The 215831-nt window shown below is 44.6% G+C and overlaps 6 protein-coding genes across 47 annotated transcripts; 3 read left to right on the top strand and 3 right to left on the bottom strand.

Annotated features, from left to right (window-relative positions):
* The first annotated feature begins 10624 nt into the window (after window positions 1-10624).
* PPL (periplakin) lies at window positions 10625-59548 on the top strand. Of its 2 annotated transcripts, none has more exons than XM_083584844.1 (22): window positions 10625-11119; window positions 32831-32930; window positions 34873-35027; window positions 36131-36251; window positions 38874-38999; window positions 40133-40174; window positions 41566-41727; window positions 43020-43127; window positions 43251-43346; window positions 46535-46657; window positions 46814-46960; window positions 47678-47829; window positions 48223-48320; window positions 49082-49239; window positions 50147-50325; window positions 50909-51047; window positions 52069-52262; window positions 52955-53105; window positions 53642-53725; window positions 53883-53999; window positions 54836-54928; window positions 55547-59548. In XM_083584844.1, the coding sequence occupies exons 1-22, from the start codon at window positions 11058-11060 to the stop codon at window positions 58208-58210; spliced, it is 5271 nt and encodes a 1756-aa protein (XP_083440970.1). In that variant the 5' UTR covers window positions 10625-11057; the 3' UTR covers window positions 58211-59548. The 2 variants fall into 2 exon arrangements, with proteins under 2 accessions (XP_083440970.1, XP_083440971.1); XM_083584845.1 differs by having other exon boundaries at window positions 10784-11119; window positions 55550-59548.
* An 806-nt stretch (window positions 59549-60354) lies between these two features.
* UBN1 (ubinuclein 1) lies at window positions 60355-89867 on the bottom strand. Of its 3 annotated transcripts, none has more exons than XM_083584934.1 (18): window positions 89733-89867; window positions 86009-86827; window positions 84073-84159; window positions 82799-82894; window positions 81006-81140; window positions 79706-79809; window positions 78473-78911; window positions 76788-76858; window positions 75930-76059; window positions 74895-75013; window positions 74619-74747; window positions 74014-74157; window positions 71809-71859; window positions 71044-71086; window positions 68949-70205; window positions 68012-68267; window positions 66868-66957; window positions 60355-63339 (listed from the first exon to the last, which is right to left on the bottom strand). In XM_083584934.1, exons 2-18 carry the CDS (start codon window positions 86255-86257, stop codon window positions 63287-63289), a joined length of 3453 nt encoding a protein of 1150 aa, XP_083441060.1. In that variant the 5' UTR covers window positions 86258-86827; window positions 89733-89867; the 3' UTR covers window positions 60355-63286. The 3 variants fall into 3 exon arrangements, with proteins under 3 accessions (XP_083441060.1, XP_083441061.1, XP_083441062.1); XM_083584935.1 differs by lacking the exon at window positions 89733-89867 and adding an exon at window positions 89368-89656; XM_083584936.1 differs by lacking the exon at window positions 66868-66957.
* A 531-nt stretch (window positions 89868-90398) lies between these two features.
* On the top strand, window positions 90399-133284 carry GLYR1 (glyoxylate reductase 1 homolog). Of its 36 annotated transcripts, none has more exons than XM_083585214.1 (16): window positions 90399-90534; window positions 102277-102313; window positions 104296-104375; window positions 110478-110616; window positions 111129-111347; window positions 115519-115605; window positions 119183-119239; window positions 120001-120051; window positions 120156-120229; window positions 122317-122416; window positions 123867-123977; window positions 126239-126340; window positions 127044-127206; window positions 127863-128042; window positions 128550-128674; window positions 129660-133284. In XM_083585214.1, exons 1-16 carry the CDS (start codon window positions 90479-90481, stop codon window positions 129732-129734), a joined length of 1656 nt encoding a protein of 551 aa, XP_083441340.1. In that variant the 5' UTR covers window positions 90399-90478; the 3' UTR covers window positions 129735-133284. The 36 variants fall into 36 exon arrangements, with proteins under 36 accessions (XP_083441340.1, XP_083441351.1, XP_083441371.1 ...); XM_083585225.1 differs by having other exon boundaries at window positions 126242-126340; XM_083585245.1 differs by having other exon boundaries at window positions 123885-123977.
* A 3211-nt stretch (window positions 133285-136495) lies between these two features.
* ROGDI (rogdi atypical leucine zipper) lies at window positions 136496-153677 on the top strand. Of its 2 annotated transcripts, XM_083585392.1 has the most exons (11): window positions 136510-136735; window positions 141691-141762; window positions 142877-142959; window positions 145494-145548; window positions 147713-147793; window positions 147921-148016; window positions 149177-149275; window positions 150924-151037; window positions 151755-151804; window positions 152034-152160; window positions 152835-153677. In XM_083585392.1, exons 1-11 carry the CDS (start codon window positions 136691-136693, stop codon window positions 152874-152876), a joined length of 864 nt encoding a protein of 287 aa, XP_083441518.1. In that variant the 5' UTR covers window positions 136510-136690; the 3' UTR covers window positions 152877-153677. The 2 variants fall into 2 exon arrangements, with proteins under 2 accessions (XP_083441517.1, XP_083441518.1); XM_083585391.1 differs by lacking the exon at window positions 152835-153677 and having other exon boundaries at window positions 136496-136735; window positions 152034-152828.
* A 1530-nt stretch (window positions 153678-155207) lies between these two features.
* On the bottom strand, window positions 155208-157686 carry SMIM22 (small integral membrane protein 22). Of its 2 annotated transcripts, XM_083585451.1 has the most exons (5): window positions 157549-157686; window positions 157333-157414; window positions 156756-156932; window positions 155971-156047; window positions 155208-155465 (listed from the first exon to the last, which is right to left on the bottom strand). In XM_083585451.1, the coding sequence occupies exons 3-5, from the start codon at window positions 156889-156891 to the stop codon at window positions 155418-155420; spliced, it is 261 nt and encodes an 86-aa protein (XP_083441577.1). In that variant the 5' UTR covers window positions 156892-156932; window positions 157333-157414; window positions 157549-157686; the 3' UTR covers window positions 155208-155417. The 2 variants fall into 2 exon arrangements, with proteins under 2 accessions (XP_083441577.1, XP_083441576.1); XM_083585450.1 differs by lacking the exon at window positions 157333-157414 and having other exon boundaries at window positions 157549-157683.
* A 35301-nt stretch (window positions 157687-192987) lies between these two features.
* LOC310748947 (galanin receptor 2b-like) lies at window positions 192988-202847 on the bottom strand. 2 transcript variants are annotated; one of them, XM_083585312.1, is made up of 3 exons: window positions 202614-202847; window positions 196444-196836; window positions 192988-193793 (listed from the first exon to the last, which is right to left on the bottom strand). In XM_083585312.1, the coding sequence occupies exons 2-3, from the start codon at window positions 196815-196817 to the stop codon at window positions 193043-193045; spliced, it is 1125 nt and encodes a 374-aa protein (XP_083441438.1). In that variant the 5' UTR covers window positions 196818-196836; window positions 202614-202847; the 3' UTR covers window positions 192988-193042. The 2 variants fall into 2 exon arrangements, with proteins under 2 accessions (XP_083441438.1, XP_083441437.1); XM_083585311.1 differs by lacking the exon at window positions 202614-202847 and adding an exon at window positions 199272-199666.
* Window positions 202848-215831: the final 12984 nt, after the last annotated feature.

Raw genomic sequence — 215831 nt, forward strand, 5'->3', positions numbered from 1 at the left:
AGGGAGGCTGTGTAATATTACCTCCAGGGCTATAGGCAAGCTGTTTGATGTTTGAGAAGATCCGCGTCAATTCATGGATCCAAATAGCCCAGAGGGATGTGGAAGGCTGCTGGGTGACAAGAGTCTTAGAACAGACCTCCCACACTGGGATGTGGAAGCCTGACATGTTTGTGTCTTTTAAGCGTTCCAGGGAGCATGAAATACACCCGTCATTTAAATTTGGACTAGTTTTCTCGCATGCATAGAAAAAGAAGAACAACACTAGAGGTGATAATTAACATAGCAAAGTTAGGATAATTGTGTTTTATCACCGATTACTAGAATTGTGAATGGTCTTTGTGCTGATTTGAGCAAACAGTTCAGCTTTAATTCAGGGGTGGGGATCTTCTGGCCTGGGGACTGGATGCAGCCCTCTCATCCTCTCTGTCTGGTCCTCTGGCTTCAAAACTTCCTAGCTGCATCCCAACCTTGAATTTTCTGACCTGGCCGAAATGTGTCCTTGGCTCATGACTTTCATTGGATTGAGGATAAAGAGGCACGCATGACCATGTGTAGAAATAAACTAATAAATAATAATAATAATAATAATAATAATAATAATAATAATAATAATTTTTATTAATACCCCGCCCTCCCCAACCAAGACCGGGCTCAGGGCAGCTGACACCAGGTAAAAACATTTGATTAAAATACAACTTAAAAACAAGATTAAGTACAGCATTAAAATGCAGCCTCATTTCAGTAGAAACTCAAATCAAAAACTTTTTGCGGATGAAAACGTTAAATCGTCACCAAGGCCAACTATCCAGACTGGTCCTATGTGGGCCAGAAAAAAGCCAGGGAAGTCCCCAAATAGTAGTTCCATCACGGAAGGAGAAAGGAAAAAGGAAAGAGGGGGAGGGGATCAAGTTTATTCCAAGCCAAAGGCCAGGCGGAACAGCTCTGTCTTACAGGCCCTGCGGTAAGAAATCAGATCCTACTAGCCTACTGTGCAAAGGTGGCATGTATATTAATTGCCCTACGCACTTTTGCTCCCCCACCACTGCCACTGGCATGTGAGCCCCAGAAGGTTGCTCAGAATGGAATGTGGCTCTCATGCATGCAGCCAGCTCCAGGGGGCTGAGGTCCCTTCACCACCACCCCCTGCAATATTTTTTTTTGAGAAGGCCAGATCCACCCTCCCCCAAAAAAGTTGATGGGCAGGTTCAAATGGTGGGTGGGTGCCACATCAAGTGATTGATTATACAAGGCAGGATTTACCTCCCCCCCCCATATTTTATTTAAGTTAGCACCCCTGCCGCCATGCAAAACAGGGTATCCTATCCCTGCTTTAACTGAATTTTCACAGATACACTTCATAGCTAAATGGCTTCACTTATTAATATTTCGTTTCTTTGATTTACATACAGAATGTTTTATACCACCCTTTCAACTGCCTATATACCACTCAGGGAGGCTTTCAACAATTTGTTATTTCAAATACAGCGGTACCTCGGATTAAGAACTTAATTCGTTCTGGAGGTCTGTTCTTAACCTGAAACTGTTCTTTACCTGAAGCACCACTTCAGCTAATGGGGCCTCCTGCTGCTGCTGCACAATTTCTGTTCTCATCCTGAAGCAAAGTTCTTAACCCTAGGTAATATTTCTGGGTTAGCGGAGTCTGTAACCTGAAGCGTATGTAACCTGAAGCGTATGCAACCTGAGGTACCACTGTAATAGGCATTAAACTACAATGAACAGAACAATCAACATACATCTTTTTATATTGCTGTAATGTGCCCCGGGACCTTTTGGTGAAGGTGGGTAATAATAATGATGATGAACAAATTTTAAAATCTTTACATGAAGATTTCTGTATAATAATTTTTCCTTCCGTGTCCAGATATACGTCTGTCTGTTTGTCTGTCTAAGATAGATACGTTGTCCATTTTTTGAATCAGACTCTAGTCCACAAAGTATATCAGTTTTTTGGGAATTGCAGGCGGATGGAGTACTGTTGTGCTCATGTCCAGATTTCAGGCTTCCCATTGGGGTATCTACCGTATTTTTCGCCCCATAGGGCGCACCGGCCCATAGGACGCACCTAGTTTTTTGGGGGGGAAATAAAGAAAAAAATTTATTTCCCCCCCAGGTGCGGGGCTGGGGCGGGGGAAGCCCGAGATTCCCCTGACCCCAGCCCCCAGAACAGGCTGCTATCCGCAAGCCGTGGGAGAGCTGCGTGACTTCATGAGGCCAGCGGAGAGCTGCGTGAAGCCGGAAGCCTCGGGCGTGCTGAGCTCAGTGAGCCCCAAGCTTCTGGGTGCAGGCAAGCTCTCTGCTAGCCGTGGGAGAGCTGCACAACTTTGTGCAGCTCTCCCACAGCTAGCGGAGAGCTTCCTGAAGCCTGTAGAGCGGGAGGGGTCAGTCCGCACCGACCCCCCTCGCTCTTCAGGCTTCGGTGAAAGCCTGCATTCGCCCCATAGGATGCACACACATTTCCCCTTCATTTTTGGAGGGGGAAAAGTGTGTCCTATAGGGCGAAAAATATGGTAGTCAATCACTGTGAGAAGAGGATGCTGGACTAGATGGGCTACTGGCCTGATCCAGCGGGCTCATATTACAGTCCTAAAAATCTATGAAATCATTCCATGGTCTGAACATAAGCAAGGCTACCACCTTGCTGAAGCTAAGGTGCTCTGGGTCTGGTCATGCAGGCTGCGAGCTGTAATGCAAAACATCTGGGCAGCACCCGGTTGGCGAAGCCAGTTGAATTCTTTTTGGCTGCAAATGTCAATGCATTGAAAGAATTTTCCGTTCGCCTCTCAAGATTAGAGCAGAGAGGGAGAGGCCTGAGAAAAGGGGTGGAGGAGGGAGAGAGAGAGACAGGGAGAGAGAGAGAGAGAGAGAGAGAGAGAGAGAGAGAGAGAGAGAGAGAGAGACGATGCTATGTATGAGCAAACCATGTCATGTTTTTGGGTGTACAGTTTGAATTTACAGCCAGGTGGTGGTGGGTAGAGCGGATCTGCAGCTCTGCTTTTGCCAGAGGGCATTATCCATGTGCTTCAGGGGAAGCAGTGGCAAGCAGAAGCTGCTATTGAGTAGGTGCAAAGGAGAAGGGAACATAAAATCATAGGAAGCTGCATAGGCGTTGCTGCTGCCTACCAAGTGGTGTGCCTTCCCATTTTCCTGGACCAGGAAGCATTAAAGACTACAAAGCCATAATGCAGTGCAACATAGCAAGCTGCCTTATACTGAATCAGACTGTGGGTCCATATAGTCTGAGCTACCTAGTGGTGGCTCCTGAAGCCCCTACCTGCAGGGCTTGAACCTGGGACCTTCTGCATGCAAAGTAGGTACTCTACCACTGAGCTATGCCGCCAACCAACAAAGATGCAGTGTCTTAGATCAGTGCCTTTATTGAGAACACTTTCAACACAAAAAGCCTCCTCCTCCCCACCCCCACCCCCACCTCCCCTCCCCTCATGGGAAGCAGCTATTTCAGACAATATTTACAGATAGTAGAGAGAATTCAGGGCTGGGCAGGAGAAGGGTGTGAGATGCATTTCAAAAGAGAGAGAGAGAGAGAGAGAGAGAGAGAGAGAGAGAGAGAGAGAGAGGCAGAGGGTGCCAAGAAAATTAATTGCATAAGATGCTTTCTCTCTGCCTGGCCCCTCCCAGCCTCCTGCTGCTCCCACAAGTTATGGTAGAAAACCACTTTTAGATCAACAAGTGCCGCACTGCTGGAGTCACCTGCAAAGAATCTGCTCACAGAGATGCCACAGGAGGAGACTGTCAGCGTGGCTGCCAACTTCACACTGGTCCAGCCAGTAAAGGCTTTTATGTTGTACAGCCACCAACTTACTATTCAGGTTTGGAAAAGCCACTGAACACATCAAGAGGGTGATGGGGTTTTTGTTTTTTTAATGTAACCACAACAAATGCTTTCCAAATTTTTATTTATTTGTTTGTTTGGCAAGACTTAGACACTGCTTAATTGTAAAAAAACAAAAACAAAACTCCAATGCGCACACAATTTTTTTGGCAAGAAAATTCTCCTAATATAATGCGTTTTTAATGCTGTTTCTCTCAGTTTCTATTTTTTTCAATCTTAAATTCAGTTCTCCCCATTTCTGCAGAAGTTCCCATTTCGTTCTGAATCCTTGTGAAAATTCACCAGCATTTTAACATGAATTTCTCTTAATAAACAAATTTCTGTGTGCATTTAACTAATGCAAACATTTCTGCATACAGCTTCTCCTAATACAATGCATTTTTGTATATTTATGCACACTGTCCTCCTAATATATGCATTTTTGCAAATAGATGTTTGTTTGGAGAACTACAGCGCAAAATTCGTATACTTGCCAATTTCGAAGGGTGGCTGTGTTTCACTTGTCATATTGCTTCAAAAAGTGTGGATTTGATAGATTCGCCTTTAAACTCGAACTGAATCAAATTTCTCCCTCCATCTGTACTCAGCAGAAGACAGAATGGGGCTTGATGCACCAATATTTCAAATGAGAATAAGCCACTTTCATTATTTACTGGATCTCTGAGCATGACCGAGAAATCAGTGTAGTGAAATGCAGGTGTGAAATCTGGCAAGTCAGGACAACTCGGAAGATTAACTGGAGGGCCTTGGAAATCTTGGCACTGGCTATTGCCTTCCTGCTTTGTTAGAATTCTCTTGAGGCTTGTTCCATCTTGTTCCCATCTCCTCCCCTGCTTCCCAACCCCACAGACCTTTTGTTTGTGTGTGTCTCCCCACACACTCTAGAACTGATGCCATTTGTTGGCTTCAAACAAGACTCCCTGACAACTATGGAGTCCTAGACCATATTCACATTCCCATTTACTAAGCACACACTGCATTTCCCATGCTGCCTTTTTAAAAATCACAGTTCACACATGACGTTATCCCAAATGTATATGTATCCTGTATTTTCATTATAAAATATCGCCATTGGTCACATGGAAGCACTGTGATGCTTCAAACACTCACAACCTCTCCCAAATAATGCTGAGAACTGTTGTTTGTTGACTATATTCATTATCGCAAATGCACATAAATAGCAGGATGCATGGAAGGGCAGCCGTGGTACAGGCCCTTTCTTTAAAATATAAATAGGAGTGGAGTGGCTGGGAAAGGGGCGTATTTGCACATCAGCTCTTATTTTGATTAACCCTGTTGTCGTGAAATTGCACACTGAATTTCAGCACAGAGCTGGATGAAAGACCAGCTTCGGGCGTTGGGCCAAGGTGGTTTTTAAAATGATGAATTGATAGGAGCGATAAACAAGATGACATAATTAGAGTGCAGGATCAGCAGCCAGCACTCAACACAGGCCAGAGAGAATTCACAGGTCTCTCCTAAAAGCTCCAGAGAGAAGTTAAAATCAACAGACTGAGCCTGGGCACGAATATTTTAAAGAGAGAGAGGTGGCTGTAGGTTTTCTCAACATTATATCCTTTGGCAGGCAGCTCACAGGGCATACATACTCCATCAACCTCAAGAGAACACAAGAATAGCCTTGCTAGATCAGGCCAGAGGCCTATCTAGTCCAGCATCCTGGCCTCAAAGAGGCCAGCTAGATGAGACCTCAGTGCAACAGTGCTCTACACACTTGTGATTCCTAGCAACTGGTATTCAGAGGCATGTTTCCTGTGGGAGTGAGTTCCATAGTTTATCTGTGCACTGCACGAAGAAGTACTTTATCTGTCCTGAACCTTCCAACGTTCACCTTTGATGGATGTCCGTAATTTCCAGTCTTGTGTGAGAGGGAAAGGAAAACTTTGCACTTTCTCCATGCAACTCACAATTTTTTAAACTTCTATCCTCCTACTTGCCTTTTCACTAAACTATAAGATCCCAAATGCTGGGATTTAGAAGCAGAATGCTGGGAGTTAGCGAACGGAATTATAATGGGGAGAAGAGAAATATTGAATGGGTACTTCACAATGGAAGTAATACCTATGGCTGCTTAACGGGGGACCTCTGTAAGACTAAGTTGAGGGTCTAAAATGGTGATAATGAATGATATCCAGGCGAGCAGATAGAGAAATCTTAGGGCGGGTACAGGTGCAGACATTACAGACTTACCCTTCATGAATTTGTCTAAGACTCTGAAGAAGTGTGCATGCACACGAACTTTCATACCAATAACAAACTTAGTTGGTCTCTAAGGTGCTACTGGAAGGATTTTTTAAATTTTGTTTCGACTGCGGCAGACCAACACGGTTACCTACCTGGAACTTGTCTAAGACTGTGTACATGCTCCTTTTTTCCTCTGCATCCATTGCGCTCCCAACACTGGTTTGGGAAGTGGTGTCCACATGGCATTAGCCATAGTCCATATCCATCCTTTATCTATCCTGTTGTTTCTTTTGTAATACCAGGTTTCGATGCACCCCTGCCAAACCACCTTCAATCTGAATTGAGAAATAGAACAACCTAGCTGCATTTTGTAATATGTGCATAGCCCTTGTCCTCTTTCAAAGCTATCTAAGTTGGTGGCCATCACTAGCCATCAATAGGTCTTGTGGGAGCAAATTCCATAGTTTAACTTATTTTGTCTACCCTGAATCTTCCAACATTCCATTTTATGGAATGTTCCTGAGTTCTAGTATGATGAGAGAGGAAGACACCCCTGCTCACTTTCTTCGCACCATGCAAGTGATCCCCATTTTGCTTAATTTTGAGGAACAACGGTGAGGCTACTCTCCTGCTCCCCTGTTTTCCTGATCTATGTAGCCCTCTTCAGGGTACTATTAACTCACTTGGAGGGGAGCAGTTCTGTGCTCAGGTTCAGCATTGGAACTCCCAATATTTTTTTTCAAAAATACCACCAGGAGAGCCACTCATAGATCTCCCATGCTGCCATATCTGGTTGTCCTTTGGATACTTATTTTTGAGGGACTTGGGCAAGGTGGCTATGTGTTCTATTTTAAAGCACTCGTATAGTGGCCAATTCAGAAGTGCAGAGTTCCTTCATGATAGTCACAGCCATGGCTCATTATAGCCACACCCCTTTATAAAATTATACAACCTTCTAAGATTATACAGCAATCTTATAATTATACAGTAATAATAATTACAGATGCATTGCAATGATCGATGCAGATTTCCATGTTGCCCTTCAGCTATATCTACTGTTTACCATGCACATACATGGGCAAATGATTTGGCATTCTCCAATATCTTCTTCTGGAGTGACTTTAGTTCTGTTTCCATTGAAGTTCCATTGCATGTAACAGAATTTGCTCACTATTATCGTGAAACTGAACAACCTTCTCTTGAAACTGAAGCCAATTCTCAGTGGTTGACTCACCTCCTTTCACTCTGATTGGCTAAAGCACAAAGGGTGAGGAGACTTCTCAGTGCCTAAAAAGCTCTCCCTTCAAGCCAATTGGGCAGCTCTGAGGCACTGGAAACAGGGACCCCATTGCAGAAACTGTAATGAGTTGTTGACCCTCTGCAACCCTAAACCGCTACATCAATGCTTTAAAGAGAACAATTTGAACGGATATCAGAAGACAGTCCTCTGTTGGAAGATGTCCTCTGTTTGAAAAGCTGTCTGGTCTAAGCTATGTTTAAAGATAACAAATCCTATGATGGGAGAGCAGAGGGCTTGAAGTAGCCCATTCACAGTTAGCATATGGACAACAGACTAAATGGGCATGTAGCTCACCAAGTGGCAGTCTTTCTCATTATGGTGTGATGGGCTGGATTCTTTCTAAATTTGCATCCTTACATATCAATTAGCACACACACAAAGTTATACATCACCTTCTTTGGGTGATATGTTTCCTTTTTTTTATGACAATGTGTAAGTCTGTGTATTTTTCCTGCCAACCTAGCAGTTCGAAAGCACGTCAAAGTGCAAGTAGATAAATAGGTACCGTTCCGGCGGGAAGGTAAACGACGTTTCCGTGAGCTGCTCTGGTTCGCCAGAAGCGGCTTAGTCATGCTGGCCACATGACCCAGAAGCTGTACGCCGACTCCCTCAGCCAATAAAGCGAGATGAGCGCCGCAACCCCAGAGTCGTCCATGACTAGACCTAACAGTCAGGGGTACCTTTATCTTTACCTTTAAGTCTGTGTATTGTGTAGGTAAAGAACTTTAAAGCAGTGATAGGCAGAAGCTGGATCTACTGGTGGATCTTTGGTTATTTTATTGGCAAGGATAATTGTTTACAAGCGGCAACCACAAAATCACCCACACCAAAAATTATACTGCTGAAAAGGAGACAGCTTGCAGCTGGGGTGGGTGGGGAATCAGCAACCAGGTGTGGATTTTTGTGTGGCAGGACTGTGAGCTCTTGTTCAGTTCTGGTACTCGTAACCATCATTTCTTGAACTCAGATTCCCCCCCCCCAGTGTGTTATGTCTTTTGCACCAAGCTCTAGCTGGTGGATCTCACTTTCTAATACAAAACAAAGTAGACCCTACAAGTTTCACCACTGCTGCTGCAAGGGATGTAAGTGCACATTAACACATTTGTAGACATGTCTATCTCCAAGACAAAAAACAAAGACAAAAATGTGGACAGTATTTTACCATGATGGACAGGAGCCAGAAAACAGAGAGTGTTTCTGGTTAACAGGGACAGTTGGAGCACATGGCATGGCTGGAATCCTCTTTGGGCAAGTAGGTGTAGTGGTTAGAATGTCAGACTAGGGGGCCACACCATAAAGATCCACACCATGAAGTACATTCAACACACATTTAAAGCACATAGTTTCCCCCCCAGGAAGCATGAACATTGTAGTTTCTTTCTCAGAGATCGACAAGTCACAGTAACCTTCACAATCAACAGTTCCCAGAATTTTCTGGGGGATATAATGTACTTTAAATGTGCCTTGGATTGCTTCAAAGGTATAGTGTGGGTCTGCCCTAGGAGCAGGAAGACTCAGGTTCAAATCCTCGCCCAGCCTATTCCTTTCTGGATGTTAAGGGCTTTCCTCACTCTCTCTACCTAACCCACCTCACAGGGTTGTTATGAGGAAAAAGTGAGGGTGGGGAAGAGAACTATGCATTCTGCTTTGAGTTCCTGGGAGGAAAGGCAGTAAATAAATGCAATGAGTCAATAAAATATTTGTTTCCTGAACAGCAGGTGCCCTTTTAAAAGGAGGTATTTGGACCCGGACAGGCTCAGAATCAAGGGTTTGGAAGTGGGTTTTTTCCTCCCCAGCTACAGTTACATGGTGTGACCTAAGACACCCGAGGCCTCTGATCCTCAAGGTCCCAAACTAGGGGACGTTGGTCATATCCCTGCTTCAAAAGTGACAAGACCAATGATGAGGTGGTGGGTGGGCTGTTAATTATTGCTCTATCGAGGTTGGAGTTACGCCTTGCTGAGAAAGAACACGCTCACCAAACCAGTTTATTCAAAGGTGTGCTTTCAAAGTCACACCTGCCCTGTCACTGATGAGTAGAGGGAGCAGAAATACTACCTAGGCCTAACAGGGATGTTGCTTAGCAACCAAATGGGCCTTCTCCTGTAACTTCCTCCTGAGGTCTGGTGCAACCTGTGTACTTCTGTATCCACCCCAACAGGAAAGGGCTGGATTAACCTCTACAGGGACAGGAAAAGTCTCTCAAAAACAAGGGCTGTTCCCATTGCTTGGCCCAGCCTTCAAGGGTATTCCAGCCTGCCCCAGGCAAAGCCCAAACTGTGAGGTGCTGATACTACAGCCTGCCTTCACTGATCACCTGGCCACCCTTATAGGAATAGCAGGAGCTCAGGTCCACATATGGCTATCATTACTAAATGGGGAGAAATGTGTACTCTGCATGTGGTCAGAGGCACTCTAGTTGCTCTTGTGTGCAGTGGCTTGAATTTTGAGCTTGGACTGGGACAAAGTTCCCAGCTCAGCCCCAGATCTCACTGAACGGCCTTGGGCAAGCTGCTACCTCTTGACCCAGCCAACCTAACAGGGTTGTTGTGAAGATAAGATCAAGTAATGCTTTGTACTCTACACTTGACAGAATGGTAGGGTATTTTGTCAACTCAGATTAATGTGATAAGAGGCATCCATTTAATGAATGGCTGAGTACAGGCATAAAAAGGGGGGGAAGCTCTGGGGCTAAAATTAAGCCCTATCTAAGGTAACTAGATTCGAAAGCAGATATGGCTCCTTTATCTTTTACAGTTGCCTAGCCAGGGAATGTATGCCGGTGAAGCTTGGGCTGCAAAACTGAGAAGAGCTACAGTCGCTGGAATTCCCTCCACGATACAGATAGGGCTGCCATCTGATGGGGGGGGGAGGACCAGCCTGATCTGCTCTTTGTGGCCTGAAAGGCCGCTTGATCCACTGAAATCAACAGGAGAAGCTTTTCAAGGCATGAAGGAACTAAACATTATCACCAGCTAATGCCTATTGATCAAACTGTCCATAAGGCAGTTTAAACATTGTCAGCCATAAAAAAAATATCCACTACTCTCCTCCCCTCCTGTTCCTCAGCCTTTAACAGCAGCCTTGGGTGCATGAATTTAACTGGTGAGGTTGTCCCCCAGCCGCTCATTTTCCTGTTAGGTGAAAAAGCTTCACCTGGTGAACTTATACCTGCAGAGCTGCTGTTAAAGTCAAAGGAGAAAGGGCTGAATGGGAAGTATCTTGCAACCTTCGTACACTGCCAGTGACAGAAAGATGAGCTAGTCGTAGGCAGTCATAGCAACAACTGCTCCTGGCAGAGGCTGACGAGGAAATAATGGCCTAGGCTGGCTCCGCCTGGGCCCATGACATGTGTGTGGTAGGTAAGCACCACCTCCAGGGGGAGGAGGTAACTCCCAGTTCGCTTGGCCTGGGAGAGTTGCAGTTCCTTTGGCAGAAGTGCCAGAGAAGCAGGACTTGAGGTAGCCGCAGAGTTGCTCTTTCTCTCTCCCTCTCTCCGTTCAGCAACTTTTCTAAAACTGCAGGATCTAGCATCAAAAACAGACACCGGCAACCTTTCACCAGGGGGAACAACAAGAGCTGTGTGACAGAGCCTTGCCGGTTCATTCGTTTTAATTTTATTTGCTTTGGACTTCCACTGGAACGAGATTCCGTCGGCACTTGCTGAACCCTGGGGTTAACATTATGCATTCCCTGTTCAAGAAGAGAAACAAAGGGAAGTACAGCCCGACAGTGCAGAAGAAAAGGTGAGCATTGCACTCTGTTTACACATGTCGTTCGACGTACGGATCCTGCTCCTGACTAGGCAGCTTGTGGGGAGGAACAAGCAGGTGTGAGCTGTACCTGTACAGTTTCAGATCTCCAGGGCAGCCCTGGAGCTGTCGCCTAGATTCTCCAGGGCTGTAGCTCAGTGGCAAAGAATCTGCTTTGCATTCAGAATGTCCCAGGTTCAATTCCTGGCATCTCCAGGTAGGGCTGGGAAAGTCTCACTGCCTGAAAACTTGGAGAGCCACTGCCAGGAAGTGTAGACAATATTGAGCTTGATGGACCAATAGGAGAGACAGAAGGGCCATATCTTAGTGGTACAGCATCTGCTTTGCATGTTGAAGGTCCCAGGTTCACCTCCAGAAAGGGCTTGGAACGGCTCCCCACTAGAAATTCTGCAGAGCTGCTGCCAGTCAGTGTAGAGAATATTGAGCTATAGATGGACCAATGGTCTGATTAAGTATAAGGCAGATTCCTATGTTCCTATCCGGACTTTCTACAGTACATACCTCTGTTCTGTGATCCAATGTCACAGGAGCATCATTTTGCTAACAGCTTTCTTGCCATATATCCACTTCATTTCTGCTTAAAAATGAAACATGTGCAGGATCAAGCCTGCCACTAAGCTGCACCCTGTGCCCAGTTTACCTTCACTACTACCACCCCAAATCCGGTACCTAGGTAGGTAGATTAACGAGCATAGCTGTCAACTTTTCTCTTTTCTTGCGAGGAATCCTATTCGGAATAAGGGAATTTCCCTAAAAAATGTTGACAGCTATGTTAACGAGTGGTGTGCAACAGGGACTTTGCACATGTTCTATAGCATTTCTGTGTTGTATTACTTGTGTCACTGAGCCCTTGTACTGAAAGCAGGTTTGCTTTTGTTTTGTTTTGTTTGCTGTCTGTGTTCCTGTGTCTTGCGGCAGCAGCTTGAAAAGGCAGATATTTGGAAAGCTGCCTTTACCTGGCACAGAGATCAGATGACAGAGAAAGCTTTTCCAGGTTAATTTCTGTGTGTTTGGTGGTTGCTGAAGAGGGCAAGTGAAAGAAAGATCCAGAAACTTGAGTTGGAAGGGACCCTGAGAACCATCTAGTCCAACCCCCTTCAATGCAGGAAGATGTATCTGTCCCCTTACAGGAACCGAACCTGCAACCTTGGTGTTATCAGCACCCTGCTCCAACCAGCTGAGCTAACTTCTTGACATTCTGCTCCTAAATATGAAGAGTTATGGTTGCTAACGTGCATGTGACAGGTCCTCTGTGTATCCTCAATAGTACTTTCTCACACATTATTTCTCATACCGAAACAAGATATACAGTTTGAGCAGCCTGATCCTGTGTGCATTTACCCAGGAGTCAATCCCACTGGGTGCAATGGGGTTTACCACACAGGGAAATATGCACACACAGGCTGCAGCTTTAATTTTCCTCTTCAGAATAGTTTGTTTGAGATTGTTGCCACATTCCTGAACTTAATCTCTTAGGGTGCGGCTTCATCACCCTTTCTTGTTTTCTCCTCCCTCTGCTCCTCTTCTCATCTTATGCTGGCATGCACCTGATGTGTTACTTTTCCACAGCCAAATAACATGTTTCGATGTGTCCTAATTAAAACAGCAGCAACTTGCATTGATTTAATAAGCAGGAATAGAACATATGAAGCTGCCTTGCACCAGGTCAAACCATTTTATATATCAAGGTGGGGGGGGGGGGGAATGACCACAAAATGAAGCCCAGAATTGCCAGCTCTGATTGGGATAGCCCAGGTGAAAAACAGACAAGTGCTCTTGCATCTTTGGCTTGCAACTGAAATAACCGCATACTCTGTCCCTGCCTCCATTCTCCCCCAGTCCTCTGTTGCTTCTCTGTAGCGTTATAAAGCCTCATGCACATATATATGTTTTAATTTAAGGTGCTGGAGCCCCAATATCTTATGTACATGACCACCATAACTCTGGCAGTGTTTCCTCTATATTTATTGCATTGAGTATTTTGTTCTGTTTATTACATTTGCACACAGCCCATCCAACTGAGCACTTTGGGCATTTTGCAAAATCTGATTCACAGTGGAATAAAATCACAACAGGAGAGATTCCAGGAAAAAGCTGAAATGTGCATAAAACACAGCAATTTAAAACCAGTTTTCATGTAAACAGATTTCCAAAGGAGGGATTACAAAAGTGCTTCCTTGTGCTTTATGAGGGTCTCTGTCTAGTGCAGTAGAATTATGGCTCGACGTGGACATATAAAGCTGCCTTATACAATATATATAGATTGACTTCTAATCACACAAGCATAGGTCTTCCCTGTCATCAACTACCTGACCCTTTTAGCTGGAGATACCAGGGAATTAACCAGGGAACTTCTTCTGCATATGAAGTATCTGCTCTGCCATTGAGCACAGCCTCCCTGGTCTTGAGATGCCGCTAGAAGTAGTGATAGGATATGCCTCTGAGCATGTACAAAGTGCCTTTCCAAAACACTACGTAGCCACCATTATAATTTTATTTCTACCCTGCTCTTCTTCCAGATAGATCAGTCTGGCTAATTAGGACCGATGTGCAAAATTAGCTGCCAAGTAGCAGGCAGAAATCCATCAGGTGAAGCTTTCTACCATGACTTGCATAGCTTGCAGCAGCAGCCCCTAATCAGACGCAATGTGCAAACCAACCATGTTTGTTACCATTCTCCCTTCCCCAGTCTGTGATTGTGGGGAAATGTGTTTCAGGTCAGTGGGTAAAAACTTCCCTGCAAAGCGGAGGCCCAACAACTTAGCACTTCAGCCCTGTTTACACAACCCTCCTTTCTAATCTTCCACTCTAGAGGCAAGTTTCAAATTTCCATATAAGCAGGGGGGAAAGTGTTCTTCCCTGGTCCTAACAAGCCCCTAGAGAAGCTGCAAGTCCGTTTGGCCTCATTCCTTGAAACAGCCATGTGGAAACTTTTTGTATTAAACTTTGGACACGAGCTTGTGACATTTCTTGGAACTTCAAGGATCTCTCTCCCACCCCCAACAAATATCATCTGGGGAATCCTGTTATGATGAGGCACGATGCATATTTTGTGTGGGCGTTGCGTTCTTGTTCCGGAGGGCTTGTTTTGGAGAAGCTGTCAGAAGGAGGGTGGCGACTTGGAGTTATGATCCTTTCTGGTGTGCTTTGTTTGCTATTTGCTCTTTTTCATTAATTGTGCCAGTCACACCATTTCAAAAACCAACCAACCAAACACTGAACAATCTGGAGGAGATTTAACCAGGGTGGGTCATTGGAGTGACTTTCCTCAACCTCCAAACCATGTCAAGTCCTGCTGTAGGGTGGCTATGTGGGTAGCTGTTATTAAATGTTGAAACACACACACACACACAGCTGAGACAAGCTTAAAAGAAAGGGGTGTGCAGAGGGCATTTGGGCAGGGGAGAGGTATGAAGGGGGGGGGGAAATCAATTCAGTTTGCAAATAAAGGTGAAGCTAACTAATTTACATTTCCCAAAATCTGCAAATCTCTGGATTTTGCAGTGCAGTTCTCTAGCCAAGTAATGTGTACTTATACCAGAGTAAACTGCATAAAGATGCATGTATGAGCAGAAATGCATCCTATTAGAGAAGGCTGCTTTGCAAAAATTATGCAAAATTGCATATAAAACTGCATATTAGGAGAAATTGACACTTAAATGGTGACGAACCTCCTTGAGGTTTTTTTTTTTTAAATTACAAATGGTTGTCAAAGTGTGGAGAACTGAAGAGTGAGAAAATGAGAAAATGAAATTGACAGATTTGCCCATCCCTGGCCTATAGCCAGTGATTTTGTGGAGAGGGGGAATTATTGTAGAACTGCCAGAACATAAATACAGATAGCCCAACATGTTTAAACTTACTGAAATGTGTTACTTCTTAGTGAGTGATTAGGTAAAAAGTTGCCTGCATGCAGGATATAAATACATTGAACTAATTAACTAACTAATATTTAGAAAACATTTAATACTGAGGGTGGGCCTTACCAAAGGCTGAATTTTGCTGGCTTTTTTCTGACCCTGCTCCTGTGCAGTTTGTACCAGCCAGACACTCAGAAATATAATTGATATAGTTTTTCCCAAACACCTTTACCTCTGTGTTTGGCTACAGTTAAAAGCACAATATTTTTAAAAGGAAAACTCTATTGTTATCCAGTCCATGAAGGATTTGCTCCACTGTTTTTGCATGCGTAAATATGTCAGAATTGGAAAGGAGCACAGCATTGCCCATCCAAAATACTGCTGGGGATGGAAAAGATACTCAAAACTCCGAGCAGAGACAGGCAAATTGCCATTCATTTTGCTCAATGACTCATTGTAGCAAGAAGGGGAAACTGGAACAGATCCAAGTTCCGCCATGCAATCAGCATTTACAAATTAGATCTAGGGACTGGATGATCTTCCTAAGAATCTGAAAGCGACAATTGATGCAGGGGGGCATCCCATCACGCAATGTGACAGCTGCTCTGAATTCCTGGGAGCAAGGTGGTGAAACTCCCAGATAAATCTAAGTGGGGTCTAAATTGAGCTGGAGTGCCATTCTGTGAAGCGCTTAGCACTGTGGATAATCTACAAAACTATGTATTGGAGGTGCTACTGAGAGGGTGCAGCGGCACTTTGAGAGATGTAACGGCAATTGCCAATGCGTTTTACGTTTGCTATGCAGCAAATACTACTCTGTGATTGGACACCAACAAGTGGGTTGTATTTTTGTGGGATGGGGGAACTCATCATGGTGGCATGATTTGCACAATTCATCAGGCTGTCATTCTTTCGTAAAACAACTTTGCAAGATCATGTCCATAGCCAGTTTCTGTTACAAAGTGACAAAATCAGCGTCACCGTGTTTGCTTGCTTTTTGAGGTTATATTGGAGAAAGAATGTGTATTTAGTTTCAATGCTACAAGGAGGTTTTCAAACTGGGACCCACTGCCCTTTAAAATGTCTTCACGGTCCAACAGCTATGATGCAGTGGTCAGAGGACATTTAACATTTTGGCCAGCAAGAGCAGAATTAAAAATCTCCACTTGGCAGAAGGGCTCACTGGGAGAGCATAGGCCAGACATTATTTCTCAGTCTACCTCACAGGGTTGTTGCAATAGTAAAGAAAATGTAACCAATATGTCCAGGCACCCTGAACTCAGTGGAATCATTATTGCATTGCTGTTGTTCTGTTTTGTTGTTGTTATTTGCATTCCCATTGGACAGATGAAGATCTGAAGCTAAAACAACCTGCTTGTCTTAGCCCAGGGGTGAGGAATCCCTTTTTAGCCTGAGGGCTGCATTCCCTCAGGGCAAACTTCTGGAGGCTACATGCCAGGATGGGGCAGGGCCACCTTTCAAATTGACCACTGGAAACCTGCAAGAACATACTTCTTCAAAGCATCATATAGTTAAACTATGATTTTAAAAGAGAATTTGGCAGTTGTGTTGACTTCAAGTGACTTCAAGTTGCAATGACTATGTTCTGCTTCCTCTCTGAGTCTGTATGCCTCTGAACACTGGTTGCTGGAGGTCACAGGTAGAGAGAGTGCTGTTGTGCTTAAGTTCTGCTTTTCGGTTTCCCAAAGGCATCTCATAGGCCACTGAGAGAACTGGATGCTGGACTAGATGGGCCTTGACCTGATCCAGCAGGGCACTTCTTATGCCCCTACCAGTCCCTACCCATATCGTAAGCTGCTTATACCAGATCAGACCACTGGCCCATCTAGACCAAGGGAATGATCAGAAGGCACACAAGACAACCACTTTGCTAAAAAGAAGAGGTTGTTATTGCTTGGTTATTATTGCCCAGGACCCTTACATTCTGCATTGGAAAGAAAAGCAAGACAAAATGTACTGTTCCAACAAACTGTTGCTGTCCAACATCTGCAGCAGAAGTCTTTCCCATCACTTGCTGACTTCCGACATCAGGGATTGCTTTCCTTCTTAGCCACGGCATGTGATGCAGTGATGCCAGAAGAGCCCTTGCACAGCCCCATCACAGAAATGCTGGTAGGGAGGCAGTTGCTGTTTTTGCCTCTGGCAGCTTGCATTTTTTAAGTTGCTGAAAGATTTCAGCTGAAGGATATTTGGGGGAGTAATTGCCCATTGTTTATCCAGCTCCTGTGTCCCTGATATGAGTTTTGCTGACAGGAAGCTCATTTTAACACACCCTATATTTTTTTTCAAACGTAGGTTGCAAATAATCGCATTGCAAAGAAAGCTATAATTTAATTGGGCTAAACGCACTGTATTTCTGAATGCAAGGAGAGTCGATTATTTCAACCACGGCTTCTCGTAGAGAAAAAATGAAGGGAAACCTGCCCAGGACTGTTGAGCAGCATGCCAGGCTCTGAATTCCTGGACTGTCACTGGCGGTTGAGCTTTGGGGCATGAAACACCGAGAAAATGTTCTACGCATCATGCCTCCATTAATGGCAGCTTCTCCCAAGACTGACTGCTCCAAAGGGTTGAAAATGGCCACACTGCCTTTGGCATTATAGGCTCTACTGACTTTGCAGGACACTTTAGCCCCTAGGAATGGTCACTGGCAATGCTACCCCACTCAACCCAATAGGAGACTATATTCAGCTTTCCAGAAAGGCCAGCTCCATTGGCTCTTCTTTTCCTCATCTGTCACCTGACAGCAGCCATTCCATCAGTCTGCAGTAGAAACAGAGAAGGGAAGCAGAGCCACTCCACCAGCTCTGCTGAGAGTCACTGTGGGGTCATCCTTTTCCTTGGACAGCTTTAAATTCCCGTCCATCCTTTGTAACTAAGAACCAGGCTCAGGTGTTTGCTTTATTCCTCCTCCCTCCCCAGTCCCTTTCCCTTTTGCATCCCTTTTGTAAGCCTGAGGGCCGGAGCCATCTTCATATTGATCTTTGCAAGCTGCCCTGGGAGTCCCTTTCGGCTGAAGAGCAGAGTAAAAATCAGATTAAAATGAGCAGAGTAAAAATTTAGCTTCAAAGAGCTAAATAATAAGTGCGTGATGCAAAGGGAGGAAAGCAGTTGGCCTTCAGGATTGTGTGGAGTCCCATTTGGACTATAGGTGTGGCCAGAGGCCAAAAGTGGGCAGAGCAATGAGATGTGACGTTTACCAAAGTCAGAGGTTTCTAGACAAATACACATATACAGGACACAGCTCTTCATCCTCTATCTAGGCTAGCAAGTGGTGTTATTGCAGTTCAAGGACACGTTCACCCCAGGAAATGTGCTTGAGAAGCAGAACTGGTGAGAATGTGTGACTTGAGAGAGAGGGTGTGGATTGGGAAGAGTTCCAAGGGCCAGACAGAGAGGTCTGGGAGCCCACAATCAGCCCCATCGGGCCTGAGGTTCCCCACTCCTGCTTCAAATGACACATGGGGCCATACTGTGAAGTACCAATACCTCTTGCTATTGCCCTCTTCTTTGCTCCCAACTTAAACAATAAGCACGCATGCTGCTATCGGAAAACCAACCAATTTTTGATAACTCACAAGGGTGTAGGCCAGACTAGCAACTGAGCAAGGGCACTGACTGGCAGCTAGGCAAGGTCATGGAGACCGGTGAGGCATCCATTTCTTGCCTTGGCGGAAGGACATAATTCTGGTTCTTTGCCAGTAGCAAGTCCACAGAAATATGCCAGACCTAAAGCAGTAGGACATTTTATACACAGCCCTTCAGCCAATCAGAGGGCTCTGCTTTGAGCCAGTCAGGGCTTAGAAACATCTGCAGACATAAAGCAAGGGTTGTAAGTCAGTGGTAGAACATCTGCTTTGAAAGAAGAAGGTCCTAGGTTCAAACCCTGACATCTCCAGGAGAGACCCTGTCTGAGATCCTGGAGAGTTGCTGCCAGTCAGTGTAAACAATGCTGTGTTAGATGGACCGATGGTGTGACTTAGTATACAGCAGCTTCCTTTGTTGCTGTTTCTAGGAAATAGTGGAGAGAAGGCAGGAAGGCTCTTTTTAGGGTCTCCAGTAAAGTTCAATTTGACTAGTTGTCGTTGTTGGCATCCATCTGTCTCGAGTGACAATGGAGTGTGCCTCGGGGGGGGGGTGAAGTCAAACTGCTGCATTAGCAGCACCAAAGTGACCTCCTTGGGGTGCAAACCTGGGCAGTGTGTAGGGCTGGGCGACAACTGGTTTTCAATATTGTGATATTTCAGCAGCTAAACATTGCAATATATCGATATATCACGATATCTGAAATAAGGAAGGAACTACGCAGAGGCGAACAGGACAATGTCCTGACAACTGCTACTACGTAAGGGTCTAAAACTGATAAATGACGATATTATCAATCACTTCATGGTCACTTTAAGCAGCAGGCAAGCCAAAATGCATTCAAAGGAGACTTTTGGTTTTGGGCTTGGCTACCAAATGGTGGTATTCAGGACAATACAAAGTACGGTGATGAGTCAGAGTGAATGCAAATAATCTGGGACTGTCAGCAGCCTGGTGGCGGCAGAATCAACAAGGGGGGAGGAGGGGGCAGAAGCAGTGGCAGCCTGGCAGCAGGGGCACAATAATCAGCAGCCTGCGAACCCTCCTCATGGCAGTGGCAGAAGCGCTGGCAGCCTGTGCGGCTTTGTTGATACATCGCCCAGCCCTAGTGTATGGAGGTCCCCGGCTGCCCAGACAACAAGACCCCCTTCTTCGCCTCACTGATGTGGTCCAAAGGAAAGCAGAGCAATCCGTTTGGCACCAGCTTGGCTGCAGGAGTTGCTAGAAGGAGAAATCTAAGTCACCACCCAACCGTCTTAGGGGCTCCACTCCCAATTTGTGTAGGATATACTCAAATGTGGATGTGTACTATGCATGTTTCTCCTGTGACATTGATCTTTGATCTTGTTCCCCCAGATATTTGTTGGACTACAACTCCCATCATTCCCAGCCAGCTTAGCCAATGAGCAGGGATGGTGGGAACAGAAGTCCAACAACATCTGGGAAACCCAACACTGTCTTGTAAGAAGGCATGGGAAATTTTGTTTAGAGGGCTCACATGTCATATTTAGGCTTCAGAGAGTTAATGACAGCAGTGCTCAGTTGCTTGCAGCTGTTGTGGTGGCATCCAGGCCTTGGATGTGGCAAAGAAACCCAAGTTCATATTTCTACTCAGCTGCGTGGCTCCCTGGCCAGCCTTGAGCAAGTCACTTTCTCTCATCTATCCTCACAAGAGCCTTGTGAGGTAGGTTATAATGTTGCTTGGAGCTCCTTGGAGCTCAAATGCAGCATAAAAATTATTCCAAACGTTTCGGCTGATTATGGCAGATATTGGCTTCTCGGCTTATATAACATACACAATGAATCTTGTGTCACTGACAAAACAGTAAATCTGTTAGCCTGGCTTCTCCTTTCTGAGATTTGGTCACCTTGAAGATGATCTTCTCAACCACAAGAGGCAAGACGCTTCATTTCTTTTAATGAAGACTCAGCTTCTGGATAAAATTATGCTGTAGACTGAAAGTGGCTATTTAGCTGATCGCACAAATTCCCTGTTGGCCACAGAGTCCTGTTCACATGGCATTGTGGAACAGCCAACCTTATTGTTTGTTATTTATTTATTGCATTTGTATCCCTCCTTTCCTCCACAGAGCTTAAGGTGGTGTACATGATTCTCCCTCCACCTCATTTAATCCCTCACAACAGCCTTGTAAGGTAGACCAGGCTGAGAGGCAGTGACCTTCATGGCCAGGTGGGGATTTGAACTCCCAGGTCTCAGTGCAGCACTCTGACACCATGCACCACACTGACTCTCTTGATTGACTCTTGATTGTATTTCCTTGCTCGAGGTAGAGGGTGAAACGTTCATCAGTTCATTTAGCGCTTTGAAAACAACCCTAGTAATTAATACTCAGTGCACAGGTGAAATGTGAGTTGTTATTCCCACTGCAGTTTTGAGTGACAAATTCAAAACAAGCATGATGGTGATGTTGGTTGGTGGTGACGACAGGAAGGAATTTCAGTGGAAGTCTGGGGAGAACTGAACACCTGTAGCTGGGGATCCGTGTCTGATCTTAAAGGTGTACAGGCCAAGACTCTGCCTCTGCACTCCCTCTCTCAGAAAAGCCTTGAAAGGAAGAGAAGGCAACAGATTCAGGGGGCCTCCAAACTTACATTATTTTGCATGAAGAAATTCAAGCATCTCCCATAACTTTAGGTTTGTATAATTACAGTAGGTTAAAACATTCTGTTGTCCTAGAACAGCAAACCCACTCTAAAAAAAGACTTTCCACAGTTAGGAAAGTGAAGGGGAAATGCATTGAAAAGTGTGGGATGAACAAGTTATTATTTCAGAATACCTTCCTCTTGCAGTATTTATGCAGGTTTCGGCTATTGTTGGTTCAGATTAATGTATTGTCTAGTAATGCATATAATGAGTTAAACTACTTGTACTGAGCTAGATGTAGGCATGTGAGAAGACAGCAATTGCCATTCTGACTAGTTTTCAGCAGAATCAGTGCTGGTTCTGTTCCGCTGCACTTCGGTTTCTGCCAAATAGTATGTTATTTGTCTCACAGCCTGCTATTTAATGTAAGTTATGTAACTTACATTCTTTCAATGCAATGGAAATGTCAAACCAATGTCAAAAAAAGTCATTAATTACTTGTCATTTGCAGACTTAAACAAGCAACTACAATGTGAACAGATACCAATTGCTTTCGCTTGACTGGTTTCTGTTCCTGACCACCGTGAACAAAAGAACCGTAGCAATTTCTGCTTCCTTTTTACATTTTTGTAACCCATCCTGGGACTGCATGGTGAAGAGTAGACTCAAAGAACATAAGAAGAGCCTGCTGGATCAGGCCAATGGCTCATCTGGTCCACTGTTCTCACAGTGGCCAGCCAGATTCCTTTGCGAAACCCACAAGCAGGATTTGAGCACAAAAGCCCTCTCCTCTCCTGTGGTTTCCAGCAACTGGTATTCAGAAGTATTTCTGCTTTTTAACCTGGTTGTGTGATCATCATGACTAGTAGCCACTGATAGCCCTCTCCTCCATGAACTTGTCCACTTCTCTTTTAAAGACATCCAGGTTGGTGCCCATCACTGCCTCTTGTGGAAGTGAGTCCCATAGATTAACTATGAGCAGCGTGAAATATCAATGCAGATAAATATAAATAAATATAAATATAAAATTATTTATACCCCGCCCATCTGACTGAGTTTCCTCAGCCACTCTGGGCGGCTCCCAATCAAGTGTTAAAAACAATACAGCAATACAGCCTTCAGATGTCTTTTAAAGATAAGATAGATGCTTATTTCCTTCACATCTGAAGGGAGGGCGTTCCACAGGGCAGGCGCCACTACCGAGAAGGCCCTCTGTCTGGTTCCCTGTAACCTCACGTCTCGCAATGAGGGAACCGCCAGAAGGCCCTTGGCGCTGGATCTCAGTGTCCGGGCTGAACGATGGGGGTGGAGACGCTCCTTCAGGTATACAGGACCAAGGCCGTTTAGGCCTTTAAAGGCCCTAACTGAGAACTGTGGGGCCAGTTGGGATTTTCTGCCTCAATATATCTGTTTCTCTGTGTGGGTGAGGCATGGAGGTGAAGAATGAGATCAGAGAAAAGGGACCCGTGTCTGTTGATCTGGCCCTGAAGGGAAAGGACTAGGGCGGGGGAACCAGGGTTGGCAAACTCTCTCTGGGTTCCACACATCCCCCTACCGAGACCACCTGTATTAAGCTTATGCCTTGTTCAGACAAGTTCAAGCAGTCTGCGCCAGTGTGGAAATGTGGAAAACTGAACTTAATATTGGAAAAACGAGGAACGGAGAGAAACAGAAGCTGGTTTGCTTTTGGCTTCCCAGTTGCTAAGAATCCTTTTCCTTAGCACTTTGCAATTTGATGTTCAGGTGTTCAGGTTTCCTGTTTTGGTCGTGTGTGTGTTTTGGCAGGCAAATGCCTGCAGCCTGAAGGTTTGCTATGTTTGGAATGTGCCTTGAGTTGACACCCCCTCAATTCCACTTTGTTCTTCTGATGCCATTCCTACCTGATCCTAGGTGCTAAGACATACCTGCAAGGACTTTTGCATTTTTCTCACCCACTTTCTTCTTTCATCAAGGAGCAGGCAGGGTGTCACCAAGAGCTGCAGTACTGAAATGGGGGTTTCTTTAAAACTTTCACGGTAGAAAATTCTGGGAACTGTCTCTACAGCTGTTCCCTGTTAGTGACTCAAGCACTCAATGGGAAATCCATTTTCTCCTGTTTCTTTGGAGCTAATCTTGACATGTGCTCGCTGACATCTGAAGATGCTGATAAGCTGGGCTTTTCCCCACAAAGCCTTTCCGTTGTCGTATTTTTGTTCTTAAATGGGATGGAGATATCGGGAAGCAGTCAATTATTAACCAGACAGTCTTTGTGAATGCTTATCTACCTGGACTAGGTAGGTTGATTGACATTGCAAATCCTATGTGTGTCTGCTTGGGGTCAGAAGTAAGCCCCATTGAATTCAGTGGGGCTTACTCACACAAGATTGCAGGCAAACTGGTGTGAACAGAATAAGACAAAAATTCTTGGCTATGAAGCTTGAAAATAGAATGGAAGTGTGATCAATGCTATTGTACAGGCATCTCCCCACCTGCGCATGATCAGCATGCACACTCCTTCTGATGTGCACAATGTTTTCGGCACCAAAAGGGGGTGGGGCAGGGGCAGAATGGGGTGGGGTGGGTTCCAGTGCAGCAACCGGGAACAGAATTTCCCCTGAATTTCATTCATTGTTCTGCACATTGTGTGTGTGTGTGTGTGTGTGTGTGTGTGTGTGTGTGAGAGAGAGAGAGAGAGAGAGAGAGAGAGAGGAGGAGGAGGAGGGAGTGGGAGAAGATACCCGTATTTTTCGCTCTATAAGACTTACCAGACACACCTAGTTTTTGGAGGAGGAAAACAAGAAAAAAAATATTCTGAATCCCAGAAGCCAGAACAGCAAGAGGGATCGCTGTGCAGTGAAAGCAGCGATCCCTCTTGCTGTTCTGGCTTCTGGGATAGCTGTGCAGCCTGCATTCACTCCATAAGACGCACACACATTTCCCCTTACTTTTTAGGAGGGAAAAAGTGAGTCTTATAGAGCAAAAAATATGGTAGATGGTCATGCTAAGTTCAGAAGGCCAAGATCTCACACAGAGCAAACAAATGAAGCGATTCGCCGGAGCTTTCTTGATGAGTGAAATCCACAATGGGCGGAAATTGTCCAACAGTTTCTTTTGTTCAGCTATACTACTTTGTGTCAGCTGAGGACTGCAGATGAAATTGTCCATAGAGTTGTGCAAGTATAATTGAGCAAATCTGTCATTTTGGGTTCCTCTCATTTTTTTGTTTTTCCAATCTTAAGTTCAGCATGTTTGCATTTTTTAAAATTCCCCATGAAAATTCATCTGAACCGAGCTCAAGACTGGAAGAACAAAAAACAGAGAAAAACCAACATTGACAGATTTGCCTGCCCCTGGGTGCACCTGAGGGGAACCTGGCCAGCCATGGTGGGAAATGCAAATAGTCTGTTTACGTGCAACAAGTGGCAGCGATTGTGAGGAGGGAAAACCCATGTGGTCCTGAAGTCACAATTTTTAAGGGTGCAATAAAAGAGAGCATATATATATATGGCACCAATTAAAGAAAAAGGGGGTGTCTACTGCAATGAGAATGTGTGCTTTTAACATCACATGCTCTCATTTTTTTCATATATGCATATCTTGCTAGAGTCACTAACCCACAGCCTTAATCTTCCATGTTTGTAAAACAGATACTTTTTAGGGTTGTCAAATCTTCACTAAACTTCAGTGTGGTGTACACAAAACAAAAGAGCAAAGATAGCAAAGTCTTTTGCAAAGTGCTTGTACATGAGACCTCCGGGTATAGGGTGGTATTTAAATTCAATAAATAATGAATACAGTGGTACCTCAGGTTAAGAACTTAATTCGTTCTGGAGGTTCATTCTTAACACGAAGCTGTTCTTAAGCTGAGGTACCACTTTAGGTAATGAGGCCTCCCGCTGCTGCCGCGGTGTGATTTCTGTTCTCATCCTGAAGCAAAGTTCTTAACCCGAGGTACTATTTCTGGGTTAGCGGAGTCTGTAACCTGAAGCGTCTGTAACCTGAAGTGTCTATAACCCGAGGTACCACTGTAATAATAATAGTGATGGTAAGCAGTTTCTAGTGCAGAAGGGTGAGTAATTTGTCTCGAAGAGCCTCCAGGATTCTTTGGCAAAAGAACCTACTGCTGCTCCACCCATGCCCTGGCACAACAGAGGGAGGCCCAGGGTGTCCTTCCAGTAAATAAACAGGTCCTTTGACCCCCTCCAAGAATGGCTAAGCCACAGTGTTTAATGAAAAAGAAAACCAATCTCAGCCAAATGGATACTAGTACCATCTGTTCTCTTGAATGGCTCCACACTACATCTGCCTTCCATTAGTAGTTCATGTTGATGTCCTTACTCAGAGTTTAATGTGGGCTTGCATTCGCCAGTGCCTCTGACCAGGTGCAGAGAGAGAGAGAGAGAGAGAGCTCACCCTTTACATAAATATCTTGCCTTTCCTCCCAAAAGCTCAAGATGGTGTAGTAGTTATAGTGCCACACTTCCATCCAGTGATCTTGAGGTTGCCAGGAACAGTATTCTTCAGCCACCAAATGGTCAACTGAAATGTTTTCAAATTCCTCTTGAAAGTTAAAAAGGTAGAGACAGGCACACCGCACTAAGGAGGGTGTTCCTTAACCAGGGAACCACCGCTGAAAAGGCCCTGTCACAGATCAGGGCAGCCAATCAGGGAGCCGCCTCTAATAAGGCCTCATGTGCTGATCATAGGGAATGCAAAACCCTGCTGGATCAGACCAAAGGTCCTCCTAGTCTAGTCCTACAATGGATTTCCCTGAGATCCAGCCATAACAGTTGGTCACCTTTTACTCCAGCAGGGATGAGGAACCTGTACCTCCTCTTTGATGTTGCTAGATTACAACTCCCAGCATCCTATGCTGACTGGGTATGATGAGAGCTGGAGTCTATCACCTTCCCACCCTCTTGAAATCATGGTTTCCAGTTATGGTTTTCCAGGATTGTGTGCCATAGTTTCTTAGTTCAGACATCACACTATAGTTTAATCTTCCTTAACCAACGTTTGGCATAATGTTTGAACTGAGCAGCAGCTCTGAACCTGAGGATGACTGTCTTAGGAGTTTTACACCTGGTCCCTGCCCCTGCGACCACAGACCCACCAAGTTCCTTTATTGAGCCAGTGTGGTGTAGTGGTTAAGAGCGGTAGTCTCGTAATCTGGGGAACCGGGTTCGCGTCTCCGCTCCTCCACATGCAGCTGCCGGGTGACCTTAGGCTAGCCACACTTCTTTGAAGTCTCTCAGCCCCACTCACCTCACAGAGTGTTTGTTGTGGGGGAGGAAGGGAAAGGAGAATGTTAGCCTCTTTGAGACTCCTTCAGGTAGTGATAAAGCGGGATATCAAATCCAAACTCTTCTTCTTCTTCTTTTATTGTATTTTTATAGTAGTCGTGAAATCAAGCACTCGCCTGACTCCTTAGGCAGTTTGATAAAGCTTCCTCTGTAGTCTTTGCCAGCTTGTGTTGAAACTCTGAAATCTCTTAAGGAAAGCCCTCCCAAAGGCTCATCTAGTCTAGCATTTTCTTCTCAGAGTGGCCAAGCAGGTGTCCCTATGGGAAGTCCGTGAGCAGGATTTGATCAGAAGAGCACAGTCCCTATTTGAGATTCTCAGCAACTGGTAATTCTGAGGCATACTTCCTGCAAAAGTGGAAGAAGAACACGGTCATTGGGATGTCCATGGGGGTGGCTATCACTAAATCTGGTTTAACAATATCCTGTGTGGATTACTTCATTTTATCCTGGATCTTCCACACAATAAACCTCTATCATGTCTCCTCTTACTCACTTTCCCCCCTTAATTAAAAACCTCCAAATGTGGGGGAAATAAAATCCACTAATACCATAGGCTTAAATATCAAGTAAATGAGTTTAGAACTGGGGTGAGCAATAAGATTGTGGTAATCATTTTCTGGTTGTTAGCATGAATGCAGATCTCTGTTTTGAAGACCATTCCAGTAATACTGGCTGCATATTTTTAACGGGTGTGATAACAAGTTAGGTTCAGGAAATAAGAATAACCAGGAACAATAATGTCCTATTTGCAACGGGGTAAGATTTTTTTTTAAAAAAAACTTCATATTTCACATCTAAAATCTCATTCCATAGTGGATGAAGTCCTGGGTGTTTCCCCACTGCAACTCTGAACTACTATTATCAAACCGGTTTAACTTTCATCATAGCCAAGTAATTGCAGGAACAATAATTATGTGAAGAGTCTAAGGCTCTCACACCCGCAACAAAAACTGCAATCTCCAGATTTCTTGCAGAGTATGGTGTGGTAATGGTGGAAATTCAGCTTTGCTTCCATTTAAATTAGAAACTAACTAATTTGCACTTCTTGAACCATTATGCAAAACACAGTGCTATTTTGAAATTCACGCACCTCTGAATTTTGTAATGCAGTCCTCCAAGCAAGAACGTATCCAAAATGCATGTATTAGGGAGGAATGTCCATAAAAGTGTTTGCATTCATGAAAGGAACATGGAAAAATGCATTATATTAGGGAAAGCTGCTTGCAAAAATGTTTTTATTAGGATAAATGTTCCCTTGAATGCATGGAATTCATAGAATCATACATCTGTTTTTTGCAAATTGCTACAGAAATATAGAGAACTGAATTTAAGATTGGGAAAATGAGAAACTGAGAGAAACAGAAAGAGCATGCCAGCGTAAAAAGGGAAAGAAAAAAGTATCTCCAAAGCAAATGTAAGAATAAGAATAACAATAAAATAAAAGCTACATTGGTTGTGGTGCAGAGTTGATTTTAAGGCATCTTTCCCACCGCAGCACGACAGTATTCATGCATGGAATAAATCACATGAGAGAATCAGTGCCAAACTTGCTTTGGTGCGATGGATAGGGATGTGATGGGAAACTGGAGGGGGAATGGAATGGAGTACTCTGAAAAAACATGCATGGTTGGCTGGAGCCCTGGACAGGAGCATGTCACACTGTAACATTAGTCCCACTTGTGTAAATCAGTTTGGCACGTGCAGCTTCTCAGCGGAGCTGCTAGGGAGGGTTTTGTTTCTCCAGCCTTCTGCTGACCAGAGTCCAGTGGTATCATTTTGCCTGCCTGGCAGGGTCTGAAAGGCAAACTGAATGGTTATTGTCCCTTCCACAATACTGTTCATTTGCTGCTGGTACATGAAGCCTGGCAGGAATGGCATGCCTTTGTTGATCGAGCAGAGCTACAGTGACAGACACCAAGCTTGAAGTTTAATACAACCGGAATGAATGTGAAGCCTGCGGTAGGCCAAAACCAACCAGAAAAAGTGCATTTGCCCCTACTTGTAAGTTTGTGTGAATTGACTTATTGTGACCCAATGTAGGAGTATTTTTCCTGAGTCTGTTGCACCTTATTGTACTGGAGGAGTTTCTTATGCTAATGATAATACTCAGGGCACCTCTAGAAGTGCTTTTTACCATGTATTCATGATAATTTGCACTCATGATGCTATTGGGGTAGTTATTTGTGCTCCTGCTTTCAAATACTGTTTACCCCTGCAAAAGTTTTAGGGCAGACATACTGCTTTGTTTACAGTCAGTGCCTGTCCCAGTAACTCCCTGCTGAAATCCTGTAGCTTCTTGCACCGAAAATGTTCTTGTTTATTTTATTGCACTATAGTGCAAGTGTTTCCTTCCAGTAACACTGGGGAAGCATCACAGAGCAATGAATCAAGCAGTATGGTGAATGGACAGTTCAGAATAAATTCACTGCTAATGCACTATTATTGCATCAATAACATATTGCAGAATACACCTTTACAAACAAAATACAAAATGCCAAACATACTAATCTAACTTATCCTATTTATATCTATATTGGGGGTGGGTGGGTTTCAAAGCAATTCAAACATTCATAATCTTGGTGACTTTATTATTAGCCACGTTTCTCAGATGTGGGTCTGAGAGACAATGGCTTGCTTAGATCTACCTTGTGAGTTTGTGGCCAAGGTGAGAACTGAACTGGGATCTTCACACTTCTTAGGTTCAGCTCATGCGTTTCACCACATGTGTTTGTTGTGATGGCTCTGTTGTGAGTGCAAGATCAGTTGGTCCGAGCACATGATAATTTTCTGCAGTAGCCAATTACTAATAGCAAACCCATCCTTTGAGTGCAAAACCTTATACAGTCATACCTTGGTTCTCAAACAGAATGCATTCTGGGAGTCCGTTTGATTCCCGGAACCATTCAAAAACCAAGGCGCAGCTTCCAATTGGCTGCAGCAGCGTCCTGCAGCCAATTGGAAGCTGTACAAAATGTTTGGCTTCCGAAAACCGTTCAAAAACCGGAACACTCACTTCTGGGTTTCGATTGTTTGGGAGTCGATTTGTTGGGGAGCCAAGGTGTCAGGGGGGAGAGCCCTCAAACAGGGAGGTGGGGAGACCAAAGCAACCACCCCCCAGTCCCCACTTTCACAGGGGGAGAATATTTGGGAAATGGTGTGGTGCTGATTATGACCATACCTTGACAATTAGAGGACACTTAACGCTGATGAATTTTCGTGGGGTCTTTTTCACTTTAATTTTGCAAACTGAAGTGGAAACGTGGGGAACTGTATGGAAGAAGGTTGGGAGAAAATGAGAGAAATCGGAACTGACCAATTTACCCGTTCCTATCATTTGCAAGCAAAAGCTGCCTTCTGTTTCTTAAGGCATCATTTAGGAAAACGGGGGTTGGGGGGTTGGTTGTGGTTGTCTGCTTCAGTTTTCACAAGCCTAGGAATGCTGCTGGCATAGTTCTTCTAGTGCACAAGCCTCTCATTAGACCTTGCCCCTTGTTCAGGATCTCTGGTTGTTCCTGTCCGGATGCTGTGCTGCTGTCTCGTTTCCTGTCCAAAATTGTCAGTCAGAGGAGCTGTGAGTCACCCTCCATCTGAGAGGATGCTTGGCTAGGAGAGAGAACAAGCTTGGCAAGTCAAGAGGCAATTGCTTAGTAGGAACAGTGCTGTATAAGCAGGAGGGAGGTTTCACCAAAAGGTTCTGTCAAGTGCCAGGCTTTCATCACTCCAGCACAGTAATTCCCAAACTATCTGCCACGAGGGAACGGCTATTATGTTATGAGAAATAAATGAAACAACCAAAGATTTCCATGAGTCCAAATTGCTCATTCAGTGTCTGCAGAGGTAGTTGCCTGTTATGTCCCTGTGTGCTCTTTATCAGGGAGTCATGCAGAAGGCTATTCCTGCTTTTGCATATTTTAACCCTTTGCAATGTAGGCAGGGAGACTGCTTCTAATTTGGATTTGGGGGTGGCTGGGTAGGCAGGCAGGAATGCACATCAAGCTTCAGAACTATAAGAAACAGTACTCTAATCCAGAAGACTTTGCAGGCAAGGGTGACTTAGTTTTCAGAAGAATCCCGCTGAGTTCTATGGGGGAAGCCTCAATGAACTGAAATTTGAGACAATTGAGAGAGGGGAGAGCTTCTGCTTCCTGAAGGAGGCAAACTAGGGATGATAGGACAGCAGGCAGGCTTAGCCTCTTTCTAACCCTGTTAGGATCTCTGATCTGTAGTACCTCCCATTCTGATTTACTGACCATCTCAGAGTATGGTTCAGAGAGCCAGTATGGTGTAGTGGTTAAAAGCGATAGACGCGTAATCTGGGGAACCGGGTTCGTGTCTCCACTCCTCCACATGCAGCTGCTGCGTGACCTTGGGCTAGTCACACTTCTTTGAAGTCTCTCAGCCCCACTCACCTCACAGAGTGTTTGTTGTGGGGGAGGAAGGGAAAGGAGAATGTTAGCCACTTTGAGACTCCCTAGGGTAGTGATAAAGCGGGATATCAAATCCAAACTACTACTACTACTACTACTCTTCTTCTTCTTCTTCTTCTTCTTCTTCTTCTTCTTCTTCTTCTTCTTCTTCATGGGGTTCGGCTCTGCCCCATTTTGGACCTGGTTCCGCCTTCACACGAACCACTGTTTTGAGCTTTCCTCTACTTGATGGACTTCAAGGTTCCAGTAAAAAAAACCAAAAAGGTAGTTTCTGCAAGCCTGAAGTTTGGCCAGATCAGCTCTACGTATAATCATCACAATAAATAAGAATTAACAATAATAAATAGTGATAAACCGCTGGAGAATCACGGCGCCTGCTGTGGCTGCAGAGACCTGTAACTCGTAACTGCTGCCACCCATGTTGCTTTTGCTGTGTTTGCAGCACCAAAGTGACCTCTCCGGGGCTCAAGCTTGGGCAGTGTGTATGGAAGTCCTGCACTGCCCATATAACAAGACCCTCCTCTCAGCCTCACTGATGTGGTCCAAAGGAAAACAGAGCAATACATTTGGCCCCAGCTTGGCAGCAGGAGTTGCCGGAAGGAGGTGTACACTCATAAATTAGGACGTATATAGCCTGTGAGAGCCTCTGGCAGTCAGTTTAGGCAGTACAGAGCTAGATGGGCCAGTGGTCTAACTCCATAGGAACCAACTCCTAGAGGCCGAGGTCCCTTCGTCCCCCAATAAAATATTTGAATGGTTCAGGCCCTCTCCAAAGTTGATGGGCATTGCCATTCAAATGGTGTGCATGCACCCAAATCTTTTATTCTAGTTGGCACCCCTATAAAGGCTGCTTCCTGAAGGCAACAGCAGTTGGCTCTGTGGCTTGACACCATCTTGGATTTGCCTCAACAGTTTGGTATTTTGCCCCAACTCTGCCAAACCGGAGCCAGTGTCAGTTCCAGCAAAAGGAGGATGTTCCGACTCCACTGCCCTCAAGCAAAGATTGCATGGCTAGGCTTCAATGTAGGAAATTTGATGGGGAATGACCAAGGCTGAGTGGCATTGGGTAGAAGACACTAATCTCTCCTGGGTGCCCAGAGGCCTTCATGGGTGGAGCATCAACCACAACCTGCTAGACTGCAGACACCCTTCTGAATTGCTGAATGCTTCCTCTCTTGTCCAAAGCATCTTCAATGGCCAGTTGCCAACTTTTGTTCATGGGCAGCTCCTTTGGCTCCTACAGCAGCATGACATGGATGAGTTAAACTTTACCCAGCTCTTAATTCCCTGCTAGGGATAAGTTTCACGCAGATTTATGCCTGTTCAGTTGCTGTTTAAAAGCACAGAAGCAGGACCAGTAAAAAGAAATTGTCAAGTGTTACACATACATGGCTTTGATCTTTCGCTTTGGGCAAGTCGCTATCTACTAGCCTTGACACACACACCCCCAGCATTAAAATGGTGCTATCTGCAACCTACCTCACAGGGTGCTCGTTTGGATGAAGATAAAGGTTGTGAAAGCATTTTGCAAATTAAAAATTAGACTCGCTATGAAAGCAAAGTGCTTTATAAACATTTATCTTCACCAGAAAAAAATAATCCTTCAAACACTACACTGAAGTAGTCTACTGTTCTTTTGATTTTACAAACTAGTGTAGTCAACTGCTGCTTTTGTAGTGTTTATTTTGTAAGGTGTTAGGGGCTGAGTGCTTCCTGGAATCCCCTCCTCCTCTTATTCCAAAAATTGTGGCCAACTGGCTGCAGTTACTTGGTGGTGAATTAAAAGCACTTTGCATATGCACAGGGAAACTCTTGCTCCTTGTATCTTATATCCCTGAGTGAGCTCCTGGCTGGCTGTGATCTGCTTTTTTCATCCTTCTTGAAATCTCTTTCTCTCTTCACAGCATATCCAGCAAGGAGTTGTCTGAGCTGATTGAGAAGTTGCAGAAAAATGCTGACCAGGTGGAAAAGAACATTGTGGAAGCAGACTCTAAGATGCAAAACGTGAGTTTATTTTATTTCAGCATTCTTATATACCACTTTTCATTTTTTTAAAAAAATAACCTCAACATGGTTTTTACATAGAAATGAATCATATCAATAATGGTGCAGCAATAAAATTGCTAGTACATTTGCAAAGCTAAGCAGGGTCTGGTGTGGTTTCAAATAGGATGGGGCCGTGTGTTGAAATTCCTGTACTAGATGACCCCCAGGATCCCTTCCAACTCTTATGATTCTATGAATCAAAAACAAAAAAACTTAGATAAAAATACAATTAAAAACTAGCAATAAAATAAGATCAGTATAAAACACAGAGCCAGAGGTTGAAAAAAAGTATCATTAAACAAAATGTGGCTTCTGAACATTTGAGGGATCCAAATAAGGTGACATCCACACCATATATTTAAAACACATCTAAAGCAAATGGTTCTGCCAACCTAGCAGTTCAAAAGCATGTCAAAGTGCAAGTAGATAAATAGGTACCGCTCCGATGGGAAGGTAAACGGCGTTTCCGTGCGCTGCTCTCGTTTGCCAGAAGCAGCTTAGTCATGCTGGCCACATGACCCGGAAGCTGTACGCCAGCTCCCTTGGCCAATAAAGCGAGATGAGCGCTGCAACCCCAGAGTCAGCCACGACTGGACCTAATGGTCAGAGGTCCCTTTGCCTTTTCCTTTGCCTTTAAACAAATGGTGTCCTCCAGAGAATCTGTAGTTTGTTAAGGATACTGGGAATTCTCTAACACAGTGTTCTCAAAACCTGTACAAAACTACGTTTTCTAGGCTTCCTTTTGGGTGAAACATCAATTCAGACCAGTTTAAATGTAAATGCAGCCTAAGGTGACATAGGTCCATCTCTAATTATACAATTCAGATTGTAAAATAGGCTTAGTTCCTACTTCCTAACCTAGCAACAGTTATTGTTTTGCAGGGCTTGACCTACCATTAGGCAGTGGAGGCATTTGTCCCTTAGCGCTGCCCCATCGACCTTTGTCTGCCTTCAGCCAGCCCCATCTGCCTGCCTTGGGACTTGGCATCGGCTCCCTCCTCCTCTTCAGTCTCAGTGTTTCCTTGTAGAACTAAGCAGGCAGGAAGAGGTTGGGGGACAAAACTAGAATGAGCTGGCTCTGCCTGCCATTGACTCTGGCTCTACAGACTATTTGGGCTTCCTGCTTTCCATCCTACCAGTCCCAATGGGTACCAGCCATCTCTGCCATTGGGCAGAGTGAGCCAGCAGCCTCTGGCAGCTGATCTGTGTTGTGTGGTGGCAGCTCCCCACCTCACCCGGCTACTCCTTTTGAGTCCCTAACCATTCTCCTCTCCCAGAGCTCTGCTATAGTAGTCCCCTGGCCTGATGTATGGTGAAGGATGCTGTCATAGAATTGTAGAGCTAGAAGGGACCCCAAGGGCCATCTAGTCTAACCCTCTGCAATGCAGGAATCTCAACTAAAGCACCCCAAAAGATGGCCATCCAACCTCTGCTTCAAAACCTGCAAAGAAAAAGAGTCCACCACCTTCCAAGCGAGTCCCTTCCGCTCTTACCACCAGAAAGTTCTTCCTGATGTTTCGTTGGAATTTACTTTCTTGTAACTTGAAGCCATTGGTTTGGGTCCTGCCTGTGAACCCTCTTGATGGTCTGGTCAGCCTCTGTACCTAGAAGGAAGGAGGTGTCACCTCTACTGTTTCATTAGGAGTCCCATTCTCTTAATGTTCTAACCTCACAGCTCTATTGATTCTGCTTCTGTTTAACAATGAAAACAATGAAAACCAGCTCAAAGCTGTGAGTGAAGAACAGAAGTGGAGTGGATCTGTTTAGAGTGATCCCTGGATCAGTTCTTCTTCCCTGTAGGTTTGGGGGGTTAGGAAGAGGACCCGAGATACTTCTTTTGGCACTATGTTGATTCTGCTGTTTACATAAGCCTGCTCTCCCTTTCCAAACGCTCTCTCAGGACCTGCACAAGCTTAAGGCCGGTCAACCTGCTGAGTACCAAGACCTCACGGCAGATAAGCTAATAGAATCTGATAAGCTCCTCTATGTCCTGGATGGAGATGCTGCCATCGCCCGCCACATGAAACACCCACAGGGGGATATGATCACAGAAGAGTGAGTCTGGGGAAGTCAGTAGGGCAGGGGTGGGGAAGCGGATCTGGGAGGAGTGCTAGATCCAGAGTTGGGCCCTCCTTTTGTGCGCTATTTTGACAAATGGGTGGGGCCACTGGCGGGTGATAAAAAGTTCAAGCCAAGGGAGCAGGCATAGGCTTATCTCTGTTCTTAGCATGGTGGGACTACAGTGCTAAGATCAGAAGTAAGCTTCTGCCTGCTCTATGACTGACTGTAAAAGGCAGCAGCAGAGGCTTAGCTTGATGGTAAAGTTGTACTCCTACAGTGCTAAGATCAGAGATAAGCTACTGCCTGCCACCTTGTAAAGAGCACCACAGCACTAAGCACCACAGCACTAAGATGAAATATAAGCTTAGCTAACACTTAGGTTGGAGATAACAGATCTCCACACCTAATATCATATGACATCAGTTGACAGACAGGTGGGTCTAGTTTGCCCCAATAGCCTTGCAGGCCAAATTTAGAGGCCTAATGTACTCAATTAGGCCCATGGGCCAGAGGTCTCTCCCCCACCCCCTGCAATAAGGGATGGTGCTTGATTTGAAACTTTCATCTAGGGGTGAGCAAATCTGTCTGTTACCAGTCGATGCCATTTTAGCACGCCCTCAACCATAAGTCCAGGTTTGAGTGCCAAAATACATATTTTGATTTAGAGCACATTCTCCCCACCCCACCCCCCAAAAATGCATTTCTATACAAATTTTCTCTCAAAATGCACATAATATATATATATATATATATATATATATATATATATATATATATATTCAAACCAACACATTAGGCTAGTTCAAGTCAGGTCTTCTACCACCCCATTTATCTTCACAACAGCCTTGTGAGGTAGGTTAGGCTGAGAGAGTGCATTACTGAGTAATTAGTGTAGATCCTTAAAATCCACACTTGGAAAACAGAATTAATTGATATGACATTTTTGCAATGTGGGGTAGGAGGGTTTTTTTTGGGGGGGGTGTCCAAAATGTTTCACTTTGAGGAAAGTAGTATTGCAGTTAAGGGAGGGGGAATCATTCGTCTATACGTTGTTCAGAGAAACCAGTAATTGCTTGTATTCTCTCTCCTTCCATCAGCATCCGGCAACTAAAGGAGAGAGTGGGCAACTTGCGTGTGAAACATGATCAGATCTACAACTTCACCCCACAGGAAATTGAACCTCAAGTCAACTGGACCACGGTGATTGAAGAGAAGCAGGTGAGTAGGTGCTTTGCATCCAGTTAGTGGACATCTGATCTGTTTTTTCTTTAGACTGGAGCCATTTCTTCCAAAATATGGGCTTTGGGGGCATCCAGCACAGCACTAAGTGGAGTTCTCCCTGGAACTAGAAATGTAGTGCAGTAGAGAGAGAGCTGGGCTTGAACTTTTCTCCCTCTTGTTCTAGATTTCTGTTTGCCAAAGAGCCTTTTTAAATCCATTCTGGGCCTTAAATAAACATGACGTTAATTGCCTGAATCCAGGTACTTTGCATGGGGGATATTTTTTTGTTTTGGTAGGTAAGTGGGTGTGTGTGTGTAAGTTGAAGCCAGAGCAGCATTTTGGACCAGTGGTGGAGAATTTAGCTCATCCTCCAGCATACTTTCCAAAAGACCACCCCCTCACCCCAAACAGTTGTTTGCAGACCTTCCATTTTCTCCCTCCCCACCCTCTGCAACCCCAGTATGTCTCAGACTTCCCTTTAACTGCTAATTGCACACTTTTAAAAGTTCACGTTAACGTAATCCATGCACTATAAGCTTTGCCTAGTTTCCTTATATATTATTTAGATTTCCTATCTCAACCACAATGTCCCAGAATGGGCTACAACAGTAAAATACGCAATTATAAAACAAATAAAACAGTTACAATCAGAAAACAGTAAAAGTGGGGGGAACAGCTCTGTATATATAAACCAATTTAAAACAATTCCATATATTAAAGTTAAGAATAGCTACAGTACTTCCATCACTGGGATGAAGGTCCCTCATTTGTATGGGGTGGGCATTCAGAAATGGTACCTTCCACCTGTGGGCTGGCAGGTGGCCCAAGAGTAGGTGGAGCCAGAAGAAATAACAGGCGGAGCCAGAGCCAATGACAGACAGAGCCTGTCCCCATCCTCCTCCCTGCTGAGTTCTGCAAGGGTTAACACTAAAACTAAGGAGGATGTGTTGCCACCTGGACTGGTAATGAAGGAGGTAGGTAAACAGGTGGGGGCTGGCTGAGGGCAGATTGAGGTTGGTGGGGCAGCCCCCCATTCATCTGGATGGACCTGTCTCCATCAACCCCAAGTCTAGCTATGAATGTACTGAAAAGCTCACGCAGTGTCAGTTGTCTTGAATGAAAGTCCTGCCCCCGCCCCACTCGTCAGGTGTCTGGGCACTGTTAATCAGCTCACAAAACGGGGTAGAGAGATAAAAGTTTTCGGCTGCCAGATCTCTTCCCCGCTGTTGATTTTTGCTCCTCTTCCAGTTGCTTTGTCAGCTTCCAGTTGCAAATCCCCCCCAAATCCTCCCTGGCTGCTGGCTGGAGATGCCCCTTAGCTTTTGGCTTAATGAGAGGCTTTGTGCAGCAGCCCAGGTTCTGCTAGCTTTGCAGTTCTGTCTCTGGGCTGCCTGGCGGGAGCTTCCCTCCCTTTGCCAGGGGCAGGGCACGGCTATCCAGCATCACAGGAGGGAGCCTTCTGCATCTTGGCTGAGCGCCATCCTGTGCAAAATTGCAACAAGTGGACTTAAAACAGGACAGTTTTGTTTTGGAGGAAGGGAAAGACAGCAGCAACAACAATCTAGATACTTGCATCTAGGGACGGGAGACACATTCAGTTCAGTTTGCATGAAAAGGTGAACCTTCTTTCCAAAACAAGATGCAAGCTAAAATGCAGCCATTTTTCGGAAGTTGCACTTCACTGAATTTTGCAGTGCATGCCAAATCAGTGCAGACCAGTTGTCCCCAACCTGGTGCCCTCCAGATGTTTTGTACGGCAGCTCCCATCAGCCCCAGCCATCACTGGGACATCTGGAGGTAGCGCTGCATTGAAATCTGTACTCTGGTTTCTCAAACGTTTTTGGCCCCGCCAAAAGGGGTTGGTGATTTATTGCCTCGTTCCCAAGACTCTCGCCTTTTCATTTGCAAGGTAGCCAAGGGTGGTGTCTCTGTTTCCTTCCCTATAAACATTTCTTCAGTGCACTGCAAACTCTCTGGCTGCCTGTGCTTGCTGATTTGAAAAAGAAGAATAAGAAAAAACCACCTATGGGAAGAGTTACCTGTCTTCCCTTTAATTGAACATTGTTTAATTAAATGACTTTTATTGAAATGTGGGCACCCAGGAAGGCTGCAGAATGCAGAATGCAGAATGCAGACATGGTTTGTAGAACAACAGAAAGGACGCTCAACAGCATCCACCTGCCATCTCAAAAATAAGGCAAATGCCACAAAATTCCTACATCCCACCCATAAGGATTTCCCTGTCCTCTTTGATAATTTCCAAGTGCAATTTCTGATGAGGAATGTTAAAAAAAAATGCAGGAGGAATTTTTGGCACAGAACTGTCTGCATGCTGGTGCAGATGAGTGTTCAGCCTTCGGTTCCCGGGCATTGTTGGACTACAACTTCCATCAGCCCCAGCCAGCTTAGCCAATGGTCAGGGATGATGGGAGGTGCAGTGCAACAACATCTGGGGAATCCAAGGCTGCAGAACATTGGCTTTGGACAATACTAAGCTAAACAGACTGGTGGGTTGACTCTGTATAAGGCAGCCTCCTGTGCTGCTATGTTCTTGGCCTGCTTTGTTTGCCAGGAGTTTGGCGGAAAGACTGGAACCTCCCACTTTTCTTTTACCACTAGGAAATATTGAACAGCAAGGGCTTCGGCACTGACTTGCCATCAGTCAATGGTCAGGTGGAGGAGCACAACATCTTCCATAATGAAGTGATGGCTATAGGACCGCACATCAGCAAGGAAGGTGACAAGGTATCATGCGCTTCTAATGCCTGCTTTGCAGTTCTTCGGGAGGAGGGGAGGGGACAGAATTGGTTTTACGCAGTTCCTGTGCCTTTAAGCAGTGACAGGTGAAATCCAACTGGTGTAGCTTTTCCCCATCACAGGGACTCCGATGATGAGGAAAGGTGAACCTGTTGGATTTCTGCCCGATGCACCCCAGCTAAAGGTTCAGGAGCTTCAGGGATCTCTCAAAAAGTGATTCAAACACAATTCAAGGGCCAACACCACCTTGCGTAGTGGGTTTGAATAAGTGTTGCAGATGTTACTTTGTCCTGCCTAACTCTAGCTCCTCTCCTTTCTCCTCCACAGCCTACATAGTCTTTAAATGAGAGACTCTGTAAGCTTTACTCTTTGAATGAGAGAGGTTATTTGTTGGGGCTGCCACCACGAGGGGCTGCCCGGTTGGGCCTTTTCACTGGTGGCTCCCCATTTGTGGAATGCCTTCCCTAGTGAGGTGTGTCTGTCTCACTTTTATTAATTTTCAGGAGGTATTTGAAAACATTTGTATTTATTGTTTACTGAATCTATTTTTATAATGTTTTAACTACTTTAGAATGCTTAAGATAAAGCTTATGTGCTGGCTGCTCTGGACTTTTTCGGGAGGAAGGGTGGATACAAATCCAATAAATAAATACTCAACAAAACACTTTTGCCGTGTGTTATAACCATCTCCCACAGCAAACACATAAACACACCAACCAAGACCATGTGTTGTAGTGGTTAGAGAACCAGACGAGAGAGGAGAGGATTTCCTTGGTATAGGATCACTGGAGGAAGGATAGAATAAAAATCTAATACACAAATCGGGGTAGCTAACCCCCAACACAAAGGCTTCATCTGCTCCCCTCCATCATATTTCCCCCCTGCCCTTCCCAAAGACTCACTGATTTTGGCAAGAAGAGCAAAAAGAAAAAGAAAGGAGTTAGACAGAACCCAGTACCCTCTTGGGGGATGCAAATCGCCTCTTCCCCAGTGATTGATTGATCATTTGATTAAAAGCTGCATGCACGTAGCAAGTGTGTTTGCTTTGGGAAGTGTGGTAACAACCCTCTGTTGGGGGCCTTGTCCTGTCTTTTGTTCATCTTCTCTTTGTTTGTTTCCAGGAATATATGAGTGGGCTCCAGGTGAAATATCAGAAACTGCTGGTAAGACCTTGTTTTTTTTATTTTCCGTCCTCAAAAGATCAGGGACTAACTTTGGTACATCTAAGCAAGTCAGAGGTGATGTGAGGAGACTCTTTTTTTAAAAAAAAATATTTATTGAAATTTTACAGACAAAAGAGAATTACAGAATAAGAAAAGAAAAATAAAAATAAAAAGAAAGAAGACACAAAAATGCAAATAAAAATAAAAATACATGAAGAAATAAAAAACAAATCAATCTTTTCGTATCTTATATTTCAATTACTTGTTTCCTGACCTCCTCACACCTCCCTTTTTTGTATTCCAATTCACATAGTTAATTCAGCAAATCCTTTCCCTCTTTGTATTTATCTTAATTCTATATCTTAACATATTATAACTTTATATTTTCATCTAATTATCAGTCCATTTTTACATATTCTTTTTAACCTTATTGCTAAAGCCACTTCATTTCAATCCAACATCATTTTAGCATTCATTAATTTTACAATGTTTCTGCAAATAGTCTTTAAACTTCTTCCAATCTTTTTCCACCAACTCTTCTCCCTGGTCTCGGATTCTGCCGGTCATTTCCGCCAATTCCATATAGTCTATCACTTTCATCTGCCATTCTTCCAAGATGTGAGGAGACTCTTGAGTCCCATTCATACCATATACAAAGCATATTTAATGTACACAGATTCCCCCAGAGAATCATGAGAACTTTGGTTTGTTAAGAGTGCTGGGAGCTGTAGCTCTGTGAACTACAGTTCCCAGGACTCTTTGGAGGAAGCCATATGATTTATGTGTGTGTTACATGTATGGTGTGGCTGAGACCTTGGTTGGCATGCTATGCCCCATGTGAATTAAGACAGCGCTGAGGAGGATTCCTGAATACGTGCCACCTTTCCATAGTTCAAAACGTACTCAAGGCGACTTACAACATGAAAAAAATTACATAATTATAAACATAACAAAAGTACTCATAAACAATAAAACATCAAAAAGTACACAACCAAATTGAAAATGTCCACATAAATCATAATAAGATATAAAAATAAAGATGCACAAAATAATATCAATAACCACCCGCCCAACAACACCCGCCTAAACTGTATCCCAGCGCACAAAGCCTTGATCAGTGTCAATAAGCATTTAAGGGCCCTTTGAGTCATACCCTGAGAGTGCTCTCTGTTGTTCCTTACTTTGATCAGAGCTTGGTCAAAGTGCACAAGATACTCTCACTGCTATTCCTTCCCTGCCCCTCCTATTCCCAACTCAATGTGGTCTAGAATCTTGATACCAGGAGTGCACAAGTTATGTATTTCACAGTAGACTTAGCCCTCTCTCGAGTTGCTCTCTGTGACTCCCTATCTCCAAGCCTTGACGGTTGACAAAACTCCCTCTCCTTGCAGTCAGGATCCCAACAGAGGCAGCAGGATTTGAACTCGCTCCAGGATTACATGCAGCGCTGCACCAACAAGCTCTACTGGCTAGATCAGCAGGCTAAAGACAGGATGCAGTTTGACTGGAGTGACCGTAACCTCGACTACCCAAGCCGCCGGCGCCAGTATGAGGTACATTTTCTCCCCAGAGCTTATCCCCCCTCAGGAGGCAGTTTGACTTTGAGATCTGTGTGGAAAACGCATTCTGGCATTTGTATCTGAATTATTCAGCCTGAATCGAAGCTGAAGGGCAGAAATATATTAAAGGAGGTGGTAATCATCGTGACTTCCAGTATGAACTAATCTGATCTGTACATCTTAAGACATCACAAGCCCTTTGTACACACTATACTTTCAAAGCACATCCAAAGCCCATTTTTCCCCTCACAAAAGTCTGGGCCCTGTAGTCTGTTAAGGGTTGCTGAGAACTGTAAATATGTGAAGGGTAAATTCAGTGCTCAGAATCCTTTGGGAAAGAATGTGTTTCACATGGGCTTTACAGTTAGTGTCTACACAGGTGTCAGATAAATGGTGTTAGTGGTGATATTGTTGTTGCTAATTGCATTGCACAATTTTAGACTGTAAACTGCTCAGGATTGGGACCTGCCTTTGCTACTCTGGTTTGTATCCAACTATGTGATTTTCAGACTAGACCCACTTCCTTCAGTGGGTCTACTCTGGGTATGACTTTTAGATACAAAACTCTTTAAGTGTTACATACATTGGGTGATAGCCAACTTAGCCGTCCTCAGAGCAGATCCATAAATTTCAACATCGGCTATCCATTTTTATTTATAAATTCAATTAAGGAAAATAAACCTGGCAAGGAGACAGAAGAGGTAACCTGTGGAGAGAAGCTTTGTAAACTCCAACGACCTCGATCCAACTAAAGGCCCTGTGTGGAATGGGGTTGAAACCAATGTTTCCTTGACCTGCTGAGAGTCACAGCAATAATGTTAGTAGGAAATTCAGAAGTGTCAGTCTCTTCATGATAGTCACAGCCACAACCTTCAAAGACTACGCAATAATAATAACCAAGGATGCATTGCAACCATCAATGCAGATCTCCATGTGTTGCCTTTCACCTGAATCTAATAATTTCCTGTGCCTGTACATGGGGAAATGCTTTGGACTGCTCCAATATCCGTCTTTTCCTTGAAGTTCCATTGTACATAAGAGAACTTAGTTGAAACTGAAGCCCCTTGTGTTTTCAGTGTTCCTCAATGCTTAGTGTTGGGAGCATATAGAGGCTGAAAAGCTCCCCTTTCATGCTGACTGAGTACCTCTAAGCATGCTAGAGACAGGGGCCCTGCTGCGGAAACAGTAATGGGTGCTGGATCCCCCTAGACCACTCTGCCCGACTGGGTTGTGGACCGCCGAGACATAAGATGGTAATGTCTCTGCTTCCTTCCTTCTCCCTTTAGAATTTCATCAACCGGAATTTGGAAGAAAAAGAGGGAGCGATCAACAAGCTGCACGAGGACGGCAATAAGCTACTGGCCCAAAGTCACCCTGGGAAGATCCCCATTGAGGTGAGTTTGGTTGCTGTCATGCGCATGAGATCCTTTCTCCACCCCCAGCTGGTCCCCTATCAGAGTCTCTCTTGGTCCCTTCTGTGACCTACTGAGCATTACCTGGTATCCTCTTGCTTGCAGGCTCACATTGAGGCAGTCCACGCTGACTGGAAGGAGTACCTCAACTTGCTTATCTGTGAGGAGAGTCACCTCAAGTTCATGGAGGACTATCACCAGGTACCTTTCCATTGAGGACACTTAGAAGGAGGGGCTGTCAGAAAATGCAGCAGTGCATCTTTGCCGTCTAGCAAGATGGCTCCCATTCAGGATCTCAGCCAACCAACCAACTTCCTTCAGGACACTGTAAACCCCAGTTGGAGTTGGTCATACTCAGAGAAGACCTGCTAGAATCTAAGACTAATTTAGGTCCATTAATTTCAGTGGGCTATACTCAGCTAAGTCTTACTTGGAGTAGACCCATGGAAGGACCTGAGTCAGTCATGCCTATTAATTTCAGTGGGATTGCGGAGTGGAACTTGCATTGAATCCAACACAGTGGATCTACTCCAAAGAGAATCCCTAGTATCCCTACTGTTGTGCCCCCTTGTGCTTTACCTGGTACCTGTGAAGACTTCATTTTGAGGGGCCCAGTTGTCTTTTATTTTACCTTTTGGCAGTGGCTGACTTGAGTGCAGTTGACTTAAATGATTTAGATCAGGAAGGAAAAAAACTCCAATGGCGGGGGGGAGGGGGGGAGAAGGCTGACTGTGGTAGTCTCCTGAAATTTGCTCATATTTCTAGATGTGACCACTGCTGCTCCAAAAAGGTTGGGCGACACTTCTGTGAACTGTCCCCTTGCTCAGTTTTCTGTTTTTCTTTTCCAGCTGATATTCAACATTCCATGACCCCTGGTGATCACTGGGCATGCTCAGTCCTCGGGTGTTGGGGGGGGTTAGAGGAGGGAGGGATTTTCCCCACCTTACTTAAGTTTTTTTTAATAATATTTTTTATTAATTTTAACATATAAATTATAAAATGTACCACAAAACTTATCACTTATACAATCTTTTTAGACTTCCCTCAGCACCTCTGATGATCCACCTTTTTAACCACTTCTTATGCATTTCTTAACTTTATATTGCCTTTACATCTCTTAACAGACCATCCTCCCCCTTGTCCATTTTTACAATATTTCTAATAATTCTCCTCACAAAACTTCTTGCAACCCTTATTTAAGGTTTTTTTTTAAGGGGGGGGGCGTATTTCTACAATCCTTGAGATTTCCCCAAACATGCTCCATTGTGTCTCTGCTTCCACCAGCATGGCAGCACTAAGGGAGCGATGACATGGGTGGCTGTAAATGGAACAATTAGTGGCAGTGTTGGAGGCCCAGAGGCCTGGTTGTCCCATAGAGCAGCTGTGGGCAGATTTCAGCCTTGAAGGATATGCTTTGTTTTCCCCACCCCACAAACCCTGAGATCCACCCCCCAGGGCCTGGTGCAAAGGGCACACACTTCTGAGCCCAGGGATTTGTTCTGAGCAAGTGAGTCAGATGTTGTCATTTGCAGGGGAGGACAGGAGGGAGGTGGCTTTCCTGATAATCAAATAGCAAGCTGTCCTGCCAGACAGTTTGTCTAGCACAGCTTCGAGGTACCCACGTTGTGTGCTGCAATGCTTGCTTGTATGGGAAACAGCCAAAGGAGCTGGTGAGAAAACAATCTTGCCCGACCTGTTTTACCCCCCTTCGTCACTCTTTCCTGAACCTCTTTGCTGTCAGGTGTTACTGATCAAGCAGGCATCTGCCTTCTGCAGGTGGCTCAGAAAGGCAGAGGCTCCCAGATTCTGTGCTCCGATTGTCCTCGGGGCAAAAGCAGGCATGTCTCTTTGCTTGGAGATTTCCCTAGTTAGCAGGTAATATTTTGCTGCCCTTCATTTTTCTCTGGTTGACTGTAGTAGGAGTAGTAGTTTTTGACTACTTGAATGTTAGGCAAGAGGCCCACACACAACTGTGTGGGGGGTCCTTTAAAGCACCCCTATGCAGGCTCCCACTTTTGTCTTTAGGGTGCAAAAGACTATAGCATAGTGGCAGAGGACTATAGCATAGTGGCAGAGCACCTTCTGCAGGTAGGGCTGGGATAGAACGCTGCCCGAAATCCTGGACAGGTCAGTGTAGACAATACTGAGCTAGATGGACAAAGGTTCGATGTTGTACAAGACAGCTTCCTTTCTCTTATGTTCCTATGTGACCAGATGAAAGGGACAACAGTCTCTTTAATAGTTGCACTGAAGGGGTGATTGGGATACATTGGGATAGATTGGTGGAAGACAGCTTTGTCCATATCCCATTGTCTGCCTTTCACAGAGGTGGAAGAAAAGCTTGTCCTCTTTTGCAGGTTGCCACCCACTTCCTGTTTTTTAAAATACATAAATCCCCAAACCCTAAAAGAAACAAAGCACAAACAGTGGTGATGCCATTGCTGATCCAGCCTGAACCTACCTGTCCCAAACTCATTTTGTTTGTTGTTTGTAGGCTGACATTCAACATATACATTCAGATCCCAGGGCAGTTTCCAATCATAAAATAAACACCAGACAATCATAAACAATTGAAACATAACCCTTCATAAAATGAATATGGGGAGGGTGGGGAAGGGTGGCAGAAGAAGGGATGGGGGAAAAATTAGGTTTGCATTTTAATTCACAGTTCCTGAATACACAAACTGGATTTCCTTCAATGTCGCAGTTCTCTGAATTTTGCAGTGTGGTTCCTACCAACCAGTGTGTTCAAAAATACATAGATTACAGAAAAGTGTGCTTAAAACTGCACCTGTTAGAGAAAGAACAAATGCAAAAATGCATTATATTGGAGAAATTGCCTTGCAAAAATATGTACATTTGCTAAAATTGTATGGGGAAATGTGTTGATTAGGAAAAATTCACACTAAAATGCTCACGTTGTTTTTTTTTAAAAAAAATCACAAATAGCTGCAGAAATCCAGAGAACTAAATTTAAGGTTGGAAAAAGAGATAGAGGACCAAAATTGATAAATTCAGTCGTCCCTGAATCTATTTTGTTTAAGATAGGGCTGGAACCAACTTCCATAAGCCCCAGCTAGCATGGCGTACAGTCAGGGAAGACATGAGGTGTAATCCAGCAACATCTGGAGGACCACAGGCTCCCATCCCTGATGTGGAAGAGAGAATAGTATTTCATTTCTCTAGAACCCCCCATGCCAGGGCCTGTAGCTTCTTCTCCTCCTTCTCCTTCACTCTACCAACAAGTGAATTATTGCCTTGCAGGGAGAGGGGGAGGGGAAAGTGTCCACACCCCTTTGTGACAGTCATGTTATGAGGGTGCAGCACATTGTTTTTCTGTCTCAAAGGAGATCCCCTGACTTTTTTGAGTTGCTTCCCACCCCAAACAGTTCCAAAAAGATGCTAAGGATGCCCAGGACCTTCTCAGGAAAGTGGACACAGACCTGGACCAGAAATACAGCCCGGATTTCAAGGATCGATACCAGATTGAATCTTTGCTGAGGGAGCTGGAGGCAAGTATTGAGTGTGAGAGTTGATTGCAGCTGCACATCACACTGAGCTATGGCCCTGCCCCTCTGCTTTTGGCCAGCACAGCTTTGTCCATATCCCATTGTCTGCCTTGATCGTCTCTTCCCTGGTGCATCAGGATTTTGCCTTGTCTTCACCAGGACCAGGAGAAGGCCTTGGACAAGTATGACGATGTGGTGAAGTCCCTGCAGAAGCGCAGTCAGCAGGTGCTCCCTCTGAAGTTCCGCCGGGAGACCCCGCTTAAACCCATCCCGGTGGAAGCGCTTTGTGACTACGAAAGTGAGCGGGTAAGAAGCCATGTTGCCCCGTCTCCTCATCACAGGATGGCGCAACGGGCAAAAGGTCTGCCTGGTAAATTCAGGTGGGGCAGGGTATATATTTACACATTTGAATGAGATCATACCTAGTTTGCATTTTCTGAAACAATTATCCAATTGAAACGTCGGTATCCTTTGAAATTCATACTTCTCTGAATTTTGCAATGCAGTTCTCTAACCAAAATGTGTGTCTATTAGAGGAAGATCTTTTGAGACTGCTGCTAAAACAAAGGGGGGAAGCTCCATTGTAGCAGCATTTTCAATGGAAATTGCTCAGTACTATTGGGGCAAAGTGGGCTTTCCTTCCCACTGTCGTTCATGGGGGAGACGATCCTTGCGCCAGCAAAGGAACAGCCAGAAGCTCACTTTAGTTCCTGGTTATTTATTTGAAGCTACATCAACATCTACCTGAAGTTATAAGTCAGGTGTGGAGCAGGTGGACCTGGCCAAATGAGGAGGTCTTGTGGGCCATATTTGGTCTACAACAGGCTGAAGGTTCCCAACCTTTGAACCAGCCCACCTGTAGAGTCAAGCTTTGTTTTCTCTGTCAGTTTTCTCTCAGGGAGAGGTCTTTTCAGCCACTGGCTAAAAGACCCCCTTTTAACCAGTGGTACCAGGTGCACTCCTGGGACCACTGTGGGTGGGAGAAATGATACGAGTGCTTATCCTGAACTCTTTCTACCCCAGTGCCAGATCTCTCGTGGAGCCAGATACACCCTGCACAAGAACAGTGGTGACATCTGGGAAGTTACCGACAGCGCAGGAAATGCAACCAGCGCCCCTGGCGTCTGCTTCATGATCCCCCCGACAGATCCTGAATCGCTGGCTCATGCTGACAAGTAAGTGCTCCCCGATCCAGATTGTGTTGACACGAACCAGCCATTTGACAGATTAGGATGAAGTTGCTGTCTATAGTTGGTCTGTTTTGCTTCTGTTTGTTTTGCAGCTTATTGCCGGGTTTTTGTTGTAATGCATTGTTCTTTCTTCCCTCCACGTTTTATGCCAAGCTTCATGTTTTTAATTATTTTAAGGAGGCTCCTTCTATGTCAAACGTCTCATAAATTGTATTAATAGTAGCAGTAATAATGCTAGTGCCAAGCAGTCCTGGTGGCTTCTTTGTTGGTTCAGACAGAGGCCTTCCTTTTGTCTATTTCCACATTCATTTTAAGCATGAAAGTGCTTCCTATTCCCCACTATTTGCCCAACTGGCTCAATCTCTTCTTGTCCCACAGCATCACCGGTCAGTATCAGAGCGTGAAACAGAAGATAGCTGGCACCAAGGGCCTTCTGCAGCAGCGATATGATGGGCTGAAGGCAGACAGCATTGGAGGTAGGTGTCCCACACCATGCCTGGGGGAATGCTTGAGTTCCACATTTAAAATGGAAGGGCCATTAGCTCATCACAAGCAGTGAATGAGTTCAAATTCAGCAACTATGCATACCATGCACCAAAAAATGCTGCAATTCTGGAAACCTGAATTAGAATTCTGTGATCTGTTTACTGTATATTATGCAAATGTATATGCAGAGATCTCTTTATTAATATGGTTGTGCGGAGGGTCATAGTTCAGTAGCAGAATCTGTGCTTTCCATGCAGAAGATACATTTTGGTGTGATTCGGGGAAAATGTGAATTCAATATGACTGCATCTTATGGAGAGGTTCAGTTCCAAGGGTTCTGCGTATACACAAAAGCGCTTATGCTCAAACCACCCCCACATGACCACCCTTACTTTTCCGGAGCTGGCTTGGTGAGCAGGCCTCGCCCAGTAAGCAAGGCAGAGAGTTTAAAAGTGCACATTTAATTGGCACAATTTCAACCAGCTGGCATTCAGCCACGTGAGGCTGAAATCGCACAAGTTAAATGTGGGTAAGATGGGATTGTACTGTACCGCTTTGAAATTTGTTAGAAAAGTGACACCACAATATTAGCCTCCTTAGCAGCACAATTTATGAGAAGGCCCCTTGTTGGGATAGTCTAAGGGCCTTAGCCACTATTTCTCCACTTCTCCGAGCAAATGTACTTGCTGACCAGGAATCCAAACATAAAACCTTCTGCTCCACCTGCTGCTGTTGTTGTTTTTTGCCTCAGATGCAGCATCAGTCCAGGGGCGACAGCTGCTGGCGGGGCTGGAGAAAGTGAACAGTGAGTTGGATAAGCAAGAGAAGGCCATCACGGCAAACCTGCGGCCGCCGCTAGAGCAAAGCCGGGCAGTGCAGGACAGCGCAGAGCGATCCAAGGATCTTAAGGTAAAGTCTCTCTCCCCCCCAATGCTATTCTGCAGTGAGTTGATAGAATGGCAATTGGTTGATCACACCATTGTAAATTACAGGTAAGGGGGATACCATTGTTGAATGCAGATAGAAACCTGCCCTTAAGATAGGAACGTGGCATGGGAGGAAGAGGTGTTGCCTTCATTCCCACAAGATGTAATGATTGCCACTAACATGGGCAGCTTTTAAAGAGGGTTAGACAAATTCATGGGGGAAGACAAAGCTATGTTCTCCTTCCACTGTTGGAGGGAGGATGACTATGAATACCAGTGAATCGCAAGGGGAGGAAGGTGCTATTGCACCCAGGTCCTGCTTGTCAGCTTCCCAAGGACAGCTGGTTGTTCGCAGTGGGAACAGGATGCTGGATCTAAGACTTTATAGAATCTTTCTTCTCAATAGTGATGAAACTCACAGGTGGAGAAAACAGTGAAGCTGCATCTTACATGCATTTGACTTGCGCAATTTCAACCATACATGGCTGAAAGCAGGCTCGTGAAGGAAAGGATCAAAGGCTGTTGGGAAAGGGCTGCTTGGCCTTTGGCTTGTGAAAGATCTTGTAGGAAATCCTCACCACTGCACAAAAATGCTAAAGAGTTTTCATGAGAATTTCTTTTTTAATCTCAAATTACTGCCGAAATGTGGGGAACTGTATTTAAGATTTAAAAAGAGAGAAATTGAGTGCTCAAACTGAGTTCCTCCCATCCCCAATATTGAGCCGGGCAGGATGCTATGAGTTGTGTCCAGAGTTATGGACCCTTCTTCCCCCTACGCTGCAGCCCAGGAGGATTCTGGCTCAAGAACTCAGCTGCTCCCATCACAGACAGCAGAGGGGCAGTGCCATGCTCGCTTGCTCATCTGCTGCCCACCTCTCTCCCCTTTGCAGAACATCACCAATGAAGTCCGGCGTATTGAACCTGAGAAAGCACGCAGGATCCAGGAGTGTGAAACCTTCATAGAGTCCGTGCCAGACACAGGAAGTGCCTCCCTGCTAAAGAACAAGGCAGAAGAGACAAACAACAAATACAACCATGTCATCCAGCTGCTTGGCGCCGCTCAGGAGAAGTAGGTGTCTGTACAGCTTCTCTGAGTCTGTTTGGAAAGGGAACATGAAATTTCACCACCTGCTCTTGATCTTTGTGTCCTTTTGGTAGCTTGGCTCACCTGTTTGAACTCTTGGTAAGCACCTCCATATGGTGCACCTGCTTTTGGAGGATGAGCTGCAGCTCAGTAGTAGAACACCTGCTCTGCGTGCAACCTGTATAAATCATGAACAGGAAATCAGCATATTTCTTATTTTGCATAATTTATTCTGGCTTTGCTGGTCATGGGGGACGGCCAGTATGCAGGGCCTGGAAGGAGCCCACCCAACCCATTAAAAATCTTTTTCAGCCATCTCTCTGGCTGCTGAGGGAATATCCGCAATAGCTTACAATGCATTGCAACCATGAACACTAGACAAAAGGCGAGGTTTTCCAGACGCCGACTCCTTTGCCTAATACCACACACTGCAGATATTCTGTGCTCCTGCAAAATCATAGCATCCATCCATGTGCACAGAACCCCGTCTGCTTCTTCTGCCTGAAGGGGTATCCATGTCTGTAAAGCTGTGTTTATTTGAAGAGCTGCTTTTGTCTGTCTTGTACAGAGTGGATGTTGCCAATCGCCTTGAGAAGAGTCTGCAGCAAGGAAGGGACCTGATTTCTGGCTATGAGAACAAGTTGGCCATTGAGGACACTATTCCAGAGGACACAGGTGCCCTGGAGCGCAAGAGAGAGGAGCTGCTGGTGAGTCCTCGCTTTCAGTGGGGCTTTCAAAACAACGGCAGTGCTGCTAAATGGCCCAAATGTATCCGGACAAGCACCAGTCAGTACAGTTTCTGAGGTCATCCTATTGTCCCATCTCTGGCTGAAGGGACAAGGGAGAGGGGGTCTGCTTCAGCTGTGATAAGAGATGGAGGAGGAATCCACCTGGCTCAGATTCCAAAGTGGATTCACCTGATCCAATCTGGGTGGAATCATGACCTGAACTGGATCACTGGTCCGCTTCAGAATCCACAATCCAGCGGGTTCCAGCCCGCGGGTTTAAAACACAGTCAAAAGTAGGACCTGCAGGGTTGCACACTGCCTCTGTTCCCTTCTTTTTTTCTTTAAACTAGGGCTGGGGCACTTACGGCCCTCCAGATGTTGCTGAACTACAGCAAGCTAGGCCAATGGTGAGGGATGATGGGAATTGTAGTTCAGCAACATCTGGAGGGCTATAGGTGCCACACATTTGCTTTAAACACTCTAAAATAGCACTATCCAGCCACACATCCAGCTAGCCCATGGGGTTCCTTGCTATCCTGTACCTTCAAGTAAACATAGAGAGAGCCCACCCCCAAACCCCAACAGGGCTTGATGAAATTCCATCACTCCCAAGGGGACTTAAATAGGGAAAATATGGCTGCTGCCAGGGTTACTTAGTCCTGTCCCCACGAAGAACTGGGACTGCCAGGACATAAAATCCATACAATTAAAACCTCTTTGCCTGCTTTTAAATGGGCTCCTAAGACTCCATCCTGCTTTAAACCTGGTGGGTGTTTTTTTACATAGAACTTGGGGTGACATCATGTCATTTGCTGGTTCCTAGCAAATTTGTATGATGCTGCTTTCTTGCTTTTTGTCTTTTACTGTTGAGGCTTGTGTTTTCATTTGTACTGTGAGATTTAAATCTTTGTGAGGCTGTCCTAGAAAGGTAGGGTAAAAATGTTAACATCTTTTAAAATACTTGATTATCCATTCCCCCCCGCCCCCAACTTTTCTGTAGGCACTGGGTTCTGAATTGCAGGCCCACCAGCCTTTGCTGAGCGTGGCAGAGCAGGATCTGCAGAAAGCCAAGAAGTGCTCCAATGCCCTGGCCAGCCAGTTCCAAGAGCACTGCCCGGACATCGAGCGCCAGGAAGCTGAACTCCATAAGCTCAACCAGCGGTTCGGCAACCTCAACAAGCAAATAGATCACAGGTCAGGCTGTAAGCAGAAGAAAGAGGGAGTGAAAGAAGCACTGGCAATAGAAGCAGGAGAAGGAATTTCCAAACCCCTCTTTCCCCAGCCTGTGCCACCAGGTTATCTTGCAGAGGACGTTTTAGCTGTTTGCATACTCCCCATCCCTGGAGGCTCTCAAAACGGATGGTGGTTAATACATACAAATGGGAGCTGCAACTGAGAGCTGCATTAAAGGAAGCAGATAAATGTGGACTTTTTTTCCTAAAATGTGGGAGAGTTCATCCAAATTCGTCATATATTTAGTCTAGTTTAGACTAGGGCAGTGGTTCCCAATTAGCTAAGTATTGCAGACCCCCTGCTTTTCAAAAGCCAAGCCACTGACTCCTTTTGAAAATGTTGCTATATCTCTCTGGTAGTTTTTGTTATGTGAACCCTTCAACATGTTCCAGTGCAAGACTGGGATGCATGTCTTCCAGGCCGCAGTCCCGCACAAGTCACATGACCTGCATGTTTTTGGGTGCCATAGTCTCACATGAGAACACCCCCCCATGCAATGTCCTGGACAGTTGACTGGTGTATATACCATGGACCCCCTGTGATCCACGGACTACCAATTGGGAACCATTGGTCTAGGGTGTTACAGTTAATGGCACTGTGACATTTCTGCTAATGTCCATCCCAAGCAAGTATTGTTCCGCTTCCCTTCACAGATCTCAGATGTTGCAGAAAGCAAAATTGTCCTACTCCAACTATCGCAGTGGCTACAACAACCTGAACCAGTTCCTTTGTAACGTGCCCAACTATGAGCCTCAAGAAACCGACAATGTCGCTCAAGTGGAAACCAAGCTGAAGAACCAACAGGTAATCATAGAACAGAATTGTAAGAGTTGGAAGGAGCTTCAGAGTTCATCCAGCTTTCTTGTCCGATTCCCTTGCACCCTGTGATAAGCTGATTATGCAGTAGGACTGTGATCCTAATCTGGCTCTGATCTAGACTGGACCCCAAATGAAATCAGGGGTCTTGCACAGCCCTAATGTTTAATTAGGGTTTTAAATGATGCAGGTAAAGAACATGGTCTGCATCATCTCCTTCCCACACTCTGCTGCTTCCAGCTGCATGCGTAATCAGGGTTTACACAGAGTTTAACAGTCCCAATTAAACTTGTGGAGACTCTCATCTGTGTTGTCTTCTTCTCCTCACCCCCAAACTTGCTGCCCAGCGGCCCATCTGCCTTATGGCAACCCGACTGCTCTGGGAAGACCTGATGAGACCAGAGATAATGGGAGATGTAACCCAGAAACATCTTGTAGGACCACATTAGCTATCCCGATCTAAAAGACAATATTGCCATTGGCTTCTTGCTGTTTCACGTTTTCTGCTTGATCTGTTTCTGCAGGCCCTGCTGGGGGAAATTGCCAGCAAAGAGCAAGATGTTCAGAAAGTTTCCGCCGAGGCTCAACAGTATCAGCAGGCGGTGAAGGTGAGGATGGCGGGACGGGGGTGGCTCAGAGAAGCAGCAGCCTGTGTGGCTATAAGGGTTGCTTACAGGAAGAAAACAACCCCATTGCAGAGGAGATGTCCTATGGAGCTGTGACTGGTTCTCTGTAAGTAGATTTTCATCTCCCTCCCCTCTGCAGGACTACGAACTTGAAGCAGAGAAGCTGAGATCCATCCTTGACCTGGAAAATGGTCGCAATGGCTTCATGAGTAAGAGACCCAGAATCCAGTCTCCAGCCGCTAAAGTGAAAGAAGAGGTACTTGCTGGTATTTGACAAGCCCTCTGCCACAGTCTAAGTGACTCCTCTAGGCAGTATTTCAATATTTTTCATGTTGAAGGTCCATAGCTCAGTGGCATGCTTTGCATGCAGAAGCCCCCAGGTTCAATCCCTGATATTGCCAGATAGGGCTAGGAGAGAACCCTGCCTGAAACCCTGGGGCGCCATTGTGAGTCAGCATAGGCAATACTAGATGTACCTATGGTCTGGCTCCATACAAAGAAGATTTATGTATGTGCTATGTTCACCCTGAAGGAAACAGCAGTTGTCTCTGTGGCTTGACACCATCTTGGGTCCATTCTTGGATTTGTCTCAACAATTTGCGTTCTTGCCTCAGCTCTGCCAAACCAGAACCAGTGTCGCTTCCGACAAAGGAAGGATGTCCTGACTCCACTGCATGACTAGGCCTCGATGTCATAAATTTGATGGGGAATGATCAAGGCTGAGAGGCACTGGGTGGAAGACACTGATCTCTCCTGGGTGCCCAGAGGCCTTGTTGGGCGGTGCATCAACCGAAACTTGCTTGACTGTAGAAATACCCTTCTGAATGCTTCCTTCCTTGTCCAAAACCTCATCAATGGCCACAGTTGCCAACTCCACAGAAGCATGGAAGGAGTTTGTCAGCTTCTTTTATCTAGCCTGAAAATTGGTTCCTGCAAAGCTCAGGTCCTGCTTATGGGCTTCCCATAGGCATCTGGTTTAGCTATTCTAAGAACAGGAATGTAAGACTAGATGGCCCATTGGCCTGATCCAGCATGGCTCTTCTTATGTTCTTAATACCTTTTGTTAACCTCATTTCTTTTTTCCATTCTTAGGAAGCTCTCCTGGCTGCAAAGTTCACAGAGGTGAATGCTGTCAATAAGCAGAGGCTGCAGAACCTGGAGTTTGCCCAGAATCTCTTGAGACAAGTGAGTGTGAGAAGCTTAGGCTTTAATTTGCTTCTCTCTGTTCTAGCTATTTAGGCAGAAGTCTGGAAAGAGGAAGATGCACATAGGCTGGGGTGCAGACTTAAGACAGGCAGAGAATCCTAGCTGGCTGCAAGTTACAGAGCTGTTTTGTGAGAAAACATCCCAACTCTGCATGCCAATTTTTAATGAGAATACGCCCATGCAGATGGCAAGGAAGGGTTCCATCATCACTTAACAGAACATGCCAGCAAGGCTTTTTAAAAAGAGGGGGTGGCAGACTAAGGCTGCAATCCTACACACACTTACTGAATATAGTGGGATTTCTAATTATGATTGTAGCTTAAGACTGGCTCTCAGTACCCATCAGCCCCAGCTAATATGGCATGGGAGGCTGGGAGTTGGGAGTCCAGCAACATCTCAAGGGCTAGAGGTTCCCCAGCCCTGTACTTGGGAAGCAGCTCCTTCAAAGACAGCCAGACTCAGAAGTAACATGCATAGGATGCTAGCAGCTTTGAAAAGAGTTTCTATCTGGCAACATTTGTCTTTGATTAGAGGGTGGAGGGAATGACAAATGATGCTCCAGCTATAGCAACTCATCAATTTTTTCTTTTTTGGCAGCAGCCAGAGGTCCAAGTGATGCAGGAGTCTGCTCAGACCAACACGTTTGAGAGGCCGCTTGAGGAAGTCTGGAAGTTAAGGAAGGAGCTGGACGATGAGAGCCAGCGCCGACAGCAGCTGGAGGCAGAGATCAAGGTCATCCAGGAAAACATCCTCCTCCTGCAGAACCAGAAGCCACAGGAGACCGTGGTCAAGAAGGAAGTGTTGAAGAAAGTGCCTGACCCAGCACTCGATGAGAGTTTTCACAAGATGCAGCAGAACCTGGCAGAAGAACAACGCAAGAACCAAAACTTGCACGACGAACTGGAGGTCCTGAAACTCAAGCTGCGAACCCTGGAGCATGAGAGGAGGGAAGGTGGGCAGGAGTATGTGGTCAAGGAAGTCCTCCGTATTGAGCCGGATAAGGCACAGGCAGAGGAAATCCTAAAGTTGAAAGAAGAGCTGGAGGATCTCAAGAGGCAGGAAGGGAACCGTCAGAATGAGATGGCTCTCCTGCGCCACCAGGTGGATGCTCTTTCCAATGAGAAGAACAAGGAGCAGGAGAAAGTGATGGAAAAAGAAGTAGTGAAGCTGCAGAACGACCCCCAGCTGGAGACAGAGTATCAGCAGCTGCAGGAGAACAAACACAGGGAGAGTACACTGCGGAAGCAGCAAGAGGAAGAGCTTCGCTTCTTGCAAGACAAGCTGAAGCGGCTGGAGAAAGAGCGGGCGATGGCCGAGGGCAAGATCACTGTCAAGGAGGTGCTGAAAGTGGAGAAGGACCTAGCAACAGAAAGGGAAGTGAGCGAGCTGCGACGGCAGTATGAAGATGAGAAGGCCAAAGGCCGCTCCAATGAGAGGGAGAAAGCAGAGCTGCTCAGGCAAATCCAGGCTCTGGAAGAGGAGAATGCCAAAGTGATTGTCCAGGAGAAAGTCCGGGAGATTGTCCGTCCAGACCCCAAGGCTGAAAACGAAGTGGCTAACCTTCGCCTAGAACTGGTGGAGCAGGAAAGGAGATACCGGGGTGGGGAAGAGCAGCTGAAAACTTGCCAGAATGAGCTGGCTGCCCTGAAGAAAAGAGGGCCCCTGGTGGAAGTGCAAGAGGTTATCAAGGAAGTTATAAAATACAAGGCTGACCCAGAGACTGAGATGGAGCTTCAGTCTCTCAGGGATGAGATTGTGGACAGGACCAGAGCAATTGAGAGGGCGGATCTTGAGATCTATCAGTTGAAGCAAGAAATTCAGACCCTGAAAGATGCCAAGCCTCAAGTCCAGACAAAGGAAGTGGTGCAGGAGGTGCTGCAGTACCGGGAAGACCCCCAAACGAGAGAAGAAGTGGAGTCCCTGAGAGCTCAGCTGGCTGAAGAGCAGAAGAAGCACCTGGACCTGGAAAGGGAGAGGAAGTTGCAGGATGAGAAGATCAGACAGAAGGAGGAGGAACTCTCTCAGGTGAGGGAGAAGGTGGTGCAGCAGGAAGTGGTAAAACTGGAGCAGGACCCTGCTTTGAAAGCAGAGGTCAGCTCCTTCTCACAGAGCATAGAGAATGAGCTGCAGCAGATTGACTCACTCCGAAACGAAATGCGCAAGCTGCAGCGGAGGAGGTCGGAGCTGGAGCGCCAGCTGGATGAGCTGGAGAAAGAGAGGCAGGCACGGCGGGAGGCAGAGCTGGAGGTGCAGAGGCTGAAGATCAGGCTGAGCGAGCTGGAGGAGCAGGTCAAGGAGACAACAGAGAGAGTCACCGTGAAACAGAAGGTGATCCTCCAACAAGATCCGCAGCAGGAGAAAGAGCATGCTCTGCTTAAGCTGGAGCTGGAGGAAGAAAAACATAGGAGGCAAGTCCTGCAGGCCGAGTTGGAAGCCCTGCAGAAGAAACTGCAGGCACTGGAAAAGATGGAAGTCAAGGAGAAAGTAGTCTTCTCCGAGAGCATCCAAGTGGAGAAAGGAGACACTGAATACGAGATTCAGAAGCTGAAGAACAACCTGGAGGAGGAAAGCCGACGGAAGACGGAACTAGACACGGACATCAACAGGCTAGAGGCCAAGTTGTCAGAAGTGGAATTCAACAACTCCAAGTCTTCCAAGGAGCTGGACTTTTTGAGGGAGGAAAACCACAAGCTGCATCTGGAAAAGCAGAACCTTCTGTTGGAGATGCGGAGGTTGCAATCGGAGATTGAATTCACAGTAACAGAAACCCGGGATTTAAGAAACATGTCACAGGTGGACAGCGGCGTGAACCTAGACTCCCGGTTCCAGGCTTTGGAGAGAGAGCTGGATGATCTGAAGAGGTTATCTCAAGACAAAGACAACGAGATTGAACAGCTTCAAAACCGTCTTCAGACAGTAGCTATCAAGAGGGAGCAAAGAGAAAATCACTTGAGACGTTCCATTGTGGTCATTGATCCAGACACCGGGAAAGAGATGTCACCAGAAGAAGCCCACAGGTTCGGGCTTATTGAGTGGAGCTTGTATGTCAAATTGAAGAGCCAAGAATGCGACTGGGAAGAGATCACAATGAAAGGGCCAAGTGGCGAATCTTCAGTAATCCTTGACAGGAAGTCAGGGAAGAAGTTCTCAATTGAAGATGCCTTGAAGAATGGAAGGTTAACCATGGCTCAGTACGACAGTTACCTCAACAAGGAGTTGTCCATCCAGGAGCTGGCTGTCTTGGTGTCTGGACAGAAATAGCTGCTTCAAGAGAGATTTTTTTTTTTTTTTTAAAAAGAACTGTTCTTAAGCAGCTGGTCTAGAGCTGTACCGAATGTTACAAACTTGGACTTCTACTACCTGTTGCTTCCAATAGGTGTATATTCCCCAAACCTAGTGCCTGCTCTCCAACGTTAGGGTGCTTTTAAGCTGCACTTACTTGCTTTTATCAAAAATATTTATGACTTGCCACCCAGGCCAATGCTCCAATTTGCCAAAGTTGCATGTTACTTTTGCCCCCGCCAGTCAGTGGCAAACCCCTCTGTGCACTGGGGTGGCAGGGAGTGGGTAGAAATCAAATGATTACCCAATGCTATTTTTGAATGAGAGCTCTCCAGCTTGGCTTTCCAAGCTCATGTGGTCTCTACCAACACATTCCCTTAGTGAAGTAGTTAAGAGTGATAGCTGAACACTTGTGAAATCCCATCTGAATCTCAACTTAATCTTGAACTTATTTGGTGAGCCATTTCCCCCCTAAGCCCCTTCACCCAGGAGTAGCAAATCTAGTGCACTTCAGATGTTGTTGAACTCCCAACTCCCTACCAGCATGGCCAATGGCCAGCGATAATGGGAGCTGTAGTTCAACAACTTCAGGAAGGCATCAACATTGACTAACCCTCATCTCTGCAATGTGTGGAGAAACACTAGCATTATCTTACAGGGCTGTTGTAAGGACAGCTGAGTTTATGTGAAACTCTCTGAGCACTCTTAAAGTGCTATTTGCATATATTGTTACCGCAGGAACTGGTTTTTACTCCTGGATGTTATTTAAAGACAATACCAATAAAGCCAAAGGAAGAATAAACTCACCAGTGGAGACCCAGTAACCAGCTACTGCGAAGAATAGCAGTCTAAAGGCAGATGCTGTTCAATGCTATGCTGTGATCATTGAATACGTTTGTAGAAGCTTCAGCATAAGATGACACTTAAGCACAGTGCAACTCCTTTCTACATAATAAACTGTCAGACTCTAGTACATAGTCTAAGATAGTGATTATGATTGTGTAACTGAGTAAACGATATGTGTGTGTATGTTTAGAGCGACCTGCTTATCTTTCAAGTCATACTTGTGTAGGGAAGCTCCAGTCCTTAAAAAGGAAAGGAGGTTAAATAGAGGATGCTGCAGTTAACAATCCCCAAAAGTGCCTCTCATTCCATTGTCACGGTTAGAATGGAACACTGGGTACTTATGATATTTGTGCTGGTGTTTGCTTAGTTGTTATTTGACTGTATGAATTCTCAAAGTATGCATTGTAGAAGGGAATGGGAAATTTTATTTATGCACCCAAATAAATGAAAAAATACTCTGCAGCAATCTAACCTGATGATTTCCTCCCATTTAATATTTGCCATTTCATTTGTTCACATAAAAGATACGATATGCAGGGCGTCTCACTACATCTGGTATGTACACCACTGCTTGTAAAAGGACATATAAAGTGGAGAACGTTGGCATTTTCACAGTTTGTATAGACAGGCTGTGTTACACAAATCCAAGCAGGTGCAGAAAAAGGATGGAGACTGTCATCTCAGCTGCTAGTTTTTCTGAGGTCATGGGCCTAGTGCAATCTCCAGGCTCAGTAGAACTGCCAGGATCCAAGGGCCTGACTAGCTCACAGTCCCTCTACCTGACAATAGAAACAAAATAAATTGTGCACAATGTACACAGGCTGCAGAATTTAAAATAATTCAATACAAGCAGCCCCACACATAAATACCAAGACGGCTGGCAGTATGGTTTGGGGACGAGAGACAGGATTTTCTTAAGCCTTCGGAAAGCTTAAAAAACAAAACAGCCATGCTGCATTCCCAACACAGCTCAAAGGAAGCAGTCTTGTAACAGGTCAAACTATTTGCTCATCTACTCTAACTGGCAGAGTCTCAGGTATGGGAACATGAGAAGCTGTCTTATGCTGAGACAGACTACTGGACCTATCTGTCTCAGGATTATTGGTATTTACTAGCAGCAGATTTTCAGGGTTCCAGACAAGAGTCTTTTCCCCACCCTGCTTGGAGATGCCAAGAATTGACCCACAGACTTTCTGCATGCAAAGCGGCTGCTCTGCCACTGAGTTATGGTCACCTCTTTGCCTTTTCTTTGAAAATAAAGAGAATGAAAACAGCAATTTGGAAACTGGAAAACAATTTTATTCAGCTGCTGTATACAAGATTAGCCATTTTAAACGTCTCCTCCATCTTCCTCATTACCTAGAAAGGCCCCTGCCCCCACCCACCCACCCACAACACACACAAAAATAAATTGCAGCTCTTCCCACACTCAAAGAAGCTGCTTTTCTAAGTTTTTAAGTGCCATCTGGTGGTGCACATGCCCACCATAAACAAAAATCTCCCAAAAGGGTCAAAGCCAAGGCAGAGAGAGAGAGAGAGAGAGAGAGAGACCCCAGTGCTCTTGTTCTTGTCCCAACCAAACGCTGATAGACCCTGCCCTGCCATGGCTCTGTTTGATTAAGTTCTCTCACTGTTCAATGCAAAAGAAAAGGCGGGGAAGGAGGAGGGGGAAGAAATAACATTTCCCTGAGGCAAGAGGCTTCATGAGATTTCTTTCTAAAACAAGAAGTTTCTGCTCTAGCCACTGCAAATGCACAGGTAGCTTTTGACAACAGAAGCTTTCAAGGGAGAGCAACAAGAGGGGAATTGCAAGTAGCTCAAGAAGGCCTCAATCCTGTCGAAACGATAAAACAGTTCTCACAAGAGGTAATTAGCACCCAGCAGGATTGAGGCCTGACCAGAAAAAAGCAAAAACATAAAACAAGCCCATCTATTACAAACTTCTGTGCTTCAAAACTGGCAACCTTAACATTTGGTCTTTGGCTCTTTTACTACAACCTAGAGTTTTTATTATTCTTACTTTCTCATGGAAATAATGGATATATTTTCATAAATAAGCTTGACATAATCCAATTCATTTTGTTGGGGAGATGTACAAATTAATTAGGGTTTATGTCCATATTTACTTGGACTTCAAAACAGGCATGTTGAAGGAATGAAGTTGGCTCCAAATTTGGTCATAATCCAAGCAGAACTCATTGTGATTTATCTTCTTTCTCTTTTTTAAAAAACAACGGGGCTCACACCACTTAGAGGATCAAGAGCTTTCTGATACCAAGGAAGAGCTATCTAATGTAGGGCTCTGAAGGGAAGGGAGTACCCTGAGGAGCCATGTGGTTTATTATGAACAGTTTTTGTTTGCAAGCCACTGGACCAAACCTGGTCTATGGCCTTCCAGGAACAGAAGAGGCTGCTTGTTCCAGCAAGCCTCTTTTCACAGGGATTGCCATATGTGCCCCTCTTTGTGGCAATGCGTTTCATAACCTCTTTTCTCCCCAGGGCAAGCAGCATACTGGGACAAAAAGGTCAAGTGAAGAGGGGGAAGGTTTAGTTAGTCCTTCAGCCCCCACCCCTTCCTGGTTCTCTTACACAAATTACCCACTGACCAACTGAGCTGTCAAGTCACCTCCTCAAAGCAAGGTATTTATGACAGCTCTGATGCACAACCACTTTCACTTTCCAGCAAAGAGCACTGGTGGGGTTGGCGCTGGCTCTGATGAGCCTACACTATACTCCCCAGACCTCCACAAAAGAGCTTAGCCACCAAGATTCTTAGCAAAGCCTGAGCAAGCTCTTAAATGAAGAGGGTCAAGCCCAATTTCCAGTGATTGCACAGGAAAGGTTCTCAGAGGGAACTGCTCTGTCACCAGAATACAATGGTTCCATTATCATGCTGGTGCTAGAACAGCATCTCCAAATAGATAATGGTCCGCATCCCAGCAGTCCTACAGAGGGCCAGCTCCACACACCCATGTATCTGTGCACCGGTATGCAGAACTCTTTCCTCCAGTAGAGCAAAAGTAGAACTCTAGATCTCACCTTGCTCACAGAACACCTGCTGAAATCTGAGCCCGGGGAAAACAGCTTTAGGGCAGGGATGGTGTATCTGTGGCCCTCCCACTCCCATCAGCCCCAACCAGGATAGCCAATGGTCATGAACAATGGGTTTGCAGTCCCATCATCTTCAGGTAGACTACAGGTTCCCCATCCCTGCTTTTGGGGAAACTCAGGTCCACAAACTCCACACCTACTGATCAATATCTATTTTGTACTCTGCTTGGCACTAGGCAACTCCACAAGGTCAAGTCCAGAAAGTAGTGTATAACTCCAGAAAAAAAAGCTCTTATCAAATAAAGCCCAACACGTCTTAAATACAGCTAAGAATTTTTGAGGGGGGGAAACAACAACAAAAGAGAGAGCCCACACAAAAAGAGCTTGAAATGTTTTGCACTCTTGCTCCACCATAAAAGGCACTGGAATTACGGCTTTGCTATACACAATGACATGCTGGGAAAGAAAGGGGACTTGTCCAATCCTATGCATTCAGTGGTAATGACAGGGCAGGGAAGAGGGCAGGATTGACCATACCAGAAAATAAAAGGCAGAGAAGCAACACAAAAAGATCAGAATGCCAATGTTCATGAATGCATCTCAAGGCCTCACAAGTCTCTGTCCTTCTGAGAAGACCAATGAGCTGATTGACTTTACAAAAGATGCCACAGAGGAAGGTGGGTCTTCTTGGTTGACGTCAGCATAGCTTTATTACAGGTACCATAAAGGGGGGGGGAGGAACCACTTGTGACTGTCACTCTTTGATTAGCTAAACCCAAAGCAGGAATGTTCAAGCACCTTCACATAGTCCACTGGAAAATCAAGGAGTGAGAAACAACTGGATTCAGAGGTATGTGACAAGAAGGGCTTGGGTTGTCGTGCTCAGCTTCTAGAGCCCTGCCTGCATCTCTCCCTCCCACTCAGGTGCCTGAAGTATGTGAAGCCAGGGCAGCTGCCAGAACGGCACCAGTTAAGTGCTTCCTTTCTTAGTGCGAGGCACAGATCCCTGTGGAAAGGGACTGGTCCAAACAGGGAAGGAACCTCCAGATCAACTCCATTCAAAAAGGAACAGGGGGTGGGGAGAAAGGGCACCTTGCGTCCGTGGCTTCATTCTGCAAGTCCCTATCAGGGCTTGTCATGTCCTCAACTTTCGAACTGTCACAATTTCCGTGGCTGTACATTGGACCCTTTACCATGCAGCTGAGATGTATCTGAAAGAGATGCAAAAGAAGAACTATTACTGTCCCCGCCCCAGCAGTGGAAGCTCCAAACATTTAGTTTACCAAATGATTAGCAAGTGTTACTAGCCATAAGCTATTAAAGAGTTTAATTAATAGAGACATTGACAGACAGGAAGGGATGATCACTGCAGTCTGAAAAAAACCTGTGACTGAAAAACTGAAGTTCTGTAAACAGAATTGGATCCTCAAATGATTACAGCTTGGGCCTTGCTGTACTTTGTACTGCATCATGGGACAGTAAGGCTTTCTCAAGCATTTGGCAGGGACCAAAGAAGAGGAAGATGGATAGGAGGGAAGAAGGAAAACATGGTACCCATGTTCCCATGCTCTAATTAATGTGCACAACAAAGGTTTAGGTTCCCCTAGCTAAGTTCTCTCTCATCCTTGGTCTTGTGGGCAGGCAAAAACACACCCAAGACTCTTCTTGATATCACGTATGGTTGGTGAGTAAGCCTGGTTCACAATAGTGCATCACTGGTGTAATCAAGTACTGATGAGTTATGGATGATTTGTCTTAAACATGCAGCAAAATGTGGTGACAAAATCTGTAGAGTTCCAGGATGGTACAATGCACTGTACTCCTCATACAGGTGAATGAATGGCATACTGTGCTAAGTAAAAGCAAACCCTTTCACACAACAGGGAGGCTACAACCCCTCTTCAATAAATGCTTTAAAAAATAAAATTTAAATGTGCCAAGCACTAACAGTCCATTCTATGACCATGTTGCACTATAGGTGTAGACTAAGACAAAAGCACAGCAGCGGAGGCAAAAAGAGAGAGTTCTCCCTGTGGCAGCTCCTTTGCAGGTTGCTATTTGGCACAGCACTCTGTGTGATGCACACTTGCAAAGTTCAGCCTGTAGACCTCAAGCAAGACAGCAAAACCCATCCTCTGGAGGAGGGATGGAGGTTGCTGGACTCAAATTTTCATCAACCCCAGCCAGCTAGGCTCATAGTCAGGGATGGTGGGAGTTAGGGTCCTGGAACATCTGGGGGGCCACAGTTCACCTACCCCGGCTCTGGAACATATTCCAAAGAATGTTTCCTCAAGGTCAGCTTACAAAGCTTCAGCTATCTACCCATCCAATCGCATCCAGGAGACCTCAAAAGCTCCTGCACCAATACATGCTATTCCCCTGGCCACTGGAAAGCAATGAGGTGGATTTCCTTTGGGAAAGGGTTCCTGAATGTGGGTCTTCCAAGAGAGGAATATTTTTACTCCGAGTAAAAAACAACAAAGTAGCAACCCCGCTACTTGAGGAAGTTCCTCAAGGCCTGGCTAAGGATTCGCTGAAATTCAGCCACCCCGAGTGTTTTGAGCTTTTGAAGAAAAGCTAATAATAACTGCACTCTGTGCTGTTATCTAAAGTATTGTTACTATGCAGTGAAGTGTTCCTAAGCAATGTAAATGCTATTTTTACACTCTGAGTATGTCAGATACCCAAGGCAGTGAATGAAGGGTTGGAGCTCATTAGCAGGGCATCTGCTTTGCATGCAGAAAGTTCCAGCCTCAATCACCAACTTCTCCTGAAACTTTGAAGAGCCTCTGCCCGCCAGTGTAGACCAATGGTCTGACAGTGAACGAAGGCAGCTTCCTATGTTCTCCACAAGATCCAAATCAATTAAAACATCGCAGTTTAAAATTACGTTTAGGATACACAACACAGCAGCACAACCCCCCTCCGCAACAAACAGAAGTAGCAGCAGCAGCAGCATCACCACAAGTTACTAGCAACAACTTTGCAATAAAAACAAGCAATAAATTAATTAGCAGGGAGGGGGGCAGGGGAAGCAACCAAGTTGCCATGGCACCATGTTCTGTACTTTCAGAGAGATTGGGCAACCTACAGAAACGACCCCCTAAATGGGAAAAAAACACATCCCCAAGTGACTTCTATGTTGCAAGTTTATCAAGAGGCTGCCAACTGCCATATAGTTCCTCTAAACACCTAGTGCAGCCAGGAGCATCCATGTCTTGTTTCAAGGCTTTAGAAAACAGGTTGCTGAACCTTTTCTGAGCTGCACTGAGCTGCACTGAGCCACAGCCAATCCTCCAAGGGATACATGCCAAAATAGGAATGGGAGAAAAAGAGAAACCTTATTTGTATTTCTTTCTTTCTTTCTTTTTTTAAAAAAGAAATATATCAGTGATACGTAAGGTGGAGGCCACAACCAGCATGTAAGGAACTATTATTAATGGACTTAATGCTTCCTTCTTCCTCTCCCTACCCACAAATGTAATTCCTTGTCTTCCAACTAAAAACATTAAAGCCTACTTGAAGAACTTCCTACACCAACCTTCTTGCTTCCTCTCCATTCATTTCCTTAGAAATCATTCTCAAATGAAACAATTTATGCTCCCACTCCCTAAGTTACTTTATTGACCTCCACATTAATTACTCCCTTTCCCCGTCATGAAGAACTCCCCCTCTTTCTTTCCTCTCTGTTTCTGCTCCCCGCTAGCTCATTTAGTGCTTACCACTCAATTTACCGCTGGGTTAAAGTGCAGCTGTGATGCTTCGTCCCACTTAATGCTGCAAGGCTTTCAACAGCTCTTGGGACTGATCAGTCAAGACCAGCTCCCCTTTGGCAGTTAGAGCGTCAGTGTTACCGGAAATAAAGACATTAGGATTGATGAGGGCTCAAGAAGCCCAGTGAACACAGACGTTTGCAGCTCAAAAACAAGGTGGACGTTTGAGGAACACTTAAAGGAAATCCTTTGAAAACATTTAAAACTCTCATTGAGGCAAGATTGCAAGACCTGCGGAAACTAAGTCCCCCACCTTGAAAAGTGTCAAATGTTGCGAGTTCTCCATGGGCCACTGAAAATATCTTGGGGGCCACATACAGCAGACAAGCCATGGGGTAGCCACCCATGTTAAAAGCCAGCCCAGCCCTGTATTTGTGCCTTGTGGGCAACAGTTAATCCACATGTGAGTGTTTCACAGAAAGTAAGGCTGGGGGGGGGGGTAAAATTGTAACCTGGGGCTTTTCTGAGAAAGCAGCTGCATGTAGTTTGGTGGCAGAGCATCTACCTTGCATGCAGAAGACCTCGGGTTCAATCCTGGCATCTTCAGGCAGGGGTGGGGGGAGAACCCTGCCTGAAACCTGGGAGAGCCATAGCCAGTCAGTGCAGACAATACTGAGCTAGACAGACCAATGATCTGATTCTGTTTAAGACAGCTTCCTAATATTTAAGGGGAAGGGTTATTTAAGCTTCCTGTGTTCCAGCACAGCTTCAATAAATATTTTCATATCTTTCTCCTGAAATAAAATTGTTTGAAATTGGAATAAAATATGTTCCTTACAAAATAAAAGAAATGGATGGCATTAGAGCATCCTGGGCTTTACAGAGGTTTCCTAAGCCACGGGAGTTGTGAACCTGGAGTCAATGGCAAGGGTGGCGGCTCTCTTGCTGCAAAGCAGGAGGGCACCTGCGGGGTGACTCACGAGTGCAGAAGACAAACAACAACAGCAGCAGCAGCAGAGGAGTTACCTGGCAGGCTGTGTGCTAAATGGGCAGGCAGCACTGAGAGTGGGAGGGGCGCTGCCTGGCGCAGGCTGGAGGGCAAGCCAGCCAAAAGACCTAGAAAATGGGGAAGAGGAGAGAAAGAGAAAGAAAGGAGAGAAAAAGGAGGAGGAGGATGGAATAAAGGAGAAACAAATGTATGTTGAAGACAGAAACAAGCAGAGAAGAAGATGTCTGCTGGTGGATTCTAATGAAGAAGAGCGGCCCCTCCCTCCCCAATGTCTGTCAAGTTCTGCAGCCAACAATCAGGTGGAACTAGTTCAACTGATGGGCTACAAAGCACAATTCAGTTCGAGCTGAGACTTGTTGGGGAAAAGAGGAAAGAAGCCTGGCTTGTCCAACCAGTGCTGGTTGTGGAGTTTGACATTCAGAGGAGCCCCTGCAAACCAAGAGTGGGTTAATAATTCCTGTGCATTACTGGCAGCCCAATGCATGAACTGACTCTACTGAAAAGCAACTGATCCAGGGCAATGTGAGGGATATAAAATATAGATTTGTGATGGCAAGGGCTCCATTCACACATACCAAGCCATCATGGAATAGGTCACAGGGGCAGTCGGACCTCTACTGTTGCCCAGGGCAAGCCATTCCTGCTGCTTTCCCATTTCCCACATCTTTCTTTAAAATTATTTACACCCCACAGCACAACTGTAGATTCCAAGTCAGCTCACAACACGAGCTCCAAAATTGCACTATAATACAACAAAGGCATAGACATCTAGCAAATAAAAAAACAGCAGATTATGTTGATCCAGTACATTCAAAGCTACTGAGTGACTGAACAGACAAGGCTGTTTTACCTGACACCTAAATGCAGGCACAGGCAATAGCTGATGAGGAATAGGAGACAGTTCCACACCAAAGGAAAGGCTACCTCTTCCTGGTAGGCTACCCCATTCTAAGAGGCACCCTGAGCTGAGCCATTGAGGAAGACCTCAAGGATCGGGCAGCTTCACATGGAAGCAAGTGGGCCTTCCCATACCCTGGTAGGCCCAGGCCATTAAACACATGGGTGTGGAAACTCTGGCCTGAGGGCCAAATTAAGCCCTCCAGGGCTCACAATGGCTGTTTCCCTGGAGTGCAGGCCCCTATTTCCCTCTCAAACACTTACTGTGGCCAAGGCCATGATGGAAAGTCCCCGGGGCTGGTCCTGTGACAATGGCGTCCTTCGACACCCCTGACTTGGGGGATGATTCAGAGCTGAAGGAAATCACATGAAGAGGGAAGGAATGGATTGGAGAGATAATTCCTAGCGGGGTGGAACTCAGGGCTGGTGCTGGCAGCTTCGGGTTGCCGGGCTTGTAAGCAGGAGACAGGACGTTCAAGGAAGATGAACTGGTAAGCAGGACTGCTCCGCTGGCTCCTTTCTGGGAAGGAGAAAGAAAGCAACCATCAGAAGAGCAGAGAAACAGTCCACTGTCATCCGTCATGGAAGCATGTGACACAGAGGCTCATGCACAACCTCAGAATTCAATTGATGGGTTTCAATCTTTCTAGGAAAGAAAGTTCCCTTGCCTCCAGAAATTACTGCCGATAGCTAAGAGAAGCTGTTTTCTCCCACCCAATGCCACCTGGTGCAGGTCCCTCAGAACTGTGCCAGGCACAAAGCTCTAGCAATCACTTTCCAGATTTTGAGGGGGTGGACAGCCTTGCAACACGTCTCCTGAATGAAAGAGGACATTTATTTATTGGCTATATTTACATCTCACCTTTCCTCCCAAGGAGCTGAAGACAGCACACATGGTTCTTCTGCCTTTATTTTATCCTAGCCACCAATCAATGAGGTAGGTCAGGCTGAGACTGACAGGTAAGTGACTGGCCCAAAGTCACCCAGTGATCTTGGTAGCCAAGTGGGGATTTGAATCCTTATCTCCCAGGTTGCACCACATTGCACCACTGCGCCACACTGGCCCTTGCTGGCATGAGTTGGTAACAGCGAGTTAAAGAGTAGCAGCAGCAGCCAAATCAAGGTAGACAGGGAAGTTCACAGGGCAAAAGAAAAAGGAACTTAGTCAGCTGACATCAGGCCTCTGGGAGGGACCACTTACCGGCACAGGTGTTGAGGTTGCAGTGCTGCTAACTACAGCGGGCTTCAAAGAAGAGGTCAGCAACTTGGCCACTCCTTGAGTCCCTCCGCTTGAACTGACGTTCGGACCCCCCGGTGGAGCAACCAAGGTCAGCTTCTGGGAGACCAGGGCCTTCTTCACCATGGAACTTGGAGACAAGCGACTGGGAGCCTGCCCAGGAGAAGGTAGCGATGTGCCTGGGAGCAGGTTCCCCGTGGAGGAGGAGGAGGAGATTTGGTTTGTGGATATGCTGGATGTGGAGCCGCTGGAAGAAGCTGCCATGTGACGCGACAAGGCCACAAAAGGCGACTTGAACGACTGCCCCAAGGAACCAGGGGTGCTGGGGTGCTTCCCTGTGTAGCTCAGGGTCAGAGAAGAGGAATTGGGGGTCTTGTGGGCGCTGCCAGACCCTGGGGAGATGGTCGAAGAGGAGGAGGAGGAGGAGGAAGAAGAATGGAAACCGGGCGATTTGGTGGGGGTCTTGACCTGCTGATGGAGAGGAGGCCGCTGGGGCAAAGGGGAGATGATCTTGGGACCCTGCAGCTTGACAAAGGGAGGGGATGTGGAAAAGTTTTTCTGCTGCTGGGAGCCCAGGGGGAACACCTTCACTTGGGGCGTTTGGACTGGGGTCGAGGTCTGGGGCCCATGAACGGTGCGTGGCAGGCTGTGATGCTTCGGCTTAGACTGGTGGGCATCCGGAGTCTTTGTAGGGGCTGCCTGGCAGGAGAGTTCTCTGTAGCTGGAGCTCTCAGTCTTTTTGTCCGGAGGAGACTGGCCCAGTGCCAAGGCCTGTTCGGCCAGGAAGTTGAGCGGTGACTGCAGAGAGCTGCCGGCTGGAGATGGGGCAGGTGAGGGGCTTGGCTTGGAGAAGCTCCTCTTCTCTTCCAATGTGGTCTGAACGGGGGGTTTCTCCAAAGGCACCTTTGGGGTGGCGGGGAGGGTGAAGTCAGGGCTTCCCCCCGTCCGGCTGTTAAGAACAGCCAGTTCCTTGGAGACAGCTTCCAAAGATGAGGCAGCATTGTGGATCAAGTCTTCATCCAGAGAGTCGTCCATGCTGAAAGTGGGAGGAGCAGCTGTGCTGCTGGGAGTTGGGGTTGAACTCATGGCCAAGAGTTCCCTGGTCTGAGGGCTGAGGCCAACTGCAACTCCCTGCGACTCTGGAGAAAGCGTAACTCCGCTGCTTGAGTGGATCAAGGGCACAGGAAGGGGCAACTTCTTATCTGGCTTACAGGACGACTCCTGGAAGACAGAAAGGGAGATTAGACAGGTTGTAGGCTTAATGCTATTTGCCCAGCTATTTTTTTCTTAGTCATTTTAAATTGAAGGAGTATTACTTGGCCAAAGGCTCTAGATAAAATGGATTACAGAAGCAGCTGTGTACATGCTGTGCAAAGGCACAATTGGTACCAGGAAGAGAATATTAAAATGGGGTTGCTATTAAGTTAAAAGTGGCAGAGTTCTTTATACCATACATTCCCGAGTTGTGCAATTTCAACAGCAAAATTAAAAGCAATGCAGGAATATGAACATCTGGAGAGAGCTTTGGATGCTGCTAGACATGCATTTTCCTAGAACATGATACTTCCTCCAGCTGTAGTGCTGAATGCTGTAGAGACTACTTCAGTTCTTCTATCAGGACAAAGCCTACTTGAAGGCAATTAATCCAGAAAGGATACCAATTTGCTACACCTCTTTTCCATGAAGTTTTTGGCTCAAAACCCTCAAAGCCAGTACCTAAGCATCCTTTAACTACATTGGCTTACACTCATCTTGTTCACTTGGACCTTGGCCTCACTTTTCTTAGTTGTCTGCCTCTACCCCTGCCAAACACACATGCTTAAAGTCTAATATTAGACTCCAAGGCCATCATAGCAGGGAACTAGCTGGGCTTACATTGCTTTGACAATCAAATCTAGAAAAGCACCATGTAAACTCAGGGCACAACTCATAGGAGTGGGTCCTGGAGAGCTGTTTCAATGTACACAAGAAGCAACTGTATCTTCCCCATATTCTCATATGTCCCAAAAAGACGCAATCAGGGATGAGTGCTAATAGGAGCCCAGGTGTAACTGCTCACCTTTCCTTTCACCTTTGGAGGCGCCATGACTTTCTTCTTTGTTCTGTAGGGAAACACAAGTAAGAGAAGAGATTATCTTACTTCCAGGTCAGCATGATGTAACCTGCCAGGGGAGGCTAGCTAGAGAACCTTAAGCCTTCTAGTGCCTACGACAATCCCTGGGAACCAGTTACAACTGATACATGTGCTCAAATGGTGAACAACCTTGGGGAGTGCTGTGTGTGTTTGGGGTGCAGACACATATAAAGATGAGCTGTTGTTCTGTGGCAGAGGACCTGGTTGGCATGTGCCAGGTCCCACCTTTAAGTTGTGGGATCTCCAGTTAAAAGCATCTCACATAGCTGGGGGGGGGGGCATGGAATCAGTGGGAAAGCTGCTGCCAGTCAGAGCGGACAGTACTAGGCCATGTGGGTCAGTGACCTGACTCTGCACAAGGCAGCTTCACATGTACATTCGCCAAGGATGCCTGCTGCTGTGCAGTATAGCACATACTGATCCCAGATTGTTCCTGCAAACTTTATCTGATTTTGCCAGCATTGCTATTCCACTGAAGATGTGCTGGCAGTGCTATTCCACCATTTCTCATGTCTGATCCACAAATAAAAAACAGCAAAAAGGCAGAAGGCCCTGCAGAAGTTCATGTTTGTCCATGCTGGAGGATATCCACGTGCACAGTTTCCATCTGAGTGACAAAACGTGACCAAGGACTAAACAGCAGGAGCACAGGGCAGATTTCCTGTACTGCAAGCATGGACAGATACTCACGGAATTGATGTAAGGTGACCATGCACTCGCCTGCTTTCTTTAAAGAGGGTCCTGAAAAAAGGAGAGAGGAAGGTGAGCCAGATCTATTGGGGATCAATCTCCAAGCAGCAGAAATGAGCCCTTCAAGCTTAAGATCCTAGTGCCTCTAGCAGAATCCCGAGAACAGAATCTTTCTGTTTTTAAAAGGAAGTTTCTAGACCCCACTGTTGTAAAGAAAAGTTACACAAAAACATGCAGACAGCGCTTGCTGTGGGTTAGAAACCATGTATGTAAATCAAAGATGACGACGACCAACTTGAGCAGCAAGTGAGCCATCAGCAATCATGTTGCAACCCTGCATATTGTCCTTCTGAAGACCCCTTTAGACTTCTAAAATTGCTTTGACTGTTAAACATCTGGAGCAACCTCTTTTGCAGGTCTCCTTTCATCATATGCAGCTGCCTGGCCCACTGTGGCATGAAAAGCTCTACTCGCAGTCATGCCACTGACACTCACACTACAGGTAGGGCTGGGTGATATCTGGTTTTCAATATCACAATAGATCACAAAATAGACATAATGATATCTCAATGTATCATGATATATACCCGTGGTGGCTGAGGGCTGCCCCACGGGGGAGAAGGGCCCCGCTGCACCTCCCCATGGAAGACAAGGGCTTCACTGGGAATACCCACGATGGAGGAGGTCCTCACTGCACCTATCTGCAGGCAGAGGGCCTGACCAGGAATCCCCACAGCGGTGGAGGGCCCCATCACGGAGGATGGTGTGCTGCGCTTCCCTGGGGTGGCAGAGAGCTTTGCCGCACCTCCCCACAGTGGTGGGGGGCCTTGCTGCGCCTCCCCATGGCGGTTGAGGGCTTTACAATGTAAGGAAGTAGTAGATTTAATAAAAATGACTTCCGTATACTATATTTTCAACTAAATTAAAAATAGTTCAAGTGATTTACTAGTAAAGTTGCATCTGCTTCCCCACTCAGACGTCTAAGCGGAATCTATGCATGCATAAGCCCTACTGAGTTCAGCTAAACTTCTACTTTCCTGGGAGTAAGCCCCATTGAATTTAGTAGGGCTTGCTTGTGAGTAGACACACATTTGCTTGCACTGTTTACCGACAAACACCCTCCGCACCACTCTCACACAATAGCCAACCTCCCATTTCAGCAGAAGGCAACCAGTTAAATCTTCTCCTCTCCATTTCCCCCTGACAGAGAAGCCTCCCACCCCCTGCAAAAGCCCTCACCCCATCAATCTCTCCCTTTGTATCAAAGGGAGGGAGGGAGGGCAAGCAAGCAAGCAAAGACATGGTCTCCTTTAAATAAATAATAAATAAACCTTCCTTTTTAATATTGAGGAAAGCTATTTAGGGGGGAAATAAACACACTTCCTCCCCCTTTTTCCACCAGTGAGGGTGGGTGAGTGGGAGGGAAGAAAGGAAGAAGTGCTCTCCAGTTCTTTGTTTACATTCCCTGTTTACTTTTCCCCTGGATCTTTGATAGCCTAGCTAGGGGAGTTGCTCCTGGATTGTTAGGTGGCTCTGCATAATTAGCTGAGCTCAGAGTTTTGAGAGCAGGAAGTTCTGCTGAAAGAGTTGGTTTGTGTGCTTGCTAGGGATTAAAACTGGCTGCAGCTAAGGGCTTCTATCCTTATTTCTCAGAGAGGGGAGGGACAACAAAGCAAGAAGAGATATGACTACCTTCTCACTGAGGAAAGTAGCAAGAAACATACCAGTGAAGCTGAAAGAGTTTCCTAGTTTGTGTGAGGGCTTATAGGAGGGAAGAGGGAGAGAGCAAACAAAGCCTGCAAAGTATATGTAAAGTATCTGTTCGGCTGGGCTACCTCCTCAGAAGCTGTCAAATTTCAACCTTTTGTTCATGGGTATATTGCCTTGTTGAAACACTTATCACAACATTATTTCAATACCGGTATTCAAGGGTATGGCAATTTATTGCACAGCCCTAACTACAGGTATCAATAAAATGGCTGAACTGCCATTTCCTGACATTCAAAGTGACCATTATTGTGGGCTTGCCTTCTCTACACTGAAAGCAGGAATGAGGAACCTGTGCCCCTCAGGATGTTGTGGGACAGAGCCAGCATTGACAACAGGGTCAGAGATGGGGTCTAGAGTACCTTTCGGATGTTGGGGATGCCTCTGCTATGTCTAAATTATAGAACATAGTGATTAGTCAGCCTTGTTCCCTCTCACCTGGACTGCATCCAGCCCTTTGGCCAAAGTGGCTTGACTTCTGCATCCAGGAAAGTCTTCACATAATCCTCCATTGACTGAGCCTTGTTCTTTTCACGGTCATACCCGTCCAGCTTGATTTTCACCGCCTGACAGAGCAAATCCCTAGAGGAGGAAGTTTACCTAGGTTACCCAGACCATACTCTTTGCCCCCTGTCCCCCAACACCACGTGCAGACTGCCCTCGATTGATTCAGTTTGGGAAGGTTATTTTAAGCACAGACTTAATAAGTTCAGCCCTTGTATTTGGACTATAATGTATATACCACTATGAACCAGACAACAGATCTTTCCTAAATCTAGCAGCAATCTTGGCCTTCAAATTCAAGATGAACGCCAAGGCCAAAATGCTGAAGCCAGGTGACATCTTCATACCAGACACCCCACCCTGGGTCTTAAATTCAAAACACACCAAGATCTAGGTGAAAACTGCAGCCCCCATACCATTGAACCAACTCGGCAACAAATAAAGCTATAATGCCCAGAAAAGCAGATACAGGTGTATTTACCCTGAAGCCAGGGAACAAGGCTGTAAAACCCAGTCTTGTCCCCTCTGACTTTGCCAACCTGATTTCATCAATCCACTGAAACTTCTTCCGAGGTCCCATGATCCGCTTTCCTCCTTTATCGTCATCTTCCTCGTCATCTGAACAAACCCGTTCTCTCTGGTCCTTGTCCTTTTCCTCTTCTAACATCCTGAGAGGAGAAGAGAAGAGGGACACTGAAGTGCGGAATGGCAATTGGATCCACTTCTAAAATATTCCCCCGCCCCACTAGTATAAGCTTTGGGTGTACACAGAGTGGAATCCAAGGACTAAAACAAAAAACAAGTTGAAAACGCACTTCGCAAACTTGGCCTGGGTGTGCGCTTGGCACTCTTCCTGGTATTTGGCCATCTGCTCTGGCATTGCCCTGCCAATGGCTTCCTTGAGTTTCTGAAGAGGGTCCTTCATCCGCCCTCCCTGCAGAACAACAAAGAGTTAAGGACTCTGACCCAGCATTCATGCTAAGTTGTGCCCATACAGGCAGTGAGATTGTTTTTGAGAGGAAAGCACTCCTTTTGCACACCACTTACCGTAGTTACTCATCTAAGCCTAACCACTAAATGAGGTCTAGACTTCAGATGTAGTTTGCTTACCATCCACCTTTCATATTTAACTTCTTGTTAATTACGTTGCTTTGATTGTTATACTTTATATTTGACTTTCTTCTACACTGTTTTCTTCTTGATTCTTTTATTTGACATTTTAATGTAAACCGCTTGGAGATTTTTTTCCTTTAAAATATAAAGCGGTATAGAAATGAAATGTATAATAATAATATTTAGAACTTGTGCAGACAGCAAGAGCTAGGAGTCAAATATTTTCAGACATGGCTTCAAAATTATAGAACCTACATTCTAAAGAAGATTGGAAAGCTACTTCATCACATTTCCAGTGGAGTGGCAAGACCCTTCTCTTCTGATGGGCATTTGGCTGGCCTGGGTCATCTCCTGTTTTAACCTGTAGCTCTTTGATTTTGTGAAATTTATAGCATGTTTTGTTTGGCTCTATTCTTTCATCTTTCTATGGTTGACACCACTATCACTTACACCAGGGCCTGGGTGCCAAATACAACCCATCTGTCTCTTGGGACTCTCCCTAGGCCACACACCCTCCTTGTTTTTCCCTGACAGGGATGTCCTTGAACTCTGATTATGCTTCTTGCTTGTTTGGCTTGACAACTGATGTGTAAGACAAAACTGCCTTAGGGTACAAAGTTAAAACATTTATTGGTCTACCCACTTTTGCCTCTGAACCCATCCGCCACTGGCATGTGGGCCTCAGGAGGGAATTAGCTTACACTGACTAGTAGCACTGCATTTACGTGACCACTCACCTGTTCATAGGCGTAAAGCCGGCGGGCACGTTTGAGCAGGGTGTCTTTGTTGCAAGGCAGGAAGGAGGCCAGGTGAGCATACACCCCTGAGCGGACCTGGCTGTTCAACTCCCGAGTTTGCAGCTCTATACTGAGGGCAGAAAAGGCAAAACTATTTAGCTCTGATCCAAATGCCTCCCTTTGACAGCAGAGTAAGGGAGCCCAAGCAAAACATTGTAAAATAAAATACTGCAAAGGCCCTTTAAAAAAGCTTCAATTTAAAATCTAAATAAAGAAAGTTAAAGGTTTAAAACAAATGAAACAAGAATAACAAGGGGGGAAATCAGTGGCAAACAGTAATGGCAAAGTCTAAAAGACATATTATGTAGAAGTCAAAAGCTAATCTGAACAAGAGTTTCCATGGACTATGGGCAGATTTCCTTGGCTGTTGCCACTCATTTTTATATAGCAGTCTCTTGGACTATTAGGACCAAACATGTGGAGCGAAACCTATGGTAGATATAGTTCTCTCAAGTATTTGAGGTCAAGCAGAGCTTTGGAAGCTTAAGACCCAGCACCTTGAATTGGCACAAACGGGCCCCCATTAGATGTGCCCTAGATGAGGCAAAACACCCCTGGCCCTTGCCATGACCATTCCTGGTTATGCCCCAAGGGTTTTTCATTTTGGCAGCCAGATTTCAGCAGCAAAGAAGTTGTATTGTTGCTGCTATTGCTGATGGCTGGAAGACAGTAACCTTTTTTAATCTACTGGAACTACTAGTACCTTCTGCCTACATCTGCCTTATGCAAACACCATTCTCTCACTTTCATTCTCTGAGCTCACAGGGTTCGGATGGTACATTTGGGAAAGTGACTTACTCCAACAATATGCTATTCATTTCTTGGTTGAAGAACTTGTGTTTGCCTTCTCCTTCAGCCACCCTGGCAGCCTGGAGTTCACAAAAAGATCAACACAGAATAGTTAATAACCAGAGATGCAGGAAAAGGGTCAACCCGGGGGCGGGGGGGGGGTGTAAGGGAAAGGGGGGGGGGAGGAAGTCAGTATATTCTACAGAAGTCACAGTCCCATAGCATTTCCTCATAGGAAAGGTGCTTCACTTCCTCCTAACTAGGTTAATGCCCAAAGCTGTAGAAAGCTGCAGCAATATTAACATTGAAATGAGTCAGAATTGATTCCTCCATTGTAACTTTCCCCGTGCAGTTCTGGAAGCCAAGATTCATTTCCACAACACGGCCAAAATCCGAGGGAGAGATTCAACATCATGCCAGCAAATGCAATGGAGCTTCCCCCTTCTCCTAACCTCTACCCCCTGAGCCCCAATCTGCTCTGGAAGGTTCCCCAAAGTCTGGACATCTTCAGAAGTAGCATGGAATCATTCTGCTTGGGTTGCCTTTTTGCCATTTGTGTTTTAACATCTGCATTTAATTGATTATCTAGATTTTATTGTAATGTGATACTCCAGACTCAAACATCCTTTCAGGCAACAGGTTGTGGTTCAACGAGGAATATAATTTCAAAAAGTGCCTTTTCTCAAAAAGCCCTTTGCATTCTTGGAGGAAAAATGGGAAAGGATGCAATTTTTCTAGAAAAATTTCCCATGTGCTAAGTTGCTTGGAATATGCATATTTTTGGTTCTAATTTTATGCACACCCCGAACAACCTCCCAGTCACAAATCAATATAATGGGTAAGTCATGAGAGAGATTCTTTTACTATATGCTTCTTAGTCAATATGAAAAAAGTTAATTATAACTTTGAAACTGCACAATTAGATTGACAATGTATGCATTCATTATTGCATTTTTGGGTACAGTTGGGTCTTAAGGTATTTTTAATGCAAATATGCATTTTAAGGATTTTTTCTAAGAAAAAAAAGTTATGGAAATCACTCCACATCCCATTACTGGAATCAGGTGCATTAACCTTTTCAGACATGCATAGTTAATCTAGAACAGAGGTAGCTCTGCTATAGATTGTAACCATAATACAAAGATTCTCTCCACCTAAACCTCAAACTGTATTCCAGAGTCCACAGGTGTAGCAGTACAACCCCTTACTCCACAAACCTATGAAATAAGTAACTCAGAAGGCACTATGTGACCACACACCTCACAACTGCCTAAGCACCCAGCTCGGTTGGGCTCTAGGAATGCCAGCTTCTCTGAATAATGCCACCTCACATCAGACCACAGCAAGAATCTGATGGCCTTCTGTCCTCGACTGCTGTCCTGGGTGCACCATATTTCAAACTGACTTTCCATAAAGAACCTCTTCAAAACATGGAAGCAAGCAGCAACCACAGGGGAGATCACACGCTTTGCATGCAAAAGGTCAGTTTCCATCCCTGGCACCCCCAAGTAAAGGAAAGAAAAACCCCTGCCTAAAACTCTGCAAAGCCACTGCCGGGAAGTGAAGACAAGACTGGGCTAGACAGACCAGCGTTCTTGACTCTGCCTAAGGCTGCTTCCTAGCCTGAAGAACTGTACCTATTGTCTACCCTGCAAGAGACATCACTTGCCACATCCGGTATGATCTGCTGTTACCTGTGTCAGTTCCTCAATGCGCTTCTCCAGTGATCCTGGAAGTCCTTCAGGGAGCGAGAGAGGCTGCTTGATGTCCTGCTCCAGACCCATCCCAAGGGGGTCACTCCCATCTTCCATGTCATGGAAAGGGCTTTCTTCTGGGGATTCATTGAACAGCTGTTCTAGATCAAGATCTGTCAGGGAGTCCATGGCTGAGGCAGCTTGAAGGAGCTCATTGTCACTGCTGTGGCCAAAGAAAGAGAGGAGCGGATCGGGCAGGCTTTCCACTTCCCGTGGTGTTGGAGTTTCAGCCAGAGAAGGGACAATAAGCTTTGGCTCGTCATCTCGCTTCTTCTGAGCTTCCTTTTCCTTTTGAAACTTCTTCAGCATTTCCTTGTAACTCGGGGCTCCAGAGTATTTCTTCTTCTTCTTCTCCTTGCTTGCATTCAGGGCTGTGAAACTATAAAGGAAACATGGTACATAGGAGGGAAGTAAGGTGTCCAGCCGTTTGAGCACCTACAACCTAACAGTGCCCAAGCACTGAACTTTAATTTGATTGTTATGGTAGAATCCTAAACGTGTTATTTCAGATGTCACACTATGTTCCATGGAACTTGCAGGGAAATGCAGACAGACTTTCAGCCTGTGAGTAAATCATATAAACTCTCCAACCTTCAGCAATGCTTGAGGCAGTGCAGCTTATATAAGGTGACACATTCTGGCCTAACTGCAAATTGGTAAGAGGAAGATTTTTTTGTGCTATTTTAGAGGACAGGTGAAATAAAGTTATTTGCGTGAACGTACGCGTATTTGTGGAAGTCAATAACTTAAGAGTCATTTCTTCTAGAATCATTATTCATTTTACTGTTCTATCACAAAGGAAATTATGACCATTTGACCCCTTTTCGCTCCTGGATCATCTGAACAAGCTCTGTATCAAAATAAATTCTTGCCAACTCATTTTTAAAATCATCTATAGCATTTATTTCTGCATCATGCAAAATAATTCATAATCCTTATCTTGCTCACCCTCACAACCTTCCTGGTTTGTTTATGACAGAGATTTGATTAACACAAATCTGGAAAATTGGTGGCAAAAAGAAGGATTTGAGCCTAATTGAGATATCACACTCCAAGGCTTAAAATTGTTTTTCTAGAGTTTCCCTTTTTTAAATCCACAAAAGAAGTTCCATCTAGGAGAAAGATGATACCCGTCTATTAAAAAAAGCACTTTGATACAAATAGCTGACTTACCCAGTTTTGGGAAACTTAGATTTTTTAGATTTCTTTTCTTTCTCATAAGAATCATCTTTCTTCTTTTTCTTCATCTTCTCACCTCCTTCTTTTAATTTTCGTTTCTGGGGATTAAATAATTTTAACAATTGTCATTACGTAGTACTAAGAAGACACTAAGTGATTTAATCACTTGTTAGCAAGAGTGTTCACGGAAGGATTTACATGCCTGAGCAGCACCTTTATGAAAAGAGAGAAAGGTGCCGCTCAGGCATGTAGTCATTCATGAACACGCTTGCTAACAAGTGATTAACTCTCCATGATGGTAAAAGGAAAAGATGAAGCATCTCTAAGGGCAAGGAAGATATAAGGTTGTTAAGGATCGTCTCCAAGCCCAAAGAGGCCTGCAAAACACTTTCTCAGGCAGCCCCTAATACTAGAACAACAGCTTGGAGTCATGCAAAGACCAAGAGAAGATTCCTCATCTCTTTCAGCTACCAGATTCAATGAAGTCACCCACAGAATGAAATTAGTGAGTTGGATCCAACTAAGGCTCCATCTGCACTATACATTTAAAGCACTACGACTTTAAACAGCCATGGCTTCTCACATGACATCCTATGAACTGTTAAGGGTGCTGAAAGCGATTTGGAGAACACTATTCCCATTCCAGAGCTTTAATTCCCGAAGTTCTCTGAAAAGAGGGATTGATTGTTAAACCACTCTGGGAACTGTAGCTCTCTCAGCACCCTTAACAAACAACAATTCCCATGATACTTTGGGGGAAGCCATGACTATTTAAAGTGGTATATTGCTTTAAATGTACATTGCAGATGGGACCCAGAGAAACACTCTGAACAAATTAATGGACGTGACTAATGTAAGTCCATTGATTTCCTCCTACCCATGAACTATAAACCACAGGTAGCACTTTCATTTCTTTTTAAAGGGAGGGAAAGCCTACTAGCTATGAGGTGACCTCAGTCACTATAACCTTCCATTAAAGGGATCACTCTGTGCTGCTTACAGTATGAACTGCAAGCAGAGTAAATTATAAACCATCTACTTCCTGACTTGTCAAAAGTGCACTGAAGGTCTTTATGTCCTCTATGCTGAACTACTATTTTTATATTTTCTGCTTTGCTTGGGGTAAGTAAGTACACACGTAATTTCAGCCTTTGAGCTTCTTTCAGGTAACAAAATATTACATCCACCCACTGACCCCTTCGTCTGCAGTCACATTTTGTCAGCCAACAAAAACCACACTTTATTGAAGGCTCTATTTAAAAAAGAAAGCACCCAGAGCGTCTTATTCCCAGACCTTAGGTGATTTCTTCTTTTTCTCTTTGATAAAGTCATCCTCCGACTCCGAAGCCTGCCGGAACTGTAGAGTTCCAGAGTTGATGTAAAAGCCTCCATACTTGGTTGTTAGAGATGCTGGAACGAGCTCATCGTACTGGGAGCAAAGAGGAGAGATCAGTCAGCATTCTTGTAGAACCGATGGGTGTACGTGTGAAAGAACCCCAATGAAACCATGCTCACTTTTCCAGTGAATTGGCCTTGAAGTCACTTTGGACATGCAAAAACACCAGATTCTTACAGCTGCATCATTTTGTACAGAAATACATTTTGGCAACAGCTTTACTTCTCTTCCCTCGTCTTTATTAACTGCCCTGACTATGATGCCTAGCTTTGTACCCTGCTTTTCCCTGTTTTGTTTTGGGTGCAACAGCTCCCACTCCCAAACCCTCCCCCCCCTTCAGGAATGTATGCTAAAATCCAGTCTTCTAGGAAGAAAAAAAAGGGAAAAAAGCTCTAAGCATGCACCCAGGTCCTAGGGTCCTCTAGAACAAGGACGGGAAGATCTACCGATCATTGGGCAATTTGCAGTAGGTTGGGGAGGGGTTCCAAATGGCAACTGTTTAATAATGTGAATTGTTTAATTTACTTCCCCAAGCAATTGCAATATTTAAGACCCAAAGAGTCTACAGAGTAAAAGGCACATGCAGGAGAATGAACCTGAAGATGACCTAGAAATCACAGGAAGATAAGATGCTGCCTTACACCAAGTCATTTCACTGGCCCATCGAGGTCAGTATCATCTACACTGACTGGTAGCGCTTCTCCAGGCTTTCACAGAATCAGTTGGAAGATACCCCAAAGGTCATCTAGTTCAACCCCCTGCAATGCAGGAATCTCAGCTAAGGCAACCCTGACAGATGGATGTCTAAACTCTGCTTAAAAACCTCCACAGAAGGAGTCCACACCCACATTTCAGGGAGACAGCTCTTACTGTCAGACAAGAGAACACTACCAGCCCTACCTGGAGATGGAAGGGGGACTGAAGTTGGGACATACTGCATGCAAAGATTATGCTCTACCAATCCCTCTCCCAATTAGGTCACTGAAATCAAGAAAGTCTGAAGGAAAACCAGATGTGAATATGTGCATGTAAGGCAGGCATGGCCAAACTTGGCTCTCCAGCTGTTTTGGGACTACAATTCCTATCATCCCTGACCACTGGTCCTGTTAGCTAGAGATGATGGGAGTTGTAGTCCCAAAACAGCTGGAGGGCCAAGTTTGGCCATTCCTGATGTAAGGAATGACCTGCTCTGCTACTGAAAACAAGTTCCTGGTCAAAAGAAGTCTATTTCTTAATTCTGACATCTAAGCAGAGTAGACCCATTGAAATTTAAAAACCTAATTTAGTCATGTCCGTTAATGTTAATGTGTCTACTCTGAGTATGACCAACATTGGCTACAAACCAAAGTCTTAGCTCTATTTGGTGGATGTCAGAATTCTAGTTTTTTTAAAAAAAAGGTTCAACAAGCCTGAAATCTGCCTATGCCTGCTCTAGACAGTAACAAGCAATAGTTTTGGCCTTTGTGGCAGAGGGACATGACTGAGGAATGGCTCAAATGCCTGCTATGGGCCTCTGTGCAGGCTGGAAAAAACAACATAGCTCTGGAACCCGGAAACACAGCCTCCAAACCAGGTCTCTGTGCAGATGTGGCCTGGATGTTCACCCTACCTGGAGCACCCACTGCTGCTAGGGCAGACAGCTTCATCACCTGCTTTATTGTTGGGAACCAGAGCCCTCCACTGCTACTCACTGCTTCAGAATTATCAATGAAAGAATCGGATTCATCGTATCCATATCCCATATCTATCAGGTCCTGGACACGATCTTTCCTGCGCTTCTTTCCACCCTGAAACAAGAAAGGCTGATGGTTACCCCTTATGGCCCCAAAGAAGGCAAGCTATTATTATTATTTAAATTTATATACTGCCCTATACCCACAGGTCTCAGGGCGGTTCACAGGCTAAAATCACAACATAAAAATACAAAATACATAATCAAAATAAAAACAAGAACAACCCAATAACCCCATATAAATAATGAGAGAGGGGAAATAGAATTTAAAACACACATACACAGTACTTGTAATAAAACATATAAAAATAAACATCCATCAGGTATTGTCAAGGTGTAGATTAAAATATCAATTTAACTTTATTCCAAATACAAACATTTTAGCCATTGGTCCCCCCCCAATTGCAACCATTCATAGAAGCTCTTTGGTCCAATGGATTAAATACACTTCCATTGTGTATTTGAGCCAGTATGGTGTAGTAGTTAAGAGCGGTAGTCTCGCAATCTGGGGAGCCGAGTCCGCTTCCCCGCTCCTCCACATGCAGCTGCTGGGTGACCTTGGGCTAGTCACACTTCTTTGAAGTCTCTCAGCCCCACTCACCTCACAGAGTGTTTGTTGTGGGGGAGGAAGGGAAAGGAGAATGTTAGCCGCTTTGAGACTCCTTAAAGGGAGTGATAGGCGGGATATCAAATCCAAACTCTTCTTCCTCCTCTTCTTCTTCTTGGCCCCCCCCCCAATTGCAACCATTCATAGAAGCTCTTTGGTCCAATGGATTAAATACACTTTCATTGCTAAATCTGTCACCTGCAGAACCTCCTGCTGGTGGCAGGGCACATGTGGAAGCCTGGACCTGAATTCCCATATCCCACAGCCCAAACAAACCAGCCTGAAGATCACTAGGTAACTTTCCATTAGTCATTATTCCTTATCTCAGCCTACCCAGTAGGATTGTTGTGAAGATAAAATGGATAGGGGAGAACCATGCACACAGCCATGAGCTTTTTGAAGGAAGGGAGAGATGTAAATATTCATATTCCCTGAATATTGGTGCTGCACACATCACTTTATCAGGCACCAGCCCATAGTAATTACCATAGCAGTTCTTAGTTGTATACACACTCCTAACATGAATATAAACACAAGAATCACCCTGGTGTTAAAGACAACATTTCTATGAAGAAAGCTAAAACCAATACTTCATTCTGGTACATAGCCACAATGAAGAAACGTACATATTTCTCTTCAAGCTTCCTGGCAAGCGCCTCTGCTTTATGCCTCTCCTTTTCCTCATCATTGAAGGGATCGGCAAGGTCTTTTTTCTGTAGGGGGGAAGCAAAAAGGGAGGTGAACAACATCAGAATAGAGTCAGTTGTCACACTGTTTCACAGAGATGCCTCTTTTATCTTAGGGCCAAGAGAGAGTCTGGAATATTCAGTGGAGATTCATGCTTGTAGACGCGGTGTGTTGCAAAGGTGGGGACTTGGTTCATGCTTGTAGGAGATCGCATTGACAAAACCAGGAGAGCTTGCCCTTGGGCTTCCAGCCTAAAAGACTAAAAACACACAATCACACACACACAAAACCACACCCAGCAGCCACACGGGAAAGAAATTTGTCAAGTATGTGCCCCAAAAATAATAATTGTAAACAAACTTTTCAGTGTTGTTTAGCAGCAAGAATGTATCTGAAGACCATAGAGATTCAAGTTTTAGTCCCAGCTCAAATATTAGCATCAGCCATCCTTGACAAAGCCTTACTATATCCATATTTTGTGTTTCAAAATTCAAGTAAAAAGCTTATTCTTCCAGAGAAATCAACCTTCTACAAAACTGCCTTCCCTCTTTTAAACTAATGTCTGCCAATTCCAGACATGTTATTAACCAATCCCACTCAAAAGAGAGCTTCTTGATTCTTCCATTTTCTAGCCCACAGTATATTGTCTGCTATCAACAGAATACATAAACAATAGTTTCAATCTATTCCCCATCTCATCTTAAATTACACTGAATAAAACCAGCATTGGAGTGGGCCTCAATATAGTCCCTATTATGTCAGTGATAGCTGCACTCAGGCAAGCCCACCACATAGGCAACAAATGTGCATTCCACACTGTATGTTTCCAGCATTTAAACTGATTTACTGAATATATCCTACTGAGTCTTGCAGGTGTCAAATACCATCTCAACAATGACTTATATTGTGCCTTTGTACTTGATAAACTTAGTGAAGAACTATGCACCTAACTACAAATCTTATTCCCTTGCTTCTCTAAAATAAGTCATCCCAGTTCTCCTTCCCATCTTATTTGATTAATTATATTCCCATCTCATTTGATTATTTGATTTGCTTAATAATTAAATCCATCAATATCTTATAGATTTTCTGATATCTTCCCAGTAAGATATGCCCATCCAACCTGTTTAAAAAACCTCCAAGGAAGGACATTTGAAGATGGCCGCCATAACCCCTCAGTCTTCTCTTCTACAGGCTAAACATAACTAACTCCCTCAACTGTTCCTCATAAGGCTTTGTTTCCAAACCCCTGATCATCTTGGTTGCCCTCCTCCACACACATTCCAGCTTGTAAATATATTTCTTAAACTGTGGTGCTCAGAACTGGGCTGGGGTATTGTTTGTGGTGGAGGAGGGTTGCCATTATTGATATTAATCTTTCATATCTTTCTTTTCGATTTTATGATTTATGTGGAAATTGTTCAGTTTGGTTGTGTACTTTTTGACGGTTTGCTTCTTCATACCTAGTTTTGTTACATTTGCAATTTTGATCCCCCCCCTCCCATGTTGTAAGCCGTCTTGAGCATGGTTATGGCTATGGAAACTTGGAATGCAAATAAAATGATGGATGGATGGACACAGTCCTCCAGGTGGGGTCTGACCAAGGCAGAATACAGTGGCACTATTACTTCCCTTGATCTGGACACTATACTTCTGTTGATGCACCCTAGAACTGTATTAAATTTTTTTGCTGCTGCATCACACTCTTTACCCATGTTAAGGCTAGAGGTCTACTAAGACCCCTATATCTTTTTCACATGTACTGCTGCCAAGCCAGGTGTCCACCATCCTCAAGAGATCTCAAAGCTTTGTTGTGCGGTTTTTGAAATGCACAACTAAAGAATGTGCAACAGGAACAATAAGATGTCCACATACTTTTTCTCCTGTGGAACTGCTTTTCCCTTTCCCTCGTGTATTCTTCAGCAGCTCTGGATAAAAGAACTCTGGACAGCGCTTGTGATCTGGCTCAAAAAGGGTGAGGGCAATGCGAACTGCTGCAGCCGCAGGTTCAGATTCCGGCGGGTGCTCTGTTCCTGTGATGTCCTCCCGGCGAGGCTTTTTCAGTAACGTCGTGCTCAGTGGACCAGACAGAGAGGTGAGCTGGACCCTGTGGGGTTCCGTCATGGCTAGACTTACGTTGTAGTTGCTATCATGGCATGGTTTCCAACAGTCTAGGCCAAAGTCTGGACTAGTATATACATGAGGGCATCACCACTGGAAAACACGCACACACAGATGGATGCCAAATGCAGAAATTAAAAGATATGCTAGATTCCTGCGTTTTAAGAAAAACAACGCAACAATCTCTGCTTTCATAAGAGGAGAAGAATCATCATCCCATAGCCACACCACTGCAGGTTAGCATGTGGCCCTTGAAGTTTATGCAGCACAACTCTGCTTCAAGCCAAACGTGAAGGAAAGAAAGAAAGAACTTTCTGAACAGAGCAACTTTTATGGAATCAGTTTCATTGTGACATTGGCTGGAAAGGTCAGTCTGGGCTATGTTACTCCACATCAGAGAATTTCCCACACTGGGAACTGACATAATGCAAAAAACACTGAACACATATGCTCCGGCCTTCTGCTGAATACAAATGCCGATCTGCTAGCATTCAGACCCAAACGAATCCAGATCCGTGGCATGTAGATAGTACTCTGAAACTTCTTTCCAAAGACGTATCTTCATATTTCTACCTAAAAGACAAAATCAGAAAGTTCCAGCCACAAAAAATAGCACAGGTGAACACACAATTTTTGTTCCTCCATGGACTATGTTTCAAATGAGGCCTGTCTGGCAGGTCTGGTGCTGTACTGAATAATGACTGTACCCTGTAATTCAGGTAGGGATACTCTAGCCCTCCAGATGCTGCTGAACTACAAGTGCCATCAGCCCTAGCATGTATGACCAATGGCCAGGGCTGATAGGAGCTGTAGTTCAGCAACATCTGGAAGTCCAAATGTTCCCCGCTCCTGCTGTAACTGGATGAGATCTCTGAACGTCCAAGCAAATAATTTTTACACACAAAACTCAATTAGACAGTTGGATGTGATGCCATGAAATGTAGTAATTGCTACTAAACAAATGATTTCAGAAAAGCATTAAACTCATAGAGAACATGCATGCCCAAAAATATTAGCCATAACAGGCAGAAATAGAAGCTCCATGTTCAGAAAAAGCATGCTTGTCCTTACCAGTTGGCAGAGACCAACCAATAAAAGCTTAGTCACTATTACACCCTCTCTGAGCACTCATCGGGGCACATTTGGGAACAGAGTGCTAAGCATAAACATTTGTTCTTAACCCAACAAAGCAATTCTTACTTTTTTAGGATTGGCAGTAACCAATAGACATGGTTTGGGCTCTGACAGATTGTGGATGCAAATGTTTCATGCCAATAGAAGATAATCAGCAAAATTATTACACAAAGTATTAGATGATCCACTCTCTAGAGTGAAAACTGGCAGACAGAAAGTCCTCTAAATAGTGATGAGAGAAAAAGCCAATTGCGGCAGCTTGGATGAGGAACTGTCCCCAAATAAAATATCTACAACTGGAGATGTTGCCACTGAACAACTGACTGTTCAATGTACAGCAGTAACGTAGTACTTTGTTTCCCCATGACACAGAAAGTGAGATGCACACAAACAACATGCTTTGGAGAATACATTTGTGTGAGTCATGTCCTTGGGGGCACCTGCTACAAAAGTCTCCTACACATTCAAATGACTCCCCCACCCGTTGCTTTGTGAGTAAACCCCAAGGAGTAAACCCTACACAAATCCAGAGTGGAGTCCTTAAGACAGTTGTCTTGTATGTCTCTTTCCAGCAACTCCTGCAGCTCACGCTGGTGCCAAATGTATTGCTATGTTTCCCTTTGGACCACATCAGCAAGGCCAAGAGTGGGTTCTTGTTGTCTGGGTAACCCAAAACCTCCATACACACTGCCCAGGTTGGCACCCCGGAGAGATTACTTCAGTGCCGCTAATGCAGCAAAGGCAATGCAGGAGGCAACAGTTACGAATTACAAGTCTCTGCAGCCACAGCAAGCGCTGTGACTCTCTAGTGGTTTGACTTCACCCCTGGAGACACATTCCATTGTCTCTCGAGACATATGGATGCTAACAACTACACTCTGTTCTGCTCTGTCTTGACAGCATCAGGTTGAGTGTCAGAACAAAACCCATCCACTTTCCTGTCAGTGCAATGGCACAATAACAGGATTAAGTCTGCGAGATCCAAGTAGCCCAGGCATTCACATATAGTATTCCTTTATTTATAGAACTTATTTCAGTTTCCAGAGAGTTAATGGAATGCATGCTTCTGGTCCCCATGGCAACAACAGGCCAATTTTTCTTTATTGTTTCCTGGCATTTAGTCACTCCCCACCCGCCTCCTTTATCTAAGTGAGGCTCACTGTAGCAAAGCTAAGCTCAAGCTTAGGTAGAAAAGTTGGCATGATGTGCTGCTTAGCAAAGCCGGGAAGTCCAAAGTTTAAATCACATAAACTTAGAAGGTGGCCTTTGAACAACCCACCCTTCAAACCTCACCACAACCACCTCATAATTTGGAATATAGAGATAAAACCACCAACTCACGTTTTATGACTAAAAGGATGATTGAAATAACATGTGTGGCATGCTCTGGACACTAAGAAAATGTAACTAATGCAAGTGGAAAGTATTTGGAACACAGAAATAGGTTAATTGCCTTGCAGGATCTGAACAAAGTCCACCTGTTTCAACATTCTCTCTCACACACTGATGGGTCAGATAGATACATGGCTGTTTCCTCTGGACTTGCCCCAAGTATTCAGAGGTACACTGTCTCAGTATAGGGAAGCCCCATTGTGCTGTTGTCCAAAAGACACCAGCAAGGGTACAAGATCTATCTTGACATATCTACTTAACCCCCAAAGTGGGGAAATCTGAGGCCCAACTCCCACCAGCCGCAGCAACAGGCCAATAATCCTGAGGGGTGATGGGAGTGCAGAGCCCAAGAACATCTGGAGGCGTACAAGATCCCTCCACTGCTGGTCTGATCCAACGCTCCCAATTTCCAAAAGCAGTCAAGAAAGCTTCTCCAGGAAGCTCACAAAAGCAGAACCCTGGTCCTCCCCCCCCCCCACCACCTGCACCTTTATTTACCCACAGCATCTAGCACTGACGTAGACTGCTCCAGCACATGGAGGTTTTGTTTACAGACATCCCAGGTAGTAGCTCCTGATGTAACTCACTAGGGGTTTTCCGGTGTGGCGTGTAAGAGGCTATGAAAAGATTCCCGCACCGATCCATGCACCCAAAATAAATGCAGAAGCACAAATGGCAATTTCCAACACTTTGCAAGGGCTGCCCACCCACGCGCACACTTCCCCTGCATTATGTATTAGGGGCAAAGAGCGGAGAAGGCCGAAGCTCATCTCCAAGTCCGGGTTAATCGGGCGGGGGAGGGGCGGGGGGTTCAAAGAAAAGGTGTCGGTTATCCCCAGCCGGCGAGGTGGCGAAAGGAAGGCCCCGTTGCCCCTGGTAACGAGGGAGGCGCTTTGGAGCGCCTGGGGAGGTTTGTCCCTTCTCCCGCCCTCTACCCGAAAGCAACGCTTACCGGCGCGCCTCCATTTCTTCGACTCCAAAGTCGCCTCACGGCACCTCTCCGCCTTCCCTCCGGCTACCTCAAACCGTTGCCGAGGCCTCAGCAGCTAACCCTTCTCGCAAGCGCCGCCGCCGCTGCTGCTGCTGCAACTGCCGCCGCCGCCGGATCCAATTCCTCGCTCCCTCAAGTCACGTGCAAGGGGAGAGGGCGGAGAGAACGAAAAACAACAAGCCAGGGTTGGAGGGAAACCCCCGAGGCCCGCGTCACGTGACGCCAACGGAACGCGCTCGCGCTCTTCGCTTTTTGACAAGCGGAGCAGGAGGAGGAGGAGGGCGGGGGGAGGTCACGCGCGGAGCTCTCCCTCGTCACATGCAAAGGGCCGGCCTATCAGAGAGCGCGCTGATCTTACAGGGCATCGCTTCCCATCCATCTCTCCTCTTCCCCTCCCGTCGGTCTTTGTATTGCTGCTGCTGTTGAGGAAAGGAGGGAGGGGGCGGCGACGGAGTGCGTGCTGCGCGCGCGCCAGCCAGTGTCCCGGTAGGCTCTGCGGCAGAGTGGGGGGGAGAGAGAGAGCGAGAGAGAGAAGGAAGGAAGAGGAATAGCAGTAGGGATCGTCGTCGCTGCCAATTCTGGCTGCTGAGGGGCGGAAGGAGGGGGAGCCTGAGGAGGGGTGTGGCGGCGTCGGCTGTAGAGGAGGAGGAGGAGGAGGTGGTAGCAGCGGCGGCAGCAACAGCGACGGTGCCGGCCGGGTCAGGAAAATGGCTGCGGCTGCGGCTGCTGTTCCTGTGAACCTGCGGCTCGGAGACCTGGTGTGGTGAGTTGCGGGGTGGCACCGGGGCGGTTGGGGGGCGCCTCGCCTCTAGAAAGGGGTGAAACGGGAAAAGCTGAACCTTCTGGCCTGGGCCTCGTAAGCCCGCAGGCGGCCATCGTCGCCGTTTGTGGGCAGAGCCCTGCGAAGGAGGGACACCCCCCCCTTCCTCAGGCACAAACACGGACTCGCCTTGTGGGAGGAGGCACGGGCAAGTCAGCCCCGCGAGGACTTGGGGCGGGATGTGGGGCTAGACTTGCCTCCCGACCACCTTCCTAGAGGGGAAATGTGCCACCTTTAAGGGGAGGGGAAAGAAGTCGTTTCGTAGGGGGGCTGCTAGAGGTGGCGGCGAGCGACTCGACTCGAAGGGCGGCGCGGCCTGGGGCAAGTTGCGCGTGAGAGGAGTTCACTTTTAAGAGACAGAAAAAGGTAAGCTTTGGTGTGAGCGGAGAAGAAAGACGAAAACGAGTAACATTATCCGGGTGGTCGGGAGATGGGGAGGAGTTAAATCTGAAACACCACCCCATGGCTTCCATTAAATGTAGCCATATTGGGGGCCACTACAGTTTCCTAAACACGCAACTTCAGTAGTTAAGAGGCTTGGGCCTCCTCTGGTTTTCTGCATTTCTAGTACTGGAAGAAACTGAGGTAAAGAGGCAAACTTGGTTGTGGGGAGGGGAGTGCGTGCTAATATTCTCAGTAAGCTGGCAAACTTGTGAGGAAGGGATATTCCACATCAGTTGGGTTGGTCTTTTGGTACTAGAAATGGAGCCAAGGGTAAATTCCTGCCAGCACTCAGTGTGAGCCAGGAAGTCTTAGGATCAAACTTATTGAAGCCTTAAGCAAGTTACTTTTTTCCTTTAGTTTTAGTTTTTAGACAGCATTGTGTAGAAAATGGCACTGACATATTCCGGAATGGAGCAAAGATTGTAATTAGAATTGTACGATAATGAATTAATTAAAAGTACTTTTGAAAATTCAAATCAAGGTTACTGCTAAATAAACGGAGCTCTAGGTGGCTCGATGAGTGATCCTTTTAATTGGACCGACTAAATTCAGTGAGAGTTGTTCTGGAAGCTATTGTTTACTGTTGAAATCTGACTTGTTGAAATCATTGTAAATTGCAGTGAGTACTTAAAGCAGAGTTGTCGCACACAAAGTTACTAATAGTGATAGTTATTTTAAATAACACACTTAATATACAAATGTCTTACTGTTTTATTTTACTTTTACAGCAACCCTGTGATTCAGGTTGCTGCTGTTCTTCTTTGCAGGATCTGAAGTGGAGAGGTAGTGACTTGGCCAAAGCCACCGAGTTAGTCCATAGCTGAGCTGGGATTTAAATTCAGGTTTTATATTGTAATCCTATTGGTATTTACTCTGAAGTAAGTTCCACTAAGTTTAGGGGAGCATACTTCCACGTAAGTGTGCACTGGGTAGTGTCCTCACAAGCTTTTGTTCTCATTTTTATTCTCATTTCGTCTTGTGGGATAGATCACCAATGCAGCCACTTTACAAATGGGAAGCGTGAAAAGTGTAATGGCTTCTCTACCAAAAGGATACTTTCCTTTTTTACACTAGTTAGTCCAATCGAGTTACTTGAAAAACCGAGGAACCTGCCCCCAGTACAACAGCTAACCAGGTTTAAATTATAATGAAGTGTAGTAGTTACTCTGCAAAAAATGCTTTCTAAATTTGGATCCTTTCTAGAATGTTATAACAACAGAATGTGTGGCTATTGTTAATGCATAATTTAGAAGTGGGCAAATAAGTTGAGCTACATTGGAATTTGTTCAATGAGTAGTACAAAACCTTTTCTCCCTGCTCCTTTGTGACTTCCCACAATCATAGTATGCACTAAGAGCCACAAGGGAGCTGTTCCATAAAATTATTTGATACATCTTGACTGTCTCTTCATTATATGCCCAAAAATATATTTTTTTTCAAAAACCAGAACTTCAAATTATGTTCTTAATTAACGAGCACAAAGTGATTGTTGAAAATCCCACATAATGCAGTGAGGATACTCTGGAAATAACATTGCTAGTCTGCAAAAATGTTTGCTAGCCTTCTGAGGACTGGCAGCAAACTGTTGTGTTTCTGTGCTGGGGGTGGGCACTTTCCTCATCTGATTGTTTCTCTGCCAGCCCATTCATTCACTAGCATAGAATTTTATACACTCAGTTTTATGCATTAGTCCCTTTATGGTTTCTAGGCCGGTGCTTAAATGCAGGGTTGGTGTCATTGCTTGGCTGTGTTAGGGTTGAGGTACCAAATGGGGTAATCATCTGGAATTGCCAGTGTAATGGGCACCTTTTGTAAGAGAAGGAGCCAGTAATTATATGTGACTGTGCTGGAGTTGGTGCACAAATACAGAACTGGAAGCAAGACTTAATTCTATGAAATTTTTATCTGGGCCTGTGAAGCCTGGGTTTTTTTCCAGGGTAGTAGCTCAAGGCCATTGAATGCCAAGCAAGTAGTGAGTCTGCTTCTGGTAGTTAAAGCCTTGTCTTCATTGAGCAGTGGTGTCTGAGCAATATGACTTATTTCAAGAGCCACTGAGCAATTTATTTTTTGTGTCCTCAAGATGGGTCATATACCACCAGAACTACAGTACACAGATTTTGCTCCCAAGAGAACATGGCGAATAGTAAAATTTTGGCATCAGCTATTGAGAATCTGGAAAAACTGGCATTTATTCATCTTTACATATAAGTGTGGCTTATTGGCAGATACCTCTGCCATGCGAAGAAATCATATTCCTATTGTTTTTTGCTCTAATAATGACTTCTGTTAAGCACTGTCTTATTTAGTGTTTCTGCTAATTCTTCTTCTAAATCGTTGTCTTAAACAGATTTGTTTTAACTTTGAAACAAATAGCTATATACCGTATTTTTTGCTCTATAGGACACACTTTTTCCCCTTCAAAAATGAAGGGGAAATGTGTTTGCGTCCTATGGAGCGAAGACGCCATAGCCCCGCAACCCTCTTCCCGGCTGGAGAGGTGACGCACGGCTATGGCAGGAGCCTCTTTAGCCGCGCGCCACCTCTCCAGCCGGGAGAGCGCATGCGGGGCTAAAGAAGCCCGCCGCAACCCTCTCCCAGCTGGAGAGGTGACGCGCAGCTATGGCAGGAGCCTCTTTAGCCGCGCGCCACCTCTCCAGCCGGGAGAGCACGTGCGGGGCTAAAGAAGCCCGCTGCAACCCTCTCCCAGCTGGAGAGGTGACGCGCGACTATGGCAGCAGCCTCTCCACTGCGCGACTTTCCGCTGCTCCCCGACCTGCTCTTTGGGGCTGGTGGTGGGCTTCCCCCCGCCAGCCCCAAAGAGCAGGTCGAAAGGAACCTGAAGCCTGGAGAGCGAGAGGGGTCAGTGCGCACCAACCCCTCTCGCTCTCCAGGCTTCCAAGGTAGCCGCCTGAAGGTGACTGAACGCACCTTAAACGGCACCTTGTTTTAGAGGGGGAAAACAAGAGGGGGGAAATTCTCCCCCTCTCTGTGCAGCGCCTCCTGCTGCTTCGCTGAAGGGGCACTGGGCAGAGAGGGGGAGAATTTTTTTTTCTTGTTCTCCCCCCTCTAAAACAAGGTGCGTCCTATTGTGCGAAAAATACGGTACTCAACTTGCAAGTTTGTATTAGTTTATATACGAAAGAAAACTAATTATACAATCCTGGCAATAACCATCTCAGATTTCTCATCTGACTTGCTAACAGAGAAGCTAGAATGTGATTTATTCAGATGATGCATTTCCAGTCTGTGTTGGCTGTTGTACTCAACTTGTGAAGTCATTAAATATGAGTTCAAGTTGGAATTCGCATGTAGCTTTGTGGATAGACTTTGATGATTATTTAGTCATGTGCTAATATATTGAGAGATGTGCTATAAAGAGGGATGGCAGCAGAGTGAGTGAGTGAATGCCAGCCTAACTTAATCTCATAATAATAATATATTATATATTATATATATTGTATATAATAATAATAATAATAATAACAACAATCAACTTGGTTGTTGCTTGTTCTATATGCCAGTGTTGATTCTTGGTGTTTTGCTTCCAGGTTTGTGTCTAGCACGGCAGCTTTTGGCCCTTCCTTAATTGCTTTGCTTTGCTTATTGGCAGGAATGTTTTTTCCTAGCCCTGTAAATAGGTCCAAGATTAACATGGGGACTTGTGTAATGGCTGTTAATATCACTAAAGTAGGGGGAAAGGTATGTTCCCTACATGTGACCCTTGACAAACTTTCAAAAACTGGTGCTTGCTTGAACTTTTGGATCTATAAAGTGTAGTGCTCACTTTGTAGAACAACGTTCTTCTTCTCTAACTTCTATGAGCCAGCATGGCTAGTAGCCATAGATTATGGAAGTTGTAGTCAAGTAACCCCTAGAGGGCCACACAGTTCCTCCACTCTTGGTTTATGGACAGCAAAGCCAGTAAAAGGAGTGGTGTTAGGAGTATCAGTGAAGTAAGCATCGGCAGGGATGATAGGCATTGTAGTCCAACAGCTTCTGGAGGGCAACAGATTGGAAAAGCCTGTCCTAAGGGAAAGTGGCATTTGCCGTCTGTCTTCCACACCAGGAGAAAGGTAATTGCTTTCATTTCCCTTTGTGCTTTCTGATACAACTTCTACCTACACTAGCAGGAGAAGATGAATTTTCAGTGGCATGAAGTCAGGGTTCCACAAATGCACTTGCCAAATTGCTGTTGGCGACTGTGAATCTAATTAAAGCACACCCACAAACTCAAATCTCAGCACATGATATCTTTTCCCCTGCATTTTTTTGTACAAACGTAAATAATAAAACATGACGTGACTAACAAAAAATGGATCACTAGGGAAGTAAAATACTAAACATTATTTTACAGTACGTAATAATCAGTACATAATAATAAACCAGTAAAATGAATTCTTCAATAAATCAACTTAGAAAACACAGAGTAATATGGGAAAGCTAATGAATAGTACCTGCTTATCTATGCTATATTGCAATGTATGTGCTATTTTATTTGCATATTTAATAAAATCACACCATACCTTGTAAAACTTATTGTTTCTCTGTCCCCTTGCCACCTTCAATTTTTGCGACAGCTTTTCCATTGTTCCCCAGACTATACTATACCAGTGATCAATATTCATTAAATTCAAGGTTTTCCAAGTTCTGGCTATTACCGTTCTAGTTGCTGTTAATAAATGTGTTATTAATCCCTTCCTATTTTGTCCATATCTGGAATATATAAATTAAGTAAGGCTAATGCTGGTGTTACTGGAATTGTCTGAACTATAATCTGAGATAACTTTTTTAAAACTTTCTTCCAACATTCTACTTTTTGTGGACATTCCCAACACATATGTTGGTATAAATTGTTGGTATAAATTGGCATCCTCTGCAACACAACAGAGAACTATTGGGCTGTGTATAAGATAGGCACCTCAGTGTTAAATAACACCCATGCAGTTTTTAGTGAATACTCCCTAGGTTTTGCTGACATATTTATATGGTGCTTTGGTCCATAAAAAATTCTATTTATCATCTTCAATGTTTATATCCCAATTTAATTCCCACCAGCTTTTTATATTTTGTTGGGGCAAAATTGCTTCTCAATAAGTTTTGTATAAAAGGGAAAGTAATCCCTTAGTCCTCTTCCTCCATTATGGTGGCAGCGGGGCTTGTTTTGTGCCAAGCAGGAAATACAGACCTGCCCATCCCTCAAATCTCCCAGCACGTGTACAGAAGATTTGAGGGAAGGGACCAGCTGCTCACTTTGGGTTGGTGTTTTCATACACTTGGAAGCATCATAACTCTTTGTATTACAGTTTGAAGGTACTGAAAAGCAGTGAGAAACTGACACCTTTTCTCTCCAGAGCTGCTTTTTTTGTTGGGTGTCATGGAAAAAAGGTCATTGGTCATCTGCAAGTAACAGCTGGCTAAGACCACCAGCTAAAACTTGTAGATTCCTGTATGAGACCTCCCTATAAAAAAAGACTCCATATTTTTATGCACCTATTTACACCTTTCATATCTAACCCCGAATTGCATTTTTTTCTTGAGGGCTTTTTTAAATTAAGCTTGAATGTTGCTGACTGCCGGTTGGCTATTTTGTTGCATGTTTTTTATTGTTACCTATTTAATCATGTATTCACGGGTGTCATCAGGGTTGGACCAGTTTTTAATAATGAATGAAACCATAGCAAGATTTGGATTACAAGGCTTCCATCTACATATTGTATAATATTGAATTGTCTAGGAGGTGTAAGTATCTGTGTCAGTTTCACTTCTCAGCAGTGATGTAGGGCTGAAATATTTTCATTTCTAAAAATTAATTGCTTTGTAAAATTCATTAGTTGATGACAGTGTAACATAATAATAATAATAATAATAATAATAATAATAATAATAAATAATTTATTATTTGTACCCCGCCCATCTGGCTGGGTTTCCCCAGCCACTCTGGGCAGCTTCCAACAAAGATGAAAAATACACTAAAATGTCACATATTAAAAACTTCCCTGAACAGGGCTGCCTTCAGATGTCTTCTGAATGTCAGGTAGTTGTTTATCGCTTTGACATCTGATGGGAGGGCGTTCCACAGGGCGGGCGCCACTACTGAGAAGGCCCTCTGCCTGGTTCCCTGTAACTTGGCTTCTCGCAGTGAGGGAACCGCCAGAAGGCCCTTGGAGCTGGACCTCAGTGTCCGGGCAGAACGATGGGGGAGGAGACGTTCCTTCAGATATACTGGACCGGGGCCGTTTAGGGCTTTAAAGGTCAGCACCAACACTTTGAATTGTGCTCGGAAACGTACTGGGAGCCAATGTAGGTCTTTCAAGACCAGTTTTATATGGTCTCGGCGGCCACTCCCAGTCACCAGTCTAGCTGCCGCATTCTGGATTAGTTGTCGTTTCCGGGTCACCTTCAAAGGTAGCCCCACGTAGAGCGCATTGCAGTAGACCAAGCGGGAGATAACCAGAGCATGCACCACTCTGGCGAGACAGTCTGCAGGCAGATAGGGTCTCAGCCTACGTACCAGATGGAGCTGGTAAACAGCTGCCCTGGATACAGATTTGACCTGTGCCTCCATGGACAGCTGTGAGTCCAAAATGACTCCCAGGCTGCACACCTGGTCCTTCAGGGGCACAGTTACCCCATTCAGGACCAGGGAATCCTCCACACCTGCCCGCCTCCTGTCCCCCAAAAACAGTACTTCTGTCTTGTCAGGATTCAACCTCAATCTGTTAGCTGCCATCCATCCTCCAACTGCCTCCAGACACTCACACAGGACCTTCACCGCCTTCACTGGTTCTGATTTAAAAGAGAGGTAGAGCTGGGTATCATCTGCATACTAATGATAACATTAGACAAACATGTTTTCTGCATGGCAGTTTCAAAGTTGTAATTAAATGTTTTTCATGTGATCTTAGAAAAAGGAAGACAGTACATTTTATTTTGTAAATAGGTAAAATGCAAATACAAACCAAACATGAATTCATCAGATTGGCTGTGCAGTTAAAATCAAAGCCAAACCTAAAATCCATATAGACTTGGGGCTGCAAGTGTGTTTATATTTAGTTGAAGTCAAATATTCAAAATCAAATTATGCTCTGTTTAAAGCATCAATATTTTTCTAACTAAAAATTATCTGGAAAACCCCCATCACTGCTTCTCAAATAGTAATAAAGTATGATGTTTGTCTAATCCTAAGATAGGCATTTAGCCTATCTTAGTTGTTAACTTCAGGTTCCAAGCAGCCTTAAAGTGCACAGCTTGACCAATAACTGCTGGTAGAATTTGAAAAATATGAGGGGCCTGATCATCTAGGCCAGTGTTTCTCAAACTTGGGTTGCCAGCTGTTGTTGGACTACAACTCCCTAGCTGGCAGGACTAGTGGTCAGGGATGATGAGACTTCTAGTACCAACAACAGTTAAGACCCAAGTTTGAGAAACACTGGTCTAGGCTAAGAATTACGACATTTCCCCGGCTCAGAAATGGAAACAAGAGGAAATACCGACAATTCAAGAATGGAGAATGAAATTGACTGACTATGCGGAACTGGACAAACTGACTGGGAAAATAAGATATGCCCGAAACCAAAAGTTCATCGAGGATTGGGGAAAATTTGTAGATTATCTGAAAAAGATATGTGAGGTGCAAACAACGCTAGTGGGGTTTCAAGAAGCACTGTAAAATTTTAAGAGGTATTGCTGAAAGAAAATAGAAAAGGGAGGGAAGACAAATGGCAATGCAATTAAAGGAATGCGTACTGAAGGGCAAAAATGGATGATTACCAGAGAAGTTGAAGGAAGTCCAAAATTTGTATTTTGTTAAAATCAGGTAAATTGGGATAGAATTGTATGATTGTATCGAAAACTAATAAAAATTTATTATTAAAAAAAAAGAATTACGACATTTCCCCATTCTTTAGGACTTGCTGCTTAATTTGATTCTGCCACCTAATTACTGGAAATCCTTTCCCCCCACCCAACCATGCCTATTAGTCTTTCTCCTGTGTGGACTAGCTGTTTCCACCTTGACCTACCATGGTGTTTGTAACTTGTCTTATGATGGCTAAGTGTGCAAACTGTCACCAAAGCTCTGCAAACTATTGCTTAGAAATATGATTGTGTGTGAGAGAGCTTAAGCTTTGGGTTGGCAGTGGATCCCCAGGTGTTTCATATTGCAAGAAACGTAAATTATTTATTTTATTATTTAGTATTTTATACAGTATGGACAGGATCCAGAGTTCCTGTGAGTCAAGTCAAGGCACTGGATGCTCCTGCTGTAGGAAGGGGGGAAAGTGATTTCTGTCATTTACTTCTTCCTCGCCCTGGGTCCCCTGAAAATCTGCTCCAAAAGGAACGTTGGCAACTGTATCAGAGGAACTGCAGGAGGGGGAAGAGGAATCAGCTAATATATTTCTGCTCCCCTCCCCCCCCCTTTGGGGGAGCCTCCATAGGCACTCATCCTCTACTGCAAACACAAGGCACATTCTAGTCCCAAGCCTATATCTTTTAGCATATAATGATCTGTGCAGTCTATTATCTCTTGCAGTCTAAGCCCAAGTTACACTATTGCTTTTTCTTTCTTTTTTTGTAAACAAGCCTGTGGAGTCATGGAAACAGACTATTTTGATAGAGCTTAGCAGTATGGCTTGCCTGTGCTGGTTTAATCTAAACTGAGATAAACAGGCCTTAAGTCAAGGACTATGCATCTTGTGTGTTAAACTATATGAATTTAAAACGAGCTTTATGATAAGTTGTTTTACACGGATTTTGTAGACGGCAAGGAAAGGCAACATAAACATAAGCAATGGCCTCGATATTGTGAATAACATTCATTGGAAACCGCATTTATGTATATTATCTAGTAGACTACAAAATCAGGACCATTATTGCAGTGTTTTGTGGTTACCTTAGGTGATTACTTAATCTCTGCATTATTATTTTTCTAGACAACCCTCCATTCCTTGGGTTAAAAATTCTTTCCAAAATTTGGTTTGTGTAAGAGGTTGAGGCAAAACCCTTCATATTCTTTGCCCAACCTAGGCCCTAGAAGGTTTGGAACCACTGAAAAAGATCCACAAGATATTAACATGATTTGTGGAAGCATCATGGAAAAGAAGCTGAATAGACATTGTGAAGTGTGTATAACCTGTTTATCAGATTGTACTCAAGTAAAAACATAGCACCTGGACCTCTGAGACTTGGTCTTTCAATCAATTGTACATTATACACCAACCTTTTCTCCACTTGGACTATTGCTAGAAATGGTATAACAATCAGACAGTGAACTATTGGCATATAATAGCTAGGGCAAAACATATCCTGCGCCCCATTATTTCTGACAAGTTCCAGTATTTGAGGTACCTTACTGCTGTGTGCACTCCATTTCCCTTCCATGTAAAGTAGTTGCATGAACAATTCAGAATAAGTTACTTAAAAGTGACTGCAGCACATTCTTTCATGAGAAAATCATTAGGTTTCCATATTTAGCAGCATTAAAGAAACCTCAATACATGAAGCTAATGAAAATGCACATTCTTTGACCAGCCTGAAACAAACTTAGATTTTTAGGACTATTTTCTTAAATGCGTCCTAGTAAAAAAAGTCAGAAAATGTTGCAGATAACCTTTTCCCCGGGGGGGGGGGGGTGTCAGACAGGTATACAGTGGTACCTCGGGTTAAGAACTTAATTCGCTCTGGAGGTCCGTTCTTAACCTGAAAGTGTTCTTAACCTGAAGCACCACTTTAGCTAATGGGGCCTCCCACTGCTGCTGCGCAATTTCTGTTCTCATCCTGAAGCAAAGTTCTTAACCCGAGGTACTATTTTTGGGTTAGCGGAGTCTGTAACCTGAAGCGTCTGTAACCTGAGGTACCACTGTATTGCCTAAAATAAAATGCAGAGGTTTGGGGTGGTAGTCAACAAAGTTTTAGTCAGAGTAGATCCTTTTAAATTAATTAATGTCATTAAGTTGGGCCTATTAGTTTCAGTGAGTCTACTCTGAGTAAAATTTAGTTGAACGCTACCCTTTAAAAACCTGTTTTCTAAGTACTTTTCCCAGTTGACCTCCAGGCAGGGCTCACCAGTGTGTTGCACTTAAGATGTCATTGAACTCACAATTCCATCAGCCCCAACCACCACAGCCAAAGGTCAGAAATGTTGGGAATTAGCGTCCATTGTCCAATAACATCCAGAAGGCACAACATTGGCTTCTTATATGTTAGCTCATATTTTATTGTTTGTAGAATCTTAACTTTAAACCATTTCTGTTCTGTGACAATGGAAGATGTATAAAACCATTCACCCTACCTAAGCTAAGGGTCTAGTGATACTGTGAGCATATGTAATCTGTTTTCCCCCTTCATTTTCTATGGGGTAGTATCTCTAAGGAGTACAACATGGTGTGTGTGGAGAATTTTGTAAGCTGTAAACTTAAAACTCACATGCCTGTCTTTTGTCATGAATACATGTCTAGATGAGACCATGCGCTCCAGGGAGCTCAGTTTTCATATATAATCATGTAGATAGATGTCAATGTTATTCCATATATGGTAGCTCTCTTTGTGAGGAAACAGTCAAATGTGAACGATCTGGGCTCTTCAGATATTGTGGGACCCAAGAGATCCTATTTTAATTTGAAAGTAGTCCATTTAAGGAACTGCTAGCTTTGATCTGGGATTCGATGGATAATACAGTTATGAGATTCAACCTGGTATGGTCCTGAGGCAATCTGTACTCATTGCAAGCTAAACATGCATGCAACCAATTTATGCAGGAGAAATGAAAAGGGGGTAGTTGAAAATTTAGGAAAACCAAGCATGTTTCTGGTTTATTTTTCTGGTTGCTTTATTTGTCCTACTGACATCTGCCCTTGGGAGGCTTGTCACAAGGATTGTAAATAGCCACTGAGCTGAATGCCTGTGGCAAAAAAGAATTCCCTTCATGTGAAGAAGCTGGGAAATTTGATGATTAAAAAAAGACTGATTTTGCAGGCAGTCCAGCAAATGTGTCTGGATATGTTTGTAAGTCAACTTGTTATGCATGGGAACATGCACTCAAGAAGATACTAGCAAGATTTTGCCTCAGTTCCAGGGAAGAGGACATTCTTTAGCACCCATGGAAGAATATTGTCCTGGATTCATACTTCCCCCCCTAAATTGCTCTCAGTTTTCTTTTCTAGTAGTACTGTGTAAGTGAAGAATGTTGAAGAGTTGCTGCTGTTTGTCATAGCCATTGGCTGACTTCTGGTTTTTCTATAGGGGGAAGCTGGGCCGATACCCTCCTTGGCCAGGAAAGGTGAGTTCTAGTGTGCACTTCACTTACTTTTGGTGTTCTCTTTATTGGGGTAACATATTTTTATTAATGTCAAATGCAATGTGTAGATCTACATTTCCTGCAATTATCAGTTGACCCACAGCATGTTACATAAACCAAAGTGAATGTAGACCAGTTTAGGTGGGTTTTGAAATCAATTGTACTCCTGGATGTAGCTACTTAGCCGTTTTTCTGTCTTTCTGAAAAACTGCTTTCCCTTTTTTCATAAGTAAGCCCTGACACTACCCTCAAATAAAATGTGCAATCAGATCTTATGAATGAAATAAGTCCCATTTGCGTTCAGAGGGACTTTCACTCAGATGACAATGAATAACTGCCAAAGGAAAATTTTGAAGGCTAAAGATTTATTTGTAAATGTATTTTTGTTTTGCAAAAGCTCCAGATTTAGGCCTAAATAATATCCACCAGAAAGGGACGCGGGTGGCACTGTGGGTTAAACCACAGAGCCTAGGACTTGTCGATCAGAAGGTCGGCGGTTCAAATCCCCACGACAGGGTGAGCTCCCGTTGCTTGGTCCCTGCTCCTGGCAACTTAGCAGTTTGAAAGCACGTCAAAGTGCAAGTAGATAAATAGGTACCACTCCAGCAGAAAGGTAAATGGCATTTTCGTGCACTGCTCTGGTTCGTCAGAAGCAGCTTAGTCATGATGGCCACATGACCCGGAAGCTGTATGCTGGCTCCCTCGGCCAATAAAGCGAGATGAGCGTCACAACCCCAGAGTCAGCCACGACTGGACCTAATGGTCAGGGGTCCCTTTACCTTTACCTTTAATATCCACCAGAAGTTCCATGATGTTATGCTGAGAGATGCCATGCTGGTGGAATCACACATAGTTGGCCTGGCTTGCAGTTGCTGGGGGCAGGCTCTTGGGGGCCCTGTAGAGATTAATCGGTTCAGCCAGGCTGGTGAAAAGGAGTTGCTCAGTGGCATGGTGTGTCCATGTCATTCGTACCTTACAAAGCTACTCAGTCTTGTTCTCTTGTGCCGTTACTCTAGATCTGCAGGAAAAGCATGCTCATGTACCATAATTCATTGCTTGGGTTTGATTCTCTTACAGAAATGCTGTCAGCCTGTTTTTCATTCTCTGGCCTCTCACAGTTCTGCTGTGTATAAAAGAATGGAACATCTTAGCAAAATTTTAGTAGGAGGAGCTCAGTGTGGGCGTTTCAATATCAATTCAGTATCTGTGTGCTAGAATCAAAGGCACAGTTACTGCAATTACTTTATTCCATTATTTGATATATCACCGATTAGTACAGTGTTTGATTGCTTCCATTCACTCGAATAAATGATTGACGAGTGTGACAGATGTCTGGCTTTATCTCCTGAAAAGCTGGTGCTTTTGTAGCATTTACCTTGCAATCAGTTTGTTACTCTAGGGATAATTACAGTCTGTCCTGATGCTGTGTTGTGTATGGTGTACTTAACTATGCAAAGCCTGTTGCAGAATTACCATCTAAACTTAGTCTATATCAACGTAACTGGCGTGATTGCGAGGCATCATGCTTTGAACAGCATAATACACAGATAGCCTCATTTGCTCGTTGATTGACATGAGTGGTGCAAGTTGTTAGGGTACAACCTAGTGACCCAGAGTCCTAAAATGTGTTACACAAGTAGTTTGACATAATTGATTTCCAGAAAAATCTCAGAATGAGATATTTTTACATATACCTGTAAAAACACGTTACATGCATTTTTGTAATAAGCTTAGCCCAAAGTTTTAAGAGTAGCACTGCACTCAGGAATATGGGCCTTCTTTTTCTGGCATGAATATACCTTTAGTTACAAGGTATCTTTCCCCCCCCCCCCCAAATAATCTTGTTTCACAACAGTTTTTACCAATACATGCAAAGATTTTGGAGCGGGGTGGGTGGGTGGAGAATGTTTAAAAAGTTCTGTTTTTATTACCTCTAATTGTGGCTTCCTATGTTTCTCTCTCAGATTGTTAACCCGCCTAAGGACCTGAAGAAGCCTCGTGGGAAGAAGTGCTTCTTTGTGAAGTTTTTTGGGACTGAAGATCAGTATGTACCCACTTCTTTTCTGCCAGGGGGATCTATTTTTAAACTTTAGAGCCTTTGTAGAAAAGCTGGCACAGTGCAATTTCATGACCAGTAAAAATAGTCTTAATTTATCAGCTAGCAGCAGAAACCTCTAGAGCCTATGTGCTGGTGAAGGCTGAAGAAGCTGATGTACCAGCTTACCTAGGCATCAGAAATGTCCATAGCTTTTTTTAGACAGTTTAACACACATCCACATTTCCTGCATTAGGAAGAATTTGACAGCATGTAGTTGGCATTGAGATTTATATCAAGGCTGGGGTACCTGTGGCCCTCCAGATGTTGGACTTCAGCTCCCATCAGCCCAGCTAGCATGACCAGTGGTCAGGGATGATGGGCATTCTAGTCAAGTAATACCTGGAGGGCTGCAGGTTTAATGTACGGTTTGTTAATTTGAAAGTCAGACTTACATGTTGAATATTGTTGCAGTTGATATCAGTGATGTCCAGTGAAATATGAAGAAACTGGTTGGTGTAAAAAAAACTGAAAAGCAGTCTAGTTCATTCTCTCCCCGCCCCCATCGAAGGCAGGCATTTTTGACCATCTTCATTTGCAAAATTCAAACTTCTGGGTTCCATAAACAAGTGGAGCAGGAAGTAAAGCGGGACCTCTGTGGCACGTACAGAGAACCAAGGGAAGGGGTCAGGCATTTGCCTCATGGTGGATTTTGCAAACAGTTTGGTCTGCACAGCCCATTGGGAACTGCGTGAACAATCCCAGGAGAACCTTCTATATTGTATCATAATCATCCATCCCTCTGTTTCTGCTTCAAGTCTTCCCGTGCTTGAGGAGCTGGAGCCCAAACTGCATCAACCACGTACAAGAGAGAGGTATTAGCAGATTCAAGATACAATAGAGGTTTGCGGGTGCTTAGTAATCTTCAGTGGAAAACAACAACAAAGGGGTTTGGGAAACCCCCAAACATCCCCGTAAGACTTCAATGATACAAAATGTTGAAGGAGGAAAAATAAAAACCTGATAACCGTGTGGAAGGAGAAAAGTAATGGGGAGTGAACAAAAAGTACTCCGTGTTGCTACATTTTGTTGCAGGTTGCACTTATACAAAGTATTTCTACTGAGATATATGGACCAATGATCTGATGCTGTAAGCACCCACATATGATAATTTCATTTAAAAACTGGGCCATTGTGTCAGTATTCAACACATTATGCTTTAGACAACAGCATAAACTCCTCCTCTATACTTGCTTTTTCTTTTTCTGAAGCTTAAATATTTGGACTGACAGTGCCACACGAGAGAGTGCTTATTTTCTAGCCAGGTATATGTCCTCTAATAATTGGGGCATACATGTCAGTGCTTCAAGGCTGTTGCTATTCCTCACCCTTAGGTAAAGATTAAAGGATTACAGAATTTTGTAATTCTTTAAACTGGTTTTAACTTTACGTTTTTATATTGTTGTAACCTGCTATGGGAGCTTATGGTGAAGAGCAGGTAAGAAATAATACAACATCATGCGATGGGAACAAAAAAGGAGAAGGGAGAAACTGCAATATGCTTTTATTTGCAGTGGAAACTTTTGAAAAGTGGGTCGAAAGATCTGGAATGCTGTTTAGTTCCAGCATAGATTAATGAACAGATTGAAAATGAAAACGTTGATGTACCACACCAAACCAAATAGCAGTATGGCATGTAATTTATAATATAATTCAGTGAAGGAGGTTGGGTAAAGAGCAAGGCCTGAGGAATGTCTTAATCATGTCCTATTAAATGATTTCTGTCTGCTGAGCAGTGGATATTTCATTCAAGTACAGGCTACATTTTATGTATAAGGGAAAGGCAAGATATAAGCAGGGCTCTGTGTTCTGCAATTTGAGGGGGGCATAGAAGATTGTATTGCAAAAAAATAGTTTCCTGAGGCAAGCAAAGTGAGTTTCTAGCCCTTACTGCGTTTATAGAAACAGGAGAGTTGATGCAAAGTACATTTATACTTTAAACTGTCCTGTCATCTTTGGCTGAAGGGCAGTATATAAAATTATTAAATAAAAAAATAAGAATTTCTATGATGCAGAATTTATTCTTATCACATAACTGGGATAAGAGTGGGATTTTTTTTTTAATTAAAAAAAAAATCATTCAGTGAAGTGGGCCCTTTGTGACCTGTGTCTAATCCTTGGGTGAACCTTTGAGTCAGTCATTCACTTTAAGTGGGAATTTAGTTACCATCTGACAAAGTGTGATAATGCTCTGTTAATCCTGGTTATCTCCTCCAGTTTCTGTAATGGAAACAAAGCAGTACCTTCAGTAATAAAGCAGAATTCAGGCAAGTGCTCTCCACCCATACTTTTGAGGAAAAACAACATAAACCTGAAGTAGTCAAGGAAAAAACCCAGTGTGCCTTCTGACAAACTAATTTATAGCTCATTTGTATAATATTTGCATCAACAACAACAACTAATAATAATAAAAAATAATTTGTTACTTATACCCTGTCCATCTGGCCGGGCTTCCCCAGCCACTCTGGGTGGCTCCCAACAGAATATTAAAAACACGACAAAACATCAAACATTAAAAACTTCCCTAAACAAAAACTATGTGATGTTTTTCACCACTCAAAGTATTTTACATGCATTATCTTATTGTAGTCTTTAACAGACACCCTGTAAGGTAGATCAGTATTATCCCCAAAGTGCAAATAGTGGGGGGAGACTGAGATTGTTAGGCTGAATTCATGGTAGAGGTAAAGTCTGAACCAGGGTCACCCTGACATAGTTTAACCTCTTAGCTACTATGCCACACCAGCTCTCTATGTATGATTAGGAACATCATATTATAGAGCCATTTGGGAATACGACTTAAAACTGTAGGTCTTGCCAGATGCAGATAATTTGTGCATCTAGGAGAGAGTTTCTAGCATATTGTGCTGGTATGCCTATGTGTGCTATGTGCATTTCACAATACTTCACAATGGAAGACTTCCCAAGTGACTCTTTTGTGCTGTATTTGGTTGAAACAACCTCCCACTCCTGCCAGAAATAGGGAAGAAGTCAGTATGGATGTTTTATAGTGTATATCTCCCTAAAACACCTGATTGTAGGCTTCTGGGAAGAAACTGAATAGTCACGGTTGACCTTTTTTAAAAAAATTAATGCATAAATATTTGACTGAAACATTTCTTTTTAACCAAGTAATAGCTATGGCTTGTGGGCCCAGTTATGTCCACCAAGCCTCTCCTTTTGGCTTGAGAGACCATTTTAGCCAAGCCACAGCCACCTATGCTGAATGTGCAGGTAAATTCATATATTGCTGCTGAAACTCTGTTTACGTGTGCAATTTGATTGCAAACTGTTACCTCACAATTCAACTTTCTTTTTATTTATTTTTAAAGGCAAGTTTCTAGTAGAAATATTCTTGAAAGTATGTGTCTGTGAATCTTGAGAAATCTTAACTTTTGAGGGTTTGCTGAATAAGACATTCAGAGTTAGATATACGGCTTTAGTGCTACGCTTTCCTTCGCATTCTTCCCCATAGTTCCCTTTTTCAGAATAAGCAGACAGGTGCTATTCATGCAGCTTTCCTTGATGCACAATTGAGTTACCTCTAGGCCTGGGCAACGGTGGGTAGGTGGGCTGCACCCCGTGCTCCCGCGCTGCTTCCTTCAGGGGGGAAGCTGCACCGCTTTGCCGGCAGCCTGCCCCCCCCACTTCCTTAGGAGGCTTCGGAGTGGTGGACAGGTGGCACGGCGCTGCCCCATGCTCCCGGGCTGCTTCCTGGTATAAGCTCCCGGTATAAGCACTGGAAATACCCAACGCTGCACATGACTATAACCAACTTTAATAAGTGAAGGGGCATTTTTGGTTTTAAAATAAAAATAAAAGGAAAAAGCTCTCGTTCTGGTGACTGTTTGTAGAAGGAATAGTGCCAGAATGGTCATATACATGGCCTAGTTCATAATATCTTCCCCAATTTTGGAACAAAAGGGCACAACTGTGATGCCAAAACAAGGAAATGAGTTAATCCATACACATTCTCAGTGCCCAGCCTCCTGACTAAGGCTGCTGTGTGCCTAACTGCTTACCTAGAAGTAAGCTCAATTTAATTTATTAGGACTTATTTCTGAGTAGGTCTGGCTACCATTGCACTGTATATTATTAATAATAAAATGTTTTGTCTACAGGCTTAAATATTTGTATGTGTGTGCATATGTTAAGTCAGGATAAACTGCTTTAAAACACTAAAGTCTGAAATCAATAGCATAATTCTGCTAGGACCAATTCAAGTCATAGAAGAAGTGAATTAAAGCTTTTTTGAGTTCATAACTTTTATCAGGCTAGTAGGGATTGTGAGGAAGACAGATGTAATAGTTACTTGGCATAATGGAGAGCCCTGTTTGTGGTAATAGCTGAAGATTGAATGAAGGACAGATTGCACAGGTTTCTCACTGGGGCAAGAAAGGCTGAGCATATAACAACAATTCTGGCCTGACAGCGCTGATTATGAGTTAGTTTCCAGGCACAATTCAAAGTGCTGGTTTTGACCTGTAAAGTCTTAGGTGCCCCCCCCCCAACTGACCCAGACCCTGCAATCATCATCCGAGGCCCTTCTTTGTGGGGCCCCTCCACAGGCATTCTGGAAGATGGCAACATGAGAAAGGTATTTTCATTGGGCTAGCTCCCTGCTAGTGGAATGCTTGCTCAGGGCATGTTCGCCTGGCACCATATCCTTAAATGCTATGCAAAAACATACCTTTTTAATCATTTGGATTTTAACTCTCAGTGGCCTTTTTGTGTTGGTGAGATGTTTTAATGTGGAAGGTTATTTTCCAATGCTGGTTTTAATGTATCTATGTGTTTGGGTTATTTGTTTAAAATACTCTATAACTCGCTTTGAGTTGCTGTGGCAAAAAAATGACTAATAAACTTCATAAATAATAATAAAAAGAAAAAAAATTACTTAGACTTTTGGTTCTAATAAACAAATTACTCTACTATTGCTTTTGGATTCCCTTTTTCTAATGGACCAAAATTTCTTCCCACATTGTTTTGTCTACTAAAACTGCATACTATTCCTTGGTGCTTAAAAGTCAGGTGGAATGTGATTTTCTTGAGTTGGTGTTTAAGCATTTTATTGAGGCAACAACTCCTTTAAACAATGGTTTTTGCAACTCCACTGGAATTCTGTAGATAGAATAATGATTTATCTTATAAAATGATATGCATGGATACTGATTCTTTGTTTATGTGACAGAAGTTGTAAAGTTAATAGATTGCATATAGCAACATACCTACTGAGAAGGAGAAATGTCATTTAAAACATGTCATTAGGAACAAAGTCTAGGACTTGAAATATCAGAAATGCTATGGAAATGCATATAAAAGAAAACAGAAGAGGTGAATAAGTTCCCCTTCATTCTGTAATAGTTGAGTTCAGCTAAAGACATGTGTTCTTCCTAATTCAGCTAGGTGCTGCTAAGGAATCAGAGTTTTGCACAGGTATCCTAGCTGGACGGCTAACTGAAGAACAAAAACCAAGAAAAAGCACCATCCCACTCAGTTGTTTGGGAGTTGAAAGTCTGGCAGTGTGAGGGGTACCACCAAATTGAATTAGGAAAACCAAAGCAAAACCTTAATAGCTTAATTTACCCAATTCATTATAAGCAAAATAGCTCTTAGTCAGAAGTAACTTCTGATTTCACTAGTGATTTCCTTGAACACAGAAGACACTCTCACATTGAAAACCAGCAGTGGCATCTGAAGAAGAACTATTCTGCTTGAAAAACATCAAGCACAAACATGTTTGAGATGCGGTTTGTTAACAAGTAAACTGCTTTTTCAACACATTGGGTTCACCTCTAATTGAGGAGGTATGGGAGGGAATGCTTACAGATAACTGAAGCAGTATAAAGTTAGCTAAGAAGAGGATTTGCTGTGGGCGCTAGGTAGTATGCCACTTGTGAAAGTATATATGTTCCAAGGAAGGCTCTTGGAATACGGGGGTGGGGGGACAAAGTTTTCAGGTTTTGTCCACACATCTTGCTTGGAAGGGCTGCCAATTACCTCTGGGAGTGATATGACTGGAAAATACCATTTTGATTTCTCTTTTATTAGTGCTTGGATTAAAGTGGAGCAGCTGAAGCCTTATCATGCCCACAAAGAGGAAATGATCAAAATTAACAAAGGCAAGAGGTTCCAGCAAGCTGTGGATGCTGTGGAAGAATTCCTCAAAAAAGGCAAAGGCAAGGACCAGGTGAGTGTCCTTTCATTTAGTTTTGCCTCCTGACACCGTTCCCTGGAGTAATGAATGAAATGCTTCCGTTTTTACTTCATTGCCAGGTAGGTGTGACAGACTATGTCTCAAGAATTATACTATGGAACAGTGATTAGGATCACATTTAAAGTTGTAAAGCAGTTAAGTTTCACAATTCTGTCACCTCTCTGACCTCCTTAAAATGAACAGTGACAAAAGGATCGGCTGGATCTCCTTACAGCGTTGGAATGTGTTTGCTATGCACTCTGGAGTTAGAACTTTTTTTTCCTTATAAAGTAGGTGTCTGCCTAGAACACACAGCTGTGCTTTGCCTCTCCTTGTCTGTTCTAAATAGTAGCTTGAACTTGCTGAAACCCTGAGTTCAGGGTCCTTGGCATTCTTCGGATATCTGGCAAAACTCATGTTTGGATTTTGTGAGTTTGGGGACAACAAAATCCATGCCAGCTCATGCCCCTTCTTTTCCTCATCCTCTCTGTTCTGTAATCTCTCAGGCTTCTCATAACTCCACCGAAGAGAAGAATCGGCGGAATTCGAGTGAAGAGAGGGGCAAGCAGTCAGTGGGAGAAGAGAAACACAAAGCCAATTTGTCTGAAGGGAAGCCGAAGAAGAGGGTGTCTTCCGTTTCTTCAGAGCGAGGCTCAAAATCCCCTTTGAAGAGAACGTATGAGCAAAGCCCCCGGAAGCGAGGGCGCCCCCCTAAAGATGAGAAGGTTTGTGTTTTGCATCTCCTCCCATGCTCTGAGCTTGTCCAGATGGAATGTAACCTTAACAGCCAACCAGATGACTTCATTGTTGTGGCCATTTGAAAAGTTGCATGTGTTAACTGTTCAAAGGTCCACCAGGCAATTTCTTTCTTCCTCAGCCATAATCATTTATATTAGTTGGCTCTTCCAAAGTGCTCAGCTTTAGAAGTTTCATGGAGTGGCTCCTCTCTCTGGGAAATCCAACGAGATAACACCATTTTTCCATCTTGTTGCACGCTAACCAAGGAAACGGAGCACAATTTCACCGTCAATAGTGGTATATGTTAACATCTCCATCTCATTTGTGCGTTTGGTCAGATGACAGCCCTTTCCATCTCATCCTTTCTCCGGTGCGGTCAGGCTGGAAAAGGGCCAGTTGCCTTGATAGATGAGCACGAAGAAAGCTTCTAGAAGTGGATTACGTAGCCAGAAGACGTCCGTTTCTATGCATTCCTAATTCTTTGCCAGCCTTTGATTGCTCACCCCCCGTTGTGGTCTGTCCCATCCTTGGACACTTGACAGATGTTCACTAGCGGAACGTGGCCACCTCTATCTATTCAAGAAAGTTGGAATCTCCTGGCGGTTGATGTTACCTACTTCAATTCTTACCAGTTGAATGGATTACTATAATGCTAATGCTCCACGAGGCTGAATCTGAATGCCACTAAGAAGCATAAGACAGGATTACTAATCAGCTAAGATTTACTGAATTGCATTCCACTCATTTTCAGTTGAATGGTACAAAGTGCTTCCCTCTTTCTCGCTGCCATCTTTTATTAGGTCACAGTTGTGACTCATCTTTACTAGTTTGAGGTTTAGATTCCTGCAGTCTGGGAAAACCATTATTGATACTTTATTGGTGACTGACCAGATCCCTGCGTTTAGATGTGATGAAGCTGCTTGCAAGTAGGATTTTCCCTGAGATTTTATTTTAGGTTATACATTTCCAAAACAGTTGGCTTGAGGGTGTGCATATTTGCTAACTTGTTCTTTTGGAGAGTGTATCAGTACAGTGGAACCTCGAGTTGCGAACGTGATCCGTGTGGGAGGCACATTTGCAACCCACAGCACCGCCTCTGCACACGCACACGACGCAATTCGGCACTTCTGCGTATGCACAAAGTGCGGTTTTGGTGCTTCTGCGCGTGCGCGAGCACCGAAATCCAGAAGTAACCGTTACGGTACTTCCGGGTTTGGTGCGTCTGTAACTCGAAAACGCGGAACCCACAGCGTTCGCAACCTGAGGTATGACTAGTAAATTTAGCCCTTTTAATTTCAGAAGCATACTAAGTCACTGGCTGAATACCAGGTGAGGGGGGTGTCCCTTTTTACATGGTTGATTGCAGAAATGATGGCAGTTATGGATGGATTTTCTGGCTGATGGAGCAGCAGCATCAAGAAGTTTGGAAAGAAAAGAGGCTACTGAAAGCAACAGACTTCTTGATGACACTGCTCATTCAGCTACCACTGCTGCATACTCTCTTGCCCATTGAAGAATATTCAGTAATTTTTCAAAATATAATCATCAAAAGAGTGTGGGAGCCCCGTTCCAGTGGAGGAGAGCCCTGCTTTTGTAAGAATGGCTGTTGGACCAGGCTTTGTATAGATAGCACTGGCTGTGACAGTCCAAGTCCTCTTGGCAACTGAAATGGTCCTGGTTTGTTACTGTTGTGGAATCTCACTCTGCCTAAAATCAAAAGGGATTGCAAGCTGCTGTAGAAGATGGCTAGAAAACATCTCACTGAGAGGTCTATTAATCTGTGCACTAAATGGACACTGGTTGGTTGGTTGGTTGGTTGGTTTAGCCTTTTACTTAAAATGTGGTGGAGATGGGAGGTTTAATGTAGGAGGATAGTAGAGTTATTGTTGTCACCAGATTCCAAAGACGGTGATGCTATAAAATGCTTCCTAGATTATGATGAGGCTATGGCAACTCCCTCTACACCTTCAGGTGGTTGTTGTAAAATAATTTATACCCACCTTTCAACCCCTGCAGATGTCTTTCAAGCTGATAGCTCAATGGGTAGAACGTATGACTCTTAATCTCAGGGTCGTGGGTTCAACCCCTACACTGGGGAGAAACTTCCTACAGTGCAGGTGGTTGAACTAGATGGCCCTTAGGGTCCCTTACAACTCTACAATTCTGTGACACCAGTCATCACATCACATCCACACACAATGTTTAGAGGTTGCAGAGCAGTACTGTATGACTCTTGGTCGCTCTTTGTTTATATTCAAGAGATCCAGTACCACATACATGCATTTTACACGGTACGCAAATTCATGGTGATTCCAGGGGTAGGAGATGAAAATGATTGTTCCTGATCATAGGTTTGGAAGGAATGGGAAGGTTCTGCTATCATTCAGGGTAATCTCTCCACCGCCCTAGCCAAATCAGCCTCTACAGTCCAGCCCCCCACGTATATGTAATATAGAAAATACATATATACACACAAACTGAAGGAATTTACTGCAGAACCAATAAAGCCAGATGGCACAGGATTGAGAAGACAAGCAAGGGCATCTTTACCATCAACTCTACACATGTTCGCTCAAAAGTAATTTCCATCAAGTTCACTTCATTTTAGGTAACTACTGCATGTATAGGATTGTAACTATCAAAATCCAGCATTTGCTTAGCAAAAGATAAGGAGCCTATTATGTGACTGGGTGGCTATTTTGTTACTCTTGCAACTCTTACACCAAAGGGATTTAATACTTAATAAGGGTTGCCAAAGTGTGGACTTGGCCCAGCTGAAGATTGATGGTAGAGTTGTAAGAACTACCATATAAAAAGAATAGTGGCTTAGAATAGCCAAGGTTGATAATATGAATCATAATGTTTTGGTCCGTTGAAAAACCTAAAAATCTTAGCCAGATCATTTATTAAAATAGAAAGCAAAAAATGGTGGTGCTTAGAAGACATGCAGTGAAAATTGGCCAAGATTCCAAAACCAGTAAAGATTTTGCCTTTTGTTCATCGCTTTCCTTCTCCCTCAGCAGTAGATATAAATTAGAGTGTAGTGTGCTTTTGGCACAATTCTTCATTCCAGAAATTGGGACCCGTTAAGAAGAAACTAGGTTAGAGGTGAAGGTTGGGTTCTGTTTGAGTCAAGGAAAGGGATGCAAATTGATGTTTTTATATATATATATATATATAACAAGAGGTTAATAATGGTAGAAGAGCAAGCTGAGATGCACTGTGTTCTCAGTACATTTCTCCATGACAATAATGGCAAAGGGAAATAAGATAAGATGAGGGAGTCCTTCTTGGAAATAAATGTCATTCTGGCTTGTGAAATTTACTGGATAGCATGATTTGAATCATTGTCATGTGCATTGATTATGTTACGTTCATGATGTTAAGCACACCTAATAGGGTGTAAGTCTTAGTGAACCTGGGGGTGGGGTGGGGACTTGCTTCCAAGTTTACAATAGGATCTTGCTGCATGGATTATTGCTTGATTGCTTTGAGTCACTTTGAAGCTGCTAAAAGTCCTTGCTTATTTTGGTTAATTTGCTTTTATTGGATTTATTGTCCATGCCACCCACCCCAGGTTCCTAGATATAACAGAAATTAAATCAAATCAATAAATTAACCCATTTTTTAAAAAATACTGTACGTTACCAGAATTCAAATTATCTCTGGTCTCATTTAACGCTACCCATTAAAAGCTGGCCCCAATAAATTATTACTTGCCCAACTTTCACCAAATACTATAAGCTCAGACCTTGGGAAAGAGAACATTTTTTATTGTAGAGTCAACACTTCTCTGTCCTCTGTGTATAGAATACAGATGGACCCTTCCTCACCATTCATTCCTTTCCTTTTTTGCACATGAGAGATGACACTCTCCTAACCAGCCCAGCCATTTGCTCCTAGCGCAAACCCCTTTCTTCCACTGAGAGTTTTTCATATGCCATTTTGCAAGCACGTTCCACTACTTGATTTTGGAAGTTATATTCCTTTGTAAGAGCAACATTTTCCAAAGAGTGATTGGGGGATGTGGAAGAGGAAAATATGCTTCATTATATTTGTTACATATTCATTTAGCTGCTATTCAAATATCCTGCGCACAGAGTTTTGGGATTCTGTCCGTAAACTTTGTTCTTATTCAATCTCCTCCTTGCTTCACAGGATCTGACAATCCCTGAATCGAGCACAGTGAAGAGAATGATGACTGGCACCATGGCTGGCTTTAAATGGCCACCGAGTGTAAGCGAGGTGATTTAATTCTTTGTCTTTTCCTCAGTGGAAAAAATTCTAGCATTTCTGCTGTTGTGCGAAGCACAGAGGGGTGGAACACAGTAATTCTCTACTTTGCATACATCAGAGCTTCTTAATGGAAGGCTTGGTTCCCCATATTTTGTGCAAGAGACCCTTTCCTTCCTTGCTCTTCCATTTCCAGTCCTCTCTGTGCATGACTTGCATCATGCCCCTTTTCCAGTTTCAAATACTCACCTCTTGTATTACTTCATCTCCTCTCTCTTACTGTCCCTATTCCTGTACCCATCTCTGCATTGCCCTAGTTACTGTCTGTTTCATATGGGCGAAGGGAAACAAGAGGAGGAGCCACTAGGCTCGTTCTAACATAACACTAAACCATGGTTTAGCATGAACTGAAACAAACCTGAATAAAGCCTTGGACTCACCATCAGCCAAGAGAAGGATTTCTGCAGTGTTTAGATTTGCTTCCATTGAAACCTGGCTTATTATGTGCAAACCAGGCGTTGTGGTTTAAAGATGTTTTGGTCAGCTTCTGAGCAAACCAACTACTAACCATGGATTATGAAGCTGGCTTGCTCAATTTAACCAAAGCTTGTTTTAAACCTCAGTTATATTGTGATGACAAGTTAGATTTCAAATCTATAGAAGGCCTTCTGGTTGCATGGGAGAAGATGATTTGCTCTTGCTCATTCCAGCACTTGTACATAGTACCAAACCATAGTTTACGGTTGCATACAAACCAGCCCACTGTAGAAGAGGCGTTACTTTTCCATGCATTGGTGCTTTAAGTTGGGTCACCTGGTGCCATGGTGATGTCAGGTGATTGACAGTTGTGTAGCCCTGTTTACCTATCAAAATGGTTGGGTTGTGTGTGTGTGTGAGGAGCTTGGGATCCGGCCATTCCTCATTCCTGACAAAACCCATTCTGCAGTCTTTCAGTCTTAAGATGACAATAGTAGTCTTCATCTAATAGCCTAGTTTAATTAGTCTAATAGCTATGCCCTAGCTTCTTAAAACATTTTAAAATTAAATTTATATAAATAATAAATATATTTTTATATAAGTCATTTCTTAGGGCAGCTCTTTAAAATGGTTTAAATCACATACCATGAACAGTGCATTTACTAGTATTTAAAGGTCTCAGATTACTATTGCACTAGGCATGCCAGGCCTGAGAAGCAAGCTATAAGCATGTTCTTATATATGTTTACTCAAAAGTAAGGCCCATCTATTTCAGTAAGGCTTATTCCCTGTTTACTTGTAAAGTGTTCTGAGAAACTCACTTTGGAAATATAAAAAAAAGCTGTTACGTTATGAACATAGTGGCTCAAATGCAAAAATATAACTTGTGAACATGAACAGAAATGCTCCTGTCTTTCATCATTTTGGGGGCTAGAGAAAATAACTTGGGAAATGGGGATGAGACCCACAAAGTGAAGCAATGCAGAGCAAGATACCACTCTTCTCCTTGCCAGAAACACTAGCATGCTCAACTGCAAATTTCCTAATCTCTCCCACCCCTTAGACTCCAATGTTATGTAGTTATAGTAAAGAATGACCCCTCACACTACCAGGCAAAATCCCTGCAACACAGAAGTCATGCAGGTCTGTCCTAGAAAGAAAGGAGGAAAGAATCCAAAGGCAAACACACATCATGTTCAGAATTTGCTTTTTGCATAGCTCAGTATGTTCATTGTTGCCTCTTTGATCTTTGAAATGCAGTACTCATAAGCTAGGAGGTAAGGGTAGAAGCTTAGCAGCACAGGTGATTGTCTGGGGCTCCAGGGCTACCACTTTACAGCCCTCTGGCAGCAGTGAGGAGGCAGCAGGACTTCCTATAAAGAATGCAGCAGTTGGCAAAGTTGGTAGGGCAGGGTTAGTCAATGTGGTGCCCTCCACTGTTGCTGAACTCCCATCAGCCCCAGCCAGCATAACCACTGGTGAGGGATGAAGGGTGTTATAGTCTAGCAATGCCTTGAGGGGCGGGCACCACATGAGCTACTCCTGTACTAGGTCCAATAGCAGAGAGGGGATAGAACTCATGGAATTGTTGGCTGATAGAAGTCTTGTCACTTGATTCTCCCTGCAATTTCCCCTCCCCTCCTACCCTTCCTTGCTCAGTTCTGAGGGCCAAACTACACAAGAAATTAAATACATCTTTGCATTTGGCTTGCAGGGTTTTTAAATACAAATTTCCTTCCAAACCAAATTTTGTATATTTATCACAATTATTTGTTTGCTTGTTTATTTATTATTAGTCAGATTTGTATACCGGCCTTCATCCGAAGATCACAGGGTGGTTCACAACATAAAAACACAAAATGTGAACGCAAAATATATAATAAAACAAAAACAAACCAGTAATCTCCCGCCTGCAAACACATTTAAACAGCCATAGAATGTTAAGCAGCCAAAGACGGGGTTATAGAGAAACATTTTTGCCTGGCGTCTGCAGATAGGTAATGAAGGCATTCCACAAAATGGGAGCCACCACAGGAAAGGCCCACTTTTTGTGTTTCCACCCTCTGGTCCTTTCGTGGAGGAAGCACACAAAGAAGGGCCTCAGATGATGATCTCTGTATCTGGGCTGGTTCATATGGAAAGAGGCAGTGATGACGAACATCAAAACCTATTACACTGTTAATGCAATACCAGTTGAATCTTGTCTTTCTCTTTGTTGTGTGACCATTGGTAGAAAATATAAGGAGGGGTAAGGATGATTAGATAACCACTCAACACCAATTATTAGTTGAAGAGTTGATAGTGGCTGGTGCCAAGAGGCAGAAGATAAAAAAAAGTAGTCAAAGTAGTTTCTGAGATATCACCTTAGGTTTGGTTTTTGGAGTTGGCAAACTGTGTCCCTCACCGTTTAATATTTATCAGAAACATTTCACTTAAATTGATGATTTCCATCTAACATGAACATGCTCTTAGAATGGGTAGTACTTAACTGAGTTATTTAAAGGAGTAATAAACCGCTCTTCAGACAAAAAAAAAAGGCTTCCTAAGTGACTTATTTTTTAAAAAAAAAGATTTGAGAGCACAGACCTGTAGCAGAATTTTAAGCATGTTTATTCAAAAGTAAATTGCTTGCTGCTTAATAGTGTGCTTAGGATTGCAACTTAGAAACCAATACATTCAGATGAGTCCTGTTTTTAAAAGGAAAGTGCTTTTATGGGATATATCACAAGCTTAAATATATCCCAAGGAGTCATTTTCAAGCAGCCTCCCATAATGTTGCCATGGGTGGCTTTCACTGAAGAGGCTATTGTGTGTATTATGTCCTGGAAATTACTTTCCTTCTCCTGCCAATTCTTTCTGAGCTGAACTCCCCAGCCTCCCTCTCCTGGACTCTCTTAATTCCCACCTCTATTACCAAGCATAATGATAACTTCTTGACACACATCCTGTATTAGGTACAGAGATAAAAACAAGACTCTTGCTAGTCTGTGGCAGACATCAAGGAGTCTCCTCAGAATTGAGAAAGTGACGACCCATTAAAATGTGTGTGGAGGCTTTTCAGACTTGAAGTTTGGTTGCCTTGGTTTCTAAGTTTGCCTCTTTGCAATTGCAGCCTGTGAAAGATGGCGACCCTCATTTCCATCACTTCCTGCTTAGCCAGACAGAGAAGGTGAGCAATAGGTTTGGCTGATGAGTTCATTGCTTGTGGCACTTCAGGAGTTGAAGTCTCTGTGCCAGGTTTCATTAGTTTTGCTTTGGCATTCATAAGTGAAAATGCCTTTAAAGCTGAGCCGTGACACCCTCAGATTTCCTTGAGGAACAGCAGTTTTTTACTTGTACATATGGGACAGGTATGATTTTAAAAGTTCCTGGAGCAGGTCACCAGAAGTTGCGCATAAGGCAGCTATAGGGAGATAACAGTCATTTATTTCACCCCACATGCATTTCATAAAGATTCCTCCATCCTAAGGGAGCATGGTTGGGGAGTAGGAAATAGGATGTTGCCTTATACTGAGCCAGATCATTGATCCATCTAGCTCAGTATCACCCTAAGCCTAGACTCTCCACTGACTGGCAGCTGCTCTCCAATGCTGGTAATTGAAACTGGGTCCTTCTGTATGCAAAGCAAGTGCTCTACCCACTGACCTGCAGCTGTTCTCCTGCAATAATTATTTACTTGGGTGTTTTTTTTGCCAGATCTCTCTAAGCTTGGTTCTTCACCTATGAGTTCACAGTGTTATCTGGGATTGCCCTGGAGGGAAGGTGTTGAGCATAAGAACTGTTTTTCTCATACAGAAAGTAGGGTGGGGTGTCTCTGGCTTGATCATAATTAATTGTCTATTCATGCTGAGTATATAGGTCTACTTGCCCTGCAAGACAGCAAAAGAGTTTTCCCCAAAATTTGTTATTTTCCTTTTCCTCTCTATGCAGCCGGCTGTTTGCTACCAAGCCATCACAAAGAAGCTGAAGGTGTGTGAAGAGGTATAGCAGACTTCCTTTTTTACTTGCCTGCATTAAAGTTTTGAGGCTGCCTGTTTCTGTAAAGTAAAATTATCTTTTATGGCTGTGTTTTTTCTACCCCTTAGGAAACAGGGTCCACGTCTATCCAGGCAGCCGACAGCACGGCTATCAATGGCAGCATCACTCCCACAGACAAGAAGTAAGAACCTCCTTTTCTTTCATTTCCCTCTGATTCTGAAGGCTGCCGTGTCTGCCTGTTGGCTTAAGGAGCAATTTGCAATATAACACATATGATACATATGTGTAAACAGTTATAACAATTGCATATATAAAACATTTTTAAAAACCATAGTTATATGTGTTACAGCAGTTGAAAATAAGATCACATATGGAAAACTAATTCAGATTCAAAGCAGATACCAGTTGGGATAAAGATTTTAGAAGGCTTGTTAAAAGAGGAATGGCTGAGTGAGTTTGTGTTTTTATAAAAGTATTTCTGTATCACCATATTATAAAATATAAGGGTGATGTACAACAAAACATTAAACACCATTAAAAACAATTCAGAGAATCACTAAAGTAACTGGCTAGTCTAAACATTAGAAATTTAAATAGCTGCAAAGGCCTTCCAGGATATTAAAAAAAGGCTCCAAGAGATGCAAGAAAGTCAAAAGCAATGAGTTTCTTGAAGAAGAGCATGATCAAACTATGATAAATAAAATTAGCAAGACTTCCTGGATATCGTAATGAGCCTGCCTGCTGGTCCGATGAATGCATTTTGAAAAATGAAAGTTGCTTTTATCACAACTCTAGGGTCGTTGCATGAATGTGCTGGGAGTTGCCCAGTCTATATGTGGGTGAAAGCATTGTCCTGCAAGGTAGGTCAGGTGGCCTAATCTGTTTAACCACCAACCCCAAACCACCAGACACATGGGTAGAGGCGGAAGCATTGTACCTTCCAAGAACTGCACTCTGTGACACTTGTGTCCTCTGGCACTTCCTGTGCTCCCCCCCCCTTTCTAGAGTGACAGGAGCTACGGTTGCACTTCCTGCCTCGCTCTCGGAAGCAATTTCCCTCCTGCTCCGATGCAGAACAGGCTGTGGCCTGTTTGTCACTGGAGCTGTCTCGGAATGTCCGTTTTTCAGGCTTGCTGAAGGGAAACTTAATATATAACAATGAAAGTATTCAGGTAAACCCTTTCCCCTTAGCAATTCGGAAGCAGACAATGCGTCCCTCTGGGTTGGGCTCTGTTAGTGTAAAAATGTCTTAGCAGTGGCTTGCCGCAAGCCTCTCATGGTGGTTTAGTTAAGCATTGCAAGTGCTGCCAGCTGTGAACTGAACAGCAGACATACAGGAAGCTAAAATGTGTTAGCTTTATTAAGATCAGTTTTGAAACGCCTTTGTTAATTGAGGAGGGAAACAGTCACTTGTACTCTTTGTAAGTTTCCAAGGGTAATTTGTCTTTGTTCCATTCTGGTATCCCTTGTTCTTGCCACTGCCTCTTTATAGTTTACTTAAAGTGCATGCAGGGCCCTCTCAACCAAAATTCTTCCAATACCCCCCTCCCCTCCTTACTAATTTGGATAAGGAACGTTGCATGTTAGCAGTGGCTTTTCCTAAGCATGAAACCAGAGTGGCTGCTAACATGTGAACTGTAGCTTAAACAAGCACTTAATTCTCTTTAAGTGGCATGGCAGAAAGATTTACAAAAACATAAGTGACTTTTGATCTGTGAGTTGTGCACCAGGATACCAAATGCTGTGTTGAGCTTTCTGAGGCAAACTAGCTAAGAGAGGGAGTTGCCCAGTCATTGCTGAACTGTACTCAAATTTAGGCCTTGCACATGCAGACCCAAGACATTTTTCACTGCAGCGTCCTAGTCCGTTTTGTGCTATCAATGAGTATGATTTGTGCACCCAGTTCTTTGTTCTCCTAGGATGAGGTTCTCTTATCTGCCTGAGCAGAAAGTAATGTCTCTTAAGTCCAGACTGCTTGTTTAGGCATGCTGTATAGAGCAGATTTTTTATGTCTGTCAGCCATTGGCTCTTTGCTAGGGATATAAATGTGATCCTTTTGGTGTTCCTGCTCCTGAGAACATTGGTGCTCACTCAATAAATCCTCTGTTACTATGAATTACGCACTTTGCTGCCTGCCTCTGTATGTCTTGTTTCCATGAAGCTTGAACCCCACAAGGCCTCAAAGAGCCTCTGCGTCTATATCTCCAACCTCACATTAAGCCCTTATGCAAATTTCCAACGCTACAAACTTCCTTCTCTCCTCCCCAGGATAGGGTTCCTTGGCCTTGGCCTGATGGGGAGTGGCATCGTGTCCAACTTACTAAAAATGGGTCACACTGTCACCGTCTGGAACCGGACTGCTGAAAAGGTGAGTTCATTCTTTGGGAAGTATGAGGCAATATCATACATGGTCTTAGTCACCTAGTCTAAGCTTCTTCATCTGCAGAGAGACTTCATTATGAAGCTGTGGCGACTTTCAGCTTGGCTGACCTTAAGCCATCATCCCAAATGTGAACAGTGGGGTTTCACTGAGCTTGGAAGTATAGTAATGAGGAGAAGCCATTTAGACAAAAAGTATGCCTTTCTGTCAGTCACGTCCGAGACATGCATTTCTGAGCTCCACCACTGCTGTGACAAAGTCAGCTTAAATTATCACACCAGAACATAGTAGCCATGGTAACATTTTCCTTCCCTCTGCTTCATGTTCTTTCCTCTCATTTTGTGCTATTTTTGTGGCTAGTAGCAGAAGCTCTGCCTTCTGATCTCTGGAGCAGCTGTGCCCACATCATTCTTGTATCAAGTTTTTGGAGATGGATTTATTTATTTGAAGCATTGGTTTACCCTGCCCTTCAGCCAAAAAGGCTCCTGGAATAGCTTGTATATGAGATCAGTGACATACAAGTCAGTCCCTTCAGGCTTTCAACCTAACAGATACAACACAGGAGGGAAGAGGAAGAGAAGCCGACTCAGGCATCAGTTCGTAGTGAACACATAAGTAGCTTTTGAATGGGAAGATTTGAATGAGAGGAGGCCAGTGGCAGCCTGTCTCAGCAGAGTCAATGGAGTGGACCCTGAAGTCCCTCTCCTACAGCCAGCTGGAATGGCTAGTCTATAGATTGCTTGAGCACAGTGGAGTGAGAGACAGTGTGCATGTCTAATTCTTAAAAACAGTGATCAAACTCACAATGGTGCCCCCCCCCTTATTCTGGGGTAAAAGCAATCAAGAGACTTGGAGCTACCATCTAGCAGCCTGTGACAGCAGGGGAATGGCCCAAATGTTCAGTGCCCACACAGAGATGATAAAAGCTAATGCCAGGACCCATCCCCACCTACTGCCACCAGTAGAAAGTAGCAGGTTGTCTTCTGTCATTCAGGACAGGTGAGGTTTTCTATTCCCCACCAGCCCGCATGGGCTGTGTTTTGGAACTGGGCTCTAGCTGTTGCTACCTGTTTGGCTATTAGAAGGTAGCCTGCTATCATTGGCCTCTTGAGCTGTGTGCCTGATAAGTTGCTATGGAACCCCTGGGGTCTTTGGAATGCTCCTTTAAATGCACTGCCTAAAGTAAAAGGATAGCTAACCACTCTAGAAAGCAGAGAAGAGAACCTGACATCACTGAACGTGATCTCCACAACCCAGAAAACAAGGTTCTTCTAAATAGCCTAGCCCTGTTTCATTTTGTTCATGTGAATGTGGTCCAGGATGCAATCCTCTTCAGTTCACCATGGGCACATCAGGGTCCCTGGTAGAGAGAAGCCAGCTTTGACCTTTATTATTCAGTGGTTTCCATTTCTTACATTTGGGTCTGTGACTTTTGCAGTGTGATTTGTTCATCCAGGAGGGGGCAAGGTTGGGAAGAACCCCCGCTGAAGTGGTCTCCACCTGTGACATCACTTTCGCCTGCGTATCTGATCCAAAGGCAGCCAAGGATGTAAGGATTATCTCTTTTTCTTGCACGCTCTCACCTTTCTCTCAGTGCTGTACACAGTGCTGACTTTCCATGACCAAAAACTCTTCCAAAACATACTGACTCCTGATGAATGACTCCCTCCATTGATTGCAGTCATGAATCTCTGCAGCTCTTTATTTCTAAGCCAAGAAAGTGCAGAAATCATATTCCTCATTGTAATGGATGCCCCAAAGTTTGTCTGGTACAGTAATTCCCAAACTGTGCATCAGGGCATGCTAGTGTGCTGCAAGAGAGTCTGAAGTGTGCCTTGAAAAAATTAGTAAACTGGAGGCGTCCTCCATTCTGTGTTCCTTATAGCAGTGAGGGCCCGTGCAACATTGATTAACCTTCCTCACTTTTTACTTAGCATATATATAAGGACATGCTAGAATTAGACTATTTGAATTGTATCAGAATATTCAATTGGAATAAGTGTGTGCTAGGATTCCCTTATGCAATTGCTGATGGATGTAGGAAAAGCCCAGAAGCATCACTGTTGTCTTGCCTTGACTGGGAAGGGGGAAATAGGAGGTAGTGGTAGTTTCAAGGAGGAAGTCTGGCTGCTGTTCTGAGAACAGAAATTGTGAGAATTAAGAGTGAAGTGTGCCTCGCAGAGTATCAAATATGATACTGATCAGTATGATACTGATCAGAGTATCAAAACATGGCTCTAGTATGTAGAACAAGGTCAGCCTGTCTTTTCGGCTGTATGTTGATATTTTCTGCCCAAATGCTTAATCTCCTTCTAAAGGCTTTTCTGTCAAATGACTGGAATAGTTCACAGTAGGTTTGGGCAGAGCTGGTTACTTTTGCTTTTTGTTTTCTTCATTTTGTGTGGTTGCTGGTGTAGTGTATGTTTATAATTTTCATGATCCTCTTTGAAGGCTGTAGTCTAAAGGCAATATATAAAACAAATAAAGGACTGTGTGTGCTGTGGGATAGGATAACCACAGTCAGCCACAGAAGCAAAATGTATCACTTCACAGTTTAAAATGTTTTAGATAACTTTATTGTGACTTTTCCATAACCGCAGCCAACCCTGTGAGAGGTTGCTATTGTTCCCATTTTACAGCTGAGGAACAGAGGCTGAGAGTGACTTGGATGAGACCACCAAGAGGTGGAGCTTGAACCTCGGTCTCAAAGGCTGAGGTCAGATGGAGTTTGATTAGTGTGTGCTTTCCCAGTAGCACACTCCTAAAACCCGAGACTACTAATAGAGGGTGGAATAAAGAGGACTGTGCTTGTGCTGCAAGTTTTGTAGCTCTTATGTGGCTGTAAGAGTAGGCTTGAAAAACTGTTATCTGTGCTTAGCAAAATCTCAGAAAAGCAGCAGAGAATCCCCTGGCACAGTTAAGTATATATTTTTATTTATTAAGTGATTTTGCTCCAGGGTCCTACCTAAGCTCATGTTATCCATACAACTCAACCAATGCACAATACAAGTAAAATACACAAAAATAATTGTGTGGCTGAGTGTACATGAAGTAGAGTAACACAAAATGTATGATCTGCTCCTCCTAATAGGACCTAAGAAGCTGCCATTGTGCCAGGTCAGACCAAGTCCATCTAGCCCAGGAGTTAGGCAACTCTTCATCTGCTACCTTTTTTAAAAAGGATTTTCCCTCCCCATATCATTTAAAATGGCCAGTTTTCATAACCAGCACCCAATCCAGAGCCCTACAATGTCAACACATCAGTCAAATCTTACCCCTGCTGTTTTATATATATGTAACTGCAAGGCTGTGAAGTTAATAGAATGGGAGGTTTCATCCTTGAGTAAGAAGTTGGGCTGCATGAATTTTGGATTCCTTTTGAGTTTCCGTTTTATACAGGTGCTGCAGTATAGCACTGCAGATGTGTGCGCATGCTCGGCTGACCCTGTGAGAAACTAGTCTTATTTCTGTGTGGTCCAGTTCCTCCCCTCTGCCTGGAACTGCAAATAGTAACACATCCTAATGGAGCTACAACCAGACATCCCTTATCCAAGATAGAGAGAAAATGTAGCCCAAGGCAGTAATGCCATCATCTTCCTGATCCTTTGTTAGAGCTTCCTTAAAACTATCCTCTGTCTAAAGTGAATAGCAGCATCCTACAAGGTAAATAATGTTGAGGCCACTCAAGTCATGGGGGCACTTTCAGCAAGCCCTTGTGCAGAGATGGTTAGCAGGAGGCCCTTTAGCATTGGCATAGGTGGGTTTCCTTTGCAGACATCCTATTGCTTTGGCGCTCTTCTATTCCCACAGCTGGTGCTTGGTCCTAGTGGAGTGCTCCAGGGTATACGTCCAGGAAAGTGCTACGTGGACATGTCCACCGTTGATGCAGACACTGTTACAGAACTGGCTCAGGTAAGCATTGCAAACTGAGTGCCTGGTGTTATTTTAAATCATGTAATAGGGTTAGCTCTCCTTCAGGATGGTGTTCATTCACTCTTTTTCCGCTACATGCAAATTCTACCTTAAAAGAGCCAGGCAATTTGCAAGCTAAAAATTGAGACCTGTAACCAGAGATTCAGATTTTTTATTCAAATGATTTGTGGAAGTCTGCCTCACCTCCCTGTACCACGTTCTCTCCATGTCAAAGTTCGTTTGCCCATTTCCTTCTTGCAAACTGTATGCCCTTTTGCACACACATGCACCTGCCTACTGTCCTTAGGATCTCTGAACTTTTTCTTCGATCTAAAGAAATGGTAGCCAGTATGGTGCCCTCCAGATGCTGTTGGAGTCCATGAACAACTGGAGGGCACCAAGTTGGCTGCCCCTAAATTGATGTGATCTTTCGGTTCCCTCAAAAGTGGCTGCGCTGTCAATAGTCTCCTGCTGACATAGTCAACATTAGCCAATATATGGGGTGTTTTCAACATCAGTGTCACCACAGCAGGTTAACCCAATGGCTAGAGGGAGTTCATGGGTGCTCCTGTCATTAATAGGTGCTTGGGGTTTCCTGTATTTCCTGATGGTTTTCAAGGCATAGCTTTCCTCTTTGACCTCTTGGTTGGTGCCGTATGTGTGTGCCCCATTTAATTGGGACATTTCTTCTCGTTTCTTCCAGGTGATCGTATCCAGGGGTGGTCGCTTCCTGGAGGCACCAGTTTCAGGGAACCAACAACTCTCTAATGATGGCATGCTGGTGATACTAGCCGCCGGTGACAGGGGCTTATATGAAGACTGCAGTAGTTGTTTCCAAGCGATGGGGAAAACCTCTTTTTTTCTAGGTAATACCTTCCATCCCAGTGCTGAAGAGAATCATAGTAGGCTGATCATAAGCAGAATATAGTTTAAGCCCACTGAATTCAGTTGGCTTTAGTGTGCCTCGATTTGTATAGTAAGGATGGGCAATCTGTGGTCCTCCACACTGTTGTTCAACTAAAATTCCCAGCAGCTCCAGGCCAGCTGATGGCCAGTAATCAGGAGTTGATCTGGAGGGCACCATGTTGCCCACCCTTGCTATCAGTATCTCCATTCTGAGAGGTGGAATAGGAAGGTGAGTCTCCCCCTCAGCATGTTTAGGTAAGAGAACACAAAACTATGGTAAAAAAAAAATTGTTTTAGAATCCAGCGTCTGTCTAAAGCAGTGATACAGGCAACCCCTGATTTGCAGAAGGGTTGTGTAAGGAGTCACGTGCACAACTGCGGAGCACACATAAGCCCACTATGCTCCCACCCGCTGTTAGGCCCCCTTTTCTGGCCACTTCCATGTTGCTGTCATGCACGCATTTATATTAGGGATTCAGTCCACCCATCCCAAACCAAAGATGTGGTTGCTTTCACTGGGTGTCTTTCAGAACGGCTTAGATGTCAGTGGGCATGGTGCAGGTTCTTGGTTTTTTCCTTATATAGAGCTGTCCAACAGTGTGTGCCTCTCTCACAGGGGAAGTGGGCAATGCTGCCAAGATGATGCTCATTGTGAACATGGTCCAAGGAAGCTTCATGGCCACAATAGCAGAAGGACTAACTCTGGCTCAAGTGACTGGTCAGTCGCAGCAGACTCTTCTGGATATCCTCAACCAGGGACAGCTCGCCAGCATCTTCTTGGACCAGAAGTGCCAAAGTAAAGTTCTCTCCCATCTTTTCTTCTTAACCAGAAAGCTGGTTTAAGTGTCACCAAACAGTTGCATAGTGGGGTTCAAAGAGTGGGGGAAAGGAGATAAGCATTGCTTCTGGGATTCACTATTCCATTAGTGTAGTGTAGGATGGATTTGCTGCAGATTCATACTCCCACATCCAAGCCAAAGATTTTATCCACTGAACATTGCATGCTTGTTGCTACTTCATCCGTCTTCGCAGCCAGGCTTTTAAGAATATGGGGTGATACAGGAAGTCCGTGGTTGGGGGAGGGTCACAGTTTAGCTGTGTTACTGAAAGGAGGGTTAGGAAAGATATCTGCCTTGAAGATCCCTTTTAGAGTAGCAATCTGACTCTACTTGACGTCTTTAAGCAGGATCAGTTTGATCCTGGCACTGGTGAAATCTGCAAGGGAAGAGAGAAAGCAAGTCAGCAGCTGGGAAAGTGGAATGTGAAATGTACCTGGGGTTTTGTTTCTTTTCTTTTTTTCCAGACATCCTGCAAGGAAATTTTAAACCAGATTTCTACCTGAAATACATCCAGAAGGATCTCAGATTAGCCATTGCACTAGGCGATTCTGTTAACCACCCAACTCCCATGGCAGCTGCAGCCAATGAGGTATGTGTGCTGCCCAGGTCTCCTCTCTTGCTCCAGTTCCATCTTTAGGAGAGCTCCTGATACCCCTTTTTGTAAAGGTCAGGGGAGTTGCCACTTTGGTCCTGCATGGCCAAGCCTCTTTGGGTGCCTTGGCCACGCGGCCCCCAGTCTTCCAACTTTGGAGGTATGGCTCACTGGCAAAGGACTCCCACCCTCCTCCTTAGCTTCAAAGTTTGGAAATAGGCTGGACCACCCACCATGCTCGCCAGAGGGACGCATCACACTTGCTTAGATAAGTGATGGCTGGGAAAAAGAGGTGGATGGGAAACGACCATTTTTTCACCTATTTTTAATGGGCCTTCACATCTGCATGCTTCACATCAACCCTGGTCGTTTCTCTTGATAATTCCATACACACACCTTTTTTCAAAAGACAGCAGGCACTTATAGGGAGGTGATCTTGATGGTGCCCCTTGATTATGACACTCTTTCCTTGATTTGCCAAGTCCTCTGGGATTCAGCCATTTTTTTCAAAGCATTGTAAAACATTTTTGTTTGCATTGGCTTCTCATGGTTAAAATTAAACCTGTAGAACATTCGTTGTTCAACTCCCATCATCCCTGGCCATGCTTGGCAAGCCTGAAGTCTAACAACATCTGGAAGGCCACAGGTTGCCCATCCTGGTTTAGAGTTTGGTGATTTAATACTGCTTATGGCTGTTGAAAGTTTATATTTTAATGGAATATTTTGGCTCTTTTACATGACACACTATCATCTTTCCTGTGGGGGGAAGCTTTGTTGGGGCTAATTATGGCCAGCAGGCTTTTCCTCATAGTGAGCTACACATAGGTGCTGGCTGTGGCCCCAACTCACATAGCGTTCCTTGAAGAGAAGTGTTTATAGATATTGCTGAGGCAGTTCTGTATTCTAGTGGGAAACCAATAGTATTATGAGAATACTTGCTTTCTCAAAGGACTGCTCTCTTATTGCCTTTCTCTTTCTTCAGGTCTACAAACGAGCAAAAGCATTGGACCAATCTGACAATGACATGTCTGCTGTGTACAGGGCCTACATCCACTAGGCTACCCCATTCTTGTTAATACCATGATTATTAATTATGATGATGATGAATACTGGGTTTTAACTCTGGACCAGTCCATCTCTGTCTCTCTGTCTCTCTCTCTTTTTCTTCCCCCCACCTCTCCTCAATTGTTTTTCCTTTTTTAAAATACAAAAACTCTCCTGGGATCTGCCACAAGGGCAGATTCTACAGCAAGCCTTCCTGTGCCAGCAGCAGCAAGAGTAGGAGGGAAAGGGCTTGGATCATTGCCTTCTTGACAACAAATTACACCACATGCTCAGAGTCACAGAATGGAATTGGCTGCAGGTCATCTCAGAAACCCTGAGGTGACTCTTGCCAGGAAGTCTGCTGGTTGGCTTCTTCTGGTGTTCACTTTTGTACCAGTGTCCTCAAGAGGTTGTTTGTTTGTTTTTAACTGCTGTTTCACTTATTTGCTGTGGGTAATGTGTTCATTGTCCTCTCTTATGCACTAGGGACAATTGAAAGAAGACTGTCTCATCTGCCTGTGAACCTGGGTGGCTCAATCTCAGGCCCTCTAGATGCTGATGCACTACAGCTTCCACAAGCAAGATCAGTGGCCCAGTCATGATGGGAGTTGTCGTTCAGCAACATCTGGAGGGCCAGAGATTTCCCACACCTGGTCTAGCCCCTGGGAACCTGGCTCCTCTTTTTTTCCCTAGGAAGGAAGCAGTCACAATCAAGAAGGCGACAGGGCTAAAATTAGCATTGTAGTTTCGGATATTCCCCACCTCAGTATCTCAGTGGAATTAGTTACGAGAACCAAAACAGGCTCCATCCATGGCCCTTCCCATTCAGACAGCTTAGTTTTTAGTGTACACAGGATCCAGCATGTGCCTGTGGCACTTGGATATGCCAAATGCATTTAGAACAGCCTTTGGCTTTCCAAGCATTGTTGAACTCCAAATCCAAGGCACTCTTGGAACAAAGGGATTTTTGTCCCCTAGCATCTGGAGGGCACAGATTCCCCATTGTTGATTTTAAAAAGACTCCAGTTCCCAAAAGGTTAATCCAGTCTTGAATATTGCTGTAAAACCCTATTGCTTTTTATAATTCAGAAAATGAACTGGTATGTGTTTTAATGAGCAAAGGTAGAAACTTTGGTGTCTTCCTTTGGTTTTATGTCCTGAGAGCATGCACGGTGTGCACGCACCTGATCTTCTGTGGCTGTTAGTGTTGGCAAAGATTATTAGGATTCTTCTCATGTTGCCAGAGAGCCATAGGGCAAGGTAAGAGAAAGTGGCTTTAGGAAGACCCAAAATCTAAACCCAGAATCTTGACTTCCATGTTTCCCTTTCTGCAAAAGTGGAGGAGATATGCCTATTTGTTGGCAAGAACTTTAATACAGCCTAATAAACTCTGCTTGCATGAATGGCAGTGACAACAAGCTTTGAATTGATATGCTGTCATCTGTTGGTGAAGTTGTGAGCGCTCCAGCAGATTGACCAAGTACCCATACTTTGGAAATAACCTAGTAAAGGGAAGTGGGGAATGGCTCCTACTGTTGAGGCCATTTACCATGCTGGGTCTCACTGGAAGTCAAGTAGGGTCCCAGAGAATTCAAATAAATCTATTTGAATCAACCAGAGCTGCCATTGAGGAAGGGTGAGCTTTTGAGCCCAACAGAACTTGACCACTTGCTTCCATGTGGCTGGTGTCAAATGAACAGTCCTGAGTTCTCTCTGGCAGCTCCTGAACTTTCAAAATGGAATGCAAGGATATACAAAGTGGGTGCCGTACAAATAGCAGAGAAAATGCCCCTATGTCTTAAGTATATCAACTCAATGTTAGTCTTGGAAGAGAATCCCGTGTTCACACTTGGAAAGCAGCAGGATGGACACCCCTTGCTGTTCACACATCAGATTTCACATTTTCCATGGGTGTCCTGCAGCTGTAGAGCCCTAATATGCACAGACCCAGTCTGCACAGTAATCCGTACTTACATTTTGTAGTGAATATACCACATGGACCAGGACGTTACCTTGATCAGGACCTTCACATTTGTAGATCCAGTACAAAAACAAAAGCCACACTCCTCTAGTTGCTTGTTACTTCTGTGGTATTTTAGCAGTCGGCCTGGGAAAGGAAACAGAACCAGTTAAGTGTTCCTCTGGAGCAGCCTTCCTCAAACTGATGCCTTCCTGGTGTTTTGCACTACAGCTCCCATCAGCTCCAGCCATCATGATGGGAATGAGTCAAAATCTTCTGAAGAGTACCAGGTTGAGGAAGCCTTCTCTCCCTAGGGTCTTCCAGTCCTGCTTGTGTGATCTCTGGCCATAGATAGCCATCAGAGACTGCTACTCTGCCCTGTGCTGAAATTTTATCTTGATGAGCGGTGGAAATGAGCACACAACAGTTGTGAGTTTATGGATTCCCTGTTGGATCCTGCTAGGACAGCTTAGGATCTTGCAGAAAGAGCAGTTTAATTTTGGAGGACATACTTTGCAGTCTTCACATAGGCTGATTTGTAAATGATAGAAGTAGTAGCTAAGGATCCTAAGGTACTATCCCAAAGAGGTCCAGGGTGTGTGTGTGGGGGGGGGGGCTATTTCTTAATATTGTGATAAAGGCAGTCTTCAGAAAACTTTAACAGAAAACAGAAACAGCAGACTTCAGTACACTTTATTTTGCCTTGGAGCGAAAAATCCAAACTAGGCTGGGTGTGGGACTAACAGAACTGTAACTCCTTGTATTGAAGGCCTATCTTGTGGCTTCTTTGGCAAGGAGAATAAAGATCTGCTAGTGGGTGTGGTTCTTCCTGCAGGACTCTACAGTTACTGATAAACCAAGAACAGCCGAGAACACTCTCAGATAGAAGCCAAGGGTGGGCCGAGCACTCTGCAGTCTCAAATGCCACTTCAGAAGAATAGCCGCCTTCATTTCTTGCAGCAAAATGGGAGCGAGTTGTGGTGCCTTAAAGCTTTTATTGTGGCATAAACTTTCACGGGTCAGAAGTGTGCTATGGCCCACAGGTTTTATGCCACAATATATTTGTGGTGGGGTTTTTTAGGGGCCGCAAGACTCGCTATTTCATTCTATTCAGTTTCTCACCTTCAGGAGCCAATTTCTCCAAAATCCTTTTTTTGTGGGTCCCTTCAGATTCCAGCTGTTGATGTTGCAGGAGGGGAAGCTTGGATTACAAGACTGTGTGATTGAACTGGCTTGGTCATTGTTGTCTTAATATTGTTGACAATACTGTAAAGTTACTTTTTAATGGGGATTTATGTTTTAGCAATTGCTTTTTATTTTGGATCCTTCCTTTTTAAAGAGAAAAAAAAATGTGACACTTGTGGAAAGCTTGTAAGAAAAAGCAGTTTTCTTTTAATTCCCTCTTCTTCAATGACCGATCTATAGTTAATTAAGGTTGTGAATTTTTTTTTTAATTTTTTGCCTTGTTTTTAATTAACGTTTGTCATTCAGAATAGGATGTGTGGTGATGATTAAATGGCAAAAACAGAAGAAATGATTTTTTTTCTTGTGCAATTAACAAAGCTACTGGCAAAAGGAAATAAAACCTTTCTTGGTAACACAATGTTACTTGTCTGTTTCTAAACTCTCCCCACCAATATTCTCTTTTCTCTCCCTGCACCAGCCATTAAATCAAAAGAAATGTGTTAAGCCTAACATTCCCCTTACTTTTGATACATAGAGCACAATGTTATGTTTTTCCTGTATTAAAACTGAAGATACACTTCACACTTTTATACACTCAGATCCCAGAATGACAGGCAGTTTTTCTTCCTGTCTGCTGCAAAACAACCCAGTTAAAGTTGTTTCCATTGTCCTACTCTTTATTTTTCTCTGTCAGCTCTAGAACTGTTGTGTTTTCTAAATAATGTTAGAGTATCTGCTTTGCATGCCGAAAGTCCCAGGTTCAATCCCTGAAATCTCCAGGTAGTGCTGGGGAGAGACTCACTGTGTGAAAACCCTGGAGAGCCTCTGCCAGTCAGAGTACAGTGGTACCTCGGGTTAAGTACTTAATTCGTTCCAGAGGTCCGTACTTCTGTTCTCATCCTGAAGCAAAGTTCTTAACCTGAAGCACTATTTCTGGGTTAGCGAAGTCTGTAACCTGAAGCGTATGTAACCCTAGGTACCACTACATACAGAACTAGGCTTGAAGGACTTAAAAGAGCAATCTAGCCATGTCATTCAACAGTGACAGACAACAGCTTTGCTCTAGACATGGCAAGTGCTCTTGTTCAAAGGAAGCTGCCTTATATGGAGTGAGATCACCAGACCATCTAACCACAATACTGTCTGCACTGACTAGTGGTGGCTCTCTGGCGTTTCAAGTGAGATTCCCTCCCAGACCTACCTGGAGATTGAACCTGAGACCTGCTGCATGCAAAGCCGATACTATACTCTGAGCTATGGCCCTTCCCCTTCTGTTTCTAGCTGCAGGCTGCTTGCTACCTTGGGGGGTTCTTAAGCCAAAAGAGTTCAGGAGGACATGAAATTCTGGTGTTTTAGTGGGTTCTACGATGGATATCCCTAGGTCAGAAGGGTTCCTTTCTGATATAAATGACCACCTAGAACTGCTTGCTTATATGTGATTTTACATCTTATTTTGTCTAAAGTTTTATAATTTTGTAATTGGTATCTTTGTCTTGATACTGGTTATTGACCATAATAAAATGACTTGGCTAGTTGATTCTAATGAGAAGAATTGCCTGCCTTTGGCTTTTGGGATTGTTGATGCGTATGTCTGTTTGGCTACACAATGATTTTTGTGTGCTGCGGCAAAGTAGGAAGCAAGAATTTCCTGTTCTCCCTCCTTTAAAACAAACAAACAAACAAAAAATTCCTTCCAGTAGCACCTTAAAGACCAACTAAGTTAGTTCTTGGTGTGAGCTTTCGTGTGCATGCACACTAAGAAGTGTGCATGCACGCGAAAGCTCACACCAAGAACTAACTTAGTTGGTCTTTAAGGTGCTACTGGAAGGAAAAAAAATTTTTGTTTTGACTATGGCAGACCAACACGGCTACCTATCTGTAACTCCCTCCTTTAAGACATTGCTGCCCAAACAGGTTGGATAAGTTTTGAACTGGATAGAGGCCAACTTTAGCACAAAGTTTTGTTTTGTGTAAATATTTAAATATGGGGGTTCTGTTTAGGCATACAACTTGTTTATCTTTAGTATTAAACATCAACTTGTTTAATACTACAATAATGAGAGTATCCATTTTCCTGAAAAACTAAACTGCTTCAAAGGGGAAGTCTATGGAAGCGAATTTCTGCTATACACTATAGAAAAATAACTTCACAGTGGTATGATAAATCATGCCAGTAAACATAACTTTCTTTTTCATTGGGAATGAAAGTTGCTTGCCGTTGTGATTAGGTTATATGGAGATCTTTGATGCAGGTACCTTCTCAACCATAAAACTAATTTGGGTAACATTGGTCCAGTCACTATTTCCCAACCTTGGGAAAGAAAGGTGGGATATAAACAGAAGGAAAGCACAAGCTGAAGAATTTATGGTAACTATTTCACTGGGAACATAATGCCAATCAAAGAAGTGCTATATGATTTATAATCTGGATGTGATAACTCCCGTTAGTTTACAATATAAATCTGAATTATATTTGGTGTGTTGCAGGATGGAATGTGCCTGCTCAAGAGTTCTATCCAGCTATGTCTTTTTCAGGATTTTCCATTCCCTGCCCCTCCCCTTTCTGTGGCTGTTTTCGAGCACAGTCAATTACTACTCCGTGGCTACTGAGCATGCTCAGGCATCAGCAGGGTTTTTCCTGTCTCCTTGGTTGTGAATACAGTAATGTCGTTTTGACCAGCACATAACTCTGCACTTTGGAAACAAAGAGAATTGTACAGCACTTTTTATCTTTGTATACCTTAGATACAGTTTTAAATAGTATACACATTAAAATGGTGGGTTTCACATTATCTGCCCTTGGTTGTTTTCACAATTCTCCCTCTACGTCCCCCAAAAAACGCTTGGGCGGACTAGCCTGTTTTATTACGTCACTGGGCTCTATGACGCCACAACCCTCAGAAGCTGGAAAAGGTAGGAAAGTAGAAATACATGAGTGTCGCCTGACTTCCAGGTTGCTAGGCTTCAGTTTTTAAAACGTAGAGATAAAACACACTACATAGTCTTTATAATACTATCGCCCTGAAATTCCGGTGAAAACTGAAGTACCCCAGTCGAAACAAAATTAAAAAATTCTTTCCAGGAGCACCTTAGAGACCAACTAAGTTTGTCATTGGTATGAGCTTTCGTGTGCATGCACACTTCAGATACACTGAAAGAGACGTCACCAGACCCTTATATATCGTGGGAGGGTGGGTGGGGAGGAGTATTACTCAGAAGGAATGCAAATTGCAGGTCAGAGTTGTCACCGGGGATGTACATAGGAAAGCTGTTTTATGTAATATGATCCTCGGGTAAAAAGGAGAAAGCATGAACTGTAAGAGATAGTCTAAGGAGGCGTTCGTGTATGCTGCGGTAAGAGTTTACGCCGCATTCTGCACCAGGCTATGCCCACTTGTGTCTAAAATATGCAATTAATAAATAGATGTAGGCACACTCAAAAAAAATAAAATGCAAATCGATGCCGCTCTAGCCCTTGGCACCAACCTCTATGGTAAAACCCATTTGGCATTGATAAATATAAAGGCACCGAGAGAGAGAAAAAAACGTTCAGACCGGAAGTGGTTGTAAACTCCTCCTATCTCTAGGGTTATTTAAAAGCCGAGGAGTGGGCGGAGCCTCGTGGAGGCGTCTAGGCAAGGCCTTTCAGAACTGGCCAATAAGAACGCCTTCTCTTGAAGCTCCTGCCCAATAAGGAGCGAAGGGGAGGGAAGAGCCCGCGCTTCACGCATCGCCTCAAGTCAAGCGATCGGGTCCGTGGAGCATCTCGGTGAGGCGGTTATCGATCTGGGTCTGGCGAAGGGCGGACGAGAGGCGGCGCGGCTATGAGGATGGCGGCGCTGGCGAGCGCGGCCGAGAGGGCTGTACTGGTGAGAGAGCGGCTGCGGCGGCCGGCCGCGTTGCTGTTGCAGCTGCTGCTGGGTTCGGAGGCGGCGGCGGCGGCGTCTCCTTCCCACTTGGCCGAGAGAAGCCGAGGAGCCTCTGTTCAGCCCTGAGGGACCGACAGCGGCTCTGCCTGGCTCAACCCCTTCGGTGTGGAGCGGGGCCGTGCGTGACGTCACCCGCGCCGGCATCGGCGGTGCGTGACGTCACTCCACAGCATCGCGGAGCCGGCGCCGCCTCCTCCCATAAAATTATAATTACCTTATTTCATAATGATATTTATCGTCGTCGTCGTCATCACCATCTTGAAATATGTTGCCAGCACAGAGAGAGTGCTGTCACTCAGGTCCTCCTTGTGGGCTTCCCTATAGATGCATCTGTTTGGTCACTAGGGTAGCAGGATGGTGGACTAGATGGGCCATTGGGCTGATCCAGCAGCCAGGCTCTGTTGATGTTCTTTCCCCTGCTTTCTATGAATTGCCGAAAAAAACTGGGCTGTTTGTGAATTGATGCATTCTGTCTTCAGGGGCAATCTGTTCACTGTTGCTGAGCTCCTCTTTGAGGAATAAAATCACCCGATATACTTCCAAGGAACTCCAGGACATGATTTGAAAACCACTCATGTTAGATAAGATTTGCACCCCAATTAACAATTCATTCAAGGAGTTCAGGGTTGTGGGCCAAGTTCCTTCCTGCAAGGGACCCCACTTTAACTTACAGCATACTTGTGAGGTTGTGATTTCCAGAGGATGTTGAGTCTCTAGCACTTGTCTTTTCCACATTTCCTTGCCCTCTGATTCCTCCAAACATTGTGTGTGTGTGTGTGTGTGTGTGTGTGTGTGTGCAAGTGTGCCTGTTACACAGGAGGGGTGGACTGTAGTCCACACAAGCTGATGTCATAATGATTTTTTAGGGTTTGGTGTGCCACAGTCTTCTTTGGTCTTCTGAAGTAGGTTAGGCAGAGCAAAAGCATGGAGCAGGGAGGGGTTGTAGCTCATTAGCAGAGCATATGCTTTGCATGCAAAAGGTCCCAATTTAGATTCCTAATCTATCCAGGAAGGGCTGCAAGAGGCCTCTGTTTGACACATGTTGGAAATGATGCTAGACTAGGTGGACTTCTGTCCAAACCAGCAGAGATGCTCTTATCCTTTGAGTTGGTGATAGTATGACTGTAGCATTTTATGCTGCAAGATGTGGAAGTCATTGCTTTTTTGAAAGCTTCTTTGATGTCTTTAAATGCTTCTTCATCAGAGCCAAGTCTTCTTGCCCAGCCTGATCCTTGCTGTGCTAGTGTTCTAGTTACAATGATTTTTTTTAAGACATGGGACCATTGAATAAAACGACTCCCTGCACACATACAGTCCAAAAAGGTACAGTCCATCCTGCCATCTGTGGATTCTTTACCACTTTCTTCTGCTGCATGTATATGCCCAGACTCTGTCTTGCATTCCCCAAGCAGGTAGCAATAACATCAACATTAACTTCTCCTTCTTGAATTGAGCAAATAACCCCTCTTGTCCAGCGTTTTCTCTCCATCACTGCCAGCCAGAGGCCACTGCCTAGAAGCAAGGTTTCATGATTATTGGGATCTCCTGTAATTGTGTCCAAAGATGTACTGCCTCTGGATGTGGAGAGTCTACTTAACAAGAATTGACCGGGAGAGTTGATGGAATGGTCCCCTCTAAATTTGTCAATCTCTGTTTGTTTGTGTTCATAGTTCTGCACTTTAAGCCTACATCCACAAATGTTGACAGTTCAGTTCTAGCACAATGAAACATCATTGGTTGGTTCTGTAAGGCACATGGATGGTGCAGTGGTTTTCCGCATTCCCTTCATGAATTCTTAAATGCCATTCACAGCTGTTGCTGAAAGGTCTGAATTAGAAGCAAGGTCTGTCACTTTGCTATTTGGATATTATTGTAAAAGAAGGTATATTGTTGGGGGTGGAGTATCACTGAATAGCCAGTGTGTTGCTTTGCAGCTTCAGATGAAAATTAAGATTGATAGATTTGATCTTAACTGGAGCTGTGAGGGTTGGAGACATGCCTCAGGTTTCTCAGGAATCTGCAAACTCTACAATGTTTTCATCTGCTGCATTAGTTACCATTGTTATCACTTTTTCGGCACCAAACACATGTCTGCGCCGGTTGGCTAAAGTACTTGAAAACTTAGCACATATGGTTCTGTACGCTAGGATCCACCAACAGTATTGTTGATTTCAACTGTACAGGCCTAGAGTTTATACCATAGTAATTTGTTAGTCTATTAAGGTGCCATAATACTTACTTTTGCTTTATCATCAATAGAAGACTTTACTGCAGGAGTAGGGAACCTTTTTCAGCCTGAGGGTTGCATTCCTTTCCAGCGGATAGGGCTAGATGCAAAAGTGGGCCTTGAAAGTGTGAATCATGCCTTTGTGCCATACCTTGCATTCCACCATGCAAACTTTTCCACACACACAGGCAAGCAAAGAGGCGTTATCACAGTTTAGGGACACATTTCAGTTAGGCGAAAGCACTCAAGGAGCATGTGTGGTGGAGGGCCTCCTGAGGGCCAAATAAAGATTGGCCCCACAGGCCTGGGGTTCCCCATCCCTGCTTTATAAGTTTCTCCAGAGTCTTAAATATACATAAATCTAATCTGGCAGCATTTATCACTTGAGACCTGAAACAAAGCATTTATTTATTTGTTTAGGTCCCATGTGTTGCTGATGCCAGTAAGGGTATTCTGGCCCTTAATCAGATTGCTTGGGGCATTGTTTAAACATTAGTTCAAGCAACAGTTCTATGCTGCATGTTCTCAGTTCATATCACTGTGTTCATTTGAGTAACACAAATATATCTAACACCATAAGGAATTCTTCATGCTAGAGTAAGTTGTCTTAGTGGCAAAAGGTTATTCAGTTTACATGCAGCATTTTTTGTTTGTTTGTGAACTCCTTGATCCTAAGCAGATTCACCCTTACCCAGTGGGAGTGATTCATGGTGCATTTCCACACTTGAAGTACAGTTTTAACCTGTACAACATGACAGACTGCTGTACAGATGGGGAACTCTACATCAAGTAACCTGTGTGCATGCCCAGCATCGGAAATGTACTCTCAGTATCAAACTCTCAGCATCAGATGGGCACTTTTAGGGGTTTCACTCAAGGGTGCTGATCAGCTGTTAAATGCAGAAGATCTGGAGACATCTGTATTCAAGTAGAAATGCGTAAATGAAAAGTAGCTTGACAGTTTGGACCTAAGAGGTTCCCCAGAGAAGATGGTTGGGTGGTGGGAGGTAAGATTTGGCTCCTACCCTGTGCCTTTCTCCTTAAAAGTAAATGAAGACAGCCTCTTAGAAATAGATGCAAGTTAATTATTAAAGCTGTGTAGGTGCTGTCAAGGTTCAAGACACTCTGAAAGAATTTGTTTGTGTTCATAACAGCTGGAGAAGAATGTTCAAGGTGCCCTTGGCTCCACTGCCCCTTCTGGATCCAGCAGTGCTTCTGTTTATCTGAAGCCATGCGGTGCTTTTGGATTCACTCCTGTGTAAACAAGTGGATTGTTGTCAGCATTGTGAATAGTTGGTTTCCTCTTTGAACCAAACCTTTCCAGAATTATTTGGGAACAGACACTGAGATGTCATTGCATGATAGGGAAAGACGTTGGGTGCGGCGTTTCCACAGTTTATTTTGTCAAAGTCAGAACCAGGTCAATAAATTGAGGAGTGGTGGTAAGACAGTGAGTCGTGGGGAAGGGACTAGGAGGCATGCTCAGTTCAAAGTTGAGCCTTGCTGGAAGCTCCATATGTACATGTCTCTGCAACTATAAGGCTCAGGGGTGATTTATTTAGATCAGGCATGTCCAAAGTCCATTTTGGGGGCCTAATCCGGCCCGCCGCTCGCTTTAATCCGGCCCCTGTGGCAGTTTATATCCTGGGGTAAAATCCTAAAAAACCCTCAACAACAACTTCAATCCAAAAAAAAAAAATGGTTAACAACTTCGGTTAGCCCTTTGGTTGGCCCTCACGGCCCTTCACTTCATCAAATCTGGCCCTCTGAAAAAAGTTTGGACACCACTGATTTAGGTAAATGTTGGATTTCCAAATATTTCTATCGGTATGGCTCAATTTGTGCAGTAGAAAATCTAAGCTATGAATTGTGGCACTTTGGTCACAAAACTGTAAAAACAACAACAAAAAGGGTAGAGCCATTGAGATTAATGGACATGTTTTAGTCTTGTCCATCAGTTCTAATTTGAGTAGGGCTAACAAAGAGTGGCTTTTTCTCAGCAGAGAGAGCAGGACAGCAGAGGCATTGCCCTCTCAGAGCAGAACCTGATCCATCTAAACTAAGGAGACACCCCATGCCTTGCTGACTCAATAAGAGCTTGTGAAATCCCCCTCTGTGCTTGGGAAATGGAGAGGAGGAAGCAATTTTGCCATTGCCTGTGTACTCTTTACTTCTGTGTTGATTTGAATATGAATGAAAACCCTGTAGTTTCTAGGCAAAATAAAATCATGTGAAACTTTCAAGAATGTTAAATAAAAATGTTCTGGTTAACTTGCATAGCTTGCTGCCTGGGTAAGATCTTCAGTTTTAAAAGTGCATGATCAGAAGCATTCTAAATGTCTTTGGATAGTTTCAGCAGAACTTACTCATTTATGTGTGATGATGTGAGTGGATAGCTCAGTTGGTTAGAGGGTGGTGCTGATAACGCCAAAGTTGTAGGTTTGATCCGCGCGTGCGATAACTGCATATTCCTGCATTGCAGGGGTTGGACTAGATGATTCCTAAGGTCCCTTCCAACTCTACAAGTAAATGATTTTATGAGTGGAGGAACAAAGAGGAGAGTAGCACTGGAGTACTAAATATCTTTCGAAAGTTCTCAGTGAATCATACTATAGAAATGTGGAGTATAAATGCAGGGGGTTTTAATATGTATTTTCTTTCCCTGCAGGAAGAGGAGTTCAAGTGGCTTTTACGAGAGGAGGTTCATGCTGTCCTACGGCAGCTGCAAGATATTCTGAAGGTATTTACCAAAACATGATATTTCTTCCGACTGTGTGTTTCTTTGTCTGAAGCAGTTACTGGGCATACTAGCAACCTCTCAGGCCTCTCATTCCACTATAAAACAATTTCAAACTTGCTATGGGTTCTGGGTTTTGGTTGCTTCGGGTATATTAGCCTTTGGCAAAAATTAGTGCTCTCCATAAGCTTTGGAGCACAACTCCTGTCTGCCCCAGCCAGCATCGTACTGACTGGACCTGATGGGAGTTGTAGTCGAAAACATTTAGAGGGTACTAGGTTGCCAAATGCTGGTCTCTACCAGAATACAGTGGTACCTTGGGTTACAGATGCTTCAGGTTACAGACGCTTCAGGTTACAGACTCCACTAACCCAGAATAGTACCTCAGGTTAAGAACTTTGCTTCAGGATGAGAACACAAATCGCATGGCGGCAGCGGGAGGCCCCATTAGCTAAAGTGGTACCTCAGGTTAAGAACGGACCTCCAGAATGAATTAAGTTCTTAACCCAAGGTACCACTGTATGCAAGTATGGCGACAAGCCAGGGCCATGCACTAATTTCACCAGCAAAGAGCCAAATGCCAGGCCAGCTTTGTAGCAGAGATTTAAAAAGGACCCAAATTGTGTACTACAGATTTGTCCTCTTCTCACCCCACGCCCAGTCCAGATATCAGAATTACAACTTCAGAGAGAGATTGAAAGACTTCCGCTTTTGGCGGCTATGCTGTGTATGTTCAGGTGGATGAATGAAGATTACTCGTGGGGTTTTTTAACTGAGTCAAGAAGTGTGTGTGTAGATAGATAGCCATGATGTACTTAAAGTTCATGAGATGAAATAAATTTCCCAGAAACAGGAAACTCTGGTGCATCTGTTCAAAGTATTTAAAAACAAAAGAGAAGTGTGGAGGCAGGAGGTAGGTTATACCATTGGTTTTATTTTTGTGTGAAGCAGAGTGGTCTTGCCAGTTTTCTGAGTTTCTAACCGAAGAAGGAGAAGAAGAAGAAGAAGAAGAAGAAGAAGAAGAAGAAGAAGAAGAAGAAGAAGAAGAAGAAACAACAACTTTGGGAGGCAGCTGGTGTCTCCGGCACTCATTCTTCTCTGCTTCTTTCTTGCTCAGGAGGCTTCTCATCGCTTTACATTGCCTGTGAGCGGTTCAGAGGGACCCATCAAGCAGGAGAACTTTATTCTGGGTAGTTCAAAGTACGTATGGAGATCTTCATGGGCAACATGATTTGCAACTGTTGTCTCCTTGTAGCAGCTATAGAGGGGAGGGGAAGCAAAGTGGACTTGGCTAAGGCAAGCCAGTGAGGGGGGAGCCAAGTCTGGGATCTTCCATCGCCACTTCCCACCACACCATGTGGCTCAGACAAAAGTTGTTTCTCAGGCAGCATCTCAGGAAGCCTCTGTGAGTCAAGATTAGAAAACTATTCAGCTTCTGTCAGTGTAATTAAGTTTAAATTAGAAGCACACGTTGGAGCTGATATGATCCCTCTCATCCTTGCCCTTCAATAGCTCCATCCATTCTCCTTTGCTGCCTTTCCCCCTTGTGTGGAATGTATTCTCTGAGTGTGTATGTTAGGAGCTTAAAACCTTTTTCAGCCCAAGGGCCCTCTGGTCATGGTGGGCAGTGCCAGATGCAAAAGTGGGTGGAGCCACAGATTTGTACAGTAGGCTAGATTCCAGCCATGCAGAAGTTTCCACATACACATCTCTCCATCCAGGCAAGCAAGAGGCATTATCACATTCTGGCCAGACAAAATCCCTCAAGGAGGGTACAAAACAATGAGGGGTGTGGCCTGGGGAGAATCCCAAGGGCGCTGGACAGAGGGGCGTGGAGAGCTACATCCTGTATCCTGGCCCAAGATACCCCTCCTCTCTTGTATGCTGGGTCAAGTCTCCCTCCGAACACCTGATTTAAAATCACTTTTTCTGCTTACCCTTAGGTTTATTATCTCCCTTGGTCCTCATTCCCAATGGTAGCCAAACTTTAATTTCATGTTGCAGCGCTTGCGTTCATTACTGATCCATCTGTTTCTCTCCATCTCATTTTCCCCACTCTATTTAGATTGTAAATCCGAACTGCAACACCTTAAGACGTGTACCGTATTTTTCGCTCTATAAGACGCACCAGACCACAAGACGCACCTAGTTTTTGGAGGAGGAAAACAAGAAAAAAAATATTCTGAATCTCAGAAGCCAGAACAGCAAGAGGGATCGCTGCACAGTGAAAGCAGCAATCCCTCTTGCTGTTCTGGCTTCTGGGATAGCTGTGCAGCCTGCATTCGCTCCATAAGACGCACACACATTTCCCCTTACTTTTTAGGAGGGAAAAAGTGAGTCTTATAGAGCAAAAAATACGGTAAATAACAAAGGCAGTTTTTTGCTTTGTTGTTTTTTTTTTTAAGCCCCAGGGCTATATAGGAGAAGATGTGCTTTAAATTCTTCAAAGGGGACCACTAGAAAGGTGCAAAGCAGTCAGAAAGATGTGTGTCCCTTCCCTGGTTCTGGTCTTCAGCCTCGCTGTTTCCATAAAGGGCTGAATGCCCAAGTGGGTGGATGGACACTTCTAAACCCACTGCTCAGGCACATGTTCAAAAATGGGCTGGGAGGGGGCGGGATGAAGAGAACTCCCATTTCCTCTAGCTGTTGTCTGCTCTTCCTCTGCCAATAGCTATAACAGCATTGAGTTTTGAGGTAGGGCTGTGCCAAAATGCTCCCCTCCCAGATTTCACAACCCTTATTCAGAGACCGCAAACTGGCCATTTCTCTGATTGTGAGGGGTAATACATAGTAAAAAATTGCTGCCATCATGGAGGCCTTTTACTTAAGCAATGTGAGGGTGGATGGGCAGCTTCTTTAACCATTTTTTTGTTACCACTGCTCTCTGTAACAGAACAGTTCTGCTCTCAGCAGCCTGAACATCTTTTTTGTAGCTGCAAAATGACTTGAATGCAGTGTCATTTTAGGACACTTTAGAGGAAGGAAACATGGTTATCACTATTGGTGGCTGCCATATTTTCCATCCCTCAAAATGCCCCAGAACGATGCTGCATCCAGGTCAATTGGGATTAAGCCAAAGCAGAGCTGGTCTGTTATCTGTGTCTCTACCACTGTTTGGTATGTTGGCATGATAAAAGTTTTTAAAAATAGGACAGAGACATTTCCCTGCCATTACATTGTAAAAGTTTATTGCCTACCCATCCTAATAAACAATGAATCTCCTCTTTTTTGGGGTGGGGAGCTGAACCCCTTCCTCCACCAAATTCATCCAATCCATCCAATCCTTTTCCCAGCTTACATTTGAAGATGATGCACTGCTACAGAGGACCCACCGCACTTGGTACTTTATTGAGAGCAGTGTGCATCCTGTCATCAGATCCTTAACCAATCCCAATTTTATGGTCACATTCCTATTGCAGAAACAAAGACCATTCATGTCTAAATAACAAACAGAGTTTGTTTTGCTCAATCACACTTTCCGCAATTATACAAGGAGGCTGTTTGCAGTATGTCAGCAACTGAGAGAAAACCAGAAAATAGCACAAGTCTTTCTTTATGCTGTCTATTCCTGATGGTTCCAATGAGGAAGTTAGAACTGTAAATATATAATCCCTGAACAGCACTGGCCTGCTCTTTGAACCATTTGTGTTTGCTTGCATATATACATCCCCAAACACCCATGAGAATTAGATGCATTTTATTATCCATGTTAACAACACTGCCTTTTATTTCAGCACCGACCAGGTGAAGGGAGTCCTGACACTTCAGGGAGATGCCTTGTGTCAGGCTGTGAGTATTTGCTCATGCAAGTTTCACGTGGTAGGGAGTGGGTACCTCCCTGATGGTGCCAGGCAGGAAAACCTCATCTCCTTCCAACACTCTTGGCATGTCAGCAGATCTCCTCTTGGGGGAATTCCAGCTTATTTTTCACTTGGGCCACTATGCATTTAAGTACTATTACAGCAGTTTAAACAGTTGTGGCTTCTCCTCGAAAATCCTGGGAACTGTAGTTTGTTAAGGGTGCTGAGATTTGTTAGAATACTCCTGGTCCCCTCCCAGAGCTACAGTACCCTGAGTAGAGAGGTTGTTTGTTAAACCACTCTGGAAATTGTAGCTCTAAGAAGGGAATAGAGACGTCTCCTAACAGCTCTCAGTGCCCTTAACAAACTACAACTCTCATAATTATTTGGGGGAAGCTGCAACTGTTTGAAGTGGTATAAGAATACTGTGAATGTATGGCACAGATGCACCTCTGCCATAATCAGATAAATAACCAACTGACTGGTATCACTTGCTCACATGAGCCTTTGCCATTTACCTTGCTGAATTGTCTTTCAAAGGCCTACAGGGACCATGAAACCCCTGCCCTCGTATTGCTGCTCAGGCTGCTCATGCACAACAGTTACCTGCTGCTTTTGGTTTCCATGTCAGCAATGTAGCCAACACACCATCAGTGCCAGGCAACATACCATGCAGATCTCTTAGGATTGTTATTGAGGCCTGGTTGTAGATTCCCCAGATGGTTAAGCAAACTTATTTCAGCCTCAGTTCACTATTGCTGCAATGCAGATAAGCATGGCCTCTAATCCCAAAGGGGTTGGTAACAATAAATCCAAGAGAGGAATTGTGTGTGTGTGTGTGTGTGTGTGTGTGTGTGTGTGTGTGTGTGTCCCCCATGAACTGTAGGACTACTGCATGCTCCAAATCAGTGTTTCCCATTCTTGGGTCTCCAGCTGTTTGGGACTACAATTCCCATCATCCCTGGCCACTGGTCCTGCTAGCTGAGGATGGTAGTTGTAGTCCAAAAACAGCTGGAGACCCAAGTTTGGGAAGCACTGCTCACCAACCTTTTGGGGCACATTTGCAAACTGGAGAAACTGTTGTGGGCACCACACGTACACACACCACCACAATCAAGCACATATTACAACCTGTTCCACTGGCTACAACAGAGTGCTGCTTTGAAGCTTAACTGTAGGAAGGGGGCCCTGTTGGGGCCAGGAAAAGCCTCTGCAGACCCAGTTGCACCTGGAGGTGCCGCTTCAGTAATTCCTGAAACAGTATTTTTATTTGAGAGCTTGCAGCTTCTCAAGTTCCTTACCTGCTAAACTGTGGCTTCTCAGTGATTGACCCAGGAGAGGGTTGCATCTTTCTCTACTCCCTGTTGTTTGTTAACTGTTCAACCAGGCACAGTGTTTCAGTATGTTACCGAGGCCCTTGGAAAGTCAAGGTCCTGGGCCACTGGTTATTTGAGGACTTTGCTGCAGTGGTTCAGGTGAGCCAGGTATTGCACAGAGCTTGGCATCAAGTAATTCAAATGATTTGACCCCTCTCTTTGGCCAAAAAGGCCTTGAGCAGCATAGAAAGATCAATAAAAGACATGACACACAAGAGGAAAAGAACAGGGAGGGAAAAAGGAAGCTCAATCCCCAGCTCTTAAAGTTACAATTCTTCCCAAGGGCTAGCTGGAATAGAAACAATTCAGGTGGCCTGATGGAACAGCTGCCACTAGGTGACAGTTGAGGCAGCTGGTTCCTCAATAGAGGTGACAAAACAACCCTTCTTCCTTTCTTTGCAACCTGACGTAATGACTGCCACTGTTGACTTTCCCAAGCCAGTTAACCAACTACTGGTTAGCAGATGCATCCAGTGTGGGGCTGAAAATGGCCATTAATGGGCTATCTGATTGTCAATCCTAAACCCTAATACCACATAGGCATCAAACAGAATAATGTTTTTTGCCTCTCAGAAAAGGTGCTTTCTCCAGCTTGCTGTTCCTCCTATAGAAATGTAGTACCTGATGCAGTACTTCCAGGACTCAGCATCCTGACCTCAATAATCAGAAATAGGGTGGGAGGGTCAGAGTAGTCTCTGCTAGACTTTCATTAGTAGGGAACTGCTATGAATGTATGCTGTGTGTATGCACCCTTCATCACCCTTCTCTGTTTCTCAGGATATTAACTTAAAAATGCCCAGGAATAACCAGCTCCTACACTTTGCATTCCGGGATGATAAACAATGGAAACTCCAACAGGTATGATGACTGCAAACCCGTCTTCTTGCATCTTATTTGTGCAGATTTTGTGTGCTTCTAAGTTCAAAACTCTTTTTGCCTGCTTTGGCCCAGCATGCTGATGGGCTGCCCTTTGTGCTTTTTTCAGATCCAGGATGCAAGGAATCATGTCAACCAAGCGATCTACCTGCTTACCAACAGAGGCGCCAATTACCAGTTCAAGACAGGATGTGAGGTCCTCAAGGTGAGAATTGTGCTTGCTTCCGTTCTCCTTGGGGACAGTCACTTTTCCAGATGAGCGAACACTTCACCTGCAACTGGAACAATTGTGGGACAGAGCTGTGGCTTGATGGCCCTGACAGAACACATGTTTAGCATGCATCTGGTCCCAGATTCTGTCCTTTGCATCTCTTGTTAAAGGGCAAATGGTCATAGAACAGGGAAGGAAATCTACCTGGGACTTTGGAGAGCTGCTCCCAGAACAGACAGCACTGAGCTAGGCGGCACTACTGCTCTGGCTTAGTATGCAACCAGCAGAACTTTAAAAGGCCTTGCTGGATCAGGCCAAATGCCCGCCTCGTCTCCAATTAAATGACTCAGAGATGCCGAGAAGCAGGGCATGAAGGCAACAGCCATCCAGTATTCAGAGGCATAACTTACCCTTACACAGAAGGGTTTTTCTTCCTTTCCATGTAGGTCACAAGAGATTTCAGACGTGTGTAATGGGATATTAATATAGAAGGTGTAATGATGACCATTGGCTTAGATAGATTAGATAGGAAATAGAGCTTCCATGCTCAGAGGTAAGATATCTGGCTTGTAAGAATCCTGGCTGCCCATAGCTGTTAATTGAATACTGGACTTTATTTATTGATACCATTTTTCAGTCCTACCTTTCAGAATGCAAATTATTCTAAGGCTGTTTAGAAGCCCACATTTTCCAAAACCTCAGTGAACGATATCCACACATAAAGTCATCAGGATCCTTCCCACAGGGCAATTGGTGGTAGAATCATCAGGGGAAAGAAGGGTGATAGTCCAGCTAGAGCAGGCCTTGGTGTGGTCTTCGCCTCCTTCCCACCTTCTCCTGGGGTCCTGCTCACGGGGCAGTTGGTGTCAGGGAGATTAGAGGGACCTTTGACCTAATCCAGGAAGGCAGTTTGTTTTGGGGGCAGTTTCTTGCTAAAACTCAAACGAAATGTTTCTGATGGACCCTACGCATCAATTATGATTTGTGCATACAAAGAAAGCTCCGGGGTACCTGAGAGGCCAGGGTTACGCTTGGTTCTTGATACACTGAAAGCCATTTTGGAGTAACGTCATATGACTAAGACTTTTCAGCCACATCTCTAAATAAAATTGCGGGTTTCTCTCTCTGCCTTCCTCCTCCTCTCTCCACACCAGTTGATGGATGCAGTGATGCTGCAGTTGACAAGAGCTCGGAATCGGCTCACCACTCCAGCTACTTTGACTCTGCCAGAAATCGCCTCTAGTGGTGTTACGGTAACTGCCTTTGTCAGTCTCTCAGGAAGGGATAAGCACACACCTGCTCCAGCCCACTCAAATCTCTGTTAAGAGTAATCGTAGTTGTGCTCTAAGAAAAGTCCAGCTTTGTGTATACGTGCATTAAGCCTGCTGTACTGTGTGAATCGCTTAGGTTTTGAGTTATAGGCAACAGCAAGTCTACAGAAGTCAAGAAGTAGTAGTAGCCATCCTCCCACCTTGGCTTCCATCCTTCTAAACTCTGAAAGTCCTACCTACAAAGTTGCCTTTGTCTCCTGAGCTTTGAGAATTTCCTGGACATTTTTTTTTTTTAATTGCACATCCATGAGGACTAGAATGTTGCTTGCAATATGCAAGCTCAGGGAAACCAAATCCATTCCCTAGTAATGCTTTACATGATGTGGTAAATTGTTCAGCGTTGGCAATGCGGGAGACAGGTGCAGTGGGCCCTTCTGAGGTTTCCCACCCCCCAAGGAGCTGGTGGCTGCTGCTAGACAGGGGCTCCTGGCATGCTGCAGCAGACAGATTTTGCTCACACCGTTTCCTGTGACTGCATGTGATCAGAAAAGAACTGTTACAAATAGGAGCAGAGGGACTCTTTGCCCTTGGGAGCTCAGCAGTTTTGGTGAACTGGATGTTTCTGACTCTCATTAAAATTAACAGGTGGCCCCTGATGCATTGCTCTTTGTTTAACTCCTGAAATCTTTAGGTCAGGGAGCGCCAGCCTGTCAGTGTTGACACCAAAGATGTTGATGCAGGTGGGCCAGGCCCAGTCTGCCAATTTGTATTTGCCCAGCTGAGAGACTGGGACTTTCAGAATAGAAAAAAGATTCATCACCATCTTTGCAGCAGTGATGCAACGGTTGTAAAACGGTGGGTTGGTATTCCCAGGGGTGGAGGAAAGGGGGTGCGGTGGGGACGGAACACCCCGGGTGTCTTTGCTGAGGGGGGGGGGGTGACATTTGGTGCACTGTCTGCCCATAACTCTCAAGCCTACCCCGAGCCGTCGGGGGAAGTGGGAGAGCTGTGCCACTTTGTCGGCGGCATTCCCTTCCCCCTTCGTTTTGACAGCTGGGGGAGGTTTGGGAGTCGCAGGTAGGCGGCTTGCTCCGTCCCCAGCTGCAGGGAGTGCATGCTGCTCCGTGCACCCGAGCGGCTATCCCGTGCCTGGGAGGGCGCCCTCTGTACCCTGCCTCCCTTGGGAGCGTGCCCGCCCTGGGCAGCACGGGTATATACTCCGCTGCTGGGTGTTCCGTTTCTCTCCTGTCCCTGTGATTGAGTGACAGGGCCTAAAGGGGAATGTTTTCTTCTCCTGGCAGTACTTCAGGCCCCTCTAGGGAGACTTGCTTTACACTCTGAGAATCTTTGTCCTAGCATTGGTCTTAATTGGTGAGCTGGAACCCACAACCAAATCATGATCTGATCTAAGGTGGATCATAACAGCTGCGCCACCACCATAGAAATACATAGTAAAAAGTCAAGTAATGGGTCCCCAAATGCATGTTTGATTTAAAGGTCGGGGGGAAAAATGAAGACTACTGTCCTCGAGGGATACTTGTTCGCAGTCCTGCATGTATTGAAACCTGGTATTTTCAATGGGTAAGAAATGAAGGACCTTAATGATACACTGGTTTTGCTTTCCCCACAGAAAATGTTCACTCCTGCTCTGCCTCCAGACATCCTCGTCAATTTCTACATCAACCTGAATAAGCTCTGCTTGACTGTCTATCAGCTGCATGCTCTGCAACCCAGTTCTACAAAGGTACCGGGAAGATGCTGAAGGGCTGTTTATAAATCTCCTAAAATACAAATAAATAGAGCGTAACCCCCAGCTTGCTCCTAGGGCAGGGGTCTACTCTACTGTAACCCTACACAGGAGACATCCCTTACCACTTGGGGAGAAGATCAGCGTTAGAGCATTGGTTCCAAATCTTAACAAAGGTGAAATATTGTGGTTAATACAGCTGAGGGTCATAAGCCATTTGTAGGTCCAACCAAGCTCTTTGATTTTAAATGTGTTGGTGGATCTTCACTGGTGATAGTTTTGGCAAAACTGTAGATGAGGCCCAAAAGCAACTGCTTAACATCTTTCTCCTTTGTATTTACTATCACTGCTTCTAGGGGGTGTTGTGAAAGACTATTGCACAAGCTCTGACTAGCTGGGTAAATGTTTGTGGGTTGTATCTGAGCAAGTTCTACTCAGAGCAGAGCTGTTGAAATGAATGGACCTGAATTAGTCATGCCCATTACTTTCAGTGGATCTACTCTTGGGTAGAACTTGGTTGAAGACAACACCATATGTCACTAATGTAAGAGTCAGGAAATGACAACAGATGCTAAAGAAGCAGAAAAAATATTGAGACTGTAAGTACACTATTCACATCACCTCTGTAATAAAGAAAGTTTGTGGAGTCTACACAGAACAACTGTTTCCTTCTTTGAAAATCCCTGGGTGGTAATTTTTTATTTCCTCCCCCAGAACTTCAGACCGGCTGGAGGGTCCATACTACACAACCCAGGGGCCATGTTGTAAGTTGGGTTGTTTTTGTTTTAATTGTGTATTTTGTGATTTTATATTGTGATTTTATGTTGAGACCTGCGGGTATAGGGTGGTATACACATTTAATAAAATAAATGAATAAATGCCATCACACTATGGTGAAGAAGGCCTGAGGGAACAGGGTGGAATCTTGTCTGTGTAACCTCCCTGCCCCCAGCAACTAACTAACTAACTAACTCTCTCTCTCTCTCTGTGCAGTGAGTTCAACAACCAAAGATATGAAGTGAACCATGTCCACAAAGTGGAGTGTGTCGTGCCCTGGCTGAATGACGCCCTCGTTTTTTTCACGGTCTCCCTGCAGCTGTGCCAGCAGCTGAAGGACAAGGTCGGGTGGTGGAAAGAGAGAACGTGGTTGGCAAAGGGCATTCCTTGCTTTTGGGGTCCAGGGGAGGCTGCTGGATGTTGAAAGTATTTTGCAGCGGCAGCCAGTGTGATGCCCTACAGAAGCTGCTGGACTGCCATCATCCCTGGCCATTAACTATGCTAGCTGGGGCTGAGTGGGCTTGTGGAGGGCACCACGTTGACTACTTCTGGTATACTTAGTGAAGTGTTAGTTCTGTATCTGATGTGGAAAAAGGAGACACTGGGGGCAAGGCAAATAGCGTTGGATTGTGTGAAACTTAAAAGCATATGTCCTGCTGATGTAAGTAACCCTTAGCAATAATATAGCACATTTAGAGCATTTAGACTGCTACAGCTAAGTCTATTTCAAGTAAAATGCAAAGGAAAAATGAGCCAACAGCCCTGTCAAGGTAGGTTGATATTATCCCCATATTTCAGATTTGGGAGGGTGGGATGTGGAGGCTTAGAGAACCTCTAAGCTTGTGAAAAAAGTGAGATTTGAATTAAGGATCCCCATTTCCTGCTCATTCTTGGATTCCACACCAATTAGATTTTTACAGCAGAGATGGGAAACCTTCGGTTGGGGGTTCCCAAACAGATGTCTTGAGCATGAGCATGATGCGGTTTCTGACAACCTCTCCCCCTCTTATTTTCCAGATCTCTGTGTTTTCTGGCTACTGGAACTACAAGCTCTACTGATCCTGCCTCAAACAGTGGTCCATTTGCAATTTCAGCCACTCTCTCTCTTCCCGGGAGGAAATCATTGTATAAGCTGTGTATGTGTGAAGATTTACTGGATCCCACTGTTCATGGTGGCAGCTGGGTAGGCACCATGCCCAGTGTTGGCATCCTCATGTGTCGAATATCATTATTTATTAGCACTTTAGAAGTACACCTATTCCTTTCCAAGCTGGTGAACACTAGTCAAATCCCAACCCTCTAGCACAGGGAATGGGCTCTCCAAATGTCATAGGACTGCAACTCCCATTGTCCCTGATCCACTGGCCATGCTGGCTGGGACTGGTGGGAGCTGAAGTCTAGCAAGACTTGGAGGGCCACAGGCTCCCCTTTTCCCTTCATTAGAGGAAAAGGTGTGATTGTGAACAGGGAAAATGAAGCCAGGGCTGGACTGTTATGGAGGGATGACAAGAGGGACCAACTTGGTGTGTGTGGTGGGCCACAAAGAGCCATTCCTTCCTCGTCATATTTTTGGTTTGCTGTCCCTTCCATCACCACCACCAAATCTCTTGCGCCAGTGTGGAAGATTCATCTCTACAATTTAACCCCAGTGGCGTCGGGAACAATGTTCTTTCGGTGGGAAGCCAGAGGCACCACCTCCATCATGTCTTCCATTGAGCCATCGCTATGCCCGTCTACCACTAAGCAATGCAAACCATACATGTTTGTCTTGGTGGCAGAGTGGTCGGTTGCTGCTAAACTTGAACGAATCGTTCCTTGAACTGGTCTGCTGTTGTCGTTAAATAAAAATCCCTGACCGTTGTGTTGTGTGGCTGAAGTTGCAAACCTATGTTTCGAAGGAGACCCCAATGATGTTTAGTTAGTTGGAGTTAGTCAAAATGTATTAAGTTGATATAGGATGCCTCGACTCTGCCTGTTGTTAATTATTAAATTGCTTAACAGCCCTTCACCAGAACAGGTTTCAACCATGTAGAATGCTAATTGTTTTAAACTAATTTTAATATTTCAATCAGATGAATAGCAAGGATCCTAAAAATCTCAAAGGCCGGGGCAAAGAGGTGTATCTTCAGCATATGACAAAAACTATACAATGAAGTTGTCAGTTGCACTTTTGTAGCGGGGAATGACATGGCTTAGGGCAGCGTGGCCCAAGTGGGCTGCAAGAGTACTTTGACACAGAACCCATGGGCTGCACTCTGCCTCATTACATGGGGGAGAGGGAAGCAAGGGCAAAAGTTGAACACACACACACCACCCTCGCTCTGCCTTCCCAGAGCTGGCTAAGTGAGGTGCCGGGCTTTGGGAAGGAGACACAAGGCTCTGGCAAGAGTCCTAGAGTCATCGTGTCTCCTCAAAGCTGGGAAAGCAGTAACTAAGCTTTGGGAAGGAGGACTCTAGGATACTGCCAGAGCCCCCACATCTCCTTCCCAAAGCCCTGTGTCTCCCTTACCCTACTTTGGGAAGGCAGGTATTTTGGGGGGGCTCAAATATTGTTGGGGATCACCCAAAAAGGCAACGAGGGCCGCATGCAGCCTTTTGGCTACACATTGGACCTCCCTGGCTTAAGGGCTGCCCCAAAATCTCTCAGGACAGTGAAACAATCGAGGGGGCTCCCTCTGCTGATGGTTTGTAGGGCAAGTCTCTACAGAGCCCAGTTCAAAATCAAGATGACCCAGAATGCAACTTCTATACTACACTAATTAGGAGGCATTATTCCGTGTCCACCGCAACATCCAAAAAGCACATTCCTTGGAACCTACTGAACCTTGAACAGTAACGCTTCTCTTGCTGCTTGCCCCATCATAGCCATGTGACTTTATTACTGCAATTAGCAGTTGACTGTAAGAAACTAGGAGGATAAAGACTTCACACTGATTCAGGCTCCATTTTACAGCAAAATAAGGAAATTTCATCACAGCGCGTTGACAGCTAACCGATGTAATTGTGGTGTAATCTTTTGTGGACTAGAGCCCATTTCTCCAGACACATGAAGTGTAGGTTTCTCAGTTGGCCAAAGTATTCATGGGTGAGAAATAGTATAAGGGGGGGCAGGGGGTGGAGGGGAAACAGCAGGTCTGCCATTAGTATGCAGCATCTTGATCTACACAAGAAAAGAGCATTGACCCATGCCCTGTGATGGTTGTTGAGAGTTATCCCTTTTCTACTATGGCTTTACATCAGTCAGCCAGAAAACCCAATTAGCTGATCCTGATCTGCCCCTCTAATGAAACACAAACTAGATGGCTTAAAAAACCAACTGGGAGAGGAGTTTGCTGCCTTGTGATCTTCTCTCCAGTGATCAATAAGCAGAAGATACCGAACCGTAGGGAATGGGTTTGACTATTCAGTTTAATATGCAATCAGATGTGGGCTAAGTATTGTCACAATTGGTGTACCTGGCCTCCAGTGCCTCCCTAATCATACATGCCTGCCCAGGCAAGGTCCAATTTACAGTTAATTCCTGTGCAGATGAGAAAATCCAGTAAAAGCACAAACATTTGGTCCTCTTCCTGGTTGCTTAGGTGATCAGTCATTGCAAAACTACAGCTCCATGCCTGGGTTTTCAATGCCAGCCTTTTTCCTGGGGACCTGTGTACAGGAAAGCAAGGTTTTAGAATCTCAAGCAGTAAACCATGGCAAGGGTGTGGAATGCACATTGCCCCTGTTTGTGTGAATGCAGCCTACAGTGCTATGCTGTGTATTTGAGCCCGGATCTGCTTCTAGCCCAAGTGATCTGTTAATGCCGTAAGTGATCTGTTAATGCCATATTACCCTTTTCTCACATCCCAAGATCATGATGACCTCATATGCTCCCCTGCTCATTTTTTCAAAATGATTTTTTTTTAAAAAGGAGTTTGGTGGGGGGTACCTGTTTTTGGGGAAAATATTGCCTCTCACCTCTTCATCTGTTTCAGGGGGTGTAGGGTGTTTTTTTGGGGGGGGGAGTTACGAGCATCACAAGGTTTTCCTCTCTGAAATGGGTTTATTGTGGTGCCCATGATAATTAATTAGATTTCCAAATGTGCTCCCAGGTCCCCCCAAAAATGAGGATCCCTGCTCTAGTTGTTGGAATATAATACCAGAAAACGTTCACCTTCTCATATGAATCGCAATCACAGCAACAGCAAAAGCAGCGGATAAGAACAATGAGGGCCATGAAGAGAACCACACCTGGAAGACAGAATTGTTGTTTAAAGCGTTTTCTTCCATGCTCTTCAGCCAAAATAGGCTGCCCTTGTAGCTCACAAAGATCATCTGCCCCTGCTGTCTGGCTTGCAATCTAAAATACATGGCACTTGAGGAAAAAGAGGGGAGGAGGGAGGGGGAAAGCCAGTTCTTAAAAGTTATAATGACCAACTGAGATGAGAGCAGCCTGATAGAATGGCTGCCACTAGATAATTTGAGGAAGAGTCAAAGGGAGCTGGTCGCAGTAGAGGTGATAGAATAGCTTGGATGCATCAGTTTCTGAGTTCCCTATCTAGAAAAGTGGGGCCAGCCCACAAAGAAGCACTGTAGCCTGTCCTAGGACACACATTTTACAGTACTGTTAAATGGTTCAGTGGAGACATTTCATGGAGCTTAAAGAGACATTGAGTGGGCTCCCAGCTCCAGGCACTGCTTAAACCCTGACCTGCTTAGCTTCAGCAAGGCTGCTTTAGTTATTCAAAATTCAGTTTCTTCCAATATATAATCTATATTTTTTGCACCACTATGGGATGGGGCCATTTGGATTTTCTGCGTCAACAACCAAAGCAGCTTGAGCCATAGTGATCCGCCCAAATTGTCAAGGGACATGGCTCGGGGTCTAGAGAAAAAACAATATCAGCTGTGAAAGGCAACTGTTTTTTTCTCATTTCCCTGCCACACCCTCCAACTTACCAATGAAAGAAAAGAAAATGACAAATGCCGCAATGTCCCAGGCAGTCTGGAACATCTGCTTGCTTTCCAGTCGGGTCAGTACATCATGGATCTGATCACTTAGCTCTTGGCCAAAATCTTTCCCTGAGGAAGCCATACTTGGTCGTCTGTAGCCTCCTTTCTGATGTTCCTTTTTTTCTGCAGATAGAGAGAAAGAAGATAAGGGAAGGCATATAGCTCAATGGTACTGGTGTGCTTTCAAAGTGCTAGGTTGGCAGGAGCTGGGACACAGCAACGGAAGCTCACCCTGTTGCGGGGATTCGAACCACCGACCTTCCGATCAGCAAGCCCAAGAGGCTCAGTGGTTTAGACCACAGCACCACCCGCATCCCATTTCTCAAACCTGAAGCTGCCCCTGACTGGATTGTGCTAGCATTTCAGACTCCGATACTAGTTACCTGGCCAATTGCTGGTTTGCCAGTCAGGCCAAAAGAATGGTTCTCATACACTCATTTTTGCATTTTTCAGGGTGCAGCAAAAAATAAGCAACTCCAGATCACCAAGCCTCTGGCACCTGGCACAGTGCTGTGCCCCTTACCTTCTATTCAGCACCCACAGATGCTTCCTTGTTCTACGTTGGTTCCTAGGATCTGCCGCGGTCCCAAGAACCACCCACAAAACTGAGCAGAGGAAGGAGATTAACTTGGTTTACAGAAGTAAAACAAAATTAGGAAGTGGCTTCCTCAAAGTGACCAACACGAAACCTAGAAAATCAACTGCTTAAATAACAAGCGACAAAACTATATATTGTTACCTGCAGGTATTGCTTCGTGAGGTTTTGCTGTTCCCTGGTTTTCAGCAGGTGTGCCACCCACTTTCACTTCCTTGTTCCTGTTTCAGCAAGTACCCAGTCTGGTAGTTAAACTGCAGCCACCGGAGCTCAAACAAATAGCAAACACATCCTCTTCTCTCAGCCTAGGTAGGGGATGAGGGAGAAATTAGAATCAGTTTGCATTTAAAGGCAAACCAACCTAATTCACATAGGCCAGTACCAGTTTCTCTCTGTTTTTCGACTTTTCCAAACTCAGGTTCAGTTCTCCACATTTCCACATCAGTTTGCTTAAAACAAAAAAGTCCAGATGAAAATTCATCGGTATTTTATTGTGAATTTCTTTCCATATTTTTCATATTTTTTTGCACAGTCTTGGCTAATCTGCACATTTTTGCAGAGCAAAATTTCCGCTCGTATAATGTATTTCTTACTTTCACTAAATATATGAGTTTTTTCACACTTTGCCCTAATATATGCATCTTTTGCAGATGTTGCGTGGCTGGGGACTTGCATTGCAAATTTTGGAGAAGTGCAAATTTCAAACACTGACTGATATTCTCAAGAGGACAGTGGCTACAAGCCATGATGACTACTGTCTGCCTCCATGGTTCAGATGCAGTAATGCTTCTGAAAACCAGTTTCTGAAGACCACAGGAGAGGAGAGTGATCTTGTATTCGAATCCTGATTCCAGTTTTCTCACAGGCATCTGGTTGCCCACTGTGAGAATAGGCTGCTGGACTAGCAGGCTCTTCTTACCTTCTTATGAATGAGGAATAAGAAAACTTTTGAGGAATTGGGGAACAGAGCTGGTTCTGGAGATAAAAAATGCATGCGTGCAATTCCTGAGTGTCCAGCAGATGGCGAAGCTGTTTTATTTACCTTGCAGGCAATAGCCTACTTCAGGATCCTGGCCACACATTGACAACCTGAGTGGTTTAAAAGCCAATCCCTCTTCTTCCCTGGGAACTCTGAGAACTGTAGCCGTGTGGCGAATTGGGGTCTGCTCTCAGGACCCTGAACGAATTACAGTTCTAAGGAGTGGAATTGGGGGAAGCCATGCCCGTTTAAACTAGGATATTGTTTTAAATGTATAGCATGGATAGGGCCTAAAACAAAACATGTGCTGATTAATTTCAGTGGGTCTACTCTGAGTATGAGTTAGTCCCCATCTGCACTATACATTTAATGCTGCATTATTATTATTATTATTATTATTATTAAAAATTATTTATACTTTTCATATATATACATTTCACTGATTTTACATTCATTCTGGCATTTTAAAACTTGACTTCCTTCCCCCTCTTTCTGCAGTTCCTTAAATTTATTTTTAATATCTTCTGCATATTCAAATTAACTTAACTTACTCATTTATTTATCTTCTTTATATATATACTTTTATATAGCTGCAGGTTGTTACAACAATCCTGCCAGTGTTTTTATCTGTTTACAATTTATCTGTAAATATTCAATAAACCATTTCCATTCTTTTACAAAAAGTTTGTTATTTTGATTTCTTATTCTTCCAGTAAGTTTCACCGTTCCTGCATATTCCATAAGTTTTTATATCCATTCTTCCTTTGCTGGGACTTCTTCTCCTTTCTATTTTTGGACAAGTAACATTCTTGCTGCTGTAGACGCGTACATGAATAAATTTCTATACAATTTAGAAAGTTCTATCCCTATAATTCCCAGAAGAAAGGCTTCTGGGTTTGTTTGTTTTACAAACGTTATTTTAGACATCATTTTCATTTCATTATATATCATTTCCCAGCAGTATTATATCACTTTTAAAAAGTCATTGCCTCCCACTGATAATCTTGTGAAGTGCGGCTTGTTCAGGATGCTGCCAATTTTTGGAGACCCCTCTGTTACCCTCACAGAGCTACAATTCACAGAGTGGTTTAACAGTCAATCCCTCCTCCCAAGGATCTCTGGGAATTGTAGTTCTGTGAGAGGAATAGGGGCTTTCCAACAACTCCCAGCATCATTAAGAAACCGCAGTCCCCAAGATTCTTTGCATGATGCAGATGGGGCTTAACTAAAACCAGAGCCAGAAAAACGTGAGGTAAAAATGGCATTATATAATGAGAAAGAGAAAAAGCATTTGCCTCTTTCTGCCCTTACTCCATGTTGGTCAGAATTCTTTCTTTTCCCTTTAGGACGCTGAGACCTTGGTCCGTTCATGTCAGCAGTGCTATACACATATTAACAACCTATACAAACCCTCTCTGGTCTTGGCAGGTGTTACAGAGGTGTTGAGTTTGCACAGATAGCTATGAAATATTTTCCTTTTCCTCCTCTTAACAATCATTTCTAACTCTTCAGCTGATATGCTCCATGTTGTTTTCTTTTCATCAGAAGGTGTAAAATTATATATATATGGAGATTCAAGCCATGGTGCTCCGATCTTGCACATCCTTATTTTTTGGAGAGATGTTCTCCAGTCCCCAAAGGGATGAGCTTCCATCTTAACACAGGAATAAATGCTGGGCAGTTGAGGAAAGGTACATCTCAGTATGAGAAGCGGAAAGCTAGGGGATTTGGCCACACCTGTTCAGCAGCAGCAGAGACAGTGAACAGGTCTGGGGCTCTGGCCTAGTGCAGAATCCTGGTGTAAAAAAACAAAAACCCACACACCTCAATGTGGTTTACAAAATAATAAAACAATGAAATTATCAGTTTTTTAAACGTTAAAAACAACCATTTAAAATGTTCGAAAAGTAATTAAAATCAACTATAAGTTAAAAACCAGATTAAAGCACATGTCCACATTCTACAAGACTGGATAGGCTTGCCTAACAAAAATGTTTTAAGCAGGTGCCAAAAAGAATACAGTGAAGGCCTCTGCCTGATGTCAATAGGCAAAGAGAATCAAAGTGTGACAGTTGCCACACTAAAATATCAATTTCATACAAACATGGAACAAGTATTGTTCGGCACTTGTAATAGTGCCAGTTTTCTGCACACTGAAGCCGTCAAGTGGACAGATAAAAGCTAAAGCAATCTCACAGGTTACTGGTCCCAAGCCGTTAAGGGCTTTATATACTAATAGTAACACTTTGAGCTTGACCTGGTATGATGTGGAGACCTTGTTTTAGATGGAGTAGGAAGCTTTTTTAAAATATTGAAAGGATATTTTTTGCCTGGTGTTTATAGAGCAAGAAAACCTATTGTAAACAACTGTTTTGGACATAGCACACAATCACCAGTTCTGGGCTTATTGGATGCGACAGCAGACAAGGCAATGTGACGGGCCGCTTGCGGGCTTCTCAGTGTCTACTTTTTCACACCTGGCTGGTCCCAACTGATGGAGAGAAGCGAGGAAAGCATCCTGGGTGTCAGAGCAGGAACTGGAAAGAGCTGTTTCATTCCATGTTGAGAACTCCTCCTCTCCCATTTCACACAGCTTAAAGAGGGCGCAAGTGATATGAGCCTGGAGACAGGGGAAAGGGTGAGGATGTATTGCAGTGGTACAGCACCTGGTCTCAACTTCAGCCACCAGCATCTACAAGTAGGGCTGGGAAAGGCCTCCCCACAGCACTGCTGCCAGCCAGTGCAAGCAATAAGAACCGAAGATGAGCCCGGCTGGATCAGGCCAATGGCCCATGCAGTCCAGCATCCTGTTCTCATAGTGGCCAACCAGATTCCTGTGGGGAAACCCGCAAGCAGAAAGCTGAGCACAAGAGCACGCCCCCAACCCCACAGTGTTTTCCAGCAACTGGTACTTCACAGTGTGAAATACTGAGCTAGATTGACCAATGTTCTGGCTTGGTAAAAGGCAGCTTCCAGGAAGGGCCGTAGCTCAGTAACAGAGCATCTGCTTGTGGTTCGAGGACCTGATCCCCGCTTTGTGGAATGAAGACACACAGACACAGAGTATAAGGTTAATGGTCAAGAAAAGGCCACAACTTTATTGATTACAGCAAGTGAGAAGGTATTGGCTTAGGCATTGGACCACGACAGATTGACTCCACCCACGCGGAGAGGGGTGAGCCCAAAGGGGGTTTATTCACCAGAAGGTGGAGCCTGTTGATGCTAATACAACTATAAGCTCTCCCCTGATGTCACCGAGGGTCGTGCCATGGCCCCCTGCCACACAGGCATCAGACAGGATCCACGACCGCCGGATTCCTTTAACGGAATACCCAAATTTGAAGGGGTAGGCGATGGCCACACCTAGCCCTTCCACACATCATCAACACATTCCAATGCCTAACCTAACCGCCAATACCAATAAAGTTGTGACAATTGCTACGAGGTAGGCGAAGAAACCAAAATGCCTAATGCCGAGAAGGCGGAAAATGAGGCGGAATGGCTGGCACAGCAGTAAATTAAACTGCAAACCACGCCCCCTCCAAGCCGCCCGGTTGGGCGCTTACCTGTGGGCGTGGTGCGCCAGCCAGGTGAGTGGGGCAGGGGATGTAACGCCCCCTGCTTGATGCAGAAATCGCATCCCGCCCACAACACCTCCCCTCTTGGATGAGGAGAGGCTTTTCCATGTCCCGGGTTCAGTCACGGGCATCTCCAGGTAGGGCTGGAAATGAAGCCCTTATTTCAGATGTCCTCAGTGGAAGTTGCTGCACAGGCAACTGAGAGCAAGGGAGACATGCCTCCTCCCCTATGAGCTGAGCCCCACTCGCTTGCCAAAGGACAACACCAGGGGAGAGGGCAGTAACAGCCGTATCTTCCACGAATCTCATCCTCTTTTAAAGCCACCCAAGCAATCCTCAGTTGTACTGCTGCACCACGTGGGAAGGAAACACAATGCCATTTCTCTTTGGCTGAAATTAATTCAGAAAATTGCTTTGTTTCCAGGGTTTTGCTTTTTTGAAAGTCACACTGCACAGCTCGCATCCAAAGGCTTTCACCAAGGCTGCATCTTGCTAGCAAATTAAGTACATTTACTTTTCAGAAAGCGGGGAACAGGAACTTTATATACAATACCTTCTCGCCTCTATTGTTATTGCCAGGTGATGGAAGGATGATATTTCTAATTCAGCGCTTCTCCGTGGAACACTTTGCACTGATGGATCTTGGCAGGGCACAGAGGAGGCTGCATTTACAAGGACTGGCGCTGATTGAAATGATGGTTAGGGAGATTGATGGACACCTCACAAGGTGACAGCCTTGCGTTGCTTGCTCAATAGGCATGAAGGCTACATGGTGTAATGTGATGGTGTGGTTTAGGCAGAGGCAAGCCCAGGCTTGCAGAAAGAGACATGGGGAGACGTTTTAGAGTGGGAACTAGATGTCCATCACAGATCAGGCCAAAAGTCCCTTTATCCTATTTCCTACATCCACCTTGCCTTCTGCTCTTTTCAAACAATTTTAACACAAGGCTAGTGTGAAATCTACACACATATAAAAAAAAAATACTGTGAAAATGCTTTTTTTGGAAAAACGTTTTGAAAAACACACTGAATTATGCATAGCTCACTCTCGCCATCTAGTGTCACATTTGTCTATTGCATGTTATAACACATTGCAAACGTTTTATTTGCAGCTGTATAATTGAGTCCTGGCTGTCTAGATTCTACTGTTTCCTATTTTAGATATTTTTTCACTCATTTACAACAGAAAGTGAACCCACACACCTAAACATCAGAGCCCACACCGATAACTTGAGGTACATTTTCTTTCTCGCCAACATTTTCTTGCTCTCTTTACTCACTTTCTCCCTCATATTTATGAATATTATATATACTCATTATATATTATATGTACTTGCAGATCTTACAAATATACTTTAATTCTGATTTCAGGAGTTCAGGCATGCAGTCAGCATTCACTATTTAAACGACTTATGTTTCAGCAACCATCATTTCCTTGGACACAATTCTCCATCATTCTTAATCCCCAATGCACACAGAGTCTAAGATCATTCAGCCACCCCTTCATATATAGAGTACTGTTGCATGCAGACCAAATCCCCAACATCTGAGGTTGAAAGGAGGAGCATCGGAAAGGGCTCCCATGCACTTCTCCTTTCGTAGAATCATAGAGTTGGCAGGGACCACGAGGGTCATCTAGGCCAACCCCCTGCAATGCAGGAATCATTTGCCCAACATGGTGCTCGAACCCACAACCCTGTCGGAGGTGCAAAGGAGAACACAGGGAGGGCTGCAAAGGGCTTTGCAAGCAGAGGTAGATTTAGAGCAGTGCTACTAGTTCTGCCGCATTGGATGCCGAGCCGAGGGGGCACCGCAGGGCGTCACAACTATGACATAGTGAATTGAGAAAAATGGAAGGCAGGAGCTGAGGAGTGCCGAATTTTGGTGTCGCACAGGGCGCTGCTGAATTTTGAAAGGCCAAAGTCTGTTCCTGTTTCAAGCCTCCCTGCAGGGCTCCCCCCCCCCTTCTGTGTTGAAGCCATGCAGGACAGCGCCAAAGAGCAGCTCCGGGAGGGAGAAGCAGTTTCTATTGAACAGGAGCCCACCACTTGAGGAAGGCAGGCTCCTATGACCCGTCAGCTGAGTGGTTTAACAATTGACTCCTCTTCTTCCCAGAGAAACATAGCTCTGTGAGGGGAAGCAGGGTCTCTGACAACTCTCAGCACCCTTAACAAACTAAGTTTCCCAGGATTCGTTGCAGGGAAGCCATGCCTGTTTAAAGCAGTGCGGTGCTGTTTCAAATGTTTAGTGAAGGTGGAGCCAAAACCCAGCATGCAGAAAGGGGCAGAGGCCAACCTCTCACTCCTCAAGCAATCTGTGGGGCCGGGGCACTGTTATGTACTGAGTTGAATAGGATCCAAAAGGCAGCAGTCTGATTGGTCCTAGAACAATAGGATTCAGAATGCAGCAGTCTGATTGGCCCTAGAACAATAGGACTCAGAATGCAGCAGTCTGATTGGTCCTAGAACAATAGGATTCAGAATGCAGCAGTCTGATTGGTCCTAGAACAATAGGATCCAGAATGCAGCAGTCTGATTGGTCCACAGGAGCCACCCAATCCAGCTCCAGGTGGAAGTGAATCCACAACCTGATTGGCCTACAGGTGAATCCCGGAATTAACCAATCACGTGGGGCCCATTGTGTAAATAATGTATATAAAGCAGATATTGTGGGGGAACTTCCATTCCTCCTTACCACTATGAGCTGAATAAAGAGCATGAAATCCACTCTCAACTCTGAGTATATGTCGGACACTTTTGGGGTCCCAGCTGCTCAAGAGAGCTCTTTTTCCAATCCTTAAGAAGCTCCAGGCAAGCATCACTAAGAGAGCATCAAGGATAAAAATAAATACTTCTGAATTGCTCTTAGCCAGTTTGCTCTCAGCCGTATCAAGAGCAGCAGGGTCAGGGTCAGGGGCCCCTTCGCTCTGCCCTTTGAGGCAGGTCGAGATCTGAAGACTCTGGAAGAGAGCTTCCAAAAGCCCCGCCGGACATTCACTATGGAAAGCATGTCTTCAGCGTGGCGGGTGAATTCTCTCACCAGTACCTTGTTGCTTTCACTCTCTGGCCTCCAATGCCAATCATGTTGAAAGAACACCATGTCCCCCCTCTGGTGCAAGTTACAGACACGTATCCCGGGGCAGAGCAATTACGCTCAAGTATTAGGGTCATAGGTGACGCCAGAGGGGAGAGACTGAGGGTGGTAAACACTCCCCACTTCAAACAAGTAGCTCACGCATAGGTACCGCTTGCCTTCCCCCTTGCTGGACAGCTGGGACTACTTGAAAAGAAGGCAATTTTGACATGCCGAATCAGGAGGACTGTGGTTCAGTCGTAGAATGTCTGCCTTGCACACAGGAGGTGCCAGGTTCAAGCCCTGGCATTGCCAGTTGGGGATGAGAGAGACCCTGGAGAGCTGCTGCCAGTCCGTGCAGGCAGTAATGTGGTAATCTAGCCGGTGCTGCTTCTAGAAGGAGGAAGAAGAATGGATCTGTCTTTTGCTCCCACACTCTGGCGCGGCCAGAGCACAGGAGCCAAAATGGGACATCCGGAACTAGGATCAGAAGCTTCTATAAATCTGAGATGGCCTACTTAAAACAGGTCGGTTATACAGTATGCATATAAAGCATCTTCTTATATAGCTCAGTAGTAGAGCAGGTTCTGGGTTTAATTCCTTGCATTTCCAGGTAGGGCTTGGAAAATCGCTTGCCCAGAATCCTAGAGAGCCACTGCTAGTCTGTGTGGACAATACTGAGCTAGATGGACCAATCATCTGATTCCATGTAAGCAAGCTTCCTTGAAAGTTAGGTATAGGTATAGGGACCCCTGACCATTTGGTCCAGTCGTGACCAACTCTGGGGTTGCAGCGCTCATCTCGCTTTCTTGGCTGAGGGAGCGGGCGTACAGCTTCCGGGTCATGTGGCCAGCATGACTAAGCAGCTTCTGGCGAACCAGAGCAGCGCATGGAAACGCCGTTTACCTTCCCGCCAGAGCGGTATCTATTTATCCACTTGCACTTTGACCTGCTTTCGAACTGCTAGGTGAGCAGGAGCTGGGTCCAAACAATGGGAGCTCACCCCGTCACGGGGATTTGAACCGCCAACCTTCTGATCGGCAAGTCCTAGGCTCTGTGGTTTAACCCACAGCGCCACCCTCGTCTCCTTGAAAGTTAATTCCATCAGAATAAGCAGAAATTATTTAAGGAAAAACAGGTTTACAGTGAGAGCATTAATGTGCAATATACCATTATTTTCTTTTGGGGGACAACGCTCTCCCCTGACTCTCAATGCACTTTGCTTCTTCAGCGATCCCTCTAAGATGACCACTTATGATGTATCACCACAAACCCTGACCCTTCCATCTTCCAGCTATAATGCTGATTTTCAAAACTCTTCAAGGAGTGACCTCTGTGGGCTTCCTAACCTAGCATTGGTCAGCAGCACAGTTCTGAATCTCCCCAGTAGCTGTATCTGGAGAGTGCTGCCAAATAAACCCCCAGTTCGGGCCCAGCTTGGTAAAAACACTCATTAAAGAGCACAACGCCTCAAGGTGATGCACCAGAAAACCACAACAGTGACAGCAAATGCGGTCAGGCAGCTGGAGGTCAAGGCATTATGGAACTCGGCACTGCAGGAAGGAACACACGACCCGATTAGCGCTCCAGATGTTGGCAAGGCGCTTGGAAGAGCTTCAGAGACCTTCTGCGAAGTGATTGCAATGAGGAATGTTGCAGCCAGAGCACAGTGAGCTTTGCCAAAGCAGCAGCCCAACATGGGAGTTACAGCTGCCATGAATTAGCAAAGTCACTTAAATAACACTGACGGAGTCCAGAGAGAAAAGAAATCCTGATAACACTTAACTGTGCAAACCGAACAAAAACTGTATAATTTGAGGACAAAAGAGCAGAGAGGTTTTGTCTTTCTTAATTCCAGCCTTGTTACATAACAACTAAACTTTCAGGAGATGAAAAACTCCCTCAAAATTACACAGTCAATCAAAGTGCATGCTACCTCAGCGAAGATCATGCCATTCTGCCTGGTTGCTAAGCAACACCTCCACCCTATAGGCCACGCCCTCACTCTCCAGGCCACACCCCTCTCTCCACACCATGCGCCAATGCCCCTATTTGCCAGGGGAAACTGCTACACAGTCAATCGCTACACTAGTGTTGTTCTTCAGGACCCTGTCTCTTGCATTACAGTGGTACCTCGGGTTACATACGCTTCAGGTTACAGACTCCACTAACCCAGAAATAGTACCTCAGGTTAAGAACTTTGCTTCAGGATGCAAACAGAAATTGTGCTCTGGTGGCGCGGCGGCAGCGGGAGGCCCCATTAGCTGAAGTGGTGCTTCAGGTTAAGAACAGTTTCAGGTTAAGTACGGACCTCCAGAACGAATTAAGTACTTAACCCGAGGTACCACTGTATAAGTTAAATAACCAAAGAGGGAGTATAGTTTAAGTATTGATTCTCACGAAAGGTGGCTGTGTCTCCTACTTTACAGAGGAAACTGGTCCAAGCCCAGTTTCAAGATACAAAACTCTTAAGTTTTGTCTCAACGCAGACACTTAAAAAACAGTCTTGGAGCCACAAAGCCCACTAGGTGCCTTTGAGCTAGCCACAATCTCTTTGCCGAACCTACTAGGCTGTTGTGAGGGAAACATTCAGGAGGAATTTTAAAACATCCCTGTTCATCCAGCCATTTGAAGACTAAAATATCCTGTCAACCTTGAAATTATTAGTAGTGATAATATGGGACTGTTTTCAAGTGTTTCACAATGTTCTGAATGCAAAAAAAAAGTATTGCATTGGTTTGGGATAGAAATGTAATTATTAAGAGAAAGAAAGAAAGAAAGAAAGAAAGAAAGAAAGAAAGAAAGAAAGAAAGAAAGAAAGAAAGAACTGAGCTCCTGGGAGGGGGAGGGAGATAGAAATTTAATAAATACTGAATTGTTATTTTTTCAGGGGGGAAATAAAGAAATCAATATATTAACAAGCCCAAAGAGAGCATCAATAAAATGTTTGGGGGCTGGTATCTGCAAGGTCTTTGGATGCTGCCGAATTGGAGAAACATTTGGGCTTGGTGCGGCTCCAACTCCACAAATGATGCCATGTGAAAATAGTGTGGGTGTCATAGCTCAGCGGAATGGGGAAAGTGGAGGGGCTCATTAGTGCTGCTGTAATGCAGGGTACGTAGGGGAAGCAAAGCCCTTTCTAATGAGCCAGCCGCCTCCAACCAGCTCCTGCCCATTCGCTTTCCACCTAATTGCAAAAGTCAACAGCAAGCTTCCCTGAAGTGTGGCACTTCCTTGGCCAGGGTGAGAGGGCGAGCGAACTGCTTGCCAAAGCCTCCCCCTGGGGGCCTGCCAGAAATTGGAGAAAAAGACAGGAATCCACGTGGCTTGGAATGTGAGCCTTCAGATGAATTTGTGGGTTCAAATGTGTCCTTTTTTTTACAGGTTAGATGTTTACTTTGGATGTGATATTATTATTATTATTATTATTATTATTATTATTATTATTATTATTTGATAACAATTTATAAATTTTCCCAAAATGACAAAAAAACCCAAAACAATAATAGTACAATAACAAAGCAAAACAAGCCAAATATAGAAATTCAAACTGTAAATCTCAGTTGACTTCCCTCCACTCCCCCTCTTGGTTTCATTGTATTGACATATTCATGCACGTCCATAAAGCCTTATAGTCTTAACAATCCAATTTTCAAACCTTATTCATCTTAATTCTACTAATGCAAAAATCTGTATACAACCCTTGAAAAATAACACTTAACATTTCCCTAATTTTTTAAAAAGGGGGGAAACTTTGGATTTCAGGTCCATTACAGTGAATGGTGAACTGCCCACCAACCTCATTCTGCCCTCAGCCACCATCACCCCTTCTTATTTACCTCCAGCCCAGAAGGTGGCAGCACTGCCTGTCAGCTTCAGCCTCCTTCTTAGTCTCAGAGTTGCCATTACAGAACCCAGCAGGGAAGAGGAGGCGGAGGAGGAGAACAACCACAGAAAGAGTTGGCTATGCCTGTCATTGGTTCCGGTGCCATAACAATAGGAGCCAAAACATAACTCTCCTTCAAAATTCTCATGCTTCTCTGAATTTTGTAATGCAGTTCTACAGCTAAATAGTATGCACAAAAATGTACATACTAGAGTTAAGTGTGTGTATGAATGCATATACCAGTGAACACAACATAGAAAATGCATTATATTGGGGGGGGGGGAATGGCTTTGCAAAAATTGGCAAAATTGCATACAATTGTGCATTCTGTGGTTGACCCTGGTGTAGAAATGAAATGAATAATGGTAATAATAATAATATATTAGCAAAAATGCACACTAAAATGCTGGTGAATTTTCACAAGGACTTTTTAATAATCCAAAAATGTGGAGACCTATAATTAAGATTGGAAAAATGGGGAACTGAGAGGAAGCAAAACTGAGATTTGTCCATTCCTGCCTAAGCTTCACTGAAGTTGTTTCATAAGCAGTACAGATGTGTTGTGCTAAAGTCAACATGAGATTGGCTCCTGCTGTTCACAAAGACAGAAGCTAATGCACTCTTTTATGTAAAGCCCTGGTGATCAGAAAGGTCAAAGAGAAAAAGCTCTTTTCCTTGTTGAGCTCCTCGGTGGCTATAATTAGGTGAACTGTTGCTGCAGTCACATTTTGTCTGGGCTCTATAATGCTGCCCTGTTGTCTTTCTTCAATAGCCTGATGAGAAATTACAGATAATCTTCTGACAAGGTTTTCATCTCCATTTAGTGCTATAAACATCTGAAAGTTTTAGATGATCCTCTTGCCACAAAATACTTTGCATGCAATGGAGGCTTTCTCTCTCTCTCCCTGCCCCCTTCCTTCCTTCCTTCCTTCCTTCCTTCCTTCCTTCCTTCCTTCCTTCCTTCCTTCCTTCTCCAAGACAAAGCAATTGTCATGAAATCATGATTTCTTCATGAAATCACCTTGGGGGGCATCAAAAGCGGAGTCTTCTGTCTTACAGGGAACATCCTTTCCCAGCTGCTTCTCTGGTGTAGGTGAGAGGAGTCAGGAACGGCTGTAGAGCAGTAGTAGAGCATCAGTTTTGCATGCAGAAAGTCCCAGGTTCAATCCCCTGTATGTCCAGCTAGGGCTGAGGATAGCTCCTGGAAAACCACTGACAATGTATACTGAGCTAGGTGGACAGTTAATCTGACTCTGTAGAAGGCAGAATCATAGAACTGTAGAGTTGGAAGGGACCACAAGAGTCATCTGGTCCAACCCCATACAATGCAGGAATCTGTTTGCGTAATGTGGGGCTCGAACCCATAAGCCTGAGATTAAGAGTCTCATGTTCTACTGACTGAGCTATCCAGTTGCCCTATGACATAAGAATATAGGAAGAGTATGATGGCCTGGGACTCGGGCTCAGGCCCAGGGGAGTCTCAGCCTGCACTGGATCCTTTGCCTCAAGCATCATCTGAACCAAGTCTGGGGCCTGATCCTGAAGAATCCCAGTCTGCACAGGTTCCCCTGCAACAAACACCAGCTGGGCCGAGTCAGGGGCCTGAGCCTGCCCTGGCTCCAGATGCAGTGATTACCTCATTGCCTTCAGCTGGGCCATCACTTACAGCTGCTCCACTACCAATTTGGTCAGGGGAGGTTGAGGCGGCCCCTGGGTCTAGTAACCCACCGACGTCTCCCGAGCTGCAGAGACAAAGGTCTGAGAGAAGGAGTACTTGCAGAAGGAGTGCTCACCTTCGGGCAAAACAGGGAGGTGAGTCGCCGGGGGATCAGGACCGGCCGTTACCCCAACAAAGATAAAAGGCTGTCAGACCCCGCCCCAGGTTGCGGGAGCAACATTGCTTTATGCCAGATCCTGTACCTGTCCTTGCCTGGTTTCCTGCCTCGTGTCCCGCCTTGACCATGTTGGACTGACTCCTAGTGGAACCTACAGATTCTGGACCAGATCTGGACCGTGGTTCTCGGGTTACCCCTGGGCCCAGCACAAAGAGTCTGCTAGATTGGGTCAGTGGCCCATCTAGTCCAGCATCCTGTTCTCACATCTGGCGAACCAGATGCCTGCAAGAAGTCCACCAGCAGGACCTCAGTTCACCAGCACTCTCCGCTCTGGTGAGTCCCAGCAACCGATTCCTAGCATACTGCCTCCAACGATGGAGGTAGAACATAGTGATCATAGATGGCAGCTAATGATAGCCTTGTCCTCCATGGAGTTGTCTAATCCTCTTTCAAAGGATTAGGCAACTTGGATATTGTCTAGTCCTTCAATGCAGTGTTCAGGCATATGCTCGGCATATAGAAGGCCCTAGGTTCAGCCCCTCACAGCATCTCCAGGTACATCTGGGAGAGACCCCTGCTCCCAGGAACCTCCTTCCTTGGAGGTTTTTAATCAGAGGTTGGATGGTCTTCTGTCATGGATGCTTTAGTTCAGATTTCTGCATTGCAGGAGGTTGGACCAGATGATCCTCAGGGCCTCTTCCAACTCTACGATTCTATGTTCCTAAATTTAAAAGGTGGCTCAGACCCAGCCAGCAGGCATGGATCACAATGGGCATGCCATAGCAATTCCTTTTGAAGCTCCTTGTCTGCTGCAAGTCTGCAGTTCGTGGGACCCAGCGTTTGAGGTGGGGGTGGCACAAATGACAGCATGAGTCATTGACCTTTGCGTCTATGGCTTCTTCAAGATTGGTGCACAACAGGTCTTGAAGGCCGATGATCGGATTGCTCTGAACTGTATGTGACCTTCCCATTTTCTGGTAGGGTGCCCATGCATCCTCATTTACAGATGACAGTCCTCTATTTGAAGGCACCCTCTGATTGGTAAAGAGCCCTAAAAAGGGAAAGAGCGTAGAAGTGGGCAGTGTCCTGTAGTGGTTAGAGTGTTGGACTAAGAGCTGGGAGCCTGAGGTTCCAGGGGCCACTCAGCTATGAAGCCCACTGGGCAACCTTGGGCCAGTCACCGTCTCTCAACATACCTCGCAGGGGTGATGTGAGGATAAAGTGGGGAGGTGGGTGGAGAAGTGTTTACACCACCATGAGCTCCCTGGAGGGAAGAAGAAGAGGAGGAGGAGGAGGAGGAGGAGGAGGAGGAGGAGGAGGAGGAAGAAGAGGAGGAGGAGGAGGAGGAGGAGGAGGAGGAGTTTGGATTTGATATCCTGCTTTATCACTACCCGAAGGAGTATCAAAGCGGCTAACATTCTGCTTTCCCTTCCTCCCCCACAACAAACACTCTGTGAGGCGAGTGAGGCTGAGAGGCCGAGGGTCACCCAGCAGCTGCATGTGGAGGAGCGGGGAATCAAACCCGGTTCACCAGATTACGAGTCTACCGCTCTTAACCACTACACCACACTGGCTCTCGTGTGGGATATCAGCATAATAAATAAGTAAACAAAAGTTAATTTGAGGGTGAGAACTGGTTAGCACTCTGTGATGATTCCTGCACATCCAAGAGGATTTGCTTTAATTCTCCTGGATCCTACTTTTACGCAGACCCCACAGAAAAGCAAAGTGGGCCTGCATGCGCGGTTTGTATCTTTCTGTCTTTGGGGGGGGGTGATCTGGGAGTCAGAGGCAGCCAGAGGATGTGTGTGTGTCCATGTCACTCTGCAGGGGTGCCACCTGGGGGAGCAGGGGGCAAGTCCCCCCCCCTCCAAAAAAAAATTCAAGGAGGGGGCCGGGCCTCCTCAATATTCTGCCACCATGACAGGCCCCATTGGGACTCCTCCCACCGTGTGACATCACACATGCATGTTGCCCCCCCCCCACAGTTGGGCAGAACCCTGTGCATGTGTCACTCCCTGAATTGTGTCCCCGCAGACCCACAAAAGGTTGTTGACCCCTAATGTCAACAGTAGCTACTCCTTTAGCAATGAGCACTCACACTTTACATTGTGGGTGCCCTTTGTGGGATCGCGCGTGGTGCTACAGTGCCCAAGGAGCTTACTGGCAAACAGGGGCTGGCTTGCCTCTCAGTGTTAATTTTTGGAGGTTCACATCCAGCCCCAGTAATCAAGTTTCTTGCTGGGAGGTGGGGCCAGCCCCATTTATAAATAGGGGGTGGAGCTGACAATAGCTAGGCAGTCGGCTCTGGAGATTCATCCTCCCTACCCTCCCTTTGTTTAATGTTTCTTGTTTGCAGGTTAACTTTTTCTTCCTGTTTAGCAGGTGCTGCTACAGTCTTTGACTGGTTGCTGTTGAAGGACCGGGAAGAAATTTTCCTGCATTGGCAGGTTTTGTCTTCCCCGTAGCAATTCATCACAACTTTGGCGGTTTGTGGCCTTGGGTGGAATCTTTTAGTCTTTTCTTCCCTATTGGGGGGAGGGGCGTGAAGCGGTGACTCACCCCCCTGCGACAGCGATTCCAGGGTCCTCTTCTTAAAGGGTTTATATATATGGGTGTCACTGGCCATTCACTGAAAGGTCATCAGTGAACTACCCTGCATGCAGGGATATGGGCCGGGCTGCCTGCTACACTTACTTCTCGCAGAGCACCCCGATATCCCGTTTGCCCTGATGAGCCCCAGTTCCCCTCAGCTGGGGGGCTGGGAGAGATGAACGCCCAAGGCCTAAGCTAAGGTCTTCCTACATTCAGATGTTTAATAAAGTTGTGGCTTAATTTTAATTCCATAGAACGTTGTCAGAGTCTTTATTCCTTATGATCCCTGGGGGCTGGGGCTGTCGCTGCCTGGTCATGCAATCTAGGCCATGAATTTGGACAATATGCCCGCCCTTTGAGAAGTTTTTGGATGCAGTTTCTTTTCTTATAACTTGATGGAGAATTGTTGAAACACACACACATCAAATCAATTTTTGCTATAGTGCTTCTCATTGAGAAATTAAGAACTCATCAGATCGCTGCAAGGAAGAGCGGGAGGAGGTGCTGCCTGATGGCTGCGTTAAGCATTCACCAGTGCAGAGGAATCAAACACATTGGTAGTCCATGGTCACAATATGTCCATGGTCCTTAACAAGGCATCCATCAGTTAAAATGCCCTTAAATCTACACCGGTACAATGTTGGAAATTCATTCCTGCAAAGCTCATAAAAGTGCAAGACAAGAACTAATAAACAAGGCTGCAAGGAGCAAGTGAATGAGAGAAACTTCTCAGTGACTGCAGACTCATAGAAGTTTTATTTATGAACTCTTGAAAAAGAGCAAGAGACGCACCATCTCCCAAGAGAATGGCCCATGTCTGGGATCCAGGTTGGGTACACAGTGATTTAAAAGGCAACCAGCGCTCCAAAAGCATCCTCTAAGGTAATTGTATTCAGGGTCCCCCTTTCTGTCCCTCCGCCTCCCTGGCCCAAGATGCTGAGAGCACAGCCTGCCATAAAATAAATATGAGGTGCACCATTCTGTGCAGGAGTCGATAAAAGCAGCATCAATCTATCTTCTTTCCTTTTTATCCAGATTTGTGGCCAATCGCTACCGGCACCAACATTCTGCTGGGAACAACAACGTCTATTGAAAATGTTCGCTTGAGAGAACATGGAATCAAATAGAACTTGGCCCACAATAGGAAAACAAAGGACAGTGTCTAAGTGCTTGGTGCTATTTCCCCCATTGGCGGCTGGTCTATTAGGATGAATGGGGCTGTGCACTTGAGTCTTCTCCCACTTGCCTACCTTATTACTTCTTACTAATCAGGAGTGGCTCTGCCTGCTATGGCACCACCTACTGTTCCTCTCCCTACCTTCTGCCCTACCAGACCCAATGGTCACCACCAGCTGGCAATTGCTAGAATTCTCTGAGTTCATATGAGGGCAATTCTCATCTGCTAATGGGCTTTTTTATTAAAGCAGTCAAGCAAGGAGACAGCCTTTTCCCTAGCTACTTGTAAATCTGGAAGCTAAATAGGTTTCTCAAGCGACCACTGGTGGCTAAAGAGGCCCTTGCTTAAAAGAGCACCGATGACTATCAAAGGCTGCTGGCTATTAGCTACTAGAGATGGAGGAGAATTCAAATCACATTTGCACTTTGCAAAACAATGCGTGAACCAAAGCATAGCCTATATTTTGAAATGCAAGCATCTCTGAATTTTGCAGTGCCGTTCTCCAGCTAGGTAGTGTGCCTAAAAATGCAGATACGGTGGTACCTCAGGTTAAGTATTTAATTTGTTCCGGAGGTCTGCTCTTAACCTGAAACTGTTCTTAACCTGAAGCACCACTTTAGCTAATGGGGCCTCCTGCTGCTGCCACCACGCCGCCAGAGCACGATTTCTGCTCTCATCCTGAAGCAAAGTTCTTAACCCGAGGTAAAATTTCTGGGTTAGCAGAGTCTGTAACCTGAAGCGTATGTAACCTGAAGCATATGTAACCTGAGGTACCACTGTGCTAGGATAAAGAGTGCATAAATGAAGAAAGAATGGGCCATGATAAAGAGACTTAGTGGTTCTTAATGGTAGGTGATGTTGCTGAGTTGTATTATATTATCTATGTACATTGATTTATTTTTTGGAGTTAAGAATAGGACTGGGATAAATTGTGTCCGCTGAGCCCGTATTTTATACAGTCTGTATATGATGTTTGTTTGATAATGTGTGGTGTGCTATGCCTAATAAAGGATTTTGAATGAATGAGTGCATAAATGTAATGAAAACAACATACAAAAATGCATTATATCAGGGAAGATTGCTTTGCAAAATGTATATCTTAGGCAAGTTGTTGTTGTTTAGTCGTTTAGTTGTGTCCGACTCTTCGTGACCCCATGGACCAGAGCACGCCAGGCACTCCTGTCTTCCACTGCCTCCCGCAGTTTGGTCAAACTCATGCTGGTAGCTTCGAAGACACTATCCAACCATCTCGTCCTCTGTCGTCCCCTTCTCCTTGTGCCCTCCATCTTTCCCAACATCAGGGTCTTTTCCAGGGAGTCTTCTCTTCTCATGAGGTGGCCAAAGTATTGGAGCCTCAGCTTCACGATCTGTCCTTCCAGTGAGCACTCAGGGCTGATTTCCTTCAAAATGGAGAGGTTTGATCTTCTTGCAGTCCATGGGACTCTCAAGAGTCTCCTCCAGCACCATAATTCAAAAGCATCAATTCTTCAGCGATCAGCCTTCTTTATGGTCCTGCTCTCACTTGCATACATCACTACTGGGAAAACCATAGCTTTAACTATACGGACCTTTGTTGGCAAGGTGATGTCTCTGATTTTTAAGATGCGGTCTATGTTGGTCATTGCTTTCCTCCCAAGAAGCAGGCGTCTCTTAATTTCGTGGCTGCTGTCACCATCTGCAGTGATCATGGAGCCCAAGAAAGTAAAATCTCTCACTGCCTCCATTTCTTCCCCTTCTATTTGCTAGGAGGTGATGGGACCAGTGGCCATGATCTTCGTTTTTTTGATGTTGAGCTTCAGACCATATTTTGCGCTCTCCTCTTTCACCCTCAATAAAAGGTTCTTTAATTCCTCCTCACTTTCTGCCATCAAGGTTGTGTCATCTGCATATCTGAGGTTGTTGATATTTCTTCCAGCAATCTTAATTCCGGCTAGGGATTCATCCAGCCCAGCCTTTCGCATGATGAATTCTGCGTATAAGTTAAATAACCAGGGAGACAATATACAGCCTTGTCGTACTCCTTTCCCAATTTTGAACCAATCAGTTGTTCCATATCCAGTTCTAACTGTAGCTTCTTGTCCCACATAGAGATTTCTCAGGAGACAGATGAGGTGATCAGGCACTCCCATTTCTTTAAGAACTTGCCATAGTTTGCTGTGGTCGACACAGTCAAAGGCTTTTGCATAGTCAATGAAGCAGAAGTAGATGTCTTTCTGGAACTCTCTAGCTTTCTCCATAATCCAGCGCATGTTTGCAATTTGGTCTCTGGTTCCTCTGCCTCTTCTAAATCCAGCTTGCACTTCTGGGAGTTCTCGGTCCACATACTGCTTGAGCCTTCCTTGTAGAATTTTAAGCATAACCTTGCTAGTATGTGAAATGAGTGCAATTGTGCGGTAGTTGGAGCATTCTTTAGCACTGCCCTTCTTTGGGATTGGGATGTAGACTGATCTTCTCCAATCCTCTGGCCACTGCTGAGTTTTCCAAACTTGCTGGCATATTGAGTGTAGCACCTTAACAGCATCATCTTTTAAAATTTTAAATAGTTCAGCTGGAATACCATCACTTCCACTGGCCTTGTTATTTGCAGTGCTTTCTAAGGCCCATTTGACTTCACTCTCCAGGATGTCTGGCTCAAGCTCAGCAACCCCACTACCTGGGGTGTACGATACATTCATATCTTTCTGGTATAATTCCTCTGTGTATTCTTGCCACCTCTTCTTGATGTCTTCTGCTTCTGTTAGGTCCTTACCACTTTTGTCCTTTATTATGGCAATCTTTGAACGAAATGTTCCTTTCATATCTCCAATTTTCTTGAACAGATCTCTGGTTCTTCCCATTCTGTTGTTTTGCTCTATTTCTTTGCATTGCTCGTTTAAGTAGGCCTTCTTGTCTCTCCTTGCTATTTTTTGGAAATCTGCATTCAATTTCCTGTTTCTCTATCTTCCTCGCATTTTGCTTGCCTTCTCTCCCCCGCTATTTGTAAGGCCTCATTGGACAGCCACTTTGCTTTCTTGCATTTCCTTTTCATTGGGATGGTTTTCGTTGCTGCCTCCTGTATAATGTTGCGAGCCTCCATCCATAGTTCTTCAGGCACTCTGTCTAGCAAATCTAAATCCTTAAACCTGTTCCTCACTTCCACTGTGTATTCATAAGGGATTTGATTTAGATTGTATCTTACCGGCCCAGTGGTTTTTCCTACTTTCTTCAGTTTAAGCTTGAATTTTGCTATAAGAAGCTGATGATCTGAGCCACAGTCAGCTCCAGGTCTTGTTTTTGCTGACTGTATTGAGCTTCTCCATCTTTGGCTGCAGAGAATATAATCAATCTGATTTCGATGCTGCCCATCTGGTGATGTCCACGTGTAGAGTCGTCTCTTGTGTTGTTGGAAAAGCGTGTTTGTGATGACCAGCTTGTTCTCTTGACAGAACTCTATTAGCCTTTGCCCTGCTTCATTTTGCTCTCCAAGGCCAAACTTGCCAGTTGTTCCTTTTATCTCTTGATTCCCTACTTTAGCATTCCAATCCCCTATAATGAGAAGAACATCCTTCTTTGGTGTCACTTCTATAAGGTGTTGTAAGTCCTCATAGAATTGGTCAATTTCAGTTTCTTCAGCACCAGTAGTTGGTGCATAAACTTGGATTACTGTTATGTTAAAAGGTCTGCCTTGGATTCGTATCGAGATCATTCTATCATTTTTGAGATTGTATCCCAGTACTGCTTTCGCCACTCTTTTGTTGACTATGAGGGCCACTCCATTTCTTTTGCGGGTTTCTTGCCCACAGTAGTAGATATGATGGTCATCCGAACTGAATTCGCCCATTCCCGTCCATTTTAGTTCACTGATGCCCAGGATGTCAATATTTATTCTTGCCATCTCATTTTTGACCACATCCAACTTACCCAGGTTCATGGTTCTTACATTCCAGGTTCCTATGCAATATTTTTCTTTACAGCATTGGACTTTCCTTTCGCTTCCAGGCATATCCGCAACTGAACGTCCTTTCGGCTTTAGCCCAGCCGTTTCATCAGCTCTGGATCTACTTGTACTTGTCCTCCGCTCTTCCCCAGTAGCATGTTGGACGCCTTCCGACCTGAGGGGCTCATCTTCCAGCGTCATAACTTTTATATGCCTGTTGTCTTTGTCCATGGAGTTTTCTTGGCAGGGATACTGGAGTGGCTTGCCGGTTCCTCCTCCAGGTGGATCACGTTTGGTCAAAACTCTCCACTATGACCTGTTCATCTTGGGTGCCCTGCTCGGCATAGTTCATAGCTTCTTTGAGTTCTTCAAGCCCCTTCGCCACGGCAAGGCAGTGATCCATGAAGGGGTATCTTAGGCAAACTTGCATGCAAAAAAATGTGTTTCTTGGGAGACATCCATAGTGAAATGCTGATGAATTTTCAAAAGCACTCATAAATGGAAATGTGGAGAACTAAACTAAGATTGGAAATTGGATTGATTTCTGTTCCAGATGTAGGACAAATCAGCAAACATGGCCAATTCTGCTCCAGATGCCATCAGAATTCTTTGACCTCCCTGCAGACAAGGAAGTTTGTGGGTGTTCATACCCAAACCCACCACTCACAACACCTTTGGGAATGGCTTGCAGAACTAGATGCCACCGTTTGGTGTTCAGGGCTTGAAGATCTGCAGCGCTTCCACTTCTGCTCTGCAAAAGGCTGCTCTGTCTGTGCACAGAACCACTTTCATGGGCTGCATCAAAGCTGCAGAGACAGGAATTGCTGGTGGCCGTGAAAGGTCAAGCGCAATGACATTTGAAACCTTGCCTTTGATTGTGTGGCTGCCCTCGCATGGTACCTTGACATTTCCCCTTTCTCCTGCTATCCTCTGAGACAGCTGACATGTATGCCCAGAATCTCCACCACAATGCTTCTTGGCGTGAGAAGGAAGCCACCAGCACAATCCTTGGAGGTTGCAGCTCAACTGTTGGTGGGGACAGAGTACCACCAACACACAGCTCCAGTGCTTAAAATCTTTCCCTGGCTGCCCATATGCTACAGGCCAAGGCCAAGGTGCTTAAATTAATTTGCAAGGCCCTTGACAACTTGAGTCCAGGTTACCTTAAGGACCACCTGAGTCCTCATATCCCTTCCCAGTCACCGAAGTCTCTGAGGGAATTCACTGCTTGAGTCGTGCAGGAGTCGTGCATTCAGTATTGCCAGCTCAATGCTGTGGAACTCCTTCCTGGCTAGGGATGGGCAAATCTGTCAACTGGGGTTTCAGTCTTCAGCTCTCTACATTTCTACATTGATTTTCGATTCAACCCCCCCCCAAAAAAAAGTCCTAAAGAAAATTCATCACTAATTTAGTGTGAATTTCATTTTTTTGTATGCAGCATTGCATAATATACTTTTTTGTGTGCATAGCAGCTTATTCTAACGACCTGCATTATTGCATGCATGTATTTTCACTAACGTATGCATGTTCAATGCACACTTTGCCCAAGCATATACATTTTTGTACACATTGCTTGGCTGGAGAACTGCACTGCAAAATTGGGAGAAGTGTGAATTTCAAGAGATGGCTATGTTTTGGTTTGCTTCTTGTTTCAGAAATTGCAAAATGCCCTTTTCACTGTGAACAGAATCAGATTTGTTCTTCATCCCTACCTGTGCTCTTCTAGATGTTGCAGGACCCCCTACTCTTGTCTGCCCCAATAAGCAAAGCCAGGGATGGTCAGGAATGAAGGAAGCTAGAGTCCAGCCACATCCTCAGGGCCACGGGTCCCAATCCTTGACTTAAGCCAAACTATTTGAAATTATGGAGATCCATCATCATTACCTACTATTGAAAGGGCTCCCCAAAGCTATATACCTCTAGCAGACTGGTTCCCTTGTTAATTTTATAGCTTGTATTCTCGGAAGTGATGAAGCTTGTTGTTTTTGCCCTCCAATTCCCCCCCCTTTCCCCCGCTGATAATACGATTTTATCATCTTTGACAAAGCTATGAAGTGTCCTCCTAAGCATGTCTGCAGTGGAGACAAATGGGCACCCTCTCGATGGATAGTTGTAAAAGCAAAGCAAAGCTAACAGCTTGTTGGCCCCCTCGCAGGCCTTTGTATGAGCTTCATAACAGAAATGAAACCAAGCAGGCGAAACAGTGTGGTGCTGATAAAAGACAAGGTTGCATGTTCGATCCCCATATGGGACAGAAGGTCAAGAGGGTTGTTATGCTGTTTTTTAAATTCCAACACTACAATTCTAATTCAATTATTCTCATAGCTGTCAAGTATCCCTTATTTGGCAGGACAGTCCCTTATCCCAGCGCCATGTCCCGCTGCTGTCCCTTATTGATGAGGCTTCGTTTGGCTGCTGGCTAGGCTTTCTGCCTTTGGCTTGGAGGGGCTCAGAAGTTGAACATACCTGTGCCCGGAAAATCCCCTATTTTGGCTGCTGATCCCTTATTTTCAAGGCTGCTGGTCCCTTATTTTCAAATCTGTAAGTTGACAGCTATGATTATTCTATATACCGTATTTTCCGCTCTATAACACGCACCCGACCATAACACGCACGTAGTTTTTAGAGGAGGAAAATCCGTAGGCATGCCACCCGTAGGCATTTCCTCCATAACACGCACAGACATTTCCCCTTACTTTCTAGGAGGAAAAAAGTGAGTGTTATGGTGCAAAAAATACGGTATATCACGGTGGTGTAAGATTACCTGCCCTGCACTATAATTCGATAGAAGTCTCTAACGAAAATTTGCCTCTAGTTTCTAAGCTCAGATTAATTGCAGCATTGCACTCTGGTTCTGAACAGGAATACCTACGTCACAACTATGGCGACCTTTATGAAATTTGCAGCTGAAATAAACACAGCATAATAATTACCCTATGCTTATAATTCAATAAGGCTTAGCAGCACAGTCAATCAGAAGAGAACTTGTATTCAAATGGGTGAAGGGGCCTGCCAGAGCACACATTGTCCGAGAGCCCCCTCCAACCTGGAATTAGCCTGTCTTGAACAACCACTCGATCTCCCTTTGAATCCCACTTCCAGATGCTTGCTGGAAAACAATGCCTTTAGCTGTGGAAGCAACCTAGTATTTTCACAAAGGCCAATAATGGAGGAAGAAATTAGAGTAACATAATTTGAATTTAGATGAGCTATGGCACCCCTCAGCTCTGCCCCCCACCCAGCCACCCTGAATTTATGAAGTGCCATCTCTGCCGCTCAAGCAGTATGCAAGAAACAAATTCATCCAATCCAATCAATAGGAGACCAAACATTGTCTGCAGGGATGATAATTTGTCAATTTAAATGCATCAAATGGCTAGCTGCAGGGAAGGTTATCGAAAGATATTTCAGTTATGTATAACAGCTGAGTGCTTATTTGCTTGCGAGGAGGGGGAAATCCAGGTGTGCTCAGATACTATTGGGTCCGTCCCCCCCCCCCCCCCGCGAGGGGTAGTTGTGTTATGTCTCTGGCAACAAAACAAAGAGTCTTTGTTGGCCTCTTAAAAATGAACAGCGGTCGTCACCGCTTGGGCTTTTCTTGACTCTTCAAATGAACTCTTAGTATATTAAAGAAGGACATGGAAGGTAGGAAGGAGTTGGATAGCAGTGAGAGGTGAGGATTACAGTCAGTGACCATTAAAGCCTAAGCATGTGTGAAATAGGCACCCTTTTACAGCAGTCCTGAGTAAATTATTGCCAGTCTGTTGCATAGGATGACTCCCCCCCTCTAGGCTCCCCTCCCTTGCAGAGAATCTCAGAGGACCAACGCTTTGTACCCCTCCAACACTCCCTCGCCTCCTTCCTAGTGCACTCACTTCAAGTTGCAGCCAATGTCTGTGGCGGTTCTGGCTGCATTGTCCTTGATAGTTTGCTTAGGGATGCGGGTGGCACTGTGGTCTAAACCACTGAGCATCTTGGGCTTGTCGATCAGAAGATTGGCAGTTCGATTCCAGTGATGGGGTGAGCTCCCATTGCTCTGTCCCAGCTCCTGCCAACCTAGCAGTTCAAAAGCATACCAGTGCAAGTAGATAATTAGGTACCGCTGCGGTAAGAAGGTAAACGGTGATCCCATGCTCTCTGGTTTCCATCACAGTGTCCCATTGCACCAGAAGTGGTTTAGTCCTGCTGGCCACATGACCCAGAAAGCTGTCTGTGGACAAACGCTGGCTCCCTTGACCTGAAAATGAGATGAGCGCCATAGTCGCCTTTGATTGGACTTAACCATCCAGTCCTTTGCCTTTCCCTTTCCCTGAACAGCTCCTCCTCGCCTCCCGTTCTTCTCTTAGACAGCTGTCTTGATGGCAGTTAGGATTTACAGGGGGGCACCCAAGGCCACTCTCCACATTTGGAAACTCCCACCCCCAGGGTGGGGATGACACCCCCACAAATCTTTTCCCACAGAAGTTTGCCCCCCCTTTCCCAGAGCAACATAAACCGGGGAACTGTCAGTGGTTGCCGAACGATCGGCATGATAAACCTTCAGAAAATGCTAATGAAGTCCCCTGAGGTGGAGTGAGAAGATATGTCAGACACACTTGACTGCCTCTCAAGACAAGATATGCTGGGTAATTACTGTTTTCACAGGCGTTGCCAGAGCCTTTGATTTGCATTCTTTTACCTCAGAACCTCAACATGCTCACTTTTTGTTAGAACCCCGTGTGTGGGAAGGGTTAAGAGAGAGAAAACTTCCACCCTTAGCCTCCTCCTGCACACCGAGAATGACCATGAGGACCTCAATGTAGTGTTGTTCTGTTTGTTAGGAATAACAGGAAGAGAGATAGATAGGAGGGACCATAAACTTTTTCAATACGCAGTAACAGCAGCAAGAATATTAATGGCCCAAAAATGGAAACAGGAGGAACTACCGATTCTTGAAGAATGGAGAATGAAACTTATAGACTATGCAGAACTGGACAAATTAACTGGGAAGATTAGATATCAATGGGACCACAAGTTCATCGAGGACTGGGGAAAGTTTGCTGTATATCTGAAAAGTATATGTGATGAACAAACAACGCTAGTGGGATTTAAAGAGGCTTTGTGAAAGTTAGAGTATTGTTAAACAGAAATAGGACAGTAAGGGTTATATTGAAATGCAATATTAAATTTAGAAATTGTGTAAAAATGGAAAAATATGGATGACTGGCAGAGAAGCTGATGGAAGTCCAAAAGTGGAAATTTGTGAAAATTGTTTGATACGGCAAATTTGTATAATGGAAAATTTAATAAAAAATTATTTTTTTAAAAAATGTAGTGTTGTTCTGGGGAACTGTGAGAAATTGAAATGGTGGCTAGACCCAGCACTGCTCAGAGCCACTAAACCAGGATTTTTTTTGTTAAAAGGAAGGGCCCAAGGCAAGCTAAGGGTACTAGGACCCTGGCATTTCTGGGTGCTGCTGGGGATGGGGGAAATGGGCAAGATGGTTTCAGCCAAAGAAAAGGAGGCGTGTTTTTCAAGGTACCTGCTGGCCATAGCTCAGGAGAAGATCAAAACCAGCACTTCGAATTGGGCCCTCTCTCTCCCATACTGGAGAGAGATAACTTTCACCCAAACTTGAACCAGACTGTCCTTCAAATAGAGGATGCTTTCAAAGAGTAATGGAAGATATATACCTACCCTTGGCCCTAAGTGCATAATCCTCTCCCCAAGGAGACTTGCCTTGCAACCATTTTAATGTCTTTTTAGTTCCAGGCAAAGAACTTTATTTTACCAGGTTTTGGATTTCTGGTGAAAATTGTGTTTAATGCTGTTATTTTATTCTTCTACTGTTTCATAGTTTTAGATATCTTTTAATTATATTTGTGTGTTTTTAAGCTGATCCGGCAAGGTTTTAAATCACAGAAAAAGATCTAAATAAGCATTGAGTCAACATGCACCAATGAAGTTTCTTCAATGAACTGCCAGTAGGGGCATTTCAGCTTTTGCCTAGAGAGTCTCAAGGGTGCCAAACCTCACCTGTGGGACTCTTGAAACTCTTCCCATCTTCTCAGTTTTTGTACGTTTGAATTTAGAACACATCAGACTCTCGAGAGAGTGACTGAACTTTCTGCATATTGTTTATTTTCCCCTTCAGTTTCAAATTAATTACTTTTGTGCTTTCATACAGACTGCTGTGAGGAGAGATGCACATTATTAGCATAATTAGAAGCAAACTGATATAATGTGGCTAGATGGAACCACAATCCGCATGGGGGAAATGGATATCCATTAGCAAAATGGCCATAGCGATGAACTATGGGTGCTGGTTTATGAGGATTCATCCTGATTTGTTTGCAGGAAGGTTAGACAACGGCATCAAAGCAGCCATTATCCCACACTTACCAGTGGATTTTCCTGTCACTTTCCTTACTGCAAAAGGTCCAACTTTTTTGGCAGGCAGGTTTGATCTTGGGGGGAAGCTGGTGCAGAATTTGGCAGCTATGATGCTCACCAGGCAAGATGATTTGAGCTTATTACACCGACCCTGGTCCAGTTGCACTGGCTGCCAGTTAAGTTTCTGGTCCCAATTCAAAGTGCCTTAAATAGTTCAGGACTGTGATAACCTCAAGAGCCATCTCTTCCCCATATGAACCTACCTGGACCCTTCGAACATCATCTGAGGCCCTTCTTCACGTGCCTCATCCACAAGAGGTCTGGCAACATGAAAATGGGCCTTCTCTGCAGTGGCTCCCCATTTGTGGAATGCTCTCCCCAAGGAGGCTCACCTGACACCTTCATTGTACACCTTTAGGTGCCAAGCAAAAATGTTCCTCTTCAACTAAGCCTTTGGCTGATTAACATCCTATATTCTTTTAAATGTGTTTGTGGGAGGGAGAGAGTAAAAGGAGGTTATTGGCTTGTTTTGTTTTCATTCTTGTTTTCATTATGTATTTTGTGTTTTTATCTTCTATTTTTATGCTGTGAACTGCCCTGAGATCTTCGAAGGAAGGATGGTATACAAATTTAACAAATAACAATAATAGTTGTTGTTGTTATGCAATACCACCCAGTCAATTATTAATTGTGCAACCTGAATTTGCCGTGATATGCAATTGAATCCCACTTGCAGAATAGCAGCAATTTTGAAATGGCCAAAGACCAAGGTGATCTGGGATGCCCGGACAAGGCTACTGTCAGAGGGCAAAGGAGATATCTAGGATGTGCTTCCCTCATCAGCACTTGAGGGTTGCTATAAGAGAATCCCGGTGCAATACTGGATTCTTCCATGTGGAGATGGCAGTGCTGAAAACGTGGTTCACGTACTGTTCTTTTGTTCTTTGTAGAGTCGTACCTTGGAAGTTGAACGGAATATGTTCCGGAAGTCCTTTCAAAGTCCAAAACATTCAAAAACCGAAGTGCAGCTTCTGATTGGCTGCAGGAAACTCCTGCAGCCAATTGGAAGCTGCGGAAGCCATGTTGGACGTTTGGCTTCCAAAAATAGTTCACAAACTGGAACGCTCACTTCTGGATTTGTGGCGTCCGAGAGCTAAGATGTCCGAGAACTAAACTGTTCAAAAACCAAGGTACAACTGTACAGAGATTCACATAAAGAGTTATTTACTGTTTCATCCAGGGTGTTTCAGCCAGCTGTTGCTGATTAATTGAGTTTATACCCCACCCTTCCTCCCCAAGGAGACCATGATGGCAAACAGGTATGCAATTTAAAGACAAAGAAAGAAAGCAAAAACTTTCCGAAACAGTTAAAACATTCTAAAATCATTTACGGTGGAAAGCTTTCCAAAAGCAGTGAAAGTTACAAACACTCCTTCATCCAACGATCTCGGGGTTGCCAGGAACAGCATTTTTCAGTCACCAAACATGCCTGGGAGAACTGGAATGTTTTCAAATTCCTCTGAAAGCAAGTGATGATAGAGACAGGCTCACCTGTGAGGAAGGGCAGGAAATTGTGTGACTTTTCTCCTTACGGATCAAGACAAAAGTGTAAAATTCTCCGCAGCCACCATTAAAATAAGAGCAGCTACAATGGGCTGCACATTTTAATTTGCGTAATTTAAAAATTCCAACTGAGTTTGGTAATTCTATCTGCCTTGCAATGGCTGCCATGTGATAATTTAGTTCGTTAATTTTACCTCCTTAGTTGTTGATACATTTCTGTAGTTTATATTCAAATTACAGAGGCTAGTGGCTGAGGCAAATAAATATCTGTGGATGATAGTGCATTATACACCCCCACACTGATAATGTTTGGGATCACAAAAGATAAGGGTCATGCTTGATTTTACAAAGTCTTGTAATGAAAAATGCAGGAGGCTGAATCATACGACAGTCCTGATTCACATGCAAATCTGCCGTCAAAAAAGTGTGTCAGATGCTACATTACCGGCTTAAATGAACTACCGTGGCACCTTGGTTCTCAAACTTAATCTGTTCCGGAAGTCCGTTCCAAAACCAAAGCGTTCCAAAACCAAGGCGCGCTTTCCCATAGAAATGAATGCAAAATGAATTCATCCATTCCAGACTTTTAAAAACAACTCCTAAAACAGCAATTTAACATGAATTTTACTCTCTAATGAGACCATTGATCCATAAAATGAAAGCAATGATCAATGTACTGTACTATAAAATAAATAAAACAGTATTGTAGTTTATGAAAATTAAAATTATTATTTTTTCTTACTTGCTCTGATGATAGTCATTGTTTGGAGGGGGGACTTTTATCCGTTTCCGCAGTCACACAATCAATCAATCAGCTGAACTGGGTTCCACACAGTCACAAAAACAAATTAACCGAAAAAGCCTCAAAAACGCAAAATAAATAGCAAAACCAAAAGCGCCAAATACAGTGGCACCTTGGTTCTTGAACTTAATCCATTCTGGAAGTCTGTTTGACTTCCGAAATGTTCAAAAACCAAGGTGCGGCTTCTGATTGGTGCAGTCATCCCGGAAACAATAGCTGACAGCCGCATCAGAAGTTCAGCTTCCGAAAAACGTTTGAAAACCAGAACACTTACTTCCAGGTTTTCAGGGTTTGGGAACCAAGGCGTTTGAGAACCAAGGCATTTGAGAACCAAGGTGCCACTGTATATTTTATGACAGGCCTGAACTGCGCTAACACTTTGTAAATCCATAATGTAGTAGAAATAGCCAATGTTGCAAATGACCGTTGCTGAGGTTACCAGTGTGGTTGCAGTGCTGGCCAGAAGGAAATGTCCGCCTCGTCAGAGCTAATTAATGACTGAATAGAGGCATGTGCTATGTTAGGAGATGGCAAACGATCAAGCACATATTTAGCAATTAGCCCATATTCAAAGTTCCTGCACCTCTGGGTCTTGTAAGGACTAGCAATCCCTTTCTAATGAGGGCAGGCAGTCTGTGCCAAGGGTTGATTCCCCTCTTCTGCTGGCAAAGACTGAATATCCATTGCGCAGTCACCCTGCAGAGTGAAGCTAAAGAAGCCACATAGTTCTAGGGGATATGCAGAGTGCCAGCTGAACCAAACACCTCTGGAAGAGCTCTCTGTAAGCAGCAGGGACTTGAGGAAGCTGAACTTTCATCCGCAAAGCCAGCTCATTTAAGAGAATATGAGGCCACGGAAGGAGATGTTGGGCAACTTTAGCACCAGATTTAATCAATGTTGGGAAGTTGTTAAGAAATAAAAAGGGCAATAACAAGCAGCCGTCTTCGGTGGCAGCAACAACTGACCTTCGAATGATGAACACAAGACGTTCGAGTACCATTAATTAGGAGCAGGCAGAGATGAGGAGGGAAGGGTACTTGCAATGGATGACATTGCAAAAAGCCCTTTTAGCGACACCCACGAGACCGGAGAGCTTGGCAAGGATTTGACGACTGCAAGCTGCCAGGTTCTGCATCTGAAGGGCAGAGCAAAAAACAGAACGAAAAGCTCTCCATGCCTACAATCTTCCTCTGGGTTCATTTCTACCCTAAGAAATGGATTCCCAATTCAGAGCATTGCTAATTTCAGGGAGAAACCAGGCCCAGCCACATTCCAGGCTCCATTGCGGTGTGTGCAAGTAGGACATGCAGTCATGGTGCTTCTTGTCTGATAATGGACCATTTCCTCCCCCACAGTACTTCTCAGTACTGCACCCTCACAACATATCATCCTTCTAGGTGCATTGTTGTTGGGGTGGGGGTACATGACTGCCCCCATTGCCCCACTGTCTGACTATGGCAGAGGCTGTGTCCTGCCTCCCCTAGCCATTTTAATTTCCCACTCCCCAAGTCAAGGCTTCACAGTGCTGGGCCGAGCAGAGAGGTTTTCTTCCCTGTTGCAACACTGAGCTGGGCAGAGTGGTCCCTCTCTGCCCAGCCCAGCACCGCAATAAGGATGGAAGTCAAGGGGATGCAGATCAGTGCACCTACCCAGTGGTGACTGGTGACCATTGGGACAGGGAGGGTGGAAAGCAGCATAAACAACAGCTGATGAAGTGTGTGGTGTCCATGGTCATTGTCAGTCTTTTTTTGGACACAGGCACCACTGGGATGTGGCCCCCAAAAGGGCTGTAATGGGGCACTATTGCCCTCAGGCCAAAAAAAGATGTTTAGACACCCCATGGTCTATGGCTGTTGGCCATGAAAAACGTCTTTTTTGTTACCAATTAAATAGATTAGCTTCCCCACAAATGGCTTTGAATTAGCCAAGCTGACAAGCTGCATTGTAATTTGATTATGGTCTAGCAGTTAATTAAAATTTCAGGATGAAGTTGGTGAGGCTGTTTGCATGAGGCTGGTCTCGCTGAGGCTGCACACTTGATAAGGAAACAGGCTCATGACTGGCGTAGGTGACATTTTGGGAGGGGTGTGTGTGTGTGTGTGTGTGTGTGTGTGTGTGTGTGTGACAATGAGACCCCAGAAGGGCCCACCTCAACTTAGCAGAGCCACCTCTAGAACTAGAAAAGGTTCAGAAAAGTGCAACCAAAATGACCAAGGTCATGCAACAAGACCTATATATTTTTTTATTTTTTTCTTCCCCCTCCCTCCCCACTCCAGCCCTCCCCCCGAGTCAGGCCTTCCTTCTTCATATCTTTATCCATGTACACAGTCTGTTCATTCGAGCTTGTATGTTAGGGTTGGCTTCCCCTCTTTCTATCCAGTTCCTGTAAAATGCCCATTTATTTGTGATTCTTTGGCATTTATTTTCCCATCTATCCTCTGCCACTATCTGTGCGAATATTTCTGATTGTACGTATTCAAAAACACAGTGGCGTAGCGTGGGTTGTTAGCACCCGGGGCAAGGCAAGTAACTTGCGCCCCCTAACCCGTGGATTTGCGCCCCCTAACCCGTGGATTTGCGCCCCCTAACCCTAACCCCCAGATGTTGCGCCCGGTGCGGCCGGCCCCCCCTGCACCCCCCACGCTATGCCACTGCAAAAACATAATCATTCCATTTTTCCATATTCCATTTGGCCTTTTCTTTCCATCCCAAAGCAATAACTGCCATTTCAGCTAAAATCATAATCTTGTACAACTCTTGCTTATTACTTTTTACTTCGTTATTTCCCAGTATTCCCGAAAATAACAAATCCCTATTAACTTCTATGTTTATTTGAAATAATCCAGAAATTACCTTTATAATCTTTTGCCAATATTCCTTAACCAGATTACATTCCCACCACATGTGTGAATATAGTCCTTTTTCCTGACCACAATGCTAGCATTTGGGACTAAACCCTTTCCCTATATACGCCATTTGTGCCGGAGTTCTATACCATTTTAATAAAAAAATTCTACTTAATTCTTTATACTTTTCTATTTTAATATTGTTTATATTCTTCATCAGTTCTGCAACAAGACCTATATGAGGAAAGGTTGCAGCAATTGGGGCATTTTAGTTTAGAAACAAGGGGAAGGGAGGGAGGCATGATAGAGGTGTATGGAGAAAGAAACTTTTCTCCCTTTAAACCCCTAGAACTCAGGGATGAAGCTGAATGTTGCAATATCCGAGGCAGGCAAAAGAAAGTCCCTTTTCACACAGTGCATAGTTAAACTATGGCATTTGCTCGCACAAGAAGTAGATAGAGTCACAGAGAATAAGGCTGTGTTCTACCGCCACTGTTGAAGGCAGGATGTCTCTGAATGCCCCGTTGCTGGAAACTGCAGGAGTGGAGTGTGGAGTTGTGACTGCAGGCTTTCCAGAGGCATCTGGTTGGCCACTGTGAGAAAAGGATGCTGGACCAGGTGGACCTTTAGTCGGATGCGAGTAGGCCCTTCTTACATTCTAAAATATGAACTAGGTTTGGAGGAAAAGATTAATCCTGTTCACTTTTAAAGACGAACCTGCCTAACATGAATTATTGCTTTAAAAAAAAAAAAAGTCCTCATGAAAAGCCCATCAGCAGTTTAGTTCGAATTTCTCCTAATACACAAATTTTCCCTAACCCATGGTGCTTCTTCTATGTTATTTTCACCAATACATCCATTTCTATGCAGGCTTCACTCTTGTACATGCATTTGTATACGCATTGGCTAGAGAAATGCATTGCCAAATTTGGGAAAGCCGAATCTTGAAGGACAGCTGTTGTTTCAGTTTGCGTCTTGTTTCAGAAAGTGCAAATTAGGTTGGTTCACCTTTAAGTGCAAGCCGAATTGAATTTGTTCCTCACCCCTCTCAATAATGCTAGATTTCCAAAGTGATTTATGAAACAGTTTTCTGAATGTAGTTCCTCTTTCTGTGTTGCTGCTGTTTATCTTCTGGAATAGGATTCATCCATAGAGTGCCTTCTTGGCTTCCAGCCAACCATTGAAATGATAAGACACCCTTTAATCCTTAAGCACACAGGCAGATTTCGATTGCACTGTGTCTCCCTCATCGCCTCCAACTGAAGTCGAGCTTGACGAAGGCTTCTATCAAGGATGGACTGAGCGCCCGGCATTTCTGCCCGTTGTGACTCACTGGGTGTATTGAGGCAAATTGGTTGTACTCAAGTGAAACTGTAGTGTGTTCTGCATAACTTGTGGCACGCACCCTCTGGTCGTGCTGAATAACAAGCTTCCCCCCACCCACCCTCTGTGTTTTTGATTTATATGAAGCCAAGCGGTGCGCTACAGTCTATCAGCCAGGAGTAGGAGCCAAGTCACATTAGAAAACCGCGATGCTAGCTAATCAGGGGGGCAAATGACCTGGTCTGCTGTAGGCTCCCAGAAATTATAAGCGAGCGTTACTGGTAATTACACCACTCTTTGTTATGCCCTGTGATATTAAGATGTGAAGGAAAGAGATTTTGCACTGTCACAAGGCTGTGATTCAACAAGGTCTCCGAGCCCAATTGATGACTTGAAGGTGGATGCAAATCTCTTCCTAATCCAATCAGAGTCGGCCACCTCCGACTCCCATTGTTGCCACAGGGCACGGCGTGTACCCTGCTGCCTGCCAATTAGGATTCAATCTGCATAGAGAGAAAGCTCTTATTAACACCACAGGGGAGCACAATTATTTTATGTAGTCAGAAGAGCGGGGGGGGGGAACATTTGTAACTTTTATTCCGCCCGAAAAAGCTTGTTAATAGACACTCAATAATGACTGCTAACTGGGCAATGGTGTTCTAGCTTTTGTGTGAAAACACCATTTTTTATTTTTAAAAAATGCATGGTGACTTTAAAGGGAATAATAGACATGATAGGGGCTGTTGTTGTTCCCACTAATAAGGGACTTAGTTGGTGAGTACCAATGGAAATTGAGCCAAAATGAGAAACAAGAGGGAGGGACCAGCAAGATCAGGGGAACCCAGAACCCTGAGGTCTGCAGAAGTAAAAGCATAAAGGATTCTTAAAGTAAAAATAAATGAAATGAGCACCTGTAACTATGTACATGCCACCCGCCTCCCTGCTGACTATAAAATGTTTTGTTTTGTTTTTTAAGTTGGAATAAGAAAAAAGAAACGATGCTGTGATGACTAGCATTAGTTCTTGTAGGTCCCCAACTTGCCCCAGTGGGCCCAAGTGTTGATGTGGGACCTCTTTGCCAGTGCCTCCCCCAGAACCTTTGGGTGCTCATTTGAGGGGTTGAGGCAGGGCTATGGGCAGCAGTGTAGTGGCAAATTCAGAAGCGTAGGGTCCCTTCATGATAGTCACAACCGCACCCCTCACAGTGACACCCCTATAAGATTACACAGCCTTCTAAGATTATGCAATAGTCTTATAATTATACAATATTAATCATTTGGGATATTTTGCAATGATCAATGCAGGTCTCCATGTGTTGCCTTTCAGCTAGATGTGCATGTACATGTTTCCAATATCTTCTTTCAGAGTGACTCAAGTTGTGTTCCCTGCAAAGTTCCATTGTTCCAGAGCTTGCATGCCTTTCTCATGAAACTGAAGCGCTGAACTTTGGAGCATACACTGGCAAAAAAGCTCCCGTTTCATGCTAATTGGGTGACTCTTAGGATGCTGGAGGCAGGGACCCTGCTGCAGAAATAGTAGCAGGCCTTCAATCCTCCTATGACCTTTGCCTTTGGCCCTGAAGTCCAGCCCCAGAAGAAAGAACATTGTGACGTTCAACAAAGAACTTCACCAAAGATATCCTCTAGAATTGAAGCATCTCACTCCACTTGCCTGAGTTGCTGTTCAACTCAGTTTAAGAAACATGGAGGGTCCTGCCGGGTCCTGTGGAGACCACAAGAGACCTTGCATCCAGTTCACATCCATTCAGCTGCCCATTGTTGTCCTCGTTCATCTGAGAGACTTCTGTGGAACCTGCCTCAAAGCCGTGGACGGTATGAGCAGCATGGACAACGTGGACCCTGTTCCGGGCCTTCTTCCGCAGCAGGCAGCTGAAGACCTTCTTGAAGCCCTTGCGGAAGTGCTTGGAGACCAGGGCGTAGACGATGGGGTTGAGGCAAGAGTTGGCATAGGCCATGCAGTGGGAGAGGAGCCGGAAGGCATAGGTGGTCTGGTTGAAAGGGAAGTCTCCGTAGAGGTAACGGAGCACGACGACGTGGTAGGGCAGCCAGCAGAGGCAGAAGAGGACAGTCACGATGATGATCATCTTGGTCACTTTGCGCTTGGCCTTCTTAGACTCGGACATGTCTTCCAGGGGGTCCACCGCCGTCCACAGGTATTTAATCGTCCGCGTGTAGGAGAGGCTGACGATCAGCACCGGGATGACGTAGCCAAAAGTGAAGGTGCAGGTGTCCATGATCTTCCTGCGCCATTCCTCCCATCCTGGCACACAGATGTAGCTGCCCTCCCATTCAATCAGGTCGTAGTAGCTCAGGTAGGGCCCCGAAAAGATCACGGAGAGGCCCCAAATGACGGCCATCGCAGCCACCGCGTTGCAGGGCGTCCGCAACTCCCGGGACCGCAGCGGGTATCGGATGGCCAGGTATCTGCCAGAAAAGTCAACAGAGTTAAGCATTGCTGGGGATTATCTGCACCATTTATCTTCTCCTTCTGACCATTCATTGTCGTCCCACCATTACTCCCCAGGCTGAGACTTCTCCCCTTGGGGGTGCCCCAGCTGGTTCTTCCCACCACTCCTCTGCACCCAACACCCACACACCCTAAGATCAGCCTAATTTTATGTGGCCCTCAATCTAAGTCCGTATGCCCTCTTGTAAGGACTCCGTTTGGAAGTCTGGCAAGAGCAATCTGCTTCTTCTCCCCTGGTAGGCTGAGGGTGGGGGGAGGAAGAGGGAGAAGGGAAAGAAGGGGGTGTTGCACCCCAGGGAGCAGAAATGACAAGCGACTGATATGGACCATCTGTTTCTCCTCCAGGGGAGAAAACCGGGACGGGGGTGGGGAAAGAGAGAGAGTTTATTTTGACAGCTGTGGAAAGGCGTCAGATTGACATGACAGCCAAGAACACGGGTTGGCCACATATCACATCTTGAGATGCATAAGAGGAACTGCCAGGCAGACCGGGGAAGGTCTGTAAGTTCAGAGAGTCAGGGGATTGAGCCAAAAAATGTGGGGCCTGGGGGTTTGTAGGGTGTACTGGATGAAGGCATTGTAAAAGGTAAAGGGACCCCTGAGCATTAGGTCCAGTCGTGGCCGACTCTGGGGTTGCAGCGCTCATCTCGCTTTATTGGCCGAGGGAGCTGGCGTACAGCTTCTGGGTCATGTGGCCAGCATGACTAAGCCGCTTCTGCCGAACCAGAGCAGCACACGGAAACGCCATTTACCTTCCTGCCAGAGCAGTACCTATTTATCTACTTGCACTTTGACGTGCTTTCGAACTGCTAGGTTGGCAGGAGCAGGGACCGAGCAAAGGGAGCTCACCCCGTCACGGGGATTCGAACCACCGACCTTCTGATCAGCAAGTCCTAGGCTCTGTGGTTTAACCCACAGCGCCACCCGCGTCCCTTACGAAGGCATTGTAAGCCAATGCAAAACAGCAAGCCCCTAAATGCACATTGTCCAAACATGCTCCAAGCTTTATTTCTTTTATTTCAAATGGTTGCACAAAATAAAACACTAAGTACTGTATAACAAATGCATTATGTTTGCAATCCTACGGGCCTCATGTTTGCACACTTGAGGAAGGAAGACAGGCGGGTAGTGAGGACAAAGAGGAGGGGGGAACAAGGCCAGGGACCCCTGGGTTCCAGCAATAGGACCCCTCCTGCTGGCTGCATTGTGGGTTACTCAGATTTTTACTGAATTGGGAGTAAAATATCAAACCTGGCAAAGCAAGTTTTATTAATTTATTGTTATTGTTGTTTCTATTTATTTATATATGTAGCGTATTTAATTAAACTATTAATAATCAGATTATAAACATAAATTTAAAGAGACAACATAGGCAAAATAGCATATATATTTGCAAAACCACATGCAAATGTATGGGTTGTGTGTAACTAAGTTCTACTCAGAGTAAGCCCATTAATGGACCCAAACAAGTACATTAATTTCAGTGAGTCTTTTCTGAGTAGCTTTGGTGACAACATTATGAGAAGAGTTTAATAGTTCATTTTGATTTAAATTACAAGCTGTTTTGATTGTTCTGCTCTGCAAGATTACAAAGAGACAAGGGGGGGGGCATATATTTATGCTTCAGTTACTCATAATTTATCGAAAAATCTGACAAAAGCAGAGTTGATTAAACTATCATATTGTACTATGTTTTTAATAATACTACTAATAATTCCTCCAATACTGAACTTTAAAAATTAGGGACTGAAATTTCAAGGACTGAAATAAGGGGGGGGGGTAGAGAAGAGATCTGAATTTGTGCAAAGTTCTTATTTTTGCTCAGCCTCACCACCACTGCCCAGCATCAAGCAGCAAGACAGTGTGTTCTAGGGTTAGAGTGTCAGACTGAAAAAAGGTAAAGGACTCCTGGACGGTTAAGTCCAGTCAAAGGCGACTATGGGGTTGCGGTGCTCATCTCGCTTTCAAGCTAAGGGAGCCGGCGTTTGTCCACAGACCTCTTTCTGGGTCATGCGACCAGCATGACTAAACCGCTTCTAGCGCAATGGGCTACCGTGACGGAAACCAGAGCGCACGGAAACACCGTTTACCTTCCCGCCACAGCGGTGCCTATTTATCTACTTGCACTGGTATGCTTTCAAACTGCTAGGTTGGGCAGGAGCTGGGACAGAGCAATGGGAGCTCACCCCGTTGGGGGGATTTGAACTGCGGAGCTTCTGATAAGCAAGCCCAAGAGGCTCAGTGGTTTAGACCACAGCGCCAACCACGTGTCAAACCAGGACCTGGGAGACACCACGGTTTAAAGTCCTGCTCGACCATGAAACTCACTGGGGCTCCCTTGGGCCAGTCACTGCTTCTCAACCTAACCCACTTTGCAGAGTTGCTGTGGGGGTTAAATGAGGAAGGGGGCAAACCATATAAGCCACCTCGATCTCCTTGGAGCAAAAGGTGGGATATAAATGCTCAGTTGGTGGAGCATGACACTCTTAATTTCAGGGTTGTGGGTTTGAGCCCCACGCTGTGCAAAAGATCCCTGCACTGCAGGGAGTTGGACTAGATGAATCGGGATCTCCTATTATTATTTTTTAGCGCAGGGGTCTCCATTACCTGTCTACAGAGACGGCAGCCAGGGTGAAACTGCTGGCGTACATAGTAAGGTAGATGAAGAAGTGGACAGCCTTGCACATGAACGAGCCAAAGACCCAGCCCTCCAGGGAGTAGATGGTGGCCTGGAAAGGCACGCAGCAGATGATGAAGAAGAAGTCGGCCAGGCTGAGGTTGAGGATGAAGAGGTTGGTGCTGTTGTGCCCCACCTGCCCGTTCCGCAGCAGCACGGCCAGGACCAGGCTGTTGCCGATGGTGCCCAGAAGAAAGATCAAGGAGAAGACGACAGGGACGATGACACTGGCCAGGCTGAACTGGTGGGCATCAGAGGCGTTCCAGTGTCCAGCCAAGCTGGCAAAGTCTTCCTGTTCGGTCATTATTATTATTATTTTAAATCTGTGGGTGAATGGTGGGAGAAAGAGACTGTGAGGGTCTTGCAACAGAGGCTGTATATAAAATAATAATCCAAATCTTGCACCGAGGGAAATTTGGCTTTTGAACCCAGAAGAACCCAGAAAAACCCAGAAGAATCCAGAAGAAGAGCCTTGATATATTGGATGAAAAGTCCATATGCTCTGGCTCCGTTTTTACAAGAGCAGCCAACCAGAAATCTCTGGGAAGCTTCTCCTTTATCCAGTCTTAAATTCAGTGTTCCATATTTCTGCAACAAGGCGATTTTTTAAAAAAAAAAACTTGCAAAAATTCATTAGTGTTTTAGTGCAATTTTCCCCCTAAAATACACATTTTTCTGTGTGCAGTTTTGAGTAGTAAACGCATTTTTGAAAGCAATCTTACCCGATATACTGTAATTCATTTTATTTTATTTTTGTTTTGCTATATATATATATTGCCCCCAATATATGTATTTTGGCAAACACAGCAAAAGTCGGAGAAATATAAATTTTGACGAATCGGTTTGTTTCAGCTAATCATGCTAATGTATTCATTTGGGAAGTGAAAATTAGGGAGTTTCTCAAAACAAAATTGAATTTCTCTCCCATCATAGGAACATAGGAAACTGCCTTGTTCCACATCAGACCATTGGTCCATCTACCTCTTTCCTGTCTCCATTGACTGGCAGTGGCGTTCCAGGGTTTCAAGAAGGAGACATTTCCAACCTGGGACCTTCTGCATGTAAAGAGACAGTGTGGTGTAATGGTTAGAGTGTTGGACCAGAACATGGGAGAGTAGGGTTTAAATCCCCACCCAGCCATTGGGTGTGCTTGGGCCAGTCATCATCTCTTAGCTTAACCTACTTCACAGGGTTGTTGAGAGGATGAAATGGGGGAGGAGAACCATGTACCCCACCTTGAGGTTCTTGGGAGATAAGGTAAAGGTAAAGGGACCCGTGACCATTAGGTCCAGTCGTGGCCGACTCTGGGGTTGCGGCGCTCATCTTGCTTTATTGGCCGAGGAAGCCGGCGTACAGCTTCCGGGTCATGTGGCCAGCATGACCAAGCCGCTTCTGGCAAACCAGAGCAGCGCACGGAAACGCCGTTTACCTTCCTGCCAGAGCGGTACCTATTTATCTACTTCCACTCTGACGTGCTTTCGAACTGCTAGGTTGGCAGGAGCAGGGACCGAGCAACGGGAGCTCACCCCGTCACGGGGATTCAAACTGCCAACCTTCTGATCAGCAAGTCCTAGGCTCTGTGGTTATATAGATGGTATATAAATGTAAGAAGAAGGAGAAGGAGAAGAAGGGGAACTATTTCATCCTTGCACCACAGCACAGGAGCCCTTGATCTGTTGAACCCCAGCCCGAGAGTTGCTGAATGAAGCCTAGATTTAATCTGTGAGTGGTAAAAATTTGCCTTGAAAATGAGCAACTCCCAAACTGCAGATCTCTCATTACTCCATGTCAGTCAAAGCGTCTTAGGCTTTTCCCAGGAAAGGTTTTTAATCTAAATATTTGGCAATGGGAAACAAATACTCAGTGTTGAATTATGTGTGGAAGGGGAGGGAAATACAAGCCTGATATTTGCTACTACATCTCTAGTCGTTGTAAATTTAATACTGGTATTACTTCGCTCACATTCTGTGCGAAGATGATGGACTACAGCTGGGCAGAGCTGTTCCCAGTGCAGCAATAAGATTCAAGAGGCGAATCAACACACTTGCCCAGAAAATCGGTTTTATTACGCTAGAGAAATATATGACTCTGACGTCCGTCCGTCCCTCTTCCGCACCCCCCTGGCTTTTCGATTTTGTTTTGCTAAATCAACAGTCGTGAGCCTTGCACAGAGAAAGGAGAGTTATAATCGCCAGTCTCTCTTGCAACACAGCTCTAAATTAACAGTTTTGGACACAGTTTGATGCTTTAGCTAGGATGTTGAGGTGGGCTCAGGTTCAAATCCACACTCGGCCAGAGGGGGGCCATGGGACCTACTTTACAGAGGACAATCCTCTGATTGAAGGACTACCCTCTATTTGAAGGACCAGAAAGGGTATTTGAAGGACCAGAAAGGCAGAAGGTGGTATTCAGCTAAGGTCACATTCACACTATACATTGAAAAAGCACTGTGAGCCATTGCTTCTGTCCAAGGAATTCTGGGAAGTGTAGTATGTTAAACATGCTGGTAATTGTTAGGGGATCCCTATTCCCCTCACAGAGCTACAATTCCCAGAGTTCCCTGTGAAGAGGGACTTATTGGGGATTGTAGCTTAGGGGGGATAGGGGTTCTCCTAACAAACAGCAGCTCCCATAATCCTTTGGGGGAAGAAATCATGACTATTTAAAGTGGGATGATGTGAATGTGGTCAATAACTCTAAATTAGGCTGTCGTCGTTGAAAGTGGGTGGATTTTAGGCAGAGGGGCTGGGTGTCTGACCTTACAAAGGACAGTCTTGTGCGTGAAGGGGCTCTCCGGCCCAAGTCTGGTTTAAAAAAGAGAGAACAGGAAGAGCAGAAACCGTGAAGAACATTGGAGGAGCCTGGCTGCTGGATCAGGCCAGTGCCCATCTAGTCCAGCATCCATTTCCCACAATGGCTGTGGGAAGCCCACAAGCAGGATCTGAGCACTATGGTGCTGTCTCTGCTTAGCCAATGTGGTTAATAGCTATTCATAGCCGCAGTCCATTGATACAGGGCCGGGCTGCCCATGAGGCACGGTGAAGCAGCTGCTTCAGGTGGCAGAAGCTGAAGAGGGGCCACCCCTGCAGGCCCACCCTGCAGCCTCAGCCACCGGCAGTAGGGCAGGTTCCCAGTGAGATCCGCCACCACAGGTAAGGGAGGTCAGAGAGGCTTTGGTGACATGGCGGCACTTTCTCATTTTGCCTCGGGTGGTGAAATGGAAAGATGGGGGGAAAGGTGCCTCAGGTTGCCTAGCAACAGTTAGCTCTGGACAACAGACTTAGGAGGCCCACAGCCGCCTCGTCACCATCTTCTCCAGTATTGTGATAAAATAAAAAATAAATAAGAGAGGACAATTTTAATACCAGGACCATAGGCCAGGCAATGGAAGAACATAAGAAGCTGCTTTATAGTGAGTCTATCTAGCTTAGTATTGCCTACACAGACTGGCAGCAGCTCTACTTGGAGAGTCTATCTAGCTTAGTATTGCCTACACAGACCGGCAGCAGCTCTACTTGGAGATGTTAGGGAATGAATCTGGGACCTTCTGCATGCAAAGCAGATGCTCTCTCACTGAGCTAGGGCTCTTGAGCAAAACACAGGAAGCGGCCTCATACTGAGTCAAATCCTTGTTCCATCTAGCTCAGTAGTGGCCCCACTGACTGGCAGCAGCTCTCTGGGATTATGATGAAACAGATCTCTGCCTGCTACTGCACTGGTGTTTCATCGCCATTAAGGCACGCATTGCCAATATCTTTTCCAGTCCAGTTCACACTTCTTGACTTAATTATATGTATCCCATGGACATCTTATAAACCTCAAAAGCAGGCAAATGTTGACAAAGTGTGTGTGTATGTGGTTGAGATTTGTTTCTTTCCCCATGGCTTAAAAGCAAAATCATCCAGGAAAGGGGTCCAGATTCATTTAGAACTATGGATTTTATCTAATATAAATGTCTGCATTGGTAAGCTTAATTGTGTGTATCTTCAGGATGAAGAGCTTCCAGGTTAGAAGGTATCCTTTTCTGTGCTCAGTCACTGAGCTTGCTGAGTGAGCTTTTGTAAGACTCGTTCTTTCAGCCCAGTCTACCTCACTGGACTGTTGTGAAGGTAAAATGGAAGGGGGGCACAATATATGCCACCCTGGGAGAAAGAAAGAATAAAAATCTAATAAATAGCAATTTTTCAGGAAGCCATCATCCCAGTCACATTCCATTTCCAGAAGAATCACTTGGGTCCATTCTATAGAAAGCAATGGAGGGTTATGCCAAGATTCTACTGAGGACATGCATCAACGTATACGGCTTAACCTCAGCTGGGATTCCTCACTGCTTAGGGCATTTGCAAAGTATCTTTCCTCATCTCTGAGTCTTTCAGTCAGAAGGGGACACTTCCAGGAAAATAAGCTCGCCGCCGCCACCACCACCATGCCTCTCATTTTTAAAATATCAAGCACTGGCTGTGAGGTTGAAAAAATGCCTTATAATAAATAATAATAAATTTTTATTTATACCCGCCCTTCCCGGTTCAAAAACCGGGATCAGGGCGGCTAACAACAAATTTAAAACACTTAATTATAAAAGCATAAAATACAGTATAAAAACATGGATAACAATAAAATTCAAAAATCAATTAGATAATCCCCAGGGCTAGCTGGCTGAATTGGTCCTACTTGGGCCAGCAAGGAGGCCAGGGGAGAATTAGCTGTGGGGTCTCAGAGTGGGTGATCTTCATAAAAGAGGAGGGGGGAGGGAAGAGAAGGGAAATAAAAGATCAGGCTGAATTCAAATTAAAGGCCAGGCGGAATCGCTCTGTCTTACAGGCCCGACGGAAGGAGGTTAAATCCTGAAGCCTTGGGGTGATGATGAGCATCCTGGCTTCTCCTGCCTCAACCGAGAACTGGGGTGGGTTAGGAAAAAACCACAAACAAACAAACACAACTTACCTACTTCTGTGTCTTTAACACAAACATGCAGATGAGTCTCCCCTGCCACACACACACAGACACACACACACAGGTCTCCATATGACACTTCACCTCCTTAATTTCTTTGCATATTTAGAGGAGAAGGAGAAGGAGGAGGAGGAGGCGCAGCCCTCTTCTAACTGCTCTCTCTTACTATCTCTTCTGCAAACTAGAGTGGAAGATATCTCATTTAGAAAGTCCACAGAATACCTGCTATGCATGCAGGAGGTCCCAAGTTCAATTCCCAGCATCTCCAGGTGTGACTTCTCCTAAAACCTAAAACCCTGGAGATCTGCTGCTAGTCAGTGTAGACAATATTGAGCTAAATGGACCGGTGGGTCTGACTCAGTATAAGGCAGCATCCCGTGCTCTATTATGACAACTTCGGCACGGCAGAAGACTTTTTGTGCTTATTTCTTATTTCAATAACCCACTGTTGGTTGTTCACACACTCCCAGAGTGAGGAACATTTGAAACCAGTTTTAATATTGTGTTTTTAAATTGCCGTCACCCATCCTGGGACCTTAATGGTGAAGGGCGAATAAGAAATAAAATGAATGAATGATACAATGCAATAAAACAGTATTTCCTTTAAATGCAACTTCATGTAAGAACAGATGAGATATTAACAAGGTGTACAAGGTGTAACTCCATCCTCAGTCAAGATTCTCAGGGTGTTATAGCCACATTTGTAGCTGGTCCCAAAACACTCGGACTGCTGGCACTGCCCGCATCTGAGAGCAAAGAGACTATCAGAAAGTCAGTGTGCCACAAGATGCTGCTAACAGCAGCAACAGCAGCCACCTAATTTTGCCCCACTTACATTTTATTTCTAAATCCATAACATAACACAATATATAATTATGCAAAAGAACCTTAACACAAGCGTAACAATGCAGTGCACAACTGTTTACCATGTGTTAAAAGAGAAAATTCGCAAGCGCACTAAATACATCCACTTAGCAATGACCACCAGGGACTGCTTAGCCTTAGTCTTGGTAATAAATGCAAGTGGCATTTGCATTAAAACCTCTCTGAGCAGACACAGAAAGGGGCCACATCCGCAGACTCGTTCCTCCTGCTTTTGCGTCTGACCACTTTAGGTCTTTGTGCAAGTTTTTCAGCTCCAGCCTACCTGATTCTCAAGCACCAAACTGCTGCCTCTTCTCCTGGGCTCACAGATTTCCATTCACCTCGTCTGGTGCCTCAGCTCCACACAGGCAAGAGAAAGGATCCTGCCTGGTTGCTGCAGACCTTCGCTGCCACATCGTGGCTCCGTCTGATCCTCAGCCAGTGATGTCGGCTCTGTCCCTCCCTCTCAGCTGCACACCTCCTGCCACTGCTTCTCCACCCTCCTCCTCCTCTTTCTACTCCCCCTGATTCCACCTGGGCACTTCTCTGGCTCCGTACCCACACTGGGATGCCAGGATCTGACCTCTTGCCCTCCACTTTAGTCAAGTCTCCCCATCGCCTCTGACTGAGTCTCGAGACCTGGTCGCTTGTGCAGATTCCATTCTCTCGAAAGCCATGTGTGTTCAGTCCAAAACACACCTTGTAGCTTGCTAGAGATTGGGGGTGGAGAGAGATTTGTTTTGCTTCACATTTTGAAGTGCAGCGAAGCTTATCCGCTGTTCCAGAAACAATGCACAAACCAAAAAAGATGATTCTCTTTGCAAATTCGCACTTCTCCAGATTTTGCTTTGCTGCTCTGCAATCAGAGCGATGTGTACCAAAAATGTATATGTATCACAGAGAAGTGTGCTTAAAAATGCACAGATAAGTGAAAATGACATTCAGAAATTCATTCTGTTACAGGAAGTTGCTTGCAAAACTGTGTATACTTAGAAAAAATACTTAAGAAAATTGGGTCTATTAGAAAAAAAATCCGCACTAAAATGCTGATGAATTTGCGAGGACTTGAACCTTTACCAGAAACTGATGCAGAAATATGATGTCAATATTCCCCATTTTCAGATATCCCCTCTTCCTGCCCAGTTGAGAAAACAAGGTCCAGAATGTGTCCTGTCATATGTGTTGGATAGCCCCATGGTCGTCATGGCAGCCCTGAAGTCCTGAGCCACCTCAGAGCCAGTTGCCTTGGCATGGATGTTGAAGGCTCCCCAAAGAAGCAGTCTGGGAGTTCTCAGGGAGACTGTTCAGGGAGACTGCTGGGCAGTGAGGTGGGTGGTAAAGTAACAGAATCCCTAATCTGTCCCAATTGCCTATTGACAGGAACACACACTCTAGACCAGCCTTTCTCAACCTGTGGGTCCCCAGATGTTGTTGAACTACAACTCCCATCACCCCTAGCTAGCAAGACCAGAGCTCAGGGATGATGGGATTTGTAGTCCAACAACATCTGGGGACCCCCAGGTTGAGAACCGCTACTCTAGACCCTCCCTCAACCAGAGAGAGAGAGAGAGAATTTCTACAAACCACAGCAACTCCCCCTCCCTGACCATCAAGTCCACCCTGATGTTGCACCGAGTAACCAGATGGGCAGAGTTTGAAAGGATAGGCTGAAAACCAAGCCTTATGTGGAACAGTTGAGGGAGCTGGGTATGTTTAGCTTGGAGAAGAGAAGACTAAGAGGTGATAGGATAGCCACCTTAAAATATCTGAAGAGCTGTCATGTGGACAATGGAGCAAGCTTGTTTTCTGCTGCTCCAGAGGCTGGGACCTGAACCAATGGATTCAAATGGGAAGAAAGAAGATTCCATCTAAACATTATGAAGAACTTTATGGTAAGAGCTGTTCAACAGTAAAAAGCCCTATTTCAGAAGGTGGTAGACCCACCTTCACTGGAGGTTTTTAAGCAGAGTTGGATGGACATCTGTGAAGGATTCTTTAGTGGTGATTATTACATTGAAGGGGGTTGGATTAGATCAGGCATAGGCAAACTCGGCCCTCCAGATGTTTTGGGACTACAACTCCCATCATCCCTAGCTAACAGGACCAGTGGTCAGGGATGATGGGAATTGTAGTCTCAAAACATCTGGAGGGCCGAGTTTGCCTATGCCTGGATTAGATGACAATTGGGGTCACTTCTAACTCTTCTATGATACTAAATCCCCTATTCAACTACACCAAGGCCACATTCAGACCATATGTTTAAAGCACTAAGGAACCACAGTCATGGCTTCGCCCAAAGGATTCTGTGAGCTGCCACTTGTTAAGGGTGCTGAGAGTTCTTAGGTGACCCTTTCCCCACTCCCAGAGCTATGATTTCCAGAGTGGTTTAACAGTAAAGCCCTCTTCCCTGGGAACTCTGGGAATTTTCTGTAATACGCACTTCTCTGAATTTTGCAACACAGTTCTCTAGCCAAGCAATGTTTACAAAAATGCATATACTAGTATAAAGTGTGCATATAAATCTGTGAGAAGAATATGCAGAAATGCATTATCAATTGCTTTGCAAAAAAAAACCCCGTTTGCTTACAAAGAATGTGTTTATTAAAGTGTTGATGAATTTTCATTAGGAAGGTTTTTTCAGATGGCAAATTGCTGCAGAAGTATGGAGAACTGAACTCGTGATTGGAAAAATGAGGAACACAGAGAACCGAAACTGACAGATCCCATTGCTACTGGCAACCCTATCTTAGAAGCTGCTGCAAAGGCAATTGTCTTGGTGAGTTGCAGTTCAGGGCTGTGAACTGAACTGATCCAGGCTGACCAAGAGAACACCTAACCTGGATCCAAATCAGCTGGGAGGCAGCAGGGGTAATGCTTCATTAGCAGTTTTTTTATTGTTGATTTTTTAAAAAAGAAACATTATTTAACCTTGTGTATATCTTCTGATATACATAAAAATGTAATGCTGCCATCACTGAATCTCTATTGGAGGATTTGTAGTGGCACATTACAACCTTGGATTTGCATGAAGTCAGGGGGTGGGACAAGCACAAAAGAGCAGGTTGCTCAACAGCTCCAAATCAATTTGGGCATCGGAGGCAGTTGGCCAGGGCTAATGTTTAACTAAGTTTTTAATTTTTGTAAAACAAACTTTATTAAATCTCTCACATTGCATAATATACATATAATATTCAGATTATACTTATTTAATATTTTGCTGCATAGGAAATTATTAGAATCATCTACATTTATAATTTATTCTTCCTAAATTCAACAAGCAGTTCCATTTATCCTTACATTTTTTTCCTCTTTCTTGCCCCTAATCAAACATATTATTGTGGGGGTTAGAAAATACTGCATCTCCTTCTTTCCACCACGGTAGGAAGTAGGCGGATTCAGTCTTGTGGGGTGCCTGATAGGGTTGCCATCTTTTGAAGAGTAAAAAAGGAGGACATATCTGCCGACTTCTACTTTTAACTATGGATTGCTAGGGCGACTCTCATTTCCCATACCCATGAAAAAGAGGGTATGTCCTGGAAAAAGAGGACATATGGCAACCCTAGCTTGAAAGCCCCTCCCCTGAGGGGAAGGCGCTTGTGAATGACTAGCCTGATAGCGCCTGCAGCTCTGGTCTACTCCAGGCAGTCTAACCCAGAGTGATTTGGTGCTGCCTTGACCTGACTCAACCCAAGACCAGATGACCCCAAACCAGCCCAATCTGGGATTCAGAATTTGGCTGGATTTGGGACAAGTCCCTCCTGCGGTGCAGGCACAGGCTGAAAAGAAACGAAATCATCAAAATTGGTTTCTATCTAGAAATGACTTTAGGAGCAGGAACCTGATGACATTCAAACCAATCTTTTGCTCATCCGCTAGCAATCATTCCTTTACCACTGACGGGTAATCTTCAGAGGATGCCGATTCATATAGCAATCTTTTGCGAAAGTGCTGCTGGCCTCTCCAATAGCATACAAATCAAATCCAGTGGTCTACAGATCTCTCTGCCTTCATAACCATTTTTTTTTTTAACTTTAGGAATGGTAAATTAATTTTGCGTTGTGTTGTATTAAAAGTGGGAAGATAATTCTTTAAAACCTGCCACCCAATACGATGAATTTTTTTTCATTGTTATATGAGGAAGGGGGAAAATATTGCAGTTACAATCCCTCAATTTAATGAGTTTCAGATTTAAATGCCCTCCCTGCTGTTTTATCTACCTGAAATAGGCATGGCATCATGACGTCTTGAAAAGGATCTTTCCCTTTAACCAAAAAGTTTGCAGTTGCTTGTTGGCCTTAGTTTTAGGAGTGCCAACCAACCAGGAAAAAGAATAGACTTGCCTGTTGTTGTGCTTTTAAGAGTTGCTTGATAGGTAGAGGTTGTAATGTGATGCTTTCTTCCTTCCACTTTCCACTTTTGAGCCCCTTGTGGCGAAGTAGGTCAGTGTGCCTTGCTATTAACCAGAAGGCTGGTGGTTCAAGCCCACCCAGCTTGAATGAGATAAGCCTGGATAGTTCAGTTGATTAGAGCATGGTGCTGATAATACCAGGGTTGCAGGTTCAATTCCTTTATGGGATGGCTGCATATTCCTGCATTTCAGGGGGTTGGACTAGATGATTCTCAGGGTCCCTTACAACTCTGCAATTCTATGATTTGATTGTTTGCAGGAAAGAGACATTGACACCTGCTAATTCCTGCCAGCCCAGCAGATATGAAAGTGATCAGTTTAAAAGTTGGCAACTAAGCAGAAAGCTAGGTCCACTTGTTGCTTTCTGCAAAACTTTTGCAGGCACAAACAGTATTAAAAGCGGGCTTCAGCACTAAATCCATAGCAACTCTTTATCACATGGCTTGATGTGCTCTCAGAGGAAATCATACAGGGGAAAACATGGCTGCTGCTCCCATATTTCTACATAGCTTCAGATTGTCAATTGTTTTATTTATTATCATTGTATTTTTACGGTCAAGGATGAAGAGTTTTGTGTGGTTTTCTGCTTCAGGCACTGGAATAACTTGAGATGATTTGTTGTTGTTGTTTGTTGTTGTTATGCTTAAATCCCATCCTTCCTTAAGGTGGTGTACACAGTTCTCCCTCTCTGCATTTTATTCTCACAACAACCTTGTGAAGTAGGTCAGACTGAGAGACAGTCACTGGCCCAAGGTCATTCAGTGAGCTTCATGGCTGAGTTAGGATTTGAATCCTGGCTTCCTAGGGCCTCATCTGACACTCCAAACACTACACAACACTGCCCCTCTTCCCCTGTGGCACACGCTGGCTCTCTTGACTGGTTCTCTTGCCCCCATTTTCTGTAGGAATGTCACACTGCCTCAGACCATTGTCTTATCTATATATATATATCATTTTGTTCCTTTCCCCATCAGCCTTCCTCTGAATCTGCTCACCCTAAAGATCCACACTTCAAACTCATCTCTAGTGCTATTGATGCTTAGAATTCTCTCCACATCCTCAGTTAAGGTAAATAATAGCCAGACCCTTCCCCTAAGACAACTTGCTTATTCCCTTTCATCTCCCGAGAGAATTTCTGCCAAGATGGAGTTTGGAGCCGATTTTTTTTTTTTTAAAATTACATAATCTGGTACATTTGCAGCTGCCTTTGCTTTTATCCTTTGGCCTTGAAATTGCATCTTCAGCCTGCTAGCTCTGCGACTCTCTGTTCAGAGTAATTTGGGAGATATGAGAAATCCATGCAGAAGGCAATTTGGCAGAAGTGGGTTGTGATTATGGCCAGATTGCTTGAGATCAGTGAAGCTTCCTCTGTTAAGGTGAGTGTGGCATTGTCCCCACAAGCTCACTTTGCTTTCAGCCAGCCCCCACCTGCCAGGCTTCTTACTTACGGCATCTACAACCAGTCCAAGGGGTTTCAATGCACGCCTCCTGGTCTCAGTGTCTCTTATAGAATACAGCAGGGAGGAGGATGAGAATGGGGACACCTAGAATGAGTTGGCTCTGCCTGCCATTGACTCTGGCGCCACCTACTGTTGGGCTCCCTGCCTTCCACCCTACCAGTCCCATTGAGCACCAACCACTGCTGAAATTCTTCCATCCTTTGTTCACTCATTGCTCTCGCTTTGCTTGTCATTAGTTTTGGCGCCACCTACAGTTAGACTCCCTGCCTCCCATTCTACCAGTCCCAATGGACACCTCAGAACATTACTACTTGAGATTACCCATGCTAAGCAGGTGCTTCATAATTGACCAGGCACCTCAGGCCTCCAGGGCTATATGGGGAAGTTCTCTTGGCCAAAAGGCATACTTAATTGTCGGGGAAAACTTGTATACCTCCTATGGACTCTGGCCCAAATGCCTCAATTCCACTAATTTTGAATACATTCTTGGGGGGGGGGGTTAAAAGCAAACAAATCCTCCATGTATGTAGTAAGCTAGGATATTGAGGAGAACTTTCCTTTGTGATATACTAGCTTTCTACATTCAAGGCAGTTAGGGTTCTTGTCTTTTGTAAGATAGGAGAGGATTAAAAAAATATGAAGACCATTCCCACACTTGTAATTTCAAGCAGTAGAGTCCAGAATTCTGCCACCATGTTCTCCAAAATGTGTTGATTGCTTCTTATTTTCCCCAAAGCCTTCAATCCAAAAAGATCTGCTTCCCACAAAGTGGAAGTCACATCCTGAAAAACAAATATCCATTCATTAGCCTTCTAGGTGATATTTTTCTCTGAACCCCACTGTGGCTGTAATTACGGTATACTAAAGTCACCCAGTGTGTTTCGGGAAAAATGTGACTGCAATCACTTTAATTAACAGGTTAAATCTGACATCTTAAAAGTTCTTGTGGAGAGAGTGTGGGAGTGAAAGAAGGGAATATTTGTGTGCTGTGTAAAGAGGTAGTGGTTTGGATTTTGTTGGTGGAAACCTGAGTTCAGATCATGGTTGGACATGGAGCAGACTGAATGAGCACGAGCCAGTCACTGTCTCTTAGCGTTTTCCTACCTGTAATTCTCAGAACTCAGAAGAAAGATGGGCCACAAACATGACAAATTAGATACAGGGGTATAGCTCCCTCTAAGTGGACCCTGGGAAATTCTTGAAGCAGTTGAGATTATTCAGTTTGCCCACAAAGTGTTCTGGTGACTTCTCCTTGTTTCTCAGTGTTGGGAGTGCAACAGCAGGGATCATTCCATTTGTAACTTAAGGGTTAATTCTGTTATCAGGGAGTCAGCTAACCTAGAGGGGTGGTGATGGAGGTGTTGCTTAGCAACCTGGCAGGGTGGCACGATCTCTAGTGAGAGAGCATGGTGTTCTGATTTTTTGTGGAGTTATTAGGAACTTTTGCTCTGTACATTTAGTTGCATTTCTTCCTGCTATGTACAAGGCCTGAACCTATAAAGACAAAACCTCTCTGCTTATTTCTCCTCAAATTATAGCGTTTTGCTTAGTTTCCTCAGTACAATGACACCAAGACTTTTCTCCCTGCACTCTGCCTGTGTTAAACACCTTTGCTAACACACAGTGATACTGTTGTGGTTCCATTTCTGTCTACATGCACTAGCTGAGTTCACTATTAGGGTGAGAAACACAACACACACAGTGTGCATTTCTTGTTCCATTCACCACTGGCATGTGGCCCTCAGAACACTGCCCTGAAGGGAATACAGCCATCAATCAGAAAGAGGTTCCCTGCCCCTGAATGGATACTATTATGAGTTTGGGGTGTTAAACTGTATGTCAGGCCCCTCTAATCCCTGAATTCAGCAAGTGTTAAAATCCAACAAAGGATTCTGATTTTTGAAATAGACAGGCTAGACACCTAGTGAGATGTAAGGAGAACAAAGAAAGGGGCTCTGTGAGCAGAGAGTGAAAAGGACAAAACTCGAATCCGGGTGAGTGGTTGTGGACCAGAAGCAAAGCAGCAAGCAGAGAGAGAGAGTTTGCTGTGCCGGATCTCTTCTTGAATCCAAGACTGTGGCTATGGGAGAAATAAGACCTTATTGGAATGTTAATGCTATGAACCCCTCCATTGTAAACTCAGGTTGTATATATGTGTAAAGAAACCATATATCATAAAGACACCATAGTCTCCGCTGTGCCAAATTTCCAAAAGGAAACACAAACCCTGGGTGAGCTCCTGGAATCCTGGAAATCACACACTGTTTGGAGATTAGAGTGGAGTGCAAAGATAATTTAAAACTCTCCGGTGCCGCCGCCTCTTCTGGAAGCAAATTGATCTTGCAAAAGGTTGTCCTTGGGAGGGACAATATGAGAGACGGTGTCATTTTTGAAATGTCAAGTTAGCTGACTCAAAAGTCATACATTTGCAAAAACCTAAAACTTGCATGCCAAGCAACCAAGTCACTGCCAGCGTGGCTTTGCCCAACTTACGCAACTAGTTGCCTGCAGCATCTGTGGAGGTTTTCATCACTCTAGCCTGGTTGTTTTTTAAAGGAAGGGTTTTTTTGCTGGGTGAGAAACGTCCTTTGACACTGTGTTGTTTGGTTCTTAGCATCAAAGGACAAACCTTGAACATTGGAGACAAAGCAATCCTCCGAACCCACACGTAGCATTGACTAGGTAACTTTTCTAGAAGCAAACAGCACAATGCAACCTCATTAATTGGGAATCTGCGGGTAATTTCAGCTTGTTAAATCGCATCCTTTTCAAGGCAGCCTGATTACTTAACAGGAGATAAAGGCAGAGTTGCTTCATGGTCATGAATGGTCGTCAATGTCCCCCCCCCCCTTATTAGGGATGGGGAACCTGTGGCCCTCCAGCTGCTTCTGAACTTCTGAACTGGACATCCAAGGGTAACTCAGCTGGTTAGAGTGTGCAGATAATGCCAAGGTTGCAGGTACGAAACCTGTATGGGACAGTGGCATATTCCTGCATTGCAAGGGGTTGGACTAGACGATCCTTGGGATCCCTTCTAACTCCCACCATCATCTCCCACCATCCCTAACCACTGCCCATGCTGGCTCAAGGGAGCTGGAGGAGGAACACCTGGAGGGTCACAGGTTCCTCACCACCACCAGAGATCAGTGTGCATTGATGACAAACGATGTAATGAATGTAACATATGAATTTCTGCAGTGCATCAGAGCATAATTTTGATTTGGCTGTATTCAGCAGAAGATGAGCTCCCTGATAGGAGCATGTGAGATCCGTAAGGGTGTTTGCTTCCTGACAGGCATGCAAGATTCAGAACGGCAGAATGATTAGAGTGCCAGACTAAGAATGAGGAGAACCAGGTTCAAATCCCCACCCAGCCATGAAGTTCATTGGGCTGCCTTGAGCCAGTCTCGCGCTCCTTCTCTCTCTCTCAGCCTAACCCACATCACAGGGTTGTTGTGAGGGTAAAGCAGGAAGACCCTGGTAGCCCACCCCAAGCTCTGTGGATTAGGGTGGGATTAAACTGGTGTTCCAAAGTATATTTACTTTATTGGTGTGTTTCCTAGGGTCCCCCCACCTCACCCCAGAAACAAAACTTTCCAGTTTACAATACAACTATAAATATTATAAATATTTCCCCCATGCACTGCCTGAATTCAGTATTAGAAGGAGTGAGCTGGGGACAATTCAGCATCAATCTTTACATTGATTGTATGGTTTTGAGGGGCACTCATGGGAATAAGTTATTTCATGGTCTGCAATTAATAAAGATGTGCTTGTAGAGCATAGAAGTGAGAATGCACTGCAAGCATGTCCGTGCTCAGGGGCAGGGGAGACATTATATCATTTGCAGCATGTATAAAAGAGGAAGCTCCAGCCTGTCACCCTTCTCCGGGTACATATGCCAACTGACACATGCTTTTCATGCCCCCACCCCGTCCTTTGGAATGGCTTTAGATTTAAAGCAGGTCCTACAATTTTAGCACAATTTCTCTCTCTCTTTTAGGTCGCTATCCCACACTGCCACCTTTTGTCCTTTTCAGGAATTACATGTGCAAAACCCAAAGAGCCTGGATCAGGCCAAAGGCCCAGGTAGTCCACCGTTCTGTTCTCCCAGTGGCCAACCAGATGCCCAGGATAGTCCACAAGTACTAGAGATGGGGGAGAAATCCGATTCTGATTGAGAGGCGAATCTACCTAATTCATACTTTCCGAAAGAATAGGCACACTGAAACAGCCCTCCTTGTAAACATGCACTTCTCTGAATTTTGCAGTGCAGTTCTCCGATCAAGTGATGTGCACATGAATGCATATGCTAAGGTGAATTGTGCATCAAAATGTATATATTGGTGAAAATAACATAGAAAAATACATTGTGTTAGGGAAAAATGCTTTGCTGTAATCAGCATGTTAGGCAAAATTGCATACAAACATTAATCTATTAGGGTAAAATTGCACTTAAATGCTGGTGAAACAACATGAGGCTGTCCCCCCCACCCCGTTCCCAGGATTCTTGGTGGTGGGGCAGGGAGACACATGCTTTCAATGTACTTTCAATGTCCTGTCAATGTATTGGGTGTACGCTGCTTACATAGCCAGAATCATTTAATTGCCCTGCACACAAATCAGGATGAGTGCTCCACAAATGCTTTGTGTGGAAGCACCCTTGTTTCACCAGCAGTGATGGGGCTGCTTCTGACACCCCACTGGTAGATGGCAGGCTAGATTAAGGGAGTGCACATGGCAAAACCCAATCTGTCCTTCCAGCACCTCACTGCGCCTTCTCAGCATCTGCCTCCTGCTTCCCTCGCTGCCTAATTGTAGGGCAGGCTGTCATACACTGGCTGTTTCCCCTCCCCTCGGTTCTCTTTCCTTTCAGCCTGAATTTCCCACTGCCTCCTCTGCTCTGCCCCCTCTTTCACCCCCCACCATGTGCACATCTGTCTGCAATCTGCAGAGCGCCAGCTGGACCCCTTCCTTCCCAGCTGTGGGGCTGTTTCTGCTGACGTTTCACAAAACACAAACTCTCTCTCTCTCTCTTTTTCTCTCTGCATGTGTGTTTTGAGTTTTCCCTCCCCCTGACTTTGAGGAGAGCTCACCCACTCCCGGTGCGAAGCAATTGCTGCGAAAGTGGGCTGGTGGAAAGGACACAGAGCAACAGGGTGCAAAGCAAACTCACAATCCACATTTGTCACCAGGGTTGCCAACTTTCCCTTTTTTTTAATGGGTCGGTCTGTACCTTTAATCAGCATCTTTAAAAGCAGAGACATCACCTTGCCAACAAAGGTCCGTATAGTAAAAGCTATGGTTTTCCCAGTAGTGATGTATGGAAGTGAGAGCAGGATCACAAAGAAGGCTGATCGCCGAAGAATTGATGCTTTTGAATTATGGTGCTGGAGGAGAATCTTGAGAGTCCCATGGACTGCAAGAAGATCAAACCTATCCAATCTTAAGGAAATCAGCCCTGAGTGCTCACTGGAAGGACAGATCCTGAAGCTGAGACTCCAAAACTTTGGCCACCTCATGAGAAGAGAAGACTCCCTGGAAAAGAACCTGATGCTGGGAAAGATGGAGGGCACAAGGAGAAGGGGACGACAGAGGATGAGATGGTTGGACAGTGTTCTTGAAGCTACCAGCATGAGTTTGACCAAACTGCGGGAGGCAGTGGAAGACAGGAGTGCCTGGCATGCTCTGGTCCACGGGGTCACAAAGAGTCGGACACGACTAAACAACAACAACAACAACTGTATCTTTAATAGCTACCTGGAATACCTTATTAACACAGGTTAGGCTTGAGATGCACACACACACATTAGCCCATTTGTAGCACACACACAAATGTCATTTTCCTCACCTGCATCTGTTCTCAAATGGACACGCTTTGGGGTAAAGCAGAACCAATCTGCAATGAGTTTTCATTTTTGGAATTAATCCAGTTTCTCAAAAAGCGTGCTGTTCAGGGGCAAAAGATATATATCTAGATCTAGATTGTGTGTGGACAACAACAACAAGAAAAACAAGTTTCCAAGTTTCCATTGACTCTAGAGTAAAATGCCATCATTATACAGCCTTCCCCATTTGTCTCTATGGCAACAGGCCAAGCTCTCTGGACATGTAAACAGCAGTACTTAACTGGCCAGCTAAGACCATTACCTTAAAGTAGTTTGGCTCAGCAGATTTCTTGTTTTAGATCACGGGTCAGCAACCTTTTCCAGCCGTGGGCCGGTCCACTGTACCTCAGACCATGTGGTGGGCCAGACTATATTTTGGAAAAAAATATGAGCGAATTCCTGTGCCCCACAAATAACCCAGAGATGCATTTTAAATAAAAACACACATTCTACTCATGTAAAAACACCAGGCAGGCCCCACAAATAACCCAAAGATGCATTTTAAATAAAAGAACACATTCTACTCATGTAGAAACACAATGATTCCTGGACTGTCCGCGGGCCAGATTGAGAAGGTGATTGGGCTACATCTGGCCCCTGGGCCTTAGGTTGCCTACCTCTGTTTTAGATTGTAATCTCACAGATACAGAATCACAGGTTTGGAAGGGATCCCTGGGTATCATCCAGACTGACCCCCCGCTGCCTCCACCAAAGCCTATAACAATTTCCAGTCTTTATTGGCTCCACCCACTGCTGGGATGTGCACCCTAGAGTAGGGTGACCTACTCTAGATCGGCAGCAACTCTCTGGTGTCTCATAACCAAACTAAACGTGGTGCTAAATGTGTCCTTAGGAACCACATTGGGTTTTGTATTACAGTGGTACCTCAGGTTAAGTACTTAATTCGTTCCGGAGGTCCGTACTTAACCTGAAACTGTTCTTAACCTGAAGCACCACTTTAGCTAATGGGGCCTCCTGCTGCTGCCGTGCCGCCGGAGCACGATATCTGTTATCATCCTGAAGCAAAGTTCTTAACCTGAAGCACTATTTCTGGGTTAGCGGAGTCTGTAACCTGAAGTGTATGTAACCTGAAGCGTATGTAACCTGAGGTTCCACTGTACAGTATTTGGAAGCAGGCAAGGGAAAGAGTTCATTGGGACTATGGTGCACAGGGAAGAGGGTCCCAATCCTTTCTTCTAGAGCCACAATCTTGGTAAAAACACACCACCATGCAGGGCTATGAGCCTTTGTAGAGAAGGAGGAGGAGGAGGAGGAGGAGGAGGAGGAGAAGCTTCCATTCATGCAGAAGTAAGGATTTTAACAGGACTTACAGGTTGAAATTGACGCTATGAAGTGGAACAAAATTGGGGACATCGTTCCATTCCGGTCAGTGGCATCCCAAATGAGAAAGAACTAATTTAAAGATATTCATAGATGGTACCTGACTCCCTGCACTCCTAACAGAACTTCAAGTGCTGATAGTATGCTGGAGAGGGTGCAAAGAGTCAGGTGCCTATCTCCATATGTGGTGGTCATGTAAGAAGGTACATGAATTCGGGGGGGGGGGTATTTTATGAAATGTGACTACTCACAGGTCAGAAACTGGACTTGGATCCCAGGATGGTGCTTCTATCCATATTTGATGGGGGAAATTGAAATGTTACAAATAAGGACTTAAGAAAATTCTTACTATCAGTAGCAATCTTGACAATAGCTAGAAGGTGGAAAGAGTTAGGCATCAACCT

The sequence above is a fragment of the Podarcis filfolensis genome (assembly GCF_964270895.1).
Source record: "Podarcis filfolensis genome assembly, chromosome: 14".
NCBI classification, from domain to species: domain Eukaryota; kingdom Metazoa; phylum Chordata; class Lepidosauria; order Squamata; family Lacertidae; genus Podarcis; species Podarcis filfolensis.

What these genes read in the sequence shown, in the direction of transcription:
- PPL (XM_083584844.1), top strand. Translation starts at nt 11,058, where the DNA reads ATGCATTCCCTGTTCAAGAAGAGAAACAAAGGGAAGTACAGCCCGACA. An exon ending in CCGACAGTGCAGAAGAAAAG is followed by an intron (nt 11,120 to 32,830) that starts GTGAGCATTGCA and finishes CTCTCTTCACAG; the next exon opens with CATATCCAGCAAGGAGTTGT. An exon ending in TGAAATATCAGAAACTGCTG is followed by an intron (nt 40,175 to 41,565) that starts GTAAGACCTTGT and finishes CTCTCCTTGCAG; the next exon opens with TCAGGATCCCAACAGAGGCA.
- UBN1 (XM_083584934.1), bottom strand. Translation starts at nt 86,257, where the DNA reads ATGACGGAACCCCACAGGGTCCAGCTCACCTCTCTGTCTGGTCCACTG. An exon ending in AAAAGAAGAAATCACCTAAG is followed by an intron (nt 79,810 to 81,005) that starts GTCTGGGAATAA and finishes TTTAATCCCCAG; the next exon opens with AAACGAAAATTAAAAGAAGG. An exon ending in GGTCACCTTACATCAATTCC is followed by an intron (nt 71,087 to 71,808) that starts GTGAGTATCTGT and finishes GTTTCCCTACAG; the next exon opens with AACAAAGAAGAAAGTCATGG.
- GLYR1 (XM_083585214.1), top strand. Translation starts at nt 90,479, where the DNA reads ATGGCTGCGGCTGCGGCTGCTGTTCCTGTGAACCTGCGGCTCGGAGAC. An exon ending in CGGCTCGGAGACCTGGTGTG is followed by an intron (nt 90,535 to 102,276) that starts GTGAGTTGCGGG and finishes GTTTTTCTATAG; the next exon opens with GGGGAAGCTGGGCCGATACC. An exon ending in ATCCAAAGGCAGCCAAGGAT is followed by an intron (nt 123,978 to 126,238) that starts GTAAGGATTATC and finishes CTATTCCCACAG; the next exon opens with CTGGTGCTTGGTCCTAGTGG.
- ROGDI (XM_083585391.1), top strand. Translation starts at nt 136,691, where the DNA reads ATGAGGATGGCGGCGCTGGCGAGCGCGGCCGAGAGGGCTGTACTG. An exon ending in CGGCCGAGAGGGCTGTACTG is followed by an intron (nt 136,736 to 141,690) that starts GTGAGAGAGCGG and finishes CTTTCCCTGCAG; the next exon opens with GAAGAGGAGTTCAAGTGGCT. An exon ending in CAGGATGTGAGGTCCTCAAG is followed by an intron (nt 148,017 to 149,176) that starts GTGAGAATTGTG and finishes TCTCCACACCAG; the next exon opens with TTGATGGATGCAGTGATGCT.
- SMIM22 (XM_083585451.1), bottom strand. Translation starts at nt 156,891, where the DNA reads ATGGCTTCCTCAGGGAAAGATTTTGGCCAAGAGCTAAGTGATCAGATC. An exon ending in CATTTTCTTTTCTTTCATTG is followed by an intron (nt 156,048 to 156,755) that starts GTAAGTTGGAGG and finishes TCTGTCTTCCAG; the next exon opens with GTGTGGTTCTCTTCATGGCC. An exon ending in ATTGCGATTCATATGAGAAG is followed by an intron (nt 155,466 to 155,970) that starts GTGAACGTTTTC and finishes TCCTGTACACAG; the next exon opens with GTCCCCAGGAAAAAGGCTGG.
- LOC310748947 (XM_083585311.1), bottom strand. Translation starts at nt 199,402, where the DNA reads ATGGGCACTGGCCTGATCCAGCAGCCAGGCTCCTCCAATGTTCTTCAC. An exon ending in ACAAGACTGTCCTTTGTAAG is followed by an intron (nt 196,837 to 199,271) that starts GTCAGACACCCA and finishes ATTCACCCACAG; the next exon opens with ATTTAAAATAATAATAATAA. An exon ending in GCTGCCGTCTCTGTAGACAG is followed by an intron (nt 193,794 to 196,443) that starts GTAATGGAGACC and finishes CTTTTCTGGCAG; the next exon opens with ATACCTGGCCATCCGATACC.